At 46.1% G+C, this 288,358-nt stretch overlaps 1 protein-coding gene across 2 annotated transcripts in view; it reads right to left on the bottom strand.

Annotated features, from left to right (window-relative positions):
- LOC146862363 (interleukin-15-like) overlaps window positions 1–10,567 on the bottom strand; it is a 22,126-nt gene extending 11,559 nt beyond the window's left edge. Inside the window, exons 1-3 of one of the 2 annotated variants that reach the window (XM_085643261.1) lie at window positions 10,418–10,567; window positions 10,283–10,321; window positions 2,167–2,310 (exon numbers count right to left, since the gene is read on the bottom strand). In XM_085643261.1, coding sequence (XP_085499387.1) covers window positions 2,167–2,310; window positions 10,283–10,321; window positions 10,418–10,567 — 333 coding nt within the window. Of the gene's footprint in view, window positions 1–2,166; window positions 2,311–8,043; window positions 8,150–10,282; window positions 10,322–10,417 lie in introns of those variants that run through there. The other variant, XR_014978432.1, reaches the window with a different exon arrangement.
- Window positions 10,568–288,358: the final 277,791 nt, after the last annotated feature.

Raw genomic sequence — 288,358 nt, 5'->3', positions numbered from 1 at the left:
TAGGCCACAAGCCAGTGCCCGAGCTTGTTACCTTATATATTGCAAAATGCATGTCAGTTGCATCGTATGTGGCCATCAAAGAAGTTGCTCGCTACAAGTGGTGGAGAATAAGTTTATAAAACGTCTGCTGATGATTCCAAGCAGCTCTGCAACCTCATTTTCTCATCGAGAAGTGGGGATGGAATACATAGAAGATCGCATTGGCGCTGCCCCCTTGCTCTTGTGGGCCAAAATTTGGGTCTCAGAAGAGTTACAGTTTTCCAGGGAGATTAATGAAGATTGTATTAATTTGGATAAGTCTGTGAAGATCCCCCGGCTTCGGTTTGTGAGGGATAGGTTATCCGAGATTGGGTTGGGTGATTACTTTGACATCCCGTCGAGTATCCCCACAAACGCGAAGGGTATAATAAAGAGGAGTATACTGTCTGGGCAAATTTGCGTCATTTACCACTGGAGGTACCCGGCCCTAGCTGCCCAAACAGCAATATTACCTATCCTTTACAACGAATAGTCAGATACGTTTTCTTTTAACAAGATTCTGCCTTAGCACTTTGCACTTTTTGGTAGCGTTTCCCAAACAATCTGGGTGGATGGACAACCTTATTTCCTGCCCATGCGACAATAGAACTCCCCAGAGCACCTTGCACTTTACTCTTTTTGCACTTTATAAAGAACCAAGGAGTAGATTTTTGGTAACCTTACTAATGAATATTCGTCCATGTACTTGTATTGAGTGGTACAGATATTTGCAATCACTGATCAATCCTGTTATTTGCACTGCTGTGTTAAATTTTTATTAAAACAGCGATGGGCATCAGGAAACGCTATGAAGTGCAATAATTGGATGGGGAGATGAAATGATTTGTATTTTAATTTTTTTGTCAAATTGGTTCGAAATTCTATGGTCATTATTAAACCTATGTATAAGTATGATCTTAGCTTGCAAAGGAACTTTTATCTTTTTAAAATATTTTTTAGAAAAGAAAATTTCTTTTAAATTTGTATTGTTCGTTTGTCTAAACTTTTGCGGCTGTGTGCCGAGTAAAGTTAATTTGATTGGATTGAAGAAACGGTCTCTCCACTGACCAACTCGAACACCGTTTTAAAACTGAATACACAGTATATCATGTATGATGCGTTACTGAGTATCATGGTTCACTGTTCTTCTGATAGATGGTTCTGATGGATTCTAATTGACCAAAACACTTAATGCCATCTTACCTGTCACATACAGCGTGTAGCGCGCATTACCCTACACTAGCTCAATTGTAAGTACAAAGGATGTATGGATGTTCTACATGTTATGAAACAAATATTAAATTAGAAATAATGTGCCTATTTACTAAATAAATCATTGTTGGCCTGATCATGGATGTATGCAATACCAGAATATATTCAGTTGTATTGATTTTTCCCGTACAAAATGCAATGATTATATGAAGGTATGTTACAGAGATATGCTTTGACTATGAAATATTTTCCATAATTTGCCACTCTCCACTGCTATAGCGTTGAGCTCCAGGACGGGGTGTGACATTATTTCCATGAGATATGAATGTTACCCATTGTGGGGAAGATTTCTGTCTTTCCAGGTAAGTAGAATGGCAACCCGCTCAGATAATGACAGCCTCAAGCCACAATGCTGCGTTTCACTATTGCCCTTTCTATAATGAGAACGATCATAACAGGTCAGCAAAAGCTGAACATCCTAATTCCATGCAAAACCCCGTGTTAGTTGGACCTTGCAGACCGTAGCTTTTCTTTAAAGCACTCTACATCTACAAACAAAGTGCTGACCACAGCAAAACATGTCTTCACTTAACTTCATCTTCCAACGACATAAATAAACATGCTCCTTTATTGTTATTGTAGACAACTAAACAGCTTAGTCACTATTTATTTGGAAAATACATTGTCCTCCTATGAACAACTTATTTTGCATCCACATTGCATCAAAATAAACATATAGTACAAAAACACATAATGGATAGTGTGTACCTGGTCCAATAAAGCTATGTCTGATTCCTATGACATTTCCAAACCATTCAGCCTCCTGTTTACTTTGTCGCCAGAAGCCCCTGAATTCATTATTGAACCATAACACCCATGATGGATGTGCATGTATAGCCCACTGTGCTTGCCACCACTGTTTGTGGGAATCCTTACCATAACTCCTTTGGCATTACTCTCAAAATGGTTGATGTGTGTCAAGAGGGTTTCACCCTCGACAATACCCAGGTGCCTCAACTCCGCTCGAATCACGTTCATCTCCTTTATGTAGCATTCCAGGGCAACTTTTCGGCATTCGGGCTGCAAGAAACAGAACCTGGGCTGTTTGTTGTTCTTTTGAAATTTTAAAACACAACTTCATCTTTCATCACATAGATTAATATATATAGAGAGATATTAAAATGCTAAAACAGACAAGCATTACACAATGCATCTATAGCACTTTTCTGCGTGTCTATCTTACTCCTGAATAATCTGGCATAGGTGGCACAGAAAAGGTGTGCACATTTCAAAGAGGTCTCTAGGAAGGGGGATAGGGCCCATGAAAGTATTTTGGATAAAGGCAAAAAAAGTACATTTTGAAAAAAGTAAGCCGGAATTTTGCTAATCATACATTTGTTATGTTTGAAAAGCATATCTGTAGGCTTAAGAAAATAGACATAAATGTTTAATATATGTCAATACCATGCCTGTTTACATGTATTGTATTATAGCATTTGTATAGCACTTACTATCTCGGGTGCTGAAGCGCTTACTCACACGTATAGCAATCTACTCCATGTGGGGCGTGTGATTTGGAGCATGTTTTGAGCCTATATGGGAAGGGTTATCGTGTTGTGCATGATGACCACTGAGGTGTGATTATCGTGATATGGGATCTATGAGACATAGATGCACAACTTCTAAATATGTTAAAGACTAACCAACTTAGCTGCAGGGGCCCTTGTTTCATCTTCTCCGGGTAGGCCAAAGAAAGCCAACATTTTGAGCACGGTTCCCGTCCTGTACCTCTTTCAGGGTCTCAAAGGCAAAACAAGCCCTGATCAGGTTGTAGTTCAGACCCCAGCTAGCTGGGCATGCTGCACATGCAAGGGTGAGACAAAGGCTGGAAAGGTTGCCTAGCGTTACTCTGCTGTCCTCATCCCTCCATGTATGCCCAATACCTTGTTCTTTCTAGTTTACATAATGAGGCATTGTCCTCAGCTTCTAGAATTTCCTCCCAGAAGAACTTCCGCTTTCCTTATTAGTATTGAAAGACATTTTGGGGTAAAAGAGAGCATTTTTTGAAAGGAGACGTAACCTGCTGCCATTATTTCACCTAGGTGAGCAGCACGGCACTGATTTTGTAGTTTTCAATTTGTTCAGTCATAGCCTAGTTCTTCTTTGACTTGTGTGCCTTGTGAATACTTTTTATATATATATATGCCTTAAATTAACTTCCCTTCCGAACTTCTCTCTGTCCCATTTCTGCTCTACTCTTCCTTCCCTCGCCCATTATCTCTGCTCTCATCTCGAGCCAGAGGCCTTCAAACGAAAAATAAAAAAGTAGCAAATAACAGGGACATCTTAAGGATGTTGGGGCCTTGGGCCAAACTTATTTTGGGGCCCCTATTCAGAACACCTTTGAATCTATGATACAGTTTTAGTTATTTCGTGCCTCACTTGGCAGGTCACTGATAGTGCACAGGTACACTGGTCTAAATTCTAAATGTTTGTTTCTAATATTCAAGGATAATGACCGTGTGTTTTCAATACTTTAATTCAACAGCACTTCACTAAAATAATTGCAAATAATCTCTGTGACCTCCCAACATTTCTAATATGTGAATAGAGCCTGCTCAGCCAGACAGTTGATAAGTCTATCAGGGAAATGCTGGAACCGTTTACCAGCACCCACTTTGCCCATGCCATAAATGTCTGTGATGATTACAATAAACAGGGGCAGCCCTGTTCCCCAGAACCTGGGGCCAACTAACAATGTTAAAGCAACAATGGTTCAGGGAATAATTTTAAAAGAAAATCTTTTTAGAACGAAACATACAACTGATAAAGGACAATTAATCAAAGAAAACATTGCAAAAGATTAAATAAAGTACCCACGACAGTTATCTGAAAGACATTGAAAAATACTCATAAAACACAAAAGAAAATTACAGTTATCAACAGATGCTGGCATGGTTACACAAGAAATACACAGATGGAAAATACTGACTGTAGTGTAAACAAAGGACAATGGCAGAGGAAAAATTAACACTGAAAAACGTTTGTCAAGTGACCAGAAACAACACAATATATGCCTATTCTTAATTTGCCAATGGAAGGCGTCAATGGCATTTCGACCATGCAATTCATTAGGTCATCATCAGGACAAAAAACAAATGTTGGGAGCAACCATCAATTTAAGTTTGTAGACACTCAAATTCTTGGAAACTCGTGTGAGAGGAGCTGGCAATAATAGAAGTATTACATTGAAAGGGGATTTTAGCCTGGAGGTGGTTCCGACTCTAATGCCATTAGGACTCCCGTTTGCCAAGCGAATCCTGACATTTGTCTTTATTGTTAGCGGGAATATTGGTTTTTCCAGGAGGTCCTCTAATATCACTTGAGAGTCTACAAACTGAAATTGATGGTTGCTCTCAATGTTTGGTTTTTGTCCTGATAACGACCTAATGAAGTACATGATCAAAACGCTGTCAACGCCTTCTTTTGGCAAATTAAGAGGAACCATATATTGTGTTCTGTTTCTGTCACTTGACAAACTTATTTTTATGTAAAATTTTCCTCTGCCATTGTCATTTGTTTACACTACAGTCTGTATTTCCCATCTGTGTATGTCTTGTGTAACCCTATGAGCACCAGTTGATAACTGTAATTTTATTTTTGTGTTTTAGGAGTATTTTTTTATCTTTTGCAGTTTTTATTTTGATTAATTGTCCTTTATCAGTTGTATGTTTTGTGCTAAAAAGTTTTTCTTTTAAAATTATTCCTTGAACCATTGTTGCTGTGACATTAAAATGTCTCTGACCAGTAGATATCTGTCCCTGTCCTTCACATCTCGTAATTCTCTCATAATGCTGGTTCCAGCCAGTAGAGTGTGCTGATTGATTCTATTGGATAATTCCGCTTTGGTCTGCTGTGGGAGAACAGAGTCCTTGACTGCCTTGTTCATCCAAGAACTCTGGTCTTGGGCTATGCAGGTCCATTGCAGGGAAAATTAAACTGCTTTAGGGCTGGTCACTATGTCTTGGGCTAGCCTCAGTGATTCCTGGGCACTTGATAACATCTACGCTTCACGTTGCATAGCTATGACCTGTAATTCGCATTAGAAGATACAAGTACGTTGAGCCCTGGGAGCACTCCCTACCACATTGAGGCAGGTCACAAATTCAATATTTTGATCTAGCCTTGTTGAATCCTAGGAAATTGGCCCGTCCTACTGGCCCTTCTCATTGTGAAAAATATGACCCACAATCTGCCTTTAGCAACATTAAAAGATGAAAGTATGCTGAGCCCTGACAGCAAGAAAAATTAAACTACCCCCAACCATATTAAGGCTTGTTGTAATGCCTTCGACTAGCCTTGCTGATTCTTGGCTGCTTAGTGCCATCCTTCTGTCCCTTCACTAGTGAGATACGATCTGTAATCTGCCTTCATCATCCCTTGGAGCACACCCTTACCACACTGAGCCTGATCATGATTGTTCAGGCTCACCTTGCTGAATCCGAGAGAATTGGGCCTGCCCTGCTGACCCATCTCCTTGTGAAGAGGTAACCTGTTTTCTGCCTTTATCGGCATTAGAAGATAAAGGTATGCTGAGTGCTACCAGCTAGGAAAATCGAACTACCCTCTACCATATTAAGGCTGTGCACTGTAAACAGAGTCTCAGGGCAGTGCTTAAATTGAGCTGGTGGTTTCCCGTGATCAGGACTTAAATATCAACACCTGCACTTAGGACAGGCCACCACATGGTGGCACATTTGGTCTATTTTTTTGATGTTTAATATTTAAAATACAGCCATCTAAGTCATTTTCGTAGCTTTGGGTGGCCGGAACTATTCTGAATTGTCACATTTGTAGAGCCTCATGGTTAGCAGTTGTACTGGTACTGTCATTGGCAGCGCTGGCAGTGCCAGTGGGCAGTACAAGCTGCAGGGCCTCCTGATAAGGGCCCTGGCATTTCTTTGTTTACAAATTAAGCACTGGCTCTTGGACTAGCCTTGATGAATCCTAGGCAATTGGTCTAATGCTGCTAACTCTTCCCATTATGACCTGCAATCCTCCTTTACCAGCATAAGAAGATGAATGCATGCCCTGCCCTGCCAGCCAGGAAAATCAGACTGCACCCAAGACTTTTAAGGCAGACGGCAGTGTCTCGTGCTGACCTGACTGACTCCTGGGCAGTGGGCTCATCCTCTGCCACTACAACATTGCGGGCATGTCACTCATACTCTCCCATCATCAACCTTTGAAGTTGAATCACATTGTACCCTGCCATATAGTAACTACCATGTTCCGCCTACTCCTTTTAGGCCGAAGAAGGCCAACATTTTGAGCAGGGGTTTACGCCTCAAGCTACTCTGAGGCCCTCAAAGGCTCTTAAAGGTGGACAAGCACCCAGGGAGGTGTGACTGGTGCCACCGCACCGGGTGCTGACTTTGCATGGGGTGCCTGTTAGCTAGTTTATATTGTTTTTAAAAGCACCCGCTGCAGCGTTCCCGACCTCCAGCAATTTTCAGCCAACAATAAACATGTCAAGCCTACTCCATTGATTGATGCTCTTCCTGGAGAGAGAGTTTTGTCTAGTGGAAGTTTTCACTGGGGGATGTTTTGGTTCTTCTTAAGGTAGTGCAGAGGGTTAATATGCCTGCTGCAGAGAATGTGTACCATGCAAATCATGAAATGAACATAAATCAGTCAGGGGGTTACTGCTTTCATCAGAGACTTCCTTTTGTTACTTGCAGTTTATAAGTTAAAATGCTAAAAAAAAAAAAAAAAACTGTGAGCTATTAACTGAAATGCAGACTTCTAGTATAGATTAGAGCGTATTCATTTTTTCCCCCAGACTTTCAATATCCTAATGTTGTACAAAGTGTTGGTTTGGGTAGAAATCAATTCCAATGATTAAAGATAATCCCCAACCATGGTCTTACATTTTAAATTCTGAGTTTGTGCTTCTCCAGACTAAGCCCCCCTAAACTATACTGCCTACCAGTATGGATGACATATAAATCCTACCACTCTCTCTTTTGTAACGTTTTCTATTCATTGCTTTACACCCACATGATTGAGTAATGTGTGTGCAATGTAAAGTGCTCTGACACCCTTCACTTTTATGAGTGACACTATAAAACTAATTAAATGCATCTGAGTGACAGTGGTTATGGAGACTGTTAAGGGTTGGTGGTAGTGCGGGAATCCGTTGTGCAGGTGGTCATTGGGGAGGGGCGCCAAAAAACATTATCGCACTGGGCGCCACCAGTGCTAAAGCCGGCCCTGCGAGCACCAGTTGGCTGAGCCCTTGTTGGGTTGTAGGTAAGGCCCCAGCTATCCGAATATGTTATGATTTAATTTGCACACGTGTAGGATGGGATTGTTGTGATTTACCAAAACACCAGTAAATCACAGCCATACGTAAGCAGTAAACAGCATGTCGTAATTTAAGTGTGTTTCAGGACCCCTGGTCGGTCAGCCCTATTCTTCATCAACAGTTCTGTGTCTGAGAGTAAGTTGAACAAAAAAAAAAAAAAAAAAAAAGGGCACATGTGAAAAACCGAATGCGGTTTTCAGTCAGCTTGCCTGCGGTCACATAACCTGCTTTCTTAGACTGCAGTCAGCTGCAGCCACACGCTGTGCTTTTTAAACTCAACAAAACCTTTTCACCACACACCCCCAGCAGCTTCCGTCGTATACTCTACATGTAGAGCAGCTGTACTCCCGGGACTGTCTGAAGTGAAATCATTTTAGTGCCTCCGCTCCACGCTTATTTTTTCATGTGCACCTCTCCAAACCCGCTACTAAAAGCTGCACTCAAACCTTTTGCTGGCGGCTGCGGTGCCCACAGTAGGGGGACTCTGAGAGGCAAACCCCTGTATGGTCTACTCTACGCACAGCGTGCGTGACGCCGCATGCGTAGGCTGCTGATTCATGGAAAGGAGTCCACGGAGTCCCCGAGTTAGTAATCTCGTTAACGCCATTTTACACAGGCACACAACTGCAGGCAGGCGCTGTGCTATGTAACTTCGGGCCATTGCAACTTTAGGGAAGTGCCGCAGTCCGACGCTTGATTCACAACGCATTTGTAGAACTGACACTTGGCTGTGCAGATAGCATTCACGAGTGCAGATTAATGTTATTCCCAAAATACATACGAATTTGTACTATTTACTCACATGTAAATCTATATCAGCATGCTGTAATTTTACATGTCAGTAAATATTCTCACTGGGACGGTTGTGTGCATTCCGTGGCGAGGCTAGCAGCAAAAGTTGGAGTTGTGTATAATCCCAAACCTTTTACAGGTAGTTTCCCACCCTGGAAACGGTTGGGTAATTACACATGTTAATTCAAGAAGGAAATCGGTGTTTATGTCGTTGTCTGTGTATCTATCGCACAGATTTTTTTTACAGGAAATTTAATTTCCCTGGAGTAAAAAATAGCAAATGCACGGACTCATTAGATTTTTCATTTGGAAATGTCCCCCAGGTACATATATGAATGTGTAAATATTTACTCCTGTGCATGCTCTGTGAAGCTACAAGAGCCGCAGGTTTTCAGCAGTACTCCTGGAATTCTGTATGAATACTAAGAAACCCAGAAGAATGTTGCTCCAAATGCAGATCTAGCAACACAGGAGCAACTGTTCTACATTTTCTGATTGGGTCTATAGTCCTTATCAAGTAACAGTCACCCAAGAAAGTACTGAAAGAGTTGTGCCATTAATAAGTCCCACATGCCGCAACAGTAAGGGACAAAATCACTAAGACTTTGTTTTGGCTTTCTGTTGTACTGCTGGTTTAGCCCTGAATTCCAGTAGTAAGGCAGGAATACTCTAGGTTTACTCTTAAAATTCAGGAGTAAGCCAGTAGTACCCCAAGAGTAAGTTGCACATATTCATGGCAGTATCTTGGGCAATAAATTTGAATATTCATATCTGAAGAACAAACGCCTGGTTTCTACTCTATAACAGATCAATTCTGTCCAAAAGCACATACTTGTTCTCATTTTATAAATGTTACTTTGTCCTACCAATTTTAAAATTGCTCATTTATGTACATTATCTGCTTTTTTATTGGTTTGTGCTACAACTGTTTATATATGTATTTGATTGCAACTTTTGTATTGCATACCCTTGCATTATCAAAAAACATCAAGTGATAGCAGACCAATGCTATTGAGATCATAATAAATGGCACTTTATAGAACCTGGGGTGCTTCCTTCAGCTTAAATAATAATTTTGCTTATCTCCAACTCAGTAGTGTTAATTTTAAGAACATCAAACGGCTGATAATAGTACGAGATTCGTACCTGTAAACTCCAGTTTACGCTGGGACCAACGGGAGCTGCCACTCAACCCTTGGGTGTACGTCTCGAGCTAGTAGCCATTTGATGTGGCTGTGTGTGTGTTATATTTTATGAACCTAGTCAGCAGTGGTTCATTTCCTGAGTCCCTAGAGTTAGTGTTCTGGTGCAGACTGTTCAAATCCAGTCATTACTTAAGACCTATCAGGAGTTCTTGAGACAAAGGCATGATGTAGCAGAGAGGCCTTTCATAATCATTATAACAGGGGAAACACCTTGAAGGGGCAAACATCTCAGACAAATAGAAATGAAACCGCAAAAACCATTGCATAAAATAACCTCACTGGAGTGCACAGGTAATTGACAGTCTTTGGGTTATCTTACATCTTAGTGAAATTGAATTTAATGTTTGCGAAAAGGGTAGCCTTTCATGGTGTGGGTTTGGGTCATAAGTATGGTAGAGTTGGGGATAGAGTAGGAGGAATGGGGATGGCTAAGGGACTATCTCCCCCGTTTTCAAACAGAAAAAGAGAATTAAAAGAAAAGAAGATCCCAAATAGGGCTTAATTTCTTGAAATTGACAGTCCAAATGTTCTAAAAAAAACACAGGGATATAGACCCGGTGCTTTTTCAGCCCTAAATTAGTCTTATGAAATTAATCTTAAACGTGATGTTTGCTCCTGAAAAAAAGACATGGAGCATGATGGCTCGCAATTATTAAAAGCGCTAGAAAAGAAAGAAATATTCTATTACCTTCACGCTTTCAGGTGTATACAGCTGTTCATCAATATCCTGAAAGGGAACCCCAAAAAATCAGTTCTATGGAATTGGTTTTTTTTCATATTGTAAAGGCAAGAGAACTCCTGATGAAAGAAATGGTCTACTCACCCCTTGAAGGCCCTTTTTCAGCTGCTTAACATCCACCATTGCCGCTTTCAACAGAAGCTGCTCTGATCTCCCATTGGCTTTAGTTGGCGCACCTTCTGCATAAATGGCCAGCATCAGCACAGCAGAACATAAAAAGAGTGCTCTCTGCATAACTGAGGTTCTTATTTCACTTGAAGTGAAAAGCCAGATTTAAGTTCCCAGTTGGACAATGACCAAGTGGCTGACGTACTGGTATTGAATCAAAGAGCCCATTTATACCCTCTAATGGAGCGGAAAGTGTAAGGGGTGGAAATTTGAAAGTTTAGATATTACTGTTGTCACTAAATGCTGTATCTCAGAGTGTCTAGCGCAAATCAGGTTAGTTTCTTTTTTTCCCTTTCTGATGACTATTTGGAATTTTTTGAAAGAGTTGTTTTTCTGAATGGATTTCGGTGAAGTCCCTCCTGGTGACGGAAGATCTCACTCCTCCAGTTCACGCCACTTCATGATGGGCTCTGTTTTTTGAGTGCACAACTGTTGTTTATTTGCGCCCCTCACGTTGTAAGCTGGGTCAGGGCTTGCAGATCATAAACCATACATTTTTTTTAGCTAACACCTTTTTGTGTTTAGCATGATAGAAAAGTAGAACTGGCAAAAACACTACCTTAAAAAGTTGTTGATCAAACAGCCGGAAGAATGCTGGCTTCCTGTTTGGTTACCTGTCACTTTCTGCAAAAGCAGCCGTAGTAAATGTGCCTATGAAAGAAAGAGAAGTGCAGCCACATAACCTCTACCTGAGCAAATAGGTAATTAAATACATATAAAGTCTAATTTAGAAAGAGGTGGTGATATACAATGCTCGTGAATGCTCATTCTACCCTGCCAGGTCTGTCAGCACAGCTTAGTGAGTGTGTTATTTTCTGCTGTTGCCCATTTTTGCGGTTCTTTCAGCCACAAGGGTTTATATAGCAAGTGCGTTTGATGCCTTCCATGACATGGCTATTCTCCTCTACAATAGGACATTGCCAAGGTCAATGACCTTGTTTGTGGAACTAGATTTCTTGGCTCTGGGCATTAGTTCCAATAGGTAGACCTCCTGACTGCACACCAGATGCTTATACATTATTTCTGACACCAGGGGCACGATCAGCGCCAGGGTACCCGTAGGGTGTTTGTTGCGCTTTATAAATGTCATATACAATACAATACAATCTTTTAAGTTCAAAAGAATTTTATTAGACAAAATAAAGGTGTCAATGCAAAAGAAAACCTAAAGCATAACAGCAATATGAGCTACACAGTAGAACATGACTATGAAAATAAACATGAGATTAAGAAACAGCAAATAATTGAGGCTAAATAACAAAAAGCAATATTGGAGGTAATGCGTAATAAATGAATTATAAAAAATGTAAAGGAACAAGCAGGTCAATCAAGGAGGCTTAGAGACCTCCTGCTGAAAGGGAGGCAAATGAGACGAGCGTTTGGCACAAACATCAAGGTACGGGGTTACAGGAAGCCAAAGGTCCTGTCTCTTTTTGGCCAAATTCAGGGGGTAAACAAAGACAGTATCTAGTCTGTGATTGTGACATACATTGTATCACCATGCTCTAAAAGAAATATTAGCAACATTTTTCCAATTAACAGTAATTTGCTGGAATGCAACAGCTAGCAATAGGTCAACAATTTGCATATTAAAATCAGTGTCAGCCCAACAGGGAGAGAGACTGCCTAAAAAGATATTAACAAAGGAGAAGGGAAATGCAGTATGGAATATGGCATTAATTTGGACCCAAACTTGTTTCCAAAAGTTGTGCGTAGCAGTACAGGAAAAGAGCATGTGAAAGAGAGAAGCCTTAGGTACCGAACAAGACCAGCAAAGGTCAGGTGTTAGAGGAAACCTTTTATTCAACATTTGGGGAGAGAAGAGGAGTCTGTTATAGATAAAAAAGAGGGTTTGTGTGAGAGAAGCAGCCCTAGACGACTTCCGAAGCTTGGTCCACACTTTATCCCAAAGAGAAGTGGGCCAGGATACGTCAAAATCAGACTCCCACTGTTCCTCTACCTTGGATTTTAATCTAGGTGCAGGAGTGTTATGGAGCGAGTGGTAAATTGAGGAGGCAGTGGGATATGTACGTAACAAGGAGTGTAGGCGCAGAGTCGGGCTGGAAGGGTCAGATTGAGTGGGAGAGCTAGAAAATTGGGTATAGGCGGACATAACTGCGATCCTGAGTGCGAGATACTTACGGAGGGAGGAATGAGGAAGACCAAACTTTTGGCTAAGAACGGGGAAGGGTAAGAAATCGGAGCCAGAAAAGAGATGGGACACCCAAATTAAGCCCTTCTGCCTCCAGGATTTCCAATAAAAGGATTTGTGGTTAATGAGGATACTATTATTATACCAAATGGTGGTATTGAGAAATTCAGCGGCAGAAGAAGGGGAGCTTGGGGAAGCGGAAAGAAGAAGTTTGGTAGTAAATTTATGTATGGGAGTGGAAATGACCTGGGGCTTACGAGAAAACGAGAGATATTCAGCAAAAGTGAAGGGGGATAACGAAAGGCGCTCAATAGCAAGCCATAAGGGGGAAGATTCAGCAGGATCCCGCAACCAAAGGGAGGCTTGACGCAGAAGGAACGCTTTGTGATAAGTGGGGAAATCAGGAAAGTCGACCCCACCCTCTGACTTGGGAAGTCGTAGCCTGCACAAGGACATGCGCGCTTTTTTGCCGGACCACAGGAAGGAAGAGAGAACAGTATTGATTTTCCTGAAAAACTTAGCTGGAATAGGCACCGGAATATTGGAGATAGTATACAGAACTATTGGGGAGAGCATCATTTTAATCGTGTCAAGACGACCCCACCAGGAAAGGTAAAGTGGGTGCCATCTGGAGGTGAGATCGGACAGTTTCTGGGTGCATTTATTAAGACATAACGAGACAGTGTAAGGGAGAGAAGGGGTAATATACAAACCAAGGTATTTAATATGTGAGGGACTCCAGGTGAAATTGGACGCAGCGAAGTCAGGTTTAAAGGTAAATTTAGTAAGGGGCAGGATTTCACACTTGTCATTATTCAACTTATAGCCAGAAATTTGGGAATATTCATGAACTTCAGATAGAAATGTGGGAATAGAAATGGCAGGGTTGGACATAAAGAGTAGGATATCATCCGCATAAGCAGCAAGTTTGATGTTGGTCTGTGAGAATTGGAAACCATGCAAATGAGGATTTTGGCGAAGTTTTGAAAGAAATGGTTCTAAGGCCAGGTTAAAAAGGAAAGGGGAGAGGGGACAACCTTGACGGACACCTCTGCCTAAGCTGAAAAAAGATGATACTAAACCATTAGCACAAACCGCCGCTCTGGGACTGGAATACAGAAAAGAGATAAAATTAGGACCGAACCCAAACCATCTGAGAGCAACAAAAAGGAAAGTCCACTCTACCCTATCAAACGCTTTTTCGGCGTCCAAAGCAATTGCCGCTAGTGAGTCCTCGAATCGTGAGGATCTGGATAAGACATTAAACAAAAGCCTCGTATTGTCTGTGATGAAACGGCCTTTAACAAATCCAGATTGTTCCGGACCTAACAAGTCAGGGAGAAAAGGGTCTAATCTTATGGCAAGAGACTTAGCATACAACTTGTAATCAATATCGACCAAGGAGATTGGTCTATAATTCTTGCAATATTGGGCGTCTTTACCTTCTTTGGGTATAATACATATATGAGCGTCTGAAAAGGTACCAGAGGAAGTGCCACTAAGTATAAAAGACTCAATAAGAGAGTGTAATCTGGGTAATAGTAATTTGGAAAAGTGCAGATAAAATTCGACGGTAAATCCGTCCGGACCCGGGGCCTTATCTTTCTTGAGTGACTGAAGTGCAGTATGTAGTTCGGAGCTAGAGATAGGCAATTCAAGAGAGGACAAGTCAACAGGAAAATTAGAAGGTGCCTTAATTGTAGAGAAGAAAGTGGCAAGAGATTGGGAAGTAGGGTGAGTTTCAGAGGAGTATAACGTGGAGTAAAAGCGGGAAAATTCCTCTAAAATATCGGCATCTGTGTGCTTTAAAACAGAATTAACATCATAGATAGACTCAATATTCAATTTGTGTTGCTTAACTTTTAAATAATTGGCTAAAATCTTCCCCGCTCTGTTCTTTCCCCCATAAAATTTTGAACTAGATTTCAGCAAGTATAGCGATGCATCATCAGTAGATTGTTTGTTAAATTGCATCTTAGCCTTAATAAGAGTAGTCAAACTTTCCTGCGAATGAGAAGTGTAGAAGGAGTGTTCCAATTTTTTAATCGTGAGGAGGAGATCGCTTGCGTGCGTGCGAGCAGCTTTGCGCTTTCTGGCTACATACTCAATGATGAACCCCCTGGCTGCAGCCTTAAAAGCGTCCCAAATAGCATGCTTAGGCAAAGTGGGTGTATCATTGATGGAGAAAAATTCTTCAGTAAACTCAACAAAAGAAGTGGTGAATTTGGGATCGAGCAATAGAGCATTGTTGAAACGCCAACGTTTTGGCCCAGTGGATTTGGGTAGGATATCGATGTTAACCAGAACAGGGGCATGATCAGAGAATAATATGGGACCAATATCGGCACATGTGAGGGATTGGGAAATGTGATGAGAAAGGAAGATGTAATCAATGCGGGATTGTGAATGGTGGGATGGGGAGTAAAAGGTAAACTCTTTAGTAGTAGGATTACATAAACGCCAGGCGTCAATGAGTTTGTGCTGGGAAATTGCTTGAGCAAACAATTTATGAGACTTATTAGGAATGTAAGATGCTTTGGATTGTCGATCTAAAAAGGGATCGAGGGGTAGGTTGCAATCTCCTGCCATAATAAAATTGTCATCAACGAATTCAGAAATACGAGAAGCCATTGTGCACCAGAAGGCAAGATCACCACCAGTAGGTGCGTAAATGTTGAGAAGGGAGATGGGGATACCATTCGAGGAAAGTTTGACGTACAACCATCTACCTTCAGGATCCGACTCAGAAGACAAGAGCAAGTGAGATAAGGATTTGCGAATTAACACAGCCACACCATTTCTCTTACCATCACCAGGAGCAGAAAACACATCGCCTACCCAACCCCTCCTGAGCTTAGCAGCTTCAATATCAGACAAATGGGTTTCTTGCAGGAAGGCAATGTCAGCATTTAACTTAGCTAAATGAGAAAGAATTTTTTGCCTCTTAATAGGAGAGTGAAGACCTTTAACGTTCCAAGAAACAATACGCACAGACATTAGGAATTAGTAAAGGAGTGATGTAAAGACAAATTAAACCATTGAAAAACTGCCTCGCAGAAAGAAGAGAACATAGGAAGAAGAGGGAAAAAGTAAGAGTAGAGAAGAGATGAAATGAACAAATGAGGGAAGAATAAAGGGGAAGCAAGGAGTATCATAAAGATAGAAAAAAGCCAAGGTGTTGCTGAGAGCGATAAAGAGGTAAAATGAAATTCAGAGATGTTAATAAGTAAGGTTAAGTGAAACAGCAAAAAGAAAATGCGCACAAAGACCATAGAGTGGATAGAACACAGAAGAAGAAGAACAGAGGGAAAGGAACGCAAGTATGAGTCATGGGAGAGATGATATAGCAGGGTGATAAAATGTAAAAAGAGAGAGAAGCATGACCAAGGGAACCAGTAAGCGACAAAAGTAAAGAAGAAGAGAAAAAAGGAAGAAGAGAGTGAGCACATAAAGAATATTGACACCAATAAACCTGAAAAAATGAAGAAAAAGAACAAAGTAGGGAGAGACAAAATAAGAACATACCTGTGAAAGAAGGGATAAGGGGATCTTACAAGGGGTAGCTCAACGAGGGTACGATCAGGAACAAGGACAAGCAAGGACGTGCGTGGAAGTAGGGGGAGGGAGGTAGGGCCAACTGAAGAAGGCAGGACACTCGGGGTCAATGGGACGTCCAACCAGAGAAACAGGACGGAACGCACAACAATGATCTGTAAGGGAAGAAAGGTAACAAGGTTAGGCGACGGCGGACGACAAAAGCAAAAAACACGTATGGAATAGAACAAACCAAGGAATTTCAACGTCAGTAACAAATACTACAATGGAAACAAGCACTCAACATGAGAGCAAGTACGTTTAAGACCGATTGAATTTAGAGAAAACAACAGACATAAGCAACTAGAGCATCATAATAAAACTTTCAAAGAGAGTCATGGTGGACGAGAAGAGGAAGGGCCAGAGAGCTCCATCTCAGCCTGACCGCAGGAATTCAGGAAACTCCGAAGTCGCGTAGGCTCCTCATATGTCGTAGTCTTATTATTGTAGGTGACTTTGAATAAGCAAGGATGGAAAAGACGATATCTAGCACCAATGGAGCGGAGATCAGGTCTCATGTCCAAAAAGGCCTTACGGCGATTCGCAGTAGCTCTGGCATAGTCCTGCGCAAAGAACAAGGTGGAACCCGACCATGTGAGGCGAGGAGAGGCTCTGGCCGCAGAGAGAACTTTCAGCAGGTCAGTGTATTCCAAAAAGTACATTATTACACCTCTAGGCTTCGCTGGTGTGGAGGAAGAGGAGGAGGCTCGGCCAAGTCTGTGGGCGCGTTGGATATTGAGCGAGATGTCCTCAGGCAAGTGTAGAAGCTTGGGAAGAAAAGACTTGAAGAAAGCGATAGGATCATTTCCCTCACAGCCTTCCACCAGGCCATAAAGGCGAAGATTGTTGCGCCTGTTTCGATTTTCCAAGTCCTCCACCTGTTTCTGGAGAGAGGAGATCTGCGTGTGCAAGTGGGTGACCTTGGCTGCAGAGTCTTGAAGAGAAGAGACATCACGTTCCACCGAGGACACTCTTTCATCCATTGAAGCCCAATTGTCCGTAAGAACCTGCAGCTTAGCATTTGTTTCCTCCATGAAAGGGCGCAAGGCCCGTATCTCTTCGAGAATTAGCTCCATTGAAATCGTCGAAGAAGATTTAGGAGGCGAAGGCGGGTCCTTTTTTAACCTCTTAGGTGTCATTTTTGCTGAAGCTTGTGAAGAGGTTTCCATATTCGGCGACGCCTCACTGGCAAAAGAAGGCTGGGAGGCTTCTAAGTGAGCCAGCTCCGTGAAAAGCTTGGAATTTTTAATGTAGTTGCGCCTTTGAGTCTTGCCAGAACTATCAGCCATCAATGTACTAGTAAAGTGCAGCGTGGCCCTGCCAGACTGAGGGCAAAAACAAACAATTTGCTGGTTCCAATGAACGTGGAGATTAGAAAGGAGCAATAAAAAGAGTTGATAAGAAGAAAAAGAAAAAAGAATAACAAAAAGAAAAAACAAATGCCAGAGGAATTTGAATACCACAGAGCCAGGCGAAGGAGGTGAATGCACAAAATGGCTGCCAAAGATGAGGTAAGCAAAAATATGTTTTAAGCCTGTGAACAGCCGTGTATGTAATGAAAAAAGAAAGAAAAAGTCACCTAGCAATGTAGACCCATACTGTTGGTGGTGTTGAGAATATTACAGGATCCATGTGGCAGCTGGAAACACAAAGCGCGATAAAACGCGCTGCTGAAGGAAATCTGGCAAAAATCCACAAAATGGCGGTCGCGGCCGATGCAGAGCCGCGACCGGGGTCGAAAGCAGGCAACAAAGTCAAAGGAGGTCCGCCGCGGCATGAAGAGAGGATTCAGGGCATGCCTGACACGTTCCGACGAACAGCGCTGCCTTTCATTGTTCGCCTAAAGAGCGCGAACCGCCTATAAACTCTGGCGCGGACGGAGCCGCTACGCCGGCGCCGCCATCTCTCTCGGGCGCCTAGCCACGCCCCCCAATACAATACAATCTTGATTAAAATTAATTGATCATTTCCGCACCATGGGATAAACGTTTTCCCTAAGGGCTCTGATGTCTCCAGCTGGAATTTACATTGACCTATTCGCTTAAGGGATAATTAAGTTTGGTACAGCTAGTTGAATTATGTGAACTTGAAATTGGCGATCTTGGATACTGTTTTTGTGTATTCCAGCATTTTTACCCATTAAAATAGGCCCCTCTCATGTTTTGCACTCCATAGTTCCCCCAATTTCGTTGTGCAAGTCTGGGCTTGCTTAACTAATTCACCATGGAGCAGGAACGGGTAAAGGTAGGATTTCTGCCAGTTCACTTTAAGGCCTCATAATGTCATCAAGTTACAATAAAGATTCCATAACTCATTGTAGCTCCATCCCCACATTACACAATTTTTGCAGCAATATTCCCTGGTCCAGATCCTTTATCCTAAAAAAGAAAATATGCACCAGCCATGGAGACTAATATAGCCAATAGTGGTCATCCCTGCCTGGTGCCCATGCCCAAAGACCAACATTTTGGTTGTCGAGTGTGAGTATAGAAAGCTGATCCAGGCCAGGTTCCCTATGCCCAGCTCCATTTCCGTGAGAACTTCATATAGATACCACTGTTAAAGGGTATCAAAAGCTTTCTCTAAGTCCAGGGACACTGTTACCAGTATCGGTCTGTTATTGGGGGGTGCAATCATAATATCAAATAACCGCTGTAGATTGGAGAAGGTGTTGCAGCCTGGAACAAACCCATTTTAATCGTAATGTACCAGTGTGGGGAGCAGTGATAAAATGTTAGCAAATACTTACCCTAGTGTAGTCTAAATTAAGCAAGGCTTAGGGGTGGTAAGGTTATAGAATGTTTTCCATAAGTGTCATTTTCACCAGAGCCTTTTCTGCTAGAGGAATTACGACTTTCAGGTTAATCCCTCTGGCGGAGAAGAGTGAGGAGGAAATTTGAGCGCAACCACAATTTGAGTTTTTAGGTCACGCCCACAGACATCTTTTAGTTGTCTGTCTTCGAATACCTCTTCTTGACTATACCAAGTCAGCCCATTGCTTACCATTTCTTGGCTTATTGTCACACTTGTTTGCTTGCTTTTTATTCAATGGATTTCCTTCATATTCATGTGTTCGTTCTTCCCTAGAAGCACGTTTTCGGTACCATCCTTTTTAGGTCGAGCCTAGAACAGCGCATGCGCTGTTGCTCGACTTTTAGTAAAGGGGATCTCGAAAGTGCTACCCAGGCATTTGCTGGCTGGCAACAAGCTTGAGTGCACGTGCGCGTGTACGCGTGGCCATCTGCCTTTCCTGCTTTTCCTTTGTTGTCATGGGTAATTAAGCGCCTCTCTCCGGGCACCCTTTCATGTCATCGCTCGTTACCTCTTCTTTACTAGTGCATATTATATTGTTTTTGCCATTTATTTACTACCCTACTGCTGGGTTTAATTTTTAACTTGTTTACTTTTTTGTTGAATATCCTTTTCAGTATCTTAGTATTCGAAATTTGCATTGGGTTGGATGTATTGCACGGTTTGTCTCCGTCTTTTTCGATTATAATATTTTTCAGCTATTGTCATTTGTTTCAAAGTAGTCCAGCAATTATAACGCCAAATTGCTTTGTATCCTCTCACTGGAGTATTGACTCTCCCGTATCAATGCTTTACAATCAAACCCATCCTGTGGCCCCTTAGACGAACAAGAAGTGCATTAATCTACACCTTCCGCGAAACACCTACGTATCCCCATATTTTCCATATACCACCTTCCATCAAAATTTGGGCCTCATTCCGCGACACACAACAGTACTTTACAAATTAGTAATTACCCCCAAAAAGCACGTCCTTGTTATAAATGTCACGTACCACTGTTGTAAATTACACGGCCTCAAATCTCGATGCATTGTTGCCTTTCTTTGAACATGGCGCCGCACTGAAATCTCAGTCCAGATCCAACTATGCTGACAAGGTGGTTAATTAAACCTTCGCTATGACCATAAGATGTTGAACTGTATTGTGCCGAGTGTGCGGTTTTCTTGTACACTCAGCACAATTGTATTGATGAGGAGAAGGTGGCCCAACTCCTAAGGAGTGTCAAAAGTGTTTTGCAACCAAAAAGGCCTCAGCAAACAAATTAAAAAAGCATATTGGGTAAAGGGGGAGAAGGCCGGGCTTACAACTCGCACAAATAAGATTTTGAACGCTTGCAAGGCAACTCAATTCAGCCTCCTGGGCAACCTTGGTTGCTAAATTTAGAATTCTTCATTTTGTTAGAAGTCACACCTGTTATTTACACCCTTCAGAAACGGTAGAAGTGCAGTATGAAGCACTATATAAAATTAAGTTATTTATAAATGGTATATTTGGTTCAGTTGATCAATGTCATGATTTAAACTCACATGACTTGGTTTAGCAAATTACTGCACTTTGTGTAATAAATACATGAGCCATTAGAAACTACCGCTCTCAGATCTTTAGTTTAGACAGTTCTTCTCACTTCACCTAGAACCTTCTAGAACTTAGGAAACTTTCGAGTGCTGTAGACTAAAGGGAACTCCAGCTGTTTTTCACTGATAAAAGCTTCTTTCCACCTGCAGTGCCTCAACGGGGCAAGTCATTTGTTTTATGTAAGCCCATTTGATGCTTTAAAAGCTCTTTGATAGCGCTGGCTGTGTCCTAGGCTTAACCCTCCCGTGGTGGTGCAATGGGCAGTTAATAATGTTTGCAAGTTTTTGGGAGACAGCATCATAGGAAGTGTTATGTGTTTTGCAGGAATCCACTTAGAAAGTGTTTTCACAACTTTCCAGGACTTTTAATGTTCCAAAAATAGCAAGGAGGCAGAAGAGATGTAACTGTGAGACCTGTTGCAAGCCTACAGCGAGTAAAATCTCAAGAATAGCAAGGGTAATAGTAGTACCAGCAGCATTGTTAACCACTGAAACAGAACTAATGTGGCTGCACGGATAGGCCCTTGTTACAAGTGACAGTATCCTACCTGGGGGTTTATCTCCTGGGGGAGATGTACTGATTTGCGACATGAGAGGTATCCGATGTCTACAGGGCCCCACAGACATCTATTTCTTTACTTTTGATATAATCACGGCACCCGCGCTTTACTTTTAACATTAAAAGTAAAGCGTCGGTGCCGCGATGCTTGTTCCTCATCCTACTGGAGATTTTCCCTGTGCCTCATATGGCCGGTCCACTCTTGGCTGGTGCTGCTCATCCCTTGGGGCACCTTTTTTTCTCTCCTGGTCAACATTTCTCGAGTCATAGAAACATTTACAGTAGTCTACTCGAGAGAACTCTGAGTAGATCTAGCAATGTCAACGTTTGAAAGTTGCAGCGCGTGCCACCCACTGGCTTCCACTTTTCACAAAAATAGATGTTAATGGTGGTCTAAAGTCACTTCCGAAGCTAATGGCTGCCTATTGTTCCCAGCGGCCGCTCAAAGGCTGGAAAATAGCCAGCCCAGTGGCCAGGGCAATAAATGTCACAACATTTATCGGTAACTATGAGAACAGCTGCACATGAATACCAGGGTGTTCGCTGAAGCAGGTTTGGCTGCGAGCCAGACGATAACGCCTGGTTCCAGTTTAAAATAAGGATCCGGTTTGCTTTTGTTTTCTGCTGGTGGGTGTCTTCCTGTCCCGAGTCCGTCCCATGCCGTCTGGGCACCTTTATTATGATCTGTGCGGCCCAGACTTCATAAAACTTTGCAGCATAATCCCGCCCTTGTGTCTCAATGCACGGATCCTATGGATTACTGAGACAGGCTGTATCTGGCGCGTTTCGAATGTCAACCAATGAACACCAACCATGGTCCATGCACAGTTAAAGATAGAGCAAGCGGCTTAGTAGATTCATGCAAATTTTATATTAAATACAGGCACATAAATTCAGTGTGCGTCGTTGCAGTTCATATTTTAGTGAAGAGATTATTGATCTGCGTTTGTTCGCATGCGCATCATATTATTTTCCTTCTCTAATTGATTCTAGGACACTAACATGGCGCTCCAATTCCATCACACTGTGAAAACAAAGCGACTACACCGAAATATTGAGGCATGGGGTTGATTTTAATGTCCTCTAATGCATTGCCGTGAAGCGCCCTTTTGTTTGTAAAAGCCTCTTCGCGGTTATCTGCTCCTTCTATTTCACTCTATACAACACTTTAACGAAGGAGCTCTGAAGACATTTCTGTCAGTGCTGCACAAGCATTGGCATAGCCAATAGGTCTCGCTTTTGGGACCTTATAAGTATTTAGTTATGCAGCACAATATCCTTGGTGCAACAACAACTGTTGCATGGCAAAACACTAATAAGGTCCCAAAGGCGAGACCTATTGGCTAGGCCAATGCTTGTTACTAGATGACTTGTAAGCTTCCACTGCTGACATTTCAGAGTTTTTTTTTATAAGCGCTCCATGTGTTTTTTTACACTCTTGTTTGTGTGCTGCTCTCCCCCAAATCTTCCCGTACATCATGTCACCCACGTGTGCTATTTCTCCCCCCCACCCTGTGGATTGCTCCAGCACCCCAGCCTTTTTTATTTATTTGTATTCTTCCCCCCTGTTTTTTTAATTTATCCTTCCTCGTGGCATCTGCCATTTTGGAATGGTAATAAAAAAAACAATAAACAAAATGAAGCCTGCGTTGTTACGTAACGCAGCGTGCACATATGTTATTATACATGCAAGCAAGGAAAGACGCAGCTGCCAGCAACAGCAAGACACTCATGCAAGCATATGTCTCATCTTCTTTTTTTTGGGGCTGATGCAGGACAGCGTCTGCAAAAGGTACTGGTAAAGCCAGTCTGTCTACAAAAAGTTGTGAGATCTATTGGCCTTTTTCAGTGCTTGTTTTTCAGACTGCAGCTTCTGGGGCAAGGGTTTGCTCCTTTGCTGCAGGAGGTATCTGAGTATCTCTCCAAGTCGGCAGGATCGAACAAGATCAATTTCCTCTCTGGAGAGATTAATGGACGAGAAATAGCACGATATCAGGAAAGTACCTTATTTAAAGACTGAACTGTATAAGTGAAAGGAGGTTACCTCATTAAACATTGATCAGAATTTTGTTAGTGGAGATTGAAAATGATATGAAAGATGTACGGACTACATAACCCATTATAACAGGGGGCCTTACTGATGGGGGCCTGGGAAGAGTTCTATGCTCTGATCGAGCGCTAGGCTACCACAGTCTTTATTTATTTTTTTAATTTTGAAGTTCACGTATTGACTAATCTTGGACATCTTTTATTTCCTTAATATAGTTGTTTCTGTATGCAAATCTTAACCCAGTTTAGTGAAAGACCTAGGGCAAGCAGACTTGTGAAGGGCACGCTATCAACCTATCTTGAGCCGTTTTGCATTTTCAACACTTTTAGTTCACCATTACTGAGGACTGTTCCTAATCAAAGGTCCAAAACTGCATTGCATTTGAGGCTTCCCTTCCCTCTCTGTAGTAGCACAGTGAGCAGAAGGACGTTGGATTGCAATGGGGCGCAGTGTCGTTTTTTCAGTGCCTCAAATTAATTCAAGCACCCCATGCATCACTTTTTTTTCTTCTCAGTGTCTCATGCACACAGGACGCCTGAAAGAGAAATGTACAAGAAAATACTTCTTTTGGACACCACAAAAGTAGCTCGGAAGAGAATAAAGAGCTTTCTTCCCAAGTTTTAAATACTCGCCTTTTCAGTACAGCACACAGCGAGGCTACAACTTATTGAGAAAGAGGGGGGGCGAGGGATCGGACCAGAGTGACCCTCAACTAACAAGTCAAGGAAACACTTTTTTTTTTTTTTTTTTAAAGCTGTTTCTCTGCACCAATTTTAAATTCAGTTCATCTATGTGTCTAATATCACAAACGTACAGACACACTCATTAAAAACAAGCATTGACATGGATCTGGCTTTAATGTGTCAACGCATCGAAACACTGGCATTCACAAAGGCTATTTGCTTGTGTTTCATGCAAAAATGTGATTTAGTACATAAAACATACCCTATTGGCTTTGCCAGTTCTGGAAAAACAAAGCAAAAAGTAGACAACAAGCTCAACATAACGGCTCAAGTCAACGCGGGGTGTACCTCCTGCTTCCACATCCTACACAAGCTGCAAAAGATTTGTAAATTGTTGCCTCAGAACATCAGATGGACCGTCACACAATCATTCATCACTAGCATGCTGGACTACAGCAAGACTCTATACCTGAATCTCCAAACAACTCCTGTAGAGACTCCCGACCAACCACCGCTGCAAGACTCATATTTGACCTCCCACATCGCTCCGCCTTCATAAGCATAGCCAATTCAAACTTTTCAAACACACATACAAATCTCTACACAACACAGGACCAGAATACCTTAATAGCTGCATACTATTTCACCAAGTCACCAGACAACTACGTAGTGCCTCTCCCACATTTCACTGCATCTGCAAAACTGGTGGTCGCTTGTTCTTCTACTTCGCACCCAAGACTTTGAACGACCTCCCTCAACACATCAGAGCTTCCTTCTCACTTCTTGAGTTCCACAGGAAGCTGAAGACCTGGCTCTTTATATAAGCACCCTGGGGAGCACACACCTATACACCTGCCCAAGTGCCTACATACCCTCTCGGTGATTAGTGCGCTAAACAAATCAACATAACATTGCTTTTTGTATAGAATGCATATAGAAAATAAATAATTGAATGTGACAGACAGTGTGATGTTTGAGTGTACTTTTAGGTGTGGAATAGTCCCTCACGCCTTTCAATGGAATACAATTTTTTGAAGGTGGAATGATATGCCAAATCGCCAATAGTGTGAAGTGAGAAGGTAATATGTCTCTGTATGGAGCCATAGTATGTACAGTTTAATGAATTGGTAGAACTACATCTTGCAAACAGCTGCACTTTCAAGTTGGACCTAAAAATCTTAAGCTGCTGGCTCCTGAGTACTTACACCAAGGTGTAGATTGTGGTCACACCAGTAACTGGATTTTCATCTTTGGAATTCTCTTTTGTGGATACGTGTGATATAAGGCGAAATTGTTGTAGCTATCTCCTAATCTGTTTTTTTTTAATGTGACCAACTTTTTTGAGGTTTTACAGCGGGACAGCTTATCACACAGTGCAAAATATATGATTGATATACATGAGTGATATTGTGGCAGGTTTGGGTACATGAGACATACAACAGTACCATTTCAAATTGACATGCCATAATAATCATACCATTTTCCCCATATCTGCGAATGCTTTTGGGAGCAGCCGTGCAACTCAAAGACTGGCTTTTCTTGGTGGGCGCACCAGTCCACCCCTGCCCGCCAGCACCCAATTGTTGTTGGTTTCTGTCTCTTCCATGTGCGGGCCACATCCCGTTTGGCAACCAGACAACACACCCCCAGGAATGCATGTCCAGCTCTTGGGCCCCCCACTTTCTCAAGCAAGCAAAGCCATACGAGGGGTGAACTCCAGTGAGCGGCCTAGTACATCAGAGAGTGTACAACACACCTCTTCCCAGAACTGTTGCAGCACCGGACATTCCCAGAAAACATGATCGAAGTCCACCATCTAAGTGTGCATCGTACACATGCCACTTGTGTACCCAAAGGCACGCATTGTAAGCGCTTCGGTGTGAGATATGTTTCATGCAAATAGTTGAACTGGATCATAAGCAGCCACGTTGAGATCGCCAGTTCCTTAGGTGTCATGCAAGCCTTCCTCCAGTCTTCTTCGTCTAGTTCTCTCACCTAGGTTTCCCATCGGGCTTTGAAAAGGCCATCTGCAGCGTGAATCACCAGCAATCGATAAATCACGAATATTGCCCCTTTAGCTAACTTCCCTTGAAAGGTCTTTGCCTCCAACGGACTATATTCAGGCAAAGAGTCTTCTGGAAGATCGTTGGCTAACAGAGTGTGGCGTAGCTGATGGTACCAGAAAACAGCAAGCTATGCAAACTGTACTTGATTATCAACTCCTGAAAGGATACAATGTTCCCCTCCTTATAAACATCCCCAAGATATGAGACCCCAATGTGATTTCAAGGTAGGAAGCCCTCTAGCGCCGACAATTGACTCAGCCACGTTTCCCGCTATAAGGGGGTCAACCCGATGAGGTGGCAATACCAACCAGTGAGGCGAAGGGCCACCCTCCAACAGACGAGGGACACCTGTGTACAGGAAGACAAAGTGTTCAGTATGTGCTCCCCATATAGGAGGTCAAGCATGCCATCCATCTCCGGCATATGTATCTCCAGCCGATATGTCAGGTCATCCCATCCCCCTGTGAACCAGTCATTAACTCGACCAGATTTGCCGGCAAGTAATATAGGTAAATATCTGATAGGCCCAGGCCTCCGTCAAAAGGAGACTTACACAGTGAATGGAATGCTCTTCTGTGTCGGCCCCTTGCCTACACAAATTTGGTAATTTTCGCAGTTAAGGAGTGAAACCATTTGCGGGGGATGAAGTATGGATAATTGCTCAGCACATACAAGTAGCCTGGCAGGCACACCATTTTAAAGAGGGCCGTGCGCCCCATGGGGTTCAGTGTGAGTGCGGTCCAGCAGTTAAAGTCGCGATTGAGCTGTATGTCCAGACTTATGAAGTTAAGGGCCCAGGCCAGGTCTAGCATGGGAGAAACATAGACCCCTAAATAGTTAAAAGAATTGTGCAGAGAGGGAATGTTAGAGCACCAAACCCGCCAAAGAGCATCACCCCTAATCTCTACTAGGCAAGATTTGCATTTGTTAGCCCGCAGCCCGGACGCCTCATCATAGAGCTGGAGAAGTCTAAGGCACCGGAGCCCACACAGCTGTGGGTTACTCAAGAACATGAGAATATTGTCCGTGTATAATGATACACTGCCCTTAAGACCGAATCCCCGCCCAACACATGAGCATCGCACATTAAGAGCCACGCCAGAGGCCATCACCAGAGCAAATAGCAATGGGGACAAAGGGCATCTCTGGCGCATGCCGCGTTTGATGGGGAATACTGGAGACAGAACCCTGTTCACCCTGAGCTGAGCAGTCGGGGAGTGGTAGAGGAGCCGAACCATATGGTGAAACCCCTCCCCCAGACCAGCCCGACTAAGAACACAGTTCAGGAAATCCCACGCTACAGTGTTGAATGCCTTAGTGAAGTCTATCAGCAAGAAAGCCAGAGTGCCAATGAGGTCTGCCACACGGGACAGCGCCACCTGGACCCTTCTTATACAATGGCGGTGTTAGACCTGGCACCATTGCCGTGGGTCTCCCCTGCATTTTTTGCCTTTGCCTCCTGTGTTTTTGCTGTATGTTGGTCTTCATTTTTGCTGGTATAGATGCTTTGGGCACTTTGCCACTGCTGTTCAGTGCCAAAGTGCAAGTGCTCCCTTTGTAAATTGTGTTTATGGATTGGTGATTCCATGATTGGCATTTTTGATTTACTAGTCAGTCCCTAGATCAGTGCACTGTGTCTGCCTAGGGCCTATAAATCAAATGCTGCTAGTGGGTTGCAGCACTGATTGTGCCACCCACCTAAGCAGCCTGTAAATGTAACTCTGGCCTGCCATTGCAGAGCCTCTGTGCAGTCTAGTACTGTTAAGTCGACTTGGCAAGTGTACCCACCTGTCAGGCCCTAACCTTCCCTTTTCTTACATGTTAGTCATCCCTAAGGTAGGCCCAAGATACCCCTATGGGCAGGGTGCAGTGTATGTGAAAAGTAGGACATTCCCTGGTGTGTGTGGCATGTCCTGATAGTCAATTACTGCCAATTTCGTTTTTCACTATTGCAAGGCTACCTGTTCCCAATAGGATAGAATAGGGAGTTTGTTTATATAATCTTATAAACATAACTACCCCTGGGAACAAGGTAGGAAAATAAAGTTTAGTATGCCTGAACTCAGAATGTTAAAATGCATCTTTTAGTGAGCGTGATTTTTGAATTCTGTGTTTGAAAATACCACTTTTAGAAAGTAGGTATTTTCTTGCTTAGCCATCCAGAATGCCTCTGCCTGGTTTGTGTATTGCATGTCTGGCTTTTGGATGACAGGGGCTGAGGAGGAGCAGTGGCTCCAGAGAGTCTGATGAGTCTGGGCTGAATAGATCTGGGCTGCATTTAGAGTAGGGGGAGGAGATTTCCTTTCACCTGAATGGGCCTGGTCTGCCCCGGACAATGCTGTCTCCACCTCCTGCCAGGAAGCTGCACCAGAGAGGAGAGAACTGGTTTTGACCAAGCACAGGGCTTCTCTGCCACCAGAAAACAAAGGATTTTGTAGTATTGGGGCCCAGACCCCAGAACTTTAGATTACTTCTGGGAATCAAGAGGAACCTTTGCCAAGGAGCAGAGCCGGAGAGTCTGAGGAGGAATACTGCCCCTGTGCTGTTTGCTGTCTGGAGTTGGCCTGCAGTGGGAACCTGCTGCCAAGGAAAGGAGAAAGGACTTTGCTGTTTGCTGTGTCCCCTGCTTGAGGAAGATCTCCAAGGGCTTGAATTAAGCTTGCCCCCTGTTCACAAGGTCTCAGGAACAACAAAGACTTCACCAAACTTCTGGGCACGTCTCTGGAACCACTGGTTTCAGTTGCCTGGAGAAGAAAAGGGTAATCGACTCTGTCACTGAGTCCGTCGCATGATTCCATGTCCTGAAGGCACCGTAGAGAGCACCGCCTCGTTTCGCAACGCAACCCTGGTCTCACCGACTCCATCGACAAGCCGCTGCTTGCACCGTGTCCTGTGGGCACCGCACTCCGCTACACGCTGCACTGACATCATCGACTCCGTCGCTGCCTGACTCGAACATCGACCGGCTCCATCGCCGCATCGTGACCTGCCAGCACTGCATAGAGCACCGCCTCACCCTACAAAGCAAGCCTTGGTCTCACGACTCCTTAAACGAGCCACTGCCTGCACCGAGCCGTGAGAACACCTCACACTGAAACGCTTCCATCTCACCTCGCGGCGGTTACCCCGGACCGGCTCGTACCATCATGTCAGCCGCAACAACAAAAGGTTTTGTCTCCGAATATGTCGACGCTTTTGCTAACCCGCTATCGACGCTGTTGGCTGGAATTGTTAGACTCTGTCGTATTCAGTATTGTGGTATTCCTGGATGGAGCTACCTAGTCAAAGGAACTGTATTTTCACGTTTTTCCTGCAATTTAAAGATTATTTTGTACAGTAACTATTTTTAAGAGTATTTTATGTTGGGTTTTTGTCGTTCTTGGTCTTGTTGGTTTAGATAAAGTTTACTTATTTTTCTAAACTGATGTGGTGTCCATTTGTAGTGTTTTCGCTGTTACTGTATATGTTCAGAAATGCTTTACACACTGCCTCTTAGAATTGTATCCCCCTTACCCTGACTAGAAGCAATGGTCCCTATTTGGACAAAGGTACCTACCTCTGCCACCTAGAGGCCCCCATTTCTAAGAGGCGCGTACTACGGCCCAACATAACTCCACACTGATCCAGATGGACTAGATAGGGCATGGCATTGCCCAGCCGCGCGACCAGTACATTGGCGTAAATCTTGATGTTGGTGTTGATCAGCAAGATCGGCCGGTAAGAGGAACACTGATCTCTAGGGAGCCCCTCCTTGGGTAGGACCATGATTGTAGCACTATCTAGTCCTAGTGGGAAGAACCCGTCTTGCCAGCTTGCAATCCTGACACCGTGGTGCACACCTCCTCAAGTGGTAAGGCCGGGTCCAACTCCTGAGCCAAAGCACCCAGCACAGTAGGTAGTGGTATGCTGTCTAGAAGAGGGTTGGCGCCTTCCTCAGATGGCAGAGGGCATCTGAAGTAGAACCCCTGATAGAAATCCGCAAAGGTCTTGGCAATCACTGAGATCTCCTCCTGGTGACGGCCTTAGGAGTCCCGATTCACTGGGACCACTCTGTCAGAGACTCGGTGGGTCGCCAACCAATATAATAGTTTCCCGGACTTGTCGCCTGAGGCATAAACCCTCTGCGTGGAGGCCCTCCAGCGCTGTCTGGCCTCTTGCAGTTCAGTACTCCTTGCTGTCCCGATATCGAAGAGCAACCTCCTCATGGAGGATCCGGGCTTCCAAGTTGGTCAGGCGCGCAGCTCGGCATGCCTCAGCATGGCGAACATAGCCTTTAATTCGGCCTCTCAGAGAAGGCTTGCTGACCATCCACAGCGTTGCTGCTGACCCACCGACACCCACGTTGAGCTCAAAATATTGCCGCACTTCCTCTTCAAAGGCCTCGCACTCGGAGTCCTGCATGTACCAGGCACTAAACCTCAAAGTCGAGTGCAACGCAGTGGGTTGGGCTCCTCACAACAGTAAAAACAGGGCATGATCAGAAATCCCATGCGGAAGTATGCGTATCGAGAGCACATCAGTCAACGGAAGCTACATCAAGTCTGTACGGGAGTCCCCTGCATGCGCGGCAGATTGGTGGGTGTAAGCCCGCAAACTGGGATGCCTGGAGCACCACGTATTACAGAGGCCCAGTGAGTCCGCCCAGGAAGACAGGCAGGCTGATCAGGAATGCCTGGCAAGATTGAGTGGAAGAGGCATCATGGACAGGGTCTGGAAGAACATTAAAGTCTCCCCCAACTATTGTGACTCCCTGGAGGAGAGTCAAAATAAAGGATCTCAAGATATGCAAGGAAGGCTGCAATAGGAGCGGTGAAGCGTAGCAAGAGAAGAAGTTGTAATGTCTCGCCTCCAGCCTGCCCTCGATACCCATGTAGCAACCCTGTGGTTCTTTGTGGTGTGCAGTAACTGCCAGGGGAAGACCCTTGTGTAACAGTATGGCAACCCCTCTGGAACCGCTTGTAAACCCAGTGTGGTAAATCCTATTATAGCCAAAGTGGTTTAGAAGGGGACACTTCGTACCCATTAAGTGAGTCTCCTGCAGGCCGTTGGTTTGCAATGCTTGATGTATCGTAGCACTGCGGACCATTTAATGCGGTCCAGGAGGCCGTTCACGTTTCAGGAGTCTTAGGGGAAGCCATAACACAGTTGAAAGAGAGCAGCCCACACCCAGCCCATAGGAGAGGCGAATCCCTGCAAGCCCACCATGCCTTGCCACTGTATACTATTCACTGTTGCCTGCGTGATAGCCAATACTAACCTAAAGGAAGAAAACAGTGTTAAAGCAAAACATGTTATAAAAGAAACCAGGCTCAATTGCCCAACAAAACAACACACCCCCAACACCCCCCACCCCCCACCCCACACTTCACCCAAGGAATAAGCTGTCGACCTAACTAAGGAAACCCGAGCCTCTAACAAGGGGGAGGTAGAAATCTTCTGCGAACCAGAGACTCCTAAACAACAGGATCTAGCACCTGACAACGAACTACTGTTCATACAAATGAAATGCTTTCCCTTGGACCCTTACAGAAGCAATAACCAATGTAAGAGATAAGTCACACAAGGCAGACACCGGATGGGGCCCTCTTCACCGGGCAGTCATGCCCTGTTGAGTGTTCTGTTACCCCCCGGCTCAAGGAGGCAGCGCTCAAGTCTGGGCCGTGGCCCGCACATGTCTTCGCCGGCACCCCACACCGCAGCAGACCTCTACTCCTCCCCGGAGGACAGCAGCTCAGCACCGGGCCTAAGAGGGCACAGGCAGCAACCAGCGCAAGTAGGATGTTTACGGATCTTCTTCAGGTGGCCAGAGCACCACTAGGACTCAACTGCCATCTTGGACTCCCGTGCCACACACACACAAATCCGTTTAAAAAAAAAAAACAATGAAAGAGCTGTCTACAAATTTCACAGTTCAATTCCCGTCCACCATGTCAATAGAGAATTAATGTTACATATTGTATCACCGTAGGGAGTCCTGATTTTAGAGATGTTACACTATGATAAAATTGTGTTGTGAGGATAGTGTTTCAAAGATACTATTGATGGATCAGGAACACATTCAAAAGAAGGGTCGTGTTTTCACCTATGTTACTAGAATTAACATAGGTGTCCGTATGTTTCTCGGTTTAGGGGAATGTTCGGCCGCTTCAGCAGAACAATAGCATGTAACCACCTACTTAAACCCATCCAGGATCCTGGAAGGTACAACAGCAACCAAAATTATCCTGCTGTCAGTAGTGCAGAGAGTATTAGGTGTGCGCTATAAGGGTCAAGCATCAGACAATAAGCGATCAAGTAGAGCTGTGGTGAGGCGTAAATTGTCTTGACATACCACATAATCCATGGTGGTTTGAAGCAGCACCGGATCCCTTGAGGATGAAGAAGTGATGGGTTCTACGGGGTACTGCTCCCGGAAACTCCTCTTTAGTAGCAGAGTAAAGGGCTGGTCTACCTCGAAGTCTGACCACTAATTTTAACACCATAATCCACCATTTGTAATGTTATTTTTCAAATAAAATTGGTAGATAAATCCCATATACCTAAAGGGGAGTTATCTTTAACTCTGTAGGGCTCCATTTGCCGCTAATATTTAGCAGAAATCTCTGTGGGGCCAACGAAGACAGGATCCTACTAAATGTTTTTTGACCAAGGCAACACGCTTACTACTGATGGATCTGTGCATGTAAGGCGTCCTGTGAAATGATATTAGAAAATTGGTCATCCTATTCATGGATCCTGACACCACAAGAGGACTATGTGCTTACTCCTTTGCCAGAGTTGGTGGTATCATCAGCATTGATTAAAGTTCAGGTTATGATAACATGATGCATATTACAGCAGACTGATATATGAAGCATCAGTGACAGTGAGCTCCTTGGGTGTGTGGTCATCTCATCACACAAGTGCTAATCACTGGAGAAAGGACAAATTAGGAAATACAGGGGTGTGTGGGGCACGAACATAGCTATGACGTTAATTGGTGCGTGGCAGGTTGGCATAAAAATACAATGGCTGGGAGTATGCGGAAAGGGTAGGTGGGCATAAGAATACAGTAACGGGGGGATGCAGGGAGCAGTGGTGGGGAGAATGTAGGCAGGGGACGTGTATGGTGCAATATCATATAGATAGGCTAAGACGAGCAGCAAGATGTATGGCAGGGCAGAGAAGGCTTATAGGTGCGAGCATGTTCACTGGGTGGAAAGTAGCAAGGGAGGGAGAAGGCGTTGAAGAGATGCATGTACATTTGTCGATCTGTGTTCATAGGGGGCAGGATGACACATGACAAACACTGACCCCCTGCTATCTTATGCCGTAGTTTCTTACAAACGGAGCACTAAAAACATAACGCTCCTGGCATACTTTAACCTTCTTTTCTTCATTTAGAAATTGCCCATGAGGATGGATGTCAAAGGCTGCATAAGGAGTGTATCACCCTGAAATCAGACTGCATTAAACCATATAACTACTTAGCAGTAGTGTCCTGTGCAGCAGACACTAGCAGCGAGTGGGGGGTCCAGCAGAACGATGTTGTCCTCATAAAGGAGTGTCCCGAAAGCATACCTTGGTCTTGGAATGTTTGTCAGAATAGTGTTCTTAAGCTGCGCCATGTTTGCTATTTGAAGTATTCATTTTCCATTATAAATCTGAGACTGTAAGCACTTGATCCACCGACCTTTTTCTCAATTGTACAACTCCTGCTTTAAATGACCGGTTAACAGCGTTGCCTGCATTTGCTTGCTGTAATTATTCACTTTTACACTTTGTATTTGTTTTCTTCCCCATCACCCCAGCACTTTCAGATGGAGATTTGCTTGCTTCTGTCCCAGTCCCTAAAGCAGCAACTGCCAAACTTCTGTGACTTTTCTTCCGCCCCAGTGTCTGTCTTCTTAGGTCGAGCCTATAGCGGCAGTGCGCATGGGCTGCACGCTTTGTGAGGCATGCAGTATTCAGTATGGCGTGGAAGCTCCGTGGAAGCTCCGCACACTCTCCGCCCAACTTTTTAATTGGCTTTTGTCTTAAATGCTGCATTCCAATTGGTTTTAGTCTTGTTAGTTCCTCCTTATGACGGCCATGTTGTCATTTGTGTCCATCCATGGCTACTGTCCCCTTTACTTCGACTGTTGCACAGCACTACTTTCTTCCCATGCCCCCCCTTCTGCAGTCCCTGCCTTCTCGCTGCCCCCTCCCATTGTTCGTGCCTTCCGCACTCCCGTTTGCAATGCAGTAGGTCTTGCGTAAATGCAAGTCCTTTTGAATTGCAAATGCTTCTCATTTTTAAGCAGTGCTTTCTTTTGAACATGCTGCTCACCCGCTATCATTTTGGGAAGGTCTTTCATAAATGGCTTCAAATGTATTGACTAGGTTGTGACATGCTGTAGGAGTTAAACAATCTTTACTTTAATAGCTCGCATTTTGTCAGGGAGATATGGCCAGGGACACTTTCACAGGCAAGCGTGGCAGCGCGCCGCTGTGTTAGGGGTGAGGCCTGCGCTGGGCGGTTTAGAGGCAGGGCTGTCGCTGTTTAGCGGGCCACGCTTCAGGAGTAAGCCGCGTCTCTCAGGCAGGCAGACCCCGCCGTTCTAGACCAGCAGCGGCAATGTCCTCCTCTGACCGCTGCATGCTCTCTTCCCTGGAGCAGATGCCTGTGCCAAATGCTGCGCGCTGTGCGAAGCCTCCTGTCTGTGGCTCTGCCGATCGCCAACGCGCACACGGGTGACTTCTACACCTGCGGGGTGTGGGACGAGTTTGTGTGTTGCTACCCTGAGGCCGTGCTAGCAGCCTTCACTCGGCACCACCCACCAGAGCATCTGAGTCACTCGGAACCCACCAAAACCTGGAGTAAGTGTTGCTGGGGAGAATAAAACTGTTTGAAATGGGTAGGAGGGACATAGAAAAAGTCCCACCTCTGCATACAAACGCACAGCCTACACCATAGTCTTCGGGGCACACTGTTCCTCGTCATATCACTCCCTGTAACCGGGTCATAACAACTTTGATTCTTAATGGGTGGCAGTTCTGACATAGCGGCTGTGTGGCCCCATGGCAGGTGTGATACATTTAGTTAACGCTGGCCGTCTGATCGCTTCATTGCTCGCATTTGTTTGGGAATACCTGCAATGCATTAAGTGAAACTACGAGCTCCAGCAAGCAGATGCTGTTTATTAAAAAGCCAAGGATGCCCGGAGAGGCTGGTAAAGTTTTTTCACAATGTGTCATTTTAAAAATGAATGCTTGTGAGATATTCATTTTCATAATGTGTATGATCACAATCGATGAACTAATGATTTTACGCTTTAAAAAGTAGTGTTTAGAAGTGTGATTAAAAATGTAGTTTAGTATTTACATATTTTCGTTAAGATACCATTTTATTAAAAAGAATGCAATGTCTGTTGTTTTGCTTATTCTGCTGCTGCTCATACTCCCTCCCAATCGATGCCCCCCTATGAGATTTCTAGCCCCACATTTTCTGGGGAACCATGAGCCACGTGACATGATTGGAAGATTCTTGATTATTGTTAAAATTGGGCTAGTGTTATAGCCTTTATTTGTGACAATAACATTTCCGATGTGCCTATGTGCTGTCTATGATCATGCTATCATGAATCTTCAATTTTTCCACATAGTTTATGCGTAATATATGTATAAAACCCCCGGGTTGTATGTGGTTGGGGGCGATTTCTTTTTCTCATGGAACTCTCTCCTTTTGGGAGAGACTTTCATTTTTCTCACAAAGTCTGTTCGATTATTGAGAGACTTCCTTCTCAATTAAAAAAGCTGTTGGTGTTCTTTAAGAACCTGACAAGATCGATACTGAATTTATATCTTCGTATCTGTGCCTTCATGGCGAGCAAAGCGGTACAAAAGGGGGAGGTGATGGACGGAGCATCAGAACCAATCAAACACTCACACCCAGTCATGGCGAGCAGCATTCAAAATTCTGTATTGCATATTCTAATTTTTGTAATAAAACTCTAACTTTTTATTGATCTAGAATTTAGTTCTTGAGTGGTCTAGGTCACTATTTGGTTTACTTTGCTGCTACTTGGTTGGGCCTGATGTTGGTTAAGGGGGTGTCTCTTAATGCTGGATCAAGTGTGTTGGAGCTGAATCGTCAGAGGTAAATTTTGGGGGTGATCAAAATTATGGTGTTCATTAAATTATTGGGGAACAGGCTTCCACAAATTTAGTAGCAGTGGATGGTTGCATAAGAGGGCCTCCCTATTCTTGGGGATCCTTAGAGTTTCCCAAATGTTTTTCCACATAATATTTGAGGTGTTAATGCATGCACCAAGGGAAAAGGGAGTTTTTGGAACTCTGCCAAAAGTTCGGTGTCATGGCGATTCTAACGCAGTGACATGCTGTTGTTCCTGTACAATACGGTGTGTAAGTATAAATAGGGAGAATTGATTTTTGTAATGCTTTTAAGGTCGAGCATTCAAGACCTCTTGTATATACTTTAGTATATACTTATATGTGTATGTACTTTGTGGGCTCTGGAGATCAGCCCTAGGACTTGTCTGCTTCCGCTTAGGGACTTTTTTCTGTTCAACTGCCTCTATTTAACTGTCTTGATAGAAAATGACCAGCAGAGGTCAGTAAAATACCAGAATCACTTTAGCATTCTCTAGATTTCAGTCCATAGAAATTGTCTTTCACGAGCACTCGTAGACAATAATATTTATTTAGAATCTTGTATTTTCAGTGATATGACCACCGAAGGCCCTGATTTTATATTAAAAACAGAGCTTTGTACTATACCATTTCCCGCTGAAAGGCAATATTTCTCTCCATGTGTTCCCATACCTGGCGTGTCACGCAGTTTGGTGCTTACTTTCCCTCCATGTTGAGGAACAGTAGATTTTTCAGCATCCAGGCTAATGTGCTGCATAGCTACATAAATTTAAGGTCTCAAAGGCGAGACCGATTGCATTGTAAATGCTTGTTTCAGGTTTGCCGTGGTGGCACACCTGGTGGCACCAATGGATATATATTGTAGGACAGCACTTACCAGGGTGGCTCGCTTTTGGAGGATTCTCCCTCAGGGTAAGGGGAGGACTGCCCTGACGACCCAGAGCAAAACCCACACCCCACCCTTGAAGAGCCCATGACTATGAACTTGTACTGTCACAACTAAGAATAATGGGCAGTTCCATCCTGGCACCTGGTGGCACCAGCTGATATTTTGAAGGGTGACAATTACTAGCGTCGATATTGTATGTAGAATTCTCATCATGTTAAGGGAAGGAGTTGTGCTTGACAAGCCTGTGCAGCATGTAATAACCATGAAAGAAAGACTAACAATACATTCACCTGCCTTGGAGGGGGGTAGCATGCTTCTCTCTTAGCATGAATCAACCGCGAACCTTCCGAGATTAAAATTTGTATTTGCATAACAGAGATGCGTTGGTGCCATCCATCCCAAAAAAACGTTGACTATTAAAAATACTGCAGCCTTCACACTCTCACATGTTAAGTCTATAATATGTATATGTATGTGGTTAATTGCAATGTTGTAAATATGCGTAGGTTATTTTGGTACGGGTGCGCTATTGGGTGTCAGGAGGACATCGACATCGAATTACAACAGCATCAGTGTCATCACAGGAGTAAGTGGCATGAAAACAAATAGCTTGCAGTTGCATTGTTACAATGAAAACATCTTATAAGTGCTGTGAAAAATAAGCAAAACTAAGGAGGTGTGTTTTTCATCGCTGTATAATTGACTTTTCTGTGTTTGGATATCGGACTTGGTGCCAGGATGGTTCCTAGTTGCATATGGGAACAAGCATTTGCAATGCAATAGGTCTCGCATTTACAAGAGTTTGAGCTATTGGCATTGTGAATGACAATGCCTTTTATTTATGTTTCAAAAATAAAAGGGATTGTCATTTACAATGCCAATAGCTCAATCCCGTTTATTTATGTTTTGGTTTTTGAAACATAAATAAAAGGCATTGTCATTCACAATGCCAATAGCTCGAACTCGCGTAAATGCAAGACCTATTTCATTGCAAATGCTTGTTTTTAAAGGAAAATAGCTATTAAACGGTGGTATTTCAAACAAGCACATGCTGGTGGAAACTTTTAATGCAAGATGAAATGTCTGTAATGTCACTTTCATAATTAATCTTGGAGTGAGAAGTTTCAGTGCTTTGAGTCACCCTTTGGGTGAATCAAGCACTATAAAATACCTAACAGTGTGCTCCTGTGCCGATTCAGAGTAAAATCTCAGGGGGTGCAGGAAGCCGGCTGGTTTAAAAATACAGCAGCTGTAATGAAAGGGAGACGGACTGCTAGTGAACAAGCCCACTTGGACTTACGTGCTGTGTGCGTTTCTAAACACACGACCCCTGCTCTCCTCTTCACATGCCGTCAGCCAGACTGAAAGGCGCCACTTTCCTCCTCACAGGAAGACACTAGTCTCCTGCCACAAAATTAGAGCAGAAATGTGAAAGTGAAAATGTATTTCTGGTCACCTGTGTCGACCTGGGCCAGAAGGCACGGTTTGGCACGTGAGCGACAGATGTCGCATGGTGGCAGCAGCGTGGGCAGGAGCCGGCGGGCATTAAACGAGGGGCGATAGGTGCAGGCAGCATGGGGGTGTGGAACGCAGGTGTGCGGACAGAGGCACGAAGCCCACCTGGTAGACCAGCAAATTAAATGAACACTCTACACACCAATTATACAGGCGAAAGAAATAAAATAAAGGCGCACATCACCAAACTCAATGTTTTCAACTTTTCAATATTTGATGCTTTTAGTAAGCAGCGCAGCATGCCGCGCTGCTTATTAAAAGCATTGAAGTCTCTCACACGATAAAATTAGCCAATTATATTCTAAGGATGGCATTCCCCCAAAATAAAACATGGGGTCAGGGGTATCCTAAAAGCATTCTTTTTAATACCTCTTGAAATGTTAGGGGCATGAATTGCATATGTTTACCGTTTTTTCTCACTTTGATAACCCACCAAAAAACATAAGACAGCTTTGAAAATGCAACTGGTCACTGGGGTGTCTAAAATGATCATGTGTTATCGAAATGTATTGAGAGCAACCATTCTTAATAATATAACAAGCATGGTCTGCGTCGCAAAATGATGTCTTGTCTTCAAACACATGGCCCCATAAAGATAAGAAAGCTTTTACGACGCAAGGAAGGCAGGCTTGCCTGTCCAAATGGGACGGCTCAAAAAGCCGAACAAAAACATCACTACCAGCTCTTTTCCAATGGCTGGCCACCGTTTAGCATAAACGGTGACACCAGCCAATGGAAAGGAGGGGCGGGGATTAATGCCCTTTACACAAAATACCCAAAATCATTAAATCTCGCGAGCCTACGCCAGGCGAGACCTAAGAAAAGGGTACCTGCATTGAGTGACGTAAATGGCAGAACTTGAAAGAAATTGGGGCCCACATATACAAAGGTTTTGCATCGGGTTTGCTTTACTTTATGAACACAGACCTAACGCAAATCTTTTCTGGGGTTTACAAACCAACGCAAATTAGTATTTGCGTTGGTTTGTAAAAAAAAGTAACACAACCAGGTCGAAGAGCTGCTTTACGTTACTCAGCATCAAAAGGCCGTTCTATGGTGGCGCATGGGCGTTCCCGTGCAACCATTCCCATGCAGCCACCCATGGTTTTTGACACAAAACCCTATTGACTAACAATAGTAGACAGGGTTTTGCACCCAAAATTAAAGCCACTTGAAATCAGACGTTAAAAAGGTGAAATACTTTTATTTCTTCTAACGTTTCCCACGTTGCATGTGTGCTGCACTGTACAGCACAATCCAAAGTGGGAAAAGTTTTAAAGTTAGTTTAAGCATAGTATTTTGTACTGGAAGGGTAGCCTTCCGGTACAAAACTAATGCTAGACTCACGGAGACACCTTTGAACAATGGTGCAAAGGTCTGTGCGTGGCACTCAGCAGCAAAGGAAGACAGCAGGATTGTGCCATATCTCTGTAGTTATGGTGTTTTCCTGCACTTTCACTGACAAACAACACACGTAGGAACTTTGGGTGCTGCACTGCATTGCGTAACAGTTTTGTAAATCTGGGCCTAGATGTGCTGCATGGGATTGGAAAGGTTAAGAGGGTGTGAGGAGGGCAGACAAATATGGGTGTTTTAAAGGCATAGATGTCAATTATATGTAGCCAGTGGGAGCATCTGCTATCCCTGGCATGCCTGTAGGTACCTTGGTACTGCCCTGGTTTCTCTGGTAAGGAGGTAATGAAGCCTGCATTAGGATCAGAACATAAATGGCTCTAAGAACTAAAGAAGAGCACATGCCTGAGGAGTAGACAAGCCTTATTGCTGTCTATGTGTGGGACTGTGGTGCTCAACACGCTGCATACTTGTTTCCTGGACTACAATGGAACACCAGAAATCAGAAGGGAAGCTCCCTTGTTGCAGCACCAGGACGGAAATACTGCAGAGAAGAGGAGAAATCCTAAAGAAAATCCCTCTAACCCTCAGAAACTGGTTGGTAGCGTAGACAGCTCGAACAGGGCTGATGGAATAAGGATCTGAAAACCTTGTGTGATTTGGGGCATCGGGTTGTAGATATCCAACTTTCAAAGGGCCTTCTCATAACTGTGTTTCAGTGCAAAGCTGTAGATGCCATAAGCATAGACACAAACACCATGATACTTTGGTGACCACAATTGGCAAATCATCCTGAGCGTGCACCAGGATCAGGGGACCACCACCACCAAAAACCTCAATATACGAGGTGCGCTTCATCTGATCCCCAAGAAAAGTTAGGTAGGGATCACCAAATAGTTGCCACCATCCTGGCGCCTGTGACAGTGTCTTGGGAAGCAGGGCACTCAATGGCATCTAAGAAACAGGTGGTGCACTGTGCAGCAGCTTGGGCTCTGTCAAGTTCTTCCCTGCCCACTGTTGCCATTGCAGTTGGCTCCCGAGGCTGCCACTGGAGCAGCTTAATTCCCCATGCCCTGGAGACTGCTGTGATGCTACATCTTTCAATGTCAGGGTACATCACATAAGCATAATATGGTTGCTCACCAACCGAAATAAACACTGTGTGTAATGCCCCTAAGCCTTTGCAGCCGCTTGGAACAATTGCTCTTGAAGGTAGTGGGACTTGTGATAAAATTGCCATCAGTCTCTAAACAGTTCCTGAGGGACTGGACACCAACATGCATGGGTGTGGGACACTGTGTGGATGATCAAGGAGTCTTGGGGAGATATATAAACAGATGTATTTCTGGATTTGATTTCAAGACCGGAGGCTACCATTATGCATATTTCTTTTAATGCTAACTCCATGCAGCCACTTAGAAGCAATACATCATAAAACAAATAGTTGTAGCACAGAACCATACTGATGTATAATAGGCAGGCACACAGGTGAGACTGCCTCTTTTATATGCGGCTCCATGCAGATAAGTACACATTGTTACTAATCTTTCTCTTTAAAATGCAAATTGTTCTTTACAGCATTCTCTGTTCGACTTGTACCGTTTTTCATAATAACGTGTTTTATGTATTTTGTTTTATGTACTCATCCGGTTTCCAACTTATGGAAACCATCCCCCCTTCGATTTTCAGTTTAAACTGAAAATCTTGCACGCTATTCATATCCCAGTAATCGAAAGGGGACCTGAATTCCCCGAACTGCGCTTGCCACGCTGTGCCTCGCCTACCCGAAGCACGTCCCTTTAGCACTGGTAGCGGAGCACTCCCCTCGGTTCGATTGATGCTCAACAAGTGAGCACACACTCACTGAACTCCTGTGCGGCTCCCGTTGCCCGGGTTCTGTCTTCGCTGCCCTCTGCTGCTTTCACAGTGGAACCATATCTACTGGTGACCACCCCCAAACGAGCGCTCATTCGACCCCAGCCGACACCCTCAACAAGGGCGCATCAGGAAAAAGAGCTGAGGAAAGACCCTTGGCAATGCCCTCGAAGGCATTAGACACCGCCGAGGCGAGCAAAGGCACAATCCCACATTGCCTCGGCAACACTAATACCTCCTAGACAGCTGCTCAGCAACCATTACGCTGCCTAGGCAACAGCCTGAAAACAAAGCAGCTGATCGCTCAAGAGATACTGTGACGTCAGGAGGTTACTGACAGTTACGGCACCTCGGCGATCAACTGCTGGACTACCCTACGATCATTATGATCTCAAATGCTGCCTTCCTGTATATTAATTTTAATATTTACACTTCCCTTCTAACAAGACTATAATATCTGCTTATATATTTATCTAAATATCAAATAAGGGCAAAAAGGAGGATATTTACATTATTATAAAGCCATACTAAATACTAAGAACCACCTTGTCTGATGTAAAATCCAATGACTTGGATATGCCCACTCCTAACATAAACAGTGAAGATATTAAAAAAATGATTCAACAAGAAATGCGCTCCTCCATGCGAGAAACACGGAGCCAGGTTATGTCCACCAAAAGGACCTTAACTGATGAGGAAGATGGCACTGTTGAAAGCCTAACCAAAGGGGATGATGGACGGAGTGTTGAACATTGCAAGCACTCACCCCCAGTCAACTGATCTGGGTTTAATCTATCATCATTCTTTAGCTCACTCCGCCACCCCAGTTCAGACATGGTCATATGCAACTCAGTCTTACCCTGTGCCTCATGGGAACAGTCTAGCCCGAACTGCCAAGCCATGTCCATCATCTCCTTGTGTTTGCTTTGTTTGACCTAAGTTGGCAGGGTATGCCCAGACGTGGGTCCCTTGCTCACTTTGCCAGTGGATTCAAGCTAACCTGGCTGATGACGGCTGATTAGCCAGAAACCGGTCTCAGGATGCTTGTTTCCGTTCCAGGGAAGACATGGCTTGGCAGTTCAGACTGGACTGTTCCCATGGAGCACACGATCAGACTGATATGCATAAGGCCATGTCTGAATTGGGGTGGTGGAGTGAGCTAAAGAATGATGATGGATTAAACCCAGATCAGTTGACTGGGGGTGAGTGCTTGCAATGTTCAACACTCCATCCATCATCCCCTTTGGTTTTGCTTTGTTTGCCCTAAATTGGCAGGGTATGCCCAGACATGAGTCCCTTGCTCACTTTGCCACTGGATTCAAGCTAGTCTGGTTGATGACAGTGGATTAGCCAGAAACCGGTTCCAGGATGCTTGTTTCCTGTCCAGGGAAGACATGGCTTGGCAGTTTGGGCTGGACTGTTCCCATAAGGCACAGGGTCAGACTGATTTGCATATGGCCATGTGTGAACTGGGGTGGCGGAGTGAGCTAAAGAATGAAGATGGATTAAACCCAGATCAGTTGACTGGGGGTGAGTGCTTGCAATGTTCAACACTCCGTCCATCATCCCCTTTGGTTTTACTATTGAAAGCCTGACAGTGGGAGAAGGTGAGTATAATAAAAAATGGGGGCAAAAGACTAAAGAAAACAAACAATGTGGAGGGAATAACACCCGTGAGCACATTGGAAGGTCCAAGCACCTCAGATATTGGAGGTCTAAGCACCTCAACCTATAAAGGAGGTCTAATCACCTCAAATTATAAGGGAGGTCTACGCACCTCAAAGGTATCAGGCGTTTTAAGCTGCACAACTCTTAAAGCTGTCCGAAGCGGCACACATTATCTAAGTGCTCCTCAAGATACCCATATCATAGAAATAGAAGATCAAGAACAGCAAGGTGCAAACTTAATGGATGAATACATCCTTGATCTAAATCACGATGACTTAGACTTTGAGACTCCCCTATCAGAAGAGGAATGCCCTTCATCCTCCAAAGAAATTATAACCGGCCCACTAGGTGAGGAGATGTTCTCCCCAAACAATATTAGATATCAAAGGAGCGCAGAATGGTGGCCTCAAGACCATGTTGGGACATTTATAAAGAGGTGCATTAGAAACCCCTTACAGAAGGAAACAAGCAACATCCTAAAAGCAAAATGCTCCAGGCCCGTCATCCAAGACAAGGTCTGTCTAACACCTAACCTAGACCCAGAACTGATCAAATTCCAATTTAAACATGGTAGGGACCCCAGGAAAGGAATGGAAAGGTCACTCAAGGCCAGCCAGGATCGCCTTCTCGACATTCTAGGACCTCTTGCAAGAATTATTGACATGGCAGAAGGAAGCCATGTCAACGGCACGCTGCCAGACATAAACCTACTCAGGGGCTGGAGCCAGGGAGCCCTAATCTTCCTAGGAACAGCGAACGCAGGCATGAAATAAGAACGATGGAGAGTAGTCCTTACTAAGATCACCCCCAAATTGGGTGACATGGCAGACAGAGAGCCTTCAACAAACCCCAAAGGTCTCTTTTTTTGGGGAAGACATGATAAAGAGCTTAGGTGAATACATTACAACCTTTACAGCTCTCGATAAAGCGTAGGACAGCATGAGACGAGTCTTTAACCCTAGTGTTTTTGGTTGGGCCGGAAGAAGGGGTCTTTCTACCAGTCAAACTACCCAAAGGCCCTACTACAGACAGAGAGGCTTTGATAGAGGTTACCAAGCGAATAACCCCCCACCATTCTAACCCCAGAGAGGAAGAATTGCTTGCTCCAGAGGTTTCAGATCCTGCGGACAAGGAACCAGCAATTTCGAGAGTGAATATCAGTATCCCTAATTAGTCTTCTTTTTCCCTGGGAAAGGCGGGAAGTCGGCTCAAACTCTTTTCTGAGGCCTAGAAAAAATTAAAGAAGATGCCTGGATCCTAGAAACCATTCAAAGCTTTAAAATAGACTTTCGGGAGAACCCAGTACAAACTTTACCCCCAAAAGAACTAAAACTCACCACACAACACAAATATGTATAGGAAGAGGTAATCTCCATGCTACACAAAAGGGCTATTATAGCGGTCCAGTGGGAATGCATGAAATTTGTAAGCACACTCTTCCTGGTAGAGAAAAAACACACGAGATGGAGACCAGTTATAAATCTCAGAGAATTTAACAAATCCGTCTTCTACAGACATTTCAAAATGGAGGGTACACACCTCTTAAGGGACATGCTACGAGAGAAAGATTGACCAGTGAAGTTGGATCTAAAGGATGCCTACTTCACCTTCCCTATGGCTACAGAATATCAACCCTACCTCCAATTTATATGGAACAATCACCTCTTCCAATTTCAGGCCCTCCCTTCTGGCTTATCTTCAGCCCCATGGTGTTTCACCAAAATAATGAAAGCTATAGCATCCTTCTTTAGAGAGAGAGGGATACGAATGGTTGTCTATCTCGACAACATCCTCATTATGTCCCAACACTACTCTCAGATTCTACAGGATCTGAATATGGTACTAAATTGTATAGAAAATATAGGCTTCATAGTAAACAAGGAAAAATCTATCTTAACTCCCTCCAGATCACTGGAATTCTTGGGATTCACGGTAGACACAGTAAAGTTCATTCTCTTACTATCGAAGTAGAAAATCACCAAAATACGGAAAGAAATAGGATTTGTACTGAAACAAGACCTCTTAACATTAAGGGAACTGGCCAGACTTCTGGGCCTCCTATCTTCCTCTATCCAAGCAATTTTTCTGGGACCTTTACATTATCAGGGCCATCAGAGGATAAAGGCGAAAGCTTTACAAGCTGGACTATGGAATGGAGACAAAGTAACCTTAGACCACAAGGCCAAATCAAAACTGAGTTGGTGGCTAGAGAACCTAGACGTCTGGAATAGCAAAGCCATTTTCGGGAGTTCCCCAGAATATATCCTAGAATCAGACGCGAGCCTTCATGGCTGGGGGCGTGCCTGAACAACCAGAGCACAGGTGGTGTATGGTCCTATGCATAGAGTTCACACCACATAAAACTATTTAGAATTGACAGCAGGACTGTAAGCCCTGATGAGCTTCAAACAATCTCTAAAGGGCAGATCAGTCATTCTAAAATTAGACAACATATCAGCTGTGGCATAAACAATTCGCCTGGGAAGTACAAAATCCCCAGACCTGTCGAACTTAGCCAAAAGACTGGATGTTCTGCCAAAAACACAGAATAACCCTGAAAGTAGAATAATTACCAGGGAGGAGCAACATCACTGCAGACTGGAACTCAAGATTCCTATTTGACCACAGTGACTGGAAGCTGAACGAGAAACTCTATAGAGCTCTAGAAATAGATCTGTTCGAAAGCAGACTGATATTTCAAATAAAAAACTATTTCAGCTGGATGCCAGACCCGGTTGCTCAAGCACTCAATTCCATCCTTCAACCCTGCAAAGGAATTGGAGCTTACACGTTTCCCCCCTTTGCAATGATCGAGAGAGTCCTCCAAAAAGTGAACAGGAACAATGCTCCCTCGTACTAGTTACACCCTTCTGGCCATCCCAGGCGAGGTTCCAGACGACCTTGGAATTAGCCTGCGACATTCGCGTACTACTACCAGCCTCTGAAGGCCTCTGAAGGGACATAGATGGAGGAGAACATCCCCTAATCCAGACAGGGTGTTTGAACCTTCTTACCTGGAAGGTGTCAGGAGAGCCAACGAAATCACAGGTCTTTCGAGAAAAGCTGCACTACTCCTTGGAGAATCTTGGGCCCCAGACACTCACTACAGATACAACAACACTTGGAGAACATAGTTATGCTGGTGATTGGGGAGGGACCTGGATCCTGTGGAGGCTCCTATAGTCCATGTAGTCAACTTTTTAGTAGAACTATTTGAGAGAGGCCTTAGTTATAGATCAAATAATTTCTATAGAGAGGCAATTTCAGCAGGTCACGCTTCAATTAATGCCAAGACCCTAGGGGAAAATGTCATCGTATGTAGAATTCTCAAAAGCATTCGCCTAAGGAGGCCCCCTAAACCTAAATATGAGACTCTATGGGACGTTAAAATAATGTTAGACCTATTCACTAATTGGCCTATTAACAGATACCTAGATAAAACTAGCCTCTCTCTTCTTTGCCTAATCTCCTGTCGTAGAGTATTGGACGTTAAAGCACTATAGGTAAGTAATAGAATTTATGATGCCTTTGGTGTCAAATTCGAAATTATCAGGAGAGCTAAGACTATGTCGGATATCATTTTTCACCCAAAATTCGACGCATTCAAGAAACGTTGTGTGGTAGATTGCATGAAAGAATATGACTCTAGAATGAGTGAACATCATGCAAATGGTGTCAATCAATTACTTATATCATTTGTGAAACCTTTTAAACCCGTAACTTCAACCTCTATACCTGTATAGTTAGCTGGTATTGACCTCAACAAATTTCAAGCACACTCAGTGAGGGAAGCCATGGCTAGCAAATGCTTCTGCAAAGGTGGTAAAATAGATGACATCTTAAGAACCACTGACTGGTCTAATTCTAATACATTTGCATAGCACTAATGTAAACCAATTCAACATATATCAGATGTGGTATTACAAAGCGACCAACATGTATAATGGTAGCCTCCGGTCTTGCAATGAAATTAGGATTCTCCTATTTACATGCCAAGAAATTCTGGATTTCATTAAAGACACAGAGGCAAACATTATCTCACCCAAATGAAGGGTTAAAACATTCATTAATTAAACAAATGAGATGCGTTGTTTATATTACAATCTTTATTCAATTTAGAATTGCTACTACATCTCATATTGCATGAAAATCAGTGCTACGTTCTCTTCACAACAGTGCACTTATATTCTTTTTTATTTTCAGATACTTCAACTGTAACGTTTTCATATACTCCTCTAACCAGAAGGAAGTTTCTCAGAAGGGATTCACTCTGTGACACAACTTGTAAGTCCATCTCCATTTTCATGTTTTGGACTGTGAACAAAAAGATAAAAGACAAGAAAGAGTTACAAGAAGCAGAAATTACCTTAATACTTTGCATTTAAAAGAGGCATTCTAACCTGTGTGTATGCCTATTATACATAAGAACTGTTCTAATCTAGGACTATTTGTTGTATGATGTATTGCTTCTAATTGGCTGCATGTAGTTAGCATTAAATGAAATATGCATAATGTTAGCCTCCACGTCTTTAATGAAATTCTCTCGGCATGTAATTAGGAGAATTGCAATTCCTGTGCATTGGAGTGATGACTGCACAAGTAAAGTTGGAAATGATCCCACAATCAAAGTGCATGTGCAAAAGGCACCTCCAACTGTTGTGGCCAGAAAAGCAGCCAAAGGAGAGCGCACAGAGAACACAATTCCACATAGGTGTTGGGCATGTTTTAGGCCAATGTGCCCAGACAGCTGGCATACATACAGTGGGTTGGAATGCTACACCAACGATTGCCAGTGGTTAGACTTTTTGCAAGCATTCCTCCAACTATCTTTTGTGTGTATTATGTAATTCCCTAAGTGGCCAAGGGTCTGCCCAGACATGGGTCCCTTGCTGATCGTGGAATAGGAGCCAAGCTACACCTCACTGATGAGGCCTAAGAAGGTCGAAACCAGTCTAGGTTTACATGTGGTCACTTATAGAGAGACCCTCACCTGCCAGATCAGGATGGACGATGGACTGTTCCCATGAGAAGCAGGCTCAGTACTTATCTGCATAAATGGGGCCTTTGTCTAGAGTGGGACAGTTGGCAAAAAATGATGGGTTGGAATGCTACCAAAACAGAGTGCCAGTGGTTAGACATTTTGCATGCATTCCACCAATCATCTATTGTGTTTATTATGTTATGCCCTACGTGGATAATGGTTAAGCCCAGATATGGATCCCATGCTCTCTGTGCCATAGGATCAAAGCCATGGGTACTCGCAAACATGTTCCCAGGGGCCACAATGTATGGTCTCTGGTGTGCCCGAGTGCCGCATTGATGCCAGCAGGGTGGGAGAAAATCTTTGCAGAGAACTGGGTAAAATGGGCATATTGTAATCAAAGCATGTACATGGTGTGGTGAGTGAGCCATGTAGTATTTGAAGGGTTTCATTCCATACTGTCCTCTAAATTAAGCTCCTACTCTCTAGAAGAGTCATAGATTTGACAATACTGTGATATGCTGGATCTGAATCCTTGTCCTACACCGCATCTTGGGGTAAGCCTTCTCTGCTTGCTATCGCTACTATGGGAGACTCAAGTGTAAAAAGGAAGCAACTTGATTATTGAATTGGGATGACAGAATTGCACAGTCTAAAACCAGAAAACCTGGCATCAATCCCAGCTTCCCCACTTGATCAAATTGTAATTGTTTTATTTCACTTTGCCTCCTTTTTTTCATTATCACATATAAGACCACCTTGAAATACTCGAGTTCTAGATATGCGCTCTATAAAACCTTGTCCTGTGTTTGATTTGATAAACTATAATGTTGTCCATGTATAACAACAACCCAGGTCACCCAGAGGAGTCCACATGACCCTGGTGATTTACTTACTTGCATCTTAGTTCACTATTGGCATTGTTTTTAAACTATCACTTTAAAAAAATGCTTCATAATGCACAGATATAAGAAGATATTGGGGAGAGAATGTGGTCTAACGGCTGGGGTGGTCGACCTCGGAGCTGGGGAACCGGGTTCGAGTCTCGGCAGGGACACTCAACATTCTGTGATTCTGGCCAAATCCCTTAATCTCCCCGTCCCTAACAAAAAAAAAAAAAACGAATGTGTCCGTCTGTAACGTAACTGGTGCTCATGTAAAGCGCTCTGATACCTCTGGGTCTAGTTCGCGCTATATGAAACTCCACACAAAAAAAAAAAAAGATGATGTACTAAGGTGCAACGCCTCTGCATGTTACTAAAATACACTGTTATGAAAAAGGTTTTTAGCATATTTTGTACGCATTTAATGCTAGATATCTTAAAATTAAATGTGTTGCTAAAGTTAGTGGTGCAGGACACCTTATTTGCTTCTTTTCTTTTACTTTATATAGGTGTAAATAAACGTTTAACATTTTCTTTAACAGTTTTCTGAATGTTAGTGCGCTCACAAGAAATTACAGCAGGCCAGAGCTGTTCAGCAGGTATGTGAAGGTCGGCAGGGTGGCAAGCAGACCCCGGGCTGTACTTTGAGTATCACTGATCTAAGCTATACCTCAGTGACATTGCCTAAGTAGGCCAAAACTGGTCTGGGGTTGCTTGTGGTCCCTCTTGGAGGGGGCCTGGCCTGGCAGTTCGGGATGGACTATTCTTGGGGAGAGCAGGGTCAGTACTAATTTGCATAAGGCAGGCCTGTGTCTAGAGTGGGACAGCAGGCAAAATAAATGGGTTGGAATGCTACCCTGACCAATTGCCAGTGGTTAGACCTTTTGCAACCATTCCTCCTTTCATCTCTTGTATATATACAGAAAATGGCACTCACAAGGCCCATGGGAATAAGGCACAAGAGGAGTGGGCTCCCACTGACCACATCCCTGTCTCCCTTTCCAGGCGTCCCTCCTATGATGAGGTGCGACTGGTTAAGAAAAAGCAAATATGGCGGAGCTTGAGGATCCTACAATAAATATTCATGCACAAAGTAATATTGAGAGTTTAAGCACAAATGCTGTAAGTGTGCAGGTAGACACACATTCTTGCAGTGTACAGCTCCTAAAGGGTCATGGAATAATGAAAAAGAAGGCAAGGGAGGCTATAAAGTCTTTCGGAAAGGGTCCATATTTCTGTTAAGACAGAAATTCTATTAAGTTGGTTGGTGCACTATCCGTTCAGTGAAAGCATGCAGATATTGGCAAATGGCTTTATGGAAGGGTTCCACATTGCCTACAAAGGTCTCAGGAAGCAGAGATGAGCAGAGAATTTCAAAGGGATTGAGAAGCAAAAATAACTTGTTTTAAAGAAATTAAAGACAGAGGTGGAAGGAGTCTAAATGTGCAAACGATTCACTTTTTTTTTTAACCATTGAAAGAATTGATGACATACTCCTTGAGTATAATAAAGAAATAAAGAGAAAGGGGGGTTTAGACTAATCTATATCTTATCATGGCCCGAGGGAGGAACAAAGAATTATTTCATTGACAGAGAGAACTGCACAATGACATATTCAAGCCCCGATAAGGCCATTGCAATGGTGAGAAGCTGCGGGAGGGGAGCAGACATGGCAAAATGCGCTATTAAATCTGCATTTAGACTGTTGCCAGTTCAGTTGCAGAATGCTGAGTTGCTTGGAATGCAGGTTGGTTCCAATGGGCTGCTCAGGTTCATGCACAGTCTTTGAAAGATTTAGCAGGTTTCTGGAATGGGCAGTGAGATGGAGAGCAGGAATGGGATTGACCTTGCATTATTTAGACAATTTCCTGTTTGTGTGTGCCAACGATGGAGAAAGATGGTATGGGAGAATGTTGCAGGACATTTTTAGCATGGAAGAAGAACTGGGGGTTTAACTGGCCAGTGAAAAGATAGAATGATCACCAAAGGAGTTGGTATTCCTAGGAATTGAGTCAGATTCAGTGATTTTAGAGAGTAGAGTACCAGACATGAGGTTTCTGAACCTGGGAAAGGTGATATGAAGAATGAAAGCAATTAAGGCACGTTAGCTGAGGAAAGAACAGCAATTACTGGTTCACTTACATTTCACATGCACATTGGTAGTGCCGGGGACAGCATTCTGCGTTAGATTTGCAAATGTAGCAAAAGGAGTACAAAAGCTCACAAAGAGTACAATTAAATAATTGGGCGAGAGAAGATTTGGAGATGTATGAGAGGTTTTTGGAAGATTTGAATGGTAAGAAAATTTGGTTGGATGAGGAGATGAGTAGTTGGCAATTTGAAGTGAGCTTCAATGCGGCAGGTGCTGGCAGCTTTTGGGATTTACTGGAATAGACGGCGGTGTGCGGAGTGGTGGTCGGAAAAATGGTTAGAAAGTAAACTCATCCTAGCGTTCCTGGAATGTTTTCCAGTAGTATTAGCCTTGGAGTTGTAGGGACATAAATTAAGAAACATCAGAGTTACGTTCTTCATTGATAATGAAACGGCAGTACTTGTTATCATCAAATTGTCTGCAAAAGAGATATCCATTATGATATAATGTGGTAACCCACAATTGTCCACGGACCTGGGTAGCAATCGATATAGAGAACAATGGTCCTAGACTTATTTAAAGCTACAGTTTAGTTATGAGAACATTCATTTTTCAAAAACACATCAAATACATATATGATTACTATATGGTCATTATTGCACACTAATTTCTCAAATATGATTAGCATATGGTTATTAATGCACACCAATTCCTCAAATATGCAAGTATATACATCCTCAAATGACACAACGGCACCCAATATAGCATCAACTAGTGACTGTTTTATTATTTCTCAATTACTTTTATAACAGATCACCATATTGAATGCTTCAACAGAAGGGTTGCTCCAAGGGGAGCGTGAAAGGGAAACACCTGCTCGTGAATAGAACAGATATGAAAGAGGGGAATCAAGTCAGGATAGAATTCAACAAACAGTCAATTTACACTTTGATATCCTAAGCAAACCGGCTATGGTTTATAATGGCACCAGTTCACAACTAGGCATGTCCCTCATAGATTGTTCCAAAATGTCGTTTTTCGATTTTCTGCAGGTGCACAGAGGGTTTATCATGTGTGAAATGGGCAGGGTTGGGGTGGTATGAGGGACAGGCCCACTGGGGGAGTGTCGACGTTTCGACCCTGGCGCATAGAGGGTAATTTACATCCTCTGTGGACGGGTCTTCCTCAGGACAAGGGGAAGGGAGCCAACCTATGGTTAGGTAAAGTCAGGATACAGCCCCTCGTCCGATGGTCCCCACAGTGTTTACGGTGTAGCTATGACTAGATCAGAAGAGTTGTGGCTGCAGTATTGAATTAATCAAGGGTGAGTCAATCGCCCACAGGATCTGATTGAAGAAGTTTAGTCGCAGCCCGGGGGATCCATGCTGTACCTTCAGAAAATCGAAAAACGACATTTTCGAACAATCTATGAGGGACAGGCCTAGTTGTGAACTGGTGCCATTATAAACCATAGCTGGTTTGCTTAGGATATCAAAGTGTAAATTAACTGTTTGTTGAATTCTATCCTGACTTGATTCCCCTCTTTCATATCTGTTCTATTCATGAGCACGTTTTTCCCTTTCACACTCCCCTTGGAGCAACCTTTCTGTTGAACCATTCAATATGGTGATCTGTTATAAAAGTACTTGAGAAATAATAAACAGTCACTATTGGAGCTATATTGGGTGCCGTTGTGTCATTTGAGGATGTACATACTTGCATATTTGAGAAATTGGTGTGCATTAATAACCATATGCTAATTATATTTGAGAAATTGGTGTGCAATAATGACCATATGCTAATCATATATGTATTTGATGTGTTTTTGAAAAAATAATGTTCTCATAACTAAATTGTAGCTTAAAACACGCAAAAGAGATATGGCTGAGCCAATTGTTGAGATAAATTGTTTTGAGGTGCTTATATTTGAATGTGGTGGTGTGAATGAAGCATGTACCTGAACTCACAACAATGTTGCTGATGCACTGTCTCATTCAAAGTCGACAAATTCCCATGGGCTGGCACCCGAGGTGGACACTGGGCCCACCCCTATGCCAAAGACACAATTTATGAACATTTCAGTGAGGGGCAAAGACCGACATACTTTCAATGCTGGTGTTTGCCCCGCTGTAATTACGGCTTTTTTATGGTGGATGCCCCCGTTCCGCCTCCCACCCACGCCCACACGCACACACTCCCAGCCCTACCTGTGCATGGGCATTTCGCCACTTCCAACTACAGCGCTGTTAATGAGGTCTGCAAAAAACCACGCCACAAAGTCTGCATATCTAAAGAACCTATGGAGGCTTGAAGCTTGACGACAAGAATACTAATAGAAGCAATTTAAGCAGCTTCAACGCTGAGCATAGAAAAGCATGGAGGGAGTGATTGGGAGGGGAAAAGTATAAAAGAATGTTAGAAGAATGGGCAGGAATGAAAGGATGAGAAAAAGTTGGGAGCAGACTGATAACGTTGGGAATATTGTGAGATCTGGTAGCACGGCTAGGAAGGATGTTATCAGCATTTGTAACATATTCATTACGGATTGGAGTGGCAACAGAGGGTAAGAGGACTGGACTGGTTGAGATGGAAAGAGGTGACGAGACTGGATAGATGGAAAACAGACAAGTATACATTATGTGTGAGAAAGAACGACAGATAAAGAAAGTGGAGGTTGATGGCAAGATCAACTGTTTTTCAGATACAAGTGCTGGAGATTTGGGTTTGTGGACATTCTTACATGATGTTTTATTCCCTATGTTTCTCTGCTCATCCTGTGTGTGTGTCTTTTGTATGGAATGTTGGTGAGTGGACCTTGAGTAGAATGCCTGGGTGACTGGATGAAGAGTGACAGTTAGTGAGAGGGGCTGAGCAGCTAGCAGGCTGCTCCTGGTGGGGCTGTTAATTATTACCTACAGGCTGTCCTACAGGACCTATATACCTGTTAATGATAACCTGTCAATATATCTGAATAAACCTACTTGGATTACAAGTCACAGCTTGTCATCATTACCACATTAGTTTTGGCAACGAGTTGGAGACCTCTCCACGCACTACATGTGGTACAAGTAGCCTGAAGAAACCTGAAGATGCCTTCCACAAAATGTTGGGAAGAAGCTACAACAGGGAGAAGACGTCAGGCGCAGACAACAGGAACAAGATGCAACAAGCATGAGCGACAAGAAGCAACACAGAAACTTAAGGAGCCACAAAGAGTACACCTACAGCACGCTAAGCAGCCCCACCAGTGTCCATTTACATCAGACAGCCCAGTCCAAACGTGCTGTGCTGTGTTCACCTGGCCCATATGGACACAGTGGGCGCATTCAAGAGAAGTAAGCATCATCTTTTTACTTGTATGTGGTTCACTTGCCTCAAATGAACGTTGCGCAAGGAAATTTTTTTGATGTGTTATGCTGCGCAAACTGTGCTGTGCTTCGTTTCAAATTGACATCCCTACAAAAACTGATATATCATCTTATTTCATGGACGCTATGCTGAGTGTCATCCTCCATGTCAACCGGCGATTGCATCAGATGTGTGCTTTGGAGGAGACAGGCATGTGCGGTGTGTTCTTGCTACATTTTGGGACGTTGTGGTGTGGATTTTACATGTCTTACTTCAAGTAACTTATCTTTTTGACCACAAGCAATGTACCTTCAAGGGAAGTAATATTCATCATTTTTGTCATTTTATATAGCTCCTCTGTTATAATCGTTGCGCACTTTGAAATTGTTCATTGTGTTTTCTGCACTGGAGCAGAAATCGTAACAAATAGTGTTCTCACAATTTGCTCATCGCAACGTTTGGAGTGCCTTGTCTTGTCATTAACTTTATGGAGTGTTTTTGCCATGTCTACAAATCTGCTTAACTGTTGGGCGCTGAGCGAGACATAAGAGGTGAGACATTTTTTTCTCTATGATTATTTGAGTCTCTTGAGTCCTCGTAACTTCAGTGCCAGTTCAACCGCCCTTCTCAAATTTAAAAATCAGGGGCGCGAGTCACTAGCTGAGCGCGCACACTCACCTACTTTTTTCAGTCGCGCAGAGCTTGTCATTTCGTCATTCCTTTGAGGCCTTTTCTTAGCAACCCGGAGCTCTTATTTGGATACATTGTGGCACGCCTACGCCGGGAGCCATCCGTTGGAACGTATGTCGCGTGCTGCCATCTTGTGGTTGTCTGCGGCTTCTTCTTGTCTTTCAGTTGTTCACGTTTGGAGTCAACCACGTGTAAGCCACAAATAGTTTGCCAGTCAGTCACGTCGAACAACAGTTTGCTGCGGGATTCTTGATTGGACGCTCTGCAGCACACAGAAGGTACATTTTCAATATGTGGGGCAACTTTGGACTTCATTTTTTGTTTGCACCCACACGCACGTTACTCGACTCTTCTGCCTCACGGAGATGTCCTCAAGTATGTTTCTCAGACAAGACTCATTTTTCATTTCAAGCAAGTATGTTTCTCAGACAAGACTCATTTTTCATTTCAAGCGTTTTGTTCTGGTCCAAAGTTGACAGGCCATGGTGTTTTTCGCTATTGCCATATGTGTTTTGCATACCAAATGTATCACTGTGTATTGTGGGGTGCACAAGTTTTGCATCACAGTCTCAAATAGTGTTTAATTCGTTATTGTCTTTGCATGTCCTTAGTTACTCAACATCTTTGCTAGGTGGACAGTGATGGTCTCTGTTTGTTTCCCTTACAGGAGGGATGGCTTTGGGTTTATTGCTCTTTGCTACATTTAACATCTAATTTACATTTATTGACCCCTTCAAAGGGGCAGGTTTTTGGGTACTGTTCCTATGTCTACATTGCAAACTTTAGTGCCCCTACGAAAGGGTTTTTGTTTCCCTTTCGAACATTAATGGGTCTTAGTCCCATATCCACATTTTCTGTTATAGTGCCCTTTCATGAGGGTGGGCTCTAAGGGCTTTGTGCTCTTTCTGACCTGTTGCAAGGAGACACTTTCCTTGCGTGTGCAAGACACCTTGTGCTGCACGATCTATCTTGTTACAGGGGTGGGTTCCCCTGTGTGAATAAAACACCATGTGCTGCACGTTTTTTTTTTTTTGGTGCAAGGTTTAGATCTTGTATGCCTACTTTGGAGAGCACATAAGTTTTTTACAGGTTGTCCCTTGTTGATGGTGGGGGCAGGACATTGGGTTTTTAGTCCCTCTAGTCCACATGACTTGATTCTCCTCACGGAGAGCACATATGGTTGTCCCTTGTTAATGGTAGGGACAGGACATTGGGTTTTAGTCCCTTTAGTTCACATGACTTTTCTCTCTACATGGAGAGCGTGTACTTTACATTGTTGTCCCTTGGTTAAGTTGGGGGCAGGACATTGGGTTTCAGTACCTTTTGTCCACATGACTAGTCTCCTTCATGGAGAACTCACATCTGATGTTTATTTTCTGTATTTGAGGAGGGGATGGGTATTGTATTCTGTATCCATCTTTCCTTCTTGTCTTTGGTTCCTTTCCCTCTCGTGGTGCGGTGTTCCTGTCATCCCTGGGTCTGGGATTTTGACTCTGTTTTATATAGTTCATTTCCACTTTATGATGTGGGTGTTGTTGTTTCCTTCATCTTTGGGTTGTGGACTATTTATTATTGCTGGATTTTTATGTTTATAGTTTATGTTTTGGTTTCGTTCATTCTTGTGCTCAAAAGGGAAGAGATATGTAGTATTGTTACATGATGTTTTATTCCCTTTGTTTCTCTGCTCAAGCTGCTCAGCCTTTGTGTGTGTCTTCTGTATGGAATGTTGGTGAGTGGACCTGGAGTTGAATGCCTGGGTGACTGGATGAGGAGTGACAGTTGGTGAGAGGGGCTGAGCAGCTAGCAGGCTGCTCCTGGTGGGGCTGTTAATTATTACCTACAGGCTGTCCTACAGGACCGATATACTTGATAATGATGTCCTGTTAATATATCTGAATAAACCTACTTGGATTACAAGTTACAGCGTGCCATCATTACCACACATTCCACTGTAAAGAGGGTGGGAAAACATGCCAGCAACAGGGTTTTTTGGAGACAAATGGGGTTATGTCTTAGAGATGTTGAAGTGACATGATCTGGAAAAGGAGGAGTGAGATGGTCTCAATTTATTTATGGGATGAGGAAAGGTGTATGGTATATATATATATATAGATATAGATATAGATATATATGCTTTCAACCCTCTTTTCCAAGAAGAATGGAGGCGCACTCACGGGTACTTTTCACAATATTTTTATTTTATTTTATATCCACATATCACGGGTCATCGCTTCAATCAACGCGTTTCAGTCTCCTCCGAGACCTTGATCAAGGTCTCGGAGAAGACTGAAATGCGTTGGTTGAAGCGAAGGTGTGCAGTACTGAGACAAGGAATACGCACGGGTGACAGATGCTTAGGAATGGGTCAACACAGACCGTATACTGTCTGAGGAATCTCTTCTATAGTATCCGCCTTCATTGAAACATTAGGCTGAGGAAGATTCCAGATTAAGAACCTCAAGGTTTCATTTTTATCTTGCGACGACTGAAGCTGTTTTACCAAGAACTGAATTTCATAGGGAGATAAAATACGAGTGCGCCCATAATTAGAGGATCGCATTTGTATAGTGATACAGAAGAGGGACCTGATATTTTTCCTCATTTGAAGAGGAGAAGACACTTAGTGGAACAAGCGTACAGACTAATGAGCCCTGAAGAAGTCCTTTAATAGGACGAAACGCGTTGGCTACTGAGAAGAATCAAAAAGAAAATAAAGATTCAAGGAATAAAGACCTGTGTGAACTATCTTATTTGTTGAACGGACTCTCTGGTTTATGTGTGTGGACCGAAATAATCTTTGCATTTGTCTGTTGTGGAAGGTTTTTCACAACATAGGGAACCAAAAGGGTCCGGTTTCCTTTGGTCAACACACCATATGATTACAAAATCTCCCGTTATCTAAATAAGTGCGGTTCTATATCCTAGACCCTTTTGTGTAAATCATTTTACTACCAGGGTATGGTTGATGAAATTATTGCTGAGAAGATTTTACGGAGGGTCAAGGTAAGCATCAGTAGTAGACAGGGCCCGGAAAGAGCTGAAAGGGAGATGAGGGGGTTCTGTGAAATGTTGGGAGTCACAGACCACCACTGATAAAATACGATTCACCTGAGATGTTTTGACAAGATGGGGTTTGTTTAACGTTTGGTTGGATGGAGATATATTTCTGCTAGTGCTAATGCAAGTGGTAGGCAAATTTGTGTCAGAGAGGAGAGAACTGAAGGTGTAGGTGGTGGCAGAATTAAACACTTAAAGCAGTTTATTTTTGGGTGTTGAAAGCAAAGAAGTTGTTATAGGCAGCGGCAGCGGCAGCTCCTCCACTATAGCGAAGGAGCATTCCCCCCCAAAAACATCAGGAAAGGAAAAATAAAACAACACTTGTTTTATTTCTCCTTTCCTGTCGAGTCTTGGCGGCGGGGCTTGGGTGGTGGCAGAACTGAGGAGAGTGACAGTGCACTCCCTTCACTGCGCCTGACAGTTTTGGCCGGACATCTCAGGCCGGCCAAACTGTCATAGGCAGTGAAGCTCTCTCCCACCCCAGCAATGCAGCTGGGATTGGAGAGAGCAAGCACAGACTCCCAGTCTGTCCTGGCTGGAGCGCTGATCGAGGCCGCTCAGGCCAACCCTGAAGCTGGTCTCATTTGGGAGCCTGTACCTAAAGAAGAGGAGCACAACGTGGCCGGCTGAAGGTACGTTTTCTAAAATTATTTCTTTTTATTGTGTCCCCCTCCCTTTGCGACCCCTATATCCCCCTCACTCCTCCGTCCACCCACCCCACCACTCGTTCCAAACACCGGCCACTACTTAAGGTTTACATGTTATTAAACTGAAAAGAAAGCTGTAGACTGCAGGACACTGAAGGAGTGTTCTGGTCCCGAGGAAGCTAGAAGATGACAGAGAAAAAAATTGTTCACTTAAAGACGGGGAAAAAGGAGAAGAGTAGGCATGTCTCATGGGAATCAAGTTGTGTGGTTTAAACAGTTGAGAACATGGGTTTTAAAGTTCTATTAGGGGAAGAAAACCCTTCGAGTAGAGAAACCTTTTCACTATTATTTGGCAGTTTTTTGTGTGCGGTCAGTGTGACAACTCACTTCTTGAAGAGATGGCACTTAAACTGCTTTTGGAGGTGGAAGAGGGATTGAGCCAATCAGATCTGGACTCGGGTTGGTGTTTCAGAGTCTACTTGCAAAGCTTTCAAAGGTGTAACGTATACCTGCAATTTCTGTCCTAAAGCCTAAGGACCTCATTTATGAGAAAGTCATGCAGTGCATCACAGAAAGTCACCTTGCTGCGCTGCACTGCGGCACATGGAAAGGGCAGGAATGCGCCGTATTTGTCATCCCAGGAATGCGCCGTATTTGTCATCCTGGTGCATTCCTGACTTTTCCCATGCACTGGCGCCCTTTTGGCTGCCTAGCGCCAACGCAGGCACCCTTTCACCATGGTGCAACGGTGCCTGCGCTGTAGGGAGGTTTGTTTTTGTGCAGGAAGGGGCACCTTTCTGTACAAATACAATCTCCTTCCTCTTTCTATGTGTGCTGCAAAATGAAGCACACGTAGAAAGAAGAAAAAATGAGAAGAAATAAAGATATTTCTCCTTGTTAACCCCACCTAGGGAAGCATAGGTTTTTGGCGCATTCCCAGGTCTACCACTTCTGGTAAATCTGGAAATCTTCAAAATCTATGGATGTTGTATGGGAACATCCATATGCCTATGGAAATGCCTCCCTGGTGCAGAGTAATGCAAAGCGTTGCATTACTCTAGATTTATGAAGCCACTAAGGGCCACGCAAGGTGGCCTGTCTGGCTTTATAAAGCTCCTATTTAATTTGTAAAGCTCTTGCACCACGTTGCGTGGTGCAAGAGCGACACAAAGGGGCTCGTTAATATGCCCCTAAGCCCTTTTATGTCTTGGCTCCAGGCATCATTAACTTGAGCTGTTCGTAGGCAGGCCTACTGCATCTAATGTAATAGGTATACGTAGAGAGTGATTTGGGTCAGCCCCTTGCTCATGATTGAATGGAGTTGTTATTTATCTCAGTTGTCTCCTCTTGAATTGAGGCTTGCCTCCATATTTTTGTGTTTGTCTGTCTCGTGCAGGAGCATTTTGATCTCACTGTGATCTTGTCCATGAGTATTTCGGGGTCACAGTGATTGGATTGGGTTAGTTGTATCCTTCCACTGCATACTGGGTGGAGGCTTTTTTATTTGTATTTATTTATTATTTGCAGTCTGTTGGAATGTCTGTGTTTTCTACCCCCTGCGCCCTCTATTTTCATTCCCTCCTTTCAGCTCCCTGATGCTTCCTGTCCCGCTCCTGGTGACCATACCTTCTCACATATCCATCATCCTTGTTAGAACCCTACATGAAAAGAATTAACTGTTTCACGATGTCTGCGCATGCGTCATGATCACGAGGGCGCATCGAAGGACCTCTTGAAGTGGCCAAGTGGGTTCTCTTAACAGAACAGCTCTCCAGTAAGATCCATGCACACGAGTCCATTGGGGAAAAAGCCTTGACAAAGCCAGTAAGTAGGTCTGCCTTTTATAGCCGGGACTTTTTGTTTTTGCTTGTTTACATAGCATCTGTATTTTTTAGAATGTACAAAACATTGAAAAACATTAAGATAATCTCTTTGCTTTCTCCTTTTAAGTAAAACATTTTTGGTATGCCACAAACCCATGGAAAATGTGACCATTCGTTAATCGCTCTCGTAATCTGAAGAAGTAATGATTACTTTCTTCCGTTTTTCCTGCTGCCAGACGTGGAAAATTTAGGTGGCAGGACCCTGCTAACGTGCAGAGGCGGGGAGAACCCCTTTTAAAGAAATCCCCCATTCGCCATCGCTGATGGTACCTCCTGACTGGTCATCTCGCGCACTCTCTAACCGCTCTTGGCAAAAAACGCTGCTGCCCCTTTACAGTAAACCGCCCCTGTCATGCAGCTTTCTCTGTGCGGTTGTTCACTGCGGTTTCAGCTGCGACATTACCGAACCAGCCTTTACAACGTCGGACACAGGAAACTGTTCACACGTTCACATATTTGTTTCGCTGCAACTCATAGGAATAGATAAAAGATAAGGCAGTGGAACGATTACGCATGACGGGAGCAACCCGTATTGCGATTTTTGTGAATTATTGGAAACATCTAACAAAAGTATAGCATAACTTCAATTGTTTGTTAACATGCTAAACTGCAGGATCAAGCCAGGATTTTCAGTTCATTTAAGTGTTCTTTTTCCTGTAGGATCTTTAAGGAGCCTGTAGAAAATGCCTCTGGTGGAATGTCTATAAGCGGATTTTTGCTAGGGGCTCCTAGTGATAGTTACTAGAACGAGCATTAAAAATGCAACAGGACTCGGCTTTGTAAAAGTTAATGCAATTCTGTTTGTAATTAGGTGGCTTTTTAGCTTTGGTTTATTAGTGTCTTTCAAACTTTCATATACATAACATGCATATGTATGCATGCATTTATATTTGTATTTATATAGATATGCAGATGTATATATGTTTATATATGTATATATATATATATGTATATAATATATATGTATATATATTCACTTAAAAAACCATAGGTTTCACACATGTTATAGTTAGCTGTACATTTCACTCGTAAAAAACCAATGAAATTCCACGTTATAGTTAGATCAGGTAACTATAACTTGCGCGCCCACAATAAACTGCTGATGACGTCACATATTACATCACTCATGACATGGTCAGTGACATCACTCATGACATCTGAAATTACACATTGTGGATTGCGGTCGCGCAAGTTATAGTTACCTAATCTAACTATAACGTGGAATTTCATTGGTTTTTTACGAGTGAAATGTACAGCTAACTATAACATGTGTGAAACCTATGGTTTTTTAAGTGAATTTGCAAGGTTTTGTAAATGATAATTCCTAACTATAACGTGTGTGAAACCTATGGTTTTTTCAGTGAATCTGTACGTTTTTTTAAATGCTAAGTTATGTATTTATTTTTTATTTTTTTTTCTGGTTTTTCACTGTGCGCACACCCTGCGCACACGGTGCGCTTCGCGCACCGTGCGCGCGGTGTGGGCGCTCGGTGCGCGAGCGCCCACGTTGCAAAGTCCATGCCGTGCGCGCCTCCCCTTTTTATACACAGTAACATTTGTTTTTTTCTCCCTTGTGGGTCCTTTAATTTATTTAATAAATGTGATTGGGCCAGGCGCCTTGGGAAATGGCCGCTTGATCCCGGAGCTCCGCCGGGGCCGTTGGTGTTCCTTGCAATCCGGCCATCATCCGCACGGAGGGGAGCGACCTGAGCTTCCCCCCGGATCCCCTCGACCTGGTGCCCCAGAGAGCTGCTTGGCGACCTCCGGGGAGACCCACACCGCCCGGGAGACGGGACGCGGCGGGCGGCGGCGGCGGGGCGCCTCGGCCCCGGAGCTACGAGACGGCTGCGGCGCTACTCGAGGCCCCGGCTCGTGGCCTGCGCGGAGAGCATCGGCCCGGAGGGACGAGGTCACGAGTGCGGCGCTGGATCGCCCTGGACCCGGGCGCCTGTCGCCAAGGCCAGCGACCACCAGACCCCGAGGGAGGGTCGCGAAACAGCGATCGAGGCAAGTGCGGAGTGACTCCCTGGCCGGGAGAGGGCGCCATCTCAGCCGCAGGAGCCGGGTGACGGGGTCCGGCCGGGGCGGTTTGCCGAGGATTACCCAACACCGACGACAGGTGGGGTCCGCCGCCCGCGGCTGGGGACAGCCTGCCGCCAAGGAGCCGGGGAGTGGGGCGTCGCGGCCCGCGCCAGATCGTGTGCCAGTCTGAGGGCGCCGGAGGTCTCCTTCCATATTGGGCCTTGAGAGAGGGCCAGGGACGGCGGAGGGGCTCTCGGCCCCCGGGGCACCCGGACCACCATGAGGCCCAAGGGCGGCGCCGCGACCCAGGCCAACAAGCTCGACCAGTACACGGTGACCAGGGCGCCGCCCCAGACAGATGGGGCTGCGAAGGAGGCTGTAGGCCCGGCTGAACCGTCCTTGCAGTCCATAATGGCCGCGATTCAAACCCTGGGCACAACCCTTGAAACGAAGATGGACAAAATCACAATTGAAGTGAACCTGCTCCGAGCCGACCTTGGGAAAACAGCGGACCGCTCCAAAGCCAACGAAGTTGACATCAAGGCACTGCAGGACTCGGAGAAGAGGCTCGAGGGTCGGGTAAACGAGCTAGTGCACCAGCACCGCCTGATGGCCTTGCGGTTGGACGATCAGGAAGGCAGGGCCCGAAGAAGTAACATCTGTGTCGTTGGTGTGGCACCCCTTTACATTGTCCTGCTCCCTGCTGACGAGAGGCAACTACCTCGAAACACGTGTCCAGGGATGGCTAAATGCAACACATACTGTTTTCCTTTTACACATCGTGGCATAGGCGTACCCGCCGTCGCCACTACATTCACCACAGTCCTTTGGGGCAAGTTGCTGGTGTGACGAGCAGTGTGCGACCAACTTGTGTTCAAATTATTACGGCTCCCGTGAGCTATCGGGCTGACGATCCCTGGTTCTGCACCTGCGCGCCATGAGAGGTATTTGACCTGTTTTAATTACATTTTGGCAGTCCACTCGGCACCCCTTTACATTGTCCTGCTCCCTGCTGACGAGAGGCAACTACCTCGAAACACGTGTCCAGGGATGGCTAAATGCAACACATACTGTTTTCCTTTTACACATCGTGGCATAGGCATACCCGCCGTCGCCACTACATTCACCACAGTCCTTTGGGGCAACTTGCTGGTGTGACGAGCAGTGTGCGACCAACTTGTGTTCAAATTATTACGGCTCCCGTGAGCTATCGGGCTGACGAGCCCTGGTTCTGCACCTGCGCACCATGAGAGGTATTTGACCTGTTTTAATTACATTTTGGCAGTCCACTCGGCACCCCTTTACATTGTCCTGCTCCCTGCTGACGAGAGGCAACTACCTCGAAACACGTGTCCAGGGATGGCTAAATGCAACACATACTGTTTTCCTTTTACACATCGTGGCATAGGCGTACCCGCCGTCGCCACTACATTCACCACAGTCCTTTGGGGCAACTTGCTGGTGTGACGAGCAGTGTGCGACCAACTTGTGTTCAAATTATTACGGCTCCCGTGAGCTATCGGGCTGACGAGCCCTGGTTCTGCACCTGCGCGCCATGAGAGGTATTTGACCTGTTTTAATTACATTTTGGCAGTCCACTCGGCACCCCTTTACATTGTCCTGCTCCCTGCTGACGAGAGGCAACTACCTCGAAACACGTGTCCAGGGATGGCTAAATGCAACACATACTGTTTTCCTTTTACACATCGTGGCATAGGCGTACCCGCCGTCGCCACTACATTCACCACAGTCCTTTGGGGCAACTTGCTGGTGTGACGAGCAGTGTGCGACCAACTTGTGTTCAAATTATTACGGCTCCCGTGAGCTATTTGGGCTGATGAGCCCTGGTTCTGCACCTGCGCGCCATGAGAGGTATTTGACCTGTTTTAATTACATTTTGGCAGTCCACTCGGCACCCCTTTACATTGTCCTGCTCCCTGCTGACGAGAGGCAACTACCTCGAAACACGTGTCCAGGGATGGCTAAATGCAACACATACTGTTTTCCTTTTACACATCGTGGCATAGGTGTACCCGCCGTCGCCACTACATTCACCACAGTCCTTTGGGGCAACTTGCTGGTGTGACGAGCAGTGTGCGACCAACTTGTGTTCAAATTATTACGGCTCCCGTGAGCTATCGGGCTGACGAGCCCTGGTTCTGCACCTGCGCGCCATGAGAGGTATTTGACCTGTTTTAATTACATTTTGGCAGTCCACTCGGCACCCCTTTACATTGTCCTGCTCCCTGCTGACGAGAGGCAACTACCTCGAAACACGTGTCCAGGGATGGCTAAATGCAACACATACTGTTTTCCTTTTACACATCGTGGCATAGGCGTACCCGCCGTCGCCACTACATTCACCACAGTCCTTTGGGGCAACTTGCTGGTGTGACGAGCAGTGTGCGACCAACTTGTGTTCAAATTATTACGGCTCCCGTGAGCTATCGGGCTGACGAGCCCTGGTTCTGCACCTGCGCGCCATGAGAGGTATTTGACCTGTTTTAATTACGTTTTGGCAGTCCACTCGGCACCCCTTTACATTGTCCTGCTCCCTGCTGACGAGAGGCAACTACCTCGAAACACGTGTCCAGGGATGGCTAAATGCAACACATACTGTTTTCCTTTTACACATCGTGGCATAGGCGTACCCGCCGTCGCCACTACATTCACCACAGTCCTTTGGGGCAACTTGCTGGTGTGACGAGCAGTGTGCGACCAACTTGTGTTCAAATTATTACGGCTCCCGTGAGCTATCGGGCTGACGAGCCCTGGTTCTGCACCTGCGCGCCATGAGAGGTATTTGACCTGTTTTAATTACATTTTGGCAGTCCACTCGGCACCCCTTTACATTGTCCTGCTCCCTGCTGACGAGAGGCAACTACCTCGAAACACGTGTCCAGGGATGGCTAACTGCAACACATACTGTTTTCCTTTTACACATCGTGGCATAGGCGTACCCGCCGTCGCCACTACATTCACCACAGTCCTTTGGGGCAACTTGCTGGTGTGACGAGCAGTGTGCGACCAACTTGTGTTCAAATTATTACGGCTCCCGTGAGCTATCAGGCTGACGAGCCCTGGTTCTGCACCTGCGCGCCATGAGAGGTATTTGACCTGTTTTAATTACATTTTGGCAGTCCACTCGGCACCCCTTTACATTGTCCTGCTCCCTGCTGACGAGAGGCAACTACCTCGAAACACGTGTCCAGGGATGGCTAAATGCAACACATACTGTTTTCCTTTTACACATCGTGGCATAGGCGTACCCGCCGTCGCCACTACATTCACCACAGTCCTTTGGGGCAACTTGCTGGTGTGACGAGCAGTGTGCGACCAACTTGTGTTCAAAACATGTGTGAAACCTATGGTTTTTTAAGTGAATTTGCAAGGTTTTGTAAATGATAATTCCTAACTATAACGTGTGTGAAACCTATGGTTTTTTCAGTGAATTTGTACGGTTTTTTAAATGCTAAGTTATGTATTTATTTTTTATTTTTTTTTCTGTTTTTTCACTGTGCGCACACCCTGCGCACACGGTGCGCTTCGCGCACCGTGCGCGCGCTATGGGCGCTCGGTGCACTTCGCGCACCGAGCGCCCACGTTGCGCAGTCCATGCCGTGCGCGCCTCCCCTTTTTATACACAGTAACATTTGTTTTTTTCTCCCTTGTGGGTCCTTTAATTTATTTAATAAATGTGATTGGGCCAGGCGCCTTGGGAAATGGCCGCTTGATCCCGGAGCTCCGCCGGGGCCGTTGGTGTTCCTTGCAATCCGGCCATCATCCGCACGGAGGGGAGCGACCTGAGCTTCCCCCCGATCCCCTCGACCTGGTGCCCCAGAGAGCTGCTTGGCGACCTCCGGGGAGACCCACACCGCCCGGGAGACGGGACGCGGCGGGCGGCGGCGGCGGGGCGCCTCGGCCCCGGAGCTACGAGACGGCTGCGGGCGCTACTCGAGGCCCCGGCTCGTGGCCTGCGCGGAGAGCATCGGCCCGGAGGGACGAGGTCACGAGTGCGGCGCTGGATCGCCCTGGACCCGGGCGCCTGTCGCCAAGGCCAGCGACCACCAGACCCCGAGGGAGGGTCGCGAAACAGCGATCGAGGCAAGTGCGGAGTGACTCCCTGGCCGGGAGAGGACGCCATCTCAGCCGCAGGAGCCGGATGACGGGGTCCGGCCGGGGCGGTTTGCCGAGGACTACCCAACACCGACGACAGGTGGGGTCCGCCGCCCGCGGCTGGGGACAGCCTGCCGCCAAGGAGCCGGGGAGTGGGGCGTCGCGGCCCGCGCCAGATCGTGTGCCAGTCTGAGGGCGCCGGAGGTCTCCTTCCATATTGGGCCTTGAGAGAGGGCCAGGGACGGCGGAGGGGCTCTCGGCCCCCGGGGCACCCGGACCACCATGAGGCCCAAGGGCGGCGCCGCGACCCAGGCCAACAAGCTCGACCAGTACACGGTGACCAGGGCGCCGCCCCAGACATATGGGGCTGCGAAGGAGGCTGCAGGCCCGGCGGAACCGTCCTTGCAGTCCATAATGGCCGCGATTCAAACCCTGGGCACAACCCTTGAAACGAAGATGGACAAAATCACAATTGAAGTGAACCTGCTCCGAGCCGACCTTGGGAAAACAGCGGACCGCTCTAAAGCCAACGAAGTTGACATCAAGGCACTGCAGGACTCGGAGAAGAGGCTCGAGGGTCGGGTAAACGAGCTAGTGCACCAGCACCGCCTGATGGCCTTGCGGTTGGACGATCAGGAAGGCAGGGCCCGAAGAAGTAACATCCGTGTCGTTGGTGTGGCGGAAGGGCTTGAAGGGGACTGCATGGAGCTCTTTCTAGAGGACCTGATCCTCAGACACCTGAAACCCAAGCATCTCTCTAAGTTCTTCACAATCGAGAGGGCGCATAGAGCCCCCATCCCGCGACCCAAACCTGGGGCTATGCCGCGGACGATCATAGCGAAAATCCTGAACTTTCGTGACCGGGACGCATCCTCCAGGCGGCGCGACAACAGGGTGATCTGCAGTACGAAGGGGCGACGGTCCGATTCTTTCCTGACTTCACGCTCCAGGTCCAGCGGGAAAGGCATTCCTTCCAGGGGGTCAAGGCGGCGTTACGAGAGCGTGGGATCAAATACATGATGTTCTTCCCCGCCAAACTGAAAATGATAGCTGGTGGCCGCTCCCTTTTCTTCAACTCGCCGGAGGCTGTTCAGGAGTGGCTGGATGCCGGAGACGCGGCTCAGGGTTCCCGGCGTGACAATGAGCGGTGGCGAGGCACGGGCCCTCCCGCCACGGAGAGAGAGTCGGCGGCAGGACGCCCAGAGGGGGGTGAGCTGAGTCAGCGATCCTGGCGCTCCAGGTCGAACAGTCCCCGCTGGGACTCGCCGGGAGACGGAACACCGCGTCGAAGCCACGAGAGCTGACAACATGAAGGCATCCAACAGTAATGTATACCACAAGTGCCGTTACTCTGTGACTGGGTGGCCCTGGGGCGCTATGGTTACAAGTCCTTTGGGGGCTGGCTCTGGTCTCCATTTGGCACCAGGCATGGGGACTGAACGAACTGGGACACCACGGACGGGCGGCCAGGAGGGGGCTGGCCCACGAACTTCCCAAGTACAGTTTCACGGTGGGTTCACCGGGGCAGGGTTGGGCGACAGGCGCTCTGCTAATTGGGGTGGTGGGTAGTTTGGAACCCACGGAGCAGGGGGCAGGGAGGGGGGGTTTGTTTTTGCAGGAAGGGGTAGGGATGTTGGGGTTAGACACGGGAGGGAGGGGGTGGCCTGACTGGTATATTAGCTTTGTTTTGCACTATCTGTCCAGACATGGCGGGGGGGAACCCAGGGAGGGGGGGGAGTTGGGGAATTGGTACGGTCACACGAATCTTGTCGACACATGTGATTCCGGGGTGGTGGGACTAGGCGCCCTGATGAGACGATGCAATGGCTAGGAGATGGGAAAAAAGTTTGAAGATCCTTAGCTGGAATGTCAATGGATTAGGGGACAGATTAAAACGTACTATAGTCTTACAGTTTCTCAAACGGCACCAGTCAGATGTGGTGCTATTGCAGGAAACACATTTGCTGGGGAATGTTTGTCAGGCTTTAAACAGATATGGCTTCACGCTAGCGGCGCACTCAGGTTTTACCACGGGGTCGAGGGGAGTGGGGGTCCTCCTGCGTCGCTCGCTGCCTCTTCACATAGATCTCACCAAGACTGACCCGCAGGGACGCTTCACGGCGGTGTCGGGGCGTTGGGAGGGCCGGACGCTCAATCTACTCTCAGTCTATGTCCCCCCGGGCCTCCAGCCCGGGGCCTTTGGAGACCTGGGCTCCTTTCTCCTTTCGCTTCCTGAGGGGCAGCTGGTGCTTGGAGGGGACTTTAATGCAGTAGTATCGGGATCGCGCGACAGGCAGCCACCCAGAGAATTGCCACAGGGGCAGAGGTGGATGGCGGACTTTCTAGAGTCCTTCGGGCTTACTGACCTATGGCGCATGCTCCACCCCACCGAAAGTCAATTTAGTTTCTTCTCCGGGGCACATCACTCCTTCTCGCGGCTTGACCACATCCTTACTCCGCTGCAGCTTGATATGGAGGTACTGGAGGCGGTACTCCTCCCTCGCGGCATCTCTGACCATTCACCGGTCCTTACACATATCGTATTTGGGAGTAGGCGAGAGGGCTGCACTGCACCAATACAGGCCTGGCACCTGAAACATGAGGTTACTAGAAAACACATTTCCACCTCCATATCGCGTTACTTTACCGAGAATGAGGGGTCGGTGGACTCCCCGGTCACCCTGTGGGAGGCGTTCAAACCCATGGTGCGGGGTGAGGCACTGTCGGCCATAGCGGCCAGACGGCGTGACCGAACCCAGCAGGTCACGACACTTGAGGCGCAACTGGAAGAACTGGAAAGGGAGGCGACGGCTAGCGGGGACCGGGAGGCGAGGCACAGGATGCAGCTCAAGGCTGCGGAATATAGAGCGCTGGCGACCCACGAAGCCCAGGAGGTGGCGCGGCACAAAATCGGCAGGATATACGACCAAGGTGATAAAGCCGGGAAACTTATTGCTTGGCTTGAGCGGAAACAACGTGCCGGTCGGGTGGTGCCTGAGCTGCGCACTGAAGACGGGAGAGTGCTTACGGAGCCACGGGAAATAGTACAGCAATTTGCGACACACTATCAGCAGGTCTATAGGCGGGAATCGGACCGGCCAGAGGAGGACTCTACGGACCTCCTTGCCGACATACGCATGCCCACTCTCTCGGACACAGACCGGGAAGCTTTGGATAGCCCACTCACTGAGGCGGAGCTACAGCGGGCGATTGGGGACCTCCGCCCGGGTAAGGCGCTCGGTCCAAACGGAATTCCCATAGAGCTCTACAAGCTCCAGCCAGACGTCACTAGTAAACACCTTAAACCTATGTTTGACCGTAGCAGGGAGGTGGGGCTGCTGCCCCGGGATCAGCGCATAGCCACCATAGTAGCACTTCCGAAAGAGGGGAAACCTAAAGACCTATGTGCCTCCTACAGGCCCATCTCGCTCCTAAACGCGGAACCCAAAATACTGGCGAAAACGTTGGCCAATAGGCTTAGGCCGGTGCTAGCCTCATTAATACACCCCGACCAATCGGGGTTCATGCCTCACCGCAACACGGCCCTCAATATCAGAAGACTCCACGGGGTGCTAGGGCAATGCCATAGGCTGCAGGAGGACGCGGTGGTGGTCTCATTGGACGTCACCATGGCCTTCGACACCTTGGAATGGCCGTATATGTTCGCAGTCTTACGCAAGTTGGGCTTTGGACCTCGCTTCATCGAGTGGGTGCGCTTAATGTACGCAGAACCCCTGGCGCAGGTGCTGGTAAACAACAAGGTGTCTGAAGTCTTCACGCTGGCCAGAGGGACTCGACAGGGCTGCCCCCTTTCGCCACTTCTTTTCGCCCTCTCCCTGGAGCCGCTTGCGGCCTGGATAAGACAGGTTGCCACCGTGCAGGGCATAGTATGGGCGGAGGGGTGGGAGGATAAAATATCGCTGTATGCTGATGACATACTTCTTTACCTCTCTAAGCCGCGTGGATCCCTGATCGCGGCGCTGGACATACTGGCCAGTTTTGGTCGCAACTCTGGGTTCCGAGTCAACTGGGCTAAATCGCATCTCTACGTCCTACACGGGGACCCTCCCAGACTCCCTGCCACTTGTCCTATTCGGGTGGCTAAGGACGGGTTTAAGTATCTCGGAGTGTATATCACCGCTAATAAGGCCCTGATGTACGAGCACAACCTCAAACCGCCGCTGCTCCGGCTTCAGAGGGAGGCGAAGTCCTGGCAGAACCTCCCACTGTCCTTGCTGGGCCGAGCAGCGCTATTTAAGATGTTATCGCTCCCGCGATTCCTCTACGCGCTGCAAAACTACCCTGACCTGGTTCCGAACAGTTATTTTCTGGCGATCGAGACCGCGGTACGCACCCTCCTCTGGGCCGGGATGCCCCGTATCTCGCTGACTAAGCTCACGCTGGGGTGGTACGATGGTGGAATTGCTCTCCCCGACATCCGTAAATACTACTGGGCGGCTCACCTGTCCGCGATTAACCAAGGGACGTACGGGGACGGGAACGACCCAGCATACGGCATGGATAGATGGTTGCTTCCCGGTGGGAATTATGAAGTAGCACTCTATTCTAAAAGAGGGGCGCGCGGACTCACCGGTCCGACGCTCCACTCGGTGCAGATATGGCATATCGCCCAGAAGAAACTCGGCTGGTCGGGCGTCCTCACGATGGCCACGCCACTGTGGGCCTCCGAGGCACTGGGCAATCTTAGACGCACCAAGGGGTTCCGTAACTGGGACCTGATTGGCATCTCCCAGATCAAAGACATCTGGGGGTCTGGCGGGCTCCGTACGTTCGCCCAAATGCGAGAGACCTACGAGCTGGCGGATACTGAATACTTTAGGTACTTGCAGATAAGTCACTCCCTGCAGGCCAACATCCCACCGGAGGCAAAACTGCCGCCTGCCTCCCCCCTCGAAGACAGGCTGCTGGACGGACATCTCGCGGAGCACGCCATCTCCCTCACCTACAAAAAACTTATCAATAACCCCCCAGATATGCTTCTCCCCCTAAAAGAAAAATGGGTTGCGGAAGGGTTGGAGATAGATGATGAGGAGTGGCTGTATGCCCTGGCTTCCCCCCGTGAAGTCGCGATATCGGCCAGATTGCGGCTCGTTCAACTGAAGATTCTCCACAGAGTCTACATCTCTTGCACGAGACTACAAGTGATGGGGAGGGCGGACACAGCGCGCTGCAGGAGGGGTTGTGGGGACACGGGAACCTTTTTCCACATATTGTGGGGCTGCCCGAAGATTCAGAGGTATTGGAAAAGAGTGGTGAGATGTATGGAGGAGGTGTGGGAAGTGTAGATTCGCCCGGAGGCTAAAAAGTGCATCCTTAATATATGGGAACCAACTGACTTGCCGCCAAAAGGGAGGCTCTGGGTCACGCTTGGTCATATGGTTGCGAAGCGGAACATTGCTAGGCTCTGGGGAAGCGCTGTTCCACCAAAACTATCAGATTGGAACAACGATATGGACTGGTGCATGCTGCAAGAAAGAACTGTGTATGTGGCGAGAGGGTGCCCTCGCAAATGGGTTGAGGTATGGACCAAGTGGAACGATTTCAGGGGCGGCATTTGCGAACCTCCTGCCATCGCGCAGGAAGACCCTGGAGATGTCTAGTATCCTGCTGATGCGGTTAGGGTGCAGGGAAGGGGGCGGCGGCTGCAGCCCCCAGCCTCGGACACGTGAGATGAGCGTAGTGTTGACCGGTAGTTATGGGGTGGGAGGGAGGGGGAGTTTGATTGTTGGCACATTAATGCAAATTGGGGCGCTCTGCCCATATCTCTGTGGATGTTCTGAAGGACACTAGACCTGCCACATTCTGGTTTCACCTTGGTACACCTGCATCCTTCAACGCCGCCGTACCTCCGGGTTGACGGCATAGGGCTGTGTGATTCGAGACATATGCGAGATATTTACCGCGGCCGGCCCATAAGGGTTGTAGGCGCTCTGCTGTGTACCTTGACTCTTTGAATAAAGGTTTTTAAAAAAAAAATAAAAATAAATGTGATTGTTACTTCTTTATTTTTATTTTATTTTATTTTCCCGTGCGCGTACGGTAAGCTTACCGTACGCGCACTCCGCGATTTTTTTTTAAAATTTTTAAATGTATTTTTCGTACTTTTGGGTCCTTCTTGGACCCCCTGACAAACACTAGGGGGTCTGCAACTATCTTCTTTGCCCTGTTTTCACATTCCCCACCTTTGTTTGTCAGTGCGAGAGACAGAAAATGGCGGCCGACACTTCCTGATTTCGACCGATTCGAATGTTTACAGTCATGTAACCACCAATCAGAATTGAGCTCGCGCACGGCACCGTACGCGTACGGTAAGCTTACGGTAAGCGCACGGAGCGCGCTTACAGATATATATATTGATTTAAATGCTATTTTCTCAGGACCTACTGAACAGATTTACACCAGACCTACAAAAGGCACATCCTTGACCTGAGGACTACCTCTCTGCCAAATTTCAAGTAATTCTGTTCAGCCGTTCGGGCTGTAGCTCGGACTAAAGGTCTTATGGGAAAATGCATGGGGAAAATGCGTTTTGGGACCCCCCTTTTTTCTCAGCCCCCGCTTGACGAATCCCCCCGAGACTTTCAGGGTAGGAGCGGAGCGTAGCGCCCCATTAGTTTAGAAAATTTCGCGAGGATTCGTCGACCGATTAAAATATTACCTTTCAAAACGAAGTGCATCATATGTCCTCCATGTGCGCACGGTGCGCGAAGCGCATCGTGCGTACATGGCCCATGTAGCGTAACGTGGGAACGCGGTGCGCGTAGCGCACCGCGTGCCCACCGTGCGTGCACGGCACTAACTGCGTAAAGTGGGCGCGCGGTGCGCAAAGCGCACCGCGTGCTTACTGTGCGCGCACGGTGCGCGAAGCGCAGCGTGCGCGCACGGAACGAACTGCGTTAAGTGGGCGCGCATGCCACGAATGGCGTAAAGTAACTTAGCATTTAAAAAACCGTACAAATTCACTGAAAAAACCATAGGTTTCACACACGTTATAGTTAGGAATTAGCATTTAAAAAACCTTGCAAATTCACTGAAAAAACCATAGGTTTCACACATGTTATAGTTAGCGGAAATTTTACTGATAAAAAACCAGTGAAATTCCCCCGTTATAGTTAGTGCAGGCAACTATAACTCACGCGACCGCAATCTTCTGCTGATGACATATGTGTCTTTATGAAAAAAAAATATTTGTTATATATGTATAGCTAAAAATGTATGGAAGAAGACATGGGCAAATAAGTGTCTAAATACAGTATTAGCATCAGCAGAGGATTGCGGTCGCGTGAGTTATAGTTGCCTGCACTAACTATAACGGGGGAATTTCACTGGTTTTTTATCAGTAAAATTTCCGCTAACTATAACATGTGTGAAACCTATGGTTTTTTCAGTGAATTTATATATATATATATACATATGTGTGCGGTAGAGAGAGGTGTAGAGGTAGAGGGAGGCAGAGAGAGGAGTAGAGAGTAGGGAGTGAGTAGTAGAGAGTGAGTAGTAGAGAGTAGTAGAGTGTAGTATAGAGTAGTAGAGAGTAAGTAGTAGAGAGTGAGTAGTAGAGAGTGAGTAGTACAGAGTACAGAGAGTAGTAGAGAGTAGGAGAGTTGGAGAGAGTAGTAGAGAGTGAGTAATAGAGTGTAGTAGAAAGTAAGTAGTAGAGAGTGAGTAGTAGAGAGTAGTAGAAAGCGAGTAGTAGAGAGTGAGTAGAGAGTGGAAGAGAGTAATAGAGAGTAGAAGAGAGTAGTAGTGAGTAGTAGAGAGTGAATAGTTGAGAGTGAGTAGTAGAGAGTGAGTAGTAGAGAGTGAATAGTAGAGAGTGAGTAGTAGAAAGTGAGTAGTAGAGAGTGAGTAGTAGAGAATAGTACAGTGTGAGTAGAGAGTTGAAGAGAGTAGTAGTGAGAAGTAGAGAGTGAGTAGTAGAGAGTAGTAGAGAGTGAGTAGTAGAGTGAATAGTAGAGAGTGAGTAGTAGAGAGTAGTAGAAAGTGAGTAGTACACAGTAGTACAGAGTGAGTAGTAGTGAGTAGTAAAGAGTGAGTAGTAGTGAGTGAGTAGTAGAGAGTGAGCAGTAGAGAGTAGTAGAAAGTGAGTAGTAGAGGGTGAGTAGTAGAGAGTGAGCAGTAGAGAGTAGTAGAAAGTGAGTAGTAGAGAGTGAGTAGTAGAGAGTGAGTAGTAGCGAGTAGTAGAGAATGAGTAGTAGAGTAGTAGAAAGCGAGTAGTAGAGAGTAGTACAGTGTGAGTAGAGAGTAGAAGAGAGTAGTAGTGAGTAGTAGAGTGATTAGTAGAGAGTGAATAGTAGAGAGAAGTAGAGAATAGTCGAAAGTGAGTAGTAGAGCGTGAGTAGTAGAGAGTAGTACAGAGTGAGTAGAGAGTAGAAGAGAGTAGTAGTGAGTAGTAGAGAGTGTGTAGTTGAGTAGTAGAGAGTGAGTAGTAGAGAGTAAGTAGTAGAGTGAGTAGTAGAGAGTGAGTAGTAGAGAGTAAGAAGTAGAGAGTAGTAGAGAGTGAGTAGTAGAGTTCTTTCTTGAGGCATAATTTAGCACAAAACCATTCATGGTGGACCATGGACACACTAACACACCACCATTCATAGTGGACCATAAACACACCAACCAACACATGACCATCTAAGGTAATCCACGGACACACCAGCACATGACCATCCATGGTGGACCATGGACACACCAGTGGTGACCAAGGCATGTCAATGAAAATGAGTTTCCCACCTGTGGTACTCGGCCTTCAACCAACCCTCCCCCAACATGGCTCTCGCACTGGGACCACATGAGGGGTTTTACAGCAGCGAAGACTTTACAGAGCCTTTTAAGTGTTATTAAATACGATTTTGCTTAAAGAATCTATATCGGATGTTCTTTTTCCTAGAGATTTCCAGCATCCTTGAATCAAAACGAACAGCAGCCTTAACCTAGAAAAAAGGGGACTCTGATATTTTCCGCGAAATAGATATATTAATTTGGGAGCCCCTGACACCGAAAGTATGTTTGCAACACGCGCACACAGACACACTCCGCTTTTCATCCGCCTCTTGGTGGTGTTGAAAAGCGTTCCATTGACCTGGATCAAAACAACGGATCATTTAAGTGCCTAGAGGTGATCCTGTCTGTGGTGCGTTGTGGCTAATTATATGTATCCAAACACAGTATATTAATATGTAATCCTAAACCTGCCTTTTTTGGAAATGGAGCAGGAATGTGAACTGACATCTGTCCTCCCTCCAACAGTCTCCAGAGTTCACCTTAAAATGATACCTCAGCCGTGGGAAACAGACGCTTCTGCTCGGGGAACAGCAACAAACACAATGTGAGCCTAATGGCTCCGCCAGCAGGAGGCGCTGGCTCAGCGCCTTGGGATCCCGTCTGGGCGCTTTCTGTGTGTCTGGGGCCCACTCTGCCGGCAGGGGTGGGCTCTGCCAGCTCCTGCAGGAGCCTCCGAGATGCCCAGGCAATTCCCCCTCGCTGGTCGGTAAATTAGGGGCAGCAGCGGCACGCTGGGATTCGCGTCCAGTGCCACCTGGCACCCGCCCACCACACGGGCCTTTTAACCTTCAAATGCGCTTTTTGATTGTGACCGGCTTATTGGAGAGGCGGGGATGGGCCACGCTTTCATAGCGTTTAGCAACAGGCTTGCTTGTATTAGGACATGCATGGGGTCACCAACAGTCTTAGCGGATGCCCACACAATGGGACGGGGGAGGAGGGGGGGCGGGGCGGGGCTAAGAGGCTTTACCAGACAACAGGCCGAGCTGTTAATGACAGAGAGAAATATCGCTACTCCCAAGATCACACGGTGCGCGCATAGAGGGCAGGAATAACTTCATCCTGCCTACCACGGGAGAAAATATCACCTCCCTTCCCCAAAACTGGGTATAAGCGCTTCGACGCCCCATCGGGTTACTACACGCTACAACCCATACAAGGGCATCTGTGGCGCTGGGGTCGGTTCAGCTCCATGTGATTCTAGGCAAAACACTTCATCTCCCCGTGCCTACCAAAAACAAGTCTGTAAGCGCTTGCCAGGCAGCCGCGGTTGTGACGTGGACATTTTTCTGCTGTCCCAATTCGACGGCCTCGCCTGCTTTCCTTCTTTAGTAAAAGGTTTCTTATCTTTATGGGGCCATGTGTTTGGCCCCATAAAGATAAGAAACCTTAAGGAAGACAGACAAGCCCGTCCAAATGGGACGGCTCAAAAAGCCGAAGGAAAACGTAATTAACAGCTCTTTTCCAATGGCTGGCCACCGTTTAGTATAAATGGTGATGCCAGCCAATGGAAAAGGGGGGTGGGGCTTAAAGCCCTTTACACAAAATACCTTAATACATTAAATCTCGCCAGAGAGACTGCGCATGTGCGCAGCCTACGCTAGCCGAGACCTAAAAACTGCACAAGACCGAATCCAATTTCACTGTTTTGGACCTTTATGAGTTGGATTAAGCTGACACCTGAATGTTTGCTAATTGTTGCCACACTTATTCATCCACTGCTAGCACTGTTCTTGCATTAACAGAAGATTAATGGAAGTCAGTCTGTAAATCGGTTCCTAGTTGTCTTGCACAGCTTTGATTTATGAATCTTGCTCAGACCTAATGAAGAGATCAACTGAAGGCTCCTGACCTCTGTGTGGTTCTTTCATACCCTAGATCGACAAAACAACACTTCTAGGGCACAAATGGACTAAAGGCAGAATACTATGCACCTGAATGAATGAATGAAAGAACTTTTATACAGCGCAACATTCACTCCAAGGAGTACCTTGGCACTGTTTGCGGATGAAAGGGCACCTGATAGGAGAAGAGCTGGCCCATACTATGATGTCAGAATATTAGATAAGAGACAAAACAGTGTTATCTGGGATACCAAAGATCCAGGTTTTTAAGGACTTCCTAAAAATGACTTCCGTTTGTGTGTGTCTAAGTTGTGTTGGCAAGGAGTTCCAGGCTTTGGTCCCCAGGACCGCCAAAGTCTTTCCACCCCTAGTTTTAAGTTTAAAATTGGGTACTGTTAAAAAGTTCTCTGAAGATGACCGTAGAGTGCGTTGACATGTGGCTGGAGAGTGCTACTTCCTTACGCGCGGAGGTCAGCTGGGTGACAGAGCGGCCCGCTTCTGTGGCATTCCCATTTGTTGCAAAGGCGATTTTTACCGTCAAACGGGTTCAGCCGGGTACTTGATGATCTGATTCATGGGTGGCACTGTCTGGGGGCGTCGCGACCGGGCCAGAATTAAAAGCAAAAGTGGCCTAAGGGCCTAGGCCCTTAGGCCCCTTTTGCTTTTAATTCTGGCCCGGTTGCGACGCCCCCAGACAGTGCCACCCATAAATCAGATCATCGGATCAGGATTGCATGCAATTTAAACGACTGGACAGCATCCAGTCATAAATAGACTCACCTGCGGATGGCAGACAGAGGGAATTAAATTATGAGGTGCCTCTCTTTCCCGTTCGTCTCTCTGGCCTCTGAGAAGCCTGCCTCCTCAACCTCGCCTCAGAGTCATGCGCACTTTTATTGCATGAGCTCCAATGTGCATGAGCATCTCCAGGCAGCAGACCCCGTCCCCATCCCCATCCCCTAAGGCTGAACTAACTGTAAAACCGCGGCGCGCAGACGCGGAGAGATCTGCGCGCTTTGCGCGTCTACATCATGGTCTGGTGGCTTTTAGTTAAATAAATTATAATGATCATAGTCAGGTGCTCACAGTCGGTCCAACATGGCCAAATCGGCCCCAGCAACAAAACCGGCCCCCAGTCACGAAAACCAGCCCCCACCCCATCCAGCCTACCGGAGGATTGCCCGGTGCCCGAAATTACCAGTCCGGCTTAAGTGCGGCACATGACAGTATAAAAGCTTTGCCTTTTTATTGTATCGGTCTACCAGACAGCTGTACTTGGGACAGGGTAGGAATATGGAGGGTGAATCTCCTTGATGAAGTAAGTGACATATGCACTTTGGCTATACAGAAACCATTTTGAAAGGCATTTCTTTTCCTGTCATAGCCCGCATTACTACATGTGTAGATGGGGGGCAAATGAAAGGAATATTGTTGTCTAACTGTGGGCAGAAACATGTTGGCACAACAAGGGTACATAAGAACCATGGTACCCAATAACATCCTCTGACCATACTTTAAAAATTTTTTTATAACCAATTTGTTTTGCAAGCAACATCCAAAGCAATACAATTGTTAAGAGGCAGAGCAATTCCAGGTTACAGCAATACATGAGACAATGATTTTGAAAAGCATTCCCCTCATGATGGTAATACATAATAACATCACAACTTCCCCCATACTTTATCGTGTTTATGACGATACCCCCATGCCTCAAACCGTTTTTTCCTGCGGTGATCACCAATCAACCCCTTGGCACCACAGCTGGATCGAGGGGGATGAAGGGTGCCTCTACAGGCAGGCAACATCTCTCTTGGCTACCGGATTGCCCACCCCTATAAAGATCCTTTCAGAGTGTGGTTCCCCCAGCTCCTCCAGGAGCCCTAGCAGTGCCGTCTGGGGGCCCACATTGCTTGAGCGTCCCAGAACCGTTGAGCTGTCCCACCCTACCCTGTCCCAGAAGGATTGCAACGCCAGGCAGACCCTCACCACATGATATAAGTCAGCAGCAGGGAGAGCGCAGCACGCACATTTAACTTGAGCGATCCGGCAAATCCGTTACATGTGGCGTGGGGAAAGATATGTCACATGTAGATAGTTAATCTGGACCATGAACAATCCTGACCACACTCTACATATTTTTAGTTATACCTAGGGTACCACCACATAAAAGACTTCATGTGGTTTATCCCAAGGTATTTTTAGCTAGGAGAAATTGATCCCAGACAACTGTCAAAATAAATAATTTCTAAGAATTCCCTCAAGATAGTCCCACTTGAGGTGAAGTCCGCCCTGGTAGTATCATCTTACCTGGGTGGGATGAGATGGATTATGATGAAGCATGTCACATTACGTGAGTGAGCTCAACTCATCCTATTCTTGGAATTGCCCAAAATTGGAGTAGGAAGGTAGCATAGGTAGACTAGAAATCTCTGCTCAGGTACTAATATACACAGATGTACTCATCCAATTGACTACCATGCCAACGTATGATGTGAGGGAGACGCGGGGTCTACTTTAGCCCAGTGCTTAATTTGTGCCAGTGGTTTCTGGTGCTCAGCATTGGCACATAATTGTCCACACTGGCACTTATGAGAATCTGCCACATAGTGGCACTGTTTGTCTAGTTTAGAGGCGAGCACAACAACAGTTGTATATTAATTCAATATGCATTAAAAATGATTAATACCTGCTGCCAAAGCCATTCTTATAGCATTGGATGCTTGGAATAGTCAGAGTTTTCACAATTGTAGGAGTGTGATGGTTAGTAGTTGTGTTGTTACTGTAGTTGGCAGCGCTGACAGTGGCAATGGACAGGGCTGGCAGAAGAGACCTCCTGATGAGGGCCCTTGCACTTTTTTCTCTTCTTCAAATTAAGTACTTCTTTAGCCTCTGTTCTCTTAGTGATAAAGATCACAAGGCCATCCCCTCATCCCACTTTTGCCTCTGGAGCACCTCATGTTTGCTGTTTTGGGATTAGGCGAAGAAAGCTACTGTAATATTAATTTTGAAGACAATTAGTCATTCGCAAGCAATATCACCAAAATCGTTTAGAGCAAGACAGTGTCAGCCAGTAACCAAAAGTTACTAAAAGTGCAGCAACACATGTTGCGGCGTGTTGGAAGGGCCTTTGCAAAGCTTGAATGGTCAACTTTCTTTTGCTTATTGCTAAATGTATTTATTAAATTGATATTAATGGGGTGCAACATATGCCCAGACAGTGTTACCAAGTTTAAAAATGATAAAAATGAAGTAATAGTATTACTAAATGTGGCGCATTATGCCGCATAATTTGCCTTTTTTTGCTGCATTATTTACTCAACCCTACAGCATAATTTGGCCCTCTCCTGCCTCATAATTCCAGTGCCCATGGTTATAACACATGGAATTAGGAACACTTTAGGAAAAAGTGTGCTAGGCATGTAGCAGTACCAACAATTTTGAGAATAAGCAAACAGTGCAATAAAAATTTCCAAACAAATCTAAAAAGAAAGTGAAAATTTTAACAACGAAGGAAAACAACACCAACATTATGAAAATTTGTTCACAGGAACAGGAGATCTGAAGAAAAATGCAAAAAGGGAAATCTATTGTCTTTGCCAATTCAGTCACAATGGGCAAGGTGGACTTACCAGCTTTATCAGCGGGGGCTCTTTGTTTACAGTTTGTTTTGCATTGCCGTTTTGGTTCCAGAGTTGGAAGGAGCTCAAGCTGGGTGTGTTGGCAAATTCGGTTGTCTCTACCCCGGAGGCTTGTGACCACCTTGGATGGGACGGCGATCGACCAGGCATGGCAAGACCCCTCAGTAAATGCTTGGCAGAACAAATGTGTCTATGCTCTCTTTGTTTACTTTTATTCTTACTCAAATCCTTTCTTTACATCTCTAAAAACTAATATGATAAATGTACTCTCTGTATAGGTATAATCACACTATGATGGTATAAGAAAGCATCTTGGGCTCCGTGTCTCTACTCACTATGCAGGCCATATTGAATATACAGTGTCTACCAACAATTCCTTAGGAAGATTGGCTAACATGAGCCACTACACGCAAAGAGTGAAGAGATGTTCTTTCTCTCTCTTATTTTCTCTAACTTAATCCTTTACTATCTTATTTGCACCCTTTGGTTTTACCTTGATGACGAACATGATTAATCGTCGCCAATGGAGGCCATAACTTTCTTATGATAAATGTTTTTAAGTGGCACATTCGCTTGTTTTTTTCTGAAGATATGGTTTGGAGAAATGTAAGATATCTCCAGGGGACTTTATAAACTAAATCAAGACTGATTTTCTTTCTCCTTTATCATTACAGAAAATATCCCCCCCCCTCCTTCCACCCATTATAATGTAATAAATAACAGGTCCTGAAGAAGATGGTTTCCAAATAACTATACCTTTGAAACGTACGTCGACCAGAGAGAGAGTGCGACACCCCAGCTACCAGCACAGCAATTGAGGGTCGATTGTATCACCCGGTTCTTCCACCTGTGCATGCAGTGTTGTCCTGGGGTGCAGAGTGTGAATGTATTGAGTGCAAGGGATATGTTTGCAGAGTTGAGAGAGGTGTGAGTATGTGTGGGGATGTGTTGAATTAATTTGATATTATTTCATTGTATGTGACTTTAATAGTGCTGGAATAATTTGTATTTGTGGTACAGCATTATTTGAAAGATGATGTCAGTCACATTTTTGTAATCAAAAAGATATATATATATAAATATATATATATATATATATATCCAAAATAATGTTTTACATGATGTGGCACACCAAAAGATAAAAAAGGAATATGCCCCTTGTTTGAGCTTTGAGAAGCCACTATTTAAAGAAATTTAGGTCTTGAAGGAACGTTACTCTTGTAGTTTTGGGACGGCGATCGACCACACAAAATATATTTTCACTAATTTATTATGAAATGTAGTAAACTTTATTCCTTTTGCTTTACCATAGGGAGAACTCTACACAGATTCCTTTACTTTACCATGGGGAGACCTCCACCTCAACTATGGTGTCTCCCTATGGTAAAGTATAGAGAAGCACATCCTTCCCATTGTGGGCAGAAGACTAGATCCTTCTCATGTGTATAGCACATATAGAAGTGGTGGCAGCATACTGTGCTTTGGAGGGATACATTTTGTGACAAGATCTTTTTACCTGAGTCAGAGTGATCTGTAAAGTAGTCAAAGTACTGCTGTGAAACTAGGGCTGGTGTCTACCTGACAGCCAGTTATACAGAGGTGAGATGACATCTCCAGAATCTACCTGGCCCTGCAGCAGGAGAGGATATTGAGGAGGATAGAGGCAAAGCGTGTTGCAAGGACTGCAGGAGATCCAGAGAGAGTTGAGTTGATTATGTGAGGAAGAGCTAAAAGAGTCCTGTGATGAAGAGTGTCTCCCTGGTCTCTCACACTGGTTCCTGATTGAAACCGCTTCAAATACTTGTACCATTGAGTAGGTTAGGGTTACATCTGCTGTGGTCATTGCTTTGGCCAGATTAGGGCTGTAACACAGTGTTGCGATGTACTAATTACCACACAGCACACATAGAAACAGCATAAACGAGGAGAAATGAAACATTTCTCCTTGTTGCGCCCGTTTAAGACCAGGTTTTCCCTGGTCTTAATTTTGGTTCTGCCTCATATTTACACTGCCCTTGTAAATATGGGGCAGTGTGAATATCAGTGGGTGTTGCGATGGAACACCCACCGCAACACCCATTTCCCACCTCTTTCACGCTAGGTATAGCGTGAAACGGGGCCTTATTCACAGGACGGCGTTAAGTCATGTTAAATGGCTTAACGTCACCTTGTGAATAAGGCAAAGCCCCTATCGCCACTACAAAGTCCTGAAAAGTGGCGTTGTGTTGGTGATAGGGGCTTATAAATATGCCCCTAAGTTTCTCCTCACCTCCCAGTCCAGGTTTTTGTCCTACTTCCATGATGCATTATGGTCTTTGTAGTTCCCTCTGTCTCCAAACCCTGCCCAGATCCTGCCCTGTTGGTGGTATTCTATTCTCTATCTTGATTCATGGATCCCACAGCCTTTCTGGCCTCCTTATATCTGCATACTGTACTTTTCACTACTTTGGCTCGGACCTGTACTCCATTTCTAGCTTTCCTGTGTCCTTTCCTGTGTCTGTTGGTTTCCTTAGTCTTCCCCTTTCCAAGTCCCAGTTCTGCCTTCCCTTCATTGGTGGTTCCCTGATTCCTAGCACCTGGTTGATTGCTGGCAGCTGGCTTTCTCCATGCACCTGTCCACCTCCCTTGAGCGCCAAGCTATTTATGTTCTGTGAGTGCAGAGTGCAGTGGCCGCAACCGACTCGGCTGCTGTGTCTCTTTGCTCTGTGTGTGATCCTTGAGCTATATTCCAGGCATTCAGTTTTTATTGTTGTTCAAGTCTATGTTTCTGTTCTGATTAGTTATTTGTCTCTGTTGCTTTTGTCTTGTTTATCTTGCCTCTTTTTCCCTGTTTGCCTTGACCGTAGATGCTGTCTGCACACATCCAGACCTGTCTTGTATATGCAGCATCCGTGTCTTGTAGTCCTGTGTTCCTGTTCTGATAGCATATCCTGTCCTAGTTAGTTTGTAGCATTCAGTATACTTCATTTTGTGTATTCCAGTCCTGTTTCTGATCCTTATTTCAGTCCAGAGTTTTTCAGAGCCCAGTTCCTGTTTCTGTGTTGCTTCTACTGTTCTCCTTTGTCTTCTTGTGTGTTTGTATTATATCCTGATTTTCATTGCTTCTAAAGGTGCCAATTAGATTCCAAGGCATGTGCCTTTGGCACAGAGAATCACCCAGCACTCCTCCATAGGAGCTGCCGGGTGTCTCCCTGAGCTCTGTGAGATTAATCTGCTCCTCGCCTTCTTCTAAGATCCTTTTCACCTTACAGAGGGATCACTTCCAAGGAGCAGACAAGATATCATTTATGATAGTTTGCCTATCGTTTCCCTACTTTTACCTTCCTGTTTGTACTTGTGTTACATTGATAGTTACCTTGCAGATATCCTGTTCCAGCCTTCTTCTGTTCTGCATCCCTCCAGGCCTGCAGGTATTATGTTTATATGAAACCTCTTCTTTAGAAAGCCTTGTCTCTGCACAGAGCAAGAACCCTTGTTGCACTGCATTGTCCTGAAATCTGCTAGTCTTCCTGGCAATTTGTCCCAAAGTAGCTAGATCCCTGACAAGGTGGTAGAACAGCAGAGGATGATAATTGCTGTTAGAGGGGACACGCAGGGGTCTGAGAATTCCAGGGAAGCTGTTAACCTCCATACAGGCTCCTGAACTGTCATCAGCCATAGTGAAGTATTATGGCTACAGACTTTTGTTAGGTTGTTGTGAGACTCACTGACTAGGTGGGGAAAGGCACAAGTAGGAACAAGCAGTACCCACATGAGGCGATGGTAATTTTCCTGATATTTCCTATAAGTATATTAATTAATGACTTTCATCCTCAATTCCCAAGTTGTTGTCTCTGTCAAATGGGGATTAATGTCTCCCAAACTCAGCTATACAGACAGTTATGATCCTGAGGAAGATATAGGGTTTGGTTCAGGGTGTACTTCCAACACGCATATGGCGTTGGGCATGGATACAAGCTTTGTCATAACAGTGGATGCTCAAGCTTACCTGCTAGGTTCCCGTCAGTTATCATCTCTTACTATAAAAGGACTAAACTGCCCAGGAACAAGGCTACTGCTTTGAAGTTACACTAGGAAACACAACCCAAATTATGTTTTTCTTCAGGAAACTCATTTACTGCAGTGTGTCCTATTTTGAATGCGCCACACGCTCTACCTCAATCAGTGCTGTACATGTGCTGACTTGAAAACAGCACATGGACTGGAGAAGAGCTATGGTGAAGGATGGGTGCTAAATTGGGGCCCAGCCTACACCACAGACTGTATGCCTTTCTTAATCTCTACACACAAAACACAACATAAGAATCCTCATTTGAGGGACTGAGTGATCGCGGATGCGCCAGCCTGTGACGGCTGGGCGGTGCCCGTCCACTGAGGAGACAAACAAGGGCCGGAGATAGGGTGAAAACCCCACGGCCCATTGCAATGAGAAGAGAAGAGCCCCTGGCGTCCTGGCTTGGGATCTTAGACACGGACACAGCACCGGCTGAACTGGCTTGAAGGGGGTAAGAGAGTGGGGGTCCGGGTGAGTGACTGAGGGCACCACAGGACACAAGTGAAGAGGAGCTGTATTTACACAACCCCCACATACTCTCAGAGAGCTGGAGTAAATGTGTGTTAAACCTTGCACAGCAAGAACAGACTGGTCGTCACGTCCTCTCTGGGACATTTTTTATGACTAAGAAGGAGACTCTGCAGATGGGAATTGCTGAGGTTATAGCAAGGCCAGCCACAGTGACGACTGAGACCTGTGGGAGTACACTGCAATAGCCGGCCCGACATGCATGTCAGAGGGTCTGGATGACCACATCCGCATCGGACTGAGTTGCCCTAGTGAAATACCTGCGGTAAGAAATAGCAAGCGAACATGCCATAGAGGGGACACAGGGCTCCAACGGCCCCCAGAAAAAGGAAGGAAGGGATCTTCTGTACGGAGTCAGGAGGTCAACCCATGCCCAGCTCCTGTTAACCTGACCTTGGATGTGAGAACATAGCGAGAAACTGGGGTGGCACCAGAAGTCTCATTCCCCTCTCTCCCCAACGCAGCAGCGAGGCAGAAGAGGGTGGAGGTGAGAGACACTCTGGGGGTGTCGAGAGTTGCGTCACGGGCATGGTGCACGGGAGGCTGTCATCCACCGGGAGAACACTTCAAAGAGAGGAGACCCTGGGGGTTCCCCCAGTCCCCCTCGACACAGTACACATAATACCTGAATACTTGGAGATAAGGGATGATAAGGACATCTCACCAGCAGTGACATAATTAAATCCAAAGATACACTAGGAAAGGCTGACGCAAGAAGAAAGACGTGAAGCCTTACAGCTTACCTACTAGAACATTTATCAGCCATTGCTAGTCCATAGCACAATTCAGGGTAGAAGAGTGGCCATTTAAAAAATCTTCCACCAAACCATGAGACATCCATGATTAGCTCGTCAGTCCTGATGTAAGATAAAGATCCCAAAGCAGCCAGACCGTGCAAGATGGATAAATATACTAAAGTGATGCCTCCACCACCCGAAACAGAGGGCGAGGCGAGTGCCCCACCAGACAATGCCGCCCTTCTCCAAGCGATTTACTTCTCAATAGAAGTGCTGGAGGGGTGAATGGCCAAAATATGCTCAGATGTGTCCCTTTTGAGCCAAGACATACATAATGTGACTGAGAGAGTGACACATGCAGAACGCCGCATTTCTGAAGTGGAAATTAAATCGCACACATAGAGAGGTCTCTGGCCTAACAGCAGCACTGAAAGAAGCAACCTGGAGAGTGGATGATGCCTAAAATGGGGCCCACAGGATTAATTTGCACTTCATTGAATTTCCAGAGGGCATAGAGGAACTAGATCCTGGAGCTTTCCTGACCACATGGCTTAAAGACGCCTTGCCGACGGCACAATTTTCAACCTGCTTCATAATCGTATGGGCACACAGGATGTCTAGTGTGCGGCCACCTCCAGAGGCACATCCGCGAGCTATGATTGCGCGATTTCTTAATTTTCAAGATCGAGACTTAATACTCTGGGAGTGGAGGAAACTCTGAGAAATTAAACACTCCAATGCTAAGATAATGGTGTTTCCAGATTACTACTGTAAAGTGCAAAAACTCCGGTGCACGTTTGATTCAGTCAAGATAAAACAGAGTTCTCCAAATCCAATACATGTTGCTCTTTCCCGCAACACTGAAAGTTCTCTTTCAGGGCAAATCCTACTTTTTCCAGACACCCGAGGAGGCTTGGGCATGGTTCGAGGAATGCCCCCAATCAAGACAAAGTCAAGGGGCAAGAGACCCCCACACATGGATTCCCATAAAATAGCAGGCCTCAGACAGAGGAAGGAAAAGAGGAGACGCCTGACCACTGAGACTCTGGGGACACATGCAGGAACCCCTTTTCACACACCATCCCAGGGAAAGGGCAGAGCTCAAATCTCGAGCTCAGAGGATGACTCCTCATATGTTAAATCCAGAAAGAAGCAATCTGGCGAGCGGGAGCACAACACCTCCGACCCGTCAGACGGAGGTGTTTCAGCTGATGAGGATAGTGACCGTCCGCTCCTTCGCAACATCAACCTTGTGGAACAAGCAACTGCGGTGACCACTGGCCAAGAACAAATACAGCAACAACCCCTCACAATGGGCGAAGAAAAATGAAGTCCGCGGCTACCCAGTGGCAGAGCCAACCCAGAACAGCATGGAGACCCCCCCGAAAACGGCTGCATCAAGCCACAGCAGGCATATTGACTAATTCCGAGTTCATATCCTTTTTCACTGTTCATAGCAGTTTGATCTAAGGGGAGGGAAGGGATACAGACCTCTCAGGCTTTACCTTTGCCAATGCTATCATGTTGACCATTGGGGAGTTAAGCGTGGGAAGTGGGAGAGAGTGGGGTGAGGGGATTAGGTTAGGGGATAGGAGACAAATAAAAATTCCTTGGAGATCATTGTTTATGTTTTTAGCCAGACTTCGAGAACCCAAAACCCCTCACGAACAGAGTAATACACGGACTGGCCACGGGGTGTACCCGAGTGGTAGCCAAGAGACGTACACTGTCATAATGGGTGAAAAGAGTTACTCTGTGCTGTCGTGAAATGTTAATGGAATGGAGAGTAAGGTTAAGAGGGAGATAGTTATTAGGTACCTCAATAGGCTCACGCCCAACATTGTCCCCCTCCCAAGAGACGCACCTATTTGGTACACGCTGTGCCTTCCTGGTGAGAGGGCCATATACCATGCTGGCACATGCAGGCTTCTTTTCTGGGTCGAGAGGAGTCGCCATACTAATCAGGCAAACAACCCCCTTCAATATGACCAAGATATGGGTAGACCCTAATGGCACGTATGTCGCAGTACAGGGAACATGGGGTTGGAGGTGGGAATTTACCCTGATTAGTGCATATGCCCCACCATGACTACAGAGACAAACACTTAGCAAAATAGCAGAGATACTCCTTGGGTCTGGCCCCTCCACGCGTATTATTGGTGGCGACTTTAATGATGTACTAGACCCACACATAGACCAATCTAAAGTGAGTGGGGGACACGTATACCTACCCTATTAGCCAAATTTGATTTGTAGACGCCCTTGGACTAATTGAGCTCTGGTGCAGACACAACCCAGGGTACGCAGCTACTCATACTGTTTAGGGGCCCATAGAGTCTTCTCCAGACTAGACTACCTCTTCGTACCCGCTGGGGAGATGGGAAGGATAGCAAAAGCAAAGTACTTAGCTAGGGGCATACCAGACCACTCGCCTCTGTGGCTAATAGCCCACAAACAAAAAGAAGAGACCCATCAGTTTGAGGCCATAGAACATAAACTCCTAGATTTAGGGAGACATATTAACCCAGACAGATATGCCCATTTGCTTCACTAGATTGCGGTGACACAAAGAGAATACCGAGCGCTGGTGGAGCAAGAAGTGCAAACCCAGCTTCAGGCCACACAACATTGACTCTACAAGTCTAGTAACAGAGCCGGGAAGCTCTTAGTGGGTGGTTGAGATCCACAAAAAAGAGGACACACATAGAGACACAGGCTGTGATGGACGCATTTGCCCGCTACAACAGGGCCCTTTACAAAGACAGGCCCCTAGCAGACGAGACACGAATAAATAGCTACCTTAGCACCATAGACATCCTCCCTCTTACACAAGAGGATCGGACGACCCTTGATAGCGACCTAACGCTGCAAGAAGGGACTTACGCGACCACCAGACAAAAATCGGGGAAAGCTCCAGGTCGATTGGACTACCGCCCAAATTTTTTAAACGCAATGCTAACCAATTAGCCTGCACCTTTTAAATATATTTAGAACAGCGTTGGAAGAAGGGGCACTCCCACCTGGCCTATGTCAAGCAACCGTAGTGGTGATTCATAAACCTGGAAAGACTCCCGCACACTGCGAACACTACCACCCAATATCATTACTTAATGTGGAACCACACTACTGGCCTCAATCCTAGGTGCCTGTTTACTGTCAGTGAACACATCACTGATTCACTGCAGTCAGTCTGGCTTCATGCCCAAGCGTGCCGTTTGGCCAATTGGTTAGACACGGTCAGACATAGGCCTGCCCCCCACGTCCTCCTCTCCCTAGATGCCGAAAAGGCCTTTGATGCGGTGCACTGGCCATTAATGCACCAAGCGCTGTGAAGGTTTGGATTTGGCTCTGCTTTCATGGCATGTGTAGAATTTTATATAAACTAACGCCAGAGCCAGAGTATGCATCAATGGAGTGATGTCAACAGATTTTCCGGTGAATAGAGGCACTAGACAGGGTTGCCCACTATCCCCGATATTATTTGCGCTGCTATTAGAGCCACTTGCATGCCTAATCAGAGAACATCCAGACTTGAGCGGTTTTAGTGATGACACTGGACTCCTTAGGGACGAGTGGATCTCACTATACGCAGACTAAACACTATTATACGTCATCGATCCCGACAAGAAACTCCTGTTGATTTTTCAACTATTTAGAAAAAATGGTAACCACTCTGGATATAATATTACCTGGGACAAATCCAGCCTCTATGAGGTGGGGGCTCGCTTAGTACATATAATATACCAGGACAGCTTGCGGTGGTCAGGGATGGTTTCCAGTACCTTGGGGCTTTATATCTCCACCGAGGATACAGTGTGATTCAATCGTAACATCAAACGAATTCTTGCGGAATTTTGTGAAGATGTGGTGGGATAGAGACGGCTCCCTCTGACACTGTTCGGTAGAGCCGCTCTGTACAAAATGATAACATTTCCAAAATTGCTGTATGTACTACAAATCACATACTGCCGACTACCAGAGATGATTTTCAGCACCATTAATCAGGAACTACACACACTTCTCTGGAATGGGCGCCACCCGCAAATAGCGTTACAGATGCTGCAGCGTAACCAGTACAATGGAGGGATAGCCCTACCCGATTTACAATCCTATTACCGGGCCACCCACCTAGTAGTCATCAATGAATGGGGACATATGCCCGGGGATCATCCCACCTAGGCTTACATTTCGAAACCACACATACCTACATTATATATATGTATATGAGGGCAAGGGAACAAGAAGATTATTACCTGCCACCCAGAGGACTGTGGAGGCCTGTAAGGGGGCAGAACGCCAAATGAAATGGGACAATAAAATGACGAAGGGGACACCACTGTGGGAGGGCACAAGACTACCAGAGATAAACAGGCTCCAAGGCTTTAAATGTTGGGACGAAGTCGGGATCACTAGACTAGGTGATATACTTAAAGAAGGGACCCTGATCTCATTTGACACACTCCAATCCGAGGTCCAACTAAACAACTCCCAAAGATATAAATATCTGTAGCTACAACACGCTTGGAAAGCGGAGGCGATAGACCCCACTGAAATCCCTGAATCTGCCCCACTTGAAGGCAGATTACTACAGGAAGAAATCCATGACAAATTCTCCTGGACGTATAAAACACTAATTAATAACATCCCAGATAAGCTATCGGCCCTCACATCTAAATGGGAAACCACAACAGGACAGCTACCAGATATCAACTGGGAAGCGGCCCTAAAGCACCCGAGAGAAGTCACGATTAAGTTATGACTGCGCTTGTTGCAGTACAAAATCTTACATAGAGTGTATTTTGACAGGGTGCGTCTCCATGCCATGGGAAGATCAGACACACCTAACTGCCTACGATGTAAAACAGAACACGGTACATATATACGTACATTATGGGAATGTCCCCCTATAGAGAATTGTTGGAACCAGATACTGGGGAAGTTGAGCAAGGTATTGGGAGCCCGTCTCCAGTGAGGCCAAACATGTGCTGCTGGGTGTCTCCGTGGAGATCGACATCCTCCATAGTAAACTCTTATTATGTAACCTAGTAGTGGTAGTGGCCAAGAGAGACGTTGCCAGACACTGGGGAGCCCCTGGCCTCCCCACACTAGCAGAATGGAGGGCAGGTATGGATCTATACATGGTCGCAGATAGGGTGACATATAAGGCCCGAGGTTTGCCCCAAAACGTTTACCAGGATCTGGGCCTCATGGTTGAGACACTATGGTCTTGAGATAGAGAACAAGGAGACGAGAAATAGTCACACACGCGACTGAGTCAGAGGCACTGTAAGAGAAGAGACCAGAGACCTCCCCCCGATCTGGAATCCACACAGCAGGGAGGGGGGCGATAAGATGTTTTTGCCCCACTCCAGACCAACCTTTGAATGTTTGTACTCTCACTGCTACTACTCACTAATACTGTAATCTATTTCAGAAAGGTAAATTTACAATGTGTAATGTACAAGTTCCAATGTGCTGGCAACCTTTGTGTTAATAAAAAGATAAAAATAAAAACAAAAAAGAATCCTTATTTGAGGTGGTATAGAAGCTGTGCTGACTCAGAGGGTGTGCTGGTGGTGGAGTGAGGTTTCACCCTTGCATGGGACCCCCATATTAGAAGGAACCCAGAAGTCATGCTCCAACATGGGTGCTATGTCTGGGAGGCAGAAGAGGGGGCTGTCAGATTTTGGTATGAAGATACCTCATGCTACATATCCACATATTCGCCACAGTAAACATTTCTGACATCCCGATCTGCGGCGGAGCGCGGCTGATGTCCAGCGAGGCGGCGGAGCGGGGGATCGGATCGCTGCTGCCGACTGACTGGCGGAGGAGACACAGGTGTGGGCTTAGAACATCGCTGTGGCGGTGATCCTGGAGCGGCGGCGGTCGCAGAGGAACACAGGGCTTTCCCCCTCTCCCACCCCCCTCCTCCCGGTGGAGTGTGGGGCACCCGGAGCAATTCGCAGCAGGCAAAAGAGACACAGTGCGGGGACCCGGCGCGCTGCAGGAGTGGACTGGGAGAGTTGTGGAGAGGATCTCCCCCAATTGGGACTGTGATCTGAGCTAGGCGCAGGCTGCTTGTAGTTCCTATACAGCCGCCATTTTGGGACTACGGCCCTGAACATACTGGCGGAACGAGCGACTTTGCCCCGATGACAGCGGGCACTTCAGATAAACTTGCGTGAGTAATTTGACCACCTTGAGCCCGGCAGGAAGCGGCTGCTACCCCCCCCCCCCCCCCCCCCCCATGGCACTTCAATATTGCCCTACTGCAGCATGCTTGAAGAGTTACCTCTTTTGTGGCCACAACAATGGAGCCTGGCTGCTAGAAAGGTACCTGCTGGAAACAGGGCACGCCAGAAGTTTGCAGGGCACAAACCCCCACCGCCTGGGCCACACTACACGCGACAATCTCCCAGGAGATTCCCCTCCGGTGTAGTGTCCTGGTAAGAATACACTCGAGGAGGATGCCTGACTCCAACATGGCGGCTGTGCGAACCCCTATCACCAGGTAACAGCGGTTGAGGGATCCCAGAATACCCGGGTGCCTGACCTCGACAAGGTCACCACACAAATGGTCTAAACAACTAGGCTTCTACCTACTATTCCCCACTCTTGAAGCCCTTTCTCTCGCTCCACCGGACTGCAGCTAATAGGGAAGCCCCTCCACCAACTCCGGACTCCATGGACTGGCTCCTCGAGCGCACACCAGTGAGGCTACCACCTGGCTCTCCCATCTTGACATACATTATTGGATCTTCCTCCTGACCGTTAAGACCTAACTAGCTGACCGATGCCCCGTGGAGCTACCTGTTTAGCTAAAGAGGAGATGGGTTGTGGACTTATCACCTCTCCTCTCACCATCTTGGTCCCAGTAGCCAGCTGGAGAACGTAGCTGAAGGCTCTCCCCAGTAACACCAGGACCGATTTCTCTCCTGACCTTACTTCCCCCCTCACCTTTCTCCCTACCCCCTACCCCTCTCAAGTCTTGACTTTGGATCACCTCCTGTTCCTCTTTTTTTTTTTTGTAATTCTTTTTATTAAACCAATTCGACAGTCATACAGCAGATATTCATTGGCAGGCGACTTCAGTTACAATCGGTCACAGATTACACAATTCAATACATGTTTCAAACAGTGTTTCCTAGCGGTTAGGGGGATACATGAGCCTCATCAACTGTTCGTCTGCTCGGTGGAGGACACACATCACCTCTATAGTGGTTCCAGGCTCCCCATACCTTAATCCAATTTCCGGGGCAGCCCCTGGCTACAAACACCGACTTTTCCCTCCACATGCACCAATCTAGGTCCTCTTTCCACTTCTCCATACCGGGTGGCTGCACCGCACCCCACAACTGTGCGATGTTTCTCTTTGCTATCATGAACGCTAGTGTAGCCCACTGCTGAGTGTATGTGTTGAGGTCAGTAGGCTCCCAGACATTTAGCAGGCACCTACGCGCCTCTGGGTGGATGTCGACCCCCAGCACGGCCCGCATAACGCGGTGTACGTCTCTCCAATACGTTTCTATCAGCAGACAACCCCAAAGGATATGAAAGAAAGTCCCAGTGTCTCCACACCCCTGCCTACACTCTTCGCTGTCCGCCCGCCCCATGCGAACCAGCCCGGGACCCGTTACATATGTCATATGTAAAATATTGAGCTGTACCAGCCTAAGTCTGGTCTGAGTTGCCACCACCCTAGGGGAGGAAACCGCCTCTTGCCAGTCTTCATCATTAAGTTCAAGGCCTTCACTATTCCACTTGCCCTTAAGGCGCACCAGCGGATCTTCCATATTGTTAATTAATTTCCTGTAAATAAGGGAAATAGTTTTCTCAGGGATATGCCCATCTAACACTCTGGCCTCCAGTGGTGAGGCTTCTGGCAGCGACCCACCCCCAGGGACCCGCGCCAGTAACGCATGCCGGATCTGCAGGTATCGGAAGTGCTCGGCGTCCACCATGCCATACTGCTCCCTGAGGGTAGCAAACGGCAGAACTGTGCCCTGTCCCCACATGTCCTTGATCTGAGTGATTCCTATAAGATCCCACATATCAAAGCCCTTGGATTTCCAGAGGCTCCCTAACTTTTCGGAGTTCCATAGAGGCGTTGCTAACGTCAGTTTACCGTCCCATCCCAAGTGTTTATTAACTGCATGCCATATTTGGACTGCATGCGCAGTAGGGCCGGTCAACGAGAACCTACCCGGCTTGGCGTACAGCGCCCTAGTATAATCTCCCCCCGGGAGCAGCCACCTATCCATGGCGTAACCGGGATCATTCGAGTTGCAGTGCATTCCGTGGTTAATCGCTGCCAGCTGGGAGCCCAATAGTATTTCCTTATGTCAGGGAAACTAATACCCCCATCGTACCAATTCAGGGTCAGTTTGGAGAATGCGATCCGGGGTCTGCCATCCCAAAGGAGTTTCCTCTGGAGGTTCTCAACCTCTTTAAAGTAGGATCCCGGGACTGGATCCATCGTGTTATGGAGCGCATACAGGAAACGCGGAAGGGCCATCATCTTAAAGAGGACCGCCCTCCCCAGCATGGAGAGAGGAAGGGACCTCCAACGCGCAACATCCGCTTTGAGTCGCTGCAGGGGTGGGTCCAGATTACAAGCAAAGCGCCGCCTCGGGTCCAGGGACACATAAATCCCAAGGTATCGGAAGCCGTCAGTGGCAATTGTTATTGGGCAACCCGGCGGTATCGCCGGTGGTTCGCCTGCCAGCACATAAATTACAGACTTGGACCAATTAACTGTGTATCCAGAATACCTACCAAATATAGCTAATACTTCCAATAAGCAGATCAGTGACGCATGAGGAGTGGCAATGTAGAGCAGAACATCGTCTGCGTACAGGGAGATCTTGTCTTCCCATTCATTGGGCCACCGCAACCCCCGAATAGATTGGTCCTGCCGAATCCAAGCTGCCAGCGGCTCGAGTGCCAGTGCAAAAAGAAGCGGTGACAGGGGGCAACCCTGACGCGTGCCTCTTCTCAGCTGGAAATCCTTGGACTTCCGTTTATTCACTACTACCCGGGCCATCGGGTCAGAATATAAGAGACGGATCCAGCTCAGGAATTCCGGGCCAAACCCGAACTTGCTCAATACTGCAAATAAATAAGGCCACTCAACCATGTCAAATGCCATGGTGGCATTCAACGAGACCAGGTCCGCTGATTCCTGCATAGTCGACGCTCTACTCAGCACCCCATGAAGGCGGCGCAGGTTGAGTGCCGTGTTACGATGTGGCATAAAGCCCGACTGATCCGGGTGTACAAGAGTAGTAATTACCTTCCTTAATCTCATGGCCAACAACTTTGCCAGAATTTTAGGCTCCGCATTAAGGAGCGATATAGGCCTGTATGATGCGCGATGTGCTGCAGGTTTACCCTCCTTACGTATGACGACTATATTTGCGACCCGCTGATCATACGGAAGCGTTCCCTTATTTCTGCTGTCCTCAAACACTGCACGGATGTGGGGGGCGAGCTTATTCGCTGCCAACTTGTATAATTCAACCGGGATACCGTTAGGACCCGTGGCCTTCCCGGAGCGCACCTCTCTGATCGCCTGCGCAACCTCCTCATCCGTCAATGGGGACTCCATATATGCCCCGTTTTCATCCGAAATTATGGGGAGCTTTACGTCCCTCATCATTTCACTGTTGTCCTCTTCCGAGTATGCCCCGGAGGCACTATAGATCGAGCGGTAGTAGTCAGCGAAAGCGTCGGCGATGGCCTGCGGCTCGGTAATAGGATGTGAATCCTCACCCTGCAACTCGGGTACGAGCCGCGAGGCCCATTCCCTCCTGTCCAGCCACGCTATCAACTTCCCGGCCTTGTCTCCCAGTTCGTACACTCTGCTCTGGATCCTGCCGCACTGCGCCTGCGCCCTATTTTTAGCAATACTATTTAACTCCTCCTGCCTCAACTTCAACCGGTGGAGGCCATCCGGGGTCACTCCCTGAGCCATCTCCTCCTCTGACCTCAGCACCTCTTCCTCCGCTCTTACCAGCTCAGCCTGCCCATCTCTCTTCTTCCCCGCTATGGCAGAAACCATCTCGCCCCTGATGACTGCTTTGTATGCCTCCCACAGGGTCTGCGCAGAGCCAACTGTGCCCCCGTTTTCTTGAAAGTAGGCGTCTGTGGCCTTAATGGCAGCTTTGCGGATGAGTGGATCTGTCAGATACCATGGGTTTATTGGGGCTATCTTGCCATCTGCGATACTTCCCATTCTCATTTGAAGCCACACAGGGGAGTGATCGGAGATACCTCGTCCCAGGTGACGGATCTCTTGGATGGTATGGGCCTGTGCCGCTGGAACTAGGATATAGTCAATGCGTGACAGACTACGATGCACACTCGATACGTGTGTATATTGTGACCCATTGGGGTTGAGGGTACGCCACCCATCCACCATCCCCGTCGTGTCCAGAAAATTGGACAGCCACTTCTGAGAGGGCTGCAAGTCTCGTGGTGGATGCCTGTCTACCTCCCAGGCCACCACCGCGTTGAAGTCTTCCCCCAGTACTAGGACGCCCAGCGGGAATGTTAGAAAGATGGAGCCCAGATCTTTAAAGGTATCTGCTTGCAAACCAGGCGGGATATATACGGAGATGAATGTCGCCGTTCTCCCTTCCCACTGACCCGAAACCCCAACATACCTACCACGGACATCTGTCCATGAAGCCTTTATCATGAAAGGGAAAGAGTTCTTCACCAGTATGCCTACTCCTCGAGACCCGGATGTAAACCCCGAGTGTGCCACCATTTTGTACCCTCCCCTATGCAGGGCAAGGCATTTATTCCCAACTAGATGAGTTTCCTGGAGGAGGACCACATCCGGGGCGTGCCTCTTGACAAATTGGCTGACCATCCCTCGCTTCAGTTTATCCCCCAGCCCGTTCACATTCCAACTGAGGACTTTGATCCCCAAATCTCGCTCATTCCCCATTTCTCCAGTGCAGTCGATGCCCCTCTCGATCCGCCCAACATTCTGACATTGTCGAAAAATACAGTACAACAACAAACTCAAATACAATACCAATCCCCCACCCCCCCAACACCCCCCCTCCCTGCACCCCTGCTGACTGGGATCACCCATAACAAACTGGCAGAGTGCCTGTCGCCCTGAACCCTATCCCGAAAACAACTAAATGTAGTACAGAGGAGGCAGCCCACTCACCACCCCCGGGTTCCCATTTTCTAACTGTACGTTGCCCTCAGTGTCCTTCGGCAGTCCATTACTACGATGCCTTGTTCCCACCGCCCGAGTCTCTCTTGGGGCCCACGACCCCCATACCTGACCACCAGAATAGCGTCCTCAGGGCTGCCCGCCAACCTCAGGCCCGCTCCAGTAGCTCCTCTTCCTCGACTCTGCGCCGTCCTCCAGCTCCACGAACGTGTCGGCCCTGGATCCAGTCCACAGCCCCCTCGGGGGTGTCGAAAAACCACACCCTCCCCTCACTCTCCACCCGCAGTCGAGCCGGGAACATCATGGCGTATTTAATCCCATTGTCCCTGAGTTGTTTCTTGACTGCGGCATTCTCGTAACGCAGAGGGGCTGATGCCCGGGCCGACTGCAGGATAGCGTCTCTGTCTCTGAAATTCAGAACTCGTGCAATCAGTGGACGGGGGGGGCGCTCCCGGCTTGGGGCGCCCACCCGGGCTCCTGTGTGCCCGTTCTATGGTGAAGAATTTCCCGAGACCCTTGGGTTTGAGGTGGTTAAGAATCAAGTCTTCCACAAAGAGATCCGGCGCAGGCCCCTCTGATTTCTCGGGCACCCCCAAAATGCGAACGTTGTTCCGTCTAGACCTCCCTTCATAATCGTCCAACTTGCGCTCAGCCAATGCACAGAAACCCTTGAGATCGTGGACCTCCCGCTGGAGATCCGACACATCCTCCGCCAGGCCGGCCGTTTTAATATCCAGAGTCTTGACCTTCTCATTGACTTTGGTGAGATCCGCCCATATTAAGTTAACTTCGATGGAAACCGTGTCCAGTTTATGTTCCAGGGATTCCAACTTACATTCAAGGGAGGACTTGACTCCTCCTATAGCGGTCATTACATCCTGCAGAGTCAGCTCCGGAGGGGGGCTCACCGAATCTCTCCCGGCCTTTAATGTCTGTTTCTGATCCGTTGACGGATCTTTAGGCTGCGTATAATTCTTGGCTGGGACTTCTCGGCCTCCGCTCTGCTCCCCATTGCACTGACGGTTCCCTGCAACGCCCCAAGATGTCCACCGGCCTGCGCATCTCCCCGACTCCAGCCTCACACCCAGCAGGTCCCCGGTACCCCCTAGACGCCAGCCAAGGATTCCTGCGGCCAGCCTCCGCTTGCAGCACCTCTGCGCCGCGCCCCGAGGCAATCCAGACCCGGAGGGAGGGGGGGGGGCAGAAAGAACACCCCACTGGTGCCCCCTACTTGTGACCGCCTCGTCGAGGGGTTTACGTCAGATGCTACAAGGCGTATAATCCAGATGCTCCCCCTGGCTCAGCGGCCCCAATCCCAACTTGTCCGCGTCAATTCTCGCTCCCGGTCACAACTCACCGCCGGAGCAGCACTGCGGGTCCGCCCGCCCGATCTACGCCGGCAAAGGGGGACGGTTTCAGCTATGCCATTCAGGAGTCCGAGCGCCCAAATTACGCACCTCCAGTGCGAGGCAGGACGTTTCCGCGAGGCGCCTTCACCTCGGGTGCCTCGCTCACCCCTCAGCGGCTCCAAGCGCACCCGGACTCGCGTCTCACCTCAACCAGGGGGAGGCCGCAGTCGGCGTATGTCGCGGGAGGGAAGCGTGGGAGTCGCAAGCTCGCCTCTCAGCTGGAAGCACTCGTCAGGGTATATCGCCCCACCGGCCGGTGCCCGCCGGCCAGCGCCGCCTGCCCTTCACTTCCGCGCCGCTTCCTCCTCACTCGAGCTCCTGGCTCGAAGTCCTCCGCAGACCCACACATGCGGCGTCTTCAGCTCAGCCGGTCAGGGGGCTAGAGAGACCGCGTCTGCGGGAACAGGCACCGCTCTCCCAGTAGCTCCTTCACACGGACAGCTAGGGCAGGATATAGCAGAGGATAGTAGGTCCCCGGGGTGGCGACCACGGAGCCCGGTGTTCAAGCAGCCATCTTGGTCCGACGCTTGGCTCCTCTCCTGTTCCTCTATTATGGTGGAACCCGAAACGCATACATGGCTGATCCCCAGTGGAGCTGCACCGACAGCTATAGGGGAGATTGGCTCCGGCACACCGCCATGGCCGTCACCTACCCAGCCGGACTTCTGACATTTGTCTCGTTTCTTCCCCGACGCTGCTTTTGCTCTTTTATTGTTTTCCTGCTGAGACCTAGCTGTTTGTCTTATACCCGGTGGAGCTACCTGATAGCTAAAGAGGAGATGGACTGTGGACTTCCCCCTCGTTCGTCACCTACCCAGCCGGACTGTGGGCAGACCCTCCTTCGTCTCTCCATTCTATCTAACTCCTACCCCTTTACCCTACCCCCTTACCCTTCTAAACTCCATTTATTTAGTCTTCTACACTCTTGAAATGTTTTTCTAGTAACTGATGTAACGTGTAACTGAAGTAATTTTATAATATCTGTGGAACCTTATGTAAAGCGCTCTGATACCTCCGGGCCTAGCCAGCGCTATATAAAACTTTTAAAATAATAAATAAATAAATAAGAAATTGGTGATCCGAAGGAAGAAGCAGTGCCAGACTAGGAACCAAAGGCAGCCTTGGCAGAAATAGTTCAACCCAACCTTGCTAAAATATTAAAACCATCATCACTCACTTCAGTCTCTTTCTCCTTTTTGCCTGCTGCTCCACAAACACTGGGGTACCGGAGAGAGCGGCAGCAGCCATTGATCTTCTAAATCCGGACTCTAACAGCTCCAGCACCTTTAGGCATTGTCTAATGGAATATAAGGAGAATCCAGCCCTCGAGAGGAGGAATTGAGACTGCGGATGGGAGCTTTCCGCATCCAGTTCATGGAGCTTCAGTGGGAAAGGAGAATTCCTTAACATCAAAATGCACTCGGACACCTCCCTAGCTATTACCTGGGATGCTTTTGTGGCAAAGGAATGGCCATTTAGTTGCATGGAGGTCGGCATAGTCAGGGGAAAAGCAGACAGTAGAAAATAATCTCATTTCTGAACTAAGGGCCAAGGAGAGCCTAAATATGTGATGTCCTTACAAAAAACTCAATGTGACCCTGCAATGATAAGAGGCCATTTGAGGATTCAAAAAACAAGTACATCAGAAATTGCCCTTCTAAAGTTGTGCATATTTTCCATGAAAAAGGATATACAATTGGTCGACTTTTGGCAGTGGCGTAGCTAGGCCTCTGCCACCCCTGACAGGTTCTGCGTTTGTCGCCCGCAGCGGACGCAGTGTAGAGGAGGGGGTTGGGGGGGGGGGGGGAGAGACTGGGTACTGACTAGAGTTTTGAACTATTGCCGCTCCCGTGCGGCAAACATACTCAGGAGCTTGGGGCTGCTATTGCCGCCCCAAGACGGCAAGTAAGAGCGAGGGGAGACCCCCAGAACTCATGCTGCCCCCCCAGCTTGGCCACTGACTTTTGGAAGTTGCGCTTTCAGAGACAGAAAATGCATATTGACAGAGTGAAAAACCTGCATGGCTCCTGGGCGATTCGGAAACACTCCCTTGAGGAAGTACAAATTAAATCTGAGGAGCCCTAAAATGTATGCATTGTAGCAAAATACAGGGACCTGATAGTTTTCTGTACTCTTCTACAAAGACTTTTCCCCCTCAGCAGAAAAAGCCAGTCGTCGCCATCTTTACCACCTCCGCAGATCCTCCGACTTAACCCCCACTACGAGCTTGATTACAAGTGAAGGTGGTATTTATCCACCTTATAAATAGCGATACATCAGAGTACATTATTTAGCGAGTTTTGGGGAAATACCGTGCCGATTTTGGTGTTTAGCGCACCAAATTCCGCATGGTACGGTAAGTACCATGCAAATTGGGCCTGTTCAATTTAGGCAGGTGTGACCTGCTGAAATGTAACAAAGGTCGAGGTATATAATGCATCTGATAATTATCGGATACGTTACATATCTTCCAACTCAAATTCAAATTTCAAAGCTTTATTCGATTATTAAAAATAATCATAAAAGCATACATTGTTAAAATACAGAATAAAATACAAAACATACATCAGATATTACAGTAAACGAAGCAGCTTAAATGGCATCAAGTATGTCGGCCAGACAATCTAATGTTTATAGAAAAACCACGGTTAGAACACCAGGCTTTTCCTATGGGAGACAGCTTTTAATGTAAAGGTAGCTGTAAAAAAAACAAATGTCCAACATATCAAGTCCAAATAACAATTTCATCGCTTGGGCAGTAGTGAACACAAAGTATTTCTTAAAAACAGGTTTGAGATAGTAAAGACGAAGATGCAGATAAAAAGGGCAAATAAGCATAAAGTGCAATGTGCTTTGCTTAGTTGAGCCGTCACAAGGGCAAGGTGTTGGGCTATAAATTTTCATCTGTGGAAAGGCCACCAGGTTATGGGCAATGCCTAATCTCAACCTAGTGAGAACAAACTGGTGAGATTGTTTGGTAATGGCTTTTAAATACATAGGCAAGCCCGAGACAACCGACATGTTAGAGTGGTAAAAAACATGGGTTGGCGAGAGGCTACATTGAACACTACGCAGGTTAGATTTGGTCCCTAGAAAAACGTTTTTAAGCTCCTTTTTAGGTATAGTGACAGCGCTCAGGGGCTCATCAAAAATGTCAAGATTAAAAATTTCACTATAGAAAGATGAAACATAATTTAACCAGGGGATCTTACGGACATTATCCAACCGAAGACAGTCTAAAATGATTTGCCTGGTAAATCCTGTCTCATCCTTAGCCCAAATTGACCTCCAAGCCATAAGAGGTCTCAATCCCGTTAGATCTGTAAGATAATCAAGGCCCACCTCTCTATGACTTAGTTCAGTGGATGCCAAGGAGGGAAGGCAAAGGAGTCTTTTAAGGAACTGGTTCTCTGTAACTTGTAGATCCCTGTGTTTACAGTAGCCCCATATACCTGAACCGTATAAGGCAATAGATACACATCTATGCCTATAGATGTTTAACATGTCAGGGATGCGACGACTGCCTAATTTGAATGCAAAGCGGAATACTCGACAGGAGCTTTTGCCCATCTTGGCATTCACATTTAAAATCTCGGGTGCCCAAGTTCCTCTATTATTAAAACTTATGCCAAGATAACAGAATTTGTCCACTACCTCAATTCTATGATTATTAAAATGAAATGGTTTAGAACGTTTCATTCGTTTCCCGCAGGCCATAATGAAGGTCTTAGAGTTATTTATTTTTAGTTTTCTCCCCTTGATAAAGTCGTAAAAATAATTCATAAGGTTTTGGAGTCCATTCGGAGTACGCGAGAGTAGAACCGTGTCATCTGCATATAGCAGGACCGGGACAGGGTGACCACCAACCTGTGGGGAATCTGCATGTACCCTCTTCAATTCGGACTCCATGGAGTTTATAAAAAGGGAGAAAAGCAACAGGGCCAACACACAGCCTTGCCTTATGCCTGATTTGACCCTGATTTTCCTGGTACATTCCCCGGCCTGGCCAAAGCGGATCTGGGCTGATAGCTTATTATAAAGTCTGGCCAGGAAATATATTATTGCTGGGGGGGCTCCCATTCCCAATATAGTGGACCATAACAAAGTATGATCCACTAGGTCAAAGGCACTTGAGAGGTCAGCGAAACAGAGAAATAAAGAGCCCTGTTTCGCTTTAGTGTATTTCCCAATGATAAGATCGAGATTAATACACTGCTCTGTTGTCCCAAGACCCTTACGGAAGCCATATTGAGATTCAGCTAGAATTTTATTTTCCTCCGCCCATTCCTCCAGTCGCACCAGTAGGACCCTGCTCATAATCTTGAGTGAGGAATCCAGAAGGGAGATAGGGCGGTAGTTCTTAGCCTCTCCTCTATCTCCCTTCTTATAGATCGGTAGAATTATGGATTCACTCCAGGTGGATGGTGTACTATCCCTAACTGATGCGTTGAACACCTGGGTCAGGAGCGGGCTCCAAAGTGCCGGGTTGGATTTATACAGGTCAACCGGGACCCCATCTGGTCCCGGTGCCTTCCCCCCTTTGCTCTGGCTGATGGCCATTTCCACCTCTTGAAGGGTAATACCCAGGGATAGCTTAGGTTCATACAGGGCGGTAGAAAGGCTAGCACAGTCCTCCCTAGCCGAGTCAAAGATTTCTGTAAAATATAATACCCAATTATCTTCGCTAACCTGTGCTGATAATATAGGGAAATCTTCCTTTACAAGAAAAGGGCTATTGACCGTATTCCAAAAGAGCTTACTGTCACGCAATACTGCTGCTGTAGTCAAATCGTCCCAGGCAAGCTCCCTTAGCTCTTGTTTTCTACGTGTTAGGTGCTTTTTGTATAACAGCCTGAGGTATATAATGGCCTCCCTGTCTCTGGGTTGTTTAGAAAGTGCCCGCTTAAGTTCTTGGAGGGATTTGGTACACGCATTATCAAACCAACCTTTAGCTGGCTTCTTCGTTAAGCCTTTGGTGATGGTGAGGGATCTTTTTATGATGGTACCCAATTCCACAAAATCAGCTATAATGCACTGGGGGGAAGCCTCTGAGTCCAAACATTTGAGTATCGCTACAGACCCCATTTCTACAATTTTATGCTGCAGCTTCTCGGAATTATCCACACGCCATTTGATATGAATACCATTCTGCCTACAGGGGGTTAAGTCTTCTACTATCATACGCTGGATGTTAACCGGAAACCCCCAAATAGAAATCGACATGGTGATGGCATTATGGTCGCTACTTCCAAAATCTACAACAATAGGAACCATACAAAATGGAACAATATGAACAGAAACTAATAAATGGTCAATAACAGAAGCCAAGTTCTTTCCTACAAAAGTCGGTACAGGGTTACCCTCATGGTCTGCAGCCGGGGAGTGTATCAATAGATCCAGTTTAAGCATAAAGGAGTTGAGGGAGTCGCCATTTGGTGAGTGTATAAAATGTGCCCGGTTTTCCCCATTATCCCCGTCGTACCTGCAAACTTTGGTGAAAGAGTGGGGGCAAGTACGAATATTAAAATCCCCTCCCCAGATGATATCAAGAGGTTTATGGATGCCTTTGCAGATGTTTCTCACTGCTACATCCAACTCATCCAAAACTGAGGTATTTGTAGCATCAAACAAATTGTTATAGTGGTTAATCAGCAGGGTTACATGGCCCCTTTTGTGTTCCATGCTTAAAATTTGCGAGTGAAAACCCACAGTCTGGGGCGATTTCACACGAACAGGGAGGTTCACAGAAAGTAGAGTTACTAGCCCCCCTTTAGCCCTGCCCATATTGGAACTTTGTGCCGGGTTGTTATATGACACAAATCCATTAAGGATGATATCAGTTGTTACCCAGGTCTCTTGTAAACATAAGACATCAAACTGGGAAAGAATTTCGCTCCAGCCCAAGGACGACTTTTGCCGGCTCCAGCCAGCAATATTTCAGCTTGCAAATTTGAAGCCGGGGGTACATGGAGCTAGTTCAATAACCTCCGGTATACTAGTAAATCCCAGTGATGGCCTGATAACAACAGGGGAGACCATAGATACAAGAAGGTGGGGTGGGGCAGAGGGGTCAACTCCCTGGGATAGTAAATGTGCAGGGGTAGGGGTGAGGGGCATTACGGAGGCTGGATCGATAGATATACTTTTACCCATAACTGCTATTAAACTATTACCAGTAGCAGGGGGGATGCAAAATGGGAAATATAATGTGGATAGTCAGTCTACTCCATCTAAACCGTTAAGACAATTAAATCGGTTAAAATCACACAAAGGAGTCTCCGGAGACAACAGGGCCGGTCTTGCTTCATACCCACGGAATCTACCCTCTCCGCTCAACCCTCGTCCAATTATCTCGGCCTTGATCATGGTGCAAGTGGATAGGGGTAAAGAAAAAAGACACTGGCAGCGTCTGGATGGTGGAATCGAAGGATCTATTAAACCCAGCACATATGTGCGAGACTGTTCTGGGGTCTCTAAAGCTCACCATGATACAGTCCCCGATTATAGTCTTTCTAGTTTTACCCAGCCAAGGTACTCTTCTAACCAAGATGATTTCATTATGAAGGTGGGCCGGGAGGGGTCTATTCCAGTTCAGCCATTTAATGACTTTATTTTTAAGAGATTGAAAATTCTCGACTTCTCCAACTTCTATGGGAGGAACACCGGCCAGGACTACCATGAAGCGGTTAGCTTCAGTGGGCAGGTCAGGCCTACATGGTCTAGGGACAATCTTATCAGGGGGTGGGGAAGCTATGTGGCCATTAGTTGTGGCCCCGTTAGTAGTGGTCATAGATTGAACTGGACCTGCAGGTAGCAAAGGGGGAATGTTAGAGTTGCTATTTTGAATCGGGGCTAGATTGCCCGTTGGGGGACGCAAAGGGGGAGCGGCATCATTCACTAAGGAGGGGCCTAGATTACCTAGGTTAGTAAGAGTGATTTGGGGGTTTGAAGAAGTATTGGACTTGGGGGATCTAGTAGCTAATATAGCAGCAGAGGTTATCTCAATGTTGGTAAGACGGAGTTCTATGCGTTCCAATATAGACTCTAGGGGGAATAAAAGGGATTTGAAGAGGGCTCCCAAAGTTTCTAGAGAGAGGTCCAAACTAGGTATGTGTTGAGAAAGGCCTGATGTGGGGTTGGTGGTATCATGTTTATGTTTGGCTGGTTTAGATTTGCCACCAGGTTTCGAGTTATACGGCCTTTTACATTTAGTTGCGACCCCTTCAATAACTCCATTTAGTATAGTATCACAAGTGACAACGGAGTCTGAGGGAGTGGGCACATTAGTATCAAGGACCATATCAATTTCTGGGAGAATTTCGTTAACCAAAATATCCAGATCAAGTGACGCCAAGTTGGTCACAGTAGATGTTGAAAGAGGGCCCATCGCAGCATTGTTAGTAGACTCTGTAGGTTGTTCGGGGGTTTTAGCATTAGCCAAAGTACCAAGGGAAGATCTTTTGAAGGCCGATAATTCCTTTGATAAACGCTTCTCAAGAACGTTTATTTCAGTGTCAATGAGGGTATTAGCTCTAATCAAAAATTTCTCCATACCTCCAGAAATGGCCGCTCCAGCTAGGGATGACTTGCTCCTGGTTTCACGACAAGACATCTCCCCACGCTAGAGATAGCAAAATGTAGCAGCAGAAGCAAGAGGGGGGGCCCGGATCGGACAAGATCGGTCACGAACGGGCACAAACGGGCCCGCCCTTGGCCCGGCGACGCTCCCGCGCAGCGGGATGCTGTATCCAATAAGTAGGGAGGATTACGGGCAGTGGGCGGAGCAACAGGGAGAGCGGACCAGATGATGTCTCTAGGTCAGGCAGAGGCTCCTGGGAGATAGAGTCCCTGCAACGCTCGCAGCCCTGATGCAAGCTTCCTGTAGGAGCCCACGGAACTCGGCTCCTTCTAGCCGTCCAAAGTGCCTCTGCCCCAGATCACGAAGCAGCACCCGCGGAGTGGGTGCTGCGAGGTCGGCAGGAAAGATGCAGAGAAATACAGCCACAGCCTCACAGGACCAAGTCTTCAAAGAAACACCCACGCAGGGAGTGTAGGCAGGCGGTAGAAAACCCCTCAGGTGGGCTGTGGGCGGAGCAACAGGGAGAGCGGACCAGGTGATGTCTCTAGGTCAGGCAGGGGCTCCTGGGAGACGGAGTCCCTGCAACGCTCACAGCCCTGATGCAAGCTTCCTGTAGGAGCCCACGGAACTCGGCTCCTTCTAGCCGTCCAAAGTGCCTCTGCCCCAGATCACGAAGCAGCACCCGCGGAGAGGGTGCTGCGAGGTCGGCAGGAAAGATGCAGAGAAATACAGCCCCAGCCTCACAGGACCAAGTCTTCAAAGAAACACCCGCCTTCCAACTCATAATTCTGACATGTGCGCAAACGGGGGGGTTACACATAGGTCAGAATACACTGATCCACTCGTAATCAGTCCTTATGTGTGGGGCAGATATAACAAGCCAGAGTAAAACCCTGTGGAATGTCCCTCATATAGCCCTATGACACTTTGGAACACCAGCACTAAAAACAAGATTGAAAAATCTGATTCTGTATTTAATAGACCCAGACCATAGTGGCTTTATCAAGCATTGAGAATAGCACGACTTCAAGCAACTGTCCCATCTGATGGAGAAGGTCAACAGAAAGATATTCCCAGCATTACTTTTTATCAAAGGATGTGCAGAAAGCATTTGATTGGGTAATCTGGAAGTTTCTAGAAGCCATGAACACAATGTGGTTAGGAGTGAGAATGAAGGACTGGATACTTGCAGGTTCTAAATGCCTGACAGTGACTATACGGGTGAACAGAGGGTTAACCACCCCAGAGTGAAGCCAAGTTGCCTGCTCTCTTCCCTCCTGTTTGCTTGAGTGGTGGGGCCACTGGCCATAAAGATTTGGACCCAGACCTATTGTCTGGAGAGGAGAATATTCTCTGTCTCTTCAGCAAGGATGTGTTGCTGTACCTGACTGACCAGGATAACTCCCTCCTTGCAGTTCTCAAAGAAATATACTACTTTGAAAGCATATCTGGCTTCAAAATCAGCAAGCAAAAAATCAGTGGTCCTGAACTTATCCATTACACCCAAAACAGCAACCAGGTTGCAATCATCGAATTCTTTTCAGCTGGAACTCACTTGACTCAGTACTTACCCAGTACATAACTAGCAAACTGGAACACAGGAGAGAGGCTAATTGGCTGGTTGAAATCATATATATATATATATGGATTTGCAGCGCTGTTAACACAAATCCATCTGCCTCGCCTTTGAGAAAGAAGTGTAATGCTTTGAAACGCGTCAGGCGGCAAGAATCTTGGAATGCATTTGCCGGTTTGGGAGAAATAAAAAGGTTTTGGAAACCGTTTGTTTGTGGAGTGCGCCTTTGCCTCTGAGCAACTTTGATGGAAAAAATATACACGGTGGCTTCGACCGTGAAGGGCTGCACCACCACGCAACTGCTGTGTGGGGCGCCGGAGGAGCTGGGAACTTTGCAGTTTCTCATCGACACAAACAGACTTCATTAAATAGAACCGGAATGCTGACCAGGGCCCACTGAGGGCTGAATAATGGCATTAAAAATGATGGGCTTTAAAAGGACCCACTGAGGGGACGATGCTTACTATAAGTACCATAATGCACTGTTAACCTACTGATTAAGGGAGTTCTACTATAGACCAATCAGTGAGTACGAGAGAACATTAAAAGAAATGTGTTAACAGCGCTGCAAATCCATCTGCCTCGCCTTTGAGAAAGAAGTGTAATGCTTTGAAATGCGCCAGGCGGCAAGAATCTTGGAATGCATTTGCCGGTTTGGGAGAAATAAAAAGGTTTTGGAAACCGTTTGTTTGTGGAGTGCGCCTTTGCCTCTGAGCAACTTTGATGGAAAAAAAAAAATATACATATATATATATTATCTACTGGCGGTCGCCAGTAGATAGTTATAGTTAGGACCGTGTTTCCATAGGAAATCCGCAACATTCTATTTGGAATAACTTTGGCGCCGGTTGACGAATCCTCGCGAAATTTTCAAAATAGGTGGGGTGCTCCGCTCCGCTCCTACCCTGAAAGTCTCGGGGGGATTCGTCAAGCGGGGACTGAGAAAAAAGGGGGGTCCCAAAACGTGTTTTCCCCATGCAATTTTCCATAGGGACCTTTAGTCCAAGGTACAGCCCAAACGGCTGAACAGAATTACTTGAAATTTGGCAGAGAGGTAGTCCTCAGGTCAGGGATGTGCCTTTTGCAGGTCTGGTGTCAATCTGTTCAGTAGTTCCTGAGAAAATCAAAAGTAAAATCATATATATATGTGGGCGGAGCCTAACCACACATCTCATCCTGAGATCTGATTGGCTGTCAGCACTTCATCCAAGAAGTGTTGGCAGCCATCTTGGGACCAATATACATGATGGCACCTCATTAAAAAGCATTGCAGTTAATAGAAGGTTTTAAGACTTTAGTTACATTATAAATCATTTGTTGATGGTACCATACTCATTTTAGGAATTGTGGTATGTTCTAAGGTGATTTCACCATGTGAAAAAGCCTTCTGCTGGGATATCATGATTGAGAGAAAAATATTTTCTCATGCTTTTCCCACAGAGGTTTGGAAGGTGATCTATAAGCTAAACTGAGAGCATATTTTCTGTAAATTCACATTATCTTTCTCAGTCATGTGAGAATGAAGTCGGACATTCTCAGTAAAACATGTACATCCAACAAGGGCAGAGACTGTCAGTTGATACCTTTGTGTTCTACTGCAGCTTCCCAGAGTGTTCCAAAGAACAACTAGAGCGCTAACAGTCCTACTTATGATAAACGTATGGCACACCTGAAGCCATCTTGCTTGGATTAAAGTGGTAACTCTTAAAACATTTAATTTAAAAAGGAACAAAATGAGGGGGTTCATTTTCCCATAAAAAGTATGATTAGTGCTGCAGAAAGAAAAATTAGGGCACATTTTGAGTGACTTCTCAAATCCTCTTCTATTTCATTAAAAAATTCTGACATGCAGACTGAAACATGCACTTTCAATACCAGCAGCAGTTTTCCCTGGTGAGCAGTAGCTTTACTACAGTGATCTAATGAGCAAAAAGAGTGCTAACATTCTGAATTTATGGCAAATGTGTGACACATCTGAATGCCTTCTTGATGGAATCAAAGTAAAAAACTGAAAGTATTTCCTACTGAGGAGACTGCAGTAAATGAGGAAATTAGGAAACTTCATAACAAATAAGTCTCCCAAGATGGCCACCAGAGACAAAAGAGCCCAAATATCACCCAGATGTAGCCCAAGTATATCCCAATGACGGAATGTCCCAGAGTGTTCTTAAAAACAACTAGAGCGCTTACTGTCTTCATTATGACAAAAGTATGGCACACCTGAAGCCATCTTGATTGGAATAAACTGGTAACACTTAAAACATTTAATTTAAAAAGGAACACAATGAGGGGGTTCATTTTGCCATAGAAATTATGATTAATGCTGAAGAAAGAAAATGAGGGCACATTTTGAGTGACTTCTCAAACCCTCTTCTATTTCATTAAAAAATTCTGACATGCAGACTGAAACATGCACTTTTAATACCAGGAGCAGACTTCCATGGTGAACAGTAGTTTTACTACAGTGATCTAATGAGCAACTAGAGTGCTAACATTCAGAATTTATGGCAAATGTGTGACATATCTGAATATCTTCATGATGGAATCAAAGTAAAAAACTGAAAGCATTTCCTACTGAGGAGACTGCAGTACATGAGGAAATTAGGAAACTTCATAACAAATAAATCTCCCAAGATGGCCACCGGAGACAAAAGAGCCCAAATGTAGCCCAAAATCACCCAGATGTAGCCCAAATATAGCCCAATGACAGAAGTGTGCAAAACACTTATTATTTTGTGTTTTTGCAGTGTTATATAGTGCAGACTTGTCAGGTATTGGAGTGCTTTACATGAGCATTGGTTACATCACACAAGAACAAATTAATTTTGGTTGTAGACATGGGGAGACTAAGTGATTTGACCAGAATCACAGAATGTCGAGCTGAAGCAGAAACTCCAACCTGGTTCCCCAGTTGCAAAGTCTGCAGTTCTGGAAGTAACACCACATCCTCTCCCCTAAGTGCAACATTTAATCAAGTGGTCAACTGGATAAAAAAACATAAAGGTAACAAATAATTTAAAAGTACTTTGTCGCTATTTGAAAACTCAGAAAATATGTCCTTATTTTAGTCTTTTAGAGCACTAACCATAATTTTGATGCCAATAAGACCCTCTCATATATGTAATTTCTAAAGGAAATGCTCTAGGTATTACAGTTTTGATTACATCAAGATGACGTCAGGCGTTCCACACTTTTGTAATAAATATAGAATGTTAGCAATCTAGTTGTTCATTAGGATACTGTTGAGAGGCAGAGGCCAGGGGCACGGACTCTGAAAATTGAAGGCAGGTAGGAGGGTGCAAATGCAACAATTTAACCACACTGAGCAGGCAGGAAGGGCCGTGGCAGCACAACAGACTATGGAGGGCAGTGGAAAGGGGGGCAGGGGCAACAAACCAACAATACAGGACTTGCAAGAGAGGCTGTGGCAATGTAATAGACCATTGTGGGCAGAAGAAAGAGGCAATGGTAGTACAACCATACATGCCAACAGACCCGATTCAGCCAGGAAACGTCCAATGTTTTTAAGCTCAAATGGGCTTTATTTGATCTGTTTCCTGTCTATAACCTCCTCTTTTTCAATGTAACTCAAAGGGGAAAATCAATACCCCAGTTTTTTTTCAAAATCTCCCTCTTACCAAGTTCAAAATGTTCGCAAGTATGGTACATTGGATCATGGAAGGAAATGGGGTAGGGACATGGACTTGGATAACAGAGGACAGGAGGGACATGGAGAGGTGCACCAAACTGACCCTGCAGGGCAGGCATCAGGGTTTGCAGCAGCACAATACACCACACAGGGCATGCGGAACGGGAGTACAGCACAACAATCCATAGAAAGCAAGAGGGAGGGGACAGGAACATGCACATGGACAACAGAGAACAGAGGGGCAAGAGGCAATGGTAGCTAGCTGATCATAATGGACAGACAGGAGAGAAAGCTGCAGCATAACAGACCATAAAGGGCAGGAGGGACGGATCAGGGGCATTACAATGGAACAGACAAGCCAGGAGGGAGGGAGTAGGGGTCTGCACATGTAAACAGAGGGCTGGGGGCAAGGGGGCAGGGCAGGAGCAGCAAGATAGCCATGGAGGTCAGGCAGGATGGGCACTAGAAGCAAGACACACCATGAAGAGCAACAGTGAGACTGTGATGGCATACACACAGACCATGGAGGGAAGGTGGGAGGGGTTCAGGGGCAGCTAACTGACCACACAGGGAAGGTGGGAGGGGCCATGGCAGCACAGAAGACCATGCATGGCAAGTGGGAGGGTTAGTGGCAGCACAATGGCTATGATGGGCAAGAAGGAGGGTGCAGGGGCATGCACAAAGGACGATGGAGGATAGAAGGGAGGGTCAGGACCTGTGCACAGACAAGAAAGTTCAGGGGAAGGGGCCTCACAACAGACCGCACGGGGCAGGCAGGAGGAGCAGTTGCAGCACAACAGACCAGGGAGGGCATAAGGGTGTGGCAGTACAATGGACCATGTAGGACAGGAGGAAGAGGATAGGGGCATGGCATGTGGACAGGCAGGGTGGAGGTGGCAGGGACAGGTTACAGTCATCTGACAATGCTAGGCAGGTGGGAGGGGAGTGGCAGCTCAACAGAACACTCAGAGTAGATAGGAGTGGCAGGTCCATGGAACATGGTGGGCAAAAAGGATGGAGCAGGGGCATGCACAAACACATCGGAGGGCAGGGGGAAGGAGAATAGGGGCAGCAAGCTAAGCACAGAGTTTAAGCAGAAGGTCAATGATGGGGCATAGAATTGGGCAATGGAGGGCAGGAGGAGTGGACTGGTACATCATACTAAATTGAGGGCAGTGGCAGCACATCAGACCATGCATGGCAGGAGGGAGGAGGCTAGTCCATGGATTCACACAACAGAGGATAGGCAGGAGGGGGACGGGGCAGCAAGCTAACTGTTCAGAGAAGGCGAGTATTAGGAACTTTATTGTTTTTAAAACGTGTGTCTGTGCGAACTACTTAAAATATGAACAAGTATGCAGCATAATCTCACTTTTATTCAGGAAGAAGAGGACGTTTGTGACTGTGACTCCGGGCTCACTTGGCAGAAACACCCCCTGACCCTCCACCCCCTATCGCAAAATGTAATGCCTGTGAAAAGGGTAGGTGAACACAGTGTTATATAGAACATAGTCCCGAGAGCACGATTGAAAATGAAAACTAGATATAGTGTATGGTATAAACTATGCACCAAAAAGTGTGATATAAGATGAACCGGGCGTGAAATATAATATGCAATACATTGTGCGCAATGACAGATTCATTGGAGAGCGCGAGATAGCACAGGCACTAGCGCGTGCTATGTGATATGCGCCTTGGAGTGTAATATGCACAGGGCAGTGTTGTGTAACCTAACTAGTCTCTAAAGTTGTAATATAAAATATGTGCTGGGGAGTGTAACGTTGCATATGCACTGTGACAAAGATATGGATCCCAGATTGTAATATGTATGGCATAGCACTGTGCGTTATAACATAGGCATCGAGGAAGGCACGTTAGATGGGGCAATATAACCCGTGCGAAGACAAGTGTGGCATGACATATTCACGGGGTGGTGTTACAGTGCACATGGGCTAGAGAGTGTCATAGCATACGCACTAGCTAGTGGAATACAACACAGAGGTGTGTGGCACTCAGCAGGCAATGGTGGGTGTAACACAGCATTGGGCTCTGCCAGGAGCGCGCTGTGATTCTCAAGTGATGTTAGTCCCCTTTCCAGAGAGTAAAATAAAAAGTATTACACATCCGGCAGTGGATGTGTGTTTTATTAACCGTGAGGGGGATTTCTTGCATAGTTTTGGTCGAATTTTTGTCGAATCCCCTTTGGATGGCTTGGTGTGCATGTGTATTAAATGTGCCCGTCAATAGCTACCCATGTTTGTATAAATAAACGACAAGGGTGTCTACCGGGATTAGGCACGGTAGGGCATCAGATATGTCAGAACTTCACTAGTGGTGTAAATACATTCCACGTGGATTCATTGTATGCATAGTCGCCTTTTAATGAATATCACGCAAATCGTCATGGTGATAGGTACGTACGGTTTGTCCAGCATGTCCTAGGTGTGTCTATAAATATATATTTTTAAAAAATAATAAAAAACAGTGGCCGGCCCTGGGGATTGGGGTCAAAAAAATATATTTAGGAGACAGGCCCTGGGGGATGGGGTCATCAGGGCCAATAAATTAGAATAAGAAGGGGAACCACACAGCCCCCCTTCTTAAAAAATTAAAATAAATAAAAGACTGGCACGTGCCGGAGGCCACGCCCCCTCCTTGCAGCATTCTGCAAACGCGCCCCCTGGCGAGTTGTAAGTAGGGGAATTAATTCCTCTTCAATACTGAGGGTCCCTGAGGGCCAACTAGCCCAACGGGCATCTCCAGTATGCGCCAGGGAGCTGCGCTGCAGACAGGTGTTCTGAGGCCAAACCCCTTTTTACACCTCTCTGCAACGCAGCTCTGTGGCGCTTACTGGAGGTACCTAGTGGTCTAGTTTGACCCTAGGGACCCTTAGGATTCAAGGGGACTTAATCTCTAAACTTAGAACAGCCACAGGGCGCGTTTACACAGTGGTGAAGGGAGGGGACGGGGCCTGAGGTGACTTGTGCAAACACGCACTATGGCACGTTTTAAATTGGGGATATAATTTTCCTTCAATACTGAGGGCCCCTGGGGGCTAACTAGCCCACCAAGTGCTTCCAGTAAGCGCCACTGAGCTGCATTGCAGAGAGGTGGTCCAGGCCGTGCCACTTTTAACACCTCTCTGCAACGCAGCTCTGTGGCACTTACTGGAGGTACCTAGTGGGCTAGTTGGACCCTAGGGACCCTCAGGATTCAAATGAACTTAATCTCCCAACTAAAAACGGACACAGGGCGTGTTTATACAGTGGTGAAGGGAGGGGACAGGGCCTGAGTTAACGTGTGCAAAAACGCCCTGTGGCCTGTTTTAAGAGGTAGTTTTAACCCCCCTGCCCTATTATATACTTGGGGCTTACAGAGGAGGTCATGCTAATCACAGGGGGACCCCAACGCATAATGTTCCCTAGTGTATGTAGGTGTTTTCACTGTATTCTAAGTGTCTTTTAACATAGCACTGGCTCTAGGACTGGTTAGTCAGACTCAGTTACCACCAGTATCCGTCTGAAAAAGTTGAGGGTACAGGATGATTTTGCAACAAGGCTTCTTTCTGCTCTTCTTTTTGTTCTTTCTGCACGTTATCCTTCTTCCTGCACTTTTCTTCGTCTTTGAGGACTTCTGTTGCTTCTTTCTGCACTTCTTTTTTTTCTTTCTGTGCATTTGTTCTTCTTTCTTCACATGTCCTATCTCTGTAGGCATAGTTAGAAATTAGCATTTAAAAAACCTTTGAAATTCACAGAAAAAACCATAGGTTTCAGGCACGTTATAGTTAGGAATTAGCATTTAAAAAACCTCAGAAATTCACTGAAAAAACCATAGGTTTCAGGGGTGTTATAGTTAGCTGGACTTTTCACTTGTACAAAACCATTGAAATTCCCCCGTTATAGTTAGTTCAGCTAACTATAACTCGCGCACCCGCAATGCACTGCTGATGACGTCACATGTTACATCACTCATGACATGGTCAGTGACATCACTCATGACATCACTGATGACATCTCAAATGACATCACTGATGACATCATCCTTGTGATAGAGTGGCAGACCTCCTCTCACCCTAATATAACCTTTGATACACACATTCAAAAATAGAGACTAAACTTTTCAAAACAATGGACATACCAATACCAGTTACAACAACCTCTTCAGTAATTCTAAGATCCACATACACATCCACTCATTCACCAACAGTCCTATACAGTCACTCATGCATGTACTCACTCATCATATGTACTCATACACCTATACATCCTGTTACACAATGCCACTCATCCATAGAGTTACTCACACACATAGTCACTCATGCTAATAAAGAATCAAACATACATTTACTTGCATATACAGTTATACACACACCACCACACTTACTTCTACGGAAACTTACACATACTTAGTCTTTTAAACAATCACTTATAGAAACACATAGTTATTCATACAGGAACTCTTTCAATCTCTCACTCTCACATATACTCACTTATATACACCAATAGTCACATATACTAGTTTAAAACATATGTAGTTACTCATAAAGACACTATTGAGACAGTCATTCACTCACTAACACACCCATACACACACTCATCCACCCATACAGTCCTGCACACATGCTGTCTTCAACACATACAAAGAGTGAGTCACTCATTCATGCACCTATGCACTACGTAATACCCCCCACCGAACCATGCAGACACTCAGACTGATACTCAAAAAATCAACTAATAACCTATATAGACACCCATGTAGCTACTCACCAACCCATGCAGCCACTTATACACAAAGTGAGAGACTGATACAGATATTTACATATTTAAACATTACTCACTAAGCCATGTATTCACTATGATACACTTATACAGTCAGTTACACAATCAATTTTTCAAAAACAAATCATCCATTTAGACACTTATATACCCATTTATTCTTCCATCGACCTTGAGATATACAAATATAAAACATATTTAATTTTCAGTAAACACACATTCACTGGATGATGTCATCAGTGATGTAATTTGAGATGTCATCAGTGATGTCATGAGTGATGTCACTGACCATGTCATGAGTGATGTAATATGTGACGTCATCAGCAGTGCATTGCGGGCGCGCGAGTTATAGTTAGCTGAACTAACTATAACCGGGGAATTTCAATGGTTTTGTACAAGTGAAAAGTCCAGCTAACTATAACACCCCTGAAACCTATGGTTTTTTCAGTGAATATATATATATATATATATATATATATATATATAGCTCTCTGAGATGATGGCTGCCCCATCTGCTGAGTGGGGCATGTACATGTTTTTTAAATGACCTTACTATCAAAGGTTCTTTATGTTTTCCTGCCACTGTCAGTAGTATCCCCATAACAGACATAGATTCTATTCAGACGCGCCTGATGGTACTGGTATGTGGCAGGCGTGTATTCTGAAAAGGATAATAATGGCCCCTATTGATGGCAGGGGACTGTCTTCCCAGACCTTCTTCAATATCACAGGGTAGCCCACCTATGCTTTATCCTGCAGTGGATGATGAGGAAGAGTGACAAAATAGCTTTTATGGACTGGCTAGTCTTTAGCCATTCAATTTAGCTTTGTTGGGGATGTCATAATTCCTGTGAAATACTGACCTGACAACCACAGTAAAAAACGTATCTCAAGAATGAAACCACATAGCTGAGAAATGGTACTTGACCCTCTTCCCTTCCATGCACACCTATCCATCACAATCCTAAATTCACTAGCTATTAACGCAAACCAGTGCACACAATTCACGTCACAAATGGTAAAGTCCACATTTGAAAATAGAAACAAGGCAAATCCAACAAAGGTATCAGTTCTTCTTTAATAAGTTGTGCATAAACGGCCAGCCGACACGTGTTTCATCAGAGAGAAAGAGTCTCTGAATCTTCAGGGCTGGAAAGATACAAAATCATGACTAAAATCAAAGTCATTAGTCACAACATAAATATTCATAAGGCAGAACCAAAACCTCTAATCTAATGCAAAACCCTCACAAAATAAGAAGACCAAGCAAGGACATAATCATAATCAAGGACATAATCATACTAATCCTAATACGTTCATCATATTATACAACTTTAAAAAAACACATCGTTTGCAAAAAAATAATAGCGGAAAATACATCACAGTGTGACCACCACCATTAGCCACGTGAAAAGAGCCACCGACATATCGCACCAAAATTTGTAAAAAAGAGAAGAGAGATATGCGCCCAAGAAAACACCCGAAGTGAGATAAGAACCTAAAGCCACTGTGCAATAAGAAAAACAATGGTTACACCATCATAACGCTGATCAGATAAGGAAAAGAGAGAAGTAGGTGCATGAACGGGTCCATTAAATACCTGTAGATATTATCCAAAAAAGAAAATCTAAGGGACAAAGCTCAGTCCCGAGCGGGAATCTCAAACAAACACGACAATGAGTATCCGTCAAGTGCAAATCTCTGATGTAGACACCTAGAATAAATACAAGAAAATGCAATGCAATGTAACACAACATACCCAATCGAAATGAAAAAACATAATTAAAGCTACATGATACAAAACACAAAATCTCATCAGATTAACACATACTCCACCGAATACATTATTCCATGATTAGTCACACCTCACCTCTAGTATTTCAAGGTATCAGGACAGAATCACGCCACTGAAAATAAAACCCACATGGGGTGAGTTGCATACCACATTCCTTATTACGAAAGGGAATGCCACCTGGAAAAACAGGATAAAATGGGGAAACAAAAAAGGGGAGAAAAGAGGGGCAGTAGTGAGTGAAAAATAGCCAGAACAATAAATCACAAGACCAAAGTCCCAATTATATAGGTCAACGGGTATACTCACAGACGTAAATTCAAATAATCTGGAGGAAAGGGGGAAGACACGTGTGTTGTGTCAAACATACCCCCTGTCAAACTGCACAAGAGAAAAGAAAAGAACACGGAAACCAATGTAAAATGTTAAAATTTCTCTTCTAAAACCTCCCTCACAGGAAATACACAGCAACATCTATCAAAATGTCAACACTTGACCATTATTCAAACTGCAAACTTACTTCGCGGCATAGAGAGAATACGTTCCGGCGGTCCCAATACAATCCTCAAGAAAAGTCCCGGCGTCACGGAAGTACAATTATACTTCCGTTGAAGAAAAACAACTAGACCAAGTCAACTCGCAAATGCGTTCTCAACGTCAAGAACGTCACGGGTGAGTGACGTAGCGTCCTAATCATAATCCAAACAAAGGCAAAATAAAAAAAGGGGAAGAAGGGGGAAGCGCACAGCAGAGGAAACAACTCGTATCGCCATGTCCTAAACCACTGCCATCATGTTCGTGAATAGGAACATCCTGCAAACACAAGCTCTAAATCAAAAGAAACACCATCTCTAAACTCAATTCACCTAAAATATGAAAATACTCAAAGTAATAACACAACAAAACGTATACACGACAACATTGTAATAAAATATTCCATGCACAATAATCCAAGCGTATTATAGAACCACACCAATATTCAAGGAGATCGTGTAGTGAAAGAAATGGTTCGAATTAAATGGTGCAGGAAAACATAAATAATGTTAATAAAAGTAACCGAAAGAAAATAAAAGGAAAAAAGAAAAGAAATAGAAATTTGAAAGAGGAATTTAATTCCAGCAAAAGCAAAGATTCCGAGAGGGAAAGTAGAGACAGGATGCACAGGATTCATAGTCATGCATCATTGTATCAGATTGTCAACCATGTATACAGTTATAACGGATAAATTTGTCAGATTATGATCCGTGTATATATATCAGCAGAACAAACAACAGTATAGTATGGTTTTACGACAATACAAAGAGAATAAACAGCTTATGGCATACAGTTAACAATGCATTGACCATCACAAGGGCAATAATGTAGTCATCACAGACCTCAAAGTCAAATGCAATAGTACATAGTCATATACATCAATGCCAATTAAAAATATGTAGTAGATTACAAAAATTACCCAGCCGGGTAAATGAGAAGCTACTATCTGAACATATCACACAAATATACCAGCACATCATATTGGTCGCCAAGATTGCATTCACAGACCATACAGTAGTGTAAAAAAGGCATCACTAAGTACATTAGTTCCCCCAAAAATATTGCATCTCAGAATCACAGTTAAACCCATGTTCGACTGTATGTAAACGCATGATCCACATAGCTTCTGTTCGTCTAAGGTGTAGTTCTCTATTACCACCTCTAGGGTTTAGATTTACCGTATCAATCCCCAAAAAACTGAAAGTCTTGTGTGGACCCTGGGTGCTACATGATGCAGCGTGTATGGCAACTGGATATCTAACATCCTGCTGATATAAGGCTTTCACATGTTACCCAATTCTTTCTTTCAATGGTCTAATCGTGCTACCAACATACTGTTTGCCGCAGACACATTCAATAACATAAATTACAAACCTAGTCATACAGTTAATGTTAGATCTTATTAGGTACGATTTATGATTGTAACCATTGAAAGTTTTGATGTTACACTTGGCCCATTTACACATAGTACAACACCCACATTTGTGGAAACCTAAGGTATGTGGTGTAAGCCAAGTGACTGTTTGATTCACTCTTGGGACTGTGGGGCTGAGTCTGGAGCGTAGTGTCTTACCACGTTTAAAGGTAATCTGAGGCAGATTGGTGATGAAACCAGCCAAAGATTTGTCAGCTTGAAGAATACTCCAATGCTTATTGAGGTTCTTTCTCAGGATGTTACTGAGATCATTAAAATCAGCCACCAAACGGGGCACGGGGTCTGTAGTGTAAGACTTGTTCTTGTTCAGTAAGGTGTCATCTCTTTTCACATGCGAAATTCGATTTTCAGCTCGTTTAAGACATTCAGATGAGTAACCCCTGTCTCTGAACCTAGTTTTCATATCATTGATGCATTTCTGAAATTCAAGTTCCTCGCTACAGTTGCGTCTAGCTCTGATAAACTCCCCATACGGAATAGATCTAATTTGGTGTGCAGGGTGAGAGCTGTCCGCATGAAGCACTGCATTACATGACGTGCTTTTGGGGAACAAGCGACTGTTGAGTTTGTCATCTTTGACGTACAGTTCAATGTCAAGAAAGCTGATGTTTGTATGACTGGATTCCATAGTGAACTGCATGCCAAAATCATTTGTATTCAAGTGAAGACAGAATTGGTCCAAATCTGATTGCGTACCAGACCATAACAAAAGGCAGTCGTCAATATATCTGCCCCAAAAAATCACATGATCAATCCAAGTGGCACCTTTTGTGCCCCAATGATACAATGATACAATGATGCATGACTATGAATCCTGTGCATCCTGTCTCTACTTTCCCTCTCGGAATCTTTGCTTTTGCTGGAATTAAATTCCTCTTTCAAATTTCTATTTCTTTTCTTTTTTCCTTTTATTTTATTTCGGTTACTTTTATTAACATTATTTATGTTTTCCTGCACTATTTAATTCAAACCATTTCTTTCACTACACGATCTCCTTGAATATTGGTGTGGTTCTATAATACGCTTGGATTATTGTGCATGGAATATTTTATTACAATGTTGTGGTGGGTGTTTCTTTTGATTTAGAGCTTGTGTTTGCAGGATGTTCCTATTCACGAACATGATGGCAGTGGTTTAGGACATGGCGATACGAGTTGTTTCCTCTGCTGTGCGCTTCCTCCTTCTTCCCCTTTTTTTATTTTGCCTTTGTTTGGATTATGATTAGGACGCTACGTCACACACCCGTGACGTTCTTGACGTTGAGAACGCATTTGCGAGTTGACTTGGTCTAGTTGTTTGTCTTCGACGGAAGTATAATTGTACTTCCGTGACGCCGGGACTTTTTTTGAGGATTGTATTGGGACCGCCGGAACATATTCTCTCTATGCCGCGAAGTAAGTTTGCAGTTTGAATAATGGTCAAGTGTTGACATTTTGATAGATGTTGCTGTGTATTTCCTGTGAGGGAGGTTTTAGAAGAGAAATTTTAACATTTTACATTGGTTTCCGTGTTCTTTTCTTTTCTCTTGTGCAGTTTGACAGGGGGTGTGTTTGACACAACACACGTGTCTTCCCCCTTTCCTCCAGATTATTTGAATTTACGTCTGTGAGTATACCCGTTGACCTATATAATTGGGACTTTGGTCTTGTGATTTATTGTTCTGGCTATTTTTCACTCACTACGGCCCCTGTTTTCTCCCCTTTTTTTGTTTCCCCATTTTATCCTGTTTTTCCAGGTGGCATTCCCTTTCGTAATAAGGATTGTGGTATGCAACTCGCCCTATGTGGGTTTTATTTTCAGTGGCGTGATTTTGTCCTGATACCTTGAAATACTAGAGGTGAGGTGTGACTAATCACGGAATAATGTATTAGGTGGAGTATGTGTTAATCTGATGAGATTTTGTGTTTTGTATCATGTAGCTTTAATTATGTTTTTTCATTTCGATTGGGTATGTTGTGTTACATTGCATTGTATTTTCTTGTATTTATTCTAGCTGTCTACATCAGAGATTTGCACTTGACGGATACTCATTGTCGTGTTTGCTTGAGATTCCCGCTCGGGACTGAGCTTTGTCCCTTAGATTTTCTTTTTTGGATAATATCTACAGGTATTTAATGGACCCGTTCATGCACCTACTTCTCTCTTTTCCTTATCAGATCAGCGTTATGATGGTTTAACCATTGTTTTTCTTATTGCACAGTGGCTTTAGGTTCTTATCTCACTTCGGGTGTTTTCTTGGGCGCATATCTCTCTTCTCTTTTTTTACAAATTTTGGTGCGATATGTCGGTGGCTCTTTTCACGTGGCTAATGGTGGTGGTCACACTGTGATGTATTTTCCGCTATTATTTTTTTGCAAACGATGTGTTTTTTTAAAGTTGTATAATATGATGAACATATTAGGATTAGTATGATTATGTCCTTGATTATGATTATGTCCTTGCTTGGTCTTCTTATTTTGTGAGGGTTTTGCATTAGATTAGAGGTTTTGGTTCTGCCTTATGAATATTTATGTTGTGACTAATGACTTTGATTTTAGTCATGATTCAGAGACTCTTTCTCTCTGATGAAACACGTGTCGGCTGGCCGTTTATGCACAACTTATTAAAGAAGAACTGATACCTTTGTTGGATTTGCCTTGTTTCTATTTTCAAATGTGGACTTTACCATTTGTGACGTGAATTGTGTGCACTGGTTTGCGTTAATTTCTATTGAGTGTTAGGGTTCTCCTGCACTAATTAAGGGGTTTCAGGGTTTCCCCTTCCAGTTTGTACATTACTTATAATTTTGTGCAATTTGATATTTATACGTTTATCCTTTGAGCGCCATTTCTTCCTGCATCATTTAAATCCGACTCTTTTGATACCTAAATTCACTAACTGTTGGAGGAGACAACTTCCGGCACAGTGAAAAAGTGGGGTGCAGAATCCTTGCAGACGTCTTGCAACAAGGGTAAATTAAACCCTTCATGCATTTTAAGACCGGCGGCAGCCAACCAGAGGCAGACAGGCTTCAGGATTGTCGGGTCCAAAACTGGACCCTTCAACCCGAAATGTAAGCAACCACTACGCATCCAACACACTTCGACAAACTGATTGAAGCCTGCTTCAGTTCTAGGAGTCTTGGGCTTGATGTACAAAGATATTTTGCAGTCACGAAGCCAGCAATTTGGGAACTAGCAGGGTTTACAACCACAAAATACTTTTGAGGACAACTCATTGTTGTTTCCTGGAAAAAGAAAGTACCTCGGCGTATTGTTTTCTGGATTTATACATTGTGATCACTTCTAGCAAAGGAACTACCCCAAGCAAATTCATTGCAAGTTGGACTGATATATAAATTCTCTAAATTAAGAAATCTATGTTTTTCACTACCACAACTGAGAGCCTTCCAACTGTTCTGATGTTAGCTTTACCTTAATCCACAAGTTGGTTTCTTCCTCTTTGTACACCCTTGGAGGGGTCTATTCCTATATCAATATCTACCCAAGCAGTAACAAAACAGGAATACACAAACATGAAGTATATGACGACTCCAACCAGACTGAGATCCTGCGTAAGCTTGCAAAACCGGAGGAGGAAGGAACAACAAGCTCCAAACTAACCTCAAACAGGAAGGAAAAAAATCATGAAGTAACAGCGGTTAGGATCCTGGCCCCAACGGAATCTCGCGAATAATGTACAAGCAAGACGCTGACTTCTGGAGCAATACACTGGCGCCAGTCTTCCAGGAAATTAGGGAAACAGCGATATGTCCATCATCCTGGAGAGGATCAATAATAAGCCTGATCTATAAACAGGGCGTAAGGAGCAATCCAAGTAACCATCGACTCATCGCCCTTATTGACACAGAGGCATAGTACTATGCGGGACTCCTCCTGGAGGAATTAGTATCTTGGGCAACTACAAAACACATCATCCCAGCAAACCAAACCGGATTCTGCAGAGGTCAGGGCACAATAACTAATATCATGGCGCTAACCCTTCTGATAGACGCGGTTAAGACAGCCAAGAGCTCGCTATATCTATCCTTTATAGATTACAGTGCAGCGTTTGACCATGTAGACCGCAGCAAACTCTGGCAGAAACTGGAAAAATGGGGGATCCCCGGGCCACTTCTAAAACAGCTGATACTACTGCACACCAACACTTGGGTCAAGATTAAACTGGGAACCAGAACACACCTTTCAAGGCAAATCATCACCACCAAAGGTCTAAAACAAGAATGCGTTCTTGCCCCCATGCTGTTTAACCTTTTTCTCACAGATCTTCCTGGAGAACTGGACAAAACCAAATCGCATGCCCCGCGGTTGGAAGACATCACACTATCAAACCTCCTATATGCAGACGACCTGGTCTTAATTAGTCGTTCCCCGATTGGACTACAACACCTTCTGAACACTACCAATAAATTCTCATCAAACAATGCATTATAGATCAACTTAAACAAATCAAAAGTTATGTCAGTGAACCATAATAAAACAAAGAAACTTGCACATCCGCCTCCAATTTGGTCTCCAGAGACAAACGGCGGAGAGAAGAGGCGCCTATATAAAAAGCTGGCGCAAAATCAGAGGCGCAGAGCAAGGATCTCTAAACGCCCATCTCTGGACCGAACTGCCCACCCGAGAGAACTCACCCGCCAGGAAGTATCTTTTAGAATCACTGGAGTACCTGGAATTAACAAATCTCTGGGAGTCATCCACAGACAATAAAAGCTTCAAAAAGGTGGTGACAAAAGTAACCAAAATGATATCATCCATAGAAGACAAAGAAATTCTGGCCAAGAGGGCTCATGGATGGACAGTGCTGAAAGATTATAAAGTTCTAAAGCTGCAGGAATACCTGAAAACAGGTCTCACGCAGAAGACAGAAGACACATTTTTAAAACTGCGCTTCGGCATCCTACCACCTCACCTGGCACCTTGGAAAAGGGGAACAGAAGAACACCTTTGCCGTCTTTGCAGAACAGGGAAAGAAGACCTAATACATATAATTTGCATCTGCCCAAACCTGATGGACATAAGGCGCGCCTTACTCCGAGTATTATGGAACCAAAAGGGCATTACAAGCTGCAGGCAGGCTGTGAAGCTGTGCTCCAAACCTGAAGAGAGCCAGCTAAATTGCAGACTAACAAAGTACTTTGATATAGCGGCCAGAAGACTCACGTGATAGCCAAACGGTACATCTGAAGTACAGCAAGCAACAGCACTTCAACCAAACAAAGGAACAGTCCGCCAAGACACTTGCCAAGTCATAATTACGCTCCGACAAACAGAAGCACATTCACTTTATGAACTTAGAAAAGGACTATACAGACAATGCAGTTGAGACTGTCTCGATTTTATAGAGTGTAAAATACTTTTTTCTTTTTATTCGAATAATATAAGTGTAAAACAAGGTTTGAATGATTTTTAATGATGGAAGTTTTATTATTGTGAGTTTTAATTAACTGTACAATAAAGTTATTCTATTTCTTTTTCTCTGATGGATGCCTTTTTGTAAAGCACTACAGGATATATTTAAAATAAAATCATTACACATTAAAATATTCCTATATGGAATTGTTACATACACAAGGTGACTTTACTTCAATTGATCTGTAATTCAATGTTGTGAGAAATTGGGCTGTTGGTTAAATGGGGCGTGACCCCTGTTCAAGAAACAGCCCGCCACCATTCCTGTCAGGGTGAACCAGTAAAAGTCACTAAATTACCCAGTGCTTAACCCTCTGGTAGCTTGGCACAAATGCAGTCAGGCTTAACTTAGAAGCAATATGTAAGGTAGCTATGCAGCACTCAAACAGTAATATAGTGAAAACACAACACAAGAAAAATCTCAAACAAATAGAAAAAATAGAGTAAATGTTAATAAAGTATTTGAAATTAAATTAAATGAAAAAAACGTATAAAGCGTTCCAAACCTGCAGGTATCAAAGCACTACGTCCAGGAAGTCCAAAACCCCCTCTGGACAAACCCGACCCAGAAGAGGGAATAGGAGAAGAAAAACAGTGTCCCAGGTTGAAAAAGGGAGAAGGAAGAAATGGAGAGCCTGTACTTAGAAGGACCAGGGAAATCTCAACTAAGAAGAAAAGAGCCAGGATGTTAAGTGTTTTTGAAAAGAGGTGAAGGAGTTGATCTCTGCAATGTAGCTTGGCAGGGTGTTTCATAATTTGGCAGCTGCGACAGAAAAAGAGCGCACGCCCCATCTTGCCTTTTAAAATGTAGGAGCAGTGACTTTCCTGCTTGAAGCTGATCTTAAGTGCCTGGTCGGCCTATACAGATGAAAGGATGACGTAATGGTCAGTGAGCCCTTGCCATGTAGAGCTAGGTGGATTGTACTGAGCGCCTTAAAAGTCACCCCCTTCCTGACTGGAAGACAGTGAAGATTTCGAAGGCCTTCTCTCATTGAGAGACATTTCGGAGTGTTGAGAATGAGACACACAGCCGCATTTTGCATCATCTGAAGTTTGTTCAGGGAGCAGTTGTTTATGTTGAGATACAGAGCATTATAGTAGTTTAATCGCGAGGTTATCAATGTGATAGCCACTGATCTGTGAAGTTCCTCAGGAATAAAAAGATTTTCCTGAGCTAGCAAGCAAAGTCCCTAGGTTCTACTGACTTCCCAGGGGCAGGGTGGGGCCAACAGTATTCTGGCCACAATAGATCTGACCAGATAGAATGCTGGGTTCCAAAGACCATAACTTCAGTCTTAGCATTAAGCTTAAGGAAGTTATCCTTCTTCCAGCTACTCTCACCAGTCATGCAGAGTTTACATTTCTCAGCCATCTCAGGTAGGTTGTTGTGAAGGACACAATAATGTGTGTGTCGTCGACATATGATAGTACCTGGAATCCAAAGGACCTCACTAAGGCTGCCAGGGGGGAGGCTTACAAGTTAAAAAGTGTGGGGCTGAGTGAGTGGGCTGCAGTACCCCACATGGTAGACTAAAGGCCCTGTCCCTAAACTGACTGCAACTCACAATCTGATGCCTCCCCACAAGATAAGAGTGAAGCAGTTAGAGTGGCTTAGCATCCACCACTTCTTGCTGTAATCGTTTGACCATGCATGAGAGCGAGACAGTGTTGAATGTTGCCGACAAGTCCAATAGGACCAGGACGGCAGTCAAGCCTTAATCCACCTGTATTCTCATCGAGTCGGTGGCAGCGATGAGTGCCTACTCCGTACTGTGGCCACTTCTGAAGCCATTCTGAGATGGGTCCAGAAGATCATGATCGGTAATTAACTGAACTAACTCTTTGTTCAGATGTTTCTCAAATTTTCGCAGGGGTAGGAAGTACAGAGATCCGGTGATAGTTATTTAACTGGTTAGAATCTATGTTGGGCTTTTTAGGAAGTGGAATGATAATACCTTCCTTTCAGCTATCGGGGAAGACTCCAGATATCAAGATTTGGTTGAAAATCTTTCCCAAGAACTCAGCTACTGGGTCAGGGACCAGCTGCAGGTTTTTAGGAGGACACAGGTCCGTGGAAGAGCCCAATTTAACATTCATCAGAGACTCTTTGACCTGATATACTGTGAAAGTCAGCAAGGACGCTCCTGAAAAACTATCCTGAGCAAGGTACATCTCCTCATGTATCTCAATGGAATTAAATTCTGAGTATATGTTGAGAATTTAATCCCTGAAAAACGTTGCCAGGTTATCACAGATGATTTGGGAGGCATTGGTCTGTTGCTTACTGGGGGGGACTAAATAAGCTCTTGACCACTTAAAAAAGTTATTTGGTGGAATTCTTGCCAAACCTAATTTTTCGATTTGTAATAAGTAGATTTAGCCTCAAAAATCGAAAACGTATATTTGTCAAGTAGGGATTTATGCTTATACTTCTCATTAGTGCCTACATTGTCATGCCACTTCCTCTATTGCCTACGACATTGCTGCCTAAGTTCTCTGATTTTATTGGAGAACCATGGGGCTGACTCTTTCCTCTTGTTAGACACTTGACCCTAATAGGTGCAGCTTTATCTAAGGCGGCCTTGAGCAATTTGGTGACAACTTCTGCTGGATGATCCGAGTGAAAGTCTACTTCTGCTGCTGAGGGTTTCTTGAAGCCCTTCTGGACTAATCTTATTCCATTTTCTAAACACTTGAGGCCCATTTTGTGGCTGTTTCATGTTAATAGTCAGGTAGGGAAAAGAAGATGTGAAAAGTACCATCTGATGGTCGGACCAGTTAAGGGGGAGAGTGACCTTCACTTGAAAATCAGTTGAGTTTGTAAAAATGCAGTCTAAGGTGTGGCCTGCAATATGGGTGGTGGTGTCAACCAACTGAGTGAAACCAAAATTAGCCATAAGCTCCTACAACAAGGTGGTTTTTTATTGAAGGAATCCTCCAGAGCAAAGTTGAAGTCGCCTAAATTGGTAAAGGTGGGTTGTAAGATGAACGGTTCCAAAACCTGTTTCCACGTAGTGAGGGACTTCATCCGCAAACCTGATGGACGATAGATCAAGAGACCTGCAAAAGTGGCCTTAGCATGAGTTTAGAGTCTAAAATGCTCTGCTTCACAAACCTCATTTGGCATATTTGATATATGCTCATACATGCAGTTCAGAGATTTTTTACTAATTATAGCTAAACTGCAGCCTCTCCGGCCAGCTCAGTCTAGTCGAGAGATTGTATAACCTCTCGGTACTGCATCCACTAAGTCCGGCCCGAGTCTTCTTTCGCCCAAGTTTCCATGATAGAAAGGCTGTCTAGATCTGTATTTTGGATCCGATATATGACTTTATGTCTGAGTTTAATCAGCAAGTGCGCATTAATAAGTGCGCAAGCTATGTCCAAAGTGACTTCTACCCTCCTAGTGGCGCTTCACAATGTCTGTCGCTATTATTAAATGTGCTTCAGTTGGGGCATGCAGGGTGTGTTGTGTTGTCAGGAGAAATCATAAAGCAGTGTGTGGGCCTACCTATAGGACATAGCATGACTAGCTGCGGAGCTGTCACCGTGGAGCTGCTGGATGAAGTTGCAGTGGACATTTCAATTTTCAGGTCTAGTCACTTTTTTGGAAGTTGAAAATCTCCTGCAGGACGAGACAGGAGGCTGTATCTGATGAGAGTTCCAGGAGGCCAAATACCTCTTTGGCGAAGGACCACTGAACAAGATTTGCTACTGTGGAGTAGAAAGTAGCGGGAGCTACCGCGAAGCAAGACCAACTGCTGATCCAACTCTGGCAGATCGACGAGCAGGTTAGTCCCTTGGTTCTCAATGTCATTTTTAGCCAAAAATGTTGCAAGTTCCAAGTTTTGGATTCTGGATATCTGGGCATCGCTAATACCACAACCAAGGGTCCAGTACAGGAGGGGCACCACTTTGGGGTTCAGGACTCACTCAGGCTGGGTCCAGATGCGGGGTCAGGATGGTGAGAGCCTTTTGCGTTCCTGAGGCTCTGATCAGTAGGCCAGCGAACTAGCCCTTGGAGTCATTCTGATAGTCCTAGGTTCAAGTGATGAAGCAGGGCTCAAGCAGCAGGGCAGGCCTCTGATGGTTCAAGGCAGGTTCAAGGCAGCAAAGCAGTCCTTCCTGGTGCAGCAAAAAAGTCTTGTGAAGTACACAGCAGGCCACAGCTGCAGGCAGTCCTCTGAGAATTCTGCAGGTTCAGAAAGTGAAGTGAAGAGTGTGTCTGAGGTCCCCTTCTATATTTTGAGCCTTCTTTGAAGTAGGAGAAGTTTCTAGAAGTTGTCCTTCGAAGTGCTCTGAATTTCCTAACTCCCTGGCTCCTAGCTGGCTGCATGGACAGTGCAGCAGTGACAAGTCCTTTGTGTGAAGGCACAGCTTAGCCTATTTAGTTGCAAGTGAGGCTGTGCCCAGCTCCGCCCCCCATCCTGCCAGCAGATGGCTGATTCAGGCACACCTAATCCCTCTATTGGGTGGCTGTCTGGGAGGAATTAACAAAGTACAACTACACTGGGTCATGTGACGTAGGACAGGCATCAGGCACCAAATAGCATAGGGTGGGAAAATGCTATCTTTCTAAAAGTGTAATTTTCAAAATTGTAATTTAAAATCCAACTTTGCTATTTAATGAGGATATTTTATTACAATTTCATAGATACCAAACACAAAATGCATACCTGTTCTCAACCAAAATGTAGCATTTATTAAATGTTATAAGTTAACCCAATATTACCTTATGGGGCAGGTAGGCCTCACAGAAGTGAAAAACGATTTAAGGAGTTTTTCACTACCAGGACATGTAAAACCTAAAAGTGCATGCCCAACCTTTTAATTACAATGCATCCTGCCCTATTGGCTACCTAGGGCATACCTTGAGGGTGTCCTATATGCATTAAAAGGGGAGTTTAAGGCTTGGCAAGCGATTAATGGTGTTAGTTCGAATTGACAGTTTAAACCTGCATTCAGGCTGCAATGGCAGACCTATTTTTTTTATTTTTTTTATTTTATTGATTGCTTGTAACAGATTGTCATGGCAGATACATTGCAAATAATACATTCAAATTCTATGATGTCTTCACACTAAATTAAAGGAGGCAGAAGAGAAGGAACAAAGAAACAGGTCATAACAATGCATTATGCAAATCCCCCCAAAATAGTACTCGGTGTAAAAGAAAAAAAAAAGCAGACCAAAGGGATGAAAGAGGAAAGCCTTATTTTACTCCAACCATTTAGTGATTGGGGCCCATATTTTCCTCCCGTATTCTCGTCTCCTCCGCCCTCTCAGCCTATATATGGCCGATTCCATATTATATACAGCCAATAACCTAGCCCGCCAATTGATAAACGTAGGAGACTCAGAGCTATTCCACTGGGAAGTTATACATAGTCTTACAATAGACATTGCAATAAATACAAATCTGATCTCTGAACTTGTCCGAGCATTGCCCTCCGGATTACCTTCTAAGCCCAAAATGATTAAATCTGATGTAAATGTAACCGGGATATCAAGACTCAAGTTCAGAAAGGATTCAATATCCTGTAAATATTTTGCTAGATTAGGACAAGCAAAGAACATATGTATAGAGTCAGCAGCCCATGTCCCACACCTGCTACATGAGCTGCCCCGTGAGCCCCCCACTTGGAGACCTTTACAGGAGTATAATATAAGTCAAAGACAGACATAAAATGTTGGATCCTCAAGCGACCCGTTATTACAAACTTATAAATAAAACTAAAAAAAACTACTACTACAATATTATTGGCTAACTCAAGTGGCCCCTCAAGATCTACATGTTCCTTTCCGAACTTTCTCTACCATCTAGCGTTCTGAATACTCATATCATCCGGAAGGCTTTCCAATAATGCTTGATATATTATCCCTATCCGAGATCTAATCCCTATTGTGTCCACCAGAGCTATTTTTCCCAGATTTACATCCGGACGTTGCATAATTTTGCCCAAGAAACTCCTAATCTGCAAAAACGTAAAAAAATCTCTAGAGAGACCAAACTTCTCTTGTAAATTGCTAAAAGAAGCAAGTTGTCCTTCACAACAGACATCCCCCAAAACATTAATTCCTAGGTTTCCCCAACTAAAACTGATTAGGTCTTGAAATATTGGAGGTAAAAGAACATGAGACAAAAAAGGAGTATATGCATTGATATTAGAGATTCTAAACCTGCGTCGTACCTTCCTCCAATTCGAGTAGGCCAATTGAATTATTTTGAATGTAGTCTTCTGGTAAAAGCTCGGCTGTAAAATTTTGACTAAGCATTGCCTAGCATCGTCCCCAAGTGCTATTTCGTAAATTGTTGGTCTAGCTGTGACCGGAACATTTGCCTTGGCCTGTCAGCAGTATCCCCATATATTGTAACAGTGCTGCCCAATGTTACAGAAGAAGGCTAGATACACCCCAACCACCCCTCAATTTTGGAAGCCTCATCCATTTGCTGGCCCTTCTAGCTCTACGGTACCCCCATAAAAATTTTAAGCATGTTCTTTCTGCTTTAACAATACAAAATGCCGGAAATTCCAGGGGTATAGTCTGGAACAGATATAAAAACTTTGGAAACATCAGCATTTTGATGGCATTGCAGTGACCATGCTTTGATAAATGTAGATGATCTAATCTCTCCAATGTCTTGTTAACATTACCAATCACTGGCCGAATATTTACCTCTGGTATACACGCTACTGAAGCTGTAAGCTTCACCCCCAGATAGGTTGCTACAGAAACAGTTGGAATATCGCATTGTATCTGCATGCAGGTTCTGAGTTTTCTCAATATTTAATTTATATCCTGTAACAGAACCAAATTGTTCAGCCTGGTCCTTCACTGCCGTAAGGGCGCATCTCATATTGGTCGTAAATATCGCGATATCCTCAGCGTACGCCAATGATTTATACTCTATATTATAGACCTTTGCTGCTTTAATATTCACATTCGCATCCAATTTATTAAGAAAGGAATTGATATATAACGCAAATAATAACAGACAATAAGGGCATCCCTGCCTGGTACCTCTACTTATGCCGAACGCTTTAGATTCTTGTCCAGATACATGGATTTGAGTTTCAGGTAATGCATAAAGTGCCTGAATTGCTTGGATAAAATCGATGGATAGTCCCTTCCATTGTAGGACAGACCACAGAAACCTCCAGGAGACCCTGTCGAACGCTTTCTCTGCGTCCAACAGGATCATCCAGAGAGGTGACTTTGTGGCCTGAACCCAATCAAAAAGGGCGATGGCTCGCCTAATATGGTCCGTGGTGTCCCGGCCAGGAATGAACCCATGTTGGCGAATGGAGAACAATGGAGTAATGATCTTACCCAACCTTAAAGCTAAAATTAAAAAACAAATCTTACTGTCAGCACTAATAAGCAAGATGGGCCTATATGATAAAGGGCTAAGTGCGGGTTACAAGAACTACTATAGTGGTCTTCCGCCAAGAATCCGGTGTCTGACCCTTTGGAGCTAGTTGAAATAGTGACTCAAGCTTAGTTCAGAGTACTTGTCGGAATGTCAGATAAAATTCTTGGGGAAGTGCATCTGGATCCACAGCCTTGCCAGCAGCTAATGAGGTTATTGCATACTCAACCTCTTCTCAGGTAATCGGGGCGGCAAGAATCTCATTTTGTTCTGGCGTAACCTTCACTGTTTCATGATCCCTAAACCATTCGTCTAAAGGTGCCGCTGCCACATCCCCTTCCTCTTTATATAATTGCTGATAGAAATTCTGCAATACCTTCAAAACTTCCACAGGAGAGTCCTGAATCTGATCCAGATATCCTGCAGATCCTATTCACGACTCCCCTTTGTTGTATACGTTTGGCCAAGAGTCTCCCCGTGTTTTCCCCGTATTCATAAATATCCACCTGGCGCTGTGCATATATAATGGCGAGGTCTTCCCCAAAATATTGGTGTATCCTGGCTTTTATTACCGCAATACTCTGCAGACACTCATCAATATTTCGATCCTCCCTTATTTCCCTCATGAGCTCTGCCTCAGCCATCCTGAGCTGTTCCACCCACCCTCTAATCTTTTACTGTATCACTCCCTGCCGATACAGAGAGAAACTAAGAGTCTCCCCACGCACGGCCGCGTGAAAGGCATCCCATACAGAAATTTCTGCTGCAGTGCCTCTATTTATATTTAAAAAAATCCGTTATCCATTTGCCCATGTGCACACAATATGCCTGGTCTAATAATAGCTTCCTTTCAAATGCCCATGTCGTCTGGGGTCACGGGGAGCTACTTACGGGAAACTCCACAACTAACGGATTATGGTCAGACATTATCCTAGGGTGGAGCTCAATACTGATCATTTCGGCAATTTGGTTTGAAATAAAAAAATAGTCCAAACAAACACATTTATTATGTGGAGCCGAAAAAAAAGGTGCACCCTGTATCTCCCAGCCTATGCCTATGCCAGACATCAGCCAATCCATGTTCCCTAATGAGTCCCTGTAATGCCTTAAAAGTCCTACCCTTTCTACCCTGATACGGAATGTTGCTAAAAAAAAACAAAATTGCTGTCAGGATGAATGTTAAAATCCCACAAAGGACTAACGGAGATGGTCATAAGGCCATTTCTATGCTTAAAAGATTCAGCACTTCTGGATCGTCCAAGTTCGGTCCATACAGAGAACAAATTGAAAACAGGGCACCATTAATTCCTGCTTTCAGAATTGCCCACCGTCCTAGTTTATCCTCCTTGATTCGGTTTCATGTTATCACACCATGCTTTGCTAAAATAGCTACGCCCGAGTGGTAGTACCTTGACGAGTACTAGCCAATAAATCAAGACCCAGATCCTAAAACCAGCCACAATTGTTCCAGGGTATGTGAGTTTCTTGCAAACACAGCACATCTATCTGCATATATCTAATGCATATATCTTATGAGCTTAGCCAGCAAGCCTCTTTTCTTCCTATCACTAGGACCACAGATGTTTATGGAGCAGATTCAGATTTTACCCTTTCTATCCACCATCCTTATAAATTACGAGCACTTTGACAGAATTCACAGAATGATGCAAAAGATTCAAGTAATCTGTCCGAAAGACATTATTAAATGCGTTCAATCTAACATAGAAATGACTGCCATGACAATACATAAAAAACGAACCCCCCCCGCTACCTCCCACCACAAGAGGCATAAGGACCAACGGTCCCTGGTGATGAAGCGCTGAGCCACCACCCCTTCCACAAAGCTAACCTCCCCTTCCAGTAAAGTATCATGCATACTGCAAACTCACAAAACTACAACTCACAGGCCTTTACAAAAAATCAAGAACAAAAAAGAAGAAAAGGCAAAGAAAGGAGCTAAAAAGAAGGAAATGCCGCCTCAGAGATCTGGAGGCCATAAGTGGACAGTCCTTCTCAGCCCACACTAGAGAACCAAAAACCTTCAATTTACATATCCTTCCTGTCACCTACAGTGATGCCAAAAATTTTTTTGCCTGAACTTCAGACTGAAAAAAGTGCGTTTGCTCCTGAGACACCACCTTTAATTTGGCCAGGTTAAGCAAAAAAACCTGAGCCCCCTTTGCCCTGAACGGAGGGATTAATTGAAGCAACAGCCACCTTTTCTCAACAGTCGCCTGACAGAAGTCAGGCCTCAGAAAGAAATCACAACCCTTGCCCACCCTTTTCCGATCGGGTCTAGCCAAATCATACAGGGCCTGCCGGGCCAAGAGATTATTAAGGCAGATAAGAATTGCCCGTGGCCGATTGTCGACTTGATCCCCCTTTCTACGTTGATTAAAAGGGAATCGATGGACCCTCTGCAATTCTGTTTTCCAATCCCAAAGCTTAAATTCTGGGAGTGCTTCCTCTAAGAGTTCGATGACAAACTGCCGGACATCTGTGCCCTCCTTCCCCTCGGGAATACCCAAGATTTGCAAGATATTTCTTCTTGACCGATTTTCAAGATCAGTCAATTTACACAGTGTGTCATCTTTCAAAGTTTTTATAGACTCGTTTTCTGTACGGCCACCTCACCTTCCAAGAGAGAAATTCTGGCTTCCACTTCACCAATTCTCACTGCAAAATCAGAACATGTCTTTGCTACCCTGCGTATGGAATTTTGAAGTTTGCGGCATGCGCCTTGGTTGCGAGAGCTCTCTGCTCTAGTCTCCTCCCGATGAGCCATAATAATCTGATATATTGTGGAGAACGTGATTTCCTCGGGTCCCCTTACATTTGCACTGGCAGTTCCTGAAGGTGCCGCTCCATCCGTAACTACCTTCCCGTCTAATTTTGGTGAAAAAGAATAGTCCTATATCATTGAACCACCTGCACCCAAGATCTGCTCAGACAGAGTGGCTTGAGCTTTCAATTTGCAGACCGTTCCCAGATTATACAGAGATTTTTCACCATCATCCTCCCCATGCAGGCTGCTGATGTAGCTCTCCTCCCCAGCCCAGTCTTTCTCAAAGCTATCGTCGCCTGAGGAGTTAGAATGATCCGACAAAGAAAACAAAATTATCAGCTGGGTCCTCCTTTTTCGTTGTTCCTGAGGCAGCAGCCTCGACATGAGGTATCTGTAGACTAACTTGCACATGACCAACCCCATTATCAATAATATTCCGATCCGCTACTACTTTTGCCAGTCCAATACTCGTAGGAAAACTCATAGAGACTCCACTTCCCATAACGCACTGGGCTTGCTGATTAGTCGCTGATCCATCTGAAGCCACCAGAGTGCTCCCATTGATCACCAAACCTTCTTGGTTTCCGGCCTCCCTGCTGCCACCAGGAAGGCTGTCAGCGACCTCAGGTGTGCGATCACCCCCACGACCAGATGCCACCCCATTCACTTCTTTCACTGTAGATTCATCAAAAAGTACTTCCCTACCTTGGGTTGCATCTTCCACAGGTATGGGAGCGGCCGCTGGGGTCGACAAATGCACTCCAGTTCTCAAAAACACTGTTGCACTGTCTACTGGATCGCGCGGTAACCTGTCCTTCCCTCTGTGTGCTTTGAAGAGGGCAGGGACCGTCTGCTGCCATAGAGCAGAGACACTGCTTTTTCCAATTTGGTCCCCCACCCCTGAAAGTCCTGCTGGCGCTCCCGCACCAGACCGGCGTCCACCGGCATCAACAGTCACCACATCGCCATCCGGGGTAGACTTCACTGGACTTCCTGCACCCGAGCCCGTCACCGCCCCGCGAGTCTTGCTGCCCCTGGTGGACACCTTCGGCAGCATCGGGAAGATGAAGCAGGTAAGCAGGGCGGGAGAAGCTGTCAAGGTAGAGGTGCTCACGGAAGCCAATCTTGTAGGTAATGGCAGCCCCCACAGCCAAATCCACGAACGCCAAATCATTTAGGATTGTCCAGAAATGTCGACTTTATTGCCACACTGCATAACTCCATGAAAGAGGCGGTTCGCAGGGAAGAGGTCTTCCGGCCAGCTCTCTCGGCCGCCGCTGCGGCCGCCATCTTGCCTCCTGTTGCCCTTATACACTTGAATTCTAGCAATGGCAGAGCTAGGACATGTTTTAAGGAGTTACTTAAGTGGGTGGCACAATAAGTGCTGCAGGTCCACTAGTAGCATTTAATTTACAGGCGCTGGGTATATGGTATACCACTCTACAAGGGACATATAAGTAAATTAAATATGCAAAACAGTTATAAGCCAATTTTACCATGTTAAGGGTAAAAGGCACAGAGTCTTAAGGCCAACAAGAATGAATTCCAGCAACAAGTGGAGGGCAAAGGCAAAAGGTTTGGGGGAAGACCACCCTAAAACTGACAGGTCTAACAAGTCTTCTCTACATTTTTCATCTTCCATGCCACCCATGCAACAACCTTACTCTATGAGTAGCTTGGAAGGGGGAAGGAGAAGAACTTCTTTACTTTTTACTATGTTTTGTAAATGTATGTTTGACAGCATTCTTTTCCAGGCTTCGATGGATGATGTCTTTCAATGTCCTTGTAATGTTAACATTAAATTTGATTTGAAAAAGCATTTAGTTAAACAAAAATACATTCAAAGATGGAACCAGGGATGTTCATACATTTACCACAGCTACCTAATATTTAAAACATTTTTACAAAGCCATGTATACACATCAAAATATCAAAGATAAAAACATGTTAAGAACTATGAAAGACTCACATTAGGATGTATGAAAGACTATCACACATATGAATAAATCCAACAAAATATCATAGCTAAAATGATGTCAAGAACTATGAAAATCTATCTCACATTATAGTCCTTCACTAACGCAGGGTTTCCACATTTCTTCTTCACACGACCCAGGCCAATATCACAATCACCACTACCCTTAAATGATACAGTGATTTCATCCAAGTGATGCACGAAGAGTCTGAATCAGCTCTGACAAAATGAGACATACACCAAACATTACCAGTGTCCAACTCAACCACATTCTTCCTCACTTCTTTTATTTTCAAAGGCCTAACAAATGTGAACCTCCCCTTCTTCGCATACCCAGGTTTCCTCATCCAAGCATCATGTTCCACCACCCAACTGTCTCTCCTTACACAATTCTTCTTGTCAAAACAGGCCTTATAATTCTCCTTATACCTTTCCCTTCGAGTGACAACATTCTGATAATCCATTGCCCAGTTTCCAAAATTCCTTGTACAACCACTTCTCAACCATGAAGGATTCAGCTTAGAGTAAATAATCCTTCCCTTCAGCTTAAAGAAAGACTTTAAATTCACCAAATTGGGAGCATTGTGGCTCTGCCATAGAGTCAAGACCAAGTCTCCCTTAGAACTTCTTTAAGCAAACTGCGAGTATCAAAAGTCCTCTGTGCTTAGGATTTAGCAACCCTGTTCAGCTTTTTACAAGACCAGTAGCTTGAGGGGAATAGAGAGCAGTTTTTGATTTTCAATTGAAAGACTCTTTCGGAAATCATTAATCTCTGAGTGTACAAACTACACTGTGTTATCAGTTATCAAGACCTTTCGAATTTTTCCCCATGAAAATTCACCATCAGGAACTACATTACTGATTGGGTATTGACTATACTCACATATTTTGTCACAACCCATTTAGTTGCAGAATCCACTAGTATTAAAACATACAGAAGCGGCCCATCCATAAGGGCAGAGGGGCCCTCACCACTCCTTTTGGACATAAAGAGTGTTGGTCAGCCTGACATGCACTTTTTATTTACAGACCAGGCAGCCTGTAGCTAGACATGCACTAAATGAACAGTCTCTAGCTGCCTGAGCTGAACTTTTCTGGGCTGAGGATGTCAGAGCTGTTGGTATGATCTCTTCAGCTCAGCAAAGGTCCTCGAGGCCCTCCCTCTTGTGACGAGAGGGAGCATCAGTGATAGCCTTGTACATGGGCACTTCAATTTTAAGCCCTGAAGTGACCCAGGGCAGTGTCTATCGTTGACACCTTGTCACAAAGTATGTGGGGTCAGCAGTCTCCCTGACCCCAGCCTTCTCTGTGATGAGGTAGGAACTGCTGCCACACCTCAATGGCTGACCTCAGCCAATGAGGGGAGGCAGCAGTCCCAACCATACTGGCACCTCTGAGGCTTCTCTCCCCGACAGCTGCAGCAGGTAAGTGTTGTTTTCATTGACTGTTTGGTGTGTGTGCATTTGTGAATGTATGTGTATTTGTGAGTGAATGTTGTGAATGGGTATGTGTGTGCGCGTCTACATGTGAATGCATGGGAGTAAGTGAGTGCATGTGTGTGTGTGCCGCCACCCTCTAAGCTGTATTTACCGGCCACCAATGAAACAGACCTCTCTCCAGGCTGCATCAACACAAAATGTCCCATAGTATCAAGTCTGAGCATCCCCCAGGGTTCAGTTGGGATGATTGCTACAGGAGACAGTGGCGCTGCATGAGTGGTTTTAGTGTTGTCATTCTTTGTACATAGCCAACAGTCTTTAATTAATCATCAGCTTGACAATCCAAATAAGGCCACGTATAACTACTTTTAGTGTGATTCTGTCCCACATGTCCTTCGTAACCCAGGTTAATGATTCTGTTCCTCAGACCCTTAGGCGAATCGCCCGAGCACCTCTGAATACATTACCGTCAACGAGACTCAAATCATTCTTCGCATTCCAGTAGCCCTTGACTAAATAAGGAGATTCTTTGGTACTTATCCCTCCATTTATCACAAGCCTTGACACAATTTCAATTTACTCATCACTACCTCTTGCCTGCTCCCAGTCTTCCTTGGCAATTGCCCGTTCCTTTCCTCATGCCACAATTGTAAAATAATCATTTTCCAACTCAATGTCCTCAATGGGTAACCTAGACAAACAATCTGCTGCACAATTCCATTTACCCAGGAAATACTTTACCTGGAAATAGTAATCTTTCATACCCACAACCCACTTTCTGATTCTGGTTGTAAGGGAAACGTTGTCCCTACATGCAAACATCTGTACCAAGCAACAGTAATCCCTTCTTACCTCAACTGGTAGACCCCAAATGTAAAACCTAAAATGTTGCATTGACTAAGCTACAGCCAAAGCCTCACGCTCTATTATCGAATAGCATTCCTCCTCTTCCTCCAGGGATCGGGAAACAAACTCAGCTATCTCCTCTTCTCCATCAACCATTTGGGACAAAACTGCACCCAGACCATTGAGGCTGGCATCTGTTGATGATCTGGTCTTATAGGCAGCAAAAAGCCCCAGAGTGCTGGAAAAGTTGGCCTTCTCGGGAGTTGCTTATGTGCAAGGATAGTCTGAGGATGTTGACCTGGAGCTCCCAGAAAGGTCATGGAAACTAATTTTTAAGAAAAACAGCAAGTCTTCTGTGTGTCTATCCTTTAGGGAGGTGGCATATAAGATCTTACTCTAATGTTATATAACAACAATCCGGCATAGAGCGATGTATGGTAGTTCTGGTACGAACTGGTGAGGATGTACTGAGGAAGGCACATACATCCACATGTGGTGGTCTCGTGTTAAAGTTAATGGATTTTGGGTTCAATTAGTGAAGAAAATTATAGAGATTACCAGCATACAGCTTCCACTTGAGCCTTTCCTGGTACGTCTGGACTGGAGGAGGTAGACAATGAGGGTGTATGTCCAATAGCATCCTCAGCAGGGAGAATTGTATCACAGTTATTGTTGGCTGAAAGGCTGACAGTGGCCTTTAGATGGAATGGCTCCAAACAGCCCACTTTAGAGTTATTGTTGCATAAAACATCTAGACCATGGAAGGAAAAAAATAATAGAATTGCTTGGTTTGTGCAGACTTGGGCTCCCTTTATTTTACAGTTTTCTTTTCTGTTTGCAGTTTTTATTTATTTATATATAGTACAAACTCGACCCGGAGGTATTAGAGCTCTTCACATGCGCACCAGTTATATTCTACAAGGACAAATTCATTTTTGTAGGCAGGGAAATTAAGTGATTTGCCCAGAATCACAGGATGTTGAGCCAATGCCCAGACTCAAACCTGTTCCCCGATTACAAAGTCGGCAGCTCTGGCCATAAAAGACAGCAAGCTGTGTTGAGGGTTGGACCACCTTCACCACTTTTGTCAGTGATGGAGACAGATGCAAGCGATGAGCTGAGATAGATCACGCCCTTGTGTTTATGCAGGGCTGTGAAATACTATTGCAAAAACAACAGTTGATGGACAGAATGCAGAACAATGTCATACATTCACCCCAGTACAGAGATCTGGGCCTAAATCCTTCGTTTTGTTGCTCACTATGCCATTCCAGTTTGAACCAAGCCATATGCAAATCAGTCTTGACCCTGTGCCTCATGGAAACAGTCCAGCCCGAACTGCCAAGCCAGGTCCTCCCTGGACTGGAAACAAGCATCCTAGGACTGGTTTCGGTGTTTCACCCCTCTTCAGCCAGGCTAGCTTGATTCCAGTGGCATGGAGAGCATGAGACCCACGTCTGGGCATACCCGTCCAACTCGGGGTGACACTTGCAAAAACAACAGTTGATGGACAGAATGCAGAACAATGTCATACATTCACCCCAGTACAGAGATCTGGGCCTAAATCCATTGTTTTTTTGCTCACCATGTCATTCCAGTCTGAACCAAGCCATATACAAATCAGTCTTGACCCTGTGCCTCATGGGAACAGTCCAGCCCGGACTGCCAAGCTAGGTCCTCCCTGGACTGGAAACAAGTGGGAAGGGGATACCCAGACGTGGGTCCCGTGCTCACTACACCACTGGATTCAAGCTAGCCTGGCTGAGGAAGGGTGATGCCCTGAAACCGGTCCCAGGATGCTTGTTTCTGGTCCAGGGAGGACCTGGCTTGGCAGTTCGTTCTGCACTGTTCCCACAAGGAACAGGGTCAAGACTGATTTGCATATGGTTGGGTCCAAACCGGGGTGTTGTGGTGAGCAGAAGAATGATGGATTAAAACCAGATCCTTGTGACTGGGGGGTGAATGTTTGCATTTTCCAGCATTCCGTCCATCCATGTTTCTTTTGAATTTGTCGCCCTAAGTGGGAAGGGTATGCCCAGACGTGGGTCCCGTGCTCACTACACCACTGGATTCAAGCTAGCCTGGCTGAAGAAGGGTGATGCTTGAAACCGGTCCCAGGATGCTTGTTTCCGGTCCATGGAGAACCTGGCTTGGCAGTTCGGGCTGGACTGTTCCCACAAGGAACAGGGTCAAGACTGAATTGCATATGGCTCGGTCCAAACTGGGGTGGTGAGCAAAAGAATGATGGATTAAACCCAGATCTTTGTGACTGGGGGTGAATGTTTGCATTGTCCAGCATTCCGTCCATCAATTGTTTCTTTTGCATTTGTCACCCTAAGTGGAAAGGGTATGCCCAGACGTGGGTCCCGTGCTTACTACACCACTGGATTCAAGCTAGCCTGGCTGAAGAACGGTGATGCCCTGAAACAGGTCCCAGGATGCTTGTTTCCAGTCCAGGAAGGACCTGGCTTGGCAGTTCGGGCTGGACTGTTCCCACAAGGAACAGGGTCAAGACTGATTTGCATATGGCTGAGTCCAAACCGGGGTGTTGTGGTGAGCAAAAGAATGATGGATTAAACCCAGATCTTTGTGACTGGGGGTGAATGTTTGCATTGTCCAGCATTCCGTCCATCAATTGTTTCTTTTGGATTTGTTGCCCTAAGTGGGAAGGGTATGCCCAGACGTGGGTCCCGTGCTCACTACACCACCGGATTCAAGTTAGCCTGGCGGAGAAGGGTGATGTTTGAAACCGGTCCCAGGATGCTTGTTTCCGGTCCATGGAGGACCTGGCTTGGCAGTTCGGACTGGACTGCTCCCACAAGGAAGAGGGTCAAGACTGATTTGCATATGGCTGGGTCCAAACTGGGGTGGTGTGGTGAGCAAAAGAATGATGGATTAAACCCAGATCTTTGTGACTGGGGGTGAATGTTTGCATTGACCAGCATTCCGTCCATCAATTGTTTCTTGTGAAATACTATTGGATATATTCATTGCGAGGATTAGATCCTTCTACTACAGTACTACAGAAGGAAACCATGTGATGAGAAGAGATTGGGACACGGCCCAGAGGGGTCTAGACTGAGTGGAAATTGTGTGTGGTTGTCAATTTCGCTGTAACCTATTACGTATACGATTTTTAAAAAAATTATTTTCATCAATTAGTTAGTTGAGAACCACAGATCGTTCATAAGCAGTGAAGTATAATCCCTGTGGGCCGCTCGCAGGGGGGCCCGTATAACGACAAATGTCCACTTGTAACCCAGTCATAGTATCCTAGGTGGCTTCCTATGTAATATTTCGGGTTGAGGGCTCATCATCTGAACACTTAAGTGACCCAATACCCTCCTCATCCCCCTCCCCTCCCAAACCATTGGTACTAGGGGTGGGCGGAATTTGCGTAGTTGCCCTACACAAATTATCGCGAAATTGCTCTAAATCTCCGCGAGTATGCGGAACTTTTGCAAAGACGCGGAGATTGCTTTTCCCGCCCATTCACGATGTGTTTTTGCGTGCTCGCGGGGAAATATATCTCTAACTTGCCCATGTGGTCGCTAATGGGCGCGGCCATCTTGCTCGCGATGCTTATTTACTGTTCCGGGTCGAATGACGTGTTCACGATCGCAAACTCTGGCGGGATAGCGCGACCGGCTATCAACAATCCAACATCTCGTGGTGCGCGCGAACAGATAGGAAAACTTGTCGACGAACGCAGGGATCCGGTAAGTCGCAACCACGCGCGCGAGAATGCATTTTTAAAGTGCGAACAAGAAAATACTTCCGCTTTCACAGCGGATTGTGGAAGTTTCAACATCTCCACGTTCTCCGCGGAACGCGGAAATGCCAAAACTTCTCAACTTCCGCGAGCGGAACAGAAATTTTCGCCCAGGCCCAATTGGTAGCCCTGTGTTGCACCCACGGTCCCCATATCTTTTCGAATTTACGTGGGCAACCCCATGGCCAGTATGCTGCACGTTCCGCTAGTTGGCACCAGTCAAGGTCTTCCTTCCATTCTCTGGCCATGGGAGGCCTGATCACTCCCCACGGTCTAGCTAGGTTGCGCTTCGCCACCCCTGCTGCCATGTTGAGCCAGGTATGCGAGTGTTTGGGCCACTTTCCTTCCCCCAATACGCCCAGCAGCAGCTATCTGGCCTTTAGGTATACTCATTTATGTGTGATTTCCCAAAATTTCGATGTGAAATACCAACTCTATAAAACAATGTTGAATAAAGTGTTTAAAAAAAGAAATGCCACAACTGGACAATAATAAGAAAATTAGATACAGGTTTTTAAACTGGGGTTACAGGCTCCCTTGTATTACAAAATAATTTAAGTTTCTATAATTGCGCCTCTCCCTACCACCACGTGTACGTCACAACTTAAAATAAAACCAACCATTACGGCCCTGTTGAAGGCGTTGGAGTTAGTTTACATTTAAAAAAATGCATTTTCTTTCAAACCATAGGTACCTCATAAAGCGGATGTGGTATATTTTAAAACGACATCGCTTCTAACTCTGTTGAACGAAGTTAGCTTTGGCGTAATGGTTTCCGCGCAGGTAATTTTCAGTCGTGTGCGTGTGCATCCACCGTTTAGTATCCTTCCGAAGGCGACTCCAGGGAAAATCTGCATACTCATTTCTATCATTCGCCAAAATGAGAAGAGCAAAACGAAGCTTGTCCATGCCATGCTTCCCCGAAAGAGGAGGCTGCTGTGCTTTCGGTGCTTGTCACGTTGTTCAATAACCCAGGGCCCCTTTGATGCGGTTGGCGTTTCCTCGCAGAGGCGCATTTGATGGGCGAGCCTGACTCTAGGGCTGACCTGGGGGCTTCCCCACTCAGTGATTCATTCACCTGTGTGTGTGTTCAGTGCCTTTCACGTCAATGCGAGCGGCTGAGGTAGGATCGAAGTGTGCTCTTTTTCTTCGTCATGCTAGTTGGGGTTTTCTTTTTTACTGTAATTGTGTCTTCGTGGTCTTGTATGTTATCGAATCAGTCAATCAAAGAGTTTTAACCACTTGGGGGCATATTATCAAGACAGGCGATAAAATGATCACCGCTTTAGCGGTAGAAAACTGCCGCTAAAACGGCGATAATGGGCTTGATAATATGCTCTATGGAATTTCAATTGAAGCCCATGTTAGATGTGAAGGACATCTAAACTGAGCTTCAATTGGAAGTCCATAGAGCATATTATCAAGCCCATTATCGCCGTTTTAGCGGCAGTTTTCTGCCGCTAAAGCAGCGATAATTTTATCGCCTGTCTTGATAATATGCCCCTTGATTCTTCCCTGGTGCTAAAACTCTTTTTGGATGTTAGGTGTACCTCGCATTTAAACCTTCATATCTTTTTTTCCACAAAAAGGTATCCACACCAAATTTGCGTCCCTTTTTCCCGTCCCTTTTTCTCAACTTCCTGGAAAGTCTAAAAGTACCAACGGTTTGTAGATTTGCTTGCAGGGAACCAAGAAAATAGCCACACTACAGCCAGGGCACAAATCAGAGGTGGTACACATGGGTAGTCGGCTTTCACCCACTATTTTCACAGGTGGGCCCCTCTGAAATATGCTGAATTTGTCCCGGTGTCATTTTCAGGCACCGGGACAAATTCAGCAGTGCCTGAAGGTGTCTGCTTTTGTTCAGAGCAGCATTAGTAATATTAAATCCAGGGGGTTTCATATATCAGAATCCAGCTGGGCCCATAACAAAGGCCGAATTTAAGGGGCCATCAGGCCTCCTTTTGTTCCTCTATCCTGGCTGGGAGCTATTTGAGCATCACACCTAGATACAATGGAGGGTAAACAAAGGCACACGGCTTGTTATCACTTCACAAATACTTCTTTGTTCAATCCTTCTATATAAGAGATATGTATGCACTGTAAGAATGTCATATGTGCTGGTCTGTCCCATTATTCACAAAAATAAGATTTTAAATACCATTATTAGATTTTTTTTATAGTGCTTATCATCCCATGAAGGGTGTCCAAGTGCTTCACATAGCACATACACAATATACATTGAAAATAATCCTATAAATGTGTAAATTCATGTACAGGATGTGTTACATAACTAGAGTATAGGAGTCACTTGTCCTACATAGCTCGCAGTGCTATATTAGAATTAGAATTTATGAACGGTAAATAACAAAATGATCTCTGTGTTAAAAGCAGTAACCCACGTACCTAGCTACATAAAATAAAAATGTGTAATTTGCATGTTAGATGATGTGCTTTGCAGGAGACATGTTAACCTGCAATGCTACTTTGATTCAAAATTGAGAAAATACAGAGCTCTCTAGAAAATGCATTACCCTCCAAAATTACCTTACCATTATTATTGTTCCCTGGGATTTACTGGGCAAACATAGGTCTCTGCAGCAGGTGCCATAACCTCATAAGATATGTTAAAATGCAGACTTTGTAACCAGCTAAGCAGATAGTTTTACTGCTACATTTCTCCTTGTTGCCAATTTCTTTGTGGCAGAGTTTTTACTAAATACATGTATAAGTTGAGGCCCACATTTTGCGTGGGGGATGCATAATTTTTTTGGCTTAACCCTGACACAAAATCTAATTTGCTAGATCTCATAATGCGCTCAAATGTACTCATGATAGACCTGCGACACGTTGTCACTTCTTGTTATGTCACTTCCTGTGAGGTCATGGGTTGTTGTGCCGTGATGTTGTGAAGTGATGTCATGCACCATGATGACACCTGCATATTGCCTATCTTGGTTAGTTCCCTCACTTCTTTTTGTAGGACTTGTGCCCTGAATACCGCTACATTTAGTTTTTGTGGGAAAAATGGAGACTACGGCTGTTAGAAAGTATGTGGTTTTTTTCTAAAAACGTCATCAACAAAAGGTTTGCTGTGCTAGGATCACCATATTGCCAGGAAGAAAGAAGCGGAGTTGTATCAAAGGGCATTTTTTATACTACAGTTTTTGGATTTTTCTAAGAGGTAGTCCATTTTTTCTAATTTGTGTGTTTTGCTTGTTGTGATTTGTGCTGGAAGCAGGTGTGAAACTCAGGGGTTATTCCGGAAAACTATACATTTCTGAAAAGTAAACACAATTTTGAATTCTACAAGGGGTCAGTCAGTGTGTATATCCCTCCAAGTTGTCACAAAGAAACTAACATTTGAAATAGAAATAACGATGAGTAGGAAAAAACTGTAATTTGTGGCAACGTTTTCAATTGTAACTTCAATGTGAAATAGTTATAAAGAAACCTATATATTTCTGAAATGTACACAAGATACAGGGTTTAAGACAGTGATTACTTGTACACCTCTAAATTTGTGGTTACCCATGGTGTCGTGATTCAGAGGACATTTTGCAAAATGTCTTCTTTCCTGCACACTGGCTTACATTTGAAAGCCATAAATGCAGAGAAATCCAATTGGTAGCAATAAATGTTCTACTATTCGGTGTTTCCACATGTCTACTGATGAAAAATGGTACCTCACTTGTGTGGCCTGGCCTAACGCCTGCAACGCAAAATGCTCCAAAAACACGACCTGAGGGCATCACATTTCACCCATCAAAATCAATAATTTTTTACAATGCAGATAGATTTTGGGCCCTAGCTCAGTCGACTCCCAAGGAAATGTACCATAGCCAAACATTTCTGAAAACAAGACGCCCAGGGTGGTGTGAGTTGTCTGGTTCTAACAGGGGTTTGTTACCAAGAAGCCCTTACAAACCTCAAACTTTGGTAAACTCACATGTTCCATATATTTCTATTAGGGAAAGTTCTGGAATCTGTGGGAATCCATACATTTTCCAATCTTCCATTGTTCCCACATGTCTCCTGTTAAAAATGATGCCCTACTTGTGTGGGTGGGCCTAGTCCCCGCAACCGGAAAGGGCCCAAAATGCAACATGGACAGATCAATGGGCAACGTAGTACATGCGCGATGCAAACCTTAAATGCCATTTAAGAAGCCACACAAGGACACTTTGCATGACCCTGAGTGGCTCCATAAATCTGGAGTAAGGCAATGCAGAACTGGTAAACCTGGGAATGGGCCAAAAAGGTACGCCTTCCTAGGAGGGTTATAACGAGGAGAAATAGCTTTATTTCTCCTCATCACTTTCTCTTTGTAAAGGAATATGCCTCTCAGGATTGTTTTTGTGCAGCAAGGTGCCCCTTCCTGCACAAAAACACTCCTGCATGCAGGGAAGGCACCCTTGCACCATGGTTCAAGTGTACCTACTTTGACTCTAGGCTGCCTAAAGGGCACCAGCACACTGGAAAAGGCAGGAATGCGCAGTATTGACTTAAATATTTTGCATTCCTGCCCTTTTCCTGTTGAGCAGGGCAGCAAGGTGAGTTGCTGCGCTCCGTGGCAATCTAGTAAATCTGGCCCCAAATGTTTCCACTCAAAACCAACACTTTTTGGCATTGTGGCTGGCTTTAATTCACTCGGTACCCAGGACAACGTACAAAACCCAGACATTTCTGAAAACTTGATACCCACGGGAGTCCAGGGTGGTGTGACTTATGTGGTTCTCATAAGGATTTCTTACACAGAAGCCGCTGCAAACATCAAACTTTGGCAAAAAATACATATTTTCCTCACATCTCTCTGAAGGAAATCACAAAATCTGCAGGGATCCGCAAACATACTATGACCCAGCATTCCTACGAGTCTCCCGATAAAAATACTTGTGGGTGGGCCTAGTGCCTGTGATCGGAAAGGGCCCAGAACGCAACAAGGACACATAACATTTTTCCACTAAAAAACAACCCATTTTTGTAATTTGGGTTGCTGTAGATTTTGACCTCTAGCTCATCCAGCACCTAGGGAAACCTACCAAACCCAGGCATTCCTAAACTAGACACTCAGGGAGTCATGGGTGGTGTGATTTGCATGGATCTCATTAAGATTTCTTACTTAGAAGCCCTTGTAAACCTCAAACTTTGGCTTAGAACACATATTTTCCTCACATTTCTGCAAAGGAAAGTTGCAGAATCGGTAGCGATCCACTAATTTCCTTCCACCCAGCGTTCCCACATGTATCTCAATCAAAATCATGCCCCACTTGTGGGGGTGGGCCTAGGGCCCGTGATAGTAAAAATTTAACTTTGATACACAACATTTTTCCACGCAAAACCAAACAGTTTTTGTAATTTGGAAAGCTGTAAATTTTGGTCCATAGCTCATCTGGCACCTAGAGAAACCTACCAAACCAATGCATTTCTGGAAACTACACACCCAGGGGAGTCCAGGGATGTGTGACATGTGTTGCTCTCACAAGGGTTTCTTACCCAGAACCCCTTTCATCCCTTAAACTTTGGCTAAAGTAGAAAGATTTTCTCATTTTTCTGTGAAGGAAAGATCCGGAGTCTGTGGGGAACCATACATTTCTTTTCACCCAGCATTCCCATGTCTCCTGACAAAAATGGTGCCTCATTTATGTGGGTGGGCCTAGCACCATTATAGGAAAGTGTCCAAAATGCAACATGAACACATCAGCATTTTAAACTACAAAACAACCCTTTTTTACAGTGTCGGTAGCTGTAGATTGTGGGCCCGAGCTCAACTGTCACCCAGGGAAACCAACCAAACCCAGACATTATTGAAAACTAGACACACAGGGGAGTCCAGGGTAGTGTGGCTTGTATGAATCTCACAATATTTTCTTATGCACAATGCCCTGCAAACCTTGCTGAAAATCACTAATATTCCTTGCATTTCTGTGACATAAATGTCTGGCATCCACAGGGATCCACAAAATCCCTACCACCCAGCGTTCCCCCACTTGTCCTGATAAAAACGCTGCCCTACTTTTTGCTTTTAAACATATTTTATTAATGTTTCAATTTTCAACCCATCAATTACAGCTTATTGCAGTTATACACATTAATGCATTACATTGAAATCACCGTACAGTGTACGTGCATCATCTTATACAGGAGGTGTGTAATATATGAACGGAACTATCCCACCCCTCCCTCCCTCCCTCCCCCAACCACATCTGGCACCATCCACTTACAGCTTATTTGGCAAAGTGTTTCACTAGCTACTCCCGGTTGCACATAAACGTTCAAGGTGTATGTTTGCACCCTGTGGTGCAGGGTCTACAAATAGTGTAAATCAATAATAGCATAAACTGGAAACAGGGGCTAGGTAATAAATCAGTTATTAATTTCGAGTTACCGGTACAGGTGGCGGAGCCAGGGCCTTGAAAGATTCCAGAATACTGTCCCAGTCTAGAGAGATAATTTTTTAGCGCAATCCCCGAGCTTCTTCTCGGCGTACAGCAGCGCTCTCTGCTCCACCCCATCTCACTACTTCCCCATGCCAGCCGTAACGCTGTGGGGGTGTGGCCGATTTCCACCGCATCGTAATGGATCGCTTAGTCAGGAGAAAAGTTAAGTCTATAAAGCAAAGTTGCACTTTCTGTGCTTTAGGGCATCGTATCAGTCCCAAGAGACATATTGCAGGCGTGCCCGGGACGGAGATCCCAACTGCGGCTTCAAGCAAGGATAATACCTCTGAACAGTAAGGCATAAGCACAGGACACTGCCACAGCATGTGTAGCAAGTCTTACATCTGGGACAGCAGTGTTGCGTGGTTGGGAAAATACTTTGCAGTTGATGCGGGGTGAGATATGCCCTGTGTAAAACCATATATTGGATGAATTTGAATTTGGCATTCTGTGGGATTCTCCTAGGGTATGCCAAGGCCCTGCACCAGTCCCCATCTGTCAGGTCCGTCCCCAGGTCTACGGACCATTTATTGCGTAAGTCCATTAGTGGGATTCTAGTGTGTGTAGTAATGCCTTTGTAGAGCCACTTGGTGTGATGGCGGCCGTCTCCCATCAGGTAGGTCATGAAGATCATTTCATGGCGAGGGGGTTCCTCTCTGTGGGGGGCCCAATGTTTCTTTACATATTGCAAGAGTACGGCATGTAGTAAATATAACGCATTAGTGACCCCCCTACGCCGCACAAAATTACCATGGTCCATGAGTGTGCCGTCGTCAAATAGGTCAGCCACTGTGGCCACACCATCCTCCACCCAGGGGAGCAGTCGCCTTTTAGTTAGGAGGCCAGTGGGGGTAGGGATTCCAAGAAGCGGTGTGGTGTCAGAATAAGGAAGGCAGCTACGCGTGTAATGTATGGCTTTTTTCCAGTATATGAGCGCCGTGCGCAAGAGCATCGGGGTATCAGCCGGGATCTTAGCCTGCGGTAGGAGCAGTGTATGAAGCAGCCCTCGGTCTATATCAGCAGGGGGATAATCTATTTCGTGTAAGTTGCGACCTGCCAGCCAATACGAGAGCCATTGTAAATGGCTCGCGTAACGGTATGCCCGGAAATCTGGGGCACCTACTCCACCCTTATCAGTGTCCAACTGCAGCTTGGTCAGCCCTACTCTGCAGCAGCCATTACCCCAAATCAAGGCGGAAAGTGTAGTGTTCTGGGAGTTAAGCAGCGGGTTCGGGAGCACAACCGGTAGGTTGGTGAAATAATACAATAGCCGGGGCAGTACTACCATTTTCTAAATCGCTACCCGGCCCATCACCAAGAGTGGTAGGGAGGACCAGAAGGGGACCTGCGAGCGGAGCGAACGTATAGCCTTGCCCAGGTTGCCCTCAATGAGGTCCGGCGCTGATCGATAAACCTGTATACCGAGATATTTAAAAGTATGCGCGGCGACAGTTAAGGAGTAAGGGCCGAACTGGACCGTCTCTGGGCGGTCCCCCTTTTGGAAAAAGAAGGCATAAGACTTACTGTCATTAATTCTAAGGTCCGAAAGCTAGGCAAAAGAAGCAAAAATGCCCGGGATGGGTGAGAGAGAGGTGAGATCATCAGCATACAGAATAATGTCGTCTGCGTATGCGTAGAAACGCTGCCCTACTTGTGTAGCTGGGCCTAGTGCCAGCAACAGGAACAGCTCAAACCAGTGTCAATGGGAGTCCCCCAGTTCAATTTGTTCCTGTCGCATGTTCTTTCTACCCACGGGAGGCAGATTAGGGGCAACCTCTGCAATTGTGACAACCCTACTCCCAGAAATACTCTATTGCCCTTTCTGTATTGTGGGTGTGGTTTTTGTTTGCTTTAGTGCCATGTTGAAATCTCTGGTGTCTAGTGGGCTCTCTGCAGGGTGAAACTGGGTGCAACCCTTCCCCGCTCACCATGGGGGACTAAAATAAATGTTCCCCTTTTGAGGTGGGGGTTATGGCACAATGCCGGGGTTTGACACCCACATCCCTTTCGGTTTCCCTCTAATGCAAATTCTCTGGCATTTAGTGGGCTTTCTGCCCCCCCAATGGGGCAGATTTGGGGCAATCTGCATAACTCTGACAAACTTCATATCTGCCCCAGGCAGAAAAACGATTCCCCTTGCTGTGGCGGGGGTATGGCTCAGTGACAGGGTAGGCTGCCTCCATCCTTTTTTTCTTTTGGAGCTATTTTGAAATTCCGGGCGTCTAGTGAGCTTTTTGCCCCCGGGGGCAAATCTCCTCTCTCTTCCCTGGAAGGGCAGAAAGACTGGTTTACCCCTTTTGTGACGAGAGTATGGTCCACTCTAGGGTGGGATGCCTGAATAGAATTCCCACACCCCTTTCTGTTGCCTCAAATACAAATTACCTGGTGTCTAGTGCACGTTCCGTGCCCCCAGGTGGAAGATTTGGGGCAACCTACTCAATCAAGACAAACCTCCTAGGGAGCAGAAATATTATCGCCACTTCTGTAGTGGGGGTGTGGCTCAGTGCTAAGGTAGGCAGCTTCCATCCTTTTGTTTGATTTTATGCCATATTTAAATCCCTAATGTCCTCTGAGGGCAAACCTCCTCTCTGCCCCCAGGGGGTCAGAAAGAATGATTTACCACTTTCATGGTGGGGGTATGGCACAGTGCCAAGGGACGGCCAATGGACATTTTTCTTTTGCCACAAACACAAAATCACTGGTGTCTAATGAACTTTCTATCACCCCGCAGGAAAAATTTAGAGCAACTCCCCCATTCAGCACAAACCTACTATCTGCCCATGGAAGTATTGCCCCTTCTGGGGTGAGGGTATGGCTCGATGTCAGGGTAAGCTGCCCCTATCCTTTTGTTTGGTTTGACTCCATATTATAATCTCTGGTATCGTGTGAGCTTCCTGCCTTCTTGGGGGCAAATTGGGGGACAATCACTTGAGCCAGCCCCCTCAGGGGGCAGAAAGACTATTATGCCCCATGTGGGGTGGGAACATGGCCCTGCCCATAGTGGGCCTCCCCAACCCTTTGTTTTTGTTTTCCATGGTGTCTAGTAGTCTTTCTGCATCCCATGGGAAAAGATTGGAGGCAAACATCCTATCTGCTCCCCAAATTTACTCCACCCTCAATCTACCCCACTCCAATCTACCCCACCCCAATCTACTCTACTTCACTACAATCTATCCCACTCCAGCACATCGCAATCTACCCCACTCCACCACATCGTAATCTACCCCACTTCACTCTACCCCACTTTAATCTACCCAACTCCAATCTACCCCACTCCACTTTACCCTACACCACTCAAAACTACCCCACTCCAGAATATTCCACTCCTCTCTAATCTACCCCACTCTACTCTAATCTATCCCACTCTACTCTAATCTATCCCACTCTACTCAAATCTATCCCAATATATCCCACTCTGATCCAATCTACCCTACTAGAAGCCACTCTAATCTACTCCACTCTACCCCACTCACTCTAATCTACTAAATCCACTCCACTCCACTCCACTCCACCCCAGTCTACCCCACTCCAATGTGCCCCAATCTACCCCACTCCAGTCTACCACAATCTACCCCACTCCAATCTTCCTCAGTTTACTCCAATCTACCCCACTCAAATCCATCTAATCTATCCCACTCCACTCCAATCTAGCCCACTCCTACCTAGTCTTCCACACTCCACTTCACCCCAATCTAACCCACTCCACTTCACTCCAATCTACCCCACTTCAATCTACTTTACTCCAATCTACCCTACTCAAGTCTACTTCACCCCATTCTACTCCACTTCACCCAACTCCAATCTATCCCACCCCATCCCAACCTACCCCACCCCACTCCACTCCAGTCTACCCTACTCCAATCTACCCCACTCCACTCCAATCTAACCTACTATAATCCAACCAATCGACCCCACTGCAATCTTCCCCACTTCAATCTACCCCACTCCACCCCATTCTACCCCACACCAACCTACCCCACTCTCATCTACCCAACTCCATCCCATTCTACCCCAGTCTACCCCACTCCACCCCATTCCATTCTGTACCACCCCATCTCAATCTACTCCTTTCCAGTCTACCCCACTCCACTCCAGTCAACCCCACTCCACTCTACCCCTGTCTACCTCATTCCTGTCTACCCCATTCCAATCAACCCAATCTACCCCACTCCACTCCAATCTACTGCATTCCACCCCAGTCTACCCCATTCATCCCAATCCAATCTACCCCACTATAATCTACCCCACATCCAATATTCTCCACTCTACCCTACTCAACTTCAATCTACCCCATTCTAATATACCTGACTTTACTCCACTAAAATCTACCCACTAGAATCTACCCCACTCTACTCTACCCCAATCTATTCCACCCAACGTTTCTCCAATGTACCAAATTCTACTCTACCCCAATGTACCCCACTTCCTTCTACCCCAATGTACCCGCCCCAGTCCACACCACTGACTTTTAACCATGCTGAACAGCAGCCACAATACTGTACCACACTACAATCTATCCCACTCCACCACATTGCAATCTACCCCACTTCACCACATCGCAATCTACCCCACTCTAATCTACCCACCTCCAATCTATCCCACTCCACTTTACCCTACGCCACTCAAAACTACCCCACTCTTGTCTATTCCACTCCAATCTACCCCACTCTACTCTAATCTATCCCACTCTACTCAAATCTATCCCAATATATCCCACTCTGTTCCAATCTACCCTACTAGAAGCCACTCCAATGTATTTCACTCTACCCCACTCACTCTAATCTACTAAATCTACCCCACTCCACTCCACCCCAGTCTACCACACTCCACTGTACCCCAATCTACCCCACTCCAGTCTACCACAATCTACCCCACTCCAATCCATCTACTCTATCCCACTCCACTCCACTCCAATCTAATCTACCCCACTCCTACCTAATCTTCCACACTCCACTTCACCCCAATCTAACCCACTCCACTTGACTCCAATCTACCCGAATCCATTCTACCCCACTCCAATCTACCCTACTCAAATCTACTTCACCCCATTCTACTCCACTTCACCCCACTCCAATCTATCCCACCCCATCCCAATCTACCCCACACCACTCCAGTCTACACTACTCCAATCTACCCCACTCCACCCCAATCTACCCCACTCCACCCCAATCTACCCCACTCCACTCCAATGTATCCTACTCTAATCCAACCAATCAACCCCACTGCAATCTACCCCACTTCAATCTACCCCACTCCACCCCATTCTACCCCACTCCAACCTCCTCCACTCTCATCTACCCAACTCCATCCTATTCTACCCCAGTCTACCCCACTCCACCCCATTCCATTCTATACCACCCCATCCCAATCTACGCCTTTCCAATCTACCCCACTCTACCCCAGTCTACCCCACTCCAATCAACCCAATCTACCCCACTCTACTCATCTACCCCACTGCACTCCAATCTACCCCATTCCACCCCAGTCTACCCCAATCCATCCCAATCCAATCTATCCCACTATAGTCTACCCCACATCCAATATTCTCCATTCTACCCTACTCAACTTCCATCTACCCCATTCTAATATACCTGACTCTACTCCACTAAAATCCACCCCACTCTACTCTACCCCAATCTATTCCACTCCACTTTACTCCAATGTACCACATTCTACTCTACCCCAATGTACCTTACTTCAGTCTACCCCACTGTACCCCACCCCAGTCCACACCACTGACTTTTAACCATGCTGAACAGCAGCCACACTGGTGTACTACATGGCTAAAACACATTGCAAAGCAACCTATTTGTTTTGCCAATGCTTTTTTTTCTATGAAGGCCGGTGTTTAGTAGGCTTTCTACCCCCAAGGAGGGCAGATCATGGGGAAAAGACCTCCTATATGCACCTGGGAGGGCAGAGAGACTGCTGTGCCCAGGGGAAGGGGGTAGCACTAGCCCATTGCCAGGGGGCCTGTTCCCTTCCTCAAAAAAATAATCCCTGGGTGGATACCTACTTTGGGGATAACTTCCAGTGGCAGCCCTCCAGCAGGGATCTACTTAGGAGGGATACCATTGGAAAGGGGACATTTTTTCCTTTCCAGTGATATCTCCACCCTGTAAATAAGTGCTCGGGGTGGGGGGCCAGAGAATTGCCCCAAGCACCAATGAAAGTGAAGATGAAGTGAGCTGCTTGGCTGATTTTACTTTTACTTTCAATGTAATGATAAAGAAAGCAGCTCTTCCCCAGCAACCCGACCTGAAAGTAAAAAAAAGGAATCCCTCTGGAGCCGGCAAGGATTTTATGCCCTTGAACGTGACCTCCACTACTATTGTGCGTGATTGAGAGCGCTACGGATGTGGAGGTCACATCGATAGTGTCCAAGATGTTAAGGGCAAGAGTATCAACGTTGCCATTTTAAGAGATGAAATGTAGTGATTCTCGTATCCACAAGATATAGTAGGCTTACCCTCTCGTTGTCCAAGCCATGGGCCCGCGACCGTGGCACCCTCCACATCATGCAGCCCCGCACCGTGGGCCATCAGGTCACACACTTGATTCCGGGTCTTGATTTTGCTATCGCAGAGAACATATCAGTGCACCCGGCCTCATCGCAGGCTGCACACCCGCTCAGCACTAGAGGTGCCACTAACTCTGTGAACTGTTATGTTATGATAAAAGCATTTATTAAGCACGCGTACACCAACGGTTTCATGGCGCTCAGGTGAAGGTCCAGGCAGTGGCAGGGAGACCGCTTAGTCATTGTATGCTTGGATGAACAACCAGGTCTTTAGCTGTTTCCTAAACTGGGCTAAAGAGGTCAGAGATCTTATCTCGACCGGGAGGGAATTCCAAAATTGTGGGGCCAAAACTGAGAACCCTAGTCCGCTGTACTTCTTCCGTTTGGATGATGGAATTTCCAGCAAGTTCAGATGGGAGGATCTAAGGTCTCGAGAAGGAGCGTAGCGATAAAGTCTAGCTGAAATGAAAGCCGGACTGTTGCTATGTAGTGCTTTAAAAATAGTGCAGCCCATCTTAAACGCACAGCGCTTGATCACTGGAAGCCAATGAAGGCTTTTCATAAGTGGACTAACATGGTGCCACTTAGGTTGATGAAAAATCAGCCTGACCGCCTGGTTCTGAACCAATTGGAGGCGCCTCAGTTGGTATGCAGTGATGCCAACATACAATGAGTTCAATGTGCGTAAGTGACTAGAGCTGGATGCTCTAGACAGGGGCTGCACTACCTGTGTGTACTCAAATGTGAGTGTGTAAGGAATTAGACATGATTTGTTGGTTACTTTAAATGGCTCAAGTTAATAAACAATATCACAATCAATTTGAATAGATAAACAAACAAGAAACATTCACAAATCTGAGGAACGAATCAAAGCTTCTTCTTTTTGAAGTGTTGTTTAATCACACTCTTTTCTGGGTACAGTAGTTCTTAGTACTGTGATCCTGTGTAATTGGATAATCATATATTTCAGCTCAATTATCCCAATGCATTTCGGGCGTAATATTTCGCCCTTCTTCCGGGTGATTTCTATGAATGAAAATGAAACAATTGTATTCAGTAATTTCCAAAAAGATTAATAGCGATAATATTAGATCAATTCAGAATATTGAGGAAAAAACGTCACCAATAGTGCTGAAAAAGATTATTGCGTGTATGTGGGGGAGGAGCGGGTTGTCCAGTGCATTCGAGCTAGAGGTCAATAAGGATCACCATACGTGAGAAAATAGTTTTTTAAACACAACACATGCACGAAATGTTTAAAAGAACACTACCTTTAGAGATGGTTGAGCTGGTTTCAGCCGGAGGGCTGAAGCAAAGAAGTGAGATTACCTATATGAATGTAGGGGACAGTGTCCCGTAAGTTGTTAGTGATGCTGAATGATGGAGTGGGCGCTCCGTTAATGTGAATGATAGAAGGGCGATAAAGTAACTCACCGAGCGTTCGTAGGACGCTTAGAACCAAGTTGCTATGGAACAGAAGCTGCGTGCAATTGCACGGGCGAAATAGCGCTAAGGGATTTAGCGTTGTGTTGTAGTAAACAAGGAAAATGGGAACCTGAAAGGAACGTAAAAATTTAAAAGTTAAGAGTTGTGTTATATGTGTCTGGAGGCTCGTGCTATGAAACCTATCGGGTGAATGTAAATGGAGCAGTTACCTGGTAAGTTGCTATCTGTCTCCACGCACTGGGTCCGAGGGATGTAGAAATAACGAAACTGACTAGGGTCTAAATGTAGCGACGGCGTCCTGACCACGTTAGCGTGGGGAGGTGTCGGTACTGAAAAATAAAAATAAAGAATGGACTATAGAGAGTGTTGTAGGTGCGAATAAGCGGCCATCTTAGGTTGGGAATGTGCTGATTGGGGAAATGACTACAATGGTGAATGAGTAAAGGTAGTGAATAGAGATGGGGGTAGGACGAGTTGAACAAACAAACTTTATTAAATCCCAGACACCAAGAGTATTCCAAAATACCACCTTGGGTTGGGAACTGTGTTGAATAGAAAGATAACGTCAATGGTGAAAGACTAAACGTTATGGAAAGAGATGATGGTGATACGAATAAGGAAAACGAACTTTAAGAATCCCAAACACCAAAAGTATTCAAAAATACGATCTCTGCTGATTAGATAAACGAAAAATTAATTACAAGCTATTGATATTGTCCGTATTGTGCATGTGGAAAATAAAACGGAATTCAATCTATTTTCGTGATATATGACGTGATTATTTACTACGGTATTGTATCCTGCCTATTTACAATCTGCATGAGGGATATCTGCTAGCCTGCTGTCTGTGTAAGTCAGACATAAGTGTCAACATATGGTGACGCGCGATAACTATAGTACTCAATAGATAAAAATGTGATTCTTCACATTTATACAAATGAACTGTGTGACAGTATTCTGCCTATTTACATTCTAATACATTGTTATCATAGTCTGCCTATTTACACTCTAAGTGAGATTTACCTGCAGGCATGCTGTCTGTGAGAATTGAATGAAAGTGTCAGCGTGTAATGGCTCACTATAGTGATGGTACGTGAGGTATAAGAACATAACTGTAGTAGTGTACACACTTAGAGTGTGCTGTTATGATGCATAGTAAGAAGGTAAACAATGACACTCTACGGTGTGGTAAATGATATCGCAATGACTACTTGACTGTGTGTAAAACCAAGGTTGTAATATAGCCTTCCTTTTGAGATGCTTGATAAGATGTAGGCATTTACCATAATTTAAAGTGTTAACAATTAACTGTGTTAATCAGAAGGAAATGTGACTCCCAAGAAAAAATGTTACTTAAAGTAATAGTGAACATGATGAAACGATTGCTCTGTTGCACTGATGGATAACCCTCACCTCCTTCTAGTCAGGAATGAGGGATGGACTGTTACAGAAAACATGCAAACTCAATTTTGTCATTGAGACCCTTGGGGCTCAAGGTATTGAGGTACCGAATCCAAAAAGACTCCCTTTGAACTATGAATTTGCTCATGTCACGGTCATTGTATGATTTGATAACTTCAATCACACTGAATTTCAATTGAGCGATCGTGTGGTGTGACTCACACCAATGGTTTGCGAGTGGTGAAGTTATAGATCTGGTACGGATACGGCTTTTATGTTCCGTGATACGGGTTCTTAGGGATCTTTCTGTTTTGCCCACGTAATATAGGCCACAGGGGCATCGTATAATATATATTACGTTAGAGGTATTGCAATTGGCTGTGAACTGAAATTTAACTGGCTTACCCAACCAAGGATGAGCCATAGATGCACCCGTGATGACATTATTGCAATGGGAACAGTTGTAGCACTTGGTCATGCCCTTAGGTACCTGATTGTTAGTAGGTTCATGTTTCTTGAGGAGTTCTTTCAGGTTGTTCGAGCGTTTATACGCAAAAATGGGTGGATTTTTAAACAGGTCCCTGAAATCCGGTTAAAACCAATTGAAGATCGTCTGCATAGTTAAAAATTCCAACATTTCTTTCTCTCAGAGAGCGAATTAGAGGAAGAAGGTAGAGGTTAAAAAGGAGCGGGGAGAGAGAGGAGCCCTGAGGGACCCCACAGGTAATTTCCCTTTTGTTGGATGAAAAATTGGCGAGGCGCACTGCTTGGGACCGATTACTAAGAAAGAAGGAGAGCCACTTTAATGCCAGACCCTGAATTCCGGCATTGCTGACACGGTCGATCAAGATGCCGTGATCGACCGTGTCAAATGCTGCTGACAGATCCAGAAGAACCAGGGCCTGGGTAGTGCCTTTATCCGCCCCTCTTCTGAGTACGTCCATGACAGTAAGAATGACCGACTCGGTAGAGTGTGCGAGTCTAAAGCCGGCCTGGTGGGCATCCAAAACCTGAAGGTGTTCTAGGAAGGAACTGAGGCAGTTAGCTACATGAGCCTCTAAAACTTTGCCCAGGTAGGGCAGCAGAGAAATGGGACGGTAATTGCTAAGAGCCGATGGATCAGCAACCGATTTCTTCAGGATTGGAATAATTTCTGCCCTTTTAAAAGAGTCAGGGACAATGCCAAGCTCAAGCGAGTTGTTAAGAAATGATCGGGCGGGGGTCTGGGCATGTAGTAAAAGCTTCTTGGAGTATGTTGGGGGGACAGCAATGCGTGGGAGAGCCAGAGCTGACCTTATTTAATAGGTTCAATAAGATCTTCTCAGAGATCGGATGAATTAGATCAAGACGGTGTAGGTTCGTACCAATGTTTGGATCCTGTATAGGAGAAGCAATGGGAGGGATACTAGCCTTAATGGGGGCTATTTTCTCTAAAAAATATGAGTAGAGGGAATCGCATAGAGACTGTGAGGGAACAGGTTTTGGCGTAACTCTTATTCCAACAGATGGTTACAGTTCCAGCGGTAGGTCTCCCCGCATCGTAAGGCGACTTTTGCACCTTACTCCGCGGCATACGCTGACGGAGCCCATCATCGACAAGGAGAGGGCTGTGAACAGGATTGACGTATAATAACGGATTCTGGACATTTAAAGTCAAGCAAACCTGACCCAGGTAACATATAGGATTACGAGCTGTCTTTTCCCGAACCCTATTTTTATCCATTCCGTGGTCCTGACGAAGCGCTCCTGGATCCAATAGGGACCATCTCACAGCGCAAAACATGTAGACCTTTTTCACATTCACTTTTGTTACTACACAACACGGGTTGAGAGAAGTGGGACTCTATTTGGTCTTGTTTCCCCTCTCATAGCAGCACTACCGTGCATCTCCATCCCCGTGAACTTTTTAGTCTGTACCAGGGACCTTTTTGATTAAATATTTTTAGGTCCCTGTCTCATTTTAAACCTGCACTCACCAGAACTTCCCTACCCACACACCCTCATTCACAAATGCGGCAACTCCTTAAAAGAACTCCGCCAGAGAGCCCCTAACCAAGGGCCCGTGAGGGACTGCAGCGCCACCCCCACGAGGAGCAACCTTGCCCAATGATGATGCTATACATCCGCAAGGGTGTGTGAGGGCACTAGTTACCACATTAAGGAGTACCTTTTCCTTACTTAGCACACTCACTTGATCCTTGGAGACATTCCCCGCTATTTACAGCTTATCTGCTGGCTGTAATCTTCCCCTCCACTCTGTAGGAACTGTAACCATCTGTTGGAATAATGTATGACTTTTAGGAGCATTGGTTCAGGACCTCTTTCTAACTGCTCCTAGTCCCCCCTCTCATTGATTTGGCGTAACTCTATCTGGTTTGGAGAATTCGTCGACTATAGAGAAGATCTCTTTAGATTTATTTGACACGTTGATAATTTTTTGAGAAAAATAGTTTGCCTTAGTTTGGATAATCAGATTTTTGTATTCTTTCAACAAAATTAGATAAGAAACTTTTTTGTCTGGAGATAGTGACGGCGCCATCGGCGTTCTGCTTGTCTAAGTGCAAGTTTCTTTATTTTTAGATCATCGGAAAACCACCGTTGAGCGTCGTGGGGTCTCATGATCTTTGTTTTTTTGAGAGGGGCGATGCAATCGCTGGCCGATTCCAGCCATAACTTAATGCTCTCTGCCTGATACTGGAAAGCTTCTAGTGTAGAGGGGGACTTGTTAGTTAAAAGTGACTGGAAGTGATCCATGTCTGCACGCCTCCAATTTCTGGACATTTGGTTCTCTATTAGTTGGAATTTCAAGGAATGAGCACATTGGAGAGTAAATCTAATCAAATAGTGGTCCGACCAGGTGCAAGGGGCTATCAAGGGAGTGGAGATCTTCAAGTTTGACGTCCAGACTTGATCTAAAATGCGCCCTTTTATGTGGGTAGCTTCCCTCACATGCGGGGTACAATTAATCCCAGAAAGAAGGTCGGCAAATTCCCTCGAACTAGTGCTCTCCCGATCATCGCTAGGCCAGTAATTGAAATACCCAATTATAAGAATCCTAGCATGATTAATAACAAGGTGAGATATCATCTCACCCAGTGCCTGGGTGGATGTAGGCATGTTACCGGGAGGTCTATAAAAGAGGGCACAGATAAAGGACGACTGAGGAGATTCAAGTTTTAGGATCAGATAATCAGTTGAGAGCATACCAGGGACCCCTAAGGATGTAAACTGATGTTCCTTGCGAATAATGGCTGCAACCCCACCTCCGACTTTCCCTGGAGACCGGTTTGCCTGAAGGATGTAATAGCCTTCCGGAATTGCTGCTAAGATATCCGGGGCACAATCCTTGGTCAGCCACGTTTCGGTTAGAAGGAGTATATCAGGGTTTTCTGATTGTTATTCAACTTGGTGTTTCACCATGGATCGGGTATTCAGATAGCAGACTGTGAATCCTATTGATTCTTGAGCCTTAGGGGAGGTGGGGACGGTGGGGATGAACAGGGACATATTCTTAGAGGGAGGGGTTTTTAGGATTATTTCAGGGAAGTTATGTCTATATGTTAGGATACCCGCCTGATCTAGATCGAATTTGGTATTCACATTGATTTGGAAATTGCCCTGCCGCGATTTCAGCTCGTTGGGAGAGTAGCGAAAAAATTGGGCATAGGGCGTGGCCCCAGGCCACGTTCAGCCGCGGACGGGCGCGGACCGGCTTGCCTTTGGCGCGCCCTCTGCGCGTCCGGTGGAGCATCTCGTTTTATCCCTTCTGAGATCCTGCCAACCAGCAGGAAGTGGGGGTGGTCTGGGAGGGTAGGGGGTGTGTCCTATCGCATTTCTCCATACAGTCGGCACAGGGAGGCCGTGACGGACAGGAAACGCTGACAAAGGCAAGTAAACAGATTCACTTTACAATAAGCGCAAAGATGCAGAAAGTGCAAAACACGCTCATAAAAAACAACTTTTTAAGTGTTAAAAATACATCCATACACAGTTAAAAGTAATGTCCGACGTAGCCTAACCCTGCCAGCAGACCTTAATCCGCAGCGCGGAGCGATGCCTCCTATTTTATCCCTTCTGAGATCCCGACAACCAGCAGGAAGTGGGGGTGGTCTGGGAGGGTAGGTGTGGTGTCCTATCGCATTTCTCCGTACAATTGGCACAGGGAGGCCATGACGGACCGTAAACGCTGACAAAGGCAAGTAAACAGATTCACTTTACAAGAAGTGCAAAGAACTGAACTGCGAGGCGACGCCATGTGGAGGTAGGCCTGCACTGCCCGCTGGCTCAGGCCTACACTGCGGTCCAGCAAGGCTCACACTAATGCCACCATTCCTGACCGCCTGGACGGCGCATCATCACAGGCTGCATACCCGCTCAGCACTTACGGTGCCCCTACCTCATTGCACCCAAAGCCACCGTCCCGTGGCGGTGTGCCTGTGCCTTCCACAGTGTATCCGGTGCCACCAAGTCTGTGCACCGCAAGCCATGGAACCTTTATGATTGAGTCCCGTGGTGCGGAAGCCATCATGTCACCCCCGGCACTGTGCAATGTGCTGTGGCATGGCCCTAGGCCCTCAGGCTGAAAGGATACCCACGCCGAGAAACCCAGTGACAGAGTGTAAATGGCGTCCAGCACATGCGTCAGGCCCTTTTTATTGGCACGGTCACATGTCCTGAACCAGCCGTGAGGGAGTGGCTGTGGCATGCTGACAACTAGACCTGTGAGCAGAAGATCCCTACAGGGAAGACCTGGGACATGTAGCGTTGTCGTCCCCTCCTGTGAGCGTAAGTGGAGTGGGCTGGCCTGGCGCATGCCAGTCCAGCGTGAGGGTGTGAACAATTACCCTGGGGCTCTGGGCGTGCCTCCGTTCTGGGCTGGACAGGGAAGTGACTAATGCGTGTGTCTCTGTTTTAGCGTCGGCCCCACCCGGAACTCAATCGGTAATGTGTCACTCTGTGACCCAAGTCCCACAACATGAGCAACATGGACGTAAGGGCGAATCATTGACCCAACATTCATCCATACCTCCACACTTGCAAGATCATAGACATGTGACATTGGTGTGACAATGAATGTTTAATGCACATTCAATGGAATGTCGTAGCTGGAGCAGCACAGGGCCACGCAAACCCCACGCCACATTGACAGCCTGTGGAGGGCCAGCCAAAGTCCTTCAGGGAATGACAAGTACATCAGAAGAGGAGGAGTCCAGTCCGCAGTCTGATAGCTGTATCATTGGTGACCAAACAGGATATAGCAGTCCAAGTCGAGGGCCAAGGTGAGTGTCACAGAGTGCATCAGGGGACAGGGAAGGTGATGATGCAGAGGGCAGAACCAAGCAGAAACAGGCCATATGGTGGAGATGCATGCTACCGCTTCCTTCTGACCACGAGGGCAGATTCATCCATATCTTCGACCTCTGGTGTTTCAGGTGCCTCACATGTGGGTGGTGGTGTTCTGCCCCTAGCACTGTGTGGCACTGACACATCAGGGGCCGTGGATGTGGATGGAGTGGTAGTAGCAGTATGCATCATCGCCAGGCCTTGTGGCAACAATGCCATGAGGAGGGTCTTTATGGCATTGAGGGACCCAGCTACCTCTCACTCATGTGCAGCCATGGCAGCCTATCTTTCCACCCGCGTCCGCTCCATGTTCTCCTTGGGCCTCCGCATGAGTACCAACTCCCGGGCGAGCTCCCTGGAGCCAATCTGACCAGACAGTCGGTCTTGTCGCAGAGTCAAGACTCTGGCGATGTCAGCCATGGTGCCATGGTTCGTTGGAGGGCATGGAGCGGACTGTCGGTGTCCGTTAGGGACTGTGAGTGGTTCCTGATGGAACTTAGACACCCACGTATGGCGTCTAATTTGTCTGCCATGCGGTCGAACCCCACCTTCACCTGTTCAGCCAGTTTCTCCTGGCACCCCAACACATGGCGTTGGAAGGCCATGTGTTCGTCTTGGGCGTCCTGGGAGGCAGCCATGGTGGTGGGTGCTGCCTGCTGTGTGTTCTGTGCAGGGGGTGGGTTCTCCTCGTAGCAGCTGGGCTGACCAGCTCCTGGAAGTGGGCTGCAGAGGCTGTCCACAAGCAGTTGGAGGGCGTCGAACTCAAAGGTGTCGTGGTCCTCTTCGTCATCAGAGAAGAGAGGTTGGTACTGCTCTGCAGAAGGTGATGAATTTCCCTCTGCAATGTGAAGGGAAGATGCAGTTTAACATTGTGTTCACATGTATGTTGTCGCTATGTACATGTTTACATTCAGACTGCATAACAGTGTACATTGTGACAGTTTGTGACGAGCTGCCTATATGGTGCGTGACAGTGGACATTCTGACAACATCACGGATGTGTGTTTGTACTTGTACATTGTCAACTCACATTTCCCTGCTATGCCACATGTGATTTGCCAGTTTCTGCACACATGTGACACTAGTTGTGTCCTCTGTTCTGTGGTGGACGTGTTGCGGATTGTGCCACATCGTTGTCGATGTTGATGTGCTCTGCAGGTGATGTGTGTGTGCTGCATTTTGGGAGAGTCGCCCCTGCAGCTCTGATTTGGCTGCCCCTTATCCCTTACATGCGGTGTGCCTCTGACTTCTGTGCTTATACAGTGCTGAGATGTTGCATAATTGGATGCATTGGTCTCTTGGTGGAAGTTGGGACTCTGAGGCATGGTTTGTCTGCAGCTATGCTATGCTTACTTGTGCATGTGTGCCATTGTGCCCATCTCCCACCGTCCCCCGAGTCCCTGGTCGTTACTCACCCTGTTGCTGTTGTGTCCGGTCATGTTGAGCAGTGTCCGGTCCTCCGACTCCTGCCACAGCCTCCCCACTGATAACTGTGGACACCATTTCCTCCATTTCGTCCAGCTCCTCCTGTGGCGCTGGGCTCCCACCTCCAGTCTGCATAGCTGCCTTCCGGTTGTTTGCGAGTTTCGGCTTGGTCTTGCGCTCGACATCATTCCAGCTCCTCTTGACCTCTTCCATTGTACTCTTTAGCACTCTGACTGCATTTACCTTGTCCATGATGGACTGACATATACCATTTTTAGTTGCCAGTGACACAGTGGAGGTGATGAACAGTAGTTGATGGTGTTCTATCACCTCCGTTATCAGGATCCTGTTTTCCTGTTGACTGTACCTTTTCTTCCTTCTCTTCTTCTCCTTGCCCTTCCCTGACCCCGAGGTCCTAGGCTGGTCTTCCGGGAGGCTTGTGGGGTTCTGGTTGTCCTCTGCTCTTGCTCCGGCTGCCTCCATTGTGCTTCGCTGTTGTTTGGTTTTTGTATGTGTTTTTTCCCCAACATTTGTAGTGCATTTTCTTGCATGTTGCGTGGGTATTGCAGGCCTGTGGTTGGTTTTTGCTGATTTCTGTATAGTAATTTGCATCATCGCTTTGGTGTTTCGCATTTTTGCGGCGTCGTGTTGATTTTAACACGTTTATTTGTCGCGTTGTGGTGGTTCTATCGCATGGTACCGCCATGTTGTGAATATCACTTTAACACAGTGTTATTTTCTCGCGATAGACTGCGATGTGAAGAGTTGCGTTAAGCTACTTTTGCGGTAGTTTTCACACGTGTAAGAAAGTGGCTCTGTATATACTGTTCCCAAATAGGTACAGTGTGCACAGAGTCCACAGTCCCCAGAGGTTTGGCAGAGGTTAAAATTAGATATAACCTTACTCTCTAAAGTGGTAGCTTGGTAGAGCAGTAAGGCAGTATCAAGGACAGTGTAAAGCATTTGTTGTAGAAACTCAGTCAGCAAATGGTCTCACACACTCAAGAACTGAAATCTAGGCCAATGGTTTTGTTTAAAATATATATAGTTGTTTTATTTCAGAACCAACAATAGGTATCAAAATATACTTTCTCAGAATGAGATGCTTTAGATAAATACTTTCAATAGGCAATAGACTTTTGAATGCAATAGATACAGTTGTTGCAATGGGCAACACAATTTCAAACACAATTATACATTGAGCTCAATGGGAATTTCTAGTTAAATGCAATTGATTACTTTTTGGATTACTTTTCTTACCACAGGAGTAGATCCTAGATTCAGTCCTGGGACATCTCCTGTAAACAGTTGAGTAAAAACATTTTGGTTACAGTTGTGATTTTTAATGAATATTATTGTATTTTAAAAGCTGACACTTAGAAACTTTTTCACATAGAATCACCAATGTTATCCTATAGGAGGAAATTCACTTAGCAGGTAAGTAAGGTTATCGTTACTTTTTCTTACTCAGTGTTGGATCCTGGATCCAGCACTGGTGCATCTCCTGTAAACAGTTGAAAGAATGTGTTTTTGTTATACAGGCGATTTTTAACGAATATTTGTAAGTTTGCAAAATCGACACAGAAGAATTTCTGGCAAAAACCAGGCAATGTTATCCTATGGAGGAAAATCAAGTTAGCGGTAAGTACTATTGTGGGGATTCTGCTCATGCACAGAACTATGCACAGGAAATCAGGACCTCAGTGAATTGCGGTGTACCAAAAAACTCACCTCAATACCCAGAACCCCTAGCCGACTAGCATCAGTGTCTCCTTCGTTCTCCGTATCATCTCGAAGCTACCAATGATTAGACAACCCAGAACAAGAGACTTAGAGTACTCTCAGAAATGGTGGGAATCAGAAACACCTTTTCGTTATTATTCTCATATCAGTCCACAACAAGAGTAATCAGAGACACGGAAAAGTTTAAAATGTTTATTTTTAACTACATGCTTTAAGGTGCAGTACTTTGGCTAATATAAGCAGGCAAATGATTAAAAACAAAACCATCAGCATTGTTACAATATTTATTTATTTATTTATTTATTTTTTAGATTTATACAGCGCGTACAATTGCCCGTAGGCGTCTCGGCGCTAGAAACTTTGAAGGTATTCCCGAGGTTAAGCCGGTAACTATTCTTGATCAAACAGCCAGGTCTTTATCTTTCTACGGAAATGCATCAGGGATGGGCTGTCTTTGATGGATGCTGGCAGGGAGTTCCATAACCTGGGAGCTGCCACAAGGAAGCGTCTATCGCCCCAGTTAACTGTTTTTGTTCGTGGTATTTGAAGGATTTTAAGGTTATTAGATCGGAGCGATCTTATGGAGGACTGGTATCTGAGATGGGATTTCAGGAAATGTGGACCACAGTTGTGCAATGCTTTATAGAGTATGCACAGCGCTTTAAACTTGATCCTGTTTCGAATCTTGACCCAATGCAAGTCCCTTATAGTCTCAGAGATTGGTGAGAACTTAGGGATTCCAGACAGGAGGCGGGCTGCAGCATTCTGGATGGTCTGCATTTTGTTGGTCACTCTTGCTTGGGCATTGATGAATAAGCCGTTACAATAGTCAAGAGATGACAGCACGAGGGCGCTTACCAGCGTCTTACCTGCTGAGGTTGGTAAAAACGGCATGATTTTCTTGATCAACCTAAGTTTGTGATGGGCTGTTGCTGCTATTTTATTTGAGTGGGCCATAAAATTCAATTTATCGTCAAAAATCACCCCCAGATTTCTGACGGTGATGGCTGGTGTAGGTGGTGTTCCGTGCGTGGGGGGCCACCAGGTGTTTGACCATCCTGGGGAGAGATGTCCAAATATGACAACCTCCGTTTTTTCGGCATTTAACTTTAGACAGTTAGAGGCCATCCACTCACCGATCGCCCGCATGCCCTCTTGAAAGTTTTCAGGTACCTTGTCTCCATTCCCGTTAATGGCCAACACAAGCTGGGTTTTATCCGCGTACGAAGTAAGGCTCATCCCATAGGCCTTGATGACAGAGGCCAGGTCCGACACGTAGATATTGAATAGTGTCGGACTAAGGGATGAGCCTTGGGGAACCCCACACGGTAGTGACAGCTTGTGCGATTGGAAGGGCCCCAGTGTGACCACCTGTGATCTACCGGCCAAGAAGGAGGAGAGCAGATTTCTAGCCATGTGGCGGATGCCCAGGTTTTCGGCACGGTCGACCAGGATCTTGTGGTCGACCGTGTCGAAGGCTGCCAATACCATAGAAGATGAAGGGAGAAATCATATTAAAAATGATAGTGTAAAAAAAGTCCTATAATACTTTGTGAACCACCCTCCCTTGGCTAGTAAACTAGTTTTATAAACTAATAGAAGGTCTCTAGGTTTGAATGGGGAACCCCATACCTCAAAGATCAGCTTAGGTGAATCACATCACAGGATCAGCTCTGCTCTCTGTGTCTAGAAAGGTTTTCTCCAAGTGTCTGAATCATGCACACAAATGCAATATTAAAGGCACCCGAGTTTCAGATATTTGCAGCTGTGTGCGTGTTGTGTCTAGAGCGTTGGTCGATTAACCTGAATTCAACAGCATACATTGTTATTTGTCCTTGACGGCTTCTGCACACAGTGTTCAGACTAAGGTCGCGGTGCACGTCTAGGGATGTGAACAACAGACAGTTCTCATGTGAAGAAAAAGCAAGCAAGCAGTTTTACTTGTAATAACAGCTACCTGTAGTGTCGTGTGCAAAAGCAGCAAAGTGGCAAGATGGCGTTTTACTTCTAAAGCGCTTATGCTAACATAGCAATGTGTGAACATAAAACCCCGTCTCCAATACACCCTCCCTTGGTCCAACCATGAACAGAATAGGGAAGCAATGTAGGAACGCAGAGTTCAAGTTCGAGCGAGACAGAACCAAGTTCATGTATTGCCAAGCCATATAATTGGTAGTGAATGTTCGAAAAATTTGTTGGGAAAAGAAAAAAATTAAAACATCTGTCAGGGGCACAATTCAATCCATCAACGTGTAGGCACAATAAGTTGCAACTGCCTCCAAGAGGAAGTCATTATAATGTTCAGTAAAAGAGTCAGCCATCCAGTCAAGTAAAGTAAATGAACATACATGTTCTTCGATAACCGGAGCCTCTAGCACCCTCAGAGGACAACTTGCGTGTTCTTCAAGATAACTTCTCGCCAAAAAGTCATATGATGCCGCATATATATATCCCAATTCCCTAGGACTCCGTGCGCCGCTCCACAGGCCATAATCCCGATACCAGAACAGTACAACTCATGAGCCACTAAGGGACTCATTAGTGGATCATAATCCGGGGCAGAAGACGCCGTGTTCGACAGGCAAAAATCCAGATGCCATTTGAATGGCAATCTAGGCAATGGAAAACAGGTTGCACGCAAGTAAAGTATGAGAACCGGGAGGATAATCCATAGGCTACGCTCAAAGCGGCCAGTGGTAATGTCCCATAGTAATCAAGCATCCGGCTGCGCAGTTGAAGCAGCCCGGGCAGCGTGTCGTGTGATACAGATCGTGCAGCCACTGCGGAGCAAGCAAACCAACAGCAGCACACCAGCCGTCAAGGCGAGAATGAACGGAATCCGCCGAAGACGCTGGAAAAAATAGAATGAAAAAATGCAGGTATCACACCAAATATTGTTTGGAAGGAGATCACAAGGCCAGAGCCCACAACTTTGAAAAAATGCACCAAGCCAGTTGTTGACAAGACATTGAATATAGTATGAATCCGAGCCCCGAAATGAAGGAGGAGATCAGTATTTAAAAGCGCATGCACCTCGGTGCGGGTGTTTGCTACGTGAAGGATAAATGTTTCACGGGAGGAAGTCAAGGCGACTTATTTTTGAGACAATAGAGCCCTTATTCTGCTCATCTTGTTGAACTCTGCTTTCAAGGTTGTTATGGAAGGCCAGATGGATATATCCAGTCTCCCATGCGGGGGTGGGAAAAGGACATTCTTACAACAGACTACTCGTTGTGAGACAGTTACAATGTACGGAATCCCCACTAGCATACCGCAGCATGGTTCATTATTTAAAAGCAAATAACTACCGTTAGCTAATAACGTGAAAGTCGTTGTAATTGCTGGCACAGGATTTCCTTTCAGAAGGCAAGCTAAATTTGGTGCATGAACGTTGCAAGCGCCATGCAATTGGATGTTTCTACAGACTACTGAGTCATCAGGTGTGGAAGTGCATTCCTATCCTTTTAAATAAACCTCTTTACCCTCTCTCAGGCATCTGTATGTAAATGGGAGTGACCAAACTTCATGTAGGAAAGCGGTATCCAATGGTTCGTACCTGCCTAAGGCATAGTGTTTCATACATGAAGTGAACTTAAACAATGGAAATGGTAAAGTGATCAATCCATGGATAAGCCACACAGCTGAGTTCAATTCGGCCACAGAGAAAGGTAAAGGTTCCAACTTTTCAATATGCAATAATGAATATTTCGCATCCTTCATGGACATGAACTGTTGTTTATCAGTTAGATTAAACGGCAGGAATAAAGATGATGTGTTCATGTAGTCCCAACCTTCAATGTTTGTGAAGTCCATGCAAACTGCATTATAGAGCGCAATTGATTTTGACCATGGTATAAAACAGACATATCATCATGTACAATATCCACAACATATGAAATAATATTATCTAATGTGTAAATTCTGGAAGAAAGGGTGGTAATGCTATTATCAATGACAGCGAGCACTTTTTCCAAATTTGTTTGATCAATAGCTCTCAATCTAGAAGCAGCTTCGATTTGAGATAATTTTCAAACTTCGTTGTAAACAGCATACACCCATCTTTTGGACCTGCCACCTACAGGGCCCTTAACAAAATCATTCAAATCTACTTTGTCATTTAATTTGGATAAATGAAGTTTAACAGATGACAAGGTGGAATGTTGCAGCCAGGTTTGACATAACTTCCCTACAGAATAGGTAGTAACAGAATGGGAAGATTCAAATCGGGGGCCTACCCTAACCTGTGTATAGCCGGGGAACAGACCCAGAAAACGATGTTGACAGGAATCAGAACTTTTCTGCCATATTAACCATCCTTAAGGAACAAAGTTGGAAATGTTAAAGGATGTATTAGTAATGAAGGACTGCAATTCATCAAGGGACAAATCTGTGTGATTATCCCATTTTGGATAAGCGCCCAGATCAGGAATAGTAGGGGAATTCATCTTTTTAGAAGTAGCCAATCCAAAGCAGGTGGTTTGAAAAATGGTAGAATTAAAAAACAACATGTGGTTTGGGATAAGGAATGCACGATGCAGAGCTTCTGTACCTTGTACCTGCCAAGCTTTAGAACCCCAAACAGATTTAATATCAATGGTATCCTTCCACAACTCATAACCCCTCATAGCCAATTCATCCATAAAGGACTTGGAATACAATAATTTAGTGTGGGTCAGTCTAACCTTGGAAGCTGACTCAGCGGCCATTTTAAAATAAAAGGCTTCAGGATCAAATACACTGAAATCAGTAAAATATGTACATTTCTTCACAAGAGTTCTGGAACTGCCCTCAATTGGAACTGGACAATGTTTCCATTGTGTATAATCGACGATATTTCTAAATGTATTTGCTTTATGCAGGAAATGATTGCCATAGTGTTGTTAGCAAAACAACTCTCCATAATTTGCTGTGTCTAAATACAAATCCTCAGCATCAAAAGTAGCATAATATTTCAAATCAGAAAAAAGAGCCTCTACGGCTTCGACATCCCAATCAGAGCGTATGTTTTGTTTCACAACATCCCCCATAGAAACACGAAGTACATTCGGGACATTAATCACCTCTGTGGGACCATGAATTTGAAATTTTACAGCATCCCATACAATCCCATTTAACACAGGTCAGGCAGTAATGTTAACAAAAGTCTGGTCTCTCTTCATGATGTGTGACGAGGAGTGGGGTGCCAAAGTTCCATCAATTAATTTAATTGCAGATCTTTCGGTGAGATAGTGTCCATTTGCTAGACGAAAATATATAACTACATATCCAATCGACATAAACAAAAAAAAATAGATATGAGCACCAGCCAAATGTAAGTCCAAAGAGGAATTAAAAAATGTCGTTTAAACCAAACAGCAAAAATAGAAATTTTCGATGGGGCATTCAATCGTGTAGAGTTAGTATCAAATGAAAAATTAGACTGGTCAACTACACTTGATTGTAAACCAGGCAACGACACATCTGTGGGATAAGTATACTCAGTATCTTCAACTGGACCACCAGCCGGCGGAGGCAATAAAGGATTTGTAACTGTATGCATCTCGATGGCAATGTCAGGCCTGTTGTTATTTGCCGGAGCCAAAACAGGATTTCTCAGCATTGCTGGACAAGAGACCGCTGGAGTCATACTAAGAAGAATCGGCCACTCGTTGTAGTTTGACATTGTCAATGGAGATGTATCTGTTATCCTTGCGACCAGGAAGTGGAGGTAAAATGACTGTTCTTGTACCCTGCACGCCAAGCACCGGAACTGGAGCACGATAAGAGGGGCCAAACTCCTCTTGTAGATTCTGTAATACAGCAGAATGATCATCTATGTCAAAGGGTGCGGCCGCCGCCGCCATGTCTAGACCATCAAGGTCCGGGACAAACATCTTCATGCCAAAGAGCATTTCGTATGGGGTCCACCCACCCAGAGACCTTCTAGGGAGATTATTAAGTGCAAATTGAACGCTATACAAATGGGCCAACCAGTTCCTGCCAGTACCTAAAACCCTAGCTGTCAGGGATTGCTTTAAGTCACGGTCCATTCGCTCCACAACACTGTTACCCTCAGGCCGGTATGGAGACGAAAATTTGACTTGGACCCCCAAAGATCTCATGGCATCCTTTTATGCCTTAGAAGCGAACGCTGGACCCTGGTCTGAATGAAGGGTACCACATGCAAAAATTCCCACAAAGACACGCAAATCCCTAATGACTGTTCGAGCATCAGCACTCCGTTGTGGCCAGACCCATAAAAAACGTGTGCACGAATCCACTGCAACTAAGATGTACTTATACGCAGTATCAGAGGAGAAAGGACCGCAGTCATCTAAATAAACACACCCAAGGGGTTTATTAGAGATGTACAACTGTGTTTGAGGTGGACGCACAGCAGTCGAAGGTTTAATCTGCTGGCAAATGTCCCAATTAAGGACATAAGCACGAGTCTGTTTATACAATCCGCGCCACCAGTAACGTTTTTGTAAGATAGTAACAGTTGCAGAAACGCCGGCATGGGCAGAAGCCATACCTTCATGAGCTGCTGTTATCAAGGAAAGTCTGCAGTCCGCATTGGGAATCAATCTGTCAACAACGTCGTTAATTCTCACATAGGGAACTTTATCAGGACTTAAATGATAAGAGTATTTAGAAGGGAAACCCGAGGGTAACTATCACCCTTCTCTGTCGCAGCAATAGCTGCCAAGATGTCATAATCAATCTTACTTTTGGATCTTGTAACTGCTGCTACTAGATATGTTGCCACTGCTGTTTTCGCTGCCTCGTCAGCTAAACTGTTGCCAACAGCGTGGACACCTGGTGCTCAAGAGTGTGAATTACATTTACGAGCGGCAGATGTTGTTTAAGTTCTGGACTTGAACCCAAAGCATTTTATGCTTGATTGTGCTACCTCTGGAATCACGTTACTCATTTTGAGACCAAAAGAATAAATTGTCGTTATAAGACTGAACACAGTAAAAAGAGTCACCTTCTATAAGAGTAGTCACTCAAGGATCAGCAAACTCCAGTGCAAGCACCAGATCACGAGGCTCTGCCAACTGAGCGGTACAATCACCCAATGTCTGCGTGTGCACGACATCAGATTTGAGCTTACCATTCACGAAAGTACCAGCCACTATTGCGCAGGCCGCCGAATAAGCATGCTTAGATTCCGTTGTCGGTTGCGCCGAACCGTCAGTGTAAATGATTCAATGGTAATCCTCAAGCGGGCGCAAGGACAGAGGAGCTGGATGAACAAATTCATACTGCAAATACTCCTGAGTCTGCAATGAGGTATCAAAGATGTAAGTGACATCAGGAGACGTCAAAGAAGTGGCCCATTGTATCCAACGCGGATGCAAAGCTATATAATTTTGTACACTGGCTTCTGTTACTGCCTCTTAGGCAGGATACGGTGTGACAACCAACATGCGTTTCCCTTGCGACAGCGCTCTCTCTTTTAGAATCGCCATATGCACTGCAGTTAAAACTTTTTCGACAGTGGAAAAGCGCATTTCAGCCGAAGTGTACAGATGTGACTTGTAAGCAAAAGGGACTGTGTCGCCCTCATTGAACATTAAGTATGTGAAACCCACTGCGCCAGGCACAATTCTTATTACCAGGTTTGTGTGGTTATCACGCGTCAATAAGTATTTAGAAGCAAGAAGATCAGCCTGCAAAGATTGCAGGATAGCTGAATGTTCTGGCAGCCAGCTCGATTTGGAAAAAGTTGGTTGTACCAAGGCATATAACGGCTTGATACGCTGGGCATAATCGGTAATGTATGTACGCCCGAAGTTAAAAAAAACCAGTAAAGATTGTAGTTTAGTCAGGGTTGTGGGAGCGTGCAAACATGCGCATTTCTCCAGGAAGTGAGGTGCTAAACCTCGACCTTCGTTGTTGAGTTCATAGCTCAAAAACAACACTGTATACTCTGCAATGTGTGATTTTTCAAAGTTGAATTTGAAACGGAAGTCCGCAAACATAACAATGATGCGGTCAACGCGACACAGATGTAGCCATAATTCGTCATCTGTGAGATAGATATCATCAACATACGAGTACGCATCAGGGTCAATGCTCTCCAACAGAGAGACCACACGTGCGGCAAAGACACCTGGACTGTTTTTGTAGCCCATGGCTAATCTTTTAAACTGTTTCTGTTTGCCGCCGGAAGTAAAGGCTGTCCATTGATTACTATTAGAGGACAGGTTATGGCTCTGAAAGCCATTTGAGATGTCAAGTGTGGTCTTAAACCTTTTTCTCATGAGACTATCAATGAGGGCAGAACTGTGGGTATTCTGTACTGCACATGTCCGACAATGAGAGGTCAAATGCCGGTAATCCAAAACTAGGCGGTACGACCCATCTGATTTGGTTACAGTGGGCCCGATTCACAGAACTAACTTGAGACAAAATCCTAAACTTACTACCATTTTGGTATTCACAGAAGGCACTTACTCATTTCGGTATTCACAGAAGTTAGGAGTCCTAACTTTACTACTCCTAAACTGAGAAAAATCCTAACTTTAAGACTTTCGGTACTCACAGAAGGCATTTGGGACTCCTAAAATTAGGAGTCCTAACTTTACTACTCCTAAACTGAGAAAAATCCTAACTTTAAGACTCTCGATGTAAAATGAGTAAGTGCCTTCTGTGAGTACCAAAATGGTAGTAAGTTTAGGATTTTGTCTTAAGTTAGTTCTGTGAATCGGGTCCACAGAGAAGAGGATTATTCATGAGTGACACACATGTTTCAATTACACCTTGATATTCCAATTGTTCAAGGATTTCTGCGACGTGAGATCTAGCTTTGCGGCAAATGGGATATTAGGGTTGTGGCTGTGGCATAGACCGTAATGGAATCTCATGGCTAGGTGACAATTTATCCCACCCAACCTGAGTACGGTACAACACCGGAGCAAGCACCTGTGCCCATTCTTCTGCAAAGTTCTGAGCTTGCTCCTACGGCACAGTGTGCGCGAAAGATGGGAGGATTACCTCCTCCCCTCTGGGAGCTGCCAAAATGAAAGGTGGGGGCCAGTCTGCCTCCGCTAACAGAATGTCATAAGTAGAGGTCAGATTTTCCCCAAAAATCCCTTTTATGGTACATTGTATGTCACCTTCTATTAAAAGGACTATGTCATATAGTCTGTCAGGGGGAGCCACTCTAGTGTCAGCAGTTTCTACAGTAATGACTGTATCAGTTGCTGTCACCTTCAGATATGGACGCAGTGCTTACCGCTCTTTTGTAACTTCCGCCACGCTGTCTAGCAGCGTTAGTGCCCATGTTAGGTTCCGAAGCTGCGTTCTCATTATCTGTGGCATACCTCGCTGTTAGTGCAGCAACCTTCTTTTTCAGAAACGGGGGTCGCTGCCGTGCAAACTCTTCCTGCTTGCCTTTACCGTCAGCCGGGTTGGGCTGCTCACGTCCTTGTTGGGCACCCCGACCTTTGCCACGTTCTCCTCCACTGGACTGTGAGACCGATGTTTCCTGTGAAGGACGAAGAGAACGTTGTTCAGGAACCTGAAATCTATCAGGAGATCTAATTCTAGTGTGATCGCGCAATTCATATGTGCGTTCAGTAGTCACTTGTACTGGTGACGCGGGCCAAGACCCCTGTTTCTGTTGCTGCTTCCCCTGTTTCTTTGTTTTCCAATTTTGTTTAGGAAAAGCTGGGCGGTCTTCCTTAGTTGACGTAACCGTCTGAGTTTGCGGCTGCGCTGTTGTTTTAACAAAAGGCTTAAGCCCTAAACTATTGTGGCCAATGATCTTATAAGCCGCCGCAATAATTTTCGGTAACTGTCGGGGTTTATCGACGTCGGCGACGAGGCGCAGTTCATTCGACACTTGAAAGTTAACCGCATCTCCCTTGACATTAGCAAGGATGAGATGAGCAACTACGTCGAACACACCGACAAGCCTCATTCCTAACTCGACCGCCGCCTCCGTACCGTGTTGATCTTGAACACGCTTCATCACAGAGGGCAGTACAGTCATAGACGGTGTGCCGAAGCACTTCGAGTAGACTGCGGCAAACACTTTACCCCAGTTCTGACAATCATTAACCTCAGGGACCAAGTCTTTCTGCAAACTAATGGTCAGGATCCTGTGTTTTTCCACAGGAGTAGAATTCGGAAAAACTGCTTCTAGCTGGTCAAATTTCTCTGCAAGCCAGTAAGGCATATCGTCCTTATTCTGGGGGCGCTTGCCCATTACCGAATTAACCATGACAGGACTAATAGTAATCCCGGCCGGGCCAGCTGGTTGCGCCGCAATCCCAGGTGCCCCCACCTGGACATTGCGAGAGACGTATTGCACTAAAGCCCTATGTACTGTAATCAAGGCGGTATGGCGTTGACGTAAGTCATCCAGCGGGGCTTGCAAATAACGTGGATGTGGTGTAAAACCGCCCAAGACTGGCCAAGTGGCCCCTGGAATGGACAAGGGACCCAAACGAATCGGTGTAACGGTGTGGGGGAGGGCGCCACAAATATGGACAAATATAAGCACTACTAAGGCATCTCAATCATAGGACCAAAACGTTAGATGGGCCATGTTGCGGGGATTCTGCTCATGCACAGAACTATGCACAGGAAACCAGGACCTCAGAGAATTGTGGTGTACCAAAAAACTCACCTCAGTACCCAGAACCCGTATCCGACTAGCATCAGTGTCTCATTCGTTCTCCGTATCATCTCAAAGCTACCAATGATTAGACAACCCAGAAGTGGTGAGTTAGAGTACTCTCAGGAATGGTGGGATTCAGAAACACCTTTTCGTTATTATTCTCATATCAGTCCACAACAAGAGTAATCAGAGCCACAGAAAAGTTTAAAATGTTTATTTTTAACTACGTGCTCTAAGGTGCAGTACTTTGGCTAATATAAGCAGGCAAATGATTAAAAACAAAACCATCAGCATTGTTACAATACCATAGAAAATGAAGGGAGAAATCATATTAAAAATGATAGTAGAAAACAAGTCTTATAATACTTTGTGAACCACCCTCCCTTGGCTAGTAAACTAGTTTTATAAACTAATAGAAGGTCTCTAGGTTTGAATGGGGAACCCCATACCTCAAAGATCAGCTTAGGTGAATCACATCACAGGATCGGCTCTGCTCTCTGTGTCTGGAAAGGTTTTCTCCAAGTGTCTGAATCATGCATGCAAATGCAATATTAAAGGCACACGAGCTTCAGATATTTGCGCTGTGTGCGTATTGTGTCTAGAGCGTGGGCCGATCAACCTGAATTCAGCATACATTGTTATTTGACCTTGACGGCTTCTGCACACAGTGTTCAGACTAAGATCGTGGTGCACGTCTAGGGATGTGAACAGCAGACTGTTCTCATGTGAAGAAAAAGCAAGCAAGCAGTTTTACTTGTAATAACAGCTACCTGTAGTGTCGTGTGCAAAAGCAGCAAAGTGGCAAGATGGCGTTTTACTTCTAAAGCACTTATGCTAACATAGCAATGTGGGCACATAAAACCCGTCTCCACTACAGTACGGTTGAAATTACTTTACAGGGTCCAGCACTGGGATCCCTCCTGATAGCAGGTGAGTAAATTCATTTTAGTTATTCGGCTGATTTTAGATGAATATTTTAAAGTTTCAAAACCCAACACTTAGAAGAATTTTTAAGTGAAACCAGTCAATGTTACCCTATGGAAGAAAAGTGAGTTATCGGCCTTTGGGTAAGTACTCGACTGGCAGAGTTAAGGTTCTGGGCATAGACTCAGGGGTCTCCCAGGGTCAGGTCGGTACAGTTGTTACACCCTCAATTGCACAGGGGCAGCCGGGTGCAGAGAGAATTAGGCCCAATGTTATCCTGTGGGAGGCAGGGTCCTTTGGTTGGTGGCTGCTGGCTAGCAGGCCACACGGCTGTGGGAGCTGTGCTCCTGGTCACTTACTCAGGGCAAGTGGGGAAGTAGATTAGAGTAGAGGTTGAACTGCCAGGGGCACTCGGGCGGCTGGGTGCAGGGTGCTTTTGAGCCGTCGGGCGCTCAATGGATTTCAATGGAGAAGCTCAGTGACAAACAAAGGCTGCAAGCTCGGGGACGAAGATTCTTCAGGTGCGACCACTACTTCGAGAGGTAAGTTGGGAAGCTGTGGGTTTGGTTGGCACCTAGGAGCTGGGCACAGGGGGCTGCAGGGCGCCGGGTGCAGGGGTGACTTTTCTTGTCGGGAAATCCTACCCTCAGCTGGTCTCGGTTGGGGGGGTCTCTGGTGTTGAGGCTGCAGGAGCGTCAAGGAGGGACCTTGGGTGCCGGATTCGGGGTCACAGTCGCTGGGGGGACGTCCTCGTAGTCTATGTCCACTCCTGCATAGGCCAGGCTTGGCGGGTGCAGAGTGTGCAGGAGTCGCGGTTCCTGGCTGATGCCAGGGGCTTGTTACTTGCTTTGAGCAGTACCACTGCTCGTGGGAGTCTCAGTTAGTTAGAGTCACAAGGCCGTCAGGTCCTCCGGGGTTTTTGAGGTTGCTGACCACTGGAGACGCCGGGGTTTAGCAGGAGAAGGTTCGAGGGTCGACAGGCATGTAGGCTGAGGCCAAATCAGTTGGTGTCTTCCTCTTGTTAGCAGCTGCACGGCAGGTCTTCTTGTTTATTGATCTTCTTTCTTGTTTCAGAATCTGGATCTGAGGAAGGAAGGTTCAGGGTGCCCCTAAATACTAAATTTAGGGGTATTACAGGTAGGTAAAGGGCAGGGACCAATGGGTCCCTTCCTTGGGGTGTGTACACCCCCTATCCTGCCACTCTCCTGTGGGAGGGGGGCAGTAGCCTAATCCTGAATGGGCAGGGCTCCCCATCCTCAAGATGGCGAGAACCATGAGATGTGCTTCATCTCGCCCCCCCCACCTGAGGGGTGGGGTTGGCAGAGGCTGCCACACCCCCTTTCCTTCCTTGGGGTTTCCTGCCAGTCTTCACGTCTAGAGTGGGGGTCAGAACCGGTGGGGGACAGTTGCTGAGTACAGCAAGTGGCCTGGAGAAGCCCACAAAGGCGGCATGCCATTGAAGCTTCCCCTGCCCATCCTGAGGGAGGAGACCTAGCACCTCGCCCAGGATGTGCATTGTTGCAGGCCCAAGAGAGTGGATGGCTCTCTACCCAGGGGTCCAGCAACATGTCTGCTATGTGGCAGCCTAGGCAGCCCCTCAGACAAGACGTGGATTGTAGGTTAGGTTCAGGGGGCAACTCTAAGTTGCCCGCTGTTGTGTATTGTACATTAAATCCCACACTGGCAATGTGCTGAGAAGTTTGATACCAAACTTCTCAGTCTTCAGTGTAGCCATCATGGTGCTGTGGAGTTCATGTTGACGACCTACCAGCACCATATACTCTTAATGGCAGCACTGCACTTACAGTGCCCAGGAATGGACCTGGGTACTGTAAGGGCACAGGGCTCATCCACCTGTGCCCACACCACTGGCATAGGGCACCCAGCTAAAGGGGTGACTGAGGTATGCACAGGGATGTGTGTCATGTCGACTCTTTGTTTTGTTCTGCACCAAGACACTCAGCCTGCAAAGGCAGTGTGTGTGTGTCAGGGTACAGGGCCTCTAAGGGTGGCACTAAGTGCTGCTGCCCTTAGGGGCCTTCTCTGGCCACAAGGCCCTGGGTACCTAGTGTACCATTTACCAGGGGCTGACATGTGACCAGAGATGCCAATTGGGTTTTGGCTGTTAGGCACATTTTAGGAAAGGAACACAGGCCCTGGGCACCTGATTGGCAGGAGCCCAGGGCACACCAAGGAAAAGTGCATCAGTTATCAGGCAAAAAGTGGGGGGTTACTGCAACAGAAACCCACTTCCTTAGAACACGTTCTTGAGAATATCCCCCACAGTGTAGTACAGTGTATTCTAGACTAGCACCCCGACTAATCATAGCTACCTACAAGAAAAAAACAATTGATAGCATCCTTCAGCTGCTGCAGGTAAGAACGTGGGGTGGCGGGGCCGGCTGGGGTTTTTTCGAGAGACGACCACAAGGGAAAATTTATTATTTGCTTAATTTTCCCTTGTGGTCGTCTCTCAAAATCCCCCCTAGCCGGCCTCACCGCTCTTACCTGCAGCGGCCGCGGCTGGCATTCTTGTGTTCATTGGAGATTAACAGGCCAGTATCACTCCCCCTACTAGCTCAACATAATGGACTAAAAATGACCACAGGAGTTACATATCTCGAAGATAAAGTCAACCACACAGAAAATTCAATCAGCTCTAACAGACAAACAAAATAAACTAGCAGGTGAAAGCCAATAACTGGCAACAAGCTGGGTGGTTATATTGTAGCGCAAATAAAAAAACTCCATCCAAGTGTGTCACTCTTATATAAGTTGTAAATGTCTGTATTACATGAAGCCCTGCCACTATGAGCATTACTAAGCATGAACCACAAAAAACAGCATGACTAAATTGCTCGCTAACTTCTGTAGTTCAGCCTGCCAACTTGTAGTAATTACTGAGACGATTGTTAATGAATCAGATTTGAGCTAGTCTACAAACAGCATGACTACGGGAACATTCACATGCAAGACAATCTATCCTATATGGTGAGGCACTCATGTAACTCAAATGCATGACAACTACATGCTTATATGGAATTTGCACATCAAATTCACATGAGAGCATATTCCAAATACCTGACACAGAGTGAAACAGCATTATAAACAAAATCATCACAACTAAATCCCTAACACTAGACTCTGGCGGATCAGCATGCTACCCATCTGCAAAGCACTTCAGGGCCTCGTCATGGGTAGTAAATGCTGTTGAAATGCTCGTGCTAGATCATACCATACCATGATGCCTATGTCTGTCTCTCTGACCTACGTGCATCTTCCTCATCCTTGGAGGCTGTGTCTCAAGGCCTTCAATTTCTGCCTTCAAAGAGCGAAAACTAGCTGCACAATGGATTCTAACTGTAATGTAGGCAGTGCCAGCTCCTCTGTTGAGGCGGAGGAGGATCGCCCCGCTTGCTGTGAGCGCAGCAGGTACACACAGAATAATGTCATTATCATTTTATTATTCTGTTTGCTGCCGGCTGTGGTAGCGCAAGCGTGATGATGGGAGTGGGGCAGACAGATCCCTATCCCCACTTGCACTGGTACCAGCCCTGTAGCGCAGGATCAGTAGGAGCTCCTCCTAACCCAGGGCACCCCGCGAACATATTGTAATTCTGCACACAGACTTACGATCCAACAAACCTAGTGTACACACTCACACTGATTATGAGATAGTGCGAGTTGCCGTGGCGGCACAACATCAATATGGTGGGGTAGGGTAGGGCCAGCTGAGTTAAGGGAGGGAGGGAGGGGTGGGGATAGTTTAATAGCTTCATTTCAATTATTATCTTCCCAGGTCTTCAAGTACTCATGTAACACTGTCAGGTAGCCCATTTGATACTTTATTTGTACAATATCGACCGACAGCACCGACTATCATGATTACATATTGTTGTATAAAATGTACGATACTACACTCGAGAACCCACAAGTGCGCCTTTATATCCGATGTGCTGTGAAGCCTGATAAATACATTATATATGCTTGTTTTTATAAATGATGCTAAATGTTAAAAATCAAATAAAATATGGTGCTCATAGCTGATTACTGTTTACATTGTCGACAACTGTGACGTAATAGATGAAGCATGCGTACAGTGCTTTGCTTTTCATCTGTGCTTTCTTAGCCAGCATTGTTAGGACTACAATGTTATCAGTGGTTGAAAATCTAAGAAGAAAACAGGTTTGGTTGGCTTTTAAAAGGTTGTTTTTGGTCACCCAGCTAGTTAAAGTGTTCAATAAATGCTTGGTCAATATAGGGCTATCAGTCGAAAGTTAAGCGGATTGCCTTTGGGACTCTTTTTATGGATTGGCTGGATTACAGCCTCTTTCCATGTTTGTTGGTTCTGTCCAGAGTGTAGTACTTGGTTGAATAGGGTTTGCTGTAGGGGGCCCCACAAAAGTGGATCTTGTTTTATCAAGGCTATTGATATCCTGTTTGGGCCAACTGCCCTCGAAAGTTTGCTTTTCTCTATTAGATTTTTAATTTAATCTTTGATAGTCAATAGATTGTTGTTGATATAGGTCTGACCTTAAAAATGATGAGGAAATGGAGCTGCTGAAGTGACGTTTTTTACGTGGTTTCTATGTGGCGAACGGGATAAAATAGTCTGTAGGTGGTCCATAAACTTGGGTCCATGTTCTGATCATGGTCCTAAATAGTTATACATTTTTTGTTCTGATCGCATTTTGGAGGGCAGTCCATGCATTTTCTTTTTGGGTAATTTTGATATTCTTAATTATTCATCTATAGTTTGATTTTTATTGTTTTTTTTAATTTGTCTCAATTGGGAGCCCATGGTTTACAAAGAATATGCCTTAATGATCTCCTAAAAGTTTGCTTCTCAGTTGTAATTTGATGATTGGTTTTGTTCAGATTGTTATTGCTGAATGGAGATGTGCAACCTGCTTGGGAAGACTTGTATTTTACATGCCTTCAGAGCACTCAGTGCACTAAATCTAACTTCTTCCAGTGTGTGGAAGTAAGTTGGGGGTTTCTGAGGATGCGCTTGAGCCCCATTCCTCAGTCAGTGTGAGCAACTCTACCTTTGAAAACTGGGCTAAACATGCTGGGGCAGACTCTACCAAGTTCCCTAAAGAACACTTGTAGATAGACTAAGGGCCTTAGGGTTTGGTGGAGAGAGTACTCAGTCAAAACATGATGCATGTTCTGTCCACTGTTATGTCCAGTGCATTGACTATAATGCTTATGTAATATAGCAGACAGAACATCTGCCATGTTATGAAAGAAGAGGAAGATAGCAAGACACCAAATGTGTGCTCCACCTTAGGCAGTTTCTTAGAAATGTACTTTTGTGTGGTACAAAGTGAAGCAAGAAGGAAAACACAGGCCAGACTGAGATAGGAATTGGGGACAGTAATATCGACTCCCCTACCACTTTCCTTGCTGAGCATGAGCTTTTGCAATGGTGATACCTGCAACTCTTTTGTTCTGTTGCAGGAATGTGGTTGGCAAAGTCTCGATCCTGCAGCCTTGCAACAACATCCCGAGTAGATGAAGTATTGGCTACTGCTTCTACAGCAGTAAGGTTTTCGATAAAAGCCAATGGAAAGTCAAAGAAGGATATCAGTCTTCCTGCTGTGGTCTGCCAATAGAGAACATATGTATTCTATGTTGCCATTTGAATCAGGTGAGTAGCCAATTTCTTATACCATGCGTTTTATGACTTATAATATATGGTTCAAGAACCTGGTCATTTTTTATCAAACACATTTTTATTAAGATTTTTGACAGAGTACATCATATGGCATTACCATCTCGTTCTTCACATGAGTAAAGTTAAAGAGTCAACATGGTGGCGGCATATCAAAGAAGAAAAATAAATCGCCTACTGCAGATTGCTTGGTAGGTTGTACTTCATATCTGGAAGAGGTGGAGCGCCCTAATGGAGGGAGGACAGACAGCGGATGGAAGACCACGGGAAAGAAAGGTGACAAGGGGGCCCCATGTGAATTCAAAGTTTTTAAAATCATCCCTGAGGATGTCTGACATTCGCTCTAGACTCAGGAGTTTCCATAACCTAGAATGCCATAGGAAAATTGCCGGGGCCTCTCCTTTTCCATGCCGCTGCTAATGTAAGCTTAGCAGCCCCTATACAGAGCCACATAATCTTTTTGTCCGCCCGGGTCTGATGTTCTAAGGATGGGTCCCTAAGTCCCAACAGAACCTCCGCCATATTAGTTGGGATAGGATATCCCAGCATATCTTTAATATGAGCAAGGATTTCTTCCCAGAAAGGCCTTATGTGTGGGCAATCCCACCATATATGTTAGAAATCTCCCAAAAAGCCACATCCCCTCCAGCATCGATCAGAGGACCCGGGAAAGATCTGTCGAAGTTTGGAGGGATGAAGGTACCAGTCCACCATGGTCTTAAGGTGTGCCTCCCTGAGATCGATGGAGTGGTTGAACTTCATGATGTCAGACCATAAATGGGACCACTCCTCGTCCGAGATATCTCGTTGTAGAATACCTTCCCACATTGACATGTAGCGTGGGCGTGGAGAGAGTGTAGTGTTGAGGAGAAACTTATATAGAAAGGAAATCGCACCCTTCATGGAGCTCGCCTTAGTGAGAAAGGATTCAAATTTTGTCGGCCTCCCGGACTTGTGGTGTGAGGGCCCAGTGTAGCAGCTGGTGATAGTGGTATCTCTCTGTGTTCTGTAAGTTGTACTCCCTTTTGCAATTGTCAAAAGAAAGGGGGTCAAAGTTATGGAAAAGGTGTGTTAGGGCTAGGCATCCCCCCTCTCGCCAAGCATCGAAAGGACCTGACTGTAGTCCCGGAGGGAATGCAGGATTAAAGTGCAATGGCGTGAAGGGGGAGGGAAAGGATGTCCATCTCTCGTTGCCCGACACCGAATCCTATATCTTAAGTGTTGTGCGCGTAGGAGTGCTAATATAGGTATTCTTAGACCTATCTTGTTTGGGACGCCAGATCAGATCCCATATGGTCCGTCCTGTAACACTTCGATCCATATGTAGCCAGTGTTTGTCTGATTCATATTTTGACCATTCTGTCAATACATGTAATTGGGCGGCCTTATAATACAAGTGGATGTCTGGAAGTCCGACTCCACCCCTCTCTCTAGAGCAGTGCAGTATCGTAAAGGAGAAGCGCGCTCGTCGCCCTTGCCATATGAAATTCAAGATCAGAGTCTTGACACGCTGAAAGAAGTCTCTCTCCAGTTCAGTAGGTAGGGCTTGAAATAGGTAAAGAAGCTTGGGGAAGAGAGTCATTTTTATGGCATGACTACGACCCAACCACGAGAGAAAGAGGGGTTTCCATTTGTTGGGCTCTGATTGGATATGTGCGAGCATAGGATGAAAGTTGGCCGATTATAGACCTCCCACTGTTGGTGTAATCTGGACGCCCAAGTACTGAATAGAGGAGGAGGTCCACTGGAGGCATGTGAGAGGTTGGAGAACCTGCACGTCTGCTGGCGGGAGTGTAAGGTTGAAAATAAAGGACTTACCTAAGTTTACTTTGAAGCCTGCTACCATTTAAAATCGGGCTAGTTCCGACTCCAGAGGTGGGAGTGAGGTCGCCGGGTCAGCTAGGGATAATAGGACATCATCAGCGAATAAGGACATTTTATGCTGTTCTCCCGTGAAGGGGATTCCTTGGATTGCAGGGTTTGCTCTAATTGCTGCTGCAAGAGGTTCAATACTAAGGGCGAAAAGAAGGGCAGAGAGTGGGCACCCCTGTCTGGTACCTCTGGAGTGGAGGAATGAGGGAGAGAGCACACCGTTGACCATCACCCGAGAGTGGGGTTGAAGGTAGTTAGCCCGGACCATAGTGATGAATTTGGATGTAAAACCAAAAGCCGACAGCGTGTGGAACAAGAACTCCCAGTCCACCCTATCGAAAGCCTTCTCCGCATCGAGCGTGACGAGGACCGCGGGAATCTGGCGTCGATTGGCCTTCTCGACTAGGTGAACGATGCGGCGGGTGTTGTCGTGTGTTTCGCGCCCCTTGATAAAACCTGATTGGTCCGGGTGTATAAGGTCAGGCATGAGATCGTTCAACTGTTTAGCTAAGATGGAGGAGTAGAGCTTCGCATCGAGGTTAAGTAAAGCAATAGGTCTGTATGAAGCACAGGCCTCAAGGTCCTTCCCTGGTATAGGAATAACAGTAATCACCGCTTCCGATAAAGAACCGGAGGTGGAGCCCGTCTCCGCCATCATGTTAAAGAGTCGAGTGAGATGAGGGATGATTTCGGAGGCGAAGGTTTTGTAAAATTGGGCAGTATACCCATCCGGGCCAGGGGCTTTATGTAGCTTGAGGGCCTTCATAGCCACGGTAACGTCTTCGTGAGTGATAGGGGCAGTAAGTAGTTCATTCCACTCTGGGGAGACTTGTGGGAGCTGAAGGGACTGTGGATAATCTCGTTGGGAATCCGAATCTAAGTGATCACCAGTGTATAGGGCTTTATAAAAGGACCTAAAGAGTTCCGCTTTTGTCTCATCGCTATGGGTGAGATCTCCCCATGGTCCCCGGATCCCGCCAATATATTCCCGTACTCGTTTATCCTTGAGTTGTCTAGTGAGATGTTTGCCAATCTTGTTGCCCTGGGCGTAAGACAAATGGCGCAATTTCAATAGCGTAAATTCCGCCCTATTATTATAAATGGCGCAAAGTTTACCCCGCAGAGCTGTTAAATTACAGAGGGTTTGCCTAGTGGGATTCAGTTTATGAGCTTGTTCTGTGGAAGCCAGTTCTGCCTCCAGTGTTTCTCTTTCTGCAGTGCGTTGTGAATTGAGTGCAGAAGTAAGGGAAATACATGTCCCCCGAAAGACTGACTTAAAGGCGTCCCATGTGGTAAACTCCGATGTGTCTTTAGGTAAGTTAGTATCAAAAAATTTGGTGATCGCCTCCCTCAGTTTAGTGCAGGAGTCCTTATCTCGGGTAAGAGCAGACGGGAAAAACCACCTAGGAGGGGCAGGCTTGCCCACCCTCCAAGACAGAGAGATTGCTAGGAGACTGTGATCAGAGATGGAAAGGGGGAATATCTTCGCTTCTTGGAGGTCACCTAGGAGTGAGTGACTGATAAAAATGTAGTCCAGTCGTGAGTAAGTGCGGTGCACATGGGAGTAGAATGTGAAATCTTGGGAAGTGGGGTACAGGGTACGCAAGGTATCTTGGAGTCCCATGTTGTGGAACTTTTGTCGGATATCTGCAGTGCTATCCAAGTCCTTATGCCAAGTTAAATTGAAGTCGCCCATAATAATTAACTGTCCTTCTGAGAAGTCCAGTATTTTCCCCAGAAAGGTATCTGAAAAGCCGGCTGGCCCGTGTTGGGGCCGTACACCACTACCAAAGTACTGAGTTTCCCCATCATACGGACTTTTACCATAAGCCAGCAACCATCCCGATCATGCTGTACATCCAAGGGTTGGAATTTGGTGGAGAAACGAAATATAAGTGCAACCCCCCTGTGTGTCGTTAATGCAGAGGACCTGTAAATCAGTGGGTAGTGTTTATGGCGAAGCTGTGTGTCCTCAGCTCGAGCAAGGTGAGTTTCTTGTAGAGCTACCACATCTAGGTGGTGATCCACAATGTACTTCCAGACCCTCTGGCGTTTCTGAGGTGAGTTAAGACCCTTGACGTTCCATGTACCTTTGGTAAGTGTCATAATGTTAGTAGGAAAAACAGCATTTCAGTAAAAGCCTCACCAGGCCTATCAGGACCCAAGTGAACAAGTGACCCAGGAGAGTCGTCCATCCTCCCCTAATGCAATAAAAAAGTATTGTGCAATCCGCAAGTTGTGGCGAACAAATTATTAAAAAGCCGCCACCATGACCCACCCAATCCCTCCCTACAAACCGCAACAAAAGTAAATAACCCTTGTGAAAGCAATATGAAATACATCAGCACCATTTCAATAGGGGTGATAAAACCCCACAGGCCAACTGGGAGTCAAAGGACCGAGGTCCCCGTCCGCGCACATCCCGGAGCAATGCCTGTGGAATGGATAGCAAAATATCTATGTGATATCTATGAGTTACTGTTGAGGAGAGCCCCCATTCGTCACAGTCTAGCCCCGGTCCCCTGCGGCTGCCGCTGGAAAGCACAGACTGACCTTGGGATAAAAGAGGTACAGTAGAGTGCATATGCATGGCCAAACACTGCGTAGTACCAACTGCATCAAAGAAACATCCCACCAGGACCTGCTGCAGCCGGGAGGCTTGATGTAGGCTGCCCTAAGGTGCAGCTGCGGAAAAGGCTGCCAGGAGGCCAGGGCGGCGAGTAAGAGAGAAAACCCTCCTTCCTCTCCGATTGTGCCAGAGGAGTGTTCAGAGCCGCAAACAGAGGATATAAGGAAGCTAGATGCTGTGCCCATATGTCTGAGTGGTGACAGCTGTCCATAAGCACACATCAAAGAGTCACCACTGGCCCCCACGTGAGCCCTCTGACCATGTCGATGCAGTAGACGTAGCGTTACGAAGGCTGTGGGCCTCGGTGTGCGTAAAACCGTGATCCTCAGTTGAAATGCCAAGGAGAGTCAAGCCTTCCTGCAGATCAGAAATATGACCCTGTCTATTGCAGAACTCAAAACTTAATCCAAATGGAAAGGTCCAACGATATTTGATCTTATCGTCTCTTAACTTAGCGGTGATTGGTTGGAAGAGCTGTCTCTGCGCAAGAGTAGCGGGTGCCAAATCTTGGTAAATTGTGCAGGAATGGTTTTGGAATGCAATAGCTCCCTTCGACCTGGCAGCCATCAGAACCGCCTCTTTCACTTTAAAGGAGTGAAATTTTGCTAGTAACCCCCCTGTGTGCCGTTAATGCAGAGGACCTGTAAATCAGTGGGTAGTGTTTATGGCGAAGCTGTGTGTCCTCAGCTCGAGCAAGGTGAGTTTCTTGTAGAGCTACCACATCTAGGTGGTGATCCACAATGTACTTCCAGACCCTCTGGCGTTTCTGAGGTGAGTTAAGACCCTTGATGTTCCATGTACCTTTGGTAAGTGTCATAATGTTAGTAGGAAAAACAGCATTTCAGTAAAAGCCTCACCAGGCCTATCAGGACCCAAGTGAACAAGTGACCCAGGAGAGTCGTCCATCCTCCCCTAATGCAATAAAAAAGTATTGTGCAATCCGCAAGTTGTGGCGAACAAATTATTAAAAAGCCGCCACCATGACCCACCCAATCCCTCCCTACAAACCGCAACAAAAGTAAATAACCATTGTGAAAGCAATATGAAATACATCAGCACCATTTCAATAGGGGTAATAAAACCCCACAGGCCAACTGGGAGTCAAAGGACCGAGGTCCCCGTTCGCGCACATCCCGGAGCAATGCCTATGGAATGGATAGCAAAATATCTATGTGATATCTATGAGTTACTGTTGAGGAGAGCCCCCATTCGTCACAGTCTAGCCCCGGTCCCCTGCGGCTGCCGCTGGAAAGCACAGACTGACCTTGGGATAAAAGAGGTACAGTAGAGTGCATATGCATGGCCAAACACTGCGTAGTACCAACTGCATCAAAGAAACATCCCACCAGGACCTGCTGCAGCAGGGAGGCTTGATGTAGGCTGCCCTAAGGTGCAGCTGCGGAAAAGGCTGCCAGGAGGCCAGGGCGGCGAGTAAGAGAGAAAACCCTCCTTCCTCTCCCATTGTGCCAGAGGAGTGTTCAGAGCCACAAACAGAGGATATAAGGAAGCTAGATGCTGGGCCCATATGTCTGAGTGGTGACAGCTGTCCATAAGCACACATCAAAGACTCACCTGTGGCCCCCACGTGAGCCCTCTGACCATGTCGATGCAGTAGACGTAGCGTTACGAAGGCTGTGGGCCTCGGTGTGCGTAAAACAGTGATCCTCAGTGGAAATGCCAAGGAGAGTCAAGCCTTCCTGCAGATCAGAAATATGACCCTGTCTATTGCAGAACTCAAAACTTAATCCAAATGGAAAGGTCCAACGATATTTGATCTTATCGTCTCTTAACTTAGCGGTTTTGGAATGCAATAGCTCCCTTCGACCTGGCAGCCATCAGAACCGCCTCTTTCACTTTAAAGGAGTGAAATTTTGCTAGTATGTCGCGAGGCCTTCTCTTTTCAACATGTTGTAGTGCTCCCACTCTGTGTGCTCGTTCAAGTTTTATCTTGAGAGTTTGGGGACTCAAGATTTCTGCGAAAAGACCCTCCAAGAAGGCCCCCAGGTTGGGCCCCTCAGCTCCCTCCTCCAGATCCCAAATTTGTAGGTTCTTTCTCCGGGCCCTATTTCCAAGGTCTTCTGACTTGAGTTGTGCCTGTAGGACTTGGTCACGTAGCAATCGCACCTCATCTCAAAGTTCTGACGCGAGCTTGTCCTGATCTTGCGAATGTGCCTCCAGATCCACTACTCGGGTGCCCACGGAGTCCACATCGTGTTGGAGAGAGGTTAGCTTTTCAGTCAGGTCAGCTCGTAGTTGATCCATAGATGATTTAATGTCCTGACGCAGCTCTTTGCGCAACTCAGATTTAAGGTCTTTAAACATGGCCAGAAGATCTGCCTTTGTGAGGGCCATGGCGGCCGCCTCGCCGTCCGTGCGTGGGACTGGACGCTTGTCCGATGTCGCAAAGAAATCGGAGACCTTAGTAGTTGCTCGAGGCGTCCCTTTTTGGGCGACATAAGGGCCGGCCCCCGGGGGCTCCTCCTCAGCTGTAGGCACCGTGGCCTCGTCAGCCGCGTAAGAGGGAGACGAGCCGGAACGCCAGAGCCCGAGGTCGTACAAGTGAGGCCCGGAGAGTAAATCCAGAGGTGATGATCCCCAAGGGTTGAAAGAGGTCGCAGGGTGGGGCGGCGCTAGACACTCAGGAAGCAAGAGACTCACCCCAAAGGTCGTAGGGGACAGACAGCTAGGGACATCCACTAGTCCCACCAGCTAGGGGCCCCATCCGAGAGTGCAGATGCTCTAGGGGACACTTCCCCAGGGCATAATCAGGAGCTTCTCTATAGGAACGAGTCTGAGCCAGCAGAAGGGGGAGAGGTGCATGTATTAGAGGCGGGCTGCGGAAAATCAGGGCTGAGGCAACCACTACTAAGGTCCTTTAGATGATATATGGTCGCCAAAGCTCACTGGGCAAACAGCAGCAGTCCTTGGCGCCTTTACACGAGCTCCACCGCCATTTTAAAGTCAGGCATGGAGGGCATGAGGCAGCGCTGCTGGGTGGGCGTCCGCATAAGCATGGTACAGGCGCTCGCTGCCGTTCGCGCCGGCGATCGTCTCACCTTAGGTGCGCATTCTGGTGGAAGGAAATTATAAGCAGGAGGCCGTATCGGGCGCTGGTAGGTGCGGGGTCCGACGCTCAGGACCGAGCGACACCCGCCATCTTAGCCCACACCTCTAAGGACCGCAACAGACGTTCTCCGGGATCCAGAAGCAGGTGAGCGGTCCCGGCCATGCGCTAAATGTTCTGCTACCCGATTCTGCCGCGGGCGGCCCCCGGGGGTCCGGGGGACCGGCGCTAGTCACTCCGGAAATGTGCGCGGACCGGGAGTCGTAACGGATCACACCCGTTCGGCCATCTTGCCCAGCCACACCCTCAAACTGGGCATTTTTATCCAATCCACCCATGTGTTTGTAATCAAGTACACAGGTGGACTTATGGACTTCTGACCCCAAACCGTGACCACAGAAGTGTTCTCATCGTGAAGTGTAGTGAGCACATATACTTCCAACCGTCTGAATATAAGTGAGCAGTTTGTGGTAACGCAACACACTGCTCTGGCCTTTTGGAGCTTCTTATTAACAAGTTCCTTGGGGAATCCTTAGCAATGCTTTCTAATTTTATCGTAAGCTACAGTGCCAGCGCTATACAGTTCACTAAACTCTACAGAAGTTATCTAAATAAATCTTTATGAAAGAGAGATTTGGAAAGCTCCCATGCGATCTGCTCACTACGTCCCAACATGGAAGGGCAATACACAAGATTTATTGTTGCATCCTTCCTGCATATACTCCCAGGCTGTACACATAGTTCACAAAGTAGAGGTCTCAAGCAACATCTACATCTTAATGCTGTAATGATCTATTTTGCTTGGTATATACTACCTGAACAGCAGTTGACCTTTGTACAATATCAAGGACTCGTCAACCACTATATTCTTTCCATTAGTATAAATCTCTAGAAACTTGTCAGACAAATGATCCACAGCCGTCTGAATTTTTAATAACCTGTCATGATCTGTGTGGTCCTTTGGCAATGCAGCAGAGTTATCAATGTAAACCAAAAACCTGTATCTTCTCACAACAGGTGTGAAGCTGGGTGTTGCCGAAACCATAGAGTAGACCTGTAGGACTAAACTGTTGGTTTGTATACTAATCCTATGAACAGCTCAGACTTTTTTAAACTCCCCAAGTGAGGTGGGAGTCCACATGTGTGCCCTATAGTTAAGTGCAGAGTGCTTTAATGTCCCTGCAGAAACGGTTCAGCATGCAAAATTGTTTGGTGCACAATTTTTCCAAGGAGGTCTTTATCTAGAAAAAGATGGAAGTAGACAATAGGCAAAACTTTTGCAGTATTGACTTTATATCCAGCATGTGCAGTGAATGTAGAATTTGTGGCTGAACTAAATTAGGAGACTGTCAAGTGAGTGCCTGTTCTTAGAGCAGTACCTGCCTACACCATGGATTGGCCTATCCTGTCACTGGCTGTCCGCTGTACAGATTGTGCTTGGGAAGGGAAATCACAACTGATATGGCCATGTCATCAGAATAATTGGAAGATGAGTCGTCATCGGAAAGAAATCCTACTGAAAACGTACTTTTAGATTCTGCTTCCTGACCTTTTACCTCAGATGCTGTCTCAGTATCAGACCTGGCTTCAGAGATGTCCTCCATTATTGGAGTTAGAGACTCTGAAGCAGTCATCCAACAGGGTGCCATCTCTGATTTCTATCTAAAAATTTCTGGCTTGGGAGAATTCAGAGGTTTTCGTAGAAATGAATGCTGTGTGATGCAACGCTGTAAGAGTGAGAGTGTACTAAAGTGTGATCACAGCAATGTCTCAAAAGGGAAAAGCAATTATCTTACTCAACGCTGCAAAGAACTCCAAAAAAGATCAACACTGTAAAGAACTTCTCCAAAAAAGCGAAGTGAAAAAACTGTAAAAATAGTTCAAATTGCAAACACACCCAATAAGACAAAAACACATTATTCCAAACTTGTCCATGATGCTAGGAGAAACTTCTATGTGAGATGTGCTCCTTGTGAAAGAGCAGAATGTGGGTGATTCCTAATGAAGGTAGCTAAATGTACCATGTGATCCTCTGCTTCCGCCCACCATGGGCAATGTATGAACCCACTTTAGCCATTGTTATTCAGCCATTGACATTTAGCTTCTACCCAAAACAGCATAGGGCAAGGTGTCAGCCCACAGCAGCCATTGATCAGTTATTGTGCAACCCGCATTTTACGTCCACCCACCACAACATACATTGTGTGGAAATGTATGAGATAACTTCAGCCATTGCTCAGTTATTGTGCCAATTTACATTTTACTTCTACCCAGCATGGCATACATCATGGGGCAATAACTGAATCCACTTTAGCCACTATCAACCATTCACATTTTACTTCCGTCCACCACACCGTACATCATGTGGAAATAGGTGAGCCCACTTCAACCATTTATCAGGTATTGTGATATTCGCATTTTATTTTCACCCACTATTACATATATCTTGGGGGCAATGGCCCCCTTTTTAGGTTGAGCATGGACAGCGCATGCGTTGCTCTGCAGCATGCTTTATTGGAGTAGGTAATTGAAGCCCCGCCCACTCTCTGCCCCTATTTGTCATTGGCTTGTGTCATTGCCCTTCGTAGATACTGGCTTCTGATTCATTAATAGGCTTGTTAGTCCCTCCCTAGTACCGCCTTTTCTTCATTTGTAACCTCTCATGAGGACTGGCCCTTTTACTTCTGTTGTTACACACTATGTCTTATTTAGTCTGTAAGCACTATTTTCTTTAATGAGTTTCTCCTATTGCAGGCACAACATGCTTTCCTACAACATTCAGCGTGGCATGCGTGCTTTCAATTTCCGAGCAGCCCGGGACAATGGCGGACGCTTGTTTGAATAGGTCTCGCATTTACACGAGTTTGAGCTATTGGCATTGTAAATGACAATGCCTTTTATTTATGTGTTAATTTGCAAAACAGATAAATAAAAGGCATTGTCATTTACAACGCCAATAGCTTAAACTCTTGCAAATGCAAGACCTATTGCATTACAAATGCTTTTTGGTTTTACTGTGCTGCCTGGGCGGGTGCCAGAAAGGTCCAGGACAACAGAAATAAAAACTAAAACTGGCTACCAAATGTTCCCTTTCCTGGGTGGGCAAATCGCCTCCCCGACCCTAGGAAAGGTAAAACCAATATACATTATTTTTCCCACCAGAGGGTTGATGTATGCCAGGAGGACCACCAGCCCGTGCCCCACAAAACAGAAATCCCTGGTGTCTGGTTGGATCCCTGCTTGTGGATCGCAGTGCACCTGCGATCGATAATCAGGGGGCAGTTTGAAAAAGGCACCACTAGAAAGAGAAGACTCAGTCCTTTCCAGAGATACCTTCCTCAAAAGAAAAGTTGGCAGCTTTCAGGAGATATCCTGCCAGATGTGCCAGGACAAAACTAAATAATACACTTGCCATAATGGTTGGGTACAATTTAGTGAGCTGGGTGTTCAGGCTAGCTACATTGCAATTAATTATCATATTTATCACTGCTGGGTTTCCCTCCATTCTACCATTGGCATTTCACCTCCAACAGGAATAGTGGTAATCAAATGAATTTAGAATAAGGTACAGATTAATCCTCCTGTGAATTGTAAATGTACTCACTCTTTTACACTTCATGCAGTCTTTCTTTCACCGCATTAAGTCCTGATGATGTTCAGCAGCCTGCCATCCGGTGGCAGTACGCAACCCTCGCCTGCTTCTGGAAGGGCAAGCAGGCTGCGGTCCCGATGCAGCCTCCTCTGGTTGCAGAGAGGTTGTGGTGAGAACAGATGGAGGAGAGCCCTCAAGGTTAGCAAAACAGGTAACCTGTAGTCATGGTTACCCTGTGTTGTTGGATCTTGTGACGGCAACACTCAGACCAGCTCTGGGTGCTAGGCTATGCACAGGTTCCCCTTAAGGGCATAAGACACCTCAGCAAAAGTAGCTCAAGCTGAGCTTCGATCTCTTCAGGCACAGTGGCACACTGGTAAGTATCAGTCTTTGAGTGAGGTGTAGCTGCACAGGGCAGCTGCAACAGTTTTTTGGATCAGAGTGGCACAGGATCAGCTGCAGTCACAGTTCTTTGGGTTACAGCAGCACAGAGGCACTGCTATCTCTTTACAAGCTGCCTGGCTATGGAACTCACTGCCAGCTGACATTAGAAGTTCCCAGGAGCATATAAACTTCTGAAGACAATTAAAAACATGGCGATTTGCTAGATAACTGCACTAACTGGCAACAAAGCCCAGAAAATAGTTGCACACTCAAGCGTAATGCTCAGTTTATAACCCAAGAATTGGAGACAACTCAACCAGCATTCTGCTTTCAAGATGCAGGTAAGCTAAAAAGGGCTGACTTATGGTTCGCCACCACATTATATTGTTAGATACTTGCATATATAACAGTAATGGCCCACAACAATACTAAGACCATAATATGCAGTGGTCAGCTGCAAATTGTAACTTATACCTCTTAAACTCACATGACATATCTGCTATGAGGGTTGTTCATCATCTGCTATGAGAGTTGTCCATTATAGCCAAATACCCAGACATCACCAAATGAACAGGCATGGTATAATTGAAGTGATCTGTCACACAATGCTGGACAATTCGGAGGACTTTAATATGGTCCACTACTATTGGTCCCAAATATCTAAACAATCTGACCACTTCTTTACATCTCACAAAGACAATCAAATGTAAGATGATAATTAATTTGCCTATGCGAACAGATCTCTCAATTTATCTCTCCCTCCAACCATGACAGGTCAGGACCATACCTCTATACAAAATCTCAGGAGAGACAATCCAGTACAGTATCCAGCTAAGTACACAATATCATAAGAAATACCATGAAGGGACCTGTAGAGTTGCTCAAAGCTAATGGCGTAGTGAAAACTATAAAACTGTGCGGCTGTCTCTCACACTTTATCATTCACCACACTGCTATGCATTGCATTGCATCCCTTAACATGATAGCCGCACCTCGGTGGTCATCACGTATGACATGGAAACACTTCCCACATAGGATTAAAACAAAGACAGCATCCTTCAAACCCACACTCTATGCTGTGTAGTGTGCTACCTATGTAGACAAGCACTTAAACATGTCATAAAAGGGGCAGTAAGCAATCTATAAATGCTGCAATATAATACAATGCAGAATCAACTGCAGTCACAATTCTTTGGGTCACTGCAGCCTAGGATCAGCATTGCTTGCAATACTCACTGCAGTGGCACTGATCAGCTGTGATTCAATGGTTCCCACATGCAACCGCGAGTAGGAGAGTCTGCCCCCGACAACACCTGGAGCCTGAAGATCACTCTTCTCCGTCCTCCTTTCGCTTAGGTCTCACTGAACCTGTATCCTCCTGGAAAGTCCCTCCTCCTACAGGGTCAGTAGACTCCTCCCCTCTTTCAGCAGGCAGGCTTGCTTCTAAGCACTTCAGGTCAGATGAACAGCTTCTTTGAGCAAGTCAAGATTCAGGTAATGTTCCCTCTCCTCTGAGAAGGTGACTGTTAGGCAGATAACAGTTCAGTTCTGGTTGCAATGTGCTCCTCTGAGTACTCTACAGAGCACTCCCTTCCCTCGTCATAGAGAACTTGGAACTACAACACCAAGCGGATGTGAGGGTCCACTCCTATACAGTAAAAGCGGAAAGGAGATGTGGATTCACTATCTGCCGTTCCAGAACCGGTTTGAAGTGTTTTTAATTTCCAGATTCCTTTCCAGGCTGCTCTCGAGGCACAGCGCCCAATTCACAAAGGGACTTATGTGTAGTAGAGTGACAAGTGGGGAGTCTCTGCACTCGTGGCGGAATCTCCACACTTGGGGCACAATCTCTGCATGGCGCACTCTTTGCAGTGCGCATTGTGGAGATTCTGCCCCGAGTGCGGAGATTCCACCATGAGTCCGGAGACACCGCCACGAGTTGGCAGACTCCATACTCGTAACTTTACTACACACACGTTCCTTTGTGAATCAGGCCCACAGGCTTTGAGAAGAGTGATGCTCTCCACAAGAGGGCAATTCCAGTCTGCAGAACTTACAATAGAGGCACAAAGATGTGTGAGCTTTATACACCTAGCTGTCATCATAATGAAGAGTGATAAGGGGAAAGATACAAGTCTGACTTCAGCTAAGGGGTCCCTTTCAACAAGAGACACTGCAGTCCCACCCTTCACTTCCACCATCCACTAAATGGCAGTGCTACAAAAAGATTAATTAGCAACCGCTCTTCCCACTCCATTGTCTAGGTTTCCTCCCTCCAGTTTCAGCACTGTCAGCAAAACATTTCCAATGTTTGGGAAAACAACTTCACCTCCATCTTGTGCACAAGACCAGGCTAGGGGCAGCCAATTTGGATTCCACCCGTCTCCATTAATCTGGCTCACTCCTACAATGCATATACTATCAAGGCTGTATTAACAAACATGCTTTACATGTAGTTCGGTATGTTAGCACTTGAAACAGGGGTAGTGCATAACGCTGAATTTTAGAAGGGTGGGCCAGTAGGCCTGCACTAAGATCTGTATTCACAAAACATGATAAGCTGCCACCATCTCTCTATGTAAGAAACCCATGACAGGGACTGCAGTACATTGTCAGTGCAATAAGGGAAGTTTTGTGCACACTTTCAGGTCACAGGACAGGTCCAGGAACTCACTCATGTCAAACGATAGGCCTAGGTCTCTGCACACACACTAGATTAGGTTGAGGCTAGGACCAACAATTAAAACCCAAGAAACCAGATGCACGTATTCGGGCACAGAGGACTTAATTGTTCACCATGTAGGGGACATTCTTGTCTCAACATATGCAGTCACCCACAGCAGCAAACTATGGAATCAGAGACAGAGATCTGAAGTCTGCCAGAGCACTGGCTGCTAGAAAGTTTGGTTTGTCCAAGTAATAGGATTACGATTTTGTGATATTGTTCCAACCAAATCGAAACATTTAGAAAGCAGATGCACCCTAACTGTATAGGTATCCATACACAGTGGCAGAATGACACACCAAAGATCTCACCAATCATGGCGTGTTAATTAGGTGTTCATGTTCAGATTTCCATAATATCCATAAGGAACTTGAAACCATCTGAGTCAAACAGGGGTTGTCAAAAAAAAGGGATATAATATTGCATTTGTTTCATGAAATTATTTTTCACAAAATTGTGCTCGGCGCTCATAGATACATAGAGCATTCCACTGACATTAATAAGCCTGTGTGACACCTTACTGGTCAATCTGATGTCCAGCTTCCAAACACAGAGACGCCTGGGCCTGTACCAAGGAAATGCCAACTCAGAGCAGGAGCAGGTCTAATCTGGATCTATACAGAAGGACTGCAGGTATAAAATTCACAAAGTTCCAAATGTGATATTACTGAAAAGAGTGTTTATCCAAAAAGGAAATAACATTTAAAGAATTAACCTAGGTTATCCAAAGTTTAACACACTGGAAGAAAAAAGGGCTTAATATACATTTTACAGACTTAAGTAAGTGTATGTGAAGTGTGAATGCAGAGTGCCTAAAATAAACACACTCTTTTCAGATCTCTGAGGGAGGCACATTTGAGTGGACACGAGGAGGCACAACATTGTACTTCTTGTTAGAATGAAGGAATGACTTAATCAGGCATCCTTGGAGACAGTTCTGGAGTGACTAAGGGGCATATTTACAAGGGGATTGCGCCACCGGAACATCACCTTTACCGACGTTCCAGTGGGTAATGCACTGCAACATATCTACAAAATGGCGTTAAGTTACTTTGGTAAATATGGTACCCTTTCACACAGTTTTCTGTGTGAAAGGGGTGTGCAATGAGTGTTGGTGTGAGCGTTCCACCTCAACACCCATTTCTTTTTTAAGCTGCGCCAGATTTTCAATGATCTGTATATCTGAGGGAGTGCCAACAACTAATGCCATGCAATAGCGCCCCTCATTTTTGCTTTTTCTATGTGTGCTGCATTCTGCAGCACACATAGAAAGAGCAAAATCCCATTAATGATTGTGGTGTCCCTTCCTACACATAAACAATCATTACATGATGATTTGCTGCTTCTATGGGGGCTGCATTCTATGTGTGCTGCAGAATGCAGCCCACATATAAGTAACAAATTGCCATTATTGATTGTTTATGTGCAGGGAGGGGCACGTTCCTGCACATAAACAAGCATTCCCTGCAATACAGGCAACCTTGCGCTGTGGCACAAGAGTGTCTGTGTTGGTGCTAGACAGCTATTTTAGCACCAGTGCTAGGGCAAACACAGGGGTGCGCTGTATTATTGTAAATACGACACATCTCTGCATTCTGGAAATGGCGGAGCGTGTTGCTGCAAAATTTGCCGCAGCGCCACGCTCCTCTATTTCCTTGTAAATATGCCCTTAAGAGTGACTGTAGAGTGTGGAGATTCCGGAAAGTTGGAACTTCTCAGAGGGACAAGAGTGAGGAGCTCACAGGTACCACCCCGTGGAGCACACCCACAGGGCCCTGTCCCTCCCAAGACTAGCATGGGTGGCAGGGCTAATAGAAAGAATCATTTCCCACTTCCTGAAGAATTGATTGGACATCAAAGTCCCACTGGCTGGTTCATCTGGCACTAGCCCAGGTGCAAGTGAATGGCAGGTAGATTCTGCAGAGCTGTCCTTGTCAGAAGTGAGTCACTGGAACTCGCCCGTGATCTGGTTGTAGGCAGTCAGTAGGCAATGCACTTTGGAACAGCTTTGTTTGGATTTCCAACCTAAGTTTGACCAGCATAGAGCATCGGATGGGATCAGGCTGTTCTGCATGCTTGCTAGAATGGACCTCAAGGCAAAGCCCGTAATTTAGGTGTGGGCCGAGAGAGGTGTAGGGGGACAGCGGAGACAGACTTCACACTGCTTGCTACCTCACTACTTATTGTGCTATATCTCAAGAGTATGACTAGGACACCTCTGGCTACGGACCACCAGGGAAGGACGAGAAGTCTCTGATCCTGGTTAAGAGAGATTTCAGTAACATTATCTCATGTGCCTGACTGTGAGCCATCAGGGCCCGTAGGTGAAGTACATAGTTGTATATGAGAGATGAGTGAGTGTATGTTTATTCAGTGTTTTTGAGTGACGTGCAGATGTAAATAGGTTATGCTCCTTTTGCCATCCCACAGTTATATGTTTATGCTTGCTAACCCATCCTATTATAAGGTCAGCCCTAGGATCATAATGGGTTACATAGATAATGCCTCAGCCACATATCAATCAATATATATCTTTATTCAGTCAATTAAACCACCATCAAAGAGTACAAATCCATATAATAAAATCAAATTCATAAAATGACAATAAAAACAAGCAATACTGTTGCATATGGAAACAGGAAACACATAGCTCAGTTAATCAAGTCTCGATTCCCTTGATGCCCAGACAGTAAGAATCACCTGAACCGTGGGTAGCATCTGTAAATACAACAAGGCAGGCCTGACTTGTTTAAATGCAGCGATTTAAGCAGAGGGATTAAAAATCGCTTCCTCGGCCAACCGTAGTGAAACAAATCCTGTGGAGACACGTGGTTGTAGCCACAGGATTCCCTTCCCTCCGGCTGAACCCACCCTTGCGGGGTAGCCAGAAAATGATGCAATTGATTAAGTCTGAACCTGCCCACATTCCTACATGTAATCTGGGAGTGCCCAGTTGTTCATGGCTTCTGGCGGTGCACACTGAAAGTTATGAGTGAGGTGTGGGGAGTGCCCTTGCTGCCGGAGGCCTAGAGATGCCTCCTGAATGTGTGGGAGCCCACAGATTTAACTGTGCACGGGAGGTTGTGGGCCACACTTGGGCAGACGGTGGCAAAGCGAAACATAGCGCAGCTGTGGGGGGCCGCTACGCCACCTACGTTAAAGAAATGGAAGGAGGATATGGACTGGTGCATGATCCGCGAGAAAACCGTTTACGTAGCACGGGGTTGTCCCAAAAAATGGGTGGTGATTTGGACTAAGTGGAATACATACCGGGGAGGGATATATGAGCCGCCGGCTATCACGTCACCAGAGGACCACTGTACACTGTGAACCGCGATGTATGTTTAATGTAGCTCTGCCTGCAGCGCGGAAGAGAAAGTACCGACGCATGTGTAAACCGATGCAATTATATTATGTGAGATGTGATGCTGTGTAACATGACCTAAGTTTCTATGTTTAAATAAAAAGAGTTTTAAAAAAAAAAGTCTGAACCTGCCCAATAAAAACCTATCATGCTGCGAGCGAACCAGGCCCAGGTATGGCTCCAACCCCTATACGGTTTTAAAAAGCGTATAGCCTCTAACTGCTGGCTTCTGGAGTTCTAGGCTTTCTCTCTCTGAACGAGAGCATTCCAGAAACAATCTTTTAACACTCCCCAGATCAATGGTGGGGAGAGCAATTGGATTCAGAAAAGTGTCTGGCATACCTAAAGAAAAAAAGTAAGCCTTAACGTGAGCTAACCATGGGATACTGAATGCCTGGACCAGAGACAAATAGTCCTCAAGAATCAGTCGCCTTAACTTCAGCTCCTCCCTGCTCTAGATTTGAATCCAGCATATTAGCGGATTTAGGGCAACTCGGTCCGTGACATAATCAAGCCCCACTTCCACGTAAACAGAAAAAACCGGGGTGGAAGGGGGGACTTGGACCCGCTTGCGCAGGAAATTATTCACCATTACCTGGATCCAATCCACCTTAGAGTATCCCCAGACCTCGCTCTCATAACGCAGCTGTGCAATACACTTACATTGATACATTTTTAAAAGGTCCCTAGGTGCCCTGGTGCCAAGCCTCTGTGCAAAACTAAAAACAGCCTCCACCAGGGGTTTCCAGCAATTTTTGGCATCAAATGGAACTCCCAGATAAGGGAAGTTATTGACTTCAGACAGGGTAAAGTTTGATACCTTAAAGATTTTACTGCTAGTGATTTTGGTGTCCACTACCATTACATGAGACTTCAAAAAATTGACAGAGAGGGCCAAGAGTCGGAAGAAAGGCACATATTTGTCTAGTAGTAAATCCAACCCCTGGGCATTCCGAGCCATCAGGACCGCATCGTCCGCATATAACAAGAGAGGAAGAATTCTGTTCTTAATCTTAGGACAGTCGGCCGATAGTGATAGGAGCGTGGACTCTAACCCATTCACATACAAAGTGAACAAAAAAGGTGCGAGCATGCACCCCTGGCAAACCCTACAGCTGGTTGAAAATGATCAGGTGCAAGCTGCTCTTTAAGAAAAGCACACCGAGGCTGAAGTTGTTGAGATCAGATAATAGTGCCACAATACTGGAATCGACCCACAGCTCACTAAGCAGTGCCCACAGTTTGACTCTATTTACCATGTCAAAGGCAGACGTCAAGTCCATGAACGCAAGATGAAGGGATTCAGACCCAGCCACTGTGTATTTATTGATCATTAGATGGAGATTGAGGCATTGGTCGGCTGTCAACCTCCCTTCACTAAATCCATACTGGACATTTTTTTAAGTATTTACAGGTCAGAAGCTTTATGGTAACTAAGAAGGGAGGGCAGGCAGGATTTAAGAAAAATCCAATTATGGAGATTATTCAGGGAGGAATCGATTGTACAATTAAAAGATTCTATTCGGAATTGATAGAATCTAAGCAGGATGATTTAGAAAAAGGAGCGGAAAACTGGGCATAAAAATTGGATGTAGGGAAAGAATCCTTTTTTCTTTCATTAGAAATGGGGCAGACTATGTTATGTTCCGCGGCACTCCAGGCACAACATTAAAAAACTCTGTATAGATTATATTACACCCCTGCTAGAATAGCGCAATGGGGAGGGATAGCAGGTACTAATTGCCCAAGATGCGGAAGCTTAGAGGCAGATATAGTCCACATCTTCGCTACGCGCCCGCATATGCAAACGATACAAAAAGACATTGAGGTCTTCTTTTCTAGTTCACTAGGATTAGAGATTAATTTAACACCGGTGACTATATTGTTAGGAGTCAACAATTGCGATAGGCAACTCGAATATGATTGTTTTATTTTTATTGCTATGGCAGTATTGAGATTGTGTATTGCTGCGGAATGGCTTGCACCCCTACCCCCGACCTTTCATCGTTGGTTAGCTAGACTAACAGAGATTTATAATTTGGAGATGGCAATTTGTGCAAGGAAGGGAAAAAAGGGGATAAGATTAGGCAGACAAATCTGGGAACCCATAACTAAGTGGAAAGATTGTCGCTTGAGCTAATATATTTTGTTAGATTATAATTAATTGATAGTATATTTTGTATATAATATATGATTGTTTATGAACTATTTAAAGTTTAAGAAAATGACAGTAGTGAACTGTGTGTATAAATTGTTGTTGTTTATGTAATGTGTCGAGCCCTGTGCAAATTATATGGGAAAAAACTCTTAAATAGAAAAAAAAAAAGGAATATTTCGATAACAAATTAGTTAAGTCAAATTCATTGTACTTTTCGAGACCACCCATAGGTCCATGCACAATTGTTGAGACTGGTAGGTCACCTAAAACAACAGGTTCTAAATGTTCCGGTTTTAAAATGATCCCAAGATCCGCTTGATCCTGCCAACCTAAAATGTCTCGGCCATTCTGGGCAACATACATTTTGGTGTAAATTTCCCTTCCCTTGAATATGATAGAATCAGAAAAATAACCTCGCATGGTAATATCGAACCCACCAAATGCTTTAGGGTTGACAGCTGTATGTTTAAGAAGGACTCTCGACCAAAATTTATAAAAGGTTTTCTCATCTAAAATTGTGATAGGAGACCCAGAATCGGCCATGACATTTAGCTCAATGGGGCCAATACATACACTGTATAGAGGACCTTTACATCTTCTTATATCACTCCGCAAGGTATTTATCTCAATAGTGGATAACATATTATTCATGGCGCTGCAGAGCTCATTTTGTTCAATATTGACATAATTAAGTCTACTCTTCTGTCTGGTTGATCTGCATACCGTGTAAAACTGACCAATCTTCTTACATGTGTTACACCTTTTCCCTTGTGCAGGATAATTTGCATAATTCCCCATATGATACTTTGAACCACATCTGTAACATGAACCCTTCCTTTCAACCGAACTATTAGGTTTTACTTTTGTGGAAACAGCACTTACAATCGGTTCATTATTTTCAGAATTGGAATCAACCTGCAAAACATCTGAAGTAGACACTGGTTTGTTGGTAGAATCTTGTGTTAAAATTTTTGACCAGACTACAGACCGTTCAATGCTTCTAGCAATGTCCATAACTTCGTCCAAAGAAGGATTCTTACATGTTAAAATTCGTTCTTGTATTTTCTTGTTGCGGCAATTGAAAACTAACTGGTCCCGCAAATATGTATCTAAATGAGATACTAATTGACATTTCGCTGCCAAAACACGCAAAACTGCTAGATAATCCTCAATGGACTCTTCTTGTGTTTGTTTGCGCTTAAAAAACAAATGGCGTTCAACCATAACCGAAGGTTTGTCTACATAATGTTTATCCAATCTGGCTAAAGCCTCATCATAAACATTCCAACTTTCATCACTGGACGGAGATGGAACAACAGGTAAGTTATCAAAAACATCTTGTCCTGCATTACCTAAGTGGTTGAACAGAAGCGCTTTTTTTCTTGTGGCAGAATATTTAGTGGCATCAATAGCTTCTAGATAGTTATCAAAAATTCTAAACCATCTATGCCACGACATAAGTGGTTTACCAGGATTAGGAAGAAAAGGTGGTGGTTGCATGACATTATTAGATGAGGAAGACATGGTTTACTGAGTTTATAAAATGTGCTGTACTACGATGCCACCTGTGAGTAATCTCTGAATTAAATCTAAATTCTATAAATATCTTATAACTTAATCTAATCAATAACAAATTGGAATTGAGAAAACTAAATGAGTTAAATTACATTAAAATAAATCTAAAGAAGCAACCACAAAATAATAAAAAAATAAAAAATTATGAAGTGAGCATTAACAGTCACCACATAGTAGAAATCCAGAAGCGTGTGCCAGTCACAGTAGAGGAGAATGATGTTGAAATGTTAACTTGCTCGATCTCAGTCACCATATAGTAGAAATCCAGAAGCATGTGCCAGTAACAGTCCAGGAGAACGATGTTGAAATGTTAACTCGCTCGATCTCAGTTACGAAGCAAATTGAGCATGTATTCCTTTGATCACAGCAAGGAGAATACTGGAACTGCCTATTAAAGATGGCCGCCGGAGTGTGAATGAACGTAGTGACGACTAGACGTTGTAACGCAATGCTCTTGAATAGGAGAAGACGTCAGATTGCGCTTCGTAAAACGCATGTCACAGAATGAAGAAGACAGTCAAAAATCAGCGAGTTGAAACGGCGAAAACAGCAAATGAGGTATGAAGATTGCTTTAATTTGAAATGAAAGGCGCATCGAAATCCAGCACTGACTAAGACAGATTTCCGTGCCAAAATTTCACTGCACACAGTCACAATGTCGATATTCAAAGGCAAAATTTCACAATTAAACGCTGTTTCAACGTTAAACTTCACGCTGATGTTAAACAGACGAAGTCATTCACACACGTATACGTAGAAAATTGTGAATCCATTCAACTCGTTTCCACTTGAATACGGAGATGTAAACTCACGGAAAGTACACTTCGTAGTTGTACAGTTTTCACTTCTTGTAGATTTAAATTGTTCAACGCTTGCACTTCACACAAGCAGGTCGGTGGGTCCCTCGCAAAATACTTCAAAATCGTCGCCAATAAATGTAGAGAGGGTTTCCAAGAAATGACGAGATAACGATTCAAATAGTTTAGTATATCCAAAGATGAAATTTATTCTCGAGGTGAAAGACCCACGACATTCCTCATGCAGGTTACCGGTCAGAATGAATCCTTACAGACTTAACATTCTATATGCTAGAACAATGAATGCTACCACATTCTAAACATTTAAAGGTACACAAGAAATTAAGTAAGAACAATAATTACCACTTATCACAGTCTCCTTCCTGGCTCTGGACTGCCCTGCTGTCCACCCCTTTTGCTCATGCGCAGTTGCAGAGGTTTTTTTCTTTCCCTTCCCCATGAGAGGCCAGCATTCATGCAAGCTCAACGAGGAGCCGCCCTGTTGAACGGACCGGGTGCTTTGAGGTTGCGGGGCCGCCCACTGTGTACCCTTCCGTGAGTGAGTATTACTACCCACTCTACGCATGCTTTGTGGAACGTGCGGCAGCGTGAATTATGGTTGAGAAACGGTTTCCCCTCCTGTGCCATCTCGAGGAGGAATGCGCAACGTGGCCTCTCAGGGGTTAGACGGTCTACCAGTCTCCGTTAATCATGGTTTTACCTACAGTTATGTGTCATGTGTGTGGAGGGCTATGTATGTGTTATGCATTGTGCATGTCATGAGTGAGTGAGACACTTGTACTGCTGGAGTCCATTTTGACTTGTGCACTTTACAGCCTAAGATGGTGAGCTGGGGGCTATGGTATGGGATGCTTTAGACTTTTGATTTAAGGTGGTGCATGATTATCGGAGATAAGGGATTATACAGATCATAAATATTGGCTTCTAGACTTGCAGCCTTCCTGCCAAACTAGGGGCAAATCTGAACTAAGAATCCTGTTGGAACTGCTGCTTAGCAGCCCACCAGAGAGGCAGTTGTCTACTGTGGAATAGGACACTGGCCTCTGCCCTCAAAAGAGGGCTTCCTGGCTGGCCTGTGAGGTTCTGCAGGAGCAATCGACTCCAGGAAGCAGAGGCCTCGGTAGTTCTCCCACCCATCTCACCAGTCATAGCATTTGCCAGGCCCCTGGTCCACTGGTCTGCGATTAAACTTCATTGCAGGGCTTTGTGCCATTTGGAGGCTGCACAGAGCTGTCTGTATAGAACACACTCTTGGACTCATACATGGGCAAGATGCGACCACTGCACCCAAAGATGGCGTAGAGAAGATGCATTGGGGATACGAGCTGTAGTAACTGTCTCACGTGTAGCTATAGAGAAAACAACAACTATTTGCTTTCCCTGTGTCAAAGGACACTCCTTCAAAATGGCCGTCTTTAGTGGCATGAGAATTTTCTCAGCAGAAGAAGATCGTTCAGCTGCAGTTGAATATTTGAGCTCCAGGAAGTTACGTCCTACGCAATGTTCTGGAAGTCCCACACCTCACCAAAATTCAGGAAGAAGGCAAACAAGTCAGCTTACCTAAATAAACAACTAAATTAAAAACAAAAAGGGGAAATCTGCAACCTGAGGTTTATGGCCTTGACCTTGCACAGGTTGAAATTTACAAATTTATGGATTTATCAAAGGTTTCATAACGTCTGCCTGGAAACCTGCAGCAGTTACATGTTTCCAGGCGTTCTCTAGGAAACCATTTTTTAGTTCACCATATGACAACATGGAGGCATATCTGCATATGTAATTGCGATTCTCCTATTACCATGACCAGAGAATCTGGATGTCATTAAAGACACGGAGGCTAACATTATGCATTATTCTTTTAATGCAACTTCAAGCAGATATTTTAATGTTATACAACACAAAGCAAGGCTCTAGAATAGAATGGCAACAAGGCTAGATAGATCTGCCTCTTTTAAATGCAATGAAAATAAAGTTCAACAATTATTAAAAAAGGTAAACTTCTTCTTTAGAAACTGATGAATTCCAAAGGAACAACGAAGCACGATGCCGAGATTTGCTTGGAGGGAAGAGGAGGAAGTCATAAAACACCAGGGGGCATATTATCAAGCCAGGCGATAAAATTATCGCCGCTTTAGCGGCAGAAAACTGCCGATAAAACGGCGATAATGGGCTTGATAGACGTCCTTCACATCTAACATGGGCTTCAATTGGAATTTCATAGAGCATATTATCAAGCTCATTATCGCCGTTTTAGCGGCTGTTTTCTGCCGCTAAAGCGGCGATAATTTTATCGCCTGGCTTGATAATATGCCGCCAGGTAAGATCATGTATCTTGTAGAGGAACGATTTAAGTTGAATTATCTGAAAAAGGATAACATATAAAAAAAGTGCACTAATAAGCCCTATGTAAAAGGGATAATAAGGAAGATATTAAATAGTGCATTAATAAAGCATAATACATTGTAAAAACTGAGTGGTTTCCTCGTGACACTTTTTCTTTTTAATTTTAATCTTCCAATGAATGCAATAAAGTAAATTAATAACATGCTAGGTTAAGAGGCCACTTCCGGGAGGGAAGGGTTGGGATAATGGTAGCCTCCGTGTCTTTAATGAAATCCAGATTCTCTGGTCATGGTAATAGGAGAATCGCAATTTCATTACAAGACCAGAGGCTATTATTATGCATGTTGGTAGTCTAGTAAAACTACATAAGACGTGTTCAACAGGTTTACAATAAGGTTTCTCAAATGTAGAGAAACTGGACCAGTTGTCCGCCTTAAGGATATCGTCTAACTTACCTCCTTTCCAAAACAATTGGCAGGCCATAGCGCCTCTTAAGGAATGTACACCCATAAATATCTTGGGATATATTTGGATCGAAGGCTCTCCTTTTTAAAGCAGAACGAGGCAACACAAAAAAAGGGTAACACCCTAATATTCGCGTTCTGTAGTTTATCAAAAACCCTAAAAGGCTCACTGTTTACCCCATTACTAGCAGTCATCATAGCTAAACTGCTACCAACAATTGCGTACGGAAGTGTTGTTCAGCATGGAAATAAGTCTACAAAAGGGTTTTTTCCCTGGCCATGTGACTTCTCATGGGCCCAGGTTCGATTAGAGTTTGGGCTGCAACAACAACAATTATACAGAAGGTATGAGGCGATTAAAATATTAAAACTTGGTATAAAATCTGGCTTAATCGTGAGCTTCGAGATTAATAAGGTGCTTTGGGCCGCCCTACAAGGTGACCCTCAGTCTGTCTACGCAAAGTATCTACAGGCTTCGCTACAAATCACCAGGACGGCTGACCTCTGGCAGCGGAAACTACCTCTGGCCTTGTTTCTGCTTATTATGAAGAAGGCGGTAAAAATGCACTCGCTACTAGAAGATAAAGCAACGTTATGTCAGCTAGCCCACGCATGGATGGTATTGCATTTCTACACAAAATCAGAGCCAGCCTCATATCTGGGTCTTCCCTTTTCCCCCTACTTAAAAAACAAGTTTTTAGAGTTACCTATGGGGAAGTTGCCCTCCAATGCAGACCTGCCCAGCTGGAAGTACCAGGTCTCAAAAGCATGTATTCTCTGCGGGTCACCAACACAGGATTTTAAACATCTAATATGCATTTGCCCAGCCTTAGGTTCGCTTCGCCGCTATCTGTTGAGGAGACAGTTCAACGAAAGAGGCATCCGCTCCTGCAGAACCGCCATATTATAATGCCTTGACTTGAATGATCCGCAACTTATTTGCCACTTAATAACATTTTTAATCAGTTACAAGAAAGTAATGACACAATGAAATTGGTCACAGAGTCGCTCGTGGTCACTGTATGCCTTTTAACAACAATTATGCTGTAAAAAGAAATAATCAATTAATGTTAAGGTATGGTATAAAAAAGGTAGTGTATCACCCATTCATCTCAATTTTAAACTTTCAAATGGAATGTTTAAAGAAACAGATGTAATTATAAGTTTTAACATGTTTATATGTCGGTGTTTTTTTTAATTTTTTTATTTTATTAGAAACCGTTAGCACACAATAAAAGACATACAAGGGCCTACAACCACCAGGGCCGGCCGCTATAGAGCCCGAGGGCCCGCAGTGTAACGCCATACATTCAAATGAACCAGCGGCAAAGTACCCGGCAGTCCGTAAGCACCTATAACAGACCATGGCCATAGGCCAGGAGCGGTTTAAGACAACGGTTTCATTTTTTATTAAACATAACACACACTCAAGGCAATGAGAGTCCGAGATAGCAGCGTGCTCTTCCCAGGACGGGGAACAACATACAGTGTCCAAAACGATTCTGGTCCAGAAGCGGTGAAGGGGGGCAATGGGAAAACAAAGCATGGAACACACATTACACACTCCCGCAGAATGCGCAGCTAGGGGGTCAAAGCAATATCGACCTCTAATGGCAAAGGCGGGGCGCAGATACGGCCTCGATATAAATTCCACGGACCCCATACCCTACTCCATTTCCCTGGCTTACCTCTCGCCACATACACCGTCTTTTCCCTAAACATACACCAGTCCATATTCTCCTTCCATACATCAACCGTGGGCGGCCTCGGGGAGCCCCATAGCTGTGCAATGTTACGCTTAGCCACCATATACCCCAAGGTCACCCACTGCGTCTGTGCCGCATTGCAATCATTCGGTTCCCAGACATTCAACAAACACTTCCTAGCCTCTGGCAACAGGGCCACGTGCGTGACCCCCTCCAGTACAGTATGGAGACCGTTCCAGAATCGCACAATCTCCGGACATTCCCACAATATATGAAGGAACGTGCCCGGCAGGCCACATCCACGCTTACACAATCCATCCATCGAATAACCCATACGCAGCAAACCGGGCCCTGTGACATACACTCTATGGAGGATCTTCAGCTGTACAAACCGGAGGCGGGCCGGGATCGCCACCTCCTTCGGGGAGGCCACCGCCGACACCCAGTCCTCATCATCCAGCTCTAAGCCATCGCCTGTCCATGCCTCTCTCAGACGGAGCAGCAAGTCCGCGCGATCGTTGATGAGTTTCTTGTAAATCAAAGAAATAGTGCTGTCGGGCACATAGCCAGCCAACACTCTATCCTCCAGTGGAGAATACTCGGGGATGGCAGCAGCGTCCGGAAAAACCGAACACAGCGCATGGTGGACTTGAGCATATCGGAAATACTCTTTATCGTTCAATTTATATTCCTTTTTTAGCATTTCAAACGTTTTGAAAGCTCCCTTCACCCAAAGATCACCCACCTTACATATACCAATCATGTCCCATTTCTCAAAGCCTTTCGATCTCCACAAACAGCCCAACCGCCCAGAGGCATACAGCGGCGTCGCCCGAGTCAAGCGATCCCTCCACCCCATCGCAGCATTCGCCGCGTGCCACACACGCACCGCCACCCGCGTGGGTCCCGTCAGCCGCGTGTCCGGGGTCACCGAGTACAGCGCCCTATTATAATCCCCACCTGGAAGCAGGAATTTATCCATCTCGAACGCCGGGTTTAAGGCAGGACCATATATCCCGTGGTTCACAGCCGCCAACTGAGACGCCCAATAGTATCGTTTGATATCGGGGAGTGCAACCCCCCCATCGTACCAAGGAAGCATTAACTTGGCGAGAGCAATCCGCGGCCGCCCGTCCCAAAACAGTTGACGCTGAAGACCCTCAACCTCCCGGAAATAGCGGGCCGGTACGACATCCAGAGTATTTTGCAAGGCGTACAAAAAGCGAGGCAGCGGCATCATTTTGAACAATGCCGCCCGTCCAAGCGGTGAAAGCGGAAGTCGTCGCCATCTTGCGACGTCGGCCTTCAGCCGCTGGAGGGGAGGGAGAAGGTTTCGCTCATAGCGGACCGCGGGATCCAGTGAGATAAAGATTCCCAAATATTTGAACCCCAGGGTAGCAACCTGAACAGGGCAGTCTTGCGGCAGGAGGGGGGCTTCCCCGGAGAGGACGTAGACGCACGATTTGGCCCAGTTGATAACCAGGCCGGAGTTGCGGCCAAAGGAAGTCAACACGTCCACCAATACCATTAGTGACTGTCGGGGGGAAGTGAGATATAGAAGGATGTCGTCCGCGTAAAGGGAGACACGGTCTTCGAATTCCGGCGTCCATCTAATGCCTCGCAACGACGGCTCCCAACGCAGCCAGGCGGCGAGAGGCTCCAAAGAAAGCGCAAAGAGAAGGGGTGATAGCGGACATCCCTGTTGCGTACCCCTCCCCAGTGCGAAGGGAGCCGACACCCTACCATTCACCACCACCTGAGCCAGTGGGTCAGCGTATAACAATTTTACCTAACCAATAAACTCAGGGCCGAATCCAAATTTTGCCAAAACGGCCCAAATATATGGCCACTCCAAAGTGTCGAACGCCATTGTAGCATCTAGAGATGCCAAGATGGCCGGCTCCCGTATAAACTTGGCTCTAGCCAGCACACCGTGTAACCGCCTCAAATTTAGGGCGGTATTCCGATGGGGTATAAAACCGGACTGATCCTGATGAATCAAGTCGCCCGCGACCCGAACCAGTCGGTTAGCCAACACCTTAGCCAGAATTTTGGGTTCTGCGTTCAACAGCGAAATGGGCCTATAGGAGGCGCAGCATTCTCGCGGCTTCCCATCTTTGTGTATCACCACTATGGTGGCGAGGCGTTGGTCAGGTGGAAGGAAGCCCGCCGCACGTGCCGCCGAAAACATGTCACGAAGATATGGCGCTATCTTATCAGGACGTAACTTATATAGTTCAATGGGAAGACCATTAGGACCACCCGCCTTACCAGACGCGATCGAGTGAATGGCCAAAGCAATCTCATCCGACGACAACTTCGCCTCCATCAATGTTGCATCCGCCTCCGATAAGGTTGGCAGTGCGATGTCTCGAAGCAACAGATGAGAATCCTCCTCCGAACGCACGGAAACTGGAGAGTATACCCCGCGGAAGTGATCCGCGAAGCAGTCAACAATCTCAACAGGGTCAGTCACACGAACTCCATCCATTCTCTCCACAACGGGCACCACCCTGCTCGCTCTCTCCTTCTTATCCAACCAAGCAATCAACTTCCCGGCCTTATCCCCCACGTCATACAGACGCCCTTGCTGTTCTCTATACATCCCTTTAGCAGCTTCCGTGACTAGCGCTCTATAATCTGACTGTTTGAGGCTGAGAACATGCAATTTCTCATCAGTAACTCCACGCTCCAAGTCCTCCTCCATTTCAGCTATTTCAGTCTCCAGGCGAACCACCTCAGCTCTCTCGCACCTCTTAGTATGGGAGATAAGAGACAAGGCCTGCCCCCTGACCACCACCTTATAAGCCTCCCATAGGGAGACGGCCGACGACACCGACCCCACATTATCAGTGAAGTAGTGATCAGTGGACTTGACCAACTCCGCGCGGATCTTAGGGTTACGAAGATACCAGGGGCCAATAGGTGCCACTCTTCCCTCTGTGCCAGGGTCAACCCTCAGTTGCAACCATATAGGGTAATGGTCAGAAATACCTCTGGCTACGTGACGCACCTCCCCAATCATCCCCGCTTGGGTCGCCGGCATGAGCATATAGTCGAGTCTCGAGAGACTCCCATGGGCCCCCGAGTGAAAGGTATACTGCGCTTGTCCCGGATGCATCATTCTCCAGCAATCTACCAGTCCCAAAGTGTCCAAAAAACTCCCCAACCAGGCCTGAGCCCTAGGGAGATCCCTGGGGGGGTGACAGTCCTCCAATCCAGAGACCACGGCATTAAAGTCTCCACCCAGCACCAAAACCCCCCCAGGAAGCCCCAGAACCAAACGCCCCAAGTCAGCAAATGTAGTCGTCTGCAACCCCGGGGGCACATACACAGCCACCAGTGAGATGGTTCTACCCTCCCATCTTCCCACCAGTGCCACATATCGCCCCCTATCATCGTGAAGCACCTCGTCCACTGCCAGTGGGAGGGAGGTCCTAACTAAGATGCCCACTCCCCTAGAGCCAGAAGTGAAGCCAGAGTGAGCGGCCAGGCGATAGCCCCTCCTATTTAGGGCCTGGAAGGAGTTCCCAACCAAATGTGTCTCCTGCAGGAAAACGATGTCGGGCGAGAGCCGCTTCAAGAACTGTAACACCACCCCGCGCTTGATCCTGTCCCCCAGACCATTCACATTCCACGAAAGAATTCGCAATCCCCTATCCCTCATCCCACTCCCGCACATGAATCCCACATCCCGGAGAGCACAACCCAGAGAAATCAGCAAACAACTTCACATTGCCCTGCGAAACGAAAAAACAACAACCATCCCCAACAACCCCCCTCCCCCACAGACCCAAAACCACAACTCCCCCCTCCCTGCACCCCTGCTTGAGCCCGAACAGCCCCCCCAACTTGCAGTGTGCCTGTCGCCCTAACATTTACCACAAAAGAACCCCAGAAGGAGGAAAGGACCCCAAAAAGCTCCCCGCAACCCCCAGACATTTGAAGGGCATGATGTGCCGGATTAGAGTGTAATTGAGCCAAGGTGCAATGAATAGTCAATCTAGTCCATCGCCAGGAACCAAGTTCTAGTCCTGCTCCACCACATCCCGTCCGCTCTCCTCCGCCCGATCGTCTCGATCCTGTCCCCGCGGTAGGGCATCCAACCAGTCACCAACCGCCTCCGGTCGGTCAAAAAAGTGGGAACGACCCTGGAACTCAACCCGCAACCTCGCAGGGAATAACATCGCGTATTTCAGCTCCATGTCCCTCAGGCGCCGCTTGACACCCAAAAATCCCAGCCGCTGTTTCTGGACCGCTTGCGTGAAGTCCGGATAAAAGCTGACATTGGAGTTCTCAAACTTCAGCGGCCCAGCCACCCGCGACGCCTGAAGGATAGCATCTCTATCCCGAAAGTTAAAAAGTCGAGCGATTATAGGCCGCGGGGGAGCACCCACTTTGGGCGCACCACCCGGAATCCTGTGGGCCCGCTCCACCGCAAAGAACTTGCTCAATCCCTTGGGCGCGAGACGGTTGATCACCAGATCCTCCACAAAAAGATCAGCAGCAGATTCCTCCGATCTTTCCGGCACTCCGATGATACGGACATTGTTCCGTCTAGCCCTGCTTTCCGAATCCTCAAGTCGACGATCAGTCTGGTCACTGGCTAGCCGCAACCGACGGACCTCCGTCTGCAGGGCGGCCACGTCCACAGTTAGGCTCGACGCCGCATGTGACAAGGAGTCGACCCGCTCGTTGGTTTTGGACAGATCTGCCCTGACCAAATTCACATCGATCAGTACCGCGTCCAACTTATGTGCCAGGGTATCAAATCGCTGACCCACAGCAGCCTTCATCTCCTCAATGGCGCCCATAACGTCCTGCAGGGTAAACTCCGACGCCGGGCCCGCCAGCTCTTTAGACCGCTCAGGCGATTTATGCAGGCCAGCGGGGGATCCCTTTAGCTGCGCGTAACGGTCCATGTTGTTGGCCTGAGCATAGGATCCCCTCCGGGTTGACTTAGATTTCGACTTGTCCCCTTCGAGTCTCGCCGCCATCGTCCGGAGGCCACCAAGGTTGGCACCCGCCTGCGCCAGGGACAGGGACCCATTGGCTAAGTTAAGCGGACACTGCGATCGCAGGCAGGACGTCCGTGGATAGTCCGAAGATCGGGCCAGACACTCCGTTGTCCGCGCTCCTCTGAAACACCAGGGTCCCTCAGCCGATCTCAAACAGCAGACTTGAAAACGAAAGTGAAAGTGCGGGGTACGGGGCAGGTCAAGCCCTGCATGCCGCTGTTGTTCACTTCGTACCCGGGCACCTCACCAACTCGAGACCGGGACCTAGGCACCAGCAGGCCGCAAACTTCGGAGGGCAACCATTCGGATTCCCGGCGTCCGATCAGAATTCGGAAAACGGGTGGCACCTCAGCGCGAATGCATCAGCAAAAGCCCGTCAAATTTACCAGGATTTAGTCAGGATAGACGTGGGAGGTTGCGGAGGCCCTCGAGAGCCTTAAGCCTATGCGGCCATCTTGGTTGCGCGCTAGGCTCCTCCTCATATGTCGGTGTTTTTAACGGTACAATGTATCTGGTGTTTTGGAACACTGTGTTTTTAACTATTTAAACAATAAAAATAGAATAATTCACTTCACTCTTAAGGAATGTGCTTGAAATCTCTGGAGGTCAATGCCTGCCAGTTGCATAGCTAGTTGAACCTATCTAGCAATAGAGTAAGAGGAGACAGGTTTGAAGGGTTTAACAAAAAAACATAAGAAGCTGGTTTACACCAGCGGAGCAATGTTTGATTATCCTTGCATCATACTCCTTCATACAATCTACCACACACAACTTTTTGCAAGCATCGAATCTTGGGTAAAAAATCATGTCAGACATGGTTTTTGTTCATTTGATAATTACAAATCTGACACCGTAGGCATTATAAGATCTAATAGTTGTTTCCAGTGCTTTAATATACAACACTGTCCGACAGGATATTAGGCATTCAGTTAGAATATATCTTCACAGTAAATAGCACCGAGGCTGAGACATTCGTTACTACTGCCCACGACTACGCAATTTTTGTACCTTCAAACTGGGTCTGAATGAAATTTCCTTTGTTGATTCTGCCTTGGTTTAATGCTTGGAATTACTGTGGCTTTCCTGATGAAGGCGTAATGCACGCCAAAACACGTGTAGAAGACAATCCATCAATCAGCCACTTCAGTTACTTGGTTCTATAATTTTTCCCACATTTATATCCTATTTTGATATTCATTGTATGAATTTGGCCCTATTGTTGTTTTTTTGTCTATGTTTATGTATGTCCACTGCACTGTGTAACTTTCTGAGTCATGTGGAGATACCACACTATGTATGTAATTAGCTGTCTGATAACATATTTCTCAACATGTTTTTAAGTATTTTGTGTTAAAGAAATGATTTTTTAAAATGTATCTGTAGTGATCACTACGGGCTCTATTATGATGGCGGGTGGACTTTGTCCGCCCGCCGTCGCAACGGAGCACGGGACCGACTGCCGATGTTGCGGCAATCTCGCCATGCAAGTTAGGATGCGCCCGCCACAGTGGCGGGCCCATCCTGGGCCTTTTATAGTGCGGGTGGATCTGCTAGCCGCTCGCAATGTGAGAGGATTGTGCACAGCATTGCCATGCACAACATGACAGGTACCACGTGGTGCCTGCAACGTAGTGCATTGCAATAAGGGGGGTACCATAGGTACCCCCCATGTACACCTCCCACCCCCCAACATCATGGCATGGACAGGTCAATTTCCACCTAAATCATAATATGAATGGCAGTGTCTTGAAGACGCCGCCACCATATTGTGTCCCTTTTCCGCCCGGTCGACAATTCGACCGGCGGAAAAGCGGCAGACGGTCTTTCCGTCCACCACGGTGCCCCCCGCCATACTAATATGGCGGGGGAGAAGCAGGGACATTTGGCGGGCAGATCGCCACCGCTGGCCCGATCCGCCTGCCATTGTAATAGAGCCCTGAGTTCCTTATATCATGTTTGCATTTCTTATGGTCTGTTACTCGCCATAGACCTCTAGTTGCCTAGGGGTTATTAGGATTATTTAACATTGTTCCATTCTCAACTTCTGCAGGGCGCGCTGTACCATTGCAAAGGGGGGACATGCATAATCCCGAATACCTTTCCAAGGCTGAAGAAAGGTATTCACTGCCAGAGCACCCGGGTCTGGCATCCAGCTGAAGTATTTGTGTAGTTACGACGTCAGCCTTCTCACAAAAAGGTCTACTTCTAAGGGACCCAAATGTAATCTAGTCTTCTGAAGACGTTTGCGTCTACTAGGAATCTGGAATTCCAATCCGCACAAACATTTTCTTTTCCTAGAAAGTATTCTGATCCCAACAAGAGTTTGTATTCCAGGCAGAACATCCATAGCTTTTTTGCAAGGTTGGAGAGGTCTGGCAATTTTGTGCCCCCTAGGCGATTTATGTAGACTACGTCTGACATGTTGTCCATTTTGAGAATGACTGACCTGCGCTGCAGGGATTGCTTGAAATTTATTAGGGCATAGAGCCCAGCGGCCAACTGCCAAAAATGTATGTGGTGTACACTCTCCAAATAGGACCATAAGCCTCCTGTGTTCTGATTCTGAAAGCAAGCACCCCAGCCATGAAGGCTGGCGTCTGATTCCAGGACGAATTCCGGTAAAATGCCAAATATGGCTTTGCCATTCCATGCGTCCAGATTTTCTAACCACCAGGTCAGTTCTGTCTTGGCTTCTGTGTCTAGGCAAATTTTGTCTCCGTACCATAGGCCAGATCGAAGGGCTCTGCCCTTCAGCCTTTGGAGAGCCTGATAGTGTAAAGGACCCAGGAAAAAGCCTTGGATGGACAATGAGGGGAGACCCAGGAGTCCGGCTAGTTCTCTTAAGGTTAACAGATCAAGTTTCAGAACATGACTTATCTCTTTTCGAATCTTGGTCATCTTTTTCGGGGGAAGTAACAGCATAGACTTTATGATGTCTGCTGTGAAACCCAAGAACTCTAGAGACCTCAAGGGAGTCATGATCGATTTTTTCTGTTTATAGTAAAAGCTGCACTCTCTATTAAGCCTATGGTAGTATTCAAGTCTTTCAGAATTTGAGAGTGGTCTTGAGACATGAGGAGAATGCAGGGCCGGACTGGCCATAGCGGGCACCGGGCATTCCCCCGGTGGGCCGCCAGGGTGGGGGCCGTTTCCGTTACAGGGCCATTTTTGCAGCATAGCTGCAAAACCGTCCCCTGTAACAAAATCGTCCGAAACCGGCCCTGGCAAACAGCTCGGCCGCTCCCAGGGGGGCTGGCCGAGCTCTTTGCCAGGGCCAGTTTTGGTTCCCAGTCCAGCCCTGGGAGAATGTTCTCTAGATAGATTTTAAGGCGGATACCTCTTTCCCTCAAGACTGAGGTGATGGCCCTCATAACATTGGTGAAGCACCAGGGGGCAGAGGATAGACCGAAGGGAAGAGCTTGGAACCAGTATAGGTGATTGTTTCAAGCAAATTGGAGGAAGGACTGGGATTCTTGCACCATTGGTATTGTAAAGTAGGCTTCCTTTAGGGCTAGTTGTACTAACCAGTCTTTTCTAAAAGCATATCCCTGAGGAGATGGATACCTTCCATCTTGAAATGTCTGTAGGTGAGAGATTTGTTCTATTCTCTAAGATTTATTACCAGTCTCCACCCTTTGTCCTTCTTCTCCACCAGGAAAATATTGCTCAGAAAATTCAGGCATTCCCAGGGGACCTCTACAATTGCTCCCTTCTCCAACATTGAGTTTACTTCCTCTGCGACAATAGACGGCTGTTCTTGGGTCAGGTTTAACAATTTGGGTGTTGTAACTTGTTTGGGTTTTTCTATAAAATCTATTTTGAAACCCTGAACAGTCTCTAGAACCCAAGGATCTTGTGTATTTTGTTTCCAGGTGTGTAAGAATTGTTTTAGGCGACCCCCCACTTTCCCTGTTGAAAAGGAAGGATGAGGTGAAATGGTACTTACTTGAAGTGTTGGAGGAGTTCTGACCTCTGGCTCTGAAGCCTCTTGAACGAAGGGTCTTCCTCTTTGAGGGGAGAAGGAGGGATTGGTCTGGTAAGGATGACCAAAACCCTGTTGTCTGAAGAAGGGTCTTTGGTAGGGACGGCGGCAGAGCGACCCCTTCTGCCAGCCCTGGCAAAAACACTAGGGTTAAAAACTATGTGCATGTTAGTTTGCGCCTTATCCAGTGCAGTGAATGTTGCCACGTATTTGCCTATCCCTTGATTATGTCCTCCCCAAGAAGCAGTCTGTTTGGGTTGACAGAGGGACAATTTTAGATTAGTGTCCTCAATAAGTTGATGTTTGGGGAAGACCCGTTAATGTGGCTCTCTTCAATTAAATCAATCATTCCTCACAAGGGACCTAGCATGTCGAGCATGCGGTCTTGGTAAGTTTTGAGGAAGTGCTCCATCCTCTTCCTAGGGTCTCTGCCCAGTTTAAATAAGAACTTAATAAGTTCTGGGTGCAGGTTTGGAGTGAGGCAAATTTTATCTTGTACCATGGGTCTTGGGCATTCAGCCTTTAGGATATTCCTTGTGTCTCTTTCAAGGAGGTTTCTTATCCACCTCTTGATAAACTTGGCCACATGGTTTTGAGACCACCATTGGGAACTCCGAGGATGTTGGATGTTATAGGGGGGAAACATTTCCCCACCTAAGGGATCAATGATTATTTCCTTAGAGGAAGAGGGAAATTCTTTCTCTGAGAGAGAAAAATCCAGATCATTCTCATCTAGATCCAGGTCAAGGATATATTCATACAAGGATTCAGTTGCTCCTTGATCAATATCAATGAAACGGGGGTCAGATAGATCACTTGGATAAAGTGTGGTGCTTAGAGTTTGAGGAGCTTAGTCCTCCTCCCAATAGGTTCGAGGTGCTTGGACCTCCCAGTGTGCTCAATGGGCTCTCCCTTTCTAAATAATTGGTTTTCCTTGACCTCTTGCCCCCACATTTATTAAAGTCTTCAATGTGTCCTCCTTGGAGTGCAGTGTGGTTGTTAGCTTCAGGTAGCAGTTTCTTGCCCGCAACAATTTGACTGATGGTTTCTCTCATGCATGAGTGCATCTCTTTTTGTATTCATTTTTTAATAAGTGAATCATCTGATTCGACATCGGACATTATAAATGGTTGATCCGCAGAGGGTTAAATCCTTCATAAGGTGTTAACATCAAATTTATCTCCCAGGTAAGGGACTTAAAAATAGGTGTGTAGAATAGATAATGTAAATAAATGTCCCAAGCGCTAGGATCACTTGATTAATAAATATCCAAAGGTAAGACTTCCCTGATATTGAATAAGACAATAACTTGGACTATTTAAAATTACAATAGGGGTAATAATGCCCTGAAAATAGTTAAGGTAGTAACATGGCTAGTTAAAAATTTATCAGTAGATAAAATGGGGTCTAAGGTGCTAAAAAGCAGTCCCAAACAACAGAAGGAGACTCAACTGATCGCGTCCCAACCATCAGGAAAAGGTTGAAGAGGGACAGCGCGAGAGATCAGCTGTTTGTGTGTGCGTTGCTATGCAAATGCGATTGCAACTCTGTCATTAGCTGATATCCGCGGTGAGTGCGTAGCGCGTCGCGCAGTGCCTGCCATGGGTCTCTGCTAAAAAAACAGGAGATCCCTTGGTGCAGGGAAAGGCGAGGCAAAGGGGAGTCGATGGTCTGGGACAAACCCGGGGGGAAGAGCGGAGAGAGCCGGAAGGCTCTCAAGGGTATGACTATATCGGCGCAGCCCACACTCCATAAATTGGAGTGTGAGAGAGGGCTGCGCCCGGGCTGCATCAAGTTTTTACGCTTGAGGCTGTGATAAGGCGGCGAGCTCGAATAAAAGAAAATAAAAAACTGGCAAGGTGAAATGGCGCAGCAGTCCAGGAAGGCCGCAGAAGGGACAGACAACGTGCTGAAAGCGCCAAAGTACGAGGGAAAACAATAAAAAGCGCCAGATAGTGAAAACAGCATATATGGTGAAGAAAAAACGGATATAGCATATATTAGAATTAAGAGAGTAAACAGCAGTACAATTGTCCAGCAAGAAGGTTGATAATAACAAAGAAAGCATAGAGAGTAATGGAAATGGAACTTATCTGCTTGAAGCTGCATTTAAAACAGGCAGATCTATCTAGCCTTGTTGCCATTGTAACACATGAGCATTCTATTCTGGAGCTTTGCTTTGTGATGTATAACTTTAAAATAGCTGCTTGAAGTTGCATTAAAGGAATAATGCATAATGGTAGCCTTCGGGCTTCTAATGAAATTGTACTTAACAAACAATTTTAGATTAACAAATGCATGCCTAATACATTTAACTGCACCTTTTCAGTTGTTTTTCTTACACCCCACGACTTTTGGAGATGTTACCTTAAAATTCTATCCTGGGAAAGGATTTTCTCCTGCCCTTAACTAGAGTAAATCTCCAAACATTTCCAGGGTGAGAATGGGTTGGACAAAAAGACGATGAATGCCCAAAAATTACTACATTTGTGTGAGTGCAAAAACGTTCATGTATTTCTGCTCTGCAATTCTCACTCCCCACTAGGGTTGCGATCTGGCCGGTTTTCCACCAGCACCACTGGTATTTTACTATCCAACCAGGTACAAAAATAAGCGTTGGGCCTCTCGTGATTGGATGGATTCGGAGGTGGGCCGTGCTCTGGGAGTAAAGGAGGTCCGTCAGTTTCATCAAGGACATCAGCAAATGACGTTGCAGGAGGCACGGAGTTTGAGACGACGGATGTGGCACCCGAGGTCGAAGGTTGGGCGAACCTTGAGGAAGAGTTGGAGAACATGGATCCAGAAGACCGAGGAATCAGGGAGCTTGGTGGCCAGGATAAAGAGCACGCGAGGGAGGACGTACTGGATAAGGCCGCCGGGACTCTCTAGGGGAGTCCTGGCCTCAGGTAAGTGTGGTACACACGCACACACACTCTAGGGGTCGGGCTCGTGGTGTGGGTGATTCTGGGTCTGTGGGATTTTTTTTCTATATTGGGATGATGCAGGACACTGTTGTGTGATATACCTACACGGGCTAGTGTCTGGTTCACTCCCACCAAAAGGATAACTTGAATTCAACTTGTCCTGGACAGGGGGAAAAACAGGTGGAAGAATATATGTTGCTCACACCGGGCATCCGATGCAGGGTCCTACCTAAGTAGCACTTCAGCCTATTTTTTCACAGAGGTGATTTCCTTGGCGAAGGGTTTAAAGAAGGTAACAAAGCAGACCAATAATGGCCTTTTATTTAGATGTTTTTCCAGAGGGTGCTGGAGAGACGGAGGAAGGCTGGAAGGTGTTAAATGACAGGAACCAGATCCAGGAACCCCGAGGAGTCTTTCGTTAATTATAGACATTTAACTGATAGTATTCATATTGTCTGAATAATGAAAGTAGAAGTGACAAAGCACATTGAGTGGCCTCATATCACTTGTCCTGTCACAGTCTGGTGCACATTGATTCTATTCGCTCCAGGCAATCCAGTCCCAACCAACCCACTGTCGAATTTGTCGTACCTCCCTAGATGTGTCTAGTGTGCGATGATACGAGTCTCACCAAACAATCTGGTTACAATCAACCCACGTTTGCCGTACCTCCCTGGAATGAGGCACAGCATCTGATGCACAATGATATGAGTCGCACCAGACAATCTGGTTACCGTCAACCCACAGTCGGGTTTGCTGTACCTCCCTGGAACGAGGCACAATGTCTGGTGCGCGATAATACGAGTCACACCAGACAATCCGGTCTCCCACACACAGTTACAAGTTGAGTAGCGCACGATGTAGAATGAGGCTCTACTACAGGTGCACCCTCCCACCGAGGGTTGCAACCTGTGAATCGCACAATGCATGCACGAGAGAGATGCCGCACGAACGATAAAGCGGGCCATGTTGGGTCCCACAACCGTTGAATCCGCTCACCACCAACGAACAGCCTGTACGTGCTGAGGCCTCATGATGCAGGGACCACACTCCTCAGAAGCAATCACAGTTTGGGGGCTCCGCACAAGGCAGTCTGGTCTCCAGGCACAATACTTAGTTCCACACTCACACCGTGCTGCAGTCATGATCCAGCAGATGAGTAGGCGCTTGAGAGGGCACCGCTCCCCAGGTGAAACATGTAGACAGTGTAGACCCCTCACTGAAGGTCTTTGATGTGCCGGAGACCTCCATGAAGAACAGGGGGCAAGACAACAAGCCCTTGGAGAGCACACTTCAGGTTGCCACACAGCAGCAGGTAGTCGATCCAAGCCAGCAACTATTTGAGCAGGGTGCACAGTCCCTTCTAATGGCAGTCTCCTCCTGGTGTACAACAGATACCTCTGGCAGTGTACACCACACAGTCCAGGATCTCTGGTCCCATTTAACCACAAATGTATCTCTGCCCTGCTGAAGTATGGCACCAGTAGACACACTGGAGTGTGCCTTTGAAGTTCAGGTTGGTTAAAAGGGTTCCCATTTGAACTAAAGATGTCTCCCCTAAATATCAGTCCTGCCTGCCATGAGGCCTTGGGATGCAGATCATAATCTTTAGTGGGGCCATGATCTGGCTCCCCAGAGGCCAAGTAACAAAGCCTCTCCCCCCAAAATATCCAGCCAAGTCCTCAAATGGCAGAGGTTTGTCGTTCCAGTTGCATGCCCTGTGTTGTTTGGCTGTATCTGGGGAATGCACAGATGAGTTACCAAGCCTTCATTCTGGACTGCATTAAAACTGAAAGGCACGCAAATGAGTTTAGCACAGAGAAAAATTAACTTTCTAGAAGTGCCATGTCTAAGCTATTAATGACAATTCCACTTTTTCCACAAGGGAGGATTTGTCATTGTGAATCTAATGATAGTAAACACCATGAGGCTGCTCCACTGCAAGTCACCACTGCAGCGTAAAGTAATCTCAGCTATTCCCCCATGTTGACCTATTAGGAGAGCAAACCTCATAGGCAGAAAAGACACACATGTTCTCTTCCAGGGGATCCTCATCAATAGTCATAAGCACTGAATATTCCCGCCCATGTGCGGGGACCCCGGAAATAATAAAAATTATATATGAAAAACACATATATATATACAGCTCTGTATATGTATAAACACATATATTATTTTTTCCAAACCAATGCAGCCCCCATAGTAGGCTAGACAATGTAATAATAATGAATGTAAACATTCCCAGATAGATATAAATATCTAAATAGACACCATAGGTATACAAAGGCACCTAAAAACTTTTTTTTGTTGTAATGAGACAAACCTCATGCGAAAGGAAAACAAACACTGTGCCAAACACAGATAAAAAACATTGTTAGCCTGCAGGCTGCATTGTAATACAGTACCATAGAGACTGAAAAGCCTTGTACAGATAAAAACTGGCACTGTGCCTTTAAGGCAGCTCTGATCCCAAGATCCCATCATGCCTCAGGGGTGACAGTTGGGTCAGTTGTTCTTTCCGGCTCCTTCAGTCAGGACCCTGGAATTCAGCTCTCTTCTTTTTTGACTTTCTAGTCAAGAACTTACCAATTTTTGGTGATTTTTTTGCTTGATTCAAAATATTCTCCTGTTTGGTGAAGCATTTACTGACTTTCCTGACAGATTTTTAACTTTTTTCTGTCAAAAATGCCTTCCTTGTTCGTGGCCTGTCCATCCTGTGGTAAAAAGAAGGCTACTTCGGATACACATGATGTGTGGATCATTTGTCTACCTGACACACATTCTCCTGCTTCCTGTCGTCATTGTAGAAACATTTGAAAAAGAGGACTTTGAAAGAAAGGGAGAGGATTAGGCTTTATGGCCTTTCTGAGATGCGGTCGACATCGAAGCAGTTGATCCCTGTTTGTTCTCCATCGGCGTCGGGCTCGGCGTCGAAGACTCCAGCGGCGGGATTGTCGTTGAGAAGTGAGGAGACAAGGGAGATTCACGCTTCCAAAAGAAAGTCAGTGTCGAAGCAAGACCCGGCGGCGAAACGCAGACGTTCGTCGTCGAAAGCATCGCCGTTGAGAAAGCATCGATCGGCGTCAAAGGAGAAGCATCACTGTTCGGCGTCGAAGTCGATATCTAGGCGGAAGTCGACGTCGAGGGAAAGGCACAGACCGTCGCCGTCGAAGTCAGCAGCGACATCAAGACGAAGATCGACGTCGAGAGAGAGGCACAGGCAATCGCCGTCAAAGACATTATCGACGTCGAGGCGAAGATCGTCGTCGAAGCAAGGATCGACGTCGAGGCAGACGCCTCCGTTGGGATCAACGTCGAGGCAGGCGCCTCCGTCGACAAAAGTATCCATGATGCCAAAACAGCCATCTACGGCGAGGATACAGACGTCGAGACGAAGTTCCTCATCGGGTTCTAGGCCTCCGTCCAGGATAAGCCCTCCGTCGACGACAAAGCTCTCGACGTCGAGGCACGACTCATCGCCGTTTATCCAGTCAGCGTCGAAGTCCAAATCTCTGGCGATAGGCTTATCGCCGTCGAGACAGTCCTCCGCTGTGGGAGACGTCAGGACTTAGATCGATGTCCAGGTCAGCGTCGAGACGGAGGTCTCCACATAGAGATACGTCAAGACAATGATCTCCACCTGATGTGGCATCGGAGCACGTTCAGCGTCTAGGTCTCCACCTGTTTCCATTTCTCCATCGGCTTCCGCAGGATCAGGATCTCCTCTGTCTCCTTCAAGATCCAGATCCCGAGAAGTGGTGAATTCTTCTTCAGGTCCTCTTTCCCCAGTAGAGCATCCTCGACCAGCAGATACTCAATTGGGAGCGTCACCGCCAATCCAAAGGCAGGAAGAGGGACGTCTTCCGGGACAAAGTCCCCCCAGATTTCTACCTGAGTCCATACCACCACGGATACCTTCTATGGCACATGCAGTGAGCATTTCCTTGGCTAGATTGAGGAACCTTGCCCAACCAAGGAGACCAGCATGTTCTCATTCTCGGGAAAGAGATTATGGACAACGCTCTCGTTCACGTTCGTCCAGGAGAAGATCGAGATCCACTTCTCGCAGAAGAGAGGCGGTGTGAGCTGAGAAACGAAGACGTAGGTCTACTACATCTTCTTCATCCAGTCGTTCCTCCAAGAGAAGTTACTCCCCCACACTGTCAGATATACCACCATCTCGAGTTTCTCCAGTGGATGACATCAGCACATTTCAAGAGGTTTTGTGCAGGGGAGCGGCCAAGTTGAACATTCCTATGCCTGTTCAGGAAACCACTTCCTCAGTCATCTTTGAGACCCTTCATGAAAGGACGGCGGCTCGTCCACTGTTGCCTCTGGTTCCTGGGTTGCTAAAACCAGTGATGGACGTTTTCCTAATGACGGCTACCATCAAGTCGGCTCCGGCAAGAATCCTTAAAAAATATGGTCCCGCTCCAGAGGATCCTCTGTTTCTCAAGGCTGATTCTCCTCCCGATTCTGTAATCACGGCGGCCGCTAGAAAAACACACTTAGTGGCGTTGTCGTCTACAGTCCCTCCGGACAAGGAGAGCAAGATGCAAGATTCTTGGGGTAGAAGAGTATGCGGATCGGCCGCTTCAAACTTAAAGGTTGCTAGTGCCTCAGCGCTCTTAGGGCGCTACGACAGAGCGCTTTGGGATTCTCTCCAAAGATTAGCAGAAAGACTTCCTCAGGAGGATAGGAAGGATTTTAAGGAGATCCTGCCGGAGGGCAGCTTGGTTTCCAATCAAGTTATAAGTGCGGCAGCAGACGGAGCTACTCTGGCAACTCACTCCTACGCCCATGGCGTTTCGGCCAGAAGATAACGGCTCTTAAACCTGAGGCTCAAGCTAGGATTCTCAACCTACCTTTTTCTGGAACTTCTCTTTTTGGTTCACACACCGACGACAAGATGGCTCGAATGAAATCAGAGCTTGAAACCATGAAAGCTGTGGGTCTGGAGAAGAGGAAGGAGTTCTGCCATCGTAAGGGATCTGACAGGCGTACCTTCCAACAGAGGGTTCAAACCCCTCACTGGCAAAAGAACCAAGACCAGCAAGGGCAGAAAAAGCAGCAATTCCAGTCTCGTCGATCATCAAGAGGACGAGGGAATAACCGCCAATCCAACAGCGGTAACAAAGCTCAAGGCAAACAATGAGCGATCGCTTCCTCCAACGCCGTCCACCGCTCCAGTGGGAGGAAGTATTTCACAACATCTTCAAGAGTTGCAAAACATCACCAGAGACAAGTGGGTTCTAACTACACTGCGACATGGATACTCTCTTCGTTTCCGGAGTCTTCCTCCCTCAATCTACCCAGTGCATTTGAATCATCAGCTCAAGATGCTACGGGAGGAGGTGGCTACCCTTCTTCTCAAATCGGCCATAGAAAGGGTTCCCAGAGCACAGAGAGGGAGAGGAGTCTACTCCAGGTATTTTCTAATACATAAAAGAGGTCCAAAAACAGAGTTCAGACCCATCTTGGATTTACGAACACTCAACAAACATATCAAAAAAGAGAAGTTTCGCATGCTAGCACTCCACCAAATATATCCACATCTCCGTCGAGGCGATTGGATGTGCTCGCTGGACCTACAAGATGCGTACTTTCATATACCCATCTGCCAACGTCATCGGAGATACCTGAGATTTGTGGTTGGAACCTCCCACTACCAGTTCAAGGTTCTACCATTTGGCCTGAAATCAGCACCTCGAGTGTTCACAAAGTGCATGGCGGTGGTAGCTGCTGCCCTGAGGTGCGCAGGAGTCTTTGTCTACCCCTATCTAGACGATTGATTACTAAAAGGTCCATCACCCCAGAGTGTAAGCTCACAGCTGACACGCTGCCTAAATCTGTGTCACGGATTGGGGCTCCGGGTGAATTACAAAAAATCCACCCTCAAACCAACGCAGAGGATACACTACCTAGGAGCACTTATAGATTCCGAAGTAGAAAAAGTGTTTCCTTCGGGGGAGAGACAGTTATCCCTCGCTCAAAAAGGCAAACGTATCATGGTCAACAATCTGTCTACAGCGCAACAGATATCATCCCTGCTAGGGGCCATGGCATCTTGCATATTCCTAGTACCCAACACCAGGTTAAGAATGCGTCCTCTCCAACAGGATCTAGAGGACAAATGGGACCAAAAGACTTCTCTTTGGGAGGACAAGGTGTGTCTTTCAACAACAGCCAGGCAGTCGATCAGGTGGTGGATGATTCCGATCAATCTACGGGTTGGAATTCCTTTTCATCAAGAACCCCCATCGCAAACATTGATCACCGACGCATCACTCCAAGGGTGGGGCGCGCATCTGGGGACTCGTTCCAGGACTCTCTCGCTGGAGGCTCAATCCCTATGGCACTGGATCCTGGCAAGGAACATTTCCATAACAGCGGTACACCTGCCAGGCGAGCTCAATATTCAAGTGGACTCGCTCAGTTGGCATTTTCAAGATCCAGAGGACTGGGTCCTCAACGACGAGGTGCTAGAGGACATTTTTGAGGAGTGGGGCCGTCTGCAAATAGATCTCTTCGCGGACGAAAGCAACACAAAATGCCGAGGCTTCGCCTCAAGGTACTATCGACCAGGGTCAATGGGGAATGCCCTTTTGATCGACTGGTCAATGACATTTGTGTACACCTTTCCTCCTCTTCCGCTAATCCCGAAAGTGGTGACCAAGCTGCAACACTCAGCCACCCAGATGATCTTGATAGCACCGGACTGGCCGAGGCAGTGGTGGTACCCAGATCTCCTTCATCTATCGATCTGCCCGAACAGGCGTCTGCCGTGCAGGCTGGACTTGTTAACCAAGATGCAGGGGGAGGATTTACCATCCCAACCTTCCCTCACTGAGCTTAACAGCATGGCTCCTGAAGTCCTCCAGTATGGCCATTTAGACCTTCCTCAGGAATGTATGACCATATTGAAGGAAGCTAGGAGACCTTCTACAAGGCACTCATACTTCTGTAAGTGGAAGAGATTTTACATATGGTGTATTCAAAATCAATATAACCCTACAAAAGGACAAGAGGAAGTGATTCTACCTTATCTACTTCACTAGCCAAGGCGGGATTGAAATTTTCCTCCATCAAAGTGCACCTGGCGGCCATTACGGCCTATAGGCGCACTCCCTCTCAGCTTTCATTCTTTAAACTACAAGTGGTGAAGGACTTTTTGCAGGGCCTCAAAAAGGTTTACCCCCCAATAAGGCCTCCCTCGCCTCCTTGGGAGCTGGTTCTTTCAAAGCTTATGAGTCCACCTTTTGAACCCATACATAAGGCTACATTACAGCACCTTACGTGGAAAGCAGCCTTCTTGGTAGCTATTACCTCAGCACGTAGGGTGAGTGAAATTCAAGCCCTTTGCTCAAAAGAACCCTACACGGTGTTTCACCTTAATAGAGTGGTTATGAGGACTCATCCATCTTTTTTACCTAAAGTGGTGTCCGATTTTCATGTAAATCAGACTATCTCGCTACCAACTTCCTTTCCCAACCCCTCCTCGCCAGCTGAGAGGGCGTTATATTCTTTGGATCTTAAGCAAGTTCTCAAATTCTACCTGGATAAATCTAAGACTATCAGAAAGTCTGACCAACTGTTTGTAAACTATGGTGCTGTCCGTACAGGTTTTGCAGCATCTAAACACTCTATTGCCAGATGGATTGTGTCATGCATTAAATTGGCTTACCAGCTAGCTCAAAAACCGTTGTGGCCTCTACCTAAGGCACATTCCACAAAAGGAAAAGCGGCTACTGCTGCGTTTCTCAATAATGTCCCACTCTCCGAGATCTGTAAAGCAGCTACTTGGAGATCTGTCCATACATTCACAAGACATTATTGTCTGGACTCGGACACCAGAGCGGACACTCAAGTAGGTACTCACAGATACAGCACCAAAACCAATCAGGTAAGCACCTCCTCCTAGCATGTGTAGGAAGGGCGCACACACTTTCATACTGCATTACAGTGGAAAAGTGCCCAGACTCCAAAGGCCCCGGAAAGAGAATCAGCACTACCTAAAGAGTATCAGGTCTAACAGTCATGTTTCAAATTATATAAACAGTTTTGTTTAAAATCGTATTTAGTATCACTTCCTGGCCTTTGCATACTCTTAAAACAACAACAAATGGCCGGTATTTTTCACCTCAAAAGGTGGCAACCCTACTCCCCAACCCTGGGAGTAGATTTACTCATATGAAAATCAAGGTGTTTAAATGTTCTTACTGGTGTACAGCACCTTTTGTGAACTGTAAAAGATAGTTTCACAATAAAAAAAGGGTATTAACGATTGTAAGCTCAACCTACATGCGCTAATAGCAATGTAACCCCTGTGTTGAGAACATTTGACTGCTATTATTTCTCTCTTAAGTATATGCTACCACCTAGTGGTTATTAAATCCTTTTTCATTGTTCATCTTTATGTCTGACTAGAGACAGCTTTACAATTTACCAGGCTTGTTATTAAGATCAAAAACATAAAGAGATTGGATTTGGTTCAGCCACTTGAGTCTTTGGGACCTTTGGTACAGCCCCCTTCAGCCACTGCTTCAAGAAAGTGTGATCCCCATCAGGTCATTGAAGTATTTCAGTCTCCCCGTCAGCTATTGCCTATTACTTGTGTTAGTCTGTTTGGTTAAAAAATGGTTCCAATTGAAGTGCCTTGGCAGTGAAGAGAACTATTCATGCTTTGCAATGTGGGTGCATCTGTGCCACTAAAAGTCTTTCTTCACTCCTTTTGATTCCAGACCAAATGTGATTTAGACCTAATTGATCTTTGCGCCTAATTGTGTGAAGCGTCACTGATCGTGTAGTCTCAAGCTAAAGTGGAGGAGCATTGCCCCACTGTTTTGAAGCAGTGTAAATAAAGGAAAAATAAAATGATAACTCAATATTCTTATAATTTGATTTGTTCCTGCTGCTGCAGCTTTGTGGGCGAGGCTGCTCTGCTCACAGAGAAGGGGGAGGAGAGGTGGGCACTCTGTAAGTGCGCATGAATGTTTGGCTGGCTGTCTTGGGCAGGCCAAACATTCATGCACACTTTGCATGTTCTCCACCCAAGCTGCATTTCAGCCTGGGTGGAGAACATACCCAGGCTCCCATTCCCCATCCCAGCACTGAACCATGGTGCTCTAGCCAATCACAACGCTGCTTTGCAGCGTTGTGATTGGCTTATGGGAGCCTGGGTGTTTCCTGTTCCGGCATGAGCGGAGGGACGAGGAGGAGAGACGCGGCCAGGAGGTAAGTGAAATCTGTTTATTTACCTCCTCCCCCGCCCGGCCACCCCCGATCCATGCCAGCCACCACTGACAACAAGTTACATAACAACAGAGCCTAGGAGAACACATCCAGCTCCAACAACTTCTCTCTCTCTCTGTCATCTCAACATTCTCAATGAACCTGGATGTGCATGGTTTCATCGCAACTGAAATTGACAGGTGGTTCTAATTTGCACAAAAAATATTTATAATGTGTATTTATTTATGAAGTGAAATCAATTGTGTTTGAATTGTATTTACAGATATATATATTTTTCTAAAACAATTTTTTGTTTATCTTTAAAATATTTAAAAAACCAAATAGAATAACAATAAAAATTATATATATTTTTGTCAGATAATTGTCATGATTTTTGTGTTTCTAGAGTTTACATGCCCTTCTAAGTTATAATAGCACTGAACCCGGTGCGCAGTCTTTTCCAAATAACTGATATCCCTGTTAGGGTTTATCCTTTTTTCAGGGGCCCCTTGTGTTTTTCAGATTAACTATCTAGCTGACCTGCCATTGACAGTTTTGAACCCTGAGGTGGCGGAATTACTAGGGGCTGATATTACGCAGCGGGAGATACGGGTCGCTATCAAAGGCATGGCACGAAACAAGACTCCGGGCACAGATGGCCTACCGGCTGAATTTTATGCAACATACACAGACGAGCTGGCCCCCCAACTGGCTGTGATGTACCAGGGGTCCCGAGAGTTGGGAGAGCTGCCCGAGAGTGCCAGAGAAGCCCATATTATCCCCATACCTAAACCCGGGAAGGAACCTCATGACTATACGGCCTACAGGCCATTGTCCATGCTGAATATGGATTATAAAATCCTAAGTAAAATCCCAGCGACGCGTCTCCTGCCGCACATGTCCCTACTGGTGCACGCCGATCAGGCGGGATTCATCCCAGGGCGGAACACAGCCATAAACATCCGGCGGCTCCTGGCAGTAATGGACTCGGATGGGTATGACAAACAAGAGGCGGGCGTGTTCGCAGTAGATCTTGAAAAAGCGTTCGACAGCCTGGAGTGGCAATATTTATGTGAGGTCTTAACCAGGATGGGGCTGGGCGAAGGATTCCTGACATGGGTGAGGCTCCTCTACACGTCCTCTACGGCCCGCGTGCGCACTGGGAGGATTATCTCAACTAGATTGAGGGTGGAGAGGGGCATGAGGCAGGGATGTTCCCTCTCCCCGCTCCTGTTTGCCCTGGCCATGGAACTGCTGGCGAGCAGGGCCAGGAGTGGCCGGGACTATGGGGGCTTGGAGACAGCGATAGGGCAGCATAATATCGCATTATATGCGGATGACCTCCTGATATTCTTGCGCAGCACGGCTGAGAAGTTGCAAGGTGCGCGCAGCATACTGGCTCAGTTCGGCACTATGTCTGGTCTCTGGGTCAACTGGCAAAAATCCAGCCTATACCCACTGGCACCTGACACCCCCCCACCGCTTACGCTAGAACAACTGCGCTGGGAGCCCAATTACTTGCAGTACCTGGGAGTTAAAATATATCATGGTGCGGCAGACCTGTTGGATGGTAATGTAGGGAGGGCTATGAGGGTGGCGAAAACAGCAATGGACTTCTGGGGAACGCTTCCGCTATCCGTGGTTGGAAGGGTGGCAGTCCTGAAAATGGTGACACTACCGCTCTTACTATACTATTTCGGAACGCTGCCGGTATGGATTCCGCGAGCAATGTTTAAGGAGCTAGACTCAAAGATCATATCATTTATCTGGGGTACAGGCAGACAGAGGGTGGCATTGGCAATGCTGAGATGCCCCACGGCAGTAGGCGTACTGGCAGTCCCGGACCTCGAGGCCTAATACCTAGAAGCACAACTATACTGGCTAATACAGTGGCTAGCGGTGGATCGTAACCCGGACAGGGAGCAGTGTCCTGCTGCGCCAGACACGGCCATGCTGGCGAGAATCTTCCTCCGAGTGCGTCGCACTTCGGCTGAGGACGCAGCGGCGACTAAGGTGATAGTGCGCTGCTGGACCAGGTATCTGAGGAAAGTGGGTGCAGCAACTCCCTACTCCCCTGACATACCACTCACGATGCTGCGCTATCTCCCACAGAGGGAACACTGGACAGGACTGGAGGACTGGGTAGAGGCAGGACTGCGGGAGATGGGCGACTTATATCCTGACTCTGCGCTCCTTCCCTTTGCAGACTTGCAAACCGCATATGATTTGCCTGGGGGTCACTTCCTGAAGCATAGAGCTCTAATGCGCAGGATTAGGATGCATTGGACGACTGGGGACGCCGAACCGAGAGCACTGGCGGGATGTAGATATGTTGCGCTATCAGCAGGAAGGATCAAGACGGTGTCCTGCCTCTATAAAGCAATACAGAGGGACATGCAACAACCGCTAGAGTGCTTGCGAACACAATGGGAGGAGGACCTCGGTAAACAAATACCTGAGAAAGACTGGGACAAAATCCTAGAACGCACCCCGAAAGTTTCTCGGAACGTGCGCTTCAAATTAATTAACTACTATGTGCTGCATAGAGCATACTTAACGGCAGTTCGCATTAGGAGGTATTTTGGCGTGGACTCTGCAGCCTGCCCCAGATGTGGAGAAAGAGAGGCGCACATACTCCATATGTTCTGGAGCTGCCTCGTATTGCAAACATTCTGGGGGGAACTCAGACAGATCATAAGCGTACTGATTTACAAAGAACTCCCACAGACCCCAGAACATTTCCTCCTAGTGTGGTTCCCTCATACAGCCAGAAACAGGGTGACAGGAAAGTTTCAGGACCTTGCCTATATTTTAGCTAAGCGGGAGATAGCCAGGAACTGGAAGGCGCCGGGCGGGCCAAGACTTACTACCTGGAGGAAAGAGCTCGAAAAATGGGCGGGGCCGGAAGGGAGACTGCTACTCCGGGAAGCCAGCAAGGGAATAGGCAAGATGGAGAAAGCCAGAGCCTAGGAGGCTCTCGTAGGGGAACTAGTGGCAGCTGATGCAGACGCTGACAGTGAGGGAAACACCCCGAGGGTGGCAACACCGGGCCCGGACGACGAGCAAGAGGAGCAACCAGCCGCACACACCTGAGAGTAATAGCAAGACATTAGTCGCTTATTAGGGCCCTAGAACCCAACCACCTCTTTGCATACACCTTCCACATTTCACTTATTAGCAAGCAACTCAAGGGGGGAGGGGGGATAGTTTAGTTGGGTAAGGGTTATGGATGAAGGCACATCAATGACTGAACCGAGATACGTACAATTGTATGCACTGTATGCACTGTCAATGTATAAATGCCAATAAAATATGATTAAACAAAAAAGAAGTACAAATGCACTTGATTCTATATTTCTCAAAAAATGCCTGCATGGTGGCTGAAGTAAATTGTACCCCATTATCTGACAATTCTTCAGCTGGAATGCCCTCATGGTAAAAACCCTCTTTGAAAAATGTTGACACTCGAAGTATTGGGTCCTGCAACCCCTTTCACCTCCACCCATCTCGATAAGTGATTAATTATGACAATCATATTTCATTTGAGAAGGTAAAACATGAAACTGGCTCAAAAAAACAATAGACACTTTTTTCCAAACGTTTTCTGGGCTCAGAGACACTCTTGGTTCTGGAACTGATGTTACCAGGTGTTTGTCACTCGTAAAACATTGACCACATTCATAGACCACATTATCCACTTCTCGGTCCATAGATGGCCACCAATATGTGGTCCTTACACATCTTTTAGTTGTTGTCATGCCTAAGTGCCAAGCATACGCTGTTTCGATGATTTGTCTCCTGTAGCATGCTGGAGACAAATCATCTGAGAATCTGAGAATGCCACTCTCTATTGACAATTTAGGGCATATATACAAGCACCTATCACCACCACAACGTCACTTTTTGTGACAATGTGGTGGCGATAGGGGCTTAGCCTTATTTACAAGGTAGCGTTAAGCTTAACGCTGCCTTATAAATAAGATCCCCTTTCACACTATAATTAGCATGAAAGCGGTGGGCAATTGGTGTTGCGGTGGGCTTTCCACCGCAACACCCATTGATTTTTGTCGCTGTCCCATATTTACAAGGGCAGCGTAAATATGGGGCAGGTCCAAAATTTAGACCAGGGAAAACCTGGTCTTAAACAGTTAAACAGGCAGAGCGAGAAGAAATGTTTAATTTCTCCTCATTTTTGCTGTTTCCATGTGTGCTGCGTTGTGCAGCACACATAGAAACAGCAAAAGGCCATAGATCGTTTATGTGCAGAAAGGTGTTCCTTCCTGCACATAAACAATCAATCTTAAATGACGTTTTGCAACTTCTATGTGTGCTGCATTAGGCAGCACACATAGAAGTTTCAAAATGTCATTTAAGATTGTTTATGTGCAAGGAGGGTCACCTTCCTGCACATAAACAATCTTCCCCTGCAATGCAGGCACCCTTGCACTATGGTGCAAGGATGTCTGCGTTGGCGCTACAGAGCTAAAATTAGCGCCAGCGCAGGGGGAAACGCAGGGCTGCACTGTATGTAAATACAATGCAGCCCTGCATTTTGGAAGTGGCAGAGCGCTGTGTTAAGCCAAGGTGACTTACACCGCGTTCCACCACTTCCTAGTAAATATGCCCCTTTGTCTGCAATTTCCCAAAATGGTTGTAAATTCACTTTCACGCATTTCTCCTTAGGCCAACCCTCAAACCTAAATGTTATAACCTCCGGCAGATCAGCACCCACAACCAGTGCACTGTCCCATTAACTCAGGTTATCGCAAACAACATAATCTTCAACTTTTGCAATCATACGCTCCTCAATTTCCTCTTCCTTCTTGGGAACTGCCTGGCTACCAAACATATTCCTGAAACATTCTGTGATGTCGGGATAATTACTTATACACTTAGAATAGAATTTGCACATCCATAAAAAGAATCTGAGTTGGTCCCTGTCCTTGGGATGGGGAGCTTTAACTGTTGCCTCTACCAGCCCAGGGTTGTGTTTGACTACTGCAGCTGAAAGAATACGGCCAAGAAACTACATCTCATTGACCGCAAACACACACTTGTCTTTTCTTAGGGCCTGATTATGAGTTTGGCAGTGTGGGAGCGGGACCAGGACGCCACTGCTCCACTCCCACACCATGCCAAATCTGTGTGTTCACCTCCCGCCAGATTACGACTTAATTTTGTCACTGGCGGGAGGATCTTTGGTGGTACCACGGCAGTGCCTATGAAATAGGCACCGCAATGGGAACTTCAAAGGCAGTACCTGCACGGCATGGATTAGTGCAGTCCATGCCGTGCAGGTACTGGGGTTCATGCACACAGGAGGGCCCAACATATGCCCCCCAACCTGCACCCCATGGCGCTGAGGCAACAGAGGGCCCTGTAGGGCCCCCTTTGTTTCCTCTTCACCAGGGTTTTCATAGAGTAGGAACCGCCATGAAAACCGTGGCAGAGGTAGTGGAAGAGCAAGATGGCGCCTGAGTAGTTTGCCGCACCACACCTACCCACAGTGTCTTCGATTTCTCGTCCATCAGCTATGTGTTCTGGAGTTTGGCCGCTGCTTAGCAAACTGCTGCTCATCGCTTCAGGTAGACGCCGGCGCTGCCTCCTCGGATTTGGCTCTGCATCAAATGAGTTCCGCCCGCCCTCATTGTACCGTCTTCTGACTGCTGCCGTAATTGTGTTCTTTCATTCCGCGGCTCCCGCTGAACTCCGGCATGCTCTATCAAAGAGGAAAAACACCACGCAAAGGCATAACATGGCATTCGTTGAGGATGGCCGATCCAGATGGTATGAGGTAGCGTCTGAACACCCCAAAACCTCTGAAGTTAATCCTGATCTTGTTGTCCTGGAGCAACCATCTGATTTGTGTCCTACCTGTCCTAATTCTGAGGATTGTCAAAATCTGCCCCGCAGTGCTGTTTGGGACAAGCTGGGGCCTTTTTCCGGCAACATCACAAATCCTCTGGTTCCTAGCAATTCGGAGGAAATTATTAATTCAATAAAGCCCTCAAATGGTGCAACAACTGACTCTTTGGTCCAAGATGGGAGGCTCCTTGATGTGCCACAACATGGAGAGCATACCACTAATATTGCGATTTTTGAAAAGGGCTTAGCCACCGGAGGGCAGTTCTTGCTGCCAATCCTGTCCCCTGAGATAGCGGGGGAACATTTCTTTTCCGTCACCGACGGCTCAGATTCTTCCATCCATGGGAGTTCCTCTTCAAGTGACGAGCTCCAGTCAGACTCAAACGGCAGCCATAATACTAACAAGGTAGGCACTTCGCAGTGTCAGAAGACCACGTCCAGCAAAGGCAAACAGAAAGGGAAATGGTGTGAGAGCCATAGTCAATTGAAATGGGATTACTCTGGCTCACAGTTTACCTTTCCTGACTGCGAGGAACCTCGTAGGGTTTCAGGATCAGCCAGAGCTAAGGCAACAACAGAGCTAGCCGAAGAACCCTCTTTATCGGCCATCTTGCTATCACTTAAGCAATTTCAAGAAGACGTTCGGATTAATAACAGACAAGCAAAGGGGGCGGGCCAAATGTTACAAGGGGGGATAAGAAAATTAAGCAAAACATGCTCAGATATAGTGGAACGTGTCACGATGATTGAAAGCCGTGCCGAGAGCCTGGAAGCTGAAGTCACCTCTCTAAAAGAGCAGAGTTCCTCCCAAAGTGCCTGCATGACGGACGTCATGTGGAAATTGGAGGATCAAGAAAACAGTCAGCGGGGAGGAGCCAAGATGGCGACCGGGACGGCAGCGTAGATTCCCGGCTCCGTGAACCTCCGCATCCCGCACGGATATCCTGCATGAGATCCTTATTCTGCGCTACGAGATCGTGTTCGTAAACGAAAGTGGCAACCGATCGTGTGACCCTGAGGTTTCTGACTGCAGTACCGCCGGAGAAATCAGCGATTGAACTTTGCGGCCCGTGCGGTCCCGAAGCCGGGACCTCGAGTGGACGCCTTGGCCGGGCGGCAGTTTAACAACAGCGGCCTGTGGTGACTGGGTGGAGTCGGTCCGCCGGAGTGGTGCTCCCCTCGGCCTGCATTTTGCTGTGGTTGCTCCCCCCCTGCTGAGCGCTGCGGACCGAGGACATGCCCGGGTGTGCAATTCTCGGATTCTGTGGTGTTTGCCCCTGCCTTTGACGGTGAGCTGCCCGGACGCCGTCCCTGGTTCGGCCTGATCCTTGCGGGCTGCTCCCGGCTTTTTGCGGGAGCTGGTCCGTGGCGGAGACGACTATTGCCCGTGACCGCGCAACGGTTGAATCTGTTCCTCCCCCAGGATCCCTGTCTTCAGCGACGTGGACCTTGAGGCGTTGGTCCCGGGGTCCTGGCCCCAATACGAGTCGGGCCTTCCCAGCGGCCATTTTGTCACTATGCAGCCTACCATCCTGTCCGCTGGGACGCGGCGGGACTGGGGGTGTGTGACGGTCGGGAGTGTGGCAGAGCGATCGGAGAGAGCTGCTCTGGGGTACGGCGACCTCCTGGAGGCCCTTGGTGCCCTTCATTACTCCTTGGCTCATGGCGCCGGGGTCCTGGGGAGGAAGCTAGATGGTGTGGTATCAGCGTTGGGACAGTGGCGGCATGCTGGTCCACAAGTACACAGTGGCTTTCCACACTGCACACAGGAGGAAGATGTTGCGGCCCCCCCGCGATTAGTGTACAGCCGGACACTCCGGACAGTATGCTACCGTGTGATCGGCTAACTGTGGGCTGGATCTGCTCCGGAGGTATTGGACCTGAGCGGAAGATGGTGGCCTTGTCCCGTGCGCAATCTCCGGCGGCCCAGGGACGATTCCAGCAACGTGTGTCTCATTTGACTGCTTCAGCCTGTCTGGACCTTGTGTGCAGTGCGGATCCTGGGGCGGCACTGGAAAAGACGCCCCCCCATGAAGCGGTCCGTGCTGATGCTCAGAGACTTCCACCCCACCTGTGTGCGTCGCTTCCCGACTGTTTTTGGACACTCCTGTACCTTGGGACATCGGACATGGTGCTGGGTCGAGGGGCAGGCATGGGCAGAATCGCAAAGAGCGGTCAAGGCTGAGGCTGATCCTTCGGGAGTGGTCACCTAGTAGACAGGCGGACTCATGGTTGCGTGCTCTCATGGTTAGTCGCATAGTTGGTGCATAATGCTCCCCACTCCCCCCCTCCTTTTTTGATATGATCAACTTGGTGCTGCTAATTGTTTGCTGTGGGGAGACTTCACCGTGCGGGAGGGAGAAGCCGGGGGTATGTTTTGAAGGCCCTCCTCCAGTTTATTACATTCCCTCCGCCCCCCCGTCTGGGGGGGCTCTTTCTTACTCCTTTTTTCCCTGTCTCTTCTATATTTCGGGTCTAGTTCCAGGGCGACAGGCACACTGCTGGGGGGTGGGGCCATACTCATTCGCAGAGGTGCAGGGTGGGGGGATGGGGGAGGGGACTCTTTAGTCTTTATCTCTTTTTCCATGGCCTCCTTTTTCTTCTCTGTTTCTTTTTGCTTGTTTTTCTGGGATCAGCGCGGTACACCTCTCTTATTGTGAATCGCTTGCTCTTAATGTGTGCCACAGTTTCCGGGGGGTTCGCTGGGCTTTAGGTACGGGGACCTGTAGGCGCAACTATCTTTGATATTTCTCCCCATCCGTACTTTCCCGTGTCTGCGCCATTGATTCAATGTATTGCTGCTTGCTGCTTGCGTCTCTTATCCTTGCCCCTTATCGCTGTTGGGAAACTGTTTGGCACCTGATCCTACTGTTTTGTGTTATTATAAAATGAAAAACCCTTTCTCTCCTGGTGTCCTACCTGAGCGGCTCATTGGCCGGACTATACTGTATTGTAGACTTTGCTCTCCGAGGTGCCGCCTGTGTTTCCATGTGCTTTTATTGTTCTGATTGTTTAGCGGCCGGCCCCGGGGGGTTGTAGGCCCATACGTGTAAGTGATTGAAACGTCAATAAAGGTTTTTCAAAAAAAAAAAAAAAAAAAAAAAAAGAAAAGAAAACAGTCAGCACCAAAATAACCTCCGCCTGCTGGGGATCCAAGAAGGACCAGAAGGAGATGACCCCATACGATTTATCGTGAAGCTTATGAAAGGCGATTTCCCCGAACACCCCTACTCGAATTGGGATCAAGAGATACAAAGGGCTCACCATTTCCCCTTCACGTTAAACAAGCATTGGCATAGCCAATAGGTCTCGCTTTTGGGACCTTATCAGTATTTAGTTATGCAGCACAATATCCTTGGTGCACCAACATTAACTGATGCATGGTTAAACACTTATAAGGTCCTTGTTAAACACTTATAAGGTCCTTGAAAGAGCTTGCTGCTCTTTCTTAGCCCAACAGCAGCAAATAGGAAGCGAGAAATGACAATGACAATCTTTCCCAATGGATTTCCCCAGCTGCTGTTCCACAAATGAAGGTCATAAGTGAGCACAAAATCGATAACCATTTCTCAACAGACATTACATATTGATATAGGATGATTGATTTCTAATTTAAAAATGTGTTGACATGACAACAGCCGCAAGGGAAAATCTTTGCGTGCTAATGTTCATTATGTTCCCCAATATCTGCGATCTGTGAGCTCTAGCAGGAAATATCAGACAATTTCCTCGTTGAATGTGTAATTATGTGTTCCAGGTTAGGTGCTCAGTTTCACATCTAATCAGCCCACGAGTTATTCTCCATCATCCAATGGGAAACACTGAATCAAGGTAAAAAAAAACACCACGCGTAATACTGCTACCATGCATCAACAGTATTTTCAAAAACAATTATTGCACCCAGTAAAAGTGCACCTCTTAGAAATGAGCTTTCAGAGTCCACGAGTATTTCAAACCAAATGTTCATCTAACTGGTGCCTCTCATGAGCCAATGATTTATTGAGAAAATCAGAAATTGCCTAGGGTTATTTATTTTATACTATATGCTAAATCACCCCTGAACCAATATCTTTTTTTTTGTAAAGCCTCATTAAAATTCTACACTTGCTATTTAATAGCAAAGTAATTGCACTCCGAGTGATAAAAAAAAAAGAAATAAGGACATGGGCAAATCAAAACCTTTAAAATTCTGAAAAGATAGCAGAAGAGTTTTTAATTTTTTTTTGCCTACTTCCTGTAGCAAGCATGTGGCCGCAGTAGGGAACCCGCCGAGGCGTCAGTCCAGCTCTCTCAGCCCGCTGGACTGTGACATCGTTTCCAACAGAACAGAGTCCTGGCTTTGACCCGCTGGAAACCAACTAGTGTGGAATAAGACGCGGTGCGCTGTCCCTCCTCCCAGAGGGATAGAAAGGCTGATGACAAAGCCAAGGCTGCAGGTATAAATAAAAATAAAACACAATTATCTTCAATTGCAAGCTGCTAGAGATGGGTGGGAGCATGTGACGCAGCGAAAGAGGTAGGGGAGACAGCAGAGGGATACTTAACAGAGTGCAGCAGGAGCAGTGACACCGGGGCCTCGGTTTTGAGGGAACCCATACAGCCCTTTTTGTGGTTTTCTTTTAGTAAGCAATTTTGGGCAGGGAGGCTATAGTCCCTGCTTGCATTAGAGCCCAGGGAACCCTGTGTAGACCCCAGGAGTGAGGGGGAAAGGGGTGTAGACGCAAGGGTGAGATGAGAGGGAAGCAAGAGTTGGGAGGGACAGGGTTGAGATGAAGAGATGGATTGGACAGTAGAGTTAGGGCAAGAGAGTGAGGGAAGGCGAGAGAGGGACGGCTGAGGTGATAACGTCGTCAGCGGGTAGTGATGACATATGAAGAAGACATGCATAGGAGGACGAGAAATGGGATAAGAAGTGTGGGTGTCTGGGAGGAGGCGGGAGAGAGGAATGGAATTTAAAAACAGGTGCGAGAGAAAAAGATGGAGTGATGGAGAGATGAGGTGAAAGGGAGAGAACAATAGAAGCAGATGAGAGGGAGCGAGGGTGTAAGAGGAAGGGGGAAGGTGACAGCTCGGGGTGAGCTGTGAAGTAGCGATGGTCTGCGAAGGTGAAATGGAGACGAGTCAGAGGTCAGGGGTTTATGGGCATGAAAAAGAATATGTGTGTGTTCATCGCACCCAACGGTGATGTCATACTCTCGCGGGGTGACGACATAATGTCGCGGATTATGAGAGCCTGAAAAATAATAGAGTCATACTACAGTGTAAAGTAACAGTAATTTAATACAGGTGCACTTGAACCGAGGAAGGTGAAACCAGCAGGATTCCCAAAATGTAGGGAAGCTGTTTGTTCCCTTAACACCCATTGGCAGGACTGATCGTCAGCCAAGCTTCACCTCTTGCAGTCAGTGTTGGTTATCTCACAGGGAAAGTACTAGCAAGGCTACTCGTGATTTAGCAGCCCGCACCGATTTCCGCATACTTATGGGTTTGAAGCATTCTGAACTTGGCCTTGGTTGGTCGAAGAAAGAGGTGAAAACGAAGGGGGTTTACGAGTGCAAAGCAACCATTTAAAAGAAGCGCGTGCGTCTCACAGCTTGGGGAGCCAGTAGAAGCCCTGCCTTCATCCGGAGCGATTCTGGTGGGCTGCGATGGGGAGGGTTTCAGTGCTGCTAACTTTTCACTGGGATTTCACAAGCATTGGCCGTGAGCAAAAAGAAAACGTGCAGCCGCGACCAGGAGTTGGGTACGCGCGCGAGCAAAAAAGAAAAAAAAACACGCGAGTGGTGCGCCAACGACAAAAGCAGGCTGGTGAGTGGTGTGCGATGTGCGCGTACCATGATGAGAGAGGAAAGCCAGATGGCGCCTCTGCTCGTCATTGTACGCGTAACCGCACGCTCTATGCCAGCCAAAAGCGGGTGGTAGCACTTTGAAAACCCACAGACTAAATGTCTCGGTGAGCCACGCATGCGCTGGCTCAGGCGAGAACTACAAAGCAGTCCTCAAATGAAGGAGGGAAACCCAGAGCCTTTCTGGTGTTCTTCGGCACGGCCGAACTCACAGAAAATGTTTGAAGAGGTGTCCTTTTTCGCTAAGCCATATTTCAGTCATGCAACGGTTAAACGCAGATGGCGCTTCCGCCAGCTGTTAACTCCTTTTCAACAGCTAGGAGCCCAACTTTTTTCAATGAATCCTACTAAGCTTAAAATCATTTTATATGGCTCTTACCGCAGCTTTATGTCTGAAATCAAGGCTTCAAGAATATCTTAATGAAATTAAGGCTAAAACTGGGCACAGCTAAATAAATTTCTCAATGTAATTAAGGCTAGAACTAGGCACAGCTAAATTTCTTTTTCTATCTGAAAATAGTTGCTGCTATTCTATTTCATAAGGGCAGAAAAGGAAGGGGGTCATGGCTTCAATAAGAATTACGTAAAAATTGGTCTCGCTTTTTTTCGCCCATGGCATATTACTTTTTTTAGATAACACGGTGGGGTCGTGGCGGGGATCTATTTCTGGCGTCCATCACTCTGGCTAGTCCTGACTGCTCAACTTTTTGGTGAGGGGAAGGGCGTTGTGGGGTCTAGGGGAGTAGGGGGTGGTGGGAGGAAAGGGAGAGCCACCGCGGGTCCTACATGTTTCATTTTGGTTGCAATTGTGTGAAAACGCTACTGTCTTGTTGTTGTAAAAAACGTGGGAATTGGCCTTTGGTGCACCTTAGACCTATGTCTTCTTGTTTTAGGGAGATCATTGTCTTGTCCGTTTCTTCTTTTTACCTTCTTTGGTGTTTTTCTGCTTTTTCTTTCCCTCCGACATTCTTATTGTCACAGTGGAATAGAAACGCAGATGAATATGTATGTCGGACCTAGTACATTTTAGAATTGCTACTCTTAATGTCTATGGGTTAAACGATGGTCGGAAGAGGCAGAAAGTCTCCCAGGGGCTACGCCTGCTGGGGGCAGATCTGTTCTGCCTCCAAGAAACACACATTGAAGGCTCACAGACTGGTCTATTAAATACACTGGGATGCAGTCTGATTGGAGGGACATCACAGAGTGCGCATGTTATAGGGTTAGCTATTCTAGCTTGGCGTAGTAACCTTTTCCAAATAACTCACATTGGAGGTGGGTACTTACAGAGTGTAGGCCTTCATTTAAGCCTTCTTTCACCTAATGCTCAATTTACGAGAGCACAGCAGATGACCCTGGGGTAATTAATTGGCTTTCCCGGGAGCTGGCTCACTAGCCTCTACCTGTTATAATTTGCGGGGACTTGAATATTAATTTACCCTGTGATTGGGACATGGACATCCAAAGGCACCATACAGGCCGAAAACCCAAAGTCTTGCAGGTATTGAGGAACCTATTCCACATTCACAGGCTCATTGATGTTTGGTCTTATTTAAGACCGATCCATCTGAGGTATACTTCATCCCCCATCACATGCCCGACTAAACTATTTCCTAGTCTCTATCTCTTTGATTCAGGATGTTAAGATTGAACTTATCCCTCGTTTCATGTCAGATCACAACCCCCTAATTTTAGGGGTCATGGGAGTATCTTTCAGCAAGGAAATCTCAACCTGGAGTTTCGAGAGGTCCTTATTATATAACAAGAAATATTGTGACAACATGAAAGGCTGGATTCAGGAATTACTTGAAAGAAATAATGGCTCCGCTCAAATTGGGGTGGTCTTGGAAGCCCTAAAGTCTTGTATACGTGGGGAAACTTTACAGGTTTCACTGAGGAAGAAAAAAAGGGAAAAACAGCAGATCCTAGAGCTACAAAAGAAATTAGCAAGGGCCAAGGAAAAACTGATTGGGGCAGTTCAGCAGGAGAGGGAGATCGAGATCGGTAAGAGCAGAAATTAGCGCAATTTTGGCCGAAAATGCCACCTTCAAGTGGGCTGCCGCTCGCGAGAAGGTATATGAATTTAGCGAACAAATTGGCCATCAGTTAGCTCTGCGAACTAGACAGCACATCGCAAATAATGGTATATATTCCATTTGAGACCCGATTGTCGGGAAAACGTCTGAGCCGGGAAAAATCAGATCCGCCTTTCGCCAGTTTTTATCAAGATATGTATACAGAGGAAGGTGTTGGCACTATAGCATCTAGACAAAAAGCCATCAACAGTTTTTTAGACCCAATTTTGATATCTAGTCTAAGCTCTGAGGATCGTGAATTCTTAGAAGGTTCCCCCTCCTGGGAAGCAATCGCTACTGCTATAGCTAGTTTACCAGATGGAAAGGCAGTGGGCACCTTATTCCGGTGGAATTTTATAAAGTATTCAGTGTTCAGATATATTTAAATCTTTTCTTGAACACATTTTTAATGGTAAGGCCCCTCCCTCTTCCTGATCACTAGCAAAAATAATTATATTTCCTAAAAAAGAAAAACCTCTCTTGAAAATGGACTCCTATCGCCCAATAACATTAATCAAATGGATATTAAAAAATATATTCTTAAATTCTAGCTTCTCGATTATCGAAGTCTCTAGATGGCTACATTGATTTATCCCCCCAAAAATTACCAACGATCATCTAAGGAGTTCTATTACACTGACTGATGTGGCACAGATTACAGGAGACCCGATGGCGCTAATACTTCTTCACGCCAAAGAGGCCTTTGATCGGGTCTCCTGGTTGTTCTTGTGGAGCATCATGCAGAAAATTGGTCTAGGGCCGGGTTTATTCAAGCTATCAAAGCCCTATATATAAATCCTATAGCTAGGATAGCGATCAACGGGGCACAGACAGAACAATTCGCAATAACAAGGGGGACACATCAGGGGGTGTCCATGTTTCCCGTTGCTTATCGCGATGTACATTGATCCTCTCATTAAAAAGGTAGAAAATACCCAGGGGATCCCCTCAATACTTAGACACGGATTTGAAACCAAAATTATGGCATACGCCGACGATCTGGCGCTTGTGACTTCTGATCCCAATAAGGCAATAGATGCGATAGAACTCAAGGCTTAAAAGTTTGGGGAGGTTTCAGGCTATGCTTTAAATAAAGAAAAAACCCAGATAAATATGAATGAAAAAATCAAATGGTCAGATCATAGAGTGGTCACTAAAGCTAGATATCTTCGGGTGAATATTTTGGCCAATATTGATACGATCGTTGAAGAAAACCTGTCCCCCTTAGCCTCAGAGATGAAGACGTCACTACATCGGCTGAATAATTTACATCTCTCCTTAGTGGGCCGGTGCAATGTTTTAAAAATGATTTTCTTCTCTAAAATGTAATATTTCTTTAGAGCCATTCGCCCGCATTTACAAATTAAATGATAAAAAAATGTAATAATATCTTTTCACAGTTTTTATGGGCCTATTCCCAGCCAAGATGGTCCCTAAAATATCTATCTTTCCCTAGAGAGAGCGGTGGATGGGCGCTCCCAAACTTAAAAATGTACTATTAGCCTACCATTATGTAGATATGTCCTGTATTGCTTCAAGATCAACCCCAAGCACGAACGTTGGATCTACCCTCTCCGTTCGAGTTGCTACTCGGCCCAGAAACCTGAGGATGTTTGTGGCAACAACTCAAATATGGTTACTTCAAGAGAGTAAGGGTTGAGACCCTTATGGGACCGCTGTCTGTAAACCACTTGAGATTAGGAGACTGAATTACTATACTCCCACAAGAAGCAATGAGAAGCTGCCGGACATATTTGGATGCTCCTATTTTTCAACTTGGCTCAAAGCAGGAATCAATGAACTGGGGTTGTTTTATTCCTCAGATGGGGTTTTGTCCTACGAACACCTTAAAACAAAATTTGGTCTAAGTCACAAAGAGTTTTTTAAATATCCATCAATAAGGAACTTTTTAATACATAAGGCAGGCGGCCCTCCGGTTTTGTCAAATATGAACTTATGGAAAAATTGACTGAAATTAATACCCCTCATGAGGAAATAAAAATTATGAGGCTTATTTGTCCCCCATGTGCCCCTCCCAACGGATTTTTATGCACATGCATGTATGACATGCATTCTCCCTCCATGGCCTATCAACCTATCAACCATGATGCTTATGCTATAACGTGGCCTGCCATCATCCAGTCTCCCATGAGAGAAACGACAAATCTGCACTGAGGCCTACACGTTTTGCATCATGTTTTCCCGCATTTTCATGAAAGCCCATTATTGTGGCTCAGCCAGAGCCGAGAAGGGGTTTCAGGCCTCAGACGCTCTGAAAGCTGCAGCTGCGTATCCTTGGCCTCGCACACTTGGGCCTCAGCCAAAGGGGTCCTGTCCGAGGTGCCGAGACAGTATTGAGCACGGTTATCTGCTTACTCCTACTAAAACACATTCCTGCCTGGAGAAGGAGGAATAAACACGACCCGTCTGCAAAGAAGAGAGCCTAGCCTTTCTGTCTCTTTTTGTGTGATTGCAAAGCTCACGTCAGTGAAAAGCCCATAGCCCCCATGTAAGGCCCACGCAGTGAATAAAGAAATAGATGCCACATTGGCTCTTGGTGATGGGCAACCTATGTCACAAATCAGTCCTTGCTCCAGACTTTAGATATCAGATAATACAAGATGTGCTGGTCGTCCTGACACTGAAGGCCTCACTTCCAGACTCCCCGGTTGCACAGCAACCCTTCCCCACGTCAGTTACACGTCATGCTCGAGTTGAGCACAATTAAGGCAAAGTTCCAGTAAAATTCCAGCTGATCACGCAACCCCCTCCAGGTATCCACCCACCTATGACACTCACCTATGACTCATCAAGTGGACGCCCACATGGACGCCCACCTTCACGCCTACCTACACACCCACATGCTCTTATCTCATTCTCTCTTGCTCCGCCTGAAGCACTCCTGCTTACGTATAATATCAAATGTATATATACTGTACTCTGTGAATAAAGTTTGAGAATATTTTGAGAATTATTCTGAGAAGACCCTTCCTGATCCCTTGTGGTGATGGAACTATTCTCCCTATAACTCGAGTTATTGGAATAAAGCCCTTTTGAACCTGATACCACAGACTCAGCCTCTTGCTTTATGCATGATCATATTGATATTATAGAAATTCTGAGTGCGTAATACTTTATTTACGACATTTAATGGCGCCCGAATAGGGACAAATCTCTTTTCCCACACGCCGGAGATGAAGGTCCAGTTTTGCCCCCTTCCACAGCCGTGACGGACTTCAAGTGCGCACGTCGCGGGTTTTCCCGCCAACTCCCTCAGGCCAACGAAGGAGACGGACTGCGACCAGGCATCCATACGAGGCGGTGAGGATTGCGGATCGTCCCGACCCAGAGCCCACCCTGCAAGAGAGCTGTGTCCGAGGTTTCTAGAGATCCACCAAAGATACGCCATTCCCTGCGCAGCGTCAAGTGTCCGAGGCCTTCAAGTTCAAGTTCAAGTTCTGCTTCCCGGTGAGTTTTTCATGGGGGTTGCAATAAAGACGGGTTCATTTAATGAACACGGTAAAGACGTGTCTCACTTGTGAGACCGGTATGTTCTAGAGCATGCATCAAGAATTAAAGAATTAAAGAATTAAAGTCCAAGTTTTCAGGTGCACCGATTTAACTGTATGAATGTTATTGTCTTAGTCAGGTTCAGTTAGGTTTGAATGTGTCAGGTTTTTATGTAAGTTTGTTTCATTGTGATTTTTGTTTTTTGGGTCATTGTGATTTTTGTTTTCGGTTACATTCCAACATGCCGTTATTTTCGAAACTGCGTAAGATATGTACCAGAAAAGGTGTACTAGAGGAACCAGTTAACATTCCGCCTAGAGACACACCTGGACATTTCATGTACTGTAAGCATGGTTTAGATGCCGTGTTGTTTTTAGAACTATGGGTGGATTACACGAAGGATTTAGAGACAAAGTATAGATGGCCTATCACGGGAACGTGGGATGCGGAATGCATTATGAAGGTAGAGGAAGAGTTATGGAAGAGAAAATGTAGACCTGCTCAGAAAGATGCCATTGAGTTTTGGCGCAAGGAGTCACATAGAAGGACAGAGTAAGTGTTTCACAAAGCAGAGAGAAGTAGACAGGAGTCTGAAAAAGCCAAAGAAAAGAAGTTACAGGAGGAAGGGGAACGGGTAAAAAGAGAACAGACTGAAAGAGAAAGAAATACTGTCGTTGCTGGTATTTATCCTGTCCTTTCAGAGGAACTAGCAAGAGTGGCCCCAGTAGAAAGACCAGTTAGAGTGCCACCGCAAGTACCCCGATACATATAATAATGATATAGTAGTCTCCCACCAAAAGAACAGCGCATAGCTGGTGTTTACATGGTCCAACATTTGATTACATTGTCAAAAAGGAAATTGAGAGGGGTGTAGCTAGAAAAGGACCAACCCCTGTGATTTGATGACACCCCTAATGTACAAAGTGTTAACGAAAAAATAATTAGTGATCGGTTAAAAGTTTAGCTTGAGAAAAATTGTGGTTATTTCGAATTTGCAAATTGTACAAGATTACAGGTTTGTGTTCTTGGTGGTTCAGTGAGCCAATGTGCTGGGTCCAGACGGTTGTGGGTCCTGATTCACGCTGAACATGCAGAGACTCCCACCTATTAGAGGTTGATAGAATAAGTACCATTGTGTGAAGTACTACCCAATATCTGCCCTGTACTAGTAAATTATGTGCTGTACATTATTCACAGTGAGCGTTTCTACTAAACTGAGATTAGAAAAATAAGATTACGACCCCCTGAGAACAAATTGTATATAAAAACGATCTTTCAATAGGGCGAATTATTGCAGTTTATATGGAATTGAGAAGACTTTTTGTCTTTGACAGCTTCAGAGTGAGGTCCGTGCGCACCGCAGCGGCCCTCCTACTCGTCGCGGCTTAGCCCCCGCTTCAGAGTGAGGAGAGGGTGGGGGCTGAATAATGCAAAGCTATGCAGAAATCGGAGACAGATTCTGACCTTGAAGCCAAAGTGGGGGCCGGAAAAGGAGCAGAACAGAGGCACTGCTTAGAAAGCTTCTCTGCCATAGCATCTGTGTAATGCCTGCAGCCGGAGAGCCTTGAGGGCCAGGAGTAGATAAAAAAAAACAGATGGCTGGCAGCCCAGGCTCAAGCCGCGCTGAGGGGCTATTTTTAGCTTCTCTGATAAGACAGGGCAGCTGAGAAATGAAAGTCGAGAAACATTTCCTTTGTTCGATTCTGTGCAAGACCAGTGCCCCGAGGAAATGTCTATGGAAGAACTGTTGTTTTATTTTTTAGCAAATGTTACATTGCCTCTAGACAAAAAGTAAAATGATGCTCTTGCTTGAAATTTTAAGGGCTATATGCCTATATAAAAACGATTTTCAAATTCAGACAATTTTAAATTGTGGCCCAAAGCTGCCACCAGTTGGATTGGCAAAATGATCCAAAGGTTACAAGTATGAGAAGACACATGAGATATGCGCCTTCAAATAGAAAGCAGGGTACATTGTGTTGAAATAAATGTATTTTTTTTTTGTCATAACACCTTTCCAAAAAAAAAAATGTTTGTGTGTTTTTCATTTTTGATTATTGTTGCTGGTCCTGTGTGTTAGAAATAACGCAGTCAGTCCAGCTGACAGCTGCTCATCATTAGGATGAGCTTCTGTCAGATGGGGGTGAATAGGGCAGGAAAATCAGTTATTGATAATAAGCCTGACAAATTAAGCAGGCCAGAATGTTCGCCTCTGAGCTGTAGGTACGGTAATTGCGCATCACTGCTCATTTATATATGTTATTAGTTATTACTAAATTTCACAGACATGATATTGCCATTATCATGCTGTCAAAATAGCAGACAACACGTTATCAGTGTATGTCTAATTGGTATTGGAGATGAATAAAAGAAGAAAAAAGGTTATGCAAGACTAAAATATGTGTCACATGACTGCCCTTCTCTTATAGACAGGCAGCCTCGGTCATATGTTTCCAGATTGGACATTAAGGAACAATTATGATCTGTACACTGGCATCTTAACACTTGAAATGCCTGTTTTAAATAAGGACTGCCACCCCAGAGTGACAACTCCGCCTTTTAGAATGTTGTAAATGGGTTTCCACAAATGAGGCTCGGTATTTAGGGTAATGAGAAAATATCTGACAGGATTTCCTTTTTAAAGTTTGCTTTAGTAAGCTCCTTCTTGTAAATGGTGGCGCCAAAAGTTGACATGTTTTTAAATTAGGCTATTAGGTTTGGGCTTCTGAAGGGAGACGTTTGAATATGAAAGGCGAGGGATGCAGCTTATTGTATAGGTGGAAATTATTGCAAAATGACTGGTTTCTTTAGCAGATAAATTATTAATTATGAAATTATCAACATTAATAAATGTTCTTAAACTTGGTTTTCCAAATATTTAGGAAGCTTAGCATTCCTATTAGGGCCTCCTAGCATTAATATTGACTTCAGGTTGGTGTAGGTTCACATAATAGGGACATTTGCATATGAGATGTCATTTGGCCAGCCTATGAGCTGACACAATGAGGTTTGTACATTTGTTAGAAGGATTTCTCGCCATTTCAAATACGCTGTGTATCTCCTATAATTTTGCTTACGCCCAGTAGCTACACAATGAGGATTAATAGTGTTGACAAGACACAGGGTTTGATAGTGTTTGACAGCAGTGAAATCTGTTTCAGATTTCCTCCTGTCAAAAAGGGGGGGAGGAGGAGAATATTGGCTTCCTGAGGAGAATATTGGCTTCCTGCTGGCCCCTGAGGAGGTTCGCTTCCCGCTAGCCCCTTAGAAATTAAGCCCCTTGGAAATTAAATTAGCCCCCTTAGAAATTAAGCCGAGGAAATAGGTATGTTGCTCTTCCCTTTTCTCATGTTTTATTGTGATCTTTCAGGGGAATTAGTTGTGGGCACCGGAACGTATTCAATTGATTTCTGGCCTTTCACAGCCCAAGACACAAAAGGAGGTACGTGCATTCATTGGCCTCACTTCATATTGCAGGCAGTGGATTCCCCAGTATGCTTACATAGCCAAGCCCCTAATACAGTTGACGACACAGGAGACAGCTTCTACTAATGTCCTCCCTTGGACACAAGAACACACTGTGGCATTTGAAGAATTAAAAAGAGCTTTATGTCAAGCACCAGTTTTAGCGATCCCTGATTACAACAAATCTTTTATGCTTTTTGTGACAGAGCGAGATGGAACAGCACTATCTGTCCTAACACAAGATCATGCAGGAAAACACAAGCCCTGTGCTTATTTTTCTAGTACATTGGACCCAGTAGCACAAGCTTTGCCTGCGTGCCTAAAATCTGTTGCAGCAACAGCCTTAGCCATAAGACAAAGTGACTCGATAGTGCTGGGCCACCCCCTGACAGTACAAGTACCACACGCAGTAGAGGTTCTCTTGAACCGAACACAAACACAACACCTGACTGTAGCGAGACTGACAGGTTATGAGCTGACGTTATTTCAACCACACATAGAGATCAGACGATGCAACATACTGAATCCTGCTACTCTTTTGCCCTCCAGTACAGAAAACGTTTCCCCACATGACTGTATTGAAGTAATACATACCGTGACTAAGCCAAGACAAGACTTGACAGATGTTGCACTCCCAGATCCTGACCTAACACTCTATGTTGACGGCTCATGCATGAGGACGGGGGCGGGAGAATTAGTAGCAGCATATGCAGTGACCACTGCGACTGAAATCATAGAGACTAAAAGAATAGACATACTGTCAGCACAAGCAGCAGAGCTCATCGCCCTGACACAAGCATGCATAAGAGCTAAGCACTTGAGAGTAAACATTTACACCGATTCACAATACGCATTCGGGGTAGTTCATGACTTTGGAGTACTGTGGAGAGAAAGAGGTTTCTTGACCTCTCACGGGGCCAAGATACAGCATGGCCCCCTTATTCAAGCCCTTCTGGAAGCGATACATTTGCCGACAGCCATAGCTATCCTGAAATGCAAAGCACATACTAAAGCCACAGATACCATTTCTCAAGGCAATGATCTGGCAGACCGAACTGCTAAACAGACAGCTCAGACCCCACTAGACATGACGAACTCACAGATACCATCAATGACCAAAGCCATGACAGTCAGGGATCCTTCCAGGGATGTACAAGACATACAGACACATGCTACTCTAGATGAATTAAAGAAATGGTTGGAACAAGGAGGGGTAGTGACTGATCAGGGTTGGATGACTAAGGGCAAAGCAACATGGTTTCTTCCTGATTCGATGGTACAAGTGATCATAAATACCGCACATATTCCTGCACACTTAGGAGAGAAAGCAATGCTAGACAGCTTACAGAATATATGGTTCAACAAGCACCTGCGTGCAGCAGCGAAACAAAAGGTCAGAACATGTATGATCTGTTGCCAATTCAATCCAGGTAAAGGCATTCCGAGGGAACAAGGTGGATTCCATCCACCTGACCACCCTTTTGAAGTCCTCCAGATGGATTATATCCAAATGGACAGATGTAGAGGTTACAAATATGTCCTGGTAGTAGTATGTTCACTATCAAAATAGACAGAGGCTTATCCAGTCCCTGATTATACTGCTGTAACTACCGCCAGACAATTGGTGAGAGAGTTTTTCCCACGTTATGGATTACCGCGTGTCGTATATTCCGACAACGGTCAGCCTTTCTCCTCTGAACTCATGGAACAGGTGTCCCTTCTGTTAGGGTATACCTGGAAGTTCCATTGTGTACGACATCCTGAGGCAGCAGGCCTTGTAGAAAGACACAATCAGACCTTAAGATAAAACTAGCAAAGATTTGCGCAGACAAAGGTGTAGATTGGATGGTAGCCCTGCCGGTTGCCCTCTTTTACATGCGAATGGTAGCCCATTGTAGAACAGGCTTATCTCCCTATGAAGTGGTCTTTGGTAGACCACCGAATATGTGGGGCACTCCGATGCCTAAAAAGATTACTGATGTTGATAGTAACATGCTGACAGATTACCTGGCTTCCTTGATGTCTGCACTACTCTCTTGTCGTTCGCAGGTTGCTGCCGCCTTCCCTGACAACACCCAGGTCAGGGAACACTCCATCGCTCCTGGATGGAAGGCGCCGAAGTCAGTGCTCTGGACCACGAGGACAGCCGTTAAAGTCAAAGGGCGGAAAGGATGGTTGCACCTTCACCACTCTTTTACAAAGGAAAATAACTTTTCAGACTTTGAGCACCATTTACTAGAGGAGACTCCTCAGCAGGAGTACAAAGCTAAACTTAGATCTAAAAAGTCAGAACCCGTTTGATCAATTAAGTCCACTAGGTGGTGAAGCGGTTGAACATGTATTCTGGCTTGCATAAGATCTTGGACAATGGAAATGATAAAAAGAGCAAGATGAAAACCAAATACTGTAAAATATTACGTGGTAGATGTATAGTGACTTTGATTTTTCTATCTCTTCTGTGCATCATGATAATATGTATCAGCTTAATACTACATGCTATTTTTCCTCCTATTGCCTCACTCTTACACTCTTCCACTAATGATACCATAAAGCACACATTTAGTGATCTGCCCTCCTATGAGCTATCCTATCGACTTGCCTTACGCAACAATACCTTTATTCAGATGCTGCACCATTCACATCAGACTAGTAATGCTACAGACTGCTGGGTCTGTGGCCGACTTCCCCCGTATCAGAAGGTGAAGGGAGTGTTGCCTCTTTTCCCTTTTCCATTCTCCCATAATGGTTCTTGCGGAGCACGGTTTGCCTTAATGACATCCATCAACGGTGATGCCAAAGAATGTCAAGACAAGGAGTGTAGAGGCGACTGGGTATGGGGTAACTTGAATAAAGTCATGAATGAAGCATGTTTCCCAGATGAAGAAGGTCTTCCCCAAAGGAAAGGTACAGATCTAGAAAACGAAGAGTATCTGCAAGGAAATGCGACCCTTGACTTTATAGCGTTGAATGTCAAGCCCATACACAATGTAGGTCCATCCTCAATTACAGTCCTGCCAGTAAAAGGGAACTTGTGTGTCAGAAAAGAAGGCTCAGTACATTTGGGGCACAGCGAGTGTAATACTATAATAGTGTTTAAAGACATAGGAAAGTCCTATTTCAGAGCATCACGACACACCTACTTTATTTGTGGCCAGACAGCCTATGTACAGCTGCCCTTGGACTGGGGTGGGACGTGCTACATATCATTTCTTTTATTCCTAATAACGCACCATCTGTATACAAAGCAATAACAAGGCTCCACAAGATTGCCCAAAGCATACACCAAGACCCAGGCACGTGGACTTGGTCCGGTTGGCTCTGGGGAATAATATCGGCATGGGGATGGAAAGTGTTGACCGTCTGTGGGTTAATACTACTAAATGATATTCAGTTGTTGTCTATGTCTGCAGTGTGGCCCGGCCATTTGCGGCCTGTGTGCTACTGCATGTGTTCCACATCCCCATTCACAAAACATTGAAAATGGAAAAATAATGCTGCAAGAACAGATCGACTGTCTCATGAGAATAGATGTGACATGAAGGGTCCACTAGGGGACAAGGAGGGAATGAGGAAATAAAAATTATGAGGCTTATGTGTCCCCCATGTGCCCCTCCCAACGGATTTTTATGCACATGCATGTATGACATATACATTCTCCCTCCATGGCCTATCAACCTATCAACCATGATGCTTATGCTATAACGTGGCCTGCCATCATCCAGTCTCCCATGAGAGAAACGACAAATCTGCACTGAGGCCTACACGTTTTGCATCATGTTTTCCCGCATTTTCATGAAAGCCCATTATTGTGGCTCAGCCAGAGCCGAGAAGGGGTTTCAGGCCTCAGACGCTCTGAAAGCTGCAGCTGCGTATCCTTGGCCTCGCACACTTGGGCCTCAGCCAAAGGGGCCCTGTCCGAGGTGCCGAGACAGTATTGAGCACGGTTATCTGCTTACTCCTACTAAAACACATTCCTGCCTGGAGAAGGAGGAATAAACACGACCCGTCTGCAAAGAAGAGAGCCTAGCCTTTCTGTCTCTTTTTGTGTGATTGCAAAGCTCACGTCAGTGAAAAGCCCATAGCCCCCATGTAAGGCCCACGCAGTGAATAAAGAAATAGATGCCACATTGGCTCTTGGTGATGGGCAACCTATGTCACAAATCAGTCCTTGCTCCAGACTTTAGATATCAGATAATACAAGATGTGCTGGTCGTCCTGACACTGAAGGCCTCACTTCCAGACTCCCCGGTTGCACAGCAACCCTTCCCCACGTCAGTTACACGTCATGCTCGAGTTGAGCACAAGTAAGGCAAAGTTCCAGTAAAATTCCAGCTGATCACGCAACCCCCTCCAGGTATCCACCCACCTATGACACTCACCTATGACTCATCAAGTGGACGCCCACATGGACGCCCACCTTCACGCCTACCTACACACCCACATGCTCTTATCTCATTCTCTCTTGCTCCGCCTGAAGCACTCCTGCTTACGTATAATATCAAATGTATATATACTGTACTCTGTGAATAAAGTTTGAGAATATTTTGAGAATTATTCTGAGAAGACCCTTCCTGATCCCTTGTGGTGATGGAACTATTCTCCCTATAACTCGAGTTATTGGAATAAAGCCCTTTTGAACCTGATACCACAGACTCAGCCTCTTGCTTTATGCATGATCATATTGATACTATAGAAATTCTGAGTGCGTAATACTTTATTTACGACACTCAGATCAGGACTATCCACGGCCTTCTTAATATCTGATATTATTATCTGACTAGAATCTCCGGGAAAGGGCAGCAGAAACTAGACATTACTGATAACGTTTTCCGTCAGCTCTTCGATTTGTGCAAAGCGACCTACTATCTGCCAATTTTCTAGCCCAGTTTTATAAAACCTGCTTTTTTGTATTATACTCCGAGTAGAATAGCGAAAAGGGGAACCGGTAAAGGCACTAAATGCCCCCGATGTTTCAAACAGGATGCAGACTCTATACATATGTTTGCTACCTGTAAGAAACTCGGCCACCTGCTGGAAGAGATCTAGGGCCTTCTCAAGGCAGTTTTATCTCGAGACATTATGCTAAGCCCTTCTACTGTATTATTAGGAGTACATGAAACCATAGAAAGAGAAAAAGGAGGGGCCCTGATCTTTGTTGCTATGGATATTCACAGGCTATGTATCACCTCGGCTTAGTTGGATCCCAACCCCCCTTCCTTTCAGCAGTGGCTGGCCTGTTTACTCTCAACATATAACCTGGAAAAAGCAATTTATGCCAAGGAGGGCATCCACGCTAAGAGGTAGGGCCTGGTTATCTGGGAACCACTGTCTGAATTGTCTTGCCAGTCAAATCTGTAAAAAAGAAGGGGGAGGGGACTATTGGTACTAAACGCTGAGCCTGGGTGTGCAAGACTGTCTATTTGTTTGAGACCCCCATTACTCCTCCTTCTGGATAATTACTATGATACATGTACTCAATAAAACATCAAAATGTGCAAAATCGCTATAAAGTGACCTATGCTAAATGTGCAAAATTGCAATATCAACTAATTTTTACAGTACATGAAACTGTGCAAATTCGCAATAGAGGAACATCTCATAAAAATGTATAAAGTGCAAATTTACATTTTCTAACCATCTGTTACAGTACATAAATGTGTGCACATCCGCTTTAAAGTGCCATATGTTTATGTGCAAATTGCAATAGTAACACATTTTTTAAATATTATCGACTTTCTAGCAGCTCTACATTTCAAGATAAAACTAACCACATAAAAACAGATATCTGAACTCTCCAGTTTGCATAGTAGTCTCCTGGCATTTGCGGTTAAACAAATATTATATTTTAAAAAGATTGGTTTTAAATAGTATTTCCTAAGAGATACATAAAATTTGCAAAAAAGTACAAAATGGCAGTAACTCTGACTAGAAATATTGTCACATGGACATTTAACTTTGGAACGTTTACCCATATCCGGAAAGGTTACAAGATGGTGGACAATACCCAGCCTGAGACGGGATAATACAAATCGATGCGAAGAATTTGTCACATCTTCCAAATACTGTTGGAATCCACTTTTAAGATCAAGTTGCTTGTAAAGCACAAGTGTTTTTTAAGTCTCCAGTAATTTATTCTCTCGTTCCCTCCTCTTAAAGGACAAAAAGCAATCTTTTATCTCTTTTTTGGATAGTGTTATAACATGTTCGGACTCATCAAGGATGTTAAAATCAAATAAAAATTTGTACCAGTGATTAATATAACTTATCCAAGGTATACGAGTACAAAAATCCAACTTTAAGCAGTCCCTAATTATGGATTGTGTAAACTCAGTTTCGCTCTTGGACCAGATAGAGCGCCATAGAAGCAAAGGTCGCAGGGCAGCCAAATAAAAAATATAATCAAGACCGGTTTCCATATGAATTAATTCATTAGAAGCTGAGACAGGTGCGCTCAACAATCGTTTTAAAAAACTGTTTTCATCTAATTGAAGTCGGTCAGCAGGGTAATGGCCCCAAATTCCAGCCCCATAAAGGGCTGAGGAGACACATCTTGTATTATATATATTTACCATGTCCTTTACCCTCCGGTCCCCTAGTTTGGCCGCAAACCTAAATATTCCATTCGTGTTCCTAGTCATATTGTATCTGATATTTTCATGCTCCTTATTCCAATTACCACTTCCAGTAAAGGTAATACCTAAATAACTGAAGGAGGTAGCAGCTTGAATTTTAAAACCATCTAAAAAGAAAATCCTAGATGAGTTTGGCTTTTTGCCACATGTCATAGTATAAGTTTCGGTTTTATTTATTAGGAGTTTCCTGCCTTTAATAAAATCTATAAAATTGTTAATGAGTCGCTGAAGGCCTAGTGGGGTACGGGATAATAAAACGGCGTCATCAGCATATAATAATATTGGGACCACCTTTTTATCTATTATCGGTGCGTCTGCTGGAATTTGACTTAAAACCATAGCTATTTGATTGATGAATAGGGAGAATAAAAGCGGGGCCAAAACACACCCCTGCCTAATGCCTCTTCTGACATCAAAAAGGGAGTTTGTTCACCAGTTGGCCCATATCGTACACTACAGGATAGTTTCTCATATACTCGTGCCAGAAAGAATATTATTTCTTTTGGGCCCCAGATTCAAGCAGTACAGACCACAAGAGTGAGTGGTCCACCAAGTCAAAGGCACTGCTTAAATCGGCAAAACATAAAAACAGATTACCACCCTTCACTAATGTGTATTTATTGATCAACAGATGCGGGTTCACGCATTGTTCAAGAGTGCCTAGTCCTTTCCTGCATCCATATTGGACTGGAGTTAAAATCTTGTGATCCGTTGCCCAGGTTTCCAATCTTTTTAGAAGGATCCTGCTCATAACCTTTATTGAGAAGTCCAATAAAGATATTGGGCGATAATTACAGGCTTCAGAACGGGAACCCTTTTTATATATTGGAATAATTAAAGATTGTCCCCAAGATTTGGGGAAATTCCCTACTGCCGCAATGTTAAAAACTCTTGTAAGAATCGGGGCCCATAGATCCATTTCACTCTTGTATAAATCAATCGGAACGCCGTCTGGACCTGGAGCTTTTCCCCCTTTACTGTTGATTAGCCCTTCCTGTACTTCATCCACTTCAATTAACATAGGCAAGAAAGGCCAAAGAGGGTCATTATTTGATGTTATAGTTAAAAGGTTCTTATATGGGTTAAAAATATTAGTAAAGTGGTTGATCCATTCAGTGCAATTTACTTGGGACGTCAGATCCGGTGTACATTTATCTCTCAAAAACGGACAATTTATAGTTTCCCAGAAGAGTTTACTATTATTAGTGTCTGCTGCCATATTTAATTTATCCCATGCCTCCACTTGTAGCTTTTTTTTATGTGTCAATATAGTTTGCTTATATGCAACTCGCAGCTCGTGTATATACAATTGGTTTCGGGGAATTGTCCTCAATGCCAGTTTTAATTTTTGTAATACGAGTGTACATTTTGAATCAAACCACCTCGGTCCTGTTTTTTCCGAATTTTTAACTCTTTCAGTTAGTAGAGTCTTTATTGATTTATTAATGTTCGAAAAGGCCTCTATCAGAGTATCAGGGAGAAACTCTTCACTAAGACAGTAATCAATTTCTTTCCTACAAATTGTAACCACCTCTTGTTGGACTTTTGGTGGGTCTACTCCAGTCCATTTATTTCTTGTGCCATTAGATCCAACAGGGAGGATATTTAAAATACAATCCTCAGTATTCACCAATTTATTACCCCAGTCTAAAATTACAATGGAGATACTATTATGATCACTCACTACCTGTTCAGATATCCATTAATCAGTATAAAAGCTATTAAGATAAAGATGTGGTTGATATTACTGAAAGCATTTCGCCCCGAAAAAGTTGGACATTTAGTATGACCCTTACTAAATGTGCAGTCTAATAAATCAAGATCAAATTTTGCCATGATCATGTTTAAAGGGGAAGTGTAACATATCATCATCATTCTTGTTATTATTACTATGAACTTTCATAAAGCCACAAGAATTAATTTGTGATGTGGGACATGTTCATATATTAAAGTCTCCAACCCAAAGGATAATGGCGAGTTTACCAGAGAGTGCCAGTACCCTATCTATTTCCTTTTCTAATGCATCCAGCAGATCTCCCCTGTCGTTGGAAAAGATGGAATTATAATAGTTAATTAATATTAAATCCTTACCCTTTGGAAACTCAAATCTCAATACTTGGCTGTGATTACATACAGATGAGTAACTTACAACTTTACACCCAAGTATTTTGTTTGATATAAGCATCAGCAATCCTCCCTTCGCTCTTCCTGATGTGGACGGTGAAGCACTTAAACAATATGAGGAATATCCTTCGACCACAACAGGATTTATACACCAAGTTTCCTGTAAACAAATAAAATCATTGCTGCAGGTAATAAAGTCCTGCCAAAAAGGGGTATCTAATTTTTTACCAAGGCCTGCAATATTCCAGGTTATAAATGTATAGCCCCCATGTGTTATTGTTTGCATTCTTTGACTAGTGGAAGGAGTCATAGTTGTGGTAGTGCCTGTTACGATTTCAACATTCTGTGAGCCAACTTCTTGCTTATTAATATCATTCATAACAGGGACAGTATACACAATATTGTCGTTATTTAAGGCCACCTGCTTAAGTTTTGTATCTTTATTAATTTCATTTCTACTAACAACTAGCCCATAATCTATCCCACTGTCTTTCCCATCAATTGATGTTACAATCTCGGGTCTCTCTTGTCAATCATTATCCTCCAGTGTGCCCAAAGGTTGGAATCTGTTATACAACGGGATAGTAAAACATGTGGCATGGGGCGCTAATGGAGGCATTGAGTTAGTAGTTGGATAATGGATTTTTTGGTATGCAACGCAATCATGTGCAGGTAAGGATCTATAAAAGTAACCCAGCGGCAGTAATGTCGTGTTGAAATCCCAACAAGAAGGTGGAGGGGCATTGGTTATGGTTTTATAAGCCCAACCTGGTGACCTAAAATTAATTATTATATAGTCCCCAGCGAAGTTTTTCGATAATGGGCCTATCCATCCAACCCTTTGGGTAAGTATTATCTGGTCGGCCCTCATTGTGGGGAAACCACAGTATTTGGATAACCAATGCAGGGTTTTATTTTTTAAAGTTTCGTTGTTTTCTAGTTGCCCTTCCCGTAATTTGGGTACATTGGAAAGAACAGCCACGTATGCTTCACATTGTGGTGGTAAGTTGATAACCGCTGGTATATGAGTGTTATTAAAATTTTCAGTATCACGTGGCTTTCTTACCTGCTCTAGGGTTTCATTCCTGTGGGTTCCTTTACCATTTGGTGGCATAATATTTTTAACTGGTGTTGGATTTATTAACTCCTGTAGATTATTCCTATTATCTAGGTTACTGTCGGTAGTTGGACCAATAGTAGGATCAACAGGTACTAAATTTAACGAATTACTAGTTACTAAACTCCTGTTGACATTATTTATCGTCGTGTTAATCTAGTCACAAAGATTCATTAAATGGACTTGCGGTCTATGGTTATCCAGATATCTACCAAGTCTACGAACCTCTCTAGTCAGGATATCTATTTTCTCGTGCAATGGTCAAATTATCTCGGAAATTTTCTCAGTAAGGACCTCCAAACTAATGGAACACATAGGTTCCCATTGTTCAATGCTACTTTCTGCTTAGTCAACGTCCCTCTTGTTGCTATATGCTTTCCTTTGGCTGTCTTACTAATACCCTGGCCTAAGTTTCTCCTTTTGCCCCCTTTATCTAAATTCTTAGGCTGTGGCGAAGAGGGTGGATTGGGTGAGTCTGGTGTATTAGGGGTCCGGGAGCTATATACCCCGAGTCTTTCTTCGGCTTTTAAGGTGCCGCCTCCTACATTTCGCACTTTTCACTTTTGCATAGGCCACTTTATATTTAAGACATATGTGTAGCTGATCATTTGCACTTTGCATTTTAGGACTCCTGATGTTTTATAAAATGCTTTGTGAAACGCTTTGTGATACGCTTTGTGAAAACTGCATTATTGGTTACATGCACTTTGCACTTTAGGACTCCTGATGTTTTAGGAAACGCTTTGTGAAACGTTTTATGAAATGTTTTGTGTAATGCTTTGTGAAAACGACTTCAATGTTTATGCTTTTAACGAACTTGAGGGATTAAGCAAGATGGATCATCCTAAAAGGACTGCCTTCTGAATGCTGGTGCTCAGTGTGGGTATGTGTAGGATCGGTCGGGCTAGAGGGCGACACCGGTGTTTTGTTTATTATTCATGTGTCTGTATTTAAAAAATGGCAATAAAAAAAAAAAAAAGACCACCGTGGCAGAGAGGAAACTCGTAATATGCTTGGCGGGACCGCTGCGATCCCACCAAGCATTTTGCGCCCTCATGACTGCTGCGCCACCCGCAGGGATCTGGCGGTTACAGCGGTACAATGGCGGTCCATCCACCAAAGTTGTAATGGGGGGTCAGACCACTGATGTGGCGGTGGCCAGACCACCATGCCACCATGTGTGGGGCAGTCCACGGACAGCCCGACTCATAATCAGGCCCTTAATGTGACACCATTTTCACTCAACGTGTTCAATTGCAATCGTAACGTTGAATTGAGCTCTTATTTGGTATTGGAAAATACCATGATATCATCTTGAAATATAGCTACATTGTATATATACCCCTGGTAAGTATGGCCCAGAGGCCGCATGCAGCCCTCCGGACCTTCATATGCGGCTCCCAGCTGAATGACTGCAATGGGCTGCTGTTTATTTTAGACAGCACTAACCAAAAAGATGCGACATACACTGCAGGAAAATGCTCCTTTTTGCATGGTTACCCCCCACTTTTTGCCTGATACATGATGCACTTTGACTTGGTGTGCCCTGGGTCCCTGCCAAACAGGTTCCCAGGGCCTGTGTTCTTTCCCACAGCTGTACCTCAAGTTGGCACATCTCTGTTCACGGGTAAGCCCCTTGTAAAAGGTACCATGGGTACCAAGGGCACTGTGACCAGGGAAGGCCTCTAAGGACTGCAGCACTTATTGTCCCACCCTTATAGGCTCTGTCCCTCAACACCCACACACTGCCATTACATGCTGTGTGTTTTGGTGCAGAGAAAAGTGAAGAGTCGACATGGCACACATCCCTGTGTGCCATGCCTGCAACCCACTGTCTGGAGCCTAGGTAAGTCACCCCTCTAACAGGGTGCTTTAGTCCCCAGGTGAGGGTACAGTGGCATGAGCCCTGTACCACTACTGTGTCTAAGTCCATTCTTAGACATTGTAAGTGTAGTAAACCATAAAGAGTATATGGTCTGGGTGTTGGTCATTATGAACTCCACAGCTCCATAATTGCTTTACTAAAAACAGGGAAGATTGGTAACAAACTACTCAGCACATTAAATCCACACTGATGCCAGTGTGGTATTTAATGTAAAATGCACTCAGAGGGTATCTTAGAGATGCCCCCTGAAAAATGACCAGCCCTGGTGTGGTTCCTGAAAGGCTGCCCGCCATTTGCCACCACCAGACAGGTTTCTGGACCCCTGGATACAGGGACTCCGCTCTTTGGGTCCAGAAACAAATCCCATCCTGGGCAGAGGTGTCATGCTTCCACCTCCAAGATGGCCTGGGTCCACGAAGGGAAATCTTCAAAGGACTGCCGCCTTTGTAAGCTGTCCCTGCCTTTTGCTCCCCAGGAACTGGCTCCCACCAGTTCTGCCCCCACTTTGGGTTGGTGGGAAAACCAAGCTAGGAGGAGGGGTGTGCCCACCTTTGCCAACCCCACTTCACAGGTGGGGGAGGTGAGGTGAAGCACACATCTTAGTCCCCTCCATCTTGAAGATGAGGTAACCCAGCCAATTAGGGAGAGGCTCATGCGCCCCTCCCACTGAAGGGTGGTATAATAGGGGGTATACCCCCCCCAAGGACGGGACCCATTGGTACTGACCTGCACACTCCTTTAACGCCCCTAAATATAGTATTTAGGGGCGACCCTGAACCTTGCCTCCTCAGATTCGAGGAAGAAAGAAAAGGACTGAAGAGCCCTGCTGACCCAGGGAGAAGAGGACACCAACTGCTGTGGCCACAGCCCTACCGGCCAGCCCCAACTCTGACCTGCCTACAGCAAAACTCTGGTTTGTCCAGTAGCCCCCCAGAGCTGGGAGGGCCTGCTCTGCAACCATCTTAAAGACTCTGTCTCCTGTGAGCACCGATTTGCTCAAGCAAAGACTCACCAACAGAATCCGAATCCAGGCAGTTCTGCGATTTTGCACCATTCTTCACCCGATGCCGGAGTTCGAGTGGTCCATCACCACGAGGAGGTCTACCCACTGATCCTGACCTGGGATCAGGTCATCCCCAACCTCCCTCAAGCTTCAAGACGACGCCTGCAGACTCAACCTGAAGGTTCCTCCCCGACTGTGACCGGAGCTGGTAAAAAGACCCACTGCCAAAAGGCACCCCTGCACCGCATGCCCCACAGCCTTTGGTGGCCCAACTGACAGTGTCCAGGCATCCCCCAAGAACCCAACTTAACTCTCCACCTGGTAGTTGCCTTCAGGAGGTCTCTTTGCCCGAGCCCGCAGCTTCTTTGCCAAACCAAAGGTCTTCATTGGAATCTACATTGTCCCCGACGTTTCCTTGGCACACTGCATGGCTGATATTATCCTAAGGAGATTTGCTCCCTCACCCGAGTGGCCTGCTCATAAGCGGCCCCTGACCGAAGACCCCCTTAGCCCTATTGGCTAACATTGGACCTCCACAATCTTCACCGGCTGCCCCAGTGCCGCTGGCTGTGCAATTTGAGATCCTACCTTGGTCCCGATCCCCAATACTCTCACTCATAAGTCGTTTATTTAACTGAGAACCGTTAATCCTTTTTCTTCCATAGGAAACAATGTTATGAGTTTGTCCCTAAAAATGTTCATATTCAAGTTGAACTTTAGTATGAAAGAAAAAGTCACTAAACTGCAAACCTAAAAAGTCTTACTTACCTTGTATTGTGAGATCCCCAGGCTGGTATCTAGGCATTCCCAAAAAAATTACTGTGTAATTTAAACTGTTTTTCAACTCAATACAAACCTGTAACGATGCAAATTCAACCACAACTTCATTTCCTTGTATTTGAGAGTATATTTCACTTACCCGTGCCAAGTCCTGCTTGGTTCTAGAAATAAAACATAAGTATAACTTTTTATACTTACATAATTGGTCTGGATTCTGTCTCTGAGTGTGTGCCATCAGTCTTGGTTGAGTGAATACAATAAATGCTTAAAACCCTCTGGATAAGCTTAACTGCTTGCCCCCACTAGCACAAAGAGAGATGTTAGTACTTATCTAATTTAGCCTCTGTTATACCTCTGGGGACTCCCTGGACTCTGTTCACACTATACCTCACCTTGGTATAATACATACAGAGCCAACTTTCTACATACACAAGCAAGCATTTTTTTACAGACTAACTGAAATAAAAGAAAAGAAGCAAATAAGGGTGTCCTCCAAAACTTAACTTTAGGAACACATTCATTTTTCAAACCATCTTTCAACAGACAATAAAGTCTCTTCAAAATTCAAAAAACGTATTTCATTAACATTCAGAAGCGTTTCACCTTAGTACATAAGCATATATAAGTGCATTCAGAAGTTTTTTTTCAATACTGATCATGTAAAAAAAATTAGTGTAGAAATATTCATGCCTCCTCAAACCCTGACAACAATGCCAATAGTGAACTAAGAGGCAAGTCAGTTGGGGAAACATCATTTACAACGCGGGCATTACATCGCGATGCCATTACATCGCGGTCTTTACAACGCAAGTCGTTACAACGACTTGCGCTAGATGGCGCTCTAGGACAAGGAATAGTATAATTTACTATCCAACACCTTCCCTACTGTACGTAGACTGGAGTTGGAATAGTAAATTATACTACTCCTAAGTCCTATTCCTTGTCCTAGAGCGCCACCTAGCGCAAGTCGTTGTAATGACTTGCGTTGTAAAAACCGCGATGTAATGTACCGCGATGTAAATGTATGCGTTGTAACGTCATACATCCGTCAGTTGTCATGTACAAAACCCTGGGTGGTTGGAGTTGTTATTATACATGGCAACAAATAAAACACAGGAGAAGGTTTTGTGCAGCATATATCCTGAACTCATTCATTTCAAGGTGCCTTCATATGTCATAATGAAGAGAAAGGAGACAAAGTGCAATTAGGCAATTGCCATGGATCAGCCATTTTGGTCAAGTGGGAAAGCCGGGATTGATCCTAGGTTTTCTGGTTTCACATTTTTCAAGTATATTTCATTTCACTTATCAAGTTACTTCATTTTTATACTTGCCTCTCTCAAGCTAGCAATAGCAAGCAGAGAAGGATTACCCCATGTTGCAGTAGAGGGATGGCAATTCCGATTCAAAATAGCACAGTATTGTCTAATCTATGGCTCTTCTAGAGACTAGGGGCTCAATTTAGAGGGCAGTGTGGAATTAAAACCTCACAATAACTCCATGAATCACTGACCACATCATGTATATGATTCTCCTACCCTACGCCCACCTTAACCTCCCACTAGGCCCCACTCCCACCGTGCTGGCATTAATGTGGCCTGCGGACACACCACAGACCATACTTTGTGGCCCATGGTGAAATGTTTGTGAGTACCCATGGTTTATACCATGCAGAATTTTAGTCTTCACCTTTTGAAATATGGAAGCAGCAGAAATTAGATCATGCCATAAGGCTTCACAAACACTTTCAGGTTACATGATTCAACCTCTAGTACAATCAGATGGTATGCAGTTTTTAATTCCAATTTTGTGTTCCATTTGGCCTCACCCACAGCATTGATCAGATATGCTATGCATGGAAGTGAGACATTTTCCACCCATAAAGCATTGTTCACACTTCTTAGATCAGTGCATAACCTCGGTTCTCCAGATCTCCTTTTTGCTAGTATCACTGGAAACAACAATAAGGTAGAATCAACTTGCTCAATTATGCCCTCTTGTAGTAATTTGGACACATTTTTTGAGAAGTTACCTCTCACACTGAAAGGCACATAACACAATTTATGTTTAACAGGTGTACATCCCTCCTTTACTTTAATTACATGCTTAACATTTTTTTTCTCACCAATGTCATCGGTGAACACCTTGGCAAACTCTGAAATCCACCGAATACCTTAGTTGGTAATAGTCCCCACAATGTCATGACTGTCTTCCAGTATCACCGGGTTCTCCCTTCCAGGTCTTATGATTCCAAAATTGGCTTGATGCCACCAGCCAAGTACGTTAATGCTCTTTTTTGCCACATAGATTTTCCCTTTAATCTCTTTTTTGGAAAACCCAATCGTTCCCCAAAATTAACCTAAAAGGTGAATCCTACTACCAGAGAATGCTGTGTTTATCACATCTGGTGGCAACAAAACGAGGTCAGACCAATTTTTATTGTACTTGGTAATGTCAATAATAGGTATCTTGGCACCAGAACCAACCGATAGGGAAATGGTGCAACCATTATTCATAAATTCCACCTAAAGGTCACTATAACTGTATTGTCCTCGTCTTTAGTCTTTACAACATCTACTGATAGTACTAGTTCCTCTACTTTATTTTCTAAACCTTGTAAATCATCAAAGATTCCTGACTTTGAACAGCACGGACAGACACACCTCTAGTATTGTCTCTGCCAACCCCAGGACGTATGCCGCCCCTGCAGATCTTCCCAAAATGTCCTAGCGTGTTGCACTTCCAACACTGTTGAGAAATGCAGGGCAATTTTTGAAAGAGGATACATGATAAAAATGAACCACACCTAAAACATTGAGTTTTAGTGCCCCCAAGCCCTTTGAATGTATGTTTTTAATTAGTTTGCAGATGACCAGGCTGTGATTCTTTATTGATACCCTGGTTTACACTAGACGCCTGGTGCGGGCTGGTTTTTAATTGTTTAGAGTCTTCCCTTGAAGACTCAATACTCTTGGCTATTTTTATAGCTTTGTCAAGTGAAGGGTTTTTACAGGACAATAGCCTTTCTTGAATCTTTTTGGAATTGCACCTAGCCACCAATTGACCACGTATCAGTTGTGATGTAAAGCTCTCTAAATCGTAATATGAAGCTAAAACGTGTAGAACACTGGGTTAACCTTGCGCTCAAAGTGGATTTCTAATTGCTTTACTGCACTTTGATATTCCTCCACTGCTTCTTCTTTGGCAGGACTAAATTCAGGCAAATTATCAAAAATGTTTTGTCCCTCAATGCCTGAATAATACCACAATAAATTAATTTGTCTGCCAGGACGGACTTTTTGGCCATCAATAGCACTAAGATAAGCATTAAATGACATGATCCAAAGTTGGCACTTTACCGGGGGTTCTCCAGGTTCTAGGAGAAAAAGTGCTCGTGGTGTGACTGTTTGCTTCATTTTGAAATAGCTAAATGTGCAAATAATTAACCAGTTACACATCTGAAAACTAATCACACCTAACTGTAATATATATATATATATATATATATATATATATATATATATATATATATATATATATCTATTATACAATGTACATGAATAATAAAGAATGACCCCAATTAAATAGTTAAAGCAACACAATACAGTAAAGAGAATAAGCATGCTAATCGCTGTCAGAACACACCGTTGCGATTACCACAAAAGTAGCTTGCCAAGCAAAGAAAAATCAAAACATAATAAGTAAGACCTCTGACCTCCTGGTCAGAGACTCTGCTCTCCGCCCCAGCAGCCCTGCTGTTGAGCCGCTGCCCCTACACCTCTCTGTTAAGGTAGGTGTTTGAGGCCCTCCTCCACCCGCAGGCTCCTGCCTGCTCCTCATCCCAGGTGGTCCAGTGGGAGAGCCTTGCTCTTCTGCTGGTCCGCTGGTGTCTGACTTCGTGTTCGTGCCGTTTTAAAAAAAAATTGTCTATCTTTTTGTTGTTTTTTTTGTTATTGTGCCTTTAATTTTCTGCCTTTAATTGTATTTGTCTCTGTGCCCTTTGTTTGTGTCCTCCGTGCCTGTTTTTTGCTGTCCTTTTTTCGCCCCTGTGCTGCCCCCGTGGCCTCTCCCCCATGCCGGTTCCCGCTCCCAGCTGCGCTTCCCTCCCCCTTCCCTATTTAATGGCGGCCGCTGCTCAGACGTGTGAGCAAGACTTCTGACCTCCTGGTCAGAGACTCTGCTCTCCGCCCCAGCAGCTTTGCTGTTGTGCCGCTGCCCCCTACACCTCACTGTGATGGTAGGTGTTCGAGGCCCTCCTCCACCCACAGGCTCCTGCCTGCTCCTTATCCCTGGTGGTCCAGTGGGAGAGCCTTGCTCTTCTGCTGGTCCACTGGTGTCTGTATTCGTGTTTGTGCCCGTTTTCAGTTATTTGTCTGTCTGTCTTTTTGTTTTGCTTTTTGTTATTATGCCTTTAATTTTCTGCCTTTAATTGTATTTGTCTCTGTACCTGTGCCCTTTGTTTGTGTTCTCAGTGCCCATTTTTTGGTGTCCATTTCACGTCGCTGCTGCCCCCACGTGCCCTCCCCCTGCCGGTTCCTGCCTCCCAGCTTTGCTTCCCTACTCCTTCCCTATTTAATGGTGGCCGCTGCGTGCTAAAGGCAAGCCCGACTGCACCCGTCTGTGACCAGACCTCGACCAGCACCAGGGACCCTGGTTCTCCAGCCACCCACCACTACGACTCAACTGCCCTCTCTTGCGCTCAAACACGGAAGGAACAACAACTGCCAGTTGTCTACGCCGAACTCCACCCAAGGCCAGTTCTTCTGCTGACACTACCAGCAAACCTTCACCATCCAAAGCACCCCCATGGCCACCGCCCCATGCCAGACGCTAGCGCCCCCGAAGCCCAGAGGTGCATCCTCCTCAACGTGGGCTTTAGAGATCTGGGACCTCCTCGACACCCTCTCGCCAGACGTCGCCTTCTTCACGGAAATAAGGACAAACGCCACCTCTGCCCCGACATCGCCACCGCCACCGCCATCCCCATGGATACAAGATCCAGAGGAAGGACCGCCCCAACTGCCCAGGAAGAGGACTCGCCATCGCACACCACAAGAGCTCCCTCCGACTCACCTCTTCCAGCACAAGCGCCCCCCCGTCCACCACCAAATGCCTCCATTTCCATTTCCAGATCCAGACCAGCCCCAGAAGGACCCTGCGCGGCACCCTCGCCTACAGAATCCCCCGGACCTCGACGGCGTTCACCACTACCATCACCTACCTACTCGCGCCTCATGCCATCCCCTCCATGGACTAAATACTCATCAGAGACCTCAACTTTCACCTCGACAACCTCAGCGACCCCTACCCCGCCACCCTCCTGAACAACCTTGACAACCTCGGACTGAAACAACTCGTCACCACCCCTACCCACAAGGCAGGACACACCCTCGACCCGATCTTCACAGGAGGCAACAACATCCACTTCAGCCACACCACGCAACCCCCCTGGACGGACTACCACTGTGTACACTTCCACATCAACAAACCCACCGCCCCCAATCCTGCACCACTCCCTCCGCGAAGGAACTGGAATAAGGTCACCAGGAGCACCTCAACTCCACCCTCAACCGCGATGCCCCCCTCCTCGACCGATGCCAACTCTGCAGCCAAAGAATTTCACAGATTGATCACCAACTGGGTAGACAAGCTCACCCCTCTCTACAACCCGACAGACAGCGCCCCAGGAAGGCCACCCGGTTTACTGCTGACCTCCAAGAAGCCAGACGCACCTGCAGACGTCTCGAGAAGAATTGGAGAAACAGCAAAACTCCAAAAGACCGCACCACATCCAAGAACGCTATGACAGAATACCACCAACTCATCAGACCCACCAAAAGGACCTTCATCCTAAACAAAATCCACACCAACGCCAGCAATGTCAGGGAACTCTTCAACATCATTCAGGAATTCACCAAGCCCCCCAGCCAAGCACTTACTCATTTCGGTATTCACAGAAGGCACTTACTCATTTCGGTATTCACAGAAGTTAGGAGTCCTAACTTTAGGACTCCTAAATGCCTTCTGTGAATACCGAAAGTCTTAAAATTAGGATTTTTCTCAGTTTAGTAGTAGTATAGTTAGGACTCCCAACTTCAGGACTCCTAAATGCCTTCTGTGAATACCGAGAGTCTTAAAATAAGGATTTTTCTCAATTTAGTAGTAGTAAAGTTAGGACTCTTAACTTTAGGACTCCTAAATGCCTTCTGTGAATACCGAAAGCCTTAAAACTAGGATTTTTCTCAGTTTAGTAGTAGTATAGTTAGGACTCCTAACTTTAGGACTCCTAAATGCCTTCTGTGAATACCGAAAGTCTTAAAATTAGGATTTTTCTCAATTTAGTAGTAGTAAAGTTAGGACTCCTAGCTTTAGGACTCTTAAATGCCTTCTGTGAATACCGAAAGCCTTAAAATTAGGATTTTTCTCAGTTTAGTAGTAGTAAAGTTAGGAGTCCTAACTTTAGGACTCCTAAACTGAGAAAAATCCTAATTTTAAGACTTTTGGTATTCACAGAAGGCATTTAGGAGTCCTAAAGTTAGGACTCCTAACTTCTGTGAATACCGAAGTGAGTAAGTGTCTTCTGTGAATACCAAAATGAGTAAGTGCCTTCTGTGAATACGAAAATGGTAGTAAGTTTAGGATTTTGTCTTAAGTTAGTTCTGTGAATCGGGCCCAACGTGTCGACCATAAAAGGCATTCACTCAGGAGCCACCACGGACCCCTGCCCTCCGCACATCTTCCACAGAGCAACCGCTACCATTGCACCTGAGCTACGATGCACCATAATAATAATAATATCAGCATTTGCAGAGCATACAGCTACCACAGGCAAGGTGTCCCGGCGCTGGGGGCCATCGGAAAGATTAAGCAAGCTATTGCCCAGAGTCACAAGGTGCTGTGCTAACCAGCCGCCGGGGATCGAACCATGAGCCCCCGTGTTCCGGAGTCAGCTGCCCTGGCCGCTGCACCACCCCTCTTCCCATCAGTGCCACCTTCAAAGCCGACACATTCCCCGATGACTGGAAACACGCAGAAGTCAAGCCCATCCTCAACAAACCCTCATCAGATCCGACGGACCTCAAGACCTGCCGACCCATCTCTCTCCTCCCTTTCGCAGCCAAAGTCACTGAGAAGATCCTCCATGGACGAATAACGAAATTCATCAAAGAGAACTCCATCCTTGACCCCCTCCCCATCCAGATTCCGCAGCAATCACAGCACCGAGACCGCCCTATTCGCTGCCACAGATGACATCTGCCCCCTCCTCTGCCTAGGCCACACCGCGGCCCTGATCCTACTCGACCTCTCTGCAGCCTTTGACACCGTCTCCCACAGCACTCTCACCACCAGTCTTCATGCTGCCTGCATACATGGAACCCCCTTCGACTGGCTCTGCTCCTTCCTCACTGGCACAACCCAAAGAATCAGACTTCCGCCCTTCTTCTCCAAACCCACCATCGATCAACTGTGGAGTACCCCAAGGATCATCGCTCAGCCCCATGCTTTTCAACATCTACATGGCCCCCCTCACCGCCATCGTCAGACACCATGGACTCAGCATAGTATCCTACGCAGATGACACCCAGCTCATCCTCTCCCTCACTAAGGACCCCATCACCACCAGACTCAGCTTCCAGGAAGGAATGAAGGACGTTGCATCCTGGATGAGCAGCAGTTGCTTGAAGCTTAACTCAGAGAAGACAGAAGTCATCATCCTCTGACCCTGCCCCTCAGCATGGGACAACACCTGGTAGCCCACCACCCTCGGCAGCCCCCCACTCCCATGGACCACTCCCAGAATCTCGGCATCATTCTTGACTCCTCCCTCATCATGACCCGACATTCGCCATCACCTCCACCTGCTTCAACACCCTCTGCATCCTCCGCAAGACCTTCAAATGGATCCCCCCGAATCAAGAAAGATCATCACAAACGCACTCATAACCAGCAGACTGGACTACGGAAACGCCCTCTACACCGTTATCAACAAATCTCTGCTCCTCAAGCTCCGGACCATACAGAACACCGCAGCCAGACTCGTCCTCGGCATCCCTCGACACAAACACATCACCCAACACCTGCACGACCTCCACGGGATCCCCGTTGAGAAGAGAGTAACCTTCAAGACACTCACCCACGCCTACAAATGCCTCCACAACACCAAACCCCAATATCTCAACGAAAGAATCTCCTTCCACTTACCCAAAAGAATCCTCCAATCCGCCGACCTCGCCCTCGCCGAAACCCCGCACAGCTGCAGAGCCAGAATGGGTGAAAGAGCCTTTGTCTACATCGCAGCAAACACCGGGAACGAGCTCCTGATCAACATCAGACGCGCCCCCAATCTTTTCATCTTTAGGAAGACCATCAAGACCATGCTCTTCGACTGACCGGAGCTGCAACCCCCTCCCCCTCCCCAAGCGCCTTGAGACCCCCACGGGTGAGTAACACGCTTCACAATTCCCTGATTTTTTTTTTTTTTTTTTTTTTGAAAAACCTTTATTGACGTTTCAATCACTTACACGTATGGGCCTACAACCCCCCGGGGCCGGCCGCTAAACAATCAGAACAATAAAAGCACATGGAAACACAGGCGGCACCTCGGAGAGCAAAGTCTACAATACAGTATAGTCCGGCCAATGAGCCGCTCAGGTAGGACACCAGGAGAGAAAGGGTTTTTCATTTTATAATAACACAAAACAGTAGGATCAGGTGCCAAACAGTTTCCCAACAGCGATAAGGGGCAAGGATAAGAGACGCAAGCAGCAAGCAGCAATACATTGAATCAATGGCGCAGACACGGGAAAGTACGGATGGGGAGAAATATCAAAGATAGTTGCGCCTACAGGTCCCCGTACCTAAAGCCCAGCGAACCCCCCGGAAACTGTGGCACACATTAAGAGCAAGCGATTCACAATAAGAGAGGTGTACCGCGCTGATCCCAGAAAAACAAGCAAAAAGAAACAGAGAAGAAAAAGGAGGCCATGGAAAAAGAGATAAAGACTAAAGAGTCCCCTCCCCCATCCCCCCACCCTGCACCTCTGCGAATGAGTATGGCCCCACCCCCCAGCAGTGTGCCTGTCGCCCTGGAACTAGACCCGAAATATAGAAGAGACAGGGAAAAAAGGAGTAAGAAAGAGCCCCCCCAGACGGGGGGGCGGAGGGAATGTAATAAACTGGAGGAGGGCCTTCAAAACATACCCCCGGCTTCTCCCTCCCGCACGGTGAAGTCTCCCCACAGCAAACAATTAGCAGCACCAAGTTGATCATATCAAAAAAGGAGGGGGGGAGTGGGGAGCATTATGCACCAACTATGCGACTAACCATGAGAGCACGCAACCATGAGTCCGCCTGTCTACTAGGTGACCACTCCCGAAGGATCAGCCTCAGCCTTGACCGCTCTTTGCGATTCTGCCCATGCCTGCCCCTCGACCCAGCACCATGTCCGATGTCCCAAGGTACAGGAGTGTCCAAAAACAGTCGGGAAGCGACGCACACAGGTGGGGTGGAAGTCTCTGAGCATCAGCACGGACCGCTTCATGGGGGGGCGTCTTTTCCAGTGCCGCCCCAGGATCCGCACTGCACACAAGGTCCAGACAGGCTGAAGCAGTCAAATGAGACACACGTTGCTGGAATCGTCCCTGGGCCGCCGGAGATTGCGCACGGGACAAGGCCACCATCTTCCGCTCAGGTCCAATACCTCCGGAGCAGATCCAGCCCACAGTTAGCCGATCACACGGTAGCATACTGTCCGGAGTGTCCGGCTGTACACTAATCGCGGGGGGGGGCCGCAACATCTTCCTCCTGTGTGCAGTGTGGAAAGCCACTGTGTACTTGTGGACCAGCATGCCGCCACTGTCCCAACGCTGATACCACACCATCTAGCTTCCTCCCCAGGACCCCGGCGCCATGAGCCAAGGAGTAATGAAGGGCACCAAGGGCCTCCAGGAGGTCGCCGTACCCCAGAGCAGCTCTCTCCGATCGCTCTGCCACACTCCCGACCGTCACACACCCCCAGTCCCGCCGCGTCCCAGCGGACAGGATGGTAGGCTGCATAGTGACAAAATGGCCGCTGGGAAGGCCCGACTCGTATTGGGGCCAGGACCCCGGGACCAACGCCTCAAGGTCCACGTCGCTGAAGACAGGGATCCTGGGGGAGGAACAGATTCAACCGTTGCGCGGTCACGGGCAATAGTCGTCTCCGCCACGGACCAGCTCCCGCAAAAAGCCGGGAGCAGCCCGCAAGGATCAGGCCGAACCAGGGACGGCGTCCGGGCAGCTCACCGTCAAAGGCAGGGGCAAACACCACAGAATCCGAGAATTGCACACCCGGGCATGTCCTCGGTCCGCAGCGCTCAGCAGGGGGGGAGCAACCACAGCAAAATGCAGGCCGAGGGGAGCACCACTCCGGCGGACCGACTCCACCCAGTCACCACAGGCCGCTGTTGTTAAACTGCCGCCCGGCCAAGGCGTCCACTCGAGGTCCCGGCTTCGGGACCGCACGGGCCGCAAAGTTCAATCGCTGATTTCTCCGGCGGTACTGCAGTCAGAAACCTCAGGGTCACACGATCGGTTGCCACTTTCGTTTACGAACACGATCTCGTAGCGCAGAATAAGGATCTCATGCAGGATATCCGTGCGGGATGCGGAGGTTCACGGAGCCGGGAATCTACGCTGCCGTCCCGGTCGCCATCTTGGCTCCTCCCACAATTCCCTGATTGATTGATTGATAAGTATGAGCATGCCAATAGCTGTCAGCATGACGTCCTGTAACAAAGGAACGTGCTAATCACTTTTAGAACACAATAGGTCCAGTAGATGGCTATGTAAGCTCAGAAACCGGAAACTGGTTGTCTCTAACTAACAAAGACAGGTGTAGCTTCTGCAAAGTGCCGCTGGGAATGGAAATTGGCTGACGTTGCATGGGGATGCTGCTGCTAGCAATGGAGGCGGTTGTAAGCGAAGAAAAAAAACAATAGGTATGGCGCTTGTCTCCGTATCTTGCTCATCTTGCTATGTGCCCAGCATAAATGCCGATTGAACGCTTGGAGAGCAGCCCATGAAAGCTCCACGCTCAAGCACAGCGCTAGAGAACAGCGTGATACAGACTCGAGCAAGGCACCCGAATGACACTGCCACTCAACTGCCGATTCGCTTGCCTCAGATGCTGACACTCTAGCCTTAAATGCTGTGCCGCCCAAAGTAGCATTACCATCACTGGAGAAATGGCTCCAGAAGTCCAGCGAAGCTCAGCAGTTGCCACACAGGAATTCGTCGATAGAGATGAATTCCTAGGTGCTCGGGTAAGATGTCGAGTCTCCTGGGCTCACACAGGGGCATATTTACAATAAAGTGGCAAAGCATGTTGTTAAGCCAAGAAGGCTAACGACATGCTTCATCACTTTAGAAACACAGGGCTGCACCATATTTACTTGAATATGGTGCAGACCTGCGTTTTCCCCTGCGCTGGCACTAACTTTAGCTGCGTACCGCCAATGCAGGCACCCTTGCACTATGGTGTCCGTGTTTAGTGGAAGATTGTTTATGTGTAGGAAGGTCCCCCTTTCTACACATAAACAATCTTTAAATGCCGTTTGGTAACTTCTAGGTGTGCTGCTTAATGCAGCGCACATAGAAGTTGCAAAACTGCATTTTGTTTTTATGATTATTTATGTGCAGGAAGGGGGGCCTTCCTGCACATAAACAATCATAGGCAATTAGCTGTTTCTATGTGTGCCTTACAAGGTAGCACACATGGAAAAAGCAACAACGACGAGAAATAGGGCATTTCTCCTCATTTCGACTGTTTAAGACCCTGGTCTTAATTTTGGCGCTGCCTCCTATATACTCTGCCCTTGTAAATATGAGGCAGCATCAAATCAATAGGTCTGGCGTTGGAACTTAAAGTGACGTTGTGGTGGCGATAGGGGCTTGAAATTATGCCCCACAATGTCTTCAAACGTCATAAAGTTCTCCTCATCGTCAAATCTGAAGTGTCACTGATCGCGTAGTCTCAAGGAGTTAGAATGTAGCTTTATTGACATAAATAAATTTTACAACAAGTTATATAACAACAGAGCCCAGGAGAACACATCCAGCTCCAACAACTTCTCTTTCTCCGTCATCTCAACATACTCATGGAACCTGGGTGTGTCACCATGGAACCTTACTATGTCACTACTCAAGACATAAAGACAAAGACATAATACACATGACTATACCACACAGTAGTTTTTCTCCTCAGTATGATGTGTGCTCTTTAAAGTGTTTCCACACTCATTCTGATGTAGTACCACAAAAATGTTTGCATCTTTATGTAGTTTTGCACACAAAACTGTTTCCACACACCTTTTGATGTTAACCAGAGATGAATCTGTTAGGTCGATTTGTATTGTGCAACTTATCATCCGTGAGAGTATCCAGGTACTGGATCAGGAACGTAGGTCGGGTGGAGCTCCTAGTTGAATCGCCAGTTCTTCAGTTTCTTGCAAAAGTTACGTTGCAGAGGGACATTCCTGATTTGCTGAGGGAGTTCATTCCAGGTCTTGACGACGATGTAGAAAGAGCATCCACTTGACTTGCTTCTGTGGATGCGGGGGACGCGTGCAAGGGTGAATGAGGCTGAGCATAGATGTCTGGTTAGATGGTAGAATTGAAGTCGGTCATTGAGGTACACAGGTACGGTGTAGTGGAGGGTTTTGTAGGCGTGGACAGGCAGCTTAAATTGGCGTAGTTTCTGAATGGGTAACCAGTGTATTTCTGTGAGGTAGGAAGTGATGTGAGCCTTTCTGGGGATGTCTAGGATGAGCCTGGTGGCAGTGTTTTGGATGGTGTGGAGTCTTTGAGTGAGCTGGTTGGAGATGCTAGTGTAGAGCACGTAGCCGTAGTGCAGTCTCCTGGTTATAAGAGCCTGGGTGACAGTGCGTCTCGTATACATGGGAGCCATTTGAAAAACTTATGGAGCATTCTTAGTATGAGGAATCAGGATAAGGTCACTGTGTTCACCTGTTTAGTCATTGTGAGGTTGCCATCCAGGATGATACAGAGGTTTCTGGCGTGGTGGGTCCCAGTTCAGCAGGCCACCAAGAGGAGTTTAATGGGGAGTTCTTGTTTTGTCCATTTTGTCTGTGTTGGGTTTTAGGCAGTTCTCCATCATACAGTTGATCATGCAGGAGTTGAAATTGGTCTTGTTATCAACAGTAAGGGAAAGGATGAGCTGTGTGTCACTGGCGTAGGAGATAATGTTGATGTTATGGCATCTTATTATGCGGGCAAGGGGTGCCATGTACACGTTGAAAAGTGTTGAGCTGATGGAGAATCCTTGAGGGACTTCACAAATGAACTCCTTCGGTTTTGGAGATGTATGGGGGTAGACTGACTCATTGTGTTCTGTCAGAAAATAAGGGTGCGATCCATCTCAGGCAGGTCCTTGAATTCCTGAATCATGAAGTCCTGAGATTAGGGTGCCATGGGATACGGTGACGAAAGCGGTCAAGGAGGATGAGAGCAGCTGTTTCCCTTCTGTCCATGACGGCGTGGATGTCATCTGTTGCTGCTGAGTGTGGTCACATGCAGCTACACACCTCCTATTAGGGACAGAGGTAGAAATTTTATACCTGACCAACCGAAAGGGAACTAACTATGTATGGATTCGAATATGTGTAAAATGGGTATAAACAAATTGAAGGACTTCAGTTACAATTCTGAAAGAAAGTACTATGTGAATGAATGAATGAATTATAATAATAGTAGCCATGTGATTAATGTGATTGCATGCAACTGTCAGAAAATCTATTTAGGGAGCACCATTAGGATGCTGAAATTCTGCATACAAGAACATCAGGGAGCCGTGAAGAACAGGGACAGCAAAAGCCCACTTTTCAACATATGCGAGTGGAACGCCTCAATGTGAATTGTTTCAACGTCCATGGTACCCAAAGACTAAGCCCGAAGCTGAGGGGAGGAGATTGGGAACTGTTATTAAGACAAACAGAGGCCAAATGGATAGCGAGAATGCAGTCTGTAGAGAAGGAGCTGAATACTGAACAGGAGCTTCATTACTTCCTTTAAAAATGCTCTGTATGGTACAGCATGTTGTTTTGTGTGTACAGAGCACTGCACACTAACAGTAAGGGAGGGTAAGGACCTAAACGACTTACATTAATTTTTGAAACTATATAGGGAAGATACTACAGCAAATTATGTGCTAGCATAAAGATATGAGGTAGGGACAGGGCTTGATATATAGGACAAAGATGATGCTAACGGGAAATAGACATTAGAAATATAATGGACAAGATACGGGTTAGAGGTATACCTCATATGAATAAGACGGGGTAGTCTTAGGCTAATAACAAGACACCAGTTATTAGATGGAGGCCACTCTCAGGTGTATTGAGACAGCTATTACAGGATGGTGCCCACTTATAGGTATAATAATAAACCCGTTATAAGATGGCGGACACCCTTGAGTGTATTGAGATAGGCATTTTAAGATGGCGGCCACGTATCCAACAATTTAAAAATCTTCAGACTGAGGTAAATACTTGGTTTATGAAAGCAAGGGAGCGATAGGGTAGAGCTTCAAGATACTTGAATGAGATTTTGGAGGACAAATACGTTAGGAAGAACTTTTTAGATGGCTGCCATTGAATGGATTGGCAGTCGGAACTCGGGGTAGTCTTAGGTTAATAACAAGAAACCCATTATAAGATAATAACCCGGTATTTGTAAAGCGTGAACAAATCACCCCAAAGGATCTCAAGGTGCTGGGGGCCGTCGGGAAGATTAAGCGAGCCATTGCCCAGAGTCACATGGTGTTGGGCTGAGCTACTGCCGGAGCCGGGGATCGAAACGTGAGCTTCGTCCACCGGAGTCAGCTGCCCTGGCCACTGCGCCACACCTCGGGCAATCTTGAGTTTATCGAAATAACCATTACAAGATGGTGACCACGTATATGTATTGGAGCATGGGTTCCGGCATTTATAAAATACAGCAAATATATAAACGCCCATTATAGGCTTGAGATACATGGTTGGTTTATGAAAGGAACGATTGAGTGGAGCATCAGGATACTTGAATGTGATTATGGAGGATGAATAGAGTAGAAAGAACTTTCAAGATAGCTGCCACAGAATAATGGATTGGCAGTCGAGACTCGGGCAGGATACAGCTGAAACTGGTTAATGAAATTGGAGGGATATTTAAGAGGCGGGACAAGTGCACCTAAGATATGTCGATCAGACAGGACTAGGACACACAAGCCGAAAGGCTGCTCGAAAGGTAAGAGACCATGGGAGATATGAGAGATAACCCCAGGTGAAGGACAAAGATCAGAATGAATAATATGGGGTCTGAAAAGATTGTATATGATGATGCTGGTATAATTTAATGATATGTTGGAGAAATGATTCAGGAAAGGAGAGAAGGGGAATTTTCGTTCTGCCCAGAATATAGGTTTACTATGTTGTAGGGATTGGAAGTTAATCAGGGGATGCCCCGCTAACACTGTGTCAAGTAGGATAGAAATAAACAAGGAGAAACATAATTTAATAAACAAGATGAAGAGATGGAAAGGCTTTAGGCGTATTGACACATTAAACTGTTTTCATAACAATAGAAGCCCAGACATTTAAACGAGGAATGAATGGAAAAGAAGAATTTTGAGAAGGAGGATGAATCAAATTGTAAGTAAAGTAGTGATCTTCTTGTATGCACATTTGATGAGTACTAGAGGTGATAGTTCAGAAGTATGCACTTGGTAACTGCGATCACTCTTTAAAAAGTTGGTGTCTTTTGGTTTTAGGAATGCACTGATTAATTTAATTTTTGGGGCTGGTGTGTATAAGTTAGTCTGTATACCTGACAGAGGTTGGTACAGAAAGTTTGATCAATGGACGTGGTTCATGTTAGATTAAAAATTACACACAAAAATTAAAAGGTTTGAAAATGTAATGTAAAGATAAGAACCAGAATTGTTGGTTTTAATAATAGAAAAGTATTGATTCCATGTTTTCTTTTTTATTGTTTAGGCCCTGATGAAGTCCCTATAAGGGATGAAACACGTTGGTTGGGTCTGTTTTAAGTGTGATGGAATTGGATACTTTTTTTTTGCAAATCTGTTTTTATTAGGTTTGAATTTAAACTTTCATACAGGAGGACATTGTACGGCATCATGCTTCATATGTAGTAAGACATAAACTTATACAGACTTGTAGAACATGTCGACTACCAAAACGGGGGGGGGACAACCTGATGCCTGTTTGCGCACCCACCACCACCCCCCCGGGAGCCAGCCACTTCACCCTTAACAATCCCGATGTCCTCTATGCAGGGGGGGCCAACACCACCACCCACCAGTCATTGAGCCTTACAAGGGCAACCAATCTCGCCTACACAACTGAGGCATCAATAAAGTCGGGAAGGTTACTTGTAACACAAAAGGAAGAACCCATAACAACTGGCAGCGCTGACAGCGATTCGCTTGGTGCGCTCCTACCCCCCTCCCACCTCGACCCTCCCCCCCGAACTCCAGGACTACCCCTCAAAGCCCCAATGGGCGCAGATGTCCCCGAGCGTCCCCATACGCCCCATCCATGAGCCAGCAATAATGGGGGCTATGCTATCTCGTCAGCAAGTCTGCCTACACTGCGCCGCCGCCTGCGCCAGTGCCATCCTGTCTGGCCTCTCCTGTGCAGCCTGTGGCACCCTCCCCCTCCGAGCGCCGAAACTCAACAAGCAACTGTTCCCAGCGGTCCGCCATGGGCTCCCTCCGCAGCCCCAGGGTGTCCTCCCTACGGATAGCCGTCCCCTCCGCCCAGGCCCATGCCTGAAATGATAAACTCCAGGCCCGCGCGTGTGGCGGGTCGTGTGCCTTCCATCTCCGGGTGATGAGGCGCTTCGCCACCACTAGCCCCAGATCCAGGAATCGGGACGCTAACTTGTCCTTGGGCGGCCTGGGAAATTGGTGCAAGATGTGCTCGGGCCAGTCGAAGGGAATTCTGCGCCCTGTGCTCCCCTGCAACTGCTCACTAACCGCCCTCCAATAGGTGTGCAACACTGGGCAGCCCCACAGCAAATGCAGCAGCCCCGCCCCTAGCTCACGGCACCGAGGGCAGTGCGCGTCATCGCGGTGGAAGTACCTATTAATCAGCTCGGGTGTGAGGTAGGCCCTGTGAACTATGAACAGCTGGATTTGACGGAACCGCATATTGCGGGGGATACGCGCTGGGCTCTTGAGGACTCTTTCCCACTCCCTGTCCGTCAGCGGCCTCCCCAGGTCCAGCTCCCACTTACCGCGGAGTGGGCCCTGATCAACCGCCGTGTGCTCTCGCAATGAGGCGGCGAAACAGCGGACCAGGTGTCCGCCCCTCCCCATGACATGTAGATATTGCATAGTCAGGTGTTGGGCAGGCTCTGTGGCCATACTTCCCCATTTGGCGGTAAGGCTCGCCAGCAGTGAGCGGTGTGTGAGGAACCCGCCGGGTGGGAGCCCGTCCTCCGACACCAAGGTTTCGTACGGTATCAGCTCACCATCCCTGTACAGGTCCCCCAGCGTGTGTACGTCCGCCGCCCACCAGCCCGTCAGCGCGGGGGCCGCGAGCACCCCCCCACCTCCAGGGGAACCCTCTAGGGGTATCACCGGCGCATATGGCACCACCGCGCGTGTGAGGTATAAGGCCCTCCGGAAGCACCTGTGCGCCACTGCCAGGAGGAGCGGTAGCGGTCCCGCGACCGCAGCCAAGGGGTGGAAAAGCCCGGTCACACGCTCCAGCGAGTAGGGGGCCGCCACCGTGGCTGTGTCATCTCTGCCCCTGTCTGCCAACCAGCGGGCGATCCATTGCAGCTGGGCCGCCAGGTAATAATGCTCGAAGCAGGGCGCCGCCAGTCCTCCCCTCTCCGTCGGAAGGAAGAGCTTTGCAAGCGCTAACCTATGCCTGGCGTTGCCCCAGACAAAATCCCGCAGCATCCGGTTAAGCCTGCCAAAAAAGGCGGGGGGGACGTACAGTGGTAGGTTGACAAAGTAGTACAGTAGACGAGGGAGCATGACCATTTTGGCGAGCGCCACCCTGCCCGTGGTTGTCAGCGGGAGCGTGTTCCAAAAGGCCACCTGCGACCCGAGCGCCGCGACCGTCCTCCCCAGGTTGCCATCAAATAGGTCGGCTGGGCGGCGGTAAATGTGTATCCCCAGGTATCGAAAGGTGCCGCCCCTCCACTGCACCGGCGTGCCATTCAGGCTGAAGCCCGGGTCCTCAGTCTCCTCGCCGAAAGCGTACAGACAAGATTTACCCGCGTTCACGCGGAGCCCCGAGATAGTGGCGAAGGACCGCAGTAACGGGGCCAGCCGCTCCGGCATACTACCTACATCTCTAACGTACACCAGTAGGTCATCCGCGTAAAGCGACACCTGGTGAACCGCGCCCCCCAGCGGTATGCCATCTCCCAGGGTCGTCCGCAGAGCCTCGGCCAGCGGTTCCATCGCCAGGGCGAACAGCAACGGGGACAAGGGACAGCCCTGTCGGGTGCCCCGGCCCACCGGCACCGCCTCCGAGACATGGGGGCCCAACCGAACACGGACCGTGGGGTTCCTGTAGAGTAGGTCAACCATCCGGAGGAAGTCCCCATCCAGCCCGTACTGCAGCAACACCGTGGACAGGTAGCCCCACTCCAGGCAGTCAAACGCCTTCTCCAAGTCCAGGAGGAGGCACCCCGCTCTGGGCCATCTGTGCACTGCCTCACCGGCCACCCTAAAGTATCGCCTGAGATTGAGCGACGTGGACCTCGCAGGGACAAACCCGTTCTGGTCAGAGTGCACCAGGTGCGGGACCATCGGCGCTAAGCGGTCCGCTAGGACCTTCGCCAGTATCTTGTAGTCGACGTTGAGCATCGCCAAGGGGCGGTAGGAGCCCATAGCCGTGGGGTCGCGATCCGGCTTAGGCAGGGAGACCAGGAACGCCTCACGCATGGAGGGTGGGAGCGACCCCTCCTCCAGCGCTTTGCTGTAAAGCTCGCGCAGCAACGGTACCAGGGTCTCGCGATTAGCATTGTAGTACTCCGCGGGCAATCCGTCCGGCCCCGGGGTTTTGCCCGTCGCCAATGATCGGATCGCCTCCCCAATTTCCTCGAGGGAGAGGGGGCCACTGAGCGCCGCGTTATGCTCCCTGGTGGCCACAGGGAGGTGAATGGAGGTGAGGAACTCCCCAAGAAGGTGGCGAGAGCCCGTCCCCCGAGCCGCGTACAATCGTTTGTAGTGGCCTACGAAGGCCCTATGGATTTCACGCTGCGTGTGCACCATCACTCCGTCCTCCCCACGGAGTGCTCCAATCGGGGTCCTGCGATCCCCCTGCCGGATGAGCCAGGCCAGCAGGCGGCCCGCCCGATCCGCCCTGGCATGTGTTCTGGCAGTATGCGCCGCATAATTGTGGCAGCGGAGCCGCTCCAGGAGCTCCGCGTGTTGCCCGCGGAGATCCTCCAGGCTGCGTGAGTGCCTGCCCCCTCCTTCTCCTTCCCTCTCATATTGCAGGAGGTCGTTTTCGAGGCACGCCAGGGAGTCCGAGAGGGCCCTCCGTATGTTCCACTGGGCCCCCAGGCAGTGCCCCCGAATGGCCACCTTGTGGGCGTCCCACTCCACCAAGGCACTGCTCGCCATCCCCTCGTTGGCATCGAAGAAGGCCAAGACGGCCGTACCCAGGGAGGAACGGAACTCCGGGTCCTCCAGTGCGCTCGGTTGGAGTCTCCAGGTGGGCACCGGTGAGCGGTCCGCCACCCAGTCAAGCCGAAGCCATAGGGGGTTGTGGTCGGAATGTGTCCGCCCCAGATATTCCGACTGTACGATAAGCGGGAGCAATGATTGGGACCCCACTATCCGGTCCAGCCGTACATGGAGATCATGGACCGCCGAGTAATAAGAATATAGCCGTTCCGTCGGGTGGAGCGTACGCCACAAGTCCTGCAGCGACCAGTGCGTGAGCCAGTCTCCCAGCGCCCGGGCGTTAGATTCAACCCCCGCGGCACGGAGGGGGGGGAAGGATCTGTCCAGCTGGACGTCCAATACCATGTTAAAGTCCCCTCCCAGCAGCCAGGGGAGCCCAGCATATGGGTGCAGGAGCTGCGTCAATTGCGCCAAAAAAGAGGCCTGGTCCACGTTGGGCGCATACAGCGAGCCCAGCAACAGCTCTTGGCCGTTCAACTTCCCCCGCACCAAGGTGTACCTCCCCTCCCGATCCACTACCACTTCCGTGCACTCGAAAGGGACTCCTGCCCGCACCCAGATGAGCGTGCCCCGCACGTGCGCCGAGTAAACGGTGCCATACGTGTGCCCCCTCCAGCGCCTAGAGAGCCTGCCCAGTTCCGTTGGGGACATGTGCGTCTCCTGTAGGAGGGCAATCCAGACGG

The sequence above is a fragment of the Triturus cristatus genome, chromosome 2_2 (assembly GCF_964204655.1).
Source record: "Triturus cristatus chromosome 2_2, aTriCri1.1, whole genome shotgun sequence".
NCBI lineage: Eukaryota > Metazoa > Chordata > Amphibia > Caudata > Salamandridae > Triturus > Triturus cristatus.
This window is presented reverse-complemented; position numbering and strand designations above follow the sequence as displayed.